Raw genomic sequence first — 288358 nt, 5'->3', positions numbered from 1 at the left:
TTTTATGCTTGCACGCTTTATTCTGAGTGCTTGTATATTTACAAATATGCGTGCAAATATGGACGTGCACGAGTAAATTAATATATAAGCATGTACCTACATACATGTATTTACATTTGCACATACATTTTTATTGATGTTTGATGTCGTGGGAATGAAATAAAGCCATTAAAACACTAGTGAAATACAGTTTTGACGTTGGCGTCGTTTTAAGTCGGATTCACTTGGTCAATAGATAGATATTCTAGCATAAAACTGCTGTTCTTGTCAGTTTTTTGGGGACGTTTTAACAAGAGAAAAAACATGTGTTAACAGAGAGATTCTCGCGCTCAGGGGATATTATAACACCTTTGCATGTCCTATATGCGTTCCGTTGCAAATTGTTAACGTATTACGGCCCCAAAACGGTATCGTCAACGTGAAAAAACAACGCAGATATTCCTGCCAGAAATTATACAGACATAACCATGTTCGCGTGCACTCACATATTAACGCACGGGTGGACAGATTGACATATTATTTTTAAGCGTGCACCCACATTCTAGCTGCACTAGATATACGCGTTTACTTATACATTAATAAGTGTACGCGTAAATATCTACACACGCGTATAATTTCACGCGCGCATGCGAAATTCTATGTGCTTGTATATATATACGCGAGCGCATACATATTTTCCATTATACGCGTTTAATTTTATGCATGTACGCTTTATTCGGAGTGCTTGTATACTTACAAATATGCATGCATATATGAACGTGCACTAGTAAATTAATATACTCAGCGTCACTGAAAAGTTACCACCCTAATGGCCCTTATATTTTAAAAACCGCATTGAACTGTGTTAAATGCATAACACGACGACCTCTCTGACGCAGCTGAGACGTCACTAGTGTAAAGATTTGTCAAATTCGAGTAACTCCGTTTGAGGCACGGGCTGCACGTGCAAAATGACTTTTTCCAGCAATGTCGACATGTACGAATTTTCTATCGCAAATAATTCATCGCACTTGAAAGTTAGTCGACAGACTAAAAGGAATACGTTAAAAAACCTAGAATATCCTTGCTAAGAATGCCACGTTTAAGGCACGATCAACGCCATCAGGCCATTGGCATGGTTGGCGCCGAACTTTCATGTCGTGAAATTGGACGTCGTATGTGTTGTTCTCACCTGGCAGTCATGAAATGGGTTAGGAAACATGATCAGGCAGGGCAAATGAGTAATAGAGCGCGCACAGGCCATGAAAAAGTGACGTCGATATTGTATAAAATAGTAAAGAGGTATATATTAGGTGGTAACTTTTCAGTGCCGCTGAGTATATATAAGTATGTACCTACATATTTGCAATTACACATAATTTTTATTGATGTTTTGACGTCGTGTGAATGAAATAAAGCCATACATAAACCAGTGTAATACAGTTCTGACGTTAGCGTCGTCTTAATTCGGATTTACTTGGTCTCTCGTAGATATTTAGCATAAAACTGCTGTTCTTGTCACTTTTCGGGGATGTTTTAAGAAGAGAGAAAACATGTGTTAACAGGGAGATTAACGTGCTGTTATAAAACATTTTAATATATAATGGCCGCCAATTTTAATTTGACACGCCAATATGTGGCAAAAACAGCAAGTACTTCTGTACATGCTATCTTAAAAATTCTTTCGCAAAATTAAAATACTTCAAATTCTCATGCACGCCATACTTTTCAATTTGATTTTATGCCACCAACAAAGCAGCAGTCAACATTAAAAACTTAACTTTCCCATGGGAAATGCTATTTTCCCATAGGAATGCGGTCTTTTCCCATGGGAAGAATATGTGATAAATTTCCCATGGGAAAATGGATTTCTCAGGGGAAATTCTAGGGGAAAAATTTTTGTTTTTTAAAAATGATAAATCATTATCTTTAAAATTTATTCTACACTAGGCCATCTTTCATGACTTTGGAAAAATTTTATTTGCCCATTTTATCATTTTAAAAATTTTTTCCCCATGGGGAAAACCGTTCCCATTTTTGGCCATGGGGGGGCCTTCCTTTTGGGAAAACTTTTTCCCTTGGGAAATATTTACGAGGGAAGATTTTTTAAATTTTTCCCCGGGGAAAATTTCCTACGGATAAAATTTCCCATGGGGAATTTTTCCCGAGGGGAAATAAAATTACGGGGGGAATTTTTGATTTTAAAATAAGCCCATGTGTAAATTTTTTCCAAGAAAATCCCTTTAAAAGGGAAACTGAATATTCAAAAATGTTTTAATGCCTTTTTAGATATGGAAGTGTCATACTATCTTTTAAAATTTGGGTTTCAATTGGAATTTTAACACGATCCATTTTTTTTCCTATTAAAAAAGAAGGCAGAAAACGTTATAAAAAAAAATCACTGTTCGGGACGCCCAAAATTTATTAGTCAGGGCCCGTCAACGGATGGGGCCCGCGCTGGAAAAAAAAACCCGATTGAGGGTGCATTTTTTTTTAAATTTGAATGTCGTCAAGGATGTATTTAAAAAAATCCTTGGTAAGTGTTAAAAATCAAAATTAATATATCCTTTCAGTGATTTGCTTTTAAATTTAAATTTTGGGTTTGCCCCTTTTTCGTTTGCGTATTATCACTCGGGCTGCCCCCTCTGATTTTTTTTCCCTTCGATCTAAATTTTTGAAAAAGGTTTTTCAGCGACAAATCCCTAAATTGAGAATATTATTTTTAAAAAAGAGTATGTCAAAGGGGAAAATAGAGAAGGGTCTTGAGATTTTCAAACAGGCGATATTTCTTTTTAACTTTTAAAAAAATTTTCGGGAACTGCAAAATTACACCCAAAACCCACCTGCTGAAATTGGATTTAAATGTTTTTTTATAACCCTAAAAATTTGCTGGACACGTTTGGAGTCTACCTTTGGGGCCCTTTTGAAAAATCATATAAACTTGCAAAACCCGTGCAGTTGTTCATGATCTCCCAGGGTTCGCCTTTCAGTGGGTTTACCCTTTTTTGTAACACCCCTTTTAAAACGTTTTTTGTTACTGCCCCAAACAAAAAGTTGGACGGTTCATTTTTGAAAAATTTCAGCGGCAAAGGGGTTAAAAAGAGTTTAATATTCTCTTCTTCTTTTTTCGTTCAAAATGTCAAAAGATTAAAAAAAGTGAAAAAAAGAACACGCTTTTTTTAAATCCAAAAAAGTAAAAAAAGTGTTATAAATCTTTTCTTTTCTCATGACCCCACTTATAAAATAGCTCCGGAAATAGTTTTCTGTGCTGGTATTTAGAGGGGTTTTTTCAAATTCATATTCATTATGCTTTTTTCCCTTCCCCCCCTTTTTTTGTGTTAAGCATACAATTAAAACATTTGGGGAAACACAAAAAAAACTGAAAAGGCTCTATTGAGTTTCACCCTTCATCAAATCCTGTTAAATTTTTTTTTTTTTTATCTTTAGAAAAGGCCCCGAGTCGGGCCTGTGAAAAGGGTTTCGTGCAACAGACAGTCACGTTTTTAAAAAAAAAACCCTTTTTAAATTGCGGGGTTTGCTGTCGTATCACTTTATAAAAAATATAGTTTTTTTATTTTTTATAGCAGAGGGGGTATAAATTAAATCTAAAAAGAAATTGCAAATTAAAATTTTTATTAATTATGTGAAAAATTGTTGTTATTAAAATTCTAAAAACATACTTATTTCGTTTCAAAAAGAAACTAGTTTGTGGGTTTTGCGGTCAGTTTGTTTTGTTTTTTTTTTTTTATTTTAAAAATTAAACACGGAATACTTTTTTTTTTTCGGAGTTTTTTTTTAATTTTTAAACCCCAAAAAAGGAATAAGGGTTTTCCCATATGTCGAAGCTTCACAATCAATCTTGGGTTTTAAAATTTATTTTAAAAAATTTAAAGTCGGGAATTGGGCCGATTTTTGGGTTTTAGCGAAAAAATGCGATGAAAAGGGTACATTTGTTTTATTTAAAGGATCACGGGGTTTAAAAACGTTTTTTTTTTTTTTTTTTTAAGTCGGGGGCCCTGTGCCTTTTTTTACAAAAGCCCCAAAAAAAAGGGAGAGTTTAAAAGGGAGGGAATGTTTCTATAAAAAATGGTGGCGGGGGGGTTTGGAACTCCCTGCCGGGGATTAGTTTTTGTATAAAAAAAACCCAAATGTAGATTCCTGGGCTTTTGGGGAAAGGGCCTATAGGGGACGCTTCCTATCCCGATTTTATTGTTTTCGGGGGGAAAAACCCACCGAGAGTTTTAAGCACAAAAATATTGAATTCTTTTAAAACAAAAAGTATAACTAAAGGAGAAGGGCACGTGGGTCCTCCCCCTTTGGTTTTTTTTTTTTTTTAAAACATCCCCCCATAAAAATAAATGGTAAAATTCTGTGCGTTTTTTTAGGGGTCTTAGATATTTTTTTTCTTGCACACGGACTGGCCTTTCCGGTGATTTTCCCCCATGGGGCCCAAAACCCTTCTGGCCCCCGCATGCCAGATGACTTCGTGTGTTAATGAAAACCCAGGGGTTTCTTTGAATGTAATAATTGTTTATTTTAAAAATTACAAAAAAAAAAAAGGTACTTCTCTCCTTTCCCGGGATAGTATATATCTCGTTTAAAAAATTTCGTTAGATTACCATTGAAAAAAAAAATTTTTACGCACAAACGCAAAAAATTTAAAGGGGGAATTTTTTTTTATTGTGCTTTAACCGCAAAACTTTCCTGCTTCCCTATCATGTGTTTACAAATTTCGGAAAAGAAATATCCGTCCCCGGCTATCTGCGCAGGGGCCCTTTTAATTCGGCAAGCCCCATTACCCCCCCAAAGCGCAGGTCCCCTCGGGACGGTTATTTCTATCCGTTTTCGTAAAACAGGGACAGATATTTTTTTCCTACACACTGGACTGGCGTTTCGGTGTTTTTCCCTCATGCCGGAAAAACCTATCTGGCCCCCCCATCCCCCCCCCATGCCAGAGGGACTCTCGTGCTTTTAAAATAACAACCAGTGGTTAAAGAATTGAAAAAAATTTGTTTATGTAAAGGTACGAAAAGAGCGGTCCCGGGATAGTTTCTCCCCCAATTCCCTTATATTTATATTTCTCGATTAAAAAATACGTTTTTTTTACCGTAAAAGAAATAAAGTTAGAAACCAAAACGTAAAATAAAGTGAAATTTGTTTTTGTACGTAACGCAAAACTTCCCATGAGGGTTACTTCTGCCAAAACGGACGTTAATTTCCCGCGCTTTGTGTTCTTTCTTTTACTATAAGAAAGAGTGCAAAAATATGCAAAGGACCTAAGTATTTCTACATGTTTTTGGGAAAAATTTAGGGGATGAAAGGGAAAAAATAATCTCCCAGAAAAAAATGCTGGGTTTTTAAAAAGATATGCCCCTTTCCTTACCGCCCAATGCGCAGGTTGCCTTTGGGCGGATTTTTCTATCTGATTCGCAAACAAATGGTAGATTATTATTTTTTGACAAAAAAAAGTTTTTTTTTTTTTAAAAAAAGGTGAGGGTTTCGAGAGTCCCCCCAAATTTTTTTGAAACACACCCTTTAAAAGAATTGTAGAATGGGCCGGGGGCTTATCGAAAAAATTTTCCCTAAAAACTGAATCCCCCAAAACTTTTAGATTTAGTTTTTTATTTTTGGTGGGGTTCATGCGAGTGGTGTTTTGGGGGTCCCCCCCGGGAAAACGCAGGGAAAAAGGGTTTTGGTTTTCTGTGTGTTAAGATGTATTTATAAGAAAAAATATTTTATTTACTCTGAACTAAACGCTTCCCCCGCAAAAAGGTATAAAATTTCATGTATCTTTTTATCTACATATATAAATGCGAATGTTTTTCTCAAAAAATTTAATTAATCGCGGTTTTTGGGTTTTGTTTTTTCCTTCATTTGTTTTAGGGACGTTTTTATGGAACAAAGGGCGGCGGGCGTGCTGCTCAAAAGGGTTTTGTTCACAAATCAAACTTGGCGTTCTTACCAGTGTTCACCCCCCCAAATTTGGGGCCCGGAATTTTTTACATCTCGGGAAAGTTCGATAATCAGCCGAATTGTCTCAGTAGTTTGGAGGTACCCCCTTTAAATTTCCCTTAAAAATTGAAAGTTTTGGGAGTCAGTTTTATCCAATATCCCCCCAAATTTGGGTCAGGTGCTGTTTTGCAATTATCTGGGCCCAAGGTTGATAACCATTTCATATCTTTTCCCCCCCCCCCCCCCAGTAGCTCTGGAGCTATGCCCCGCGAATAACTCAAAATTGCGAATGTTGATGGGTATTCTCTGGCGAAGGATCTGCGCTCTCTAGCGCTAAATATCCAGTATTCTCTGCCGAAGGATCTGCGCTCTTGCGCAAAGTTTTCCCGTATTTTTGGGCGAAAAAAATCTGCACTCTTTAGCCCCTAAATATTTAAAAGTATTCTCGGGGCGAAGGACTGCGCTCTTTTAGCGCAAAATATTCATTATTCCTGGCGAAGGATCTGATTACTGTTAAATTTTTAAGCGGACCCAACTTAGACTTTTGGTTTAAACCACGCCCCCCTCTGTGGAGGTCCTAATGTTATAAAAAAAAAATTTTTGGTTCTCTTTTCCAAAAGTAATAAAGTTTTTCGGGATTATGAAAAGGCCGGGGTTTATTTAGCCCGGGTAATGGACAAAACGCTTGCTAAAAATGCAATGAACCTAAAACTTTAAAACAGTTTGTAAAAATTCAGGAGTTTACATTTGTGAAATTCTTTCCAACGGCAGTCCTATTTCCCCCGGGGTTTTGTAGTAAAAAAAAATTCCAGCACCAGGTGAAATACGAGAATTATGCCCAGTAAAAAAATTTAGAAAGTGTTTGAAAATTTTATTTTGGAAAACCTGATAATGGGGGAAATTTAAATTTTAATCCGAACCACGGGAAATTTTTAAATTTCCCTTTACGGGATTGGATTTTTTAATTCCCATTTCACTTCACTATTTTAAAAAAACTTTAAAAAACCTTTAAAAGTTATTTTGGTGGAAAAATTTTTGAAATGTCTCCCTTGCTTATACTTCTAAAGGTATTACAAAAACCCCATCTTGTGGGGACCATTTCTCTGAATCCCCTAAAAATTTTAACCTCGACATTTTTTTAAAACTTACTTATGAGCTTTTGGGGAAAACCCTGCCCAAGGGTGGGTTTTTCATGCGCACGACGCATAAATTACTTGTGGAAAACGTTGTCCCAATTTCCCTTTCAATATCTCTCGTTATACGTCAAAGTTAAAACCAGTTTTTTCCCACTGGCCCTGTTTGACTAAAATTTATTTTAAAGATTGAAAGGTAAAAGGCGGTTGGCGATTAAAAGGGTTCAATCATGACACTCTTTAAAAATACTATTGTCGTTTTTGTCCCCAAAATATCTTTTTTTTTTTTTTGCAAATCATGAGTTTTTTTAAATTTAACTTTCTTCGTTGGTTGTGTACTTTATCCGACGCTTTTTGGGTTTACTACAATTCTGTAAACTCCCAAAATTTTTCCTTGATTGTAACGGGGTTTTGGTAGCGACTCCCAAAAACGCTTTGCTCCCAATTTAAGGTGCAGCAAAAGCTAAAAAAATTAACAAATTTTTCCCCTACACTTTTTTGTTCGCCCTTCTGTTTCTTTTTTTTTCCTATTTTTTATTTTTCGAATACCCTTTAAAACTGCCCGGGTTTTCGTTTTTTTTTTTTTTTTTTTTTTTTTTTTTTTTTTCCCTTTCGGGTTATCTAATTTAGCCTGTTTAGAAACTTTACAAACACCCGGTTGCTCATGAGGGTTTTTTATAGTTATATATAACATATGAATTCCCAATTTTAATTTTTAAATCTTCAAAAAAATGCTTACGATTTTTTTGTACTTTTCCTTTAGATTTAAGTTTTAAAACAAAAATAGTTAATTTTGTTTCGTTTTTTTTTTCCTTTATTTAAACTTTTTTTCGATTTACCAAAATTTTCCTTATTTCTGGATTATTTATTTTTTTAAACTTACTTGTAAACAGTCTTTGTCTAAATTGCTTTTTTTATGTAAAATTTCTTTTTCAGGGAAGGACAAACTGAAAAGTTTAATTAGCTTTCTTTTAAAATTTCCCTTATCTCAGTTGTTGTATATTATCCAGGTAATGACTTAAAAATTTTAAAATTTTTTAAAAACCAAAAAGGAAAAGACCGTTTTTTTAAAAAACCCTTTATAAAAAAAATTTTTATTTACCTTCGTTATTTTTCCCAAATAAAAGGGTTTTTATTTTTAGATTACACGCCCCCTATTATAGGTCAAATGAAAAAATGAACCGTCCCTGAAAAAACCAAACTTTGGGGTTTGTAAGATATCCATGAAGACCTTTTTCTAGCTTATATATTTTTTAAAGCATGGGCTTTTACAGCATCGAAATTTAAAACTAAAAACTCTTAACATAGCAAACATAAGTATAAAAATCTAATTCTTTAGAAACCCCATTAGGTGATACATACAGTTTACGCCCAGTATGGATCCAGCCACCCCTGGCATCCACGCAGTCGGGTTTCGGGAAATCCAGGGCTGTTTGTTTTTTAAACCCTATTTGGATTGGAAAAAAACTTTTTAGCAAACAGAATGGATCCTGCCCGGGCTGTGCAGATGCATAGGCTGGTTGGATCCATGTGGCGAAAAGCCACTTTGTTTTTTTCTCATCCGGGGCCTTAAATTTTTATGTTGCAAAAATATTTTAACAATTTCGCTTTACTGTATTTTTTTAAATTGATGGCTTTTTTTTCGTTTTTAAAAAGTTTTTTCAAATCCTGTTGTTTCCCTTTTTTCCAGCCAAAAAGTCAAAAATTAAAATGATCGCAGTGGTTTCAAGTTTTTTTCTTTCAAAACATAATAGTTTTTTTAAGGGTCGCGCTGTATAAAATTTCCCCGGTAATTTACTGTTTAATCGGTTTGTTTTTTGAAATTTTTTTTAAATTTAAGTTTTATCTTAATAAAAATCCCCCTGAAAATTTAGTAATTTGCCCTTTTATCGATGCTAAAAGTTTGAAGAAAATTTTTGTAAAATAAAAAGCTTTTACCGGGCTTTTCCCTGTTTTGGGGTTGGGTGAGTTAGATTTTACGGCAAAATGACCCAAAAGGCCATTATCGCCAAAAAAACAAGGGGTTTGAAAACTTTGATTGTAAAGCATCTTAAAAACCCAATTAAAAAAAAAAAGGGTTAAACATATAAAATGTATAGTAATTTTTTAAAGACTTTCTAAAAACTTTTTATGCAAAAACGTATAAAAAGGGGTTTTAAAATTTTAGTGACAAAAAAAAAAAATATTGCAAAATGTTAAAGAAATAAAATGATTTCAGTTTTGTGATAAAATTGCCTATTGTTTTAAAAAAGGGCCCAAGATATTGCTGGGTCCCCGAGGCACCAAAATTTTCCCGGCGTTTTTAATTTTTTAACAAAAAAATTACCTTTTTACCTTTTTGCTTGTTTTTACGGGTTCCCTTTTTGTCTCCCTTTTTTTTAAAAACACGTCATCCCTACTGGATTTTTATAGTTTATCCTTTTTGTTTTTTTTTGGTTTTTTTTCATTATCGGGGCCCTTATTGAATAGGACAAGTTTTTGCACGCGGGGGGAAAATATTTCTTGATTTGGACCTGTCAAATTTTTCCCATTTGTGGGTTGAAAAGGTCTCTTTAAGCGAAAATGATTGCTTTTATGATTATAAAACTTCCCGGGACGATTTGTTGGAATTTAAATTGTTGTTGTCCCTTTTGAAATTTTTAAAACCCGCCCCCCTTTTTTAAAAGGCAACTTTTTAAAAACAGGTTTTTTCATCCTCAAGTAAAAAAGTAAGTAGATTTCCCCCGTTTAATAAAAAGGGCGCAAAAATCTAATGTTATATTTTGAGCGTTTTATTTTCCCCAAATTTCCCATTGGGAAAACTTTTTTCCTGGGTTTCGGGCTTTATTTTATTTTTAAAACAGGGGGGTTTTTTTTTGGAACCCCGTCCAAAGTGTGGAAATGTTTTTTCTCATTGTTTATTTTTTTAAAAAAAAAATTTTTACTGTTTTTCTTGGGTCTACCATTTTTTTTCCCCCCTTCCCTTTATAAAACACTAATGGGTTTGTACACTGTTGGGCCAATTTTAAACCAAACACAATTTTACCTGCATAAACAGAAAGTGATATGTCACCTTTGCGCGGGGGGTCCGGGGGGGGGGGGGGCCCGGGGGTAAAAATTTTGGCCGCGATAAAACCATTTGACTTGTTTTTTATTTGTTTACGTGCGCTGCGTAGTTATGCTGTTTCCAGTCAAAAAACCCCCAGTCGTGGGCCCCAGCGAGATTTAAATTTTTTGGGGACACTTTGCCGGGTTTCAGGTCGGTGCCTGGATTGATTCCATAGGGATTAGTAAAATGGGGCCTTTAAATTAAAGGCCCCGGGTTTGTTATTTTTTGGAACTTTGTCTGGTTTTTGGCGGGAAAGTATTTTATTTTTTTTGTAATTTTTTTTTAATTTTTTGTTTTTCCCTTAATTGTGTTTTAATTGCCCAAAATTTAATAAATAGATTTTGAGATTTTTTAATTAAATTTTTTAAAAATTGTCATCTGGGGTAAAAACCGCGTTTTCCCTTTTCGTAATCTTGAAACCTAGGGAAAAACTGCCACTAACCTGAACCTTACCCTATACCCTTAAGTTTTTTTTTTATTAATTTTTAAAAAATTTTAAAACCACTTTTAAAAACTTTAACAACCCCTTTTAAAAAAGGGCCCAATTTTAAATATACTTTCCGATTTTTGTCAGTCCCAGGGTTTATTTTAGATTACACCCCACCCCTTTACTGCACGATAAAATATGTTACTCTTATGCGCTAAATTTTCAATGAAATTTTAACGATTGTTTTACTCTTTGTTTTTAAAAATGTTTGCCATTTTTTTCATTTTTTAATTTTTTTCCGATCTGATTTTTGCCCTTGCTAGTCAAAAAGTCTATTTTAATGGTTATTTGGGTTTATTATTTTTTTTAACTCCTTATAAAAAAAGAGTTATTTCGATCGGCTGTTTTGAAATTTTACTTTTTTGGTTTTTTTAAAAAAATTCGTCCCGTTTTTATGTGTTTTTTGCTTTTTTTTATTTTAGTATCTTACTAAACATGTCTAGCATTATAGATATATGTTTTTTTGGGGTTTTCTAAAAATTTTGGGGAAAAAAATATAAAATTAATAAAGTTTTACAGGGGAACCTGGGGGTATCTGATTTTAAAATTTACGCGTTAAAAATTTTTTATTAAATTTCCCTGTTTCCCCTGTTGTTTGTTTCCATTGTTTTTTTCCGGGGGTTTTCTTTTAGGGGTCATATTATACTTTTTTTTTCCTATGGTGGCGTCTTTCTAATACCTTTTTTCTCGGACTGGGTTTTGGGTTATGCCCCTTTAGGCCCCTTAAAAATTTATTAACTTGCTGGCCTAACTTTTTTTTTAATTTTAGTCGATTTTTTTTTTTTCCCGTTTTTTCATGTTTTTTTATTTCGTTGTTATTAAAGTCTATATAAAAAAATTTTAAAATTGAAAAAAATTTTGGGTTTTTTTTAAAAAATGTTTAAAGCTAGCAAAAATTTAAATTAAATTTGATAAAACCCAAGAATCGGCCTTTGCCAAAAAAACCGAAAAACAAAAAGACTCTTATTTTGATTTTTATTTTGCCAAAAATTTTTAAATAAAATTTAGTTAAAAAAATATTTTTTAAAAAAATTTAGAAAAAAAACAGGTGACCACCTTGCCAAAAATGAAAAGTGGTTGCAAGGTTATGTCTACTATTTTTAAAATTTCATTGTCTAAAATTACCCTAGTTATGGTTAAAAAATAGTTTATTTTTAAAAATTCAAAAAAAATTTAAAAGATCCTGGTTGGAAAAAAAGTTTTGGGCCCTTTTTTTGATTATAATATATGGGTTTTTTTTAAAAATACATTTGTATTACACTTTTTAATAACAAAAATTTTTTTTAAAATATAATAAAATTTTATGTTATAGAGGAAAAGAGCGCTATAAATTTTGGGTTTAAATAAAAATTTAATAATAAATCTTTAATATTAAAAACTCTTTCGGGTTTATTTTTTTTTTGTTTATGCTTAAACAGTCGGCCCCTGTTACTATGTTGTTTTTTTAAAAATTTAATTCTTGCTATTCTTTTTGTGCCCCAAACCCTAGCAATTTTAATTTGATAGCCCCCTTTCCCCTGAGGATAAATCGCTTGTTTTGGGACCCACCGTCCCTTTTTCCCTTTAACAGGGGATCCCCGGCGGGGTGCATATATAGCTAACCCCCTGATTATTAAAGCCATCCTCTTTTGAAAGAATTTTAGGTTTTTTGTTAGGGTTTATACACGTTTCCCCCCGAGTTTAATATTATCTCTATTGACCGCCCCATTTCCCTTTTAACCCTTTTCAGGGGTCCCCCCAGCCCGGGGTTGCAATAGAGATTAAAACCCCCCTGGTACTTTGTGATTTTAAAATTTGGGCCAAAGTTAAAAAAAATTTATTTGTTGGAAAAAATTATCACCTATTTCGTTTTTCTTTTTTTTTCAAATTTTTAAAGGGGGTTATCAGTAGTGAAATTGTGGGGTTTTAAAAAGGCCTGGCCCCAGCCCCTTCCAAAAAAAAGAAATATTAGGTATCAGGATGTTAATGTTATTTTTTTTTGGGCACCATCAAAACTTAATTCTGGCACACTTTTGTTAGGGAAAAACACGTGAATTGGTTGTTATTTCTAATTTTTTCTTTAAAAAACTAAAAGGGGGTTTTTTTTCTGGGGAGGAAACCCCCTTATTTATGATTTTAAAAACGGCCGTTCCGGTTTTTGGGAAAAGATTTTATTTGCGTGATTTTCCGGGTTCGTTTTCCCAAATTTAATCCTTCCTGGACACCATTTTTAGATAAAAGAATTTGTTAGGGTGTATTTTTTTTATGCTTTATAAAGATAAAAAAGATATTTTGTCTCCCTTAGTCGATTATGGAGAGGAGATGATAGTCCGGGGAAAATTTATACACCCCACCTTCCGCAAAAGAAATATTATTTGTAATATCGTTTTTTTTAAATCTTTTTAAAAATTTTTTTACTTTTCCCACAATTTCGTTTCAAAGGGTTAATGTCGAATACTAAAAAAAAAAATTTTAAGTTACTATTTAATGATTTACACAAAAAAATTTAAAAGGGGAATTTCATTTAAAATTTTAAAAATTTATATAGGTATAAGTTTTATTTTTAAAAACACCGAGCCGGTATGGAAGATAAGATCAAGCCTGCGCTAATTAGAGGCCCTCAATTTTCAATAACAACTTTAAACACAAAAAACCGTTTCGGTTTTAGCCTTTTAACTTCTTTTGGACCCGGTAATGGCCGCGTTTTCAGCCACAGGGGGATGTTCGAAAATTTTTAAAAAGTTTTTTCAAAATTTCGAAAAAAAGGATTCGTTCGTTGTGTTTTGTGGGGTCTTCCCTATACCTTTTCATTCGTTTTTATTATTTTCACGTGCTTATCTGTTCCCTTTGTTTTTAAAGGATTTAAATACAATTTTTTTTAAATTTCAGACGATACGCACTCAGACGGTTTGTAAAAGACTTGAATATTTGGGTTTTTATCTAAGGGGAAAAAAATCATGTGCTCCCCCCGTATTTTTTGTTTTGACATGGTATCCAAGACGAACCCCAAGATACTATGGTAGACTTTTGGTTTGCGGGGAATTTTCGGAATCAAGTTTGACAATTTTTCCCCCCCCCTTTTTTTTTCTTTTAAATTGTTGAAACCCCAGAAAATCAAATGTCAGTAAAATTCCCAAATTTGCGCGAATTTGTGGGAATGAAGATTTTCGGTTAATAAATTTTTTAAAGTTTTGACTAATTCTGATTATAAATTTTTTTTAAAAATAAATCTTTCCCAAAACAATGCGGCATTCTTCGAACGTAAATAACTTTACACGCACATGACTTTCAGTGAAAAATAGAGAATGCACAAAAATTTTTAGAAGGAATATTGGGAAAACTTTGTTCGTAAAGAAAGAAATGACATGGATGCGGGCAGAAAAAAAAAAAAAACCCCTTTTCTGATTAGATTTCTTTTTGTTTTATTTGTTATAAAAATGGCCCTGGGTTTATAAAAATTATTGAAAAAACATTCCCTTTTCTTAAAATTTAAAAAATTTTGAGCATGGGTTTTAAAAAAACCCTTTTCAGGGTATATACGCTTTTCCCCAGGGCGACTTCATACATTTATCACAGAATTACCCACATTTTTTTTTGCATCTGATGCCCCGGGGCAAAACCCTACCCTTTTTTTAAAAAAAATTTTTGATCTCGGAGATGCGACAGAGATAAACAAGAATATTTGGGCCCAAAAACCCATCGCCCCTTTTACACTGTTTACTTTCTTTTTTTTTTTTTTCCATGCTCTAAATTTTCTGTCGGTTATTTTTTGTTAAGGGTGCAATTTTTTAAATCTTCGGCAAAATGTTGAGTAAATTGCCCCCTTATCAAAGTTTGTCGTTTTATTTTTTTATGTATTCCCTTTTTAAAAGGATAGCTAAAAAAACGGAAAGTATACATTACCCAAAACAATTAAAAAGAGCATATTTTTTTAGGATTTCAGGAGTTTTTATCATATTAATTTCTAGTCGGTTTATTGAATTAAAAATTTAATTTTTCCCAATTTGAAACTTTTTTTGATTATTTAAACCCGAAATTATCTTATATGAAAAAGAAATAGATGTCCCTCCTTAAAATCTTTATATCTAATATAACCACTATTGAGGATGTTTATTGTTTTTTTATTAAATTTTTGGGAAATAGTAGAGTTATTTCTCTCCGGTATTTTAAAATTTCATAGAACCCAAGGGGGTTGTTCAGGGTTTTTAATAAAATGATAGTTTTCCCCTTTTGATTAACAAATGTTTTTTACAAAATCTTTGTAATACCATTCGTTTTGATCTCGCGAGAAAAAATGGGTTTGGGGGTGTTGTGCGAAATTTTCTGAAATTTTTTTAAAGCATATATAAATTTTTTATTTTTATTTTACGCTTTAGTTAAAAATTTAAAATGCTTTGGGGGAAAACCATTTGTAATTTTGAAATTCCGTATCAGTATTTTATTTTATTAAAAAAAAGTGTTTATAAAAATTGTCACATATTTTTTCTGTATATAAAAAAATACGCCCTTTTAAAATATTTGAAAAAATGTACTATTTTATCAGGGTGTACGTATAAAAAAAAAAAAAATTTAATTTAACTATTTACTTTAAACTTTTAATTTATTAAGGACGCAGCGCAGCAAGTTTAAAACATTTTTTTCCAGCTAAGCAATTTTATTTACCAATTTAAAGAGTTGGAAAGCATTTTTTTTTCCCGTAACAAAATTTTTAAATCCATTTATCCTCTTTTTGAAAGAGTTTTTTAGAAAAAGGTTTTTTAAAAAGCGCATTTTAATGATTTAAAAAGTTCGAGCCTTGTTCCCGGGGTAAAGAAAAAATTTCTTTTTTATTTTTGTTTTTCGAATAATTTTAAATTTTGAAAACTTGGTTTGGGAATGTATGACTGCAATCAAAGGCTTTAATTTTTATAAAGTTTTCTTGTCTTTGCGTTTTTTTTTATCCCACAAAAATAATAAAAAGGTATCGTTCTGAAAAAAACCAAAACAATTCCCTTTATTAACTTTTTAACTTTTGTAAAGAATTTTTTGTTTTGATTTAATCTAGTATATGTTGAAAAAATGTTGGAAAATGGCGTTCCAAAATCCAAAATGATGTGATAAAAAAATTTTGCAGAAATTTTGGGATGTATTTTCACATAGAAAAAAATTCCAAAAAAACTTTTTTTCCTTTTGGGTTTTGTAAAATAACGTTTTAAAAAAAAATTTTTCAATATATATTGCATAGTTTGCGTACAATTTTGAAGTCAGGACCTGCCTTTATCGTGATTCCCAAAAAAAAATTTTTTAAATTTTTCATTGGTCTAAAAGGGTTTTAAGGGCGGGTACTAACCTCCCGTATTGATAAAAAATATTGTTTTTTTTTTAGTGGGGGCTTTAAAGCTACTTTTTAAACGATTCGTGCATAATTTAAACAGATTTTTAGAGGTTCCGAATTACATTGTTTGTTTCAATTTTCATTTGTTCTATTCGCATCTTTTTTAATTTGATCAATTTTTTAAGGTCATAAAATTTTTTAAATTTTTTTAAAACAAAATGTTTTTGAGGGATTTTTACGGCTTTTATTTTAGTTTGACGGCTTTTTTTATTTTGTTTTATACGTTATTAAAAAATATAGTAACGAAAAAATTTATAATTTTTTGTTTTAAGGGAAAATTTATGTTTCTTTTAACATTTTTTAATTTTTATAGTTTAAATAGTATTACTATACTAATTTCTAATAAAATAATTTAAAAATTTTTATTATTTTTATTTTTATTATTTTTATCATCATCATCTCAAACCCTCCCCCCTTTATCATCATATCATTAAAACATCTTTATTTTTAAATGGTAAACCAATTTAAAAATTAAATCAGTACAAAGTATCCCATACATTTATTTTTTAAAAATGGTCTTTGAATAACGGCCCAACCCAACCCCCAAAACAATTTCACTATCACATAACCTAATTAAAATCACATTCATTCTTTGATATTTTTAAAAATAATAAGTCAGGTTTTTTATATTTTAATGGCATAGAGATAATTAAGTGATAAATTTAAAATTGAGATTCTTTAGACGGTAATTGGGAAGACATACTTTTTATATTTTTTTTTCTAATGTTGGAAAAAGGAAAATTTCATTTGATACTAAATTTAGAATGGAAAATTTTTGTTTTTAAATTTGGTTTTTTGCCCGCGATCTTAAAAAGAGTTGCACATTTGAAATGTCGCACGGTACGGGTCTGTTAACCCGACCCCTTTAAGATTCCAGCGACAAAAAATTTATTTTTGATTTTAAAAAAGTGATTCAAAAGCAAGTTTCAAAGGGGCGTAAACCCCCTTTGGGTTTCTACGGAATAAACATATCAGTAAAAATATTACATTTAAAAAATGTCTTTTTGAGTCAATGGGTTTTAAAAAAAATAACCCAAAACTGAACATTTTTTATAAAATTTCCATTTAGGTTTTTAGCCTAAGAGAGTCATATAGGGAAAAAAAACATTGGGCCCGTGTCTATTCGCAGAAACTATTAAGAAAAAAAAACATGTAAAATGACAAAATTAAATACAAATGTTTTGACGATAGTTTGCATTAGACTGCCCATGGTATTGATTTTAAAGGGTAGTGTAAACATTTTTTTTTTTAGCTTGAAAAATTTTGAATATTTTTATCGATTATCGTTTGCTTTTTTCAGACGTTTTCACTCAAAACGAAAACGATGCCCTACCCACGTATGGGGAAAAAAATTTTGACACTAAAAAGGTTAAAAGGGAAAAGGGGTCATTTTATAAAGGTGCTTTCCAGGTCCGGTTCCGAAAAAAAAAGAGGGCCCCCAGCATGGGCATCGGCGGGAAAAATTTAAGGGTAGGCCCCCAAATCTCTTCCCGAAATTTTTTTGAAATTAAAAGGGATGAATATGGTTTGGGTTCGGTGCCTTTGGATTCAATTTTAAGAGCAACCCCTATAAGTATACTTAAACCCCCCAAAAGGAAATGGGGTAGGAGGAGGACACGGGGCCCCTTTTGGGACCCGGCCCCCGGATCCCAATCGGGTTTTTACTGATTGCCATTTTTACCAAAAATTTTTAAAATAACATCTCGAAAAACCCTTTTAAAAAAAGGGAAAAGATTTTTACCCTTTTTAAAAAACAATAAAAACCCAAAAATCCAATATCACCGCTACCCGGGCCCAATTCTTGATTTCCGTAATAAATGTTGTTGGGTTTTAGTAAAACGGGGTGGGGGGTGGTGGGGGGCGATAAATTTAAAAGGGTTTGGCTTTTTCTGAAAGCATTTCATATTTTTACATCGAAAACATAGATTTTTTCTTTCTTTTTAATACATGAAACATCATGCTAACGTATATTTTATGTCAGAAAAAAATATTTACGCAATTTAAATGTCTGTAAATAAAATTAAAAATTCCCAAGGGAAAATGAATGTTTTTTTTCTAAAATGTTAGAAAAACGTATATACTTTTTCCCCTATACGCGCTACTTTCACAATTTTTTGAACATTAGGGAAAATGAAACTTTTTTTTTTTTCTAAAATATTTTCAAAATTTTTGAATCACTAACGTTTTTCGATTTTTTATCGTTAAAGGTAGTAAAAACAACAAATTTCATGTATTTCCATAACATAAAGTCTGGCAGGGTTTTAATTTTGTTTTGAAGCCTTCATTAAAAAATATAGCCCCCCTTTTTTTTTTAAGATTTTCTAAAAAGTATTTTTGTTGTCGAAAAGATCCCGGAAAGGGTCCCCTTTAAAGAAAAGAGTATAGAAAAAAGACTTATACTTTTAAAAGGAAATTACTTAACCCTTTCTGGACACAATTTTTTCTTCCTTTGCAATCAGTGTAGATCATTTGAGCCTGAAAACCTTTCGATGAACATGATCTGCTGTCTGCCATTCCGCCGTAACTTTTTTGGTATGGCAACCCCTTTCGTAATTAAAAAAGTCCCGTCCAAAATTTAAGATGACCAGTTTATTATTGTTTAAATTTTGCATTTGGGAAGGTTTTAAATTTTTTATATGGGCCTAAAAAGAAAAATCATAAATTTTCGTGGGGCTTGAATAAAGGGACTGCCACAAATTTTTTTTCCATAGTTTACTTTAAATATAAATTTTTTTTTTACAGGGGAAAAAAAAACATTAAAAAACCTTTAAATTCTAATTTCCCCAATTTTGAAAAGCAGAAATTTAAATAAGTTTTTAACGTAAGATTTTCGTGATTTTGGGCCCGGATCTTTTTCTCAGTAAATTTCCCGGGAAAAACTCTTTTAAAGATGTGAATTTTTAAATTTTTTATTTATTCTTCCTACGTAAAACGATTCAAAAAATTTAAAGGGGAAAAAAACGAAAAAAAAAACCTGAAAAGAAAAAAAGGGGAAAAAATAATAAAGGGAAAAAGGAAGTGAAAAAACATATTTTCAACGCAAAAAAACCTTTAAAAAAACCTATCACTTATAGTATGTGGGGGGAACCTTTTTTTATGGGCCCCGCCCGCCCGGATAATCGCTAGGGGCGATTTTTTCGGCAGTAGATAGTTGAAGGTTTAAGTTACCCCCTTGAAACAACACTGACCGGAAAATTTTTACCCCCAGGCAATATTGTAATACATTTTTAAAAGTCAAAAAGGGTAATTTTAAGATTTTGGTTAAATTAAAATTATTTTTGCTTTAAAGTGATTGTGTGAATTTTTAAGGGCTAAAAAAAAAAAATTGATATCGCATTTTTTTTTAAAAGAATATTTTAAAAAATGGGACCAAAAAAAAACGCATTTAAAATTTTAAGGGAAAAACAGAATAATTTTATACAAAGGGAGGTTCGGGGAAAAAAAGCAGAAATTTTTTGTTCATCAAGGCTATCTTTCAAATTAAAGTTTGGTCATATTAAAATTAACAGAAAAAGATTTTTTTTTTTTTTTCAAAAATTTTTTAAAAAAAAACCCCAAAGAAGAAAAAAAAGATGGGCCGCGTCGGAGATCGAACCCCGGTCCGCCCCGGCAATTTAAAAAATCTCCAGATCGTTCGCAAAAAGTAAAATAGGGATCTGGAAATTAAATCGCTTTATATCTTTAAAATGCTTTAAACCTCAATTAAAGACAGGGCAAAATTTTTTCGGAAACAAAATGAGAATTAATTGCTTTAGGGTTTTTTTTTCGTGGGAAAAATTTAAAAACATTTGTATATTAAATGCGAAATTTGGGAAATAAATCCCCCATAGCGTTATTTTAAAAGCGGATTAAAATTTCGGCGTTTCTGAGTTCAACAATTAATTTTTTTAATTTGTTTAAATTTCAATTTCAGTTGATTTTTTTTTCAATTGAAATTGCCCAAATTATAGGCTTTGAGATATAACAATTTTGTACGACAAAGGGCAGACTAGCAGACGACAATTTTTTCCGTAACGGGTTCCCGAGTACTTACGGGGTAAAGGCGGAAAAAAACCCCACAGTTTTTTCACGTGCGCAAAGACATCGACATCTTTTTTTTGCCCCACGGGCACTTTATTTCCGGGCATTTGCCCTAAACTTTATGGCAGGGTCGTTTGGGCAGATGCTTTAAAAACCCTTGAAACTTTAAAAAAAATGCCTTTGTTTGCGTTCCCCGCGAGTTTTTTTTAAATTTGGGGGAAGGATTTTTACCCAAAAGGTAATTTAATGATGGTATAATTTAAAAACATGCTTGTAAATGTCATTAGTACACTTTTTTAAAGTTTCTTTTGCGCTGGTTCGGTTTTTTTGGAAACTTGCAGTTAATATTTCAATTTTAATTTTGGGGTGTTAACAATTAAAAATATAATTTAAAAAAAAATCGTTTAAAATATAATTATTTTTATATGCCACCATAATAAAGTTCCTGACTTTTCTTTATGGGTTTTTAAAGGGCACCATTGGGAAAATTTTATCCCCTCTAGTGTGATTGCTGATTCTTTGTCCAAAACAACTGCAAGTTTGAAAAAATTTCATTTTTGCCGGAAATTAAATTGGGCAGCCCATGTAGGCGTTCACCCAAAATTTTTTACGCACATGCGTTTTAAAAAAATATACAAGGGATTTTATTTTTAAAGCCTGTATGCACGTCTAGCTGCCAAATTAAAATTTTTAATCCGCTGGCTTACGGAAGGTCGATGGTTCTTCCCAAAGGGGCCCGCTCGTGATGAAATAAGCCCCTTTAAGGGGCCCCTGGGGGGGCTTCCTCCCAAATTTAAAACTGGGAAAAAAAGCCATATGCCCATTTATGTGTCGGTGCACGTTAAATAAAAAGAAAATTTAAAATGAAAAACCAAAGTCTAAAATTCAAATTAAATATACGCGTGTATTTATACATTAACAAGAATACCCCGTTTAAAAATTAAGCAAAAGTTTGATTTGACGCACCCCAGGCGTATTTTAGGTGCTTTTATTTATTCGGTACACCCTTTTATTTACCATGGTACGGTATTTTTTTATGCTTGCAGCTTTTTTTTCCCGAAATGCTTTTATATTTACAAATATTTCGTGCAAAAAATGGGCGTGCCGAGTTAAAAATTTAAAAATTTTTAAGCTTTTACCCACTTTTAAAAGTATTTACATTTGACATACCTTTTTTAAATTTATGTTTTATGTCGTGGGAAAAGAAATAAACCATTAAAACCTAGTGAAAAACCCGTTTTGACGTTGGCGTGTTTTTTAAATCGGATTCAAATTGGTCAAATAGATTAATATTCTAGCTAAAAACTGCTGTTCTTCTTTTAGTTTTTTTGGGGGGGTTTTAAAAGAGAAAAAAAAATTTTGGGGTTTAAAAGAGAGATTCTCGCGCTCGGGGGTTTTAACACCTTTGAAAGTCCCATATGCGTTTTCCCTTGCAAAATTGGGTTAAAAGTATTAAAGGCCCCAAAACGGTTTTCGTCAACGTGAAAAAACAACGCAGTTTTTCCTGCCAGAAAAATTTTCAGACATAACCCTTTCGCGTGCCTCACATATTAACGCACGGGGGGGAAAGATTGACATATTATTTTTTTAAGGGGGTGACCCCCCATTCTAGATGCACTAGATATTCGGTTTTTCTTATACAATTTTTTAAATGTACGCGTAAATATCTACACCGCGTTTAAAATTTCCCCGCGGGGCATGGGGAAAATTTTTTTTGTGCTTGTAAATATATACGCGAGCGCCTAATATTTTCCATTATTTCGGGGTTTTAAATTTTTTGCTGTCGCTTTTTTCGGAGTGGGTTGTATACTTACAAATATGCTTTCCATAAAGAACGTGCATAGGAAATTTTAAAATACTCAGCGTCACTGAAAAGTTACCACCTAAAGGCCCCCTTTTATTTTAAAAACCCCATTGAAATGGGTTTAAATTTCTTTTCACGGGAAACCCCCTTGACGAGCTGAGACGTCACTAGTGTAAAAAATTTGTTTAAAAATTTGAGTTTCTCCGTTTGAGGCAAGGGGCTGCAGTGCCCAAATTGGGGCCTTTTTCCCGGGAATGTCGACTTGGGGAGAATTTTCTATCGCAAAAAATTCCCTTGACTTGAAAGTTAGTCGGGCAAAACTAAAAAAGGAAAAACGTTAAAAAAATAAGGGAAAATCCTTGCTTAAAAAATGCCAAAGTTTAAGGCCCGGGTTTTAAGCCATCAGGCCTTTTGGCAAGGTTGGCGCCGGAAATTTCATGTCGTGAAATTGGACGTTTGTATGTGTTGTTTCACCGGCGTCATGAAAAGGGTTAGGAAAACATGATCAGGGGGGGGCAAAAATTTAGTAATAGAGCGCGACGGGCCCTTTAAAAAGGGGCGTCGATATTTTTATAAAAAAGTTTAAAAAAAGGGATTATTTGGGGGGGTTTAAAAATTTTTGTGGCCCTGATTTTATATAATATGTACCCACAATTTGCAAAATTTCACATAATTTTTTTTTGATGTTTTTTTTAGTGTGTGAATTTAAATAAAACCATAAATAAACCAGTTTTAATACAGTTTTTGGGCGTTTTGGTCGTCTTAATTCGGAAATTTTCTTGGTCCCCTCGTAGAAATTTTAGCATTAAAAAATTTCTGTTCTTGTCACTTTTGGGGATGTTTTAAGAAAAAAAGAAAAAAATGTGTTAACAGAGAAAATTTTAAAGGGGGCTGTTATTTAAAAAATTTTAATATATTCACGTTCCGTGGTAAAAAAGCCCAAAGGGTTTGTACGGACCATAAGGAAATTCAAAAGGAAAAGACGTAAAAGTGAAAAAAAACAAAAATAATCCCCGCCCCTTTCATTGAAATTTAAAGGGCGTTGAGGTTGAGAAAATTTATTCATTTTTGCATTGTTTTATGCGCTTTATGCTTTAAAAAGCTTTAATTATGTCCCTTTTGTTTTTAAAAAAAATATTTAGAAAACCTCGAGATTCTACATACGTTTTTAAAACGAAAAAACATGCGTTATCCCCCAAAGAAAAAAAGAAATGTTTATGGGTTTTGATAACAAAACTTGCTTTTGAAAAAATTCTTCCCCTTTGAGCCTTTTAGGTTATTATTTTAAATTTAAATCGTGTAAAATTTAAAGGGGGCTATGTTTACTGAATTAAAATGTTTCATAATTTGAAAGACTTTTTCCAAAATTTTAAAGTACTAAAATTGTCGCGTGTGTTAGACGAACCCGAAAAACCTGTCTTTGTTGTAGGTTTTTGGGGTTTGAAAATGGGGTTTCAAAAAAATAGAAAATTACGTACTAAATTTAAAAATTTTTTAGTTTTTTAATCCCCTAAAATTTTCTTGGGTTCGAACCTAACGTTTTGCGATTTGTGTATGTGTGTCAAACACTCCCTTTCTAAAAAAACTGTGCAGTCTTTGTTAGATTTTCTAAAGTGAATCATCGCCCAGATGATTCCCACTACCAAAATCAATTTGTATATGAAATCGCCCAAAAATTTTATTTTTTTAAAGGGGAAAGTGTATTTTTTCCCCAAAAGAATTTTTTTTTATTTTATTTCTACCTAATGAAAAAACTTTATTCTATCAGTTAAAAATTCATATCTCATCGCTCACAATGTTTAAAAAATGAAATCTAATGTTTTACACTGTGAGGGGATATGAAACTTGACCCTTCCTACATTGTGTATTGGGAAATTTTAAAAATTTTTTGCTTAAAAAAAGGATGAAAATTTTTTGTCTCACTTTGTTCTTTATAATATATTTTCGATTTTTTTTAAAAGGGGCCCCAAAAAAGGGATTAAATTTTTTCTTTTAGACACAAAGTCTTTAATCAAAAGTAAATTGGAAAGTTTGTGCGGTTGAAGCCTTTGACCCAAAGGGCCCATCCCCCGAGCAGCGATTTGTAGATTTGCGTGTCCCCTTTTTAAAATAAAACAGGGGGGGCCCACATTTTTTTTCATAAATCCCTTCCCCAGGGAAAAAAAATTTTCAGGAAATATTTTTCCCAAAAGGAACGCATTCCCATGAAAATGTTTCCCCAGGGAACAGTTTCCTTTCGGAAGTATTCCCAAGGGAAACCCTTTTTCCCATTTGGGAAATTCCCCAAAAGGAAATTTTTTTCCCCTTTGGGAAAAATAAAAATTTTCCCTTTTTTTTTTTTTTTACAAATAAAATAGCCAGTGCCTTTAAAAATTTTTTTTTAAAACAGGGTTGAAGTTTTTCTTTAATTTGTTTATTTGCAAATAAAAAAAATTAAAGGGTTTTTCCCCTGGGAAATTCCCATGGGAAAGATTTTTCCCAAAAAGTTTTTCCCCTGGGAAAAACGCCCGTCCCATGGGGGAAAACCATTTTTTCCCCTGGGAAAAAGAACCCTTTCCAAGGAAAACGGCCATTTCCCCTGGGAAACAGAATATTTTAATTTGCAATATTTATTAAAATTTAAAAAGACTAGAATTTATGAAAAATTTTTGGTGGTTTATGGTAGATATGGGCTATCATTTGTACTATTTTAAAGTTCAAAGTCTTTGTGAAGTACTTGCATTTTTGCCCAAATTTTTGTCCGTGGCAAATTAAAATTGGGGGGGTATTTATTTAAATTTAAAAGTGAATTTTTGTAAAAAAATAGGATTTGGGAATTTTTCGTATTTGGGTTAATTTCGGGGGATAGCTTGATCCCAGCATCACACTTATGTTATCTGATATAGTAAATTGGAACCAAAAGTATTGTTGTAAAAATTTTATGTTCGACTTCAATTTCCCCTCTTTAACAGGGCTTAATAAACCGGTTGCTTTTATTATCCTTCTTGGTGGCATTCTTTGCTTCCAAAGGATCTTTTTATAGATTTTATTAACTATCACAAAAGCAATCTTTAAGTGCCGTGTGGCGGCTGTAAAAAGTCTCCCCGTACTTGGATTCAGTGTTATTATATTTTCTGGTCCTTTGGGATCATGAAGTCCATTCAACATATGTGTAATAGAGTTCCGCTTAAGCCAGTGCTAGTGGGCGTGAGAGATGTTGCACATTTCATTACCTCTCATGAACAGACTCAATCAAACCGGGTCTGCTATTATTCTTCTTTGTGGCATTCTTTGCTTCCAAAGGATCTTTTTACAGATTTTATTTTGGATCAATCAGAAACAAGTTCTATAAAAAGCACCAATCAAAGCGCACTTCTTCTAGGGTATAGCAGCGAATTCATTCTGTATTAAGCGACTGATGTAGACACATCGAGGACTCAACTTTTTCATCCGAGTACCTTGATAAGTATTCATCAAATACCTTGATAAGTGAGCTATTACAGCTACACTGTCAGGGCGGATAATTTATAGAAAAGAAGATGTTTGAGATTAAAGAGGAGTTGCAGTATTGTAACTAGGTTTCGCGCTATAGATCAAGCGCATATAAGTTAAACCTTTATTGGATAGTCGAATGCTATAGACGATAGCAAATATAGGCAGAGCATCGAGAAACTGAGACAGAGACATATGGTTTGGTTATATACTGAGACAGTGGTAGTTTTCCAGCTTACAGACGAGGTTCAACGTTTTTGGCCAAGTACAGCCAATGCATTGGAGTCATACCTAATAAGTAGTTTAATGCTATATATTATAGCATATAAGCGTTGCGATAGGACTCGTATGTTATTGATTCAAAGACATCGTCTCACGGGAACTTAAACAAACGAATCAGTCAAGTATAGTATATCCAGCCTATAGGAGTTTGAGCTGATTATCATTAGTTGAAGGTTGTTAGTTTGAAACATTGAGTGATTTACCTGATCCCTGAAATTATCTAGCTCAATTGAAATCATTTACGAATCATTGGTGCACGAAAACATTAAGTAATATGTACAGTTGAACTTCAATGGCTCGAACTCGGATCTTTCGAACACCCGGTATCGCTCGAACTCTTCGCCCGGTCCGAATGTATTCCTTCTTTATTCTTTATAGTTCTACCTCGGATCGCTCCAACTTCGAAAATTCGAACTCTCGAACTCATTTTGTGTTCCCGTCAGCTCAATTACAGTGATAATAACACATATTCAGAGGAACAGACGATTTGTCGCCGGAATGGCATGTGTTTACAAAGTTTTTCACACCTCTGCCTGACATTCGCCAAGCTGCCCCTTTAACCGACGCGTGCGTAATTTTCACACGCTTATGTAATTAGCGTCGGTATACGACAAACATATTAAACAAAGTGACTTTCGTTCACTGCAATTCTTTAATGGGCTTTGATTAATACGAATAAAATTCTTTAAAATAATTGAGCAGTGTCTGTCTTTATTTTTTCTGCATAAAAACGCGAGCTCCGATGTCAACTTTCATACTGCTTTAGCATGGCTGAAGAACTTAGTAAAGGACCCGGAAACGGGGGGATAGCTAGGTCGGCTACTGGAAAGCAAGGAACAAAACGAAAATTAGATCCAAAAACTTTAGAAGCAAAATATAACGCCATCATCGGATGTGAAAAAAGGTCTGAAATCAAAAACACAAATCGCTAAAATGTTTAATGTTAAAAAAACCCTCTCTGGCTGGATAAAAAGGTCGCTAAATTTGGTCCAAAGCGACGAAATATGAGAACGGTAAGTTATTTAAAATATTTTTCTTGTTTATTATAAGTGTTGGATTTCTTAGAAAATATATCGAATGCATTCATGATTAATTTGAAATGTGTAATTTATTTAATGTAAGTTTCTTTTATGAAAATTTTAAAAGACTATTAATGTGCATATATGTTTCTATTGAAAATTATTTTACGTTCATTGATAATCATGTGATATTTTTTATATTTTCATGGCAACTACGAAGAATTAGAGTCAGCATTGTTACGTTGGTTCACTCAGGTTCATGACAGCGATATCAGCGTTACGGGGTCGATCCTACTCCAGAAAGTCAGCTTCTTCGCCGAACAACTGGGTATCGACGACTTCAAACAATCTACAAGGTGGCTGGATAGGTTTTAAGGAACGAAATAACAATACATTTAAGACTGTTAGTGGTGAGGCGAAATCCTTTGATCAGAATGAGGTTGACAAGTGGTCAGTGACATTAAAGTCTGTTCTCACTCAGTACGAGCCTCGTGACATCTATAACGCCGACGAAACAGGCTTGTTCTTCAAACTCACACCAGATAAGACTCTAGAATTTAAGAATGTGAAATGTGTAGGTAGTAAACGTAGTAAAGAGCGAATTACAGTTTTAGTTTGTGCCAACATGACCGTTGAAGACAAAGTTTCATTGTTTGTGATAGGTAAACCAACAAACCCTCGGTGTTTCACAAACGTTAAAACTATCCCATGTAAATACGATGTCAATACCAAGGCATGCATGGCGGTAGATATCTTCAGTGACTGGCTCCTTGAGCTTGATAAACAATTTCAAATCCAAAAACGTAAAATCGCGATGGTTTTTGACAATTGTCCGGCACACCCAAAGGTGGTCAAGGGTCTACGTAACATTGAGCTAGTGTTTCTTGCTCCCAATACAACAAGTATGACACAACCGATAGACCAGGGTTTAATCAAGAGTCTGAAAGTAAAGTACTGAAAAATAATCATCAAAAAACAAATCCGATGCATGGACAACGACAACGAATTCACAATTCGCAGTGCTAGATGCGTTACGGTATCTCCGGCAAGCGCGGTCCCAGGTGAAACTTGAAACAATCGCCAACTGCTACTTCCACGCCGGGTTCCGACTGAGTGAAATCATTCCACCACCCGTGTCCGTGGTCGACGACGACGACGATGATGACGACGTTCCGCTAGCAACTCTAGTGGAACTCTACAAGATCCAGCTGGGTGAGATGGACTCATACATTGGCATAGATCTAGATATTCCAGAGTGCGCCGAGGTAACTGATAGTGACATTGTGAATGACTTGATTATGGCTAGAAACAGTGATGTTAGTGAACCAGAAATCGACGACGACGAGCCAGCACCAATACCGCCACCGTCTCTGTCTGACGCTATAAAAGGATGTGAACGCTCACTCAGTCCTTCGAGTGCCACCACGAACTCAATCTCGTGTGTTCTATGTACAAATCTCTCTCCAAATTAGAGTTCAACAAGTGTTCAGTGGTTCAGTCCCCCATCAAGGATTTCTTCGAAAAATAAACTGTATACTGTTCATGACTCACTGATATTGTCAATAAACTGACGTATGCTCATTAATGTTGTATATTGATTTCATGTGTCTATTTATATATCTACATGTGACGTCATTTAGTACTGTTCTTATATAATCATATTAGTGTTTTATCTGTGTTTTTTCGTATCTATGTCATGTTTGAAAATAAATAATAAAGAATATTTCAGCGTTCGTTTTTTATTTATCATCGTATCATACACATATTTAGGTACAATATGACAATATATTACGATGTAAGGTTTGTAACACATCATGCCCTCGAATTCCCGAATTAAAAATGGCCGCCATTTGGATGGCTCGAACAACGGAAAGCTCACTAATTTCCGCGGGACCCTCGATTTTGAGCTATCGAAGTTCGACTAATTTATAATAACATTAGTATGCTGAAGTATATTTCGTCATATGAGCGCAAAAACTTGATAACTGACTTTTTTTCAAAAAGTATTTTTTTGCATTGCATATTTTAGTCCAAAATGATGTCATACATATACCCCCCTTTTATTTTTTTTTTTATTTTTTATTTAAAAAAAAATAACTTTTTTCAGAAGTTTGCAAAAACCTGCTATCTGCAAACCAATTTTAATAAGAGCAAAAACAGGACAAGAGCACTTGGCTTGATTTTGCACTTATAACATATCATTAAATGCATAAATTCTAAAAGCAAATAAAATCTGTAAAAAATCCTTTGGAAGTAAAAAATGCAACCAAGAATAATAATAACATACTCCGTTTGATTCAGTCTGTTCATGAGAGGTAATGAAATGTGCAACACCACTCAAGCCCCCTAGCACTGGCTTAAGCGGAACTCTACTATACATATTATGTTGAATGGACACCATTATTCCAAAGGACCAGAAAATATAACAACACTGAACTTGTTTTTGCAGCTATGATTTGTTAAAAGACAATTTAACAGATAAGCAAACAAAAAAGTAAATTTGCATTTTTAGCAGGACTACACGACTATTCAAAGAATAGTCTAGCTATTCTACTCATCCTGGCATCGGCGTCGGCGTCACACCTTGGTTAAAAGTTTGCATCCAAGTACATATGGCTATCATTAAACAGCATACAGCTTTGAAACATTTTTTTTTCTTCTTCTAGGTCAATTACCAACCTCACTGAGTCAAGTCCCATAACTCTGAGATGCATTTTGGCCAAATTATGCTCCCTTTTGGACTTAGAAAATGCTGGTTTAAGTTTTGCATGCAAGTTACTATCTCCAATACTAATGCAGATATTGAATTGAAACTTCACATGTGTCTTAGGGGTTATAAAAATAGTTGATAGCATCAATTCCCATAACTCTGACATGCATTTTGGCCAAATTATGCCCCCTTTTGGATTTAGAAAATCATGGTTAAAGTTTTGCGTGCAGATACATATAGTTAAAGGCATATAGATTTGAAACTTATTTTTTTTTTCTTTTTCTAGATCAATTAACAACCTCACTGGGTCAAGTCCCACAACTCTGACATGTATTTTGGACAAATTATGCCCCCTTTTTGGAAATAAAAATTCTGGTTAAAGTTTTGCGTGCAAGTTACTATCTCCGAAAACAAATGCAGATATTAAATTGAAACTTTACATGTGTCTTAAGGGTTATAAAACTAGTTGATTGCATCAAGTCTTATAACTCTGACATGCATTTTGGCCAAATTGTGTCCCCTTTTGAACTTAAAACTTCTGGTTTAAGTTTTGCATGCAAGTTACTATCTCCAAAACTAATGCAGATACTTGATTGAAAATCTATAAATATTTTAACATTTAGGGTAATATTCCTGCTTCCGGGTCAACGATTTGGATAGTCGAGCATTGGCTGTCTTACGGGCAGCTCTTGTTATTATACAGTGTGTATTATATAAAGAGTTGAAATTATAAATAAAGTTATTCACACTTTTTGGTCTGTATGTTTGAGAGCTATTCGTAACAAGAGCTGTTCGTAAGACAGCCAAAGTTCGACTATTCGAATTGTTGTCCCAGAAGCAGGAATATTACTCTAAATGTTAAAATATCTATTGAGTTTCAATCCAGTATCTGCATTAGTTAACTTGCATGCAAAACTTTAACCAGAATTTAAGGATCTAAGTCCAAAAGGGGGCATAATTTGGCCAAAATGCATGTCAGAATTATAGGACTTGATTCTATCACCTAGTTTTATAACCCTGAAATCACAAGTGAGGTTTCATTTCAATATCTACATTAGTTTTGGAGATAGGAACTTGCATTCAAAATTTTACCCAGGATTTTCTAAGTCTAAAAGGGGGCATAATTTGGCCAAAATACATGTCAGAGTTATGGGAGTTGATCCTGTGAGGTTGGTTTTTGACCTAGAAATAGAAACAAATAGTTTCAAAGCTATATGCCTTTAGATAATAGCTGTATGTACTTGTATGAAAAACTTTAACCAGGATTTTCTAAGTTCAAAAGGGGGCATGCTTAATGGCAAAAATACATGTCAGAGTTATGGGACTTGATCCTGTGAGGTTGGTTTTTGGCCTAGAAATAGAAACAATTAGTTTCAAAGCTATATGCTTTTAGATAATATCTTTATGTACTTGCATGAAAAACTTTAACCAGGATTTTCTAAGTCCAAAAGGGGGCATGCTTAATGGAAAAAATACATGTCAGAGTTATAGGACTTTATCCTGGGAGTTTGGGTTTTGACCTAGATAAAAGGAAAAATTAAGTTTTAAAGCTATATGTAATTGCATGTAAAACTTTAACCAAGGTGTGACGCGCAGACGCCAACGCCAGGGTGAGTAGAATAGCTAGACTATAAAATGGTTATCTTGTTTTTTTTAGAAAGTGTAGTATTTTTTTCTGTATGAGGGGGTACGGGTACGTAAAATTTGCGATTTATGCTTAATCCTGAATTCTAACGGGATTTCAATACTGATTATGGTTGTCGATTACTTTAGGTTTAAGTTATATGTTGTCAACAAAACTTGGCTAAAAAGGTATTTTAAGTAGAAATCTTTATTCGGGTGCAAGATCCTTGTAGTAAGTATTACTGCAGATGGTTTTGAATTTTAAACTGTGACAGCCAAATGCTGAATTCTAGTGAGCTTTTAGAATATAATTATCAGTAGGGTCTTATAAATAAGAAGGAAATATATATATAATATTCAAAAGATGGTACTCCACTCCCCATCCTCCCTGCTTATACGCTTATGTATACAGTATAGATTTTATTGAATAGGCGATTGTAATAGTTTTAAATGCCAGTTTTTTGTTGTTGAGATATTGAATATCAGTATATACAGATTTTCATTTTTTTTTAAATTCTTGATACTAACAGTATAAAGATCTGTTTGTTTTAAAATAAAACTGAAAATACAATAGAAAGCAACACATTATGTTTTAGCTCATCAGTTTTTTAAAGTATGAGCTTATTTCATCACCCGAGCGTCATCGGTGTTACTGTCGGCATAAGCATTAGGTGATAGGGCTAGTGGCATACTTTAAGTAATTAAAACCTGTATTTGGTTGGGAATTGTATGTTGAAGTCATAAAAAATTAAACAACTGGGGCGGACCAATTGTAAATCAGCTCCCAAGCTTAGATATGTAACTCAAAATCATAAGCTGACTGCGGAGTGCAAAAACAAATAAGATTTGGTTACGTCATAATAGTGTTTTAAATACAGTAAAGCCAACTTCGTCTGCTATGGGAAATCCCTCAAGCTTAATTAAAATAGCATTTTCCAACCTAAAACATTTGGATGTTGATTCTGAATTATTGAGGAAACGACAATTACCATTTATTTAACAACTTTTCTGTTGGAGAGTGTATTTGTGCTATACTAAAAATAAAAGTATCTATCTATCTATCTATATATGTTGCATTAAACTGATTGGTATTATTAGTAAGTTATCAATTTTTGTCACTGGGTTTCTACATTTTCAAGTCTTGAACATAAATAATTATAATATTAATTAACACCAATTGTAACTGAATGTACTGAAGTGAAACATATACAGCTATACAACATAGTATCTTTAATCATGCAGATGCTCTCCAACCATACTGGTTATGAGTCAACTTTGAAATCTATTCATCTTATTATCTATGGATATGGAAAGCTTTACTTTAAGTTTGGTTGTGCAAAAATGCATTAAGTGCACATAGCTACTTTTTGCACACATACAAATGATGCAAAAGCCAATTATTAGCATTTAACCTGTTTTTGCACATAACAATTTCGGAACAAAATCAAGCTATGTGCATATTTAACAATAAACTCTTTTACAGTAATGATTTTATAAAAATATCATCTTAGGTCTAAATTCATGTATTTTCAACTGTTAGAAAATTATACACATATAAAATGAACTCAAATTAAAATAGGAGAGATTAGTAATTTGACTCTCCTGAAAAAGTATTAAAAATGTCAGTTATCTAGTTTTTGCGCTCATATGACGATTTGTGGTATATATTGATTCCTCAACATGGCTACATGCTTTGCAAACGAAATTATATACATATATATAATATACATATATATATGATTTCGTTTATCAAAGCGTGTATTATATCCATAAAGTGTTGCCTGGCATAAATCCCCATCCAAACGGTGGAAATTTAAAATGATCCCTCTTGTGATAAATTGTTGTATTTATAATATTGACATAAAGAGACAGATGTTAATCTAAAATGAAGCAGCAGTATCCGAATTGTAAGTTATATTTAACTGTTGCCTCCGGTAATAAATAATATGAAATAATTGAGCGAAACGGATTTTCCATTTTAAGAATATTGTCAAGATAGTGTAATGTATTATTAAATGCAGTAATAATATCTGCCTACGTATCTGGAGAAAGGTTCAACATAAACTCTCTTTCATAACAGTATAAAAACAAATCTGCGACAAGGGTTGTACAATTTGTTCTCATAGGGTTACTTGTCAGAATAAATGTCCTTAAATGAAAAGAGAGGGACTTACAGTTTTTGTTTACAAATTTAGTCACAGGTCCATATAGCGCAATTTTCAACAAAGCAACTAGTAAAAGAGCTTTGTTGAAATTGCATGCAAGCCATGCAGCATTCTTCCTGGCAAAAGTCTTTTGATTTAGGGCAGTTTTAATTTTAACCAACCAAAATATTAAGTGTTTACCTTTGGGAGGAAGAGAGTAATTCTAAAACTTTTTATACAAGGAGAGAAAGATTGGAGCTGTCTCTCTGTTTTGCAGGAATGTATCGGTCGAACTATGTACAAATATGTAAACATGTTGACATGTATTTATTTTGTTGGGTTTTATATCACACCGGCACAATGTGAGGTCATATGGCGACTTTCCAGCTTTTGGTGGTGGGGAAAGAAAGGAGGTGCCCCTCCGTGTATAATCATGCAAAGGCATTGATCGGCACATGTGTAGAACTACTGACCTTCATTAAGTCAATATAAGCCAACTGGATGACTTACTCACATGACTGCTACAACCCAAGCGAGGTTTCGAACCCGCAGCGTTGAGGGGCACTTGGGCATCGAGGAACCCGAATATATAGAGGTAATTGTGTTAGCTTATTTGTTGATATATTTTATGTTGTAATGTTGCTGATTTTGTGTTCGTTTTCCGTTGTTTTCACATGTATTTTATCAATTCAGTATGATAATATTTACTCTAAAGTCCCCTAAATTTCTATGTAATAATACATGTTGTTGTTATATAAAAAGTTATATAAAGATTGTTATTGAAAAGTTCTTCTTGTTTCTCAGTAAAATTTGGGCAGTTGAAGAAATAGAACAGTGAACAATGTCTTCAAATTCACCGCATTTGCAGAGAGAACTTATATATACTTATATATTTAGGAAATAAATTTCCCTTAAGTGAACCGTTAAGTCTCAAGTTTGTTTTATACCAGTACAAATTCTTGCTATATTGTTATGTTGTGCATACGGCACCCATGTATAAAAGAAATTGCATTATAAAACTTTTTTGAAAAAAATCCAGAGGCCTACCAGAGTTTATGACTTGTAACTGCTAGTTACTGCAAACCGTTTATTGGAGGGGGGATGTCTAGACGTTATTTTCGAGAAATTGATAAAGATTCCATTTTATTAGGATTGAAAGTAACCGGCCATTTATTCAAATCTTGACAAAAGGCATTGAAGTCAGAAAAAAGCCGGTTCGTACTTGAGTCAATAGCAAGAAAGCGAGATTTCAACAAGGTTATAGTGTCGTTTGAAAAGAATTCTGGGTGGTAAGACGAGATATGGAATTTTAATCAGGCGCATCTTGCTAATTGTTCTTTCAACATGTGCTAATTCCAACTGAGAATGTATTTGCCTGTAGTTAGAGTCCGAATAAATAGGTTGCAAATAGGGTTTGATAGTTCCTTAGAATACAGTTATTTATCACATCTTCACCTGACAACCTTGCCTAATGATTTTAATATTGCCGTTACTTTGGTACTTCGTCTTCTGTAATTTTAGTGAGTTAGTTAGGATCATAGGGATTAAAATCTATGTATAGTGGTCATTATATTTCGTTTATGATTGAAAGAAATTTTTCAAAATTTTACTTTGTCAGTATCTGAAAAACTTGAGTCACATTATCAATGTGTATACCTACGCAATTATAAGACAGTAACATTGTAACACCTTTTCCCTTAACAAATTTAGATTTGATTGATTAGTGAAAATTCAGTCTTCTTATAAATGCTATTTGCTCATAAAGTATTCATCTATATATTAATGGCATTTTAAAATGGTAAGAGGTCATAACAAAGATTGCAATATTTGATGTCGCTGAAACATTGGTATGTTCTAAGGTTGCTGTCATCATAATAGTTGATCTTGTTCTATGAGGTTAAGTAGATTTTTAAAAAGAGTTTGTTTACTAACTATTTCACCTACTAAAGGATTTATCTAATGCTTTCAAATTTGATCTTAGCAAAGTCTACAATTTTCTGTTTACCTTGTTTCCCTTTTTCGCGATAATTTGAAGAGCTGACTTGGAACTTTCGTTGAATTGGCTATCGCTAGGTGTCCTCCCATTGTTGTCACATTCTAACAGATCATAATAAACTGTCAGACTATTGCTGGAACCACTTGTCTCTATCAAGCAGTCAAGAATTGATAGAATCGTTTTCTGTGAAGAAATACACAAAACATGCATAAAGTATTACTTGAATGGGAACACCTCGATAAAACCATAGAAAACATATCATTTGAGAATTCTTTATGGACAATATTTAATCGGTAGAGCAGTCAGTAACAAGTTTCAGATGGTCGCATAAACATCATTTTGCCAAGAAGTGGCGGAATTTAAATGACACTGACTTCGATCCGTCGACCTCTAAAACCTTAAGTAAACCTTATCAAATCATTTTCTTTCATATCCTTTCTAAGCGTGTTGGCTCCAGGGTCCTTATTAAATAGTTGATCCCTTGTGAGCTACAAAATCTAGAAAGTTGCCATTATGACATCAGCTTTTATGTACAACCAAAGTTACGTAAAAACTAGTCTAGCTGTGTGGCGGCCGTAAAAAGTCGCCCCGACTTCATCTCAGTGTTGTTATATTTTCTGGTCCTTCGGGATCATTGATTTCAACTCATTTAGATTTGAAGATTGAATACTGCTTAAGCCGGTGCTAGGGGGCGTGGGAAGTGCTGCATTTTAAATTACTGCTCATGAACAGACTCAGTCAAACCGAGTCTGCAATTTTCACTGTTTGCCTTGTTATCGGTGTTTCCGAGGGATCTACTTTTCAGGTTTTATTTAATAATAATTGTTTAGATTAAACTAAAATTTTGTAAGTTTTGTTTTAGGAATTAAAAATGATTTCATCCGCTTAAAGAGAATTAAAACATAAAACTATATATATTTAACTACTCAGCTTTTAGTGGCAATTACCTGCATATTGGCGTCCAGACGTACCAAATCATGTATGGAAAATTCGGCTTTCTTTGTATTCGACACAAATAATTCACGTACGCTTAAAATAAAAGGATAATTATACAGGTTTTAATAAAGCATAATGCATCATTTCATAATGAAATCAAAGATGAAAGCAATATGATTCAAACAGCAACACAGGAATGATATAAGTTTATTGAAATTGATCATGATTTCATTCTGCAAATCAAATCTTCAGATTCACCATTAAGCAGTTATGGGTATCATATTGAGCTGTTGATATACTAGTAACTGTATGTCATAATGAAACTCAAAGTTGAGGACGTATAACTAGTTTCATAATAAACATTATCCATACAATTACTAGTGTAGGGGTTTCAGAATACCTTGAAAAGTGCTGTAATAGCATACTGAATGAGAATAATGAAATTTATTTACCGTTACAACGCAGTACAAATAAATCTGCCCAACGCCATTCTGACGCTGTCATATCAAACAAAATTAATAAATACAACTCATCACTACTGGTTGTTCTATGTTGCTCGTCATTAAATGCATTTTCTATACCTTCATTCATTCGAACAATTATGATATTTGAAGAAATGACTGTATTTTCCGCGTATTTATTAAACCCATCACGCACGAGCAACTAAATCCCCAGCTCCTTAATGATCAACCTAAAAATTAAAATTATATATATATATATATATATATATATATATATATATATATATAAATCAAATAAATAAAATGACTTCACATGCCTTTCCAACAGTATTTAATTATAAAAATACAAACTAGTTTCGCCTATCGGCTCATCAGTGTACATACAATGTAACGTGACGTTACTATGGTAATGACGCGACGTCAATATAAAGGGACGTAATTCTGACGATATTTTCCCAAAGGGAAATGCACTTACAACGCATTTGGCATATAGGCAAGCAGCAGTGCACAAATGTCATCGTTTTCCTCGTCCATGGCAGTTTTCAATGGAAGAGTTCCATTTTTGTCACGTAAGATAGGAATAGCATCATTTTCTAGTAACTTTGCAGCAATAACTGAATAAATAGAGGTTATCTTCTATTTAAGTTATCTCTCAAACAATTAAAAGACAAAGATTCAACTGTTATTGGACTTTTCAAAATTGATAAATAATTCGAAGAATAATATACAATCATCAAATTAAGCATAAACAAATACATAATATATCTTTCAGATTATATTTGACGTATTTGACGCAGCCACATCTGGTATTCAGGAAAGCACAAGATTGTTAAAACTCAATAAATATTTTGTGTTTACATTTACTGGTATGTGTTTTTTAATAGTTTAAACCATATTTCCACACTTTACCCCTCAACTCTTTAAGCAACTCTATAATGCCGTAAATTAGTTAAATTATATTTCATTTCCTGAACCTTATTGCTATGAAACGTTTATTGTAATGTTCCTGCCAGGAAGAAAAAACACATGGGTAAAAGTCAAACTGAAAACCTACATTTAAGAACGCATCCGTCCATAGAGCACTCCATATGAAAATAAGGTAATGTGCAAATCTATACACAAAAAACGGCGTTTGAGTATATGTACATAACAACACAAACGAAAGTAATAATAGTACTTAAAACGTAGCAAATAGTCAAAACATACATGAATAAGGAACACAGCAGTGTACCCCCATGGAAAAGTCAGTGACAAGTTTAAACCAGTTTACTGGCACCAAAACTCATTCTTTAACCACTAAAATGCTCATAAATTATAAGACAATGGGAATAAAATTACTACCCGACAGTTGAATCCTTTACACATAACAGTAACCAAAGGAAAACATAGTTAAACACAAATATGCACAAACGAGGGGGATTCAGAAAAAGTTTGAGACTGTCCATATAAGATATAGAAAATCCCATATGTAAGCACATTGCTTATACCAGTCTCTCAAAATATTCATCCTAACAGAAACACATTTTTTCATCCGGTCTATCATGACTTGACAGCCTCAGAATAGTCTGCCCTTGGTATATTCTGCTGACAATGATACACTACGCTACCAAAGACGCTTCTGGAATTGTAGCGACGCGAAACCAGCATATTTGTCAGCAAAAGAAAGAAGAACAAGAGCTGTCCGTAAGACAGCCAAGCTCGACTATTCGAAATATTGGCCCAGAAGCAGGAAAATATTACCCAACAAGAGTGCAAGAATGTCACAATATACGCCCGTCGCAGCAAATAGCAGCTGTGTTTGCAAATGGAATCTTAACTTTGTGGTTGTTTAGTAATTATTGTAATTCTTTTGTTTTTCTATGTCCACAAAACAACTCCTTACCAAGTAGAGATACCTTAAAATATACCTAAAATTTGAAAGTAACATGTATGTTGTACCACAGAAAAGTGGAAGTTAATCTTTAAAAAAAAAAAAAAAAAAAAAAAAAAAAAAAAAAAAAAAAAAAAAAAAAAAAAATTGTAAGTCCACATAAAAATCCTTACCCTGTAGAGATAGGTCAAAATACACCTCAACATTGGATGTAATATGCATGTTGAACTACAGAAAAGTGGTCTCGATTTTTCCCGATTAGTAATGAAAAAGTTGCAATATAAGCTATTTATAGTAACAACAAAGGGAAGTCATTCTAAAGAAGGGACCTGCGCATGACACTTCATCTCATGATGGTGTACAATTGTGCCGAGTTACATCCAAATCCCTCCATGCATGAAGAAGAAATGCTTCGGACAAAGTCATTCTTGTATCTGACCTTTGGCCTCTAAGTGTGACCTTGACCTTAGACCTAGGGACCTGGTTCTTGCGCAAGACACTCTATCTTGTGGTGGTTAACATTTGTGCCAAGTTATATCAAAATCCCTCCATGCATGAAGAAGAAATGCTCCGGACAAAGTCTTCATTCTTGTATCCTTTGACCTCTAAGTGTGACCTTGACCTTAGACCTAGGGACCTGGTTCTTGCGCATGACACTCCGTCTCATGATGTTGAACTTTGTGCCAAGTTACATCAAAATCCCTCCATGCATGAAGAAGATATGCTCCGGACAAAGTCATTCTTGAATTTGACCTTTGATCTCTAAGTGTGACCTTGACCTTAGACCTAGGGACCTAGTTCTTGTGCATGACACTCCGTCTCATGATGGTGAACAACTGTGCCAAGTTTCATCAACATCCCTCCATGCATGAAGAAGATATGCTCCGGACAGTCATTCTTGAATTTGACCTTTGATCTCTAAGTGTGACCTTGACCTTAGACCTAAGTTTTAAATCTATATGCCTTTTAGTAATAGCTGTATGTACTTGCACGCAAAACTTTAACCAGAATTTTCTAAGTCCAAAAGGGGGCATAATTTGGCCAAAATGAAGGTCAGAGTTATGGGACTTGCTGCTATCAACTAGTTTTATAAACTCGAAGACACATGTGAAGTTTCAATTCAATATCTGCATTAGTTTTGGAGATAGTAACTTGCATGTAAAACTTTAACCAAAATTTTCAAAGTCCAAAAGGGGGCATAATTTGCTTAAAATACATGTCAGAGTTATGGGACTTGACCTAGAGAGGTTAGTAATTGACCTAGAAAAAGAAAAAATAAGTTTCAAAGCTATATGCCTTTTAGAAATAGCTGTATGTACTTGCACGCAAAACTTTAACCAGAATTTTCTAAGTCCAAAAGGGGGCATAATTTGGCCAAAATGCATGTCAGAATTATGGGACTTGATTCTATCACCTAGTTTTATAACCCTGAAATCACAAGTGAGGTTTCATTTCAATATCTACATTAGTTTTGGAGATAGGAACTTGCATTCAAAATTTTACCCAGGATTTTCTAAGTCCAAAAGGGGGCATAATTTGCTCAAAATACATGTCAGAGTTATGGGACTTGACCCAGAGAGGTTGGTAATTGACCTAGAAAAAGAAAAATTAAGTTTCAAAGCTATATGCCTTTAATTGATGGCTGTATGTACTTGCATGCAAAAACTTAACCAAGGTGTGACGCCGACGCCGACGCCAGGGTGAGTAGAATAGCTAGATTATTCTTCGAATAGTCGAGCTAAAAATACAGAGACGTGAGTCGGACGAAATATGGAGGGTGAGGCAACTGCTTGACATGCTGGTCCTGTAAATTCTGTTTACAATACTGCTTTTGTGTCAAGATGCATGGTCATGAATAAGGCAGATGCCCCGTAAACGAGTTTGTCAGCGACGTTTATCTTGATATTTTCTAACTGATTTTAGAACCCTGTCCCCGTAAAAATTTCCATTTATAGATTTACCGGAACACTGGGTATATGCACCACAGGATCTTTAGAACTGAAGAAAACTGTGTAAGGAACAAAACGAACCCGTTTACAACTTTGAGTTCTTTTTGCAACGACTTGTCGTCCTTGCGCTTTCCTAAGCCAATGTTTATTGTTTATCCGCCTTTGAGGTTCGAAATAACATACCAATGTCTCATCCCCTGTGAAATATTTCATCTTTCATCTTCATTTTAATAATTTTTTAGAAGTTGTTTTGCTATACAGTTCCCTTTGGGCTTTTTGCTCTTTGGTTGCACACACCTTCGATAACTTCAAGTGTTCAGTCAGAATTTCATGAACACAAATGCCAACTGATTCAGCTATCTCGAAAACTTATATTTCGAGTCTTCTGCTATGTTATTAGAGGATACTGACAAAATAGATCTTGGACTTTAGCAAACCGTATACTATATTTTATCGTGACAGTTTCTTTTTATTGCGGGTCTGCTTTGCGATGCATGGCTCTATGGCTGTGTTTGGGGGTGTTTTGTGCTTCCAGGAAATCTACCCTCACCGTTTATCTGTTTTAGAAACTCCCTTATCAAATACCTGTACCCGCCTTTAAACAGTGGCTTTGGATTGAAGGAATCACCGTAAACAGTTTTAAATTCTTGCAGAATCTGCTTGGCTGGTATATTCATAGAACAACGCATCTTTTTATAGGACCTAATTTCTCCTCCTTGCTTACGATAAAATAACACCAGTGAAGATGAGTGTAGTGTGTTAAAGCGCTCGCAACTAAACTGTATCAAAACAAATTGTGCTGAAATTTGTAATGCATGACTATTGACCCCAGCCCCTAGAAGTCCATGAAGAAATCGTGCTAGGCTTGTATCTGTGATATTTTCTACGGAAGCGCGCTAGTCTCAAAGTTTTCTGAATTCCTTTCGTATCAAGCTTTTTTAAACCAAAACGCATGGAACTGTAAATGTCTTTACTTGATAATTTTGCAGATAAAATACCAAAGGAAATACCCTTAAGGATATAGGATACAACGAAGCAGGACACGGAACAAATATCAGACCAGTCCGTCTCAATAAATAGATTAAAGAGCTAGATATTATGGAGTACCCGATCTGTTCCTTCATCGCATAATCAAAGAGGAAAGTGTAGTAACCAATTAAAAAAAGGGCTGAACACTAAACACGCAGTGTGTCTGAGAATAATACGGGTATGGCCTCTTGCAAAAAATTTTGATAATGTCGATAAATTATATTATCTGTTTTGTAGAAAATATCAAACTTCTTTTTCAAAAATATTTCGAAATTATATCTATACTAACTGTGTGCCTAACATATTTCTCCAGATACTCCCAGTGTAGAAAATGTTACAAATCTTTAAAAAATGCAAAATGAATGTGAAGTGGAAGTAAAGCTGTCAAAATGATACAAATTTCCTATGTTTGAGAAAATATATAAGGTTACCATATTTCATTACTGGATGTACGTAGATACGTATGTTACATACAACCAAAACAAAGTTTAAAAAAACTACTTTTGAAGAAGGGGTTTGATATTTTCTAAAAAATAGGACATTGACAGTCGAAGTAACAATAGACAAAATACATACTCCCAAAGAAGCTTACCTTTGTATCAAGTACTTCCTATTTCCTCTGAACAGTTTAGTATATATATATATATATTATAAATAGTAATCGTCGATGAGGTATAAATTTCCAAAATTAAAATTCACCTGAGGGGTGGTCTCCAAACATTTTTGATGAACCTTAAAAATTATATTTTACGCTTAACAGTAGAATTCTCTGTCATAAGTACAAGCCAAAAATAAGCATTTCTCTCGAGCAAATGTTTTCTCGAAAAGGGCAATCAGGAATATTTTAATAAGTGTATATTACAATGTAATACACAGAAAGATAATAAAATCATATGTACTAATAGATGCAGTTTGACTTAATTTTAAAGCGAGATTTAAAAAAAAATATTAGGTTATTTTTGCAAGTTTTGATTGACTGGCATTTATGAAACACAAGAGAATGCAATAAATTGAAAACTCAACAAATAAGCAAATTTTCAGAAATATCTGTCTATTAGAAGGAAACTGTCAGATGTGCCTTTAAGTATATACCCCTGTGATTGTTCTTAACAGCATGATGTAGAGGCGTCCTGAATTCAGAGTCAGTAGTAGATATGTTGGCACCACGGTGTATCAGATTATTTACAAATACCAATCTCTGAAAAGAAAACATAGGAAAACATGCTGATTGTTTATAAACTTACAAACTATATATGAGTTAGAAACATAGGATAGATGGAATGCAAAACAAATGTGACGAATGTAGTTTGATCTAATGAACATTACTTGCAAATAAAACTAGCTGATTCAGTATCAGCTATTGCAAATTATTATACCTTGAGCTGTCAGTTAACCCCGCCCCTCCCTCCCCACAAGGGATTTTTCTACACCATTATTTTCTGAAAGTAAATAGCTAGAGGTATCGGTCCAGAAATTCTGCTATCTGGCGGTCCGGTTCTTTGTCCGTTACAGTATAGTTATACATTACCATTAAAATGTCTATGGAAAATACTAGTTGACACTATTGTTCGTCATAAATGGTTTACAAACTACACAATATGTCATGTGTATAGGAAAAATATACAGATGTATTTCTAACCACAAAATGTACCACTTGTACGTTTGTAATTTACACTCCCATGTGTACGTTACCAAAATATTGTAATTAAATTATTATAAATTTGAATGTATATTTCATTTAGAATTTTTTCTACATTACAATTTTCAGAAGGTATAATTATATTTATCATTCAGGGAAGCTGCTATTTTGCGGTCATATTCTTTGTTCATTACAGACTGTTTTATACCTTACCATTAACATGTTTGTATAGACTGCTCACCGGCACTATAATTCGTCATAATTTGTATATAAACAACACAATATGTCATGTATATATAAGAATGTACAGATGTATATCTGTTCAAAAACAAGACCTCTGATGGGTTTATAATTTATCCTACAAAGTGTGCGTTACCAAATATTTTGAATGTCTATTGAATTATAATTTAATTCTTACTGTATTTAAAAGAAGTCAATAAATAGAAATATCATGAAATGCTTTGTTCAAACAGGTAGGGATACTTAAGTATAAAATACATTAATAAGAAAGTACATAGCTATAGACGTAGCAGACACAACAATTAATCTACCATCAAAGGCGGCTCATATTTACTTCCTTACCGACAATTACAGTTGATCATGTTATATGAACATCAAATACTTGAATCTGGCCCGGCCTTCTGACTATTACAGTTGATCAATCTCATTTGTGTACAGTGGGAATCAGATTCATTATACCCGGATGTACATATCCCAGGGTTACTGTTAAACACTTTTTGACATATGCAAAACAGCATAGAAAGTAGGTATTTTTTGAAAGTTACATATCATAGAAAATGTCGAATGTATTTGCACACACCAATAAGAACAGCCCAAGAAGTCAAAATGAACACCTTTAGAAATGTTCGTGAACTGTTCATGGACCATACCGTCGCATTTAATAAAATATCTCATTGTTCAACTTTAGAAAATACAGAAATGAACTTTTTCGTTCTAAACACTGGAATAGATGAAATAAGTGTGATTCAGATTAACTGATCTTACAGGGAGCAATTTCTAATGTATACTTGAAACTCTGAGGTGATGAAGTCATGTAGAATATGGAAATTTTTTACATCTTATATGTGACTCAATGTTATTCAAATTAATATTGTGGATACTTCAAATTGTTGGTGTGTTTGGAATATTAAACATACGATTTGTAAATATGCTGATTAAACACGGGCATCCATCTTTCTGTGTTGTAACATAAAATAATTGATACTAAAAATCACAATTGTTAAAAACAGTCTGTATCTATCAAATAAGTGAGACAAGGTATTTTACTTTGATGATTTAATCTGAGTGTGTACACTTAAAACGTGTCTATTACCCACATTTAGCTCGCAAATGTTATATCTGAGTAAACATTTTCCATGTGTATACATGTATAGATTTGTTTTTCGATTGAAACTACAAAATGATCACTTGTAAGCTAATATCATATTATTTGTAAGACTGATTGCTGAAAACATCCCACCAGTCTTATTTATTGTTGATTTTATAATATTGTAAGCGGACCTTCCTGGACATTTGCCACAAGTATTGTACATGGAAGTCCAATGACAATGTCCCCTAAATCTTCCGAAAATTGTCCAAAGAAATGTTTGAATTTCAGTTGCAAAAGAATTTCATGTTAGGGAGAAAATGTGTGCAACAGTGTTCCACACCTAACTTCCGAAAATCTGGCAGAATACTTTAGACTCCAAAGGTCCCTGGATTTTCATAGACATTCCAAGACAAACTCTAGATTTTGTTCAACCGTTGAATAAATACAAGACGCGCCCTCTGAATAATGCACAGAACATATTTCAAAGCAAAAATGGGAGCATTGACTGACTTTTTGCTTCACCACGATCATTGCTTTTGTTTGAACACAAAACGTAGCACTGCTGAAACAAAAATTTAACTAATTCAGAATCTGTCAAAATACATTTGCAACATTTAGAATTTTAGACTTATCCGCTGACTTTATGTCAATTAGTCGTCTTGAAATACCTTGACTTTATATTTATAAAATGATAGATTTAGAATTCAAAAAACAACAGCGTCAGCGTTGTCAGTTGTACCTGATCAAAACTACTTATGGGTTTGGTTTGTTTCTGCCATGAAGACAGGCCTTTTGATTTTTTTTATTAGTATGAAACTATCTTTTAGGTAACGTATAAAACATGCTGTAAGTTATCTAGAATAGAATAGATAGAAGAATTTAAAAATAAACTCTTCAGACATTTTACTGTCTTCAAAATTCCCCAGAGAGAGGGAGGGTTTACCTTTCCAGCTTGTGACCTATATGTAAGGTGAAATGTGGCATGCAACAAAAATGAAAACACAACTTGAAATACATCAAATAAAATGCCAAATATCAGCAGTCAACACACACTATAATACTAGCATACTCTCAATTTAAATATTGTATAAAATTATATAATAAAACTAAACAACCTCATAACTAGGTAAACACAAGTTATACGAAAATATGAAGTGATATCTAAAATGAATTGGTACGGCTAACAGGGATCTAATGTAACCTGAATTTCAAACATAAAAATATTTTTTTATAAAATAGTACTCGCATTTTCCGGTAATTTTAATTCCAATCCAAGTAAAAAGTCAAGTAAATAAAGTTTACTTTCGTTTCTTCTGGCTTTATTTCAGAAATTACAAACAGTAATGCTTTGTCAACATCTCCCTTTTTTTCCACCAGAATATCAGTGAACACGTCAATTTCCGCTTCCTGTTTACCAATCAGAAACTTTTTTGTTTTATTTGCTACCTAGAATGGAAGAAAAATAGATGGGCTGAATATAATTACATTCGTTTACTTATATGCATTTCTATCTATCCCGTTAAAACTTATACACGACTGTTGCTTCAGAAATGTTAGTGATTGCAATTTACCAATGAAAGTCCTGTTTGCCTTTGAATGCATTTCTGTGCGTATTAAGCTGCAGTGGACGAGGTATAGGACATGTAATTTCTGCCTGTCCTCTCTTTAGCGGTCTCGATTTCGTGTGTCATACAATTGGACTGTATAGTATTAATTTAAGTACGTCGGGTGTATATTTCCGCATTGTATTTCAAATGGATCAATATACAAAATTCCTTTTTTCTTCAACATTTATTCGTATAATAGAAAACATGGCCCATAAAATAATTCATAAATACTTAACTTTCGGAAATTTTTACTTCATATCTGGTAATATACTCTACACAGTTTAGGTATACCTTACCTTTTTTTGAAAACTATCAGATGCTATACTTTCTCCAAGTTCTACTGCAAATAACGCCACAGATGATCTTGGAGAATACGATATGCTGTCACAACCTGCAAATTGTCCATATGTAATGTTTACTGGATATTTATAAATAAATGTTTTAAATTTTCGCAATCATCCATAAGAACAGTGTAAACACTCGTTTTATTATGCAATTTTACGGCTACTAGTTTAATATAGCATGATATATTCCAAGGTATACAAGGCTAAGAGATTTACGCAGTATGTTTTCAATATTTTCGTTACAAGGTATAAAATCAAACATCTCGGACATTTCGAACACCACACTTCGCTCAAACAAATCAGCCGGTACAAGCAAAATCCCTGTGAAATATGTATTGTTCGACATTGTATAATTCGAACACCGATTACGTGAGCTCCCGAAAGTCGTTTAATGGTGTATTTGATACCTTTTCTCTCAGACAGACAATTCACGTGCCAAACATTTGTATCAATAAACTTGTGTCAGTAAGTACACTCTCGTTAGTTATATAGACTGAATGGTGTTCATCGTTGGGTATTTTTATTGAGTACATGTTGTACGCAAATAAACTTTGTAAAACATTAGGTAATTGTTCTCCTTAAATAAAGCTTTTACTTGAAACACATGTACTTCTTTCAGTGACATTTTAAGCTTGCCTGATCAACCAACGATGGCACAGCATAATAATGTTTAGTTGTAGAGACCTGTCGATCGTAGTAAATATATCAAAAATAATTCATTGACGTCGATTTCTAATGATTTATATACTAAAAAACTAGAATTCTTTTCCAAATGTCCAAAACTAAACGCGTTTTTCCAGACTAGTTAATCATTGAAGGTTACATGTCTCCGCAGAATGACCACCTCTTCAGATGTCTCTCAATTGTATTATTGTCCCTGTAACAATGTCATGTGCAACTGCTGAGTTCGGCTCAACGCGGGGCTTGATGTGGACGGTTGCATTGCATTATCACTACTGTCCATAAAACAGGCTCAGTTAGTCCAAGCCTGCAGTATATTTAATTTTATCCTGTTGTTCGACCTGTCGGTCTACATTTTTTCTATTAAATGTAACTAGGAAGTGCAGTTGTGATATAAGCATTTATTGTACAAAATCAAGGTAACCGAAAATCTCCTTATATACAAATGTAGCACATTTTCCTGAACATAAAAGCTCTCACAACAACCACTGCGCTTTTTCTCTATTTCTTGAATAACACAAATAAAACATATATGTAGCAATAAATGACGCATTAACTAGAAAGAAATGTCATATAAAACAAATAGTCACATATGTACGAGTACTCCGACATGTCGATCATAGAAGAATTTCACACCTGCAATGTGCGTACATAAATCTTTCGTGTTGCTTTACGTCAAATGGCAGCTAATTTTCACATTTGAGTTCAGTCTTAAATATTCATTTTGATGCATCCTCGTTATCTTGGACCCCAATGGGAGAAAAGAAAATAGTTATCCATACTTACCACATACTTGTAATTATAGTCGGACGTTATATTGAGACTTGTTATATAGTTATTATTTCTAACACCAGTTATACGCGCTCTCTAATATTTCGCAATAATTACACGCTTGGTTAATCATGAGCTGTCAATTCTAGTATCATATTATACGTAGCCACCAAGAGTTATGACCAGTGTTAGCTGTTTGTTATCGCTTAAATCCCCAAACTGAAGCACAACAGTCTGAAACTGTGGTGATTCTGAAAAGTTTAAAATCCATATTGCTTCAGATCATGGATTTTTTCATCATGTCACCAAGTGATCGCCCGACACTTTTTGATAACAGCTCACAGATAAATCTGAGATATTGCTTTCCGTGCAATAGTATTTACATTTATTTCAGTATTCATAATTTCTGGAATTCCGAATAAATCATACAGTACCTTTGCCATGGCGTTGTCGGATTAAATAACTGCTTTTGAAAGCTCTAGTGATTCCATAAGTCCTAGCGACCACATCGAGTTTTAGCTCAACATGGATTCATCCAAAAAAAGAAGATATTATCGACCAGACATTGTGAACATTCTTTCAATGAGCATAAAAGACACAAAAAACCCCCTTCTTTTTCAAGATAAGTTGGAAATCTAACAACGGCCAGATAAATAAAATTTCAATTATTTCGGAGAGAGCAAAAATCAATTGAAGCACAATACAAGTACAATTTGAAACGAAATGTAGCATAAGATGCAGATCATTTGTTGTAATCGAACAAAATAGAGTAAAACCGACAGAAAGAAGAAAATATATTTAAGAAATAATAAGGTCCCAAATGTGGTTTATCGTAGAATAACCCGAATTTTGAGTTCTTATGCGTAAGAATATATCACGAAGGCCGTAGGCCTGAGTGATATATTATTTCGCATAAGAACGAAACACTCGGGTTATTCTACGATAAATCACACTTGGGAACTTGTTATTTCGATTCTAACACGACATACTAGTAAAACAGTGTTAGAAAAAAAATGGTAACTACTTTGTACGACCGTGCTACGCACCTGGATCGGATGACGTCATTGCACGCGTGTGGTTTATTGCAGAATAACCCGAGATAGATTTTGCTCTACATGTATGTAGGTTATTTTCTGGTCGTTTTAGAAGTATATACTTTTCATAATTTTTGAAATAGTTTAATAGACTTTAATATGATAAGTATAATGATTCATACAAATAAGATCAGGTTAGCGAATTATTTACCGTTAGGTAACATACAAAGCACAAAATATTGTAATTGCAGAGCAAAAGGAAAGTGATGCATAAACATTTAGATATCGAAATATGTATATTCATCTTTAGTGGTTTAACTGAAAAGACATTCAATTAATAGAGGAATAAAGAAGGAATAAGTGAATAATGATGTAAATTGGAACATATAAGTGAATAATGATGAAATACGGAACATATTCTGCGTCATAGAAAGTATTTTTATTTCAGTTAAACACCTGATTACACATAAGCAAACGTTTATACGTTAGCCTATTCTTCAAATTTGGGTTGGCGAGTCGTTACTCAATATGAACCGAATACGTTGGCTAGCGGTGCAGACGGGGATTAAGTACGGGTTTCTTTCCCGTTGACGAAAACATAAACTACGCGGAGTATCTCTGCGATGATAAACATTGAGAAAATGTGATTGGTGCACAAATGCAAATAACTTTGGCTGGTAATAAAATCCGTTTTCACTGTAGCAATGCTTAACCAAGCTAGAAGACTTTTGTACGAGTTGAGTGAACTTTAGTAATGGAGAGGCATTGTGTGTTCCTTGAATGAAAAATAAAGAGTAAGCTTCTTAGGCATGAAAATATTTGTTTAAGATAAGTGTAGATGCTAGTGCGGCTACGTAGAGAACAACAATAGTGACGAAAGCTCGTTGAAAACGATTCAAACGAAACGGGATGTGAATGCTTCGAGATGATGTTTTGATTGTGATTATTGGAAAATTTATCAGATCATCTTTGACTATCTGGACAAAATATAGGGACCACGAACGTACATTTGCTCAAGATTTCAACAAAAGTGTGAAGCATTTAGTTCACTGTGGCGGATTCCAAGGATGGAAGAAATTAATATTATGATGCAGCCTTAGAACGAAAAGTTTACGGGTTAGTTCCGCCACCTAGAGTGGTGACAGAATGTATTAAAATGTATTTCAGAACAAGCTTTTTGTACTTTGATTATTCCGTCGCGAAAAGGGCCATCTTTTTAGTCGATGGAAGTGGTAAACAATATTAAATTTAGGAAAAGAAATCTATCTTATCACGAAATGCAGGCATTAAAAGTTATTTCTTAATGAATAGCAAGGGTGTGGGGGGGGGGGGGGGGGGGGACAAGCTTTTTGTTTTAAACTCTGACATAGAAAAACTGTATGCTTAGTATGAAAATACAACTGATTTTAGAGATTTAGAAATGATTGTTTTAACATTTGCTGGTTTTGTGAGAGTATGCGAAGTAATAAATTAACACATTCATATCAAAACAAAAAAAGATTTTAGTAATAAAATACAAAATCTTTTATGTATTTAACCGGATGTTTATTTGGGTATTTAAGTATGTCACCGATCTATGCTTTGTTTCATTAATACATGCGTCTCATAAACGGTATAACAGTGTTTGTTATACTTTTTGCATGAGATAGAGGCGTTGTCGGGTTACAAAGGCGGTTTAGAACTCTCGAGTGATTTTGAGCTATTATTAGATGTAAATGTAAAGACTAGATGCCCACAGGCAACATGTCGAGCCCGCCAGCTGTCAAAAGGACTGGGAGTTGCACACGACACTCTGCCTCATCGAGTGACCTTTGACCCCTAAGTGTGACCTTGACCTTAGAGCTAGGGGCCTGGTTCTTGCGCAGGACACTCCGTCTTATGATGGAGAATATTTCTGTCAAGTTACATCAAAATCCCTCCATGCATGAAGAAGACATGCTCCGTACAATGTTGTCATTCTTGTATCCTTTGACCTCTAAGTGTGACATTGACCTTAGACCTAGGGACCTGGTTCTTGCGCATGACACTCCGTCTCATAATGGTGAACAATTGTGTCAAGTTAAAGCCAAATCCCTCCATGCATGAAGAAGAAATGCTCCGGACAAAGTCATTATTGAATTTGACCTTTGACCTCTAAGTGTGACTTTAACCTTTGAGATAGGAACCTTGGGTTTGCGTATGGCACTCCGTCTCACTGAGGTTAACATTCATGCCACATATATACAAGATTGCTCGATGCATGTCAAAGTTATGGTCTGGACAAACAAATCCGGACGGACGCAAGGCGGGATGGACGCACGAACGCACGCACGCACATACACCGAACAGCCATTTGGACGACTATATCTTCGCTTCCGCAAGCGGGCTCGACAAAAATTCAACTATAGCGATTTTACTCTTGGCGACGACATCGTCCAAGTTCCGTTCCACTGCCAGTGTTGGAGATAAAAGCAATAAGTAAAAACATGCTTCTCATGAAATGATATCTGATAGTTACTTTGTAAGCAAAAGATTAACTTTTGAATTAGTCTTTTAAATGGTTTAATTATAATTTCTATACATGTAGATGCAATTTCTTGATAAATTACAAGGATGAGTCCATACACTGGGTAGAAGAAGACAATGTCGTCAAATGCGACCACAAAATGGGTACAGGTTTCCCGAGTTTTCTCCAAAGTAAAACATATAATAATTCTTTTAGGCGTTTTAGTGCTTGTTTTTTTTTCGGGCGAATCGACTACATTTTGCAAACTTTTGAAGAACGCGTATGTTCTGTATACATAGTATTGTGGCAAAAGAAAAATGTATTACATGTATTTATACATGAATTTTTGTTTTGTCTAGTTAAAGCATTCGTCACTACGTACATGCGTCTCGTAAAGTAAACTGTATATCATTGCTTTTTTGAAGCGTTGAAAGAGATAGAGATCGGAACTGTCGACTATTTCAAAGCTGTTACTCTCATCTACATCTACATCTACATGATACTCCCAACAGTCAATAACTGACTATGACTGGGAGGAGACTGTCTGGGGGACACTTTGTTGATTAAGCCGCTATTGAAAACACAAATTAGTGTGCAATATTAAAATCAGTACTACTATATTACAAGTGAAAGATTTAAACATTCATTTCAGGTTAGAACATCAATAATTCCAGGCCTCTCCTGAACTCGTTAAGAGTAGCACTGGGTTTTACATGATGTGGTAGGATGTTCCAAAGTCTAGTTCTTGGAAAGAATGAATTCATGTGATACTGTGTGCGGGAAAAGGGAATATGAAAGTTAAGGTTCCTAGATTCTATTAGGTAATTGTGATCTACAAAGACAATGGAATGATGGATGTTATACAACATAATTAGGGATGTGAAATTTCTCCTTGTTTCTAAAGTTTGCCATTTAAGTACAGTTAACATTCCTGTGACACTTGATCTAAAGTCATAGTTGTTTAGAACACATCTGGCTGCAGCCCTCTATACTCTTTCAATTTCATATGTTAGATTTTTTTGCCATGGATGCCAAACAGTTGAGCAATATTCCAATTGGGGGCGAATGTATGTTTTATACGCAGTTTCTTTAATTTTTTCTAATATTTGTTTGAACATTTTTATCATGTAGTTTAGGGTATTGTTTGCCTTGTTTGTAAGTGTGATTTCCAGCTTAAGTCCTCACTGATGGTTACACCTAAGGACTTAGCATTTTTAATAGTTTTTAATTCATGGTTATTTAACTTATAGGGAAAGGCGATGGTTTTTTTCTTTTTTAATATCCTAATCACTTCGCACTTATCACTTATCTCTAACCTAAAATCGAAATCACATCTAGCGGAGCAGCCTGTTTTTTTTTTTAATAAACAACATTTGACAGTTCTCCATAGCCACTGCTGTACGGCATTGGAGTTCTGTCGTGTGTAAAGTCTTATCAAATAAGTTTTTTTGCAGTTACATACTGCTCACGCACTGCAAGTTTCGTGCGTTTACTGCATGTGCACCGTAGAAAAAAATCGCTTCTACTCTCATATCGTTCCACATGTTAACAAGATTTCAAGACAGTATTGTTTCCTGTTTTTATATTCTTTCTCCTTTGATTAATTGTTTTTTAATATAATTATTCATTTCTGTGGTTATCCAAATGCACGTTGTTTACTACTTATTTCTGTACTTGAGATAATGTTTGTAAAAGCAAGTTTCATTGAATCACTGCTCATAAAGATTGGCATCGTCGCTACAATGGTAACCGTGTGCGTAGTTTGACAAATTAAATTCCATCATGATTGTAAAATATTGCGATTGATCTTACCCTAGTTATTCGCGATAGTCGTTATTAGATAATATGTATTGTATTGGTTGTACCTTGAAAGTTGTATAATCTTGAATCATTTGAAGCACATCATATAATTAACCACTGAACTACCTTTATGAGAAACGCAAGAGAAATTATATTTTGCGATGAACATTAACGTTTCCAGTAAGCACGTTGAACTTGTAATCATTACAACTTTCTATAAATATGTGGCCATGTTAGTTTAATGTCCATTAAATGTGATTCAAAGAATGCAGCACTTCACATGGCACGTTAAATGATGAATGCAGTCCCTTAGGGATTATAAAACAATATTTATTGGGTGTTTGGGAAGATTTCCTACAGTCGCAACAAGGCACAAATAATACGTTTGTAAGGAAGGACATACTGAATCGAACAGGATAATCCATATTTATAACACTATGACCGTTGATTAAAAAAATCCTGCTCATGTATATAATTAGTTTGCTCGGAAGTTGGTCGGCGAACTTCTAATCAAAACATAGCAATAGAGACAGTCTTGAATCTTTTTGCAGATAACAACCACATAAATGTTGTGGCAAAGGACTACCTTGCCAAGGCTGCTATTCATTAACAATGGAATCAAACCTGTGGAATGGAGTTTCCGTAACAGTATTCAACATTCTACATGGGTATTTACCTACAATGTATCAGTTTTCACTTGTTTGCAAAAGGATACATTAATTTATCAAAGTTAATAAGTAGATTTAGATATGATTATATTAAAAAATTTGCAATTACTATTTATTGCGCAAACGAACGTTTTATTAAAATAACTGTCTTATGTTTCTGTCGTATTGTTCATTTTTGAATTTGACATATGCAAACATTACATGGTTATGGACACTATATATTTGGGGTTTTATCGGAAACTATAAATAATAAAAGGTACTCGTATTCGAGCGTTTTGAAATGTAAATAAACAAATGGATTTCATAAAATTACGAAAATACACAAGTTTTCCGTCAAGAAGCAGTTATTATTTTGCGGTCTCGTTCCGTTTCAGGCTTGGTGTACCTTTTCGTAGTGAGGCTGAAATTTATATATATTTTGTTTTAAAGTAGAATGCTACTGGTTGTTTGTTAATACATATGTTACTAGCAGATTATTGCTTTCACGCACTGATTATCACTTATCGGCCTGGGGCCGTATTCATAAAGCATCTTAAGTATAAGTTTTGACTTAAGTTGAAGATTTTACTTAAGTTTGAGGTGATTTCAGCTTAAGTCTTAGTCATAAACTTAAGTCCTATTCATAAAACATCTTAAACTTAAGATATGTAAGAAATGACTTTTTTTTTTAAAAGTAGGGTCAATTTTGTGCTTAAAGTTAAGTCACCTCACCTAACACCCTGTCCTATCTTTTAAGTAATTTCTTAAATCAGAAAACAAGATGGCGTCGTCGGTACGATTCAATTGTAGTTTTTCAGATAAATGCAGTTTAAACATAATTGTGCATGTTGTATCTGTCTGAAATTAATGTTGTTTTTTTTATGTTTTCGTCCACAATAAAAGCTATTTACATCTACATCTACATCTTTCACCCAACCGTCGATTTCCGACTATCACTGGGCGGCGCTGTCAGAGAAACAGTTGTTAAAGAAATGTTATGTTACAATATTAAAAGAAAAAAAGCTAAAAAAGACAGTATGCTACAGTTAAAATGGGACAGAGGCAATAAAATTACATACTGACCACCGCCAGCCTCTCTCTAAAGATACTGAGACTGGGGCTAGATTTAACAAAAGTTGGTGTAGGGAGTTCCAGAGTCGGATGGTCCTTGGGAAGTAGGAGTTAGAAAAGTACTGAGTGTGAGACATGAGGATTAAGTAATTTAGGTTTCTAGTTGGAATAAGATGTGACTGGTCGACTGCAACTGTCTCGGTCCTTATTTTATAAAACATTACTAATGAATTGTGTAACCTTCTATATTGGAGTGTATTCCATTCTAAAGTATTCATCATTTGTGTAACACTACTGGTGTAACTGTAGTCGTACATGACGTACCTAGCAGCTGACCTTTGGACATTTTCGACTTTGCTAGTGAGGGTTTTTTGCCAAGGATGCCAGACGCTTGAACAGTACTCAAGTTGAGGGCGGACATAGGTGTTATAGGCAGCAATTATGACATTTTTATTGTCAGTTTTGACATTTCGTTGTATGAAGCGAAGAGTGGAAGTTGCTTTGGAAGTGATATTGTCAATGTGTTTGGACCAGTTTAGATCTTTGGAAATGGTTATGCCTAGGTATTTAGCTGCCTCACAAGTTTTTAACTGTATATTGTGAAGTTTGTAGGGGTAGACCACAGGATTTTTCTTTCTAAAGATTCTAAGGACTTCACACTTGTCCGGGTTGAACTCCATGGACCATGTCTTCTCCCAGGTATCTAAGCTAATGAGGTCTTGTTGCAGAGATATACTATCTGAAATGGAGTTGATGGTAAGGTATATTATGGTGTCATCTTCAAACATTCTTGCGTTACATTTGACCGAGTCTGGTAAGTCATTGATATATACCAAGAAGAGACAAGGCCCAAGAACAGACCCCTGGGGAACTCCAGACAGTACAGGAAGTTCACTGGAAAAATGACCATCAACAGCAACTTTCTGGGATCGGTTGGACATGAAAGATTTGACCCATTTGGTAATTTGTGGGTTGACACCAAGGCTTTGTAGTTTATAAATTAGTCTTATGTGATCGACCTTGTCAAACGCCTTTGAAAAGTCCATAACAATAACATCTGTTTGTTGACCCTGTTCAGTGTTATTGTAAAATTCCTGAGTGAAATTAATGAGCTGAGTCTCACAACTGTGACCTGATCTAAAGCCGTGCTGGAACTGGCTAAGTAGCTTATGCTTGTCAAAATAGGTCATAAGATTGGAAACGTGTTCAAGGAGTTTAGAAGCAATGGAAGTTAGGGAAATTGGACGATAGTTACTAGGTTTAGACTTGAGACCTTTTTTAAATACGGGGGCTACGGTGGCTTTTTTCCAATCACTGGGTACTAGGCCAGATTCGAGAGATAACCTGTATATATGGGCAAGTACAGGAGCAATTTCATGGTGGAGTTCTTTTAGGATGCGTGGGGATAATTCACCAGGTCCTGAGGCTTTATGTGGGGATAGGCCATTTATAAACTGGACCAAGGGAAATAACGTATTCTGAAATGTCAAAGTTGACATAGTTTCTGCATTGAAACATTTCTTTGTTTTATTTGGGAAAACTATCATTTCTTTGTAGCATAGAAAGTAAGGATAGAAATTTAAAGTATATTGTGTTCGTGTACAATTTATTTCGCTTTATGTCTATCGGTATTCGAAGTGAATGTTATTTGTTTTCGCGATATGAGGGGTGAAAAATTTAGCCTTCTCAGCTTCAGGCACATAAATTTATCAATTCTAAATTGTAATAAATGTTTATCTAAACCGATATTGGTGACGTACCGGGCATAATCCCGTCAACGTCCCCCGGGGATTGAAAAAAAAATCAATGTTATACAGACGCAATATTAACAAAATATAACTTACTCGTTAATGTCCGTAATTGTCCGGTATTCTCCGTATTTATGAATCGGAATATGTCTGATATGTTTATAAACGTCTTCACACATAATGTTATTCATCTTAATTTACTTGCCACATTGCCTTTCTATAACTTTAACCACATATAACAATTTATTTATATATGTACTTGTGTCATTGAAATGATTTATAGTACAGTTATATACTTCAATCATTACTTTCACTTACTTTATAGTCCGTACATGTGTATAACTTTTTAACAACTGCATATTAAGCACTATAAATACAGTAATAACAGATCCACGTTATGTACATATTTAGTGAGATGTTCTCACTACTATAAAAGTAAAGAAAAAAGGGGCACCAAAAATTTCAATACTACCTGATATAAAGGGAAAATATACTATTGTTAAAGAAAATAATAGGGATTTAAGAGAAATACAACACTTATTATACTACCGTCATTGTCCGCGGGGACTTTGCCTTTTTATAATAATACATACAGTTCAATATGTAATTATTATTCATTCCGTTAAACAACTTTCTAAAGACATTCACCCCAAAAGTATGCCAAGCCCCGGTTTCTGGTAGCATGTTTAGCCCACAAGAAACCCCTCTTCCCGGGGATACTTCCCCTTATGAGGCAAATAATACAGTTGAAAAATTTGTATCACTATACTATACTATACTATATACAAATAAATACACTTCAACATTTCATATGTATTCATTCCGTAAATACAACGTTCTTAAGACACTCACCCCAAAAGTATGCCAAGCCCCGTTTTCTGGTAGCATGTTTATCCCCCCAAGAAAACCCTCTTCCCAGTGCGTAACAAGCGTTCACATAACGTGTGCGAACCGAAACGTCTTGCACATTAGTACAAATATGGGCAGTTTTTTGTTTTTTTTTTATTATTCCAAAACCTTTAAATTGATACAATCGCATATTTCTGGGCAAGCTGATGGACTGTAAACGACTGAAAAGAAAACGGACGACTACAGCGGTAACCACGAATTATTACCCGTCAAGACTGGCAATAGCATAAGTAGAGGGCGCTACAGTGTAGTATCGTGTGTTGTGACGTGTATGTTAGTCCAATATTTAGACTATGTGTGTGTATACTGGAAATGGCATATCTAGAGGTACATAACTTTGGAATTAATTGGATGGAGAGTAGCACTTATTCGCATATGCTTATTCTGCATTCAACCGGACTATGGACGGCTCTCCAGTACAGGATTTGGTTGGACCTGCTGACATTTTGAGAAACGTGAGTAACTGTTAATTTCCAATTGTAAACAAATACCCCACCCCTTCAGCTCTTTAGAAGACACATTACATGTATAGCTTTGTTATTAATTTGAAGCTGAACAACTTTATAATTATCTCTTGGTTCATTGCATTGCCTGTACTGAGTTCAGTTAAGGGTTCTGCCCTTGAGATTAGTCCAACAAATTTGACGCGATTCTAGGAAATATTGAGATAATTTAATTTTTTCATATGGGCAATATCCCCACTCGCGTCAAACACTCGAAAGACCAAAATAGTGGAAGCAATTTCCGATGAAATTTTCATCGCTGCCGACGCTTTACATGCTATTGTCAAATAAAACTTACATGTATCGAAAGGGGATTCAATTCCGGTATGTATACTGTACACGGTTAATTTTTAACGTGTCTACACGCCAATATGCGCAAGCGATAAAACCAATAACTTTACATGACTGTGTACTGTGATTTATCCTCCATTATTTTGGTCCTACAAAGTTTTGAGGTATAGATTGCCCCGTCACAAATATAAAACAATCTAAACGTCAAATTATTTTGACTACCTTTGAGATATGCAGTGCAAACAATTCTAGATCGAGATAAAATGCATATTTTCTGCTGGAATTGTAACTATAATTGTTGCATGTTTCAGTTGGCAAAATTGTATTATTTTGGATAAATGATAATGATTCTGTTCCAATTAACAAAAGAAAACTGTATGACCATGGGGCAGCAGCCCTACCATAGGTTCAAATTTAGGCTCATGTCACAGGGTGAGAAAAATGTGCAGCCAGACCGGGACTCGAACAAGGGGCCTCGGAATACTGTTCCGATGTTCTACCGTCTGAGCTAGCCGGCCATCTACACATTTTCTCCCCGTTTTAATATTCAAGTCCAATACCGTGACACTCACATACTGGCAAAATGAAAGTGAAATTTTCGAATTGCAAGATATAATATAGAAATTAACTTGCATTTTTTTTTGCATATGAAAAATTTGGACTTAAGGATCATCGTTAGCCATCTCTGTCGCTGCTCTTTCTATAACAAATCATTGTTACTTCATGTTATTTGTACTTTTTCGAAATGCTACATAAATGCTGTCCAGATTTGTTGACTTATCTGAAATTTTGATAAATTATCATGTCCAGGATTTTCATTCTCATATAAATTTGTTTTGAAAAATGCATAGAAAAGAAACCAATAATTTTGTTTTTGCAGCTCACAAAAAGTGGCCAAAACTTTGCATAATATAGTGGTTAGATGCAACATGTTTAGCTGCATAATTTGCACAATTTTCACTATTTTCAGGCATCTCACTGTCAGTCACAGATTGCTATTCCCCTGAAATTAACCCTGTAGATATGGTCTCAATATACAGAGTATTGTTCTACTGTTCCAATGTGTTTGTAGACAGACTGAAACCACTTGTTGATTTTACAGTACTTATGGTTAGATATTGTTATTGCATGGTGTCCATCATCATCATGTTTTGTTGTCAACTATTTTACTGATAAGTTGTTAACACTTCAGAGGTCAGAATTTTATCTAACTTTAATTGAACTTTATCAGTATAGCTGCCTTATAAAATCATTAACAAGACCATTACTTGGTCATTTTGAGTAAAAAACTAGGTAATTTTGGTCAAATCTTAGATATACATTGTTAATTGTTCAGAGGCTACATTTTCTGCATAATCATCATGAAACTTTATTAGAGTGTTTGTATGTGTATGAGTCCAGTTTAAAACTGAATTAATTGAATTTAAAAAAAAACTAGGCTAATAGGTTGAATCATTAAAAACTCTAGTCTGAAGCTGTTGAACAATTTCTTGGCAAATGCTAAATGTCAGAATATGATGTGATTTCACAGATCTGACCGTCTGGTGACTCTCTAAAAAGTTACTCGGTTGGTAACTTAAACCGTGCCACCCTATACCAAGCTACTTGGTTGGTCACATATACATGGCCACATGTGGATGGGACTGGCTATTCATATATTACTGCATTAAACATTTTGCAGATCTCTTTCTCAAAAGTACTTGGTCTCATTTTCATATAAATACAACTCAATTTGTCATAAGATAGCCACTAGGGGGCAGGCCAACTCTGTTTAGAAACAACTGAAAATATTTATGTCTCCCCACCCGCACCCCCCACTGGGGGAGACATATTGTTTTTGCCCTGTCCGTCATTCCGTCCGTCCGTCACATTTCGTTTCCGATCAATAACTGGAGAACCATTTAACCTAGAACCCTCAAACTTTATAGGATGGCGGGGCTTATGAAGTAGATGACCCCTATTGTTTTTGGGTCACTCCATCAAAGGTCAAGGTCACAGGGGCCTGAACATGGAAAACCATTTCCGATCAATAACTTGGGAACCACTTAACCCAGAATGTTGAAACTTCATAAGATGATTTGTCATGCAGAGTAGATGACCCCTATTGATATTGGGGTCACTCTGTCAAAGGTCAAAGTCACAGGAGCCTGAACATGGAAAACCATTCCCGATCAATGACTTGAGAACAACTTGACCCAGAATGTTGAAACTTCACAGGATGATTGTACATGCAGAGTACATGACCGCTTTCGATTTTGAAGTCACTCTATTAAAGGTCAAGGTCACAGGGGCCTGAACATGGAAAACCATTTCCGATCAGTAACTTGAGAACCACTTGACCCAGAATGTTGAACATTCATTGGATGATTGGTCATGTAGAGTATATCACTCTTATTGATTTTGGGGTCACTCTGTTATAGGTCAAGGTCACAGGAGCCTGAACATGGAAAACCATTTCTGATTAATAACTTGAGAACCATTTGACTCAGAATATTGAAACTTCATAGGATGATTAGACATGCAGAGTAGATGTTCCTTATTGATTTTGGGGCCACTCTTTCAAAAGTCAAGGTCACAGGGGCCTGAACATGGAAAACCATTTCCGGTAAGTAACTTGAGACCTACTTGACCCAGAATGTTGAATCTTCATAGGATGATAGGACACGAAGAGTAGATGACCCCTATTGATTTTGGAGTCACTCCATTAAAGGTCAAGGTCGCAGCAGCGGACAGAACATGGGAATCCATTTCCGGTCAATAACTTGAGAACCATTTGACCTAGAACCTTCAAGCCTCATAGGATGATAGGACATACAGAGTAGATGACCCTATTGTTTTTAGGGTCACACCATCAAAGGTCAAGGTCACAGGGGCTGAACATAGGAACCTCTTTCCAATCAATAACTTGAGAACCACTTGACCCAGAATGTTGAAACTTAATAGGATGATTTGACATGCAGAGTAGATAACCCCTACTGATTTTAGGGTAACTCAATCAAAGGTCAATGTCACATGGGCCTGAACATTGAAAACCGTTTCAAACTTGAGACCCACTAGGCCCAGAATGTTGAAACTTAGTGGAATGATTGGACATACCAAGTAGATGATCCCTATTGCAGCCAACAATCAGTGTCCTTTTGACTTTCGCTCCTGTCCCCTATTGATTTCTTGCCCATACGACTATGCATTGGGAGAGACATGCGCTTTTCTACAAAAGCATCTTCTAGTTCAAAGCCTTTGTTCAAAAGTATGTCCATTTTGTAGGATAAATATTGATTTTGTTATTAAAGTTTGCCTCCTTTCTGATATGAAAGCATTTCTTTCTTTTTTTTTGCTCAGTTTTATGTTAGGATCTCTTTTATCAATTGACAATGTTCGATTTGTGTTTTACAGGCTAAATCTTATTTTCAACAATTTCTTTCTCATATATCTCTCAAAGGTTGTCAGTTGAATAACATAGTAGGAAGTATTACTGAATCCATTGTTTTAGATTATGTCCCTTTGTGACTCTTAACCTTGAAAGTTCATATGCAATATTGAAAGTGGATAATCATGTTATTACGCATATTCTCTATTTGGATGACTATTTTATTTATTTTGGACATAAAATTAAAAGTATTGTGGAACTTTAAGCGAATTTATAAGGAATAAAATGTTGTTTTGTTTGTTGCCTATTTGCATATCACATTAGTGCTCGTCTTTTTTAAAATGAGCCTTTATATGACATTATCAGTTAACTGACTGGAAATACAAAAATGTGTCTATTTTATGTTATTTTATTATACTTATATTAGTATTATTTTCCATGAAATATGTTTTTGTTGAAAAATGATACATTGTAAAATACAGATTAAAGCAAGTCACTTTTTCTTTATTTAAGTTTTGATACATACTTATTTCAAGCTTGAAATTTCTGTCCAAAAGCATCCAGTACTGTACTAAAAGTTTTATTCACAGATAAGCTCAGTATTTCACGAATGGACAAAGGAAATTCCGTGATCTGTCATCATAATAAATCATGTTTATATAGATAAAACTTAATCAAGTGGATAGCTTATTCAGTGAATAAAGTTTTAGTGCAAGACCTTCCCTATGTCTCTATAAATGCAAAATATGGTTTACAAAGCATAGTAACAAGAGTGAGTAGTTACAAAATTACAATCAAGACAGGTATAAAAAATTAAGCCTGCACAACAAGGCTGATATGTCTCTTGTCTATGCTCTTAACCTGCTGGGATGCAAATAAATTTTACCTTTGTGTCTGTCTATTCCGGTCTGCAATCTATTGTGAGCTATTGTGACTGGTCATTGTCTGTCTGTGTATGCCGTCCGTCAACATTTGCCTTTGTTAACACTCTCGAGGCCACAGTTGTGACCCAATCTTTGTGAAATTGGTCAGAATGTTTGTCTTGATGAGCTCTATGTCAAGTTCGAAACTGGGTCATGTGGGGTCAAAAACTAGGTCAGTAGGCCATATCAAAGGAAAATCTTGTTAACACTCTAGAGTCCACTGTTAAAGTTTGAAACTCATGGGAATTGGTCAGAATGTTTGTCTTGATGACCTCTAGGTCAAGTTTGAATGTGGGTCATCGGGATCAAAAATTAGGTCACCCAAAGAAAAACTATGTGTGTGCAATAGGGGCTGCATTTTTGACTGGATATTCATGAAATTTGATCATAATGATCTTCTTGATGAAATCTAAGTCAAGATCGAATATGGGTCATTTTTCATTTGATGTGCATTAAACTTAATCAGAATGTTTGTCTCGATGAAATCTCAGAAGAGTTTTTTTTGGGTCACGTAGGGTCAAAAAACTAGGTCAACAGGTCAAATCAAAGAAAAGGCTTTTTTACACTCATAAAGCTTGGTCAGAATGTTATCATGAAGTCTTTGATTATTTCGAATCTGGGTCACTTGGGATTAAAAACTAGGTCACAAGATCAAATCAAAAGAAAAGTTGTTTACACTATAGAGGCCACTTTTTTGCTCCAATATTCGGGAAACTTTGTCAGAATGTTTGTTTTCATAAAATCTTGGACGAGTTTTAATCTGGGTCATGTAGGATCAAAGACTAGGTCAAATCAAAGAAAACGCATGTTTACGCTAAGAGGCCACATTTTTGGTCCAATGAAAATTGGTCAGAATATTTGTCTCTGGGTTAAGAATTGGGTCAGATTGGGTCAAAAACTAGGTCACTAGGCAAAACTGAAGAAAAATCTTGTTAACACTCTAGAGGCCACATCTCTGCTCCAATTTTCACGAAACATAATTAGAATATTGTCTCATTGAAAACTCGGTTGAGTTTGAAACTGGGTCATTTGAAGTCAAAATCTAGGTCACTAAGTCAAATATGTTTACACTGTTATGGTGTATTACTCAGGTCAGGAAACCTAGGGTCATCTTGGCCCTCTTGTTTAGTTTGTCTGAGTTTTAACTCTCCTGAGCAGAAGGTGCTCAAGGTGAGCTATTGTCATCACCATGTGTCTGTCTTTGTACTTCATCAACAATTTGACTGTTAACACTCCAAGTCAAGTTTGAAATTGGGTTACCTGCGGTCAAGAACTAGTTCACTAGGTCAAATCAAAGAAAAACCGTGTCAACACTCTAAAGGTTACATTTTCTGTTTGGTCTTTGTAAAATTTTGTTAGAATGTTTGTCTTTTTGTAATTTAGGTCAAGTTTAAAACTGGATTACCAGAGGTCAAAAACTAAATCACTAGATTAAATCATATAAAAAATCTTGTAAACACTCTAGAGGCCACATTTTCAATTTGATCTTCTTAGAAAATTTCTGAATTGTTGTCTCTATTAAATCTAGGCTAAGGTCAAAACTGGACAACCTGGGGTCAAAAACTAGGTCATAAGGTCAGATCGTTAACACTGTAGAGGCCGCTTTTTCAACTTTATCATTATAAATCTTTGTCAGAATGTTTATCTGTAGGGAATCTAGGAAAAGTTCAAAAGTGGGATACCTGAGGTCAAAAACTTTGAAAAGCTTGATGTATGGGGCTGTTATATTTCGATCTTCTCAGATCGTTCAACACGACTTTTATGTCGTGTTAATGGTACTTTTTAGTTTCTCAGCATGACCATTTCGGCCAGGGTGGTTCCAATACTCCCGCTTTCAAAGCCTTAGGTATTGTATGATCACCCCTTGGATATTGTGCCTGCTTTTTAATTTTGTCTTTTGACAGTTCCTGTGATATGCAGGCTCCTTAACCTTAGATTCCCTTTCTAAATTCCAGTTTGTTTAGTTCTGCCCATTGTTTTCTCGTTTGGGGCAAACCCATTACTTTATATGGGGACCAAACGCCGCTTTTCATGGAATTACACGCCACAACTCGTGTATTATTGAAGGTTCCATGTTCACCGCCATTTGAATACATCTCCGAATGTCTGTAAATTGCTTTTTGTACTTTTAGCATGTGTAAATGTTGAGTTCTGCTCAACCCGGGGCTAGAGGGCGTAGACGGTAGCATGCATTTCCACTACCGTCCATGAACAGGCTCAATCAAACCGAGCCTGCAACATTTCCGTTTTTGTCGTGTTGAGCGACCTGTGAAGTTTACACTTTTTCTATTTTATTATCACAGCAGCGTTGTTTGTGCCGTAAGGCGGCCGTAAAAAGTCTCCCCGTACATTCAATCAGGGATGTTATATTTCGATCTTCTCAGATCGTTCAACACGACTTTTATGTCGTGTTAATGGTACATTTTAGTTTCTCAGCATGACCATTTCGGCCAGGGTGGTTCCAATACTCCCGCTTTCAAAGCCTTGGGTATTGTATGATCACCCCTTGGATATTGTGCCTGCTTTTTAATTTTGTCTTTTGACAGTTCCTGTGATATGCAGGCTCCTTAACCTTAGATCCCCTTTCTAAATTCCAGTTTGTTTAGTTCTACCCATTGTGTTCTCGTTTGAGGCAAACCCATTACTTTATATGGGGACCAAACGCCGCTTTTCGTGGAATTACACGCCACAACTCGTGTATCATTGAAGGTTCCATGTTCACCGCCATTTTGAATACATCTCCGGATGTCTGTAAATTGCTTTTTGTACTTTTAGCATGTGTTAATGTTGAGTTCTGCTCAACCCGGGGCTAGAGGGCGTAGACGGTAGCATGCATTTCCACTACCGTCCATGAACAGGCTCAATCAAACCGAGCCTGCAACATTTCGTTTTTGTCGTGTTGAGCGACCTGTGAAGTTTACACTTTTTCTATTTTATGATCTACCTGATCTACATAAAATATGGTAAGAATGTTTGTCTCTATGAAATCTAGGCCTAATTGGATACTGTGCTATCTAGGGTAAGAGCTAGGCCAGGTGAGTGGTAAAAAAGTTACTGATGTCACTTGATTTTCAGCAGTGGCATTTGTTAAAATTTTTGTCAGGGTGAACTATTAGTATAGTTGGGTGGATGAAATGGCTCTCTCTGAGCTGGTTTCCGTAACTTCGAGTTAAACTTTTAAAAGTATGCTCCTTTTCAATCAAAGCTTTTGTTTTTAAGCCAGTAATTAATGAGTGTTTCAAATTGTCTAGTGTGCTGTCATTAGACAGCTCTTTTCAAATATGGGATGAGTTGAAGTCGGATCGATTCCCGATTGAGGCAGTGCCTTATTTCATATTATCATGTATCATACAATATTTATATAGCTCCGTTTTCATGATAAATACGTTCAAATGTGTTTTAGCCTTTATCAAAGAAGGCATTCACTCAGAGTAGAAATTTTAGATACATACATAACGAATGGAACATGAACATTATTTTGTCGTGCATGTAATAGTGGTCAGACTGAGAATAAAAGACATTCTACTTCAGAACATGTTTCATGCAATGACCTTTGATAGAAGTAATTTGGTGTTTTGCCAAAATATATGACTGTAGCTAAGTGAGCAAACAGATAGAAAATCATATTACTTAAGAAAACAAGAACAAAAAAGAAACTAGCTGAGTAAAATCGTTCTATTTTTATACAATTTTCAAAATGAACGGGCGCTCTTCAAAATATATCGCTGTATTGTACAGAACAATGTTAAATAACAAATTAATAATAAATCATAATTGAGACATATTGATAGCTGAAAGTATCCCTGTGACATCACTTTCTGGCGGTATAAGCAAACAAACGGAAGTATTTATAGCACAAACCTTATAAATTAACAAAAGCATGTAAAACTGTAAACAACAAAGTGTCCCACGTATATTGTTTGAATATCTTCCTGGAAACACATTTTCATCCTTAACAAAACAAAACAAATATGGCGGCACTTACCTTAGTGTAATATGTTTATGACGTCATCACTTTTCGTCGATATGATATAAGGTACACTTCTTACCCAAAAATACGGCAATACATGTTCTTTCATCAAAGTTTAAATTTGACACATGTCCAACAGTAAACACTAAATTTGTAACGGTTTAACACTTCTTTCAGTTTTTAGCCTTTTTTTATCAATGTTAACACCATTTAACAGAACAATATGTAAAATTTAATTGCAAATGTTCATGTTACAGTTTACTCCTCTGTACCTGTGCACTTTAGAAACAGGAAGGAGTCGCCTCTTCTTACAACCCCGACTGGGGAACAGAATTCCAGATGTACCCGGCCATTGCATTTATCACAGCCTGCCCAAGAGACAATAGTGAGGCTGATGCAATTTTTAAGCTCCTCGAGATGGAATTTTTGACAAATGCAGCAAACTTCAGTGTCACCCTCAGATTCAGAAGATGAAGAGTATTCTGTATGCGCTGCCTGAAGACCAGATGTACTCGGAATGGTTTTAGTGGAGGTAGGTGTTTTCTTTAAGTTAGTCTTCTTCTTATCTGTTGCTACAACTCTTTTTCCAAAAGCACTTTGCTTTTTTTCAGACTTGGTTTGGCATTTCATTTGACATGTTATTTATTTCATAGACACTATGTTCAGTAATTGGTTTCCCACTCACAACTTTACTAAAGGTATTTCTTGCCTTTTAACTGGAACATGCTTCAAAATTTCCCAACTTCTCTTTTTCAGGAAGAGCCTTGCATCAGTATTGCAATCATCAACATTCTTGTCCAGGGCCTGTTCTTGTTCACGGTTCCCTGTTATATGAGATGCTGGAACAAAAACTGAAGCAGGTGCAAGAGCAGAATCTGGTACTACATATGGGCTAATGGATATACCTCACAATGTTTGAAGGCGGACTGGATGTTACTTGCAGACAGAGAAGAAGTGTATTCCTTACAGCCAATCTTGGACACGTCAAATCTAGTAATTAAACCACCTCCTTACTGTCGAAGGTGTTGAAAGACAGGCATGATTCAAGGTAATTTTAAAAGGCCCCCAAAAAACTCACATCCAGAGGCTGCAGTGAATGGCTACAGTGAGGTGGGGGAGGGACAAACAAAACAATACCATTTTCTGTGCCCACTCAATCAGCCCCAACGAAACATGACTTCTGCGACCATCATACAGTACAAGCACCTAACAGTCGTCAGGTCGAGAGGGTAGCTGTGGCTCTAGATGCTCTGTCATATACTTTGTGAACACTGATACTGTTCCTGATGTGCCAGGAGCACAGCCTTCAAGTAGACCTTGAAACATCCTTTCACCAGGAAATATGAAAAAGGGCGGCACCTGTATAAAAAAGGAAAGCGTTGTGATCTATAAAACAACAAGTACATTGTTTTATCACGATATATGATATTTGCCCTAATACAGACAGATTACCTAACTATAATCAATCAGTTATATTATAATTATTCAGAATAGAGTATTGCAACAAACATAATGTTTCAAATTGATTAAATTGCTATGAAAAATTACACATTATGTTAATTAAAAGAATTTTATGTATCTATGTATTTTTATTTATTTGAACTATAAATAACAGTATGTATTAAAAATTGGCAGATTTTGAAAACGAAAATATTTTAATTAATAATGCAACAATAAAATTTGTTACGTGAAAATTTACCTGGTTTCCAACAGCCTTTCCACCACCAATCCCGTGACTATCTTCGACTTTCCACATGTAACAGTCTGTGCTTGTAATACGTACCTGTAACATTTTTTGGTGGCTTCTGTTCAAGAGATATACCTTTCTCATCAATCTTAAATATGTAATGTGGTTTATCTTTCAAAGTGTATTTGGTGAGAATTCAATTCATTGAAGTACTGGTCAATAGCCGGGCGCGTTGCACTTCTTGCTCTTACCATCTCCAAAGCTCTAGGTTTCACAACTTTAATGCTAGGCTATCTGTTAAGAAAGTTATAAAACCACTGTTTAGTGAGAGGTTTGGCTTCTTCTCTAAGTCTAAGGTGCATAATCTGAGGCCAGGTTAATTGTTTCCTGGCGGGTATACCCGTATCCAGGCTCAGCCATTGTAATAAGATGTTTGCCCAGAAATGATTCCTGTTCATCTAAGAATAGAGGATATTTACCAGACTTTAGGACATCTACTGGCGTTTTCCCACTAAGTCTGTCCTTCAGTGTTGCAATTGGGATGTCAGGCTGTTTGGCAACACGTTCCACAGGTAGGTTGTGTTCTTTTACCATGTTGTAAGTATATGTTATGTCCTGAGGGGTGAAGTAGTCCTATACTTCCTCTTAACAGTACTTTGAAACTGCAAGGAAAATAACAACCAAACATAAACAGGTAGGTAAAATGTATCAGAATTTTTGGAAACACCCTGTACATGAAACACAAAAACTAATTACGTCATCAATACACAAGATAACATTATTCAGACAATGAATGTTTGGGTTATTGGAAAATTCTTTCTAATGATGTATTTTATGATTTTTAATAGGAATTCTTGGAATTAACGAAAAGAAAATGCAAAAAGGTAAGTTAAAAATTTGTTAGAGATTTATTACCTGTCTCATTTCCATCTTTTTCCGGCTGTCAAAATGAACGAAACTTCTCAATCTGTTTACAGTGTGGTCAAATCAAGCGGGAAATATCGTCTCGCGAGATTACAGGAAGATCTAAATGCCAACCGTCAATAAAGCTGTAATTTTATTCATATGCATTGTAAGCTTCTTCATGCTGCTCACTAATGCGGTACTGGTTATACCCCCTGGGGCTGAAAGTCGTTTATCGGTGTATTACACCGGAATTGTGACAGGCTCTCTATTAAAATAGAGCTAAGTTATGTTACAGAAACATAAAAATATGAGCATGTTTAACATAAAACAATCAGCCAGCATGCATTTGAAGATGTAGAACTTTGATTCTGGACCTGGATTCTTTTGATTGAGAGGGTGAATAGTATGAATTCAAGAAAGGCCGTCATCGTAATACGAATTGTATCTTGTGAACTTTTATAGTTAAATCCGAATGAAACAGAAGTTAGGGGGGAAAATTGGACAGGGATAATGTACTTGATTATCACTTACCTAAATTGTCCAGCTCCAAGTCTTCTGGTTTCTTAATATTTCTTCCCCTTTTCTTGTCCCACAGTCCTCCTCCAGCGATGAGGCTTTTATCTGGTCGCAACATTGTTCCCTTACCACTGCCTCTTAATGCACGCTTTGAAAGATAGACATTGTTTAATATTAGTATTTCAGAATAAAATCTTAGAACGTGTGTATTCATATACATTTATGCAATTATTGTAAGAGAGATCGACTAAGTATGACCATATTTTCCCCAGATCACATTTTCACACACACACACTTGTATAGAACAAGATTCTATCCAATTTTCAAATGCTACATATGTGTTTATCAAAAACGGAGTTAACAAGAATTTTACATTTTTCAAACTCTGTCTGTGCCCTTTATCGTTGCAGTGTATTTACGGCGTCATCATCATCATCATCATTATTATCATCATCATCACCATATTGAGGGACAGATATAAAATTGTTTCCGTTTTGCCTTCAACGCCTTGTCCCTGTAACCTATATCGAGAATCACATGTGTGACTGGTTCCTAAATATATTATTAGGGGAGACATTAGAGAGTTTGAGATTTCAACCTTCGCCTTCCCCTTCAACGTCTCTCATATATATTTTGGGTAAAACGTCACCGATGCGTGTATTTTATTTAAATCAGACGTTGCTACTAAAGTTTTCCTTGTAATATCAAGTAAATCTAAGTGAAATAAAAAGCTTTGTTTCAGGATTTCTGCTTACGAAGTTATTCGATTATCCATATGTATAATTTGATTAAATTTGATGCGAAACACTTTCAATAAGTATAAGAATATTGAAGTTTTGTATGGCTAATAATTTAACTAAATACATTGAATTGAACCTGGAAGTATGAAGTTTTCAACTGATTTTGAGAAGCATTGAGATTTTGTTCAAACTTTACCTACTACGGCATATTTGTGTCCCCAGGCGGTATTGATTATACTACATGGGCCTTTTTGTCGTATGAAGTGAAGTTTTGAACGTCCGAAGATGTTATATCACGAAAGTCAAAACTTCAGTCTTTTTTCATCTACTCTGTCCCCATACTCGGCATCAAAGACTGAAATCTTAATGGCAGGACAGTAATTGTACTTGAAAAATAGATAATTAAGCGCGATTATCATTTTGTGGAAAATTTTATTTTCAGTTCAGATTAAAAAAAAATCCGTTTCTGTTTGACACTTTATACGATAGTTGCGTTTTAATTATAAACATAAAATGGTACTAGTAAGACGGAAAATTCTTCTGAAGTATCAGACAATTTCAGATCTATGATGGCATGATGCGAGAAGTTTCCTGTTAGCCGTATTTGATAACTCCATTCTTTACATGCACGAACCCAGAGCCTGGCAGAGAGGCATTGTGGGTCAATCACCCCTTTGATTCTTACATTTACATATATATGCCAACATGTTATTTTATTAGGTTAATTAACATTGTTCAGTATAATACGGAGATATATTTGGACGAGTACCCAGGTGAGATAACAATATTGGACGAGCCCTAGGCGAGTTCAATATGGTTTTCTCAGTTGGGTACGAGTTCAAATATATCTTGTATTGTACAGAACAATGTTAAGTAACCTTTTTATTCTATATCTATCTTACTATAATAATAGTTTAAATTAAACATGTTTCACTGAATATTGTATTCCTGCCTTTTCTAGTTTTTCCCAGCTTGGTATTAGTGCAAATATATATTTTACAGAACAATGTTAGACCTTAAATAACCTTTTTATTCTATATTTATTTCACTTCATACGTAATATACGTAATTTATTGAATGTTGTTTTTTCTGCGTATCATCAATAAAAAGGTATTGGTGCAACCTCCCTACAACAGCCATTTGGCGATTTGTGTAGTAATAATACTTGGCTGAGACATTATATGCCAACAAACATTGTGAGCAAGTTTGGTGAAGATCGGATGAAAACTATTCGCCTTAAAAGAGCGGACAAGGCTAAATTCCCCGTTTTTCGAGTAATTCAAGGACTATAATCAAAGAGTGCCTGGTACAATTTGGCTGGTTATCGAAACTGGCCGAGATGTAATGCCCACAAACATTGTCAGCAAGTTTGGTGAAGATCCGACCAAAACTGAATTATAGAGCAGACATGTTTTGGATGCTGACCGCCCGTCCGTTGCCATTCATAATCTTCTCCACTTTGTTTCTTAACCGTTAAATAAAAACTGCTGAGGTATTTCTAGGTTTCGTCCGGAACGGCTTCTTTAAGCGACTTTTCAAATATTCCAACATCTGATGATCTTTTTTACTGTATTTTTAAGTTTTTGATTATTAACGAACGTTTTAATATCTAAATCAGATATCATTGTTATCCCTTGAATCGTTTTTGTGTGTTGTAAACAAAAAAAACCCTAAAATTAAATCCAGATTTCAAGACGCATAATCAAACCCTGTACATAGAGCGCCTACTTCATCCGATTTACATTCGGAACATTTTCACGCGTTTCGGGCTTTATCGTATGTTTAACATGGGACTGTTGAACCGTCCAAATACAGAAAATACAGGATTTTTGTACGCACGTGCATCAAAATACCGTATTATTTTGTACGGTCACGTGTTGCAAATGAACGTTCGAGATTGGATAGATAAAATAGGTATAGAATAATGTGCGATAATTTCCGTCTCCACCTAATATTTCTTGACTGTTTCGTTAGACACATGGTGACTTTGCACGATTAAATGTATGAGAGTTTGTCAATATACAGTGTCGTGCAGAGTGTCAAGATGCCAGCACGTATGACATGACGAGAGTATCTTACATTTTGTTTCAATGCGCTTGTTACATGTATTCATAACTTGTGTATATTGACTCATGTTATCAACGTATCTTTTAAAAGGTTAAACTTTCATCAGGTATTAATAAACTTTGATAATGTGGCAGTTGAATCCAATAAGTCCAGGGGTGTTCGAAGATAATCCATCATTGTAAAGCAAATATTTGATTTACCTGTATTGGAAAATAAACAGTGTCGATTGTATTGAGGTCAACTGCCACATTATCATAGTTTATTAGTACATTGTTTATGAGTGTCTACAAGTAAAACGCGTCTTTTAAGGAATTCGATGTACAAAGTACCAATTCAAAGTGAAAAAAGCCTTTAAGAAAAACTATGAAATACTAGTCAACAGCATGACGGATGAATCTGTCCTTATTTTATGGTCATGCCTTTTGTGTTTGCTTTATCGCATATATTTAGCTTAATTTCAAAGTATTTCGACAAATGCATTTGAAATAGTTGGTGTTTCATGTTTTTGTTTGAAAAATATTAACTGCATCATCTTTCAAGAACACCATCAATAATAAAAATACGTTGATATGATTATCATTTTTATGTCCTCTAATGTATGATTTACAATCGTGCATTGTATACTGACATTATTTTATATAAAACGTAAATGTTTTGAGCAACAACAACGATTTTTTACATTGTTCACATTGTTTCGCTTTTTATCGTAATCGCGCTAATATCCATGCGATAATTATATTAATTGAAATGTTTTTATTAAATTTTTATTTTTAAAACATCTTGTAAAAGCCGTGCCCTTTTGGACAATTGATATCAAAATGCACGAAAAAAAAAACATAATTACGGATAAATTGAATAGGCGGATTAAATGAAGTAAGGTTCATTCTAAAATTTGAAATCTCAAGGAATTTTGATCGAACTTCAACTTCATACGTTAACTTCGCAAGAGACATTGAAGGGGAAGGCGAAGGTTGAAATTTCAAACTCTCCATTATCTTAAACCCATTCTCCGATTTGGATAAAAAAAAGAAGCTACAATGTAGTAAGAAACCTAGTTTATCATTATTCTAACACTATTCGTGTTTTTATTCCAAATGGTGCTTTAAGCGAAATAAGTAAACAATTCTTCGCTTGAAGCTTTTATTACGTTATGGCATTGACAATAGAGAGTTTGAGATTTCAACCTTCGCCTTCCCCTTCAACGTCTCTTGCGAAGTTAACGTATAAAGTTGAAGTTCGATTAAAATTCCTTGAGATTTCAAACATTAGAATGAACCTTACTTCTTTTAATCCGCCCATTCAATTTGTCCGTAATTATGATCGTTTTTTTCGTGCATTTTGATACCAATTGTCCGAAAGGGCAGGAATTTTACAAGCGGCTTTAGAAATGAAAAAATGAAAATTAAATAAAAAACATTTCAATTAATATAATCATGGATATTAGAGCGATTACCAAAAAAAAACAAAAAAACAATGTGAACAATGTAAAAAATCGTTAGTGTTGCTCCAAACATTTAGGTTTTATATAAAATTATGTCAGTATAGTCAGTATACAATGCACGATTGTAAATCATACATGAGAGGAAATAAAAATGATTATTACATACCTAAAATTATTTTCCATTGGGTTTCAATGTACCGCGATCGTGCAATATTTTTCCATATCATGACGTTGAACGCTTTCATATCGGACTAGTCCCAAACCGTGACTCTAGTTACCTCCCATGACGGTGCGTCTATTGCGGATCTCGTTTCTTTAGATTTTTTGTTGCTATTATGTGTTTGTTTAATTTGTAATTTATGCAACATTTTGTTTACTTTTACACTTTGATTAATCTGACCTGTTAGATACTAGCATGTAGTAACTTATCAGACTGAAATGAAATGAAAGTTATAATTACGTCATGAGTTGGACTAATATAGGACGTGGAATGGTTTCTTAACGTTGTAATGGAAAGAATTGCGTGATGTCCTTGGCGTCCACGCGCACGTTGCGACAACAAGTTGACGTCATTTTCGCGGAAAATATTAATGCACGTCAGTTTGATTTGTTAATTGCGTTTTCGGAGAATTTTTTTCCGTATCTTTTCCTGTCTTTCGTGACAGAACGATAATTTAAATATAAATTAATCATTTGATAGTGGATATGTAATAAAAAGGTTATCAACTTTGTATGTGGATATATGCACTCGTTCTTTCGCAGACAATATTGCGCTCCTAAATTCGCGCAATATTACCGCTGCAGAACTCGTGCATATATCCACATACAATGTTAATAACCTATAATGATCGTATCTAAGTGAAAATGACACTCTGTATGACTCTGTATAATGCCAAACTCTCAGACAGCACAATATGATTTTAATATACTGTTTTATAAGTAAAGCATCTGCGGATCCAGGAATTTTGGTTAGAGGGACACCAACATTAAAGAGGGGGTCACCCAATTTAAGTGTGGGGGTGGGGGGGGGGGTAGGGTAGGGTAGGGTCACACCGAGTTTCAAGACCGACTTTCTTTGTAAAATGTAAGAAACAAAGGGGGAATTAACCCACAATGTCCCTCTGCCAGGCTCTGGTTCCGTGCATTTAAAGAATGGAGTTATCCAATACGGCTAACAGGAAACTTCTTGCATCATGATATCATAGATCTGAAATTGTCCGATACTTCAGAAGAATTTCCGTCTTACTAGTACCATTTTATGTTTATGATTAAAACGCAATTGTCGTATTAAGTGTCCGACAGAAACAGATTGATTTTATTTGGATGTGAAATTAAAATGTTCCACCAAATGATAATCTCGCGTAATTATTTATTTTTCAAGTAAAATAACTGTCATGCCATGTGCCTCCATCCAGATTTCAGTCTTTGATGCCGAGTATGTGGACAGAGTAGATGTAAAAAGAATGAAGTTTCGACTTTCGTGATATCACACCTTCGGACGTTCAAAACTTCACTTTATACGACAAAAAGGCCTATCTGGTATGATTGATACCGCCTGGGGACACAAATATGCCGTAGAAATTAAAGTTCGAACAAAATCTCAAAGTTTCTCAAAATCAGTTGATAACTTCATACTTCCAGGTTCAATTCAATGTATTTAGTTAAAATCATTAGCCATACAAAACTTCATTATTCTTATACCTATTGATAGTGTTTCGCATCAAATTTAGTCTAATTATGTATATGGATAATCAAATAACTTAATAAGCAGAAATCCTGAAACTAAGCTTTTTATTTCGCATAGTAATAAAGAGAAGTCTTAGGCTTACGTGATATTACATGGAAAACTTTAGTAGCAACGTGTGATATTAATAAAATACACGCATATCGGTGACGTTTTACCCAAAATATATATGAGAGACGTTGAAGGGGATGGCGAAGTTTGAAATCTCAAACTCTCTAATGTCAGTCGGCATCTTACATACAATTAATCAAAGGCCTGAAGGGCCTGAGAGTCGGCTGATGATTGATGTACTGGTAGTATAGTCTACTAGTTTTAGTTTGTTTTTAGTTTTTTTTTTCCCCAACTGAACAGAGATTTTGTTACAATAAATATCGATGAAATGGACATTCAGTCGATGCCTAGTAAAACTTTGATCGACATTATACAATTATTTAAACCCAGTATATTATATTTCTCTAAAATTGAAGGGTGGTTCGCAAAAATAAAAATGTTGAAAGTACAAACTACAATTTGACAACTGACACTAAGATACTGCCCATGACTATATATATTTTTCCAGTAAACATTTGCCTCCGGCATTACCAAAACTGGCAATTATCGGCTGGTATATATTCGCACATGATAAAGATTGAATATGACAATATATATATTGAATTTCTATAGCGCGGATTGCCACATACAATTTGTAACGGATGGACGAAAGAACTGTTCAGATATTTTACAGATAAAGGGCCTGGCGATAATCGTGTCATACATTAGGTATTTTTCAATCATATTATAAGTGATGTGAATTTAAAGTATACTTACTTTTGCGTTTAAAGATATGTAAATGTTGCCGAGTGTCAATATATAGTGTCATGAATGTTTACACTGACAGGAAAATTGCGCATTCGAAACTAAGGGAGGTTACTCGGACTAGCTACCAATTTCGGAAAACCGATATTAAAAAATGCAGTTCTTCTTTAGTTAAAACCATCATTTATTCTATTTCAGACCTGTTAACGCCTTCAAAACCATGTCAGTAGTCCCCAAGTCCATGTACTTTCAATCATCCATTTTGATTCATGTAGACAGACAGGCCCAGACTGGGCTGAAAATGTTTGAGCCATTTTTACGTGGTCGGTAGCAGGCGGGTTGTGGGGAGGGGTGTTCCTTCCCTCTTTGAATTGCAGTCAGATTTTGAAATGGGCATTGTGGCAGCTGGTAAAAGGGATATAGATTCTATGTACGTGTTATAAAAATAAATTCTAGAATCATTTCTGTTTCAATAATATCTATCATGTCTGTTACTTATATGTTAAAATTTCATAACACAGCTTGATATTTATCCAAAATATTATATCCGGATACAATTACACTTTTTTAAATACTGCCAAAAATTTCCAGTTTCAACAATATGTTTTACAAATTGTGATGATATGAAGACAGTTTAGCAGCAATTGGCAGTACCTGACATTGAAGTTTACGGTGATATTACCTCTTACTTAAATCATTTCATAAAAAAATTGAGCTGAGTTGAAAATTGTTTCGTTTCGTCAAAGCAGTCTAACATAGACGATCTACTTTCGATTTCAAAAACTACAATTAAATGTTTCGCCGATTTGTTTATTTCTCGAAAAATAAGAAATAAAATCATTTTTAAAATCAGTAATAATTAAACAAACCAGTAAGAGCTTCTTCTCCCGATAATTTATCCGCTTACTTACTACAAAATTCAACCCATGTGTCATCATGAAACGCAGAATGGGTGACGGTTTCATTTTTTTTCCGACCTGAATCGTAAGCAAATTATCCGAACCAGTCAAAATTCCAGAAAGGTTACGATTTAGAACTAAGTTCACTTTGCATTTTCGCCACTCGCGATTTTGCATCATTTTGATCTGGCCGATCTTCGTAGTATTTTTTCCCGAAGTCCGTATTTTCAAACGCAAAGTCGTAGAAGCGTTGTTATAAACAGGTCACGTGTGTTCGCCGACAAGTGCCCAGAATGTAATTAGGATTCATCCGCGAAGTCTCGCGGAAGAATTAATGTACTGCACATATCTTATTCGAGTCATTTAAAATGAAGCTGTCATAATTTTAATTTCATCGATGTGGTAAACTCTTTGATAAGACACATTCCAATGCTTTCAGGGGTACCCTACTCAATAAAATACTAGTAGTATGTTATGGAACTATATTTTGTATTTCGCTGGATGTTACATAAGCTTGGTAAGCGTGCGCAATTCATGAAATGCACAGCGCAATAATTTTGTTATTTGCGACATGATTTTAAAGATTTTTTTTGAAACGGACAGGGTAACAAATGGATAATATGGCTAATAAGTTAATATGCAGTTTTCATTTGAATTTGTGAACATCATATTTGCTATTCTGTGACAAAAAGGGGCATAAAATTAGCCACTATAATCATATGCGCAAATGTATTAACAAATCCTGCAGAATCGTTATTCGTGTTTATGCTTAATGAGTTACCGCGGAAGAAAATACGTGGCTTTATTCGAGTATTTCACAATTACACTTCATAAATTTGACAGATTACATCGTATATTGGTCATAGCAAATAGGATTGACATAACTGAACTTCATTCGATCAATGAACTCTTTGAAATTAGAGACAATCTAATGGAACTACATCAATATGCTGTGTTGTGAGGCCATTTAATGAGATTTACCCTTTAAAATCTGCTTCATATGATTTTGTCAGCTTACTTATGGTAAAAATTTAACTTTTAACAAGCCGATAATAAAATGAAATACCAGTAAGTATTTTATAGTGCAGATAATACAGTTTTGCTTGTATCAGAATGTCACAATAGAATCACTTTTGTAATACAGAACAGGTAGGATAAGTAAAGGTGCAATTATTTTAATTTCTATTTCCTATGCCTACTTTAGAATGTTAACAAGGTTTACTATGAATTGAACTATTTACCTAAGCTTTGAGTTAGGATGATCGAGTTTCAGCCTCGTTTAAGATGTTGTTTCGGCATATACTCTGACCAAGTTTTATGACGACCGAAACAAAGTTGTGACCTCTAGAGGACGTGTTAACATCGCTCGACGATGCACGACGACGGACTCATGGTGATTACAATAGCACTCAATTATTCTCAACAGAGCTAAAATATGGTAATGGTTTTCATCACCCATGTTTGCAAACCAGGAAAAAAACTTTCACCATATCAAGGACAATACGTTTCTAATTAATTTATTTATATAATTAAAAACGCTTAAATGCAGTAGCCGGAGCTTTCGACCTTTCGGCCTTCTTCAGCGGCGTTTATTTAACAATGTATACAAGTAAACAGAAGTGACGTTACGTCTGTGACGTGCGTTTTGGCACAACGTCCAATGTCTGTAACTCAGTGGAGCGCTATCCTTTGGTGTTAATGCCATAGGGTCGGTATGTCATTAGTTTGTTTTTCCACAAGTTCTCAATGTTTTTGCGGTACAGGTCCGTGCCGTGCAGCTTTTCCAGTCCCATCACCGCAAAATCGTCCTTATTGTGGCCGTTAGTGTTGAAATGGACGACCACTGGATCGTCATATTTCGTTCTTATCCTGGATAGGTTTAATAAATGTATCTGGTACAAAGTACCGCCGGTTTCCCCTACATATATGTATGACTGGCAACGTTTGCTGTACACCGCGTATGCCACGTTGGAACTTTTACAGTTGATCGCATTGCGCACGTTATATGTTGTTCCGTTGGCGTCCATGAATGAATCAGCTTTCATGATGTATGGGCACACAGCACACCGTTTTGCACCTCACCACACTATATATATATCTATGAAGTGAATATCTATATAGGGAACTCGTTGAGTATCCCTCGACTACATTATAAATCAAAATGAATCTTATCAAACAAAATTGAAATGAGATGAACTGAAGTTGATATATTGTAAACCTTGCAGTATGATTTAAAGGACAACCCCGGTCATATTTCTCAGGTAATAAATGTTACAAACGATATTCGCCTACATTGACAGTCTTAATGCCAGGTAAAAATTGTTTTGGGAGATTCCTATGATTTTCTGAAAATGATACGGCTTGATCCCGTCCAAGGATCATGATTGGTGTTGCAATTATTTTAATTACGTTTCTTGAACTGAACTTCCTATGTTTCCAAGCAATCTTTTAACTGATTCTTTTTTGCAACCACAACTGCAGTTTAAATTGTAGAGGTCCTACAAAAGTTCCGTTACTTGGAAACCGTATTTTCCTTTGGTTTCTATCTCAGACTTTATTAAAGGTATAAATGTTTGTATAATGGAGTTCCACTTAAGCTGGTGCTGGGGTGGTGCTCTCATGAACAGAATCAATCAAGCTGACTATTATTTGTTTGGTTGCGTTCTATGCTTCCACAGGAACTTTTAATAGATTTTTAACTTTTTATAGAATGTTATATTTTGTTCAAAATACCGTTATTTAGAGGCCTTTATCATCGCAATAAAACGTGGATACGAGATACTTGACGCAAATCGTTTTCGCAGGTTTTTGTCCTCTTTGTAATATAGAAAACTTATGATGATGATTCACCTTTGATAATTGTTGTAGAAATGAATATCACTTTGCTCTAATTTTAGAACAAAGTTAGAAAGGACCGTATTATAAATCTTCAGATCAAGTTTGATGAAGATTCATCACGCGGTTCATGAGAAGAACTCATTTAAACGTGTTTTCTATGTATAGCTGTAGCGACCACTTAAAAGGGCAAAGCTGATATATTTGATGTTTGAACAACCTTGACAAAGGACCATGCAGGATGCTAGTGACCAAGTTTAGTGCTATTCTGACAAGTAGCTTCAGCGGAGATGCCTTTTAAAGAAACGTTTGGACGGACGGTGAGCGATCATAATACCTGACCCCAACCAAAGCACATTGTGCTGAGGTGAGCTAAAAATACAAAATAAAAGTATGCACTATTTATTTCAAATAATACGTGCAGTTAGCTGCATCAAATTTCATTATCTGAAAACAAATTGTATAAGATCATTATTTTCAAAACGAAATATTTAAACTGTAAAATTATCCTTCTAAAATATCTTGAGGAAATATGAGACCACTCTGCTAAATTTTTATTGTGTGTGTGTATTTCCACCACCGTCCATAAACAGTTTCAATCAAACCGAGCAAGCAAGAGTGCGTCCTATGAGTTTTAACTTTTTCCATTTGAACTAAATGTATGAGGCAGTTTAAATCTCCAACATTTTTTAATTGAGAGATGAATCAAAGTTTTAAGAAAAGAGAGGTATTATTTACAACCACATTCACACATTTACATACAAGTTACTTCCTCGTCCGTTTTTCATAGAACTGTAGCGCCCTCTACCTCAGAAATATAGAAAAAAGCTGACGTTTTAAGCATTTATTATTTGCATACTTTTTTATTTCTGTGAGGGACATACATCAAATACCGTCAAATAATTTCATTGTTTACATTTTAGCAGGTGTGCGTCACAACACCAGAAAAAGAAGTAATTTTAGTATTACTGCATTATTTTTAGTTGTTTTTTTTTTTTTTTTTTGCTCGTGTACAAGCAAAATATAGAATATTTAACTACTGAGATAAAATCTTTGTACAACAAAATTAAAATAATGGAAAATATAACTCGGCTGAAATTCAGCCCAATTTATACGTGGTGGCAGTGTCTACTGTACCGATAAGGGGAAGTAACACAGTGTTGGAGTTTGGTATTTATAGCACTGACACATTGCGTTTTCAATGCCACTGAATGTCAATAATAGTTTTAGGCTTGCTTTTTCAGATTAGACAAAATATACAACAAAATCTGCAATGTGCACATTACAAACTCTCTGCCATATTAGGCTGCAATAAAAGCAAACATTAAATTATGTTTTCAAGACCGGTAGTTATCGTTGAAAAGACAAGCAAGCTTTTCACTTGACTGCCGTTCACATCATCCAATCCACTGATCTAACTGCATTCATCTGTACCAATATTTCAATACTAACCGCCGTTGTCTTTACCTAAATCATCAAGGCGTACCAACTTCAAAAGTAAATATCTTTGCAGATAAAGCATCTGGAAGCTGTGGTTCCGAATAACTACAGAGAAATAATTGAACTTTATCATGAAATATTTCAAATATTTCCGGGTTGCGAATAAAAAAAATTATTTGCGGCCGATTCATCAAATGACGCATTTTGTCGAACATTTGCACACTTTGTCTGCAATTTCTTGCTAAATAATATCCTCTTTACGCCATGATTTCGTTGGTAGAGTCCTTTTCAAACAGGAAATCAATCTGTATAATTCTTTCTGCTAAGATATTGCGGGAAAATGTAAAACTCAGGCCAATACTCACTTTTACCAAAATAGATACATGTATATACTGTACTGTCGTCGGCAGATCAACTGTATTCACTAAACTCGGTTGAACGGTTAGCCTATGAGTTTTAACTTTTTTCCATTTGATAAATAAATACATGAGGCAGGTTAAATCTCCTGCATTTTCTAATTGATAGATGAATCAAATTTTTAAGAAAAGAGAGGTATTATTTACAACCACATTCACACATTCACATACAAGTTACTTCCTCGTCCGTATTTATAGAATTGTATCGCCCTCTATCTCAGAAAAATAGAAAAAAGCTGACGTCTTAAGCATTTATTATTTGCATACTTTTCGATTTCTATGAGGGACATACATTACGTAAATTAATGTACGATGCTGAGTTAGAGAAATAAAGACATATAATTCTGAAAAGTCAATATCTACATGAAAGCGTAAAATATGAAATCAAGACTTACCTATTATGAGTGCAACTCTTCCAAATTTTTAAATAATCTGCTACAGTTACTCTTACTTTTTGAACACCTTTAAACGTGAACCAGCGAAGCAACTGATACAGTCACAAACTGAAGACAAATCACGGTAAGAAGTTAAACGTATTTTACTAAAGTCACGTTTATATGTCCGCCGTACACAAATTAAAACTCAAATACGCGAAATGAGCCTTTTGTCACCCGGGTAGGTTAAACTTCCTTGTACACTTTCCTAGGATTGAAACGCCATCTATGGTGAAAAATTTAGGTTCATTCATCGCTATTTTTGGCTCACGTAAATGAAATATACAATACATTTCAGGTTAAAGGGCAAGGCATTCTTTTAAACGGCTTTTTGGAAACATTGAATGCATCCCAGCAAAACAATTTTTTTTCAAAGAATGCAGACCTGACACATTCAGTGTTGACATCTCGGGCTGGTAGAGGGAGGTGTAGTCTTCTATTAAAACTCGATCAATACCAACATTCCCTAACAGAAACAGAAGTTATAAACATTTGCATTTTTGCAACAGCTAGAACTAAAAAAAAGATTCAATTTCTTAAAGCGACTAATCTACACATTTTTATTTGTGATTTTTTAAAAATAAATATCACCGACATGCAAATTGCCGCCACGGTTTTATATATATATATAAAGATTATATAGCACTAAATGATACATTTGTAGCCTAAAAATGAGGCATAGATATATTCAAAACTATTTCTGACTGCCCTCTTTATATATTAGGCCCGTTATTACCCTATCTAGGTCAATTTCTTTCTTTTATGCATAAATTAATTTGCATCAATTCGATAGAGGGAATGTCAATGTTTTTCTGATATTTAGACATTTGTTTTTCTTATATTTATTTATATTCTTCCCCTTTATTTGTTTAGTAATAATTATATTATGAAAGAATACAAAGACATTCGAGATTAATTAAAAATCAATTATTGTAAGTATTGAGTCAAATGCCATTTACTAACTTTATATTTTCAAAAGATACCGCGGTTCAAACATTTATTAACAAAATTGATCAAATCAAAATGATATCGCAATCCATGATTGTTTATAAATCAAGAGAGGGGGCAGTAACATGATACTACTGTGTATATCACACGTGTCTTCTTTAGTCAACTACCGTGTAATGTCACATGTGTCGTCTTTAAATAATCGTAAAATTTGCGTCTGCTTAAAACAACACTGAAATTATCAAAGGACCGATTTCAATTTCAATTTCAATTAGGATCGCATGGCGCTGATCAACAATGTCAGTGGTCAAAGAAAATACTCAGATTTTAAAACATGTTTAATTGGTTGCTTCTGAGTTAATATTATCAATATTAATGCCTTTGTACTATTTATTTAGTTATATATTCTTTATTCTAAATAAATATACGTAGCTTTGCATTTGCTAAACATCGTGCATCGTGCATTGTGATTATTTGTTTTTATTGAAATATATAAACTATTCATATTTAAACAATGTAGAATATTGTGATCTGTGATTATGGGTTGAGGAAAAACAAGTGCAATTTCCATTCGGATCGTGCAGAAAAGAATGTCACGCCGAATGCGTAGCGTGTTAGCTCATCAATGTTAATCAATGTTAAAAGAATTAAATATTTGGATCCTTACACAACTTACAAAATAAGTTTCAAATCATAAACTATGTAAGGCAGTTATCACTTTATATAGATAATATACACTTGGTGACTTTCCCAAACAAACAAAACGATATATACATGGAATCATGAAAATACATGAAAAGATATCGATTTCTGACTCCCATTGCGTAAAAATACATTAAAATGTATTACTATAGAAATGCAAGTGTATACAAATTTATCGAATTGTTAAATTTTTCAAACAAGTCAGTGCTTAATAAGCTAGCCTTATTCATTACTAAGGCTTTTAAACGAAGACAATCTAATATCAGAAATGAGATGGTTTAACTTAAATATAAAACTTTAATGCAATGTAATGTGAGAAGAATTTTGCACTATGTGTTTCTCGATATATAATATATTTCATGTTTTTGCTCTATATATGTTTTTTTACGCATGCTTGTGAATATTCAGTTGTGCTTATGTCGATGAGCTATTTATGCTTAAGACTAATAAAATTTATGTTATGTTATGTTATGTTATTATTTTCCGATGCTATATATGATTAATTGGTACAGACCATGCTTTTTCTATGTTATGTAATATGACCATAATGTAAAGATCATGTTGTCCGATGTTGTGATATAGGCTATGATTAATTACTCGTTAAAGATCATGTTTTGTTGATGCTATGTAATATAACTACTCTATAGACTTTCTTCCTACGACGTTATATCTGATTATTCGTTCAAAAAAAGTAAGGGTAGATTTCTCGAAAGCACAGAGTACTCCAAACACAACCAAAGAGCTATGCACCGCAAAATAGGCCCGCAACAAAAAGAAACTATAACAGGAAAATATAGCAGACGGGTTGCTTCAAAATCCATGTACATTTTAATTATAGGCAAAATACAAAAATGGGTATGGGGTAGATAAAATGATGGAAGTGTTGGGCGAAGTGGACAAAAGTAAGGATGAATATTCAACAGGGAAAGCCACGCTCCAAAACCGCTGTCTCCTTACACTGAAAACCACAACAGAGCAAACGTGCACGTACACAAGACAAACACACACACGCACGCAGCAAACAAACACAAGCAGGAAAAAACACAGGACCGCCCAGGGACGGCCAGTGGCAAAAATATGATCGCACCTGACATCACTTATAGTAGAAGAAGAGGGGCATGAATGCAAGGAAGCGATGGGGAAAGAAACACCAACAACAAACAAGACATAGAATACGAAACGGACAAAAAACAAGCATCACCTCGGATCAGTCAGTAACCTGTATAAAGGAAACTGGCGATTTAAACTCGTTTAGGGCATGCCAACCTCGAACTAACCTTATTTTCAACAAGTTAGACAAGACATTGTAAATGAAATAACTTCCCGCAGAGAAAGGCTTTAACATTAGTGAAACAATACCAGATTATATAAAGTAAAAAATATAGAGATGCTTTTGAGAAAAGCGCATGTCTCCCACAACTGCCTAATCATCTTAATAGTAAGTCAGCCTTTATATACTGTTTACTTAGAGCACATGCGCGTGCACTTTTTTGACACCAAAAGGACCTATATACTACTTTTAAAAGAAATCTGAGCATTTCTGGTAATTCAAGGGCCATAATTCCGAAGTGCCTAGGCCGATTTGGCTAGTATCGAACTTGGCCGAGCACTTATTGGCAAACAAATTTTATTCCAGTTTGGTGAAGATCCGATGAGAAATGTTCAACTTAGAGTGCGGACAAGCTTTGTGACAGACAGAGAGACAGACAGACACACAGACAGTGGTGTGGGAGACATAATTTCACCAAGACTATTTTTCTCCGATGTTGTACTACTATGTGTTTACTCGTTATTCATAGCCTTTTAAAATAATAACTTTAAAGCTTGATGTTGTATAATGATAAATATAAGTTAATGTTGCCGCCAAAATAATTCAAACAAGAGATATATTAGTTATGTTGTGTATCATCATCGGCACTTTTAATCATTTCCAGTACCTTCTGGGGAATATTGTTCGTTGGCGTTCGGTCGTTGACAGAAGCACAACCCGTGGTTGATTATACCGGAGAGCACGGATACGGAAAGGTTTATTCTAAATAGAGTCTGTTTCTTATTAATGGACCTTCAGTGTATGTTTTTTTTTTCAAATAACTATACATTTCGCAAAACATTGTTTCAATTTGCTCTGCATTCAATATATACTATTCTATATATATATATATACAGAAATTGTCAGGTTTGCGGGCTGTTAATATACGACCAATTTATGTGGTGCCAATGTGTTCCCTAGATATGTTGCGTATATATGATATATAATATACCACCCCACTTTAATTGTGTACACACATACAACACCTCACAATTGTGCAAACTGCGTGTATATGTCAGACCATTTCATTAAAACTGTGCCAATTTATATTTATAACTGCGACCTTTGTTCATTGCTTTTACAAAACAACAAAGCTATACAAAACTGATATCTATATTTACAGTCGTCACTCGAACGCCACTCGACTCAAAATCCGGAAAGGCTTCCTTAAGGAAGGCTTGATGACGCCTTTGGTTTGGTAAACTCGTACACTAATTGGTATTCTTAATCAAAATTAATACTCGAAGGTTGGAGGCGTAAATCGCCCGTAACAATTGATTTCGTGTGTCCAACTCCTACACCGCTGGACAAATTTTCTTCAAACTTTCACAGATTTCAACCTTGATGTGTAGATGATCGTAAAGGAAGAAATTTGGTTGATTTTTTTCACTATATAGCATACAGTGGAAAGTTTTGTGGGTCCAACACCTACACTACAGGGCAGATTTTCTTCAAACTTTCACAAATGATCAACCTTGAGGTGTAGATGATCATAAAGGAGGGAATTTCGGCTGTGGTGATTTTTACTACAGTTATGGGACTTTGTGTGGGGGCATCCGTGTCCTTTGGACACATTTCTAGTTAATTTCTGTGTGACGTTGGTATTTTGAAATACTTACTAGGAGAGAAATATAGTTCAATATGGCATGTTTTCAATTTTTAAAATGCATGTGCTTAATCTGTGCACCTTATCTTCGTATTTTTTTCAGTCCTACACTGTTTAGTCGTTCAGTCTGACCATGGTCTACGCTGTTCGCTATTCATTCAACAAGTTTCAGTGATCACACTTTTACTTGCAAAAATTGAGTGATAGACCATTCTGTCACAGGGTAAGAAAAATGTGCAGCCTGACCGGGACTCAAACCCGGGGCCTTTTGCTTACAGGGCGAACGCTGTACTGACTGAGCTACCCGGTTACTACACATTTCCTCACCTATCTATAATGAAGTCCTATACCGTGACATACACCTCCACTATGTTGAAATTCGTCCTCGAATTTCAGTGAGTACTACTATATTAAGCAATTACAGGCGTCGGAGACTAACCATGCAATGCCGTCACGGTCCCACTTCGAGCGCCAAATGTCACAGGGTGAGAAAAATGTGCAGCCTGACCAGGACTCGAATCCGGGGCATTTCGCTTCCAGGGCGAACGCACTACCGACTGGGCTACCCGGACGCTTCACATTTCCTTACCTATCTATAATTAAGTCCTATACCGTGACATACATCCCCACTATGTTGAAATTCGTCCTCGAATTTCAGTGAGTACGACTATATTAAGCAAATACATGCGTCGGAGACTAACCATGCAATGCCGTCACGGTGCCACGTTCGAGCGGCAAATGTCACAGGGTGAGAAAAATGTGCAGCCTGACCAGGATTCGAACCCGGGGCCTTTCGTTTACAGGGCGAACGCTCTTTCTATAATTAAGTCCTATACAGTGACAGTTCCATTTAGGAACTCTACACTTTAAGGGTAAATAAACAGCAAACGTTTTTCAGTTGACGATGAACCTTCTTTTTCTACCGTTTTGAAAAATAGTACCACTGCATATGTAAATGTTGCAGCTTCAAGCTTTCAGTTTCTTTTTATCATTTTTACTTATTGACACAAACGGGTTATATCTATATACAAGCCAATTGTAACCGATGCGAACAATTACCGGTTATTGAAAGTGTTTAAAGTACTGATATTTTCCTGGTTCATATCGCTTTGATCATAATTCGGAATCGATCAAGATATTAATTCAGTTAAGATATTGTCTCATATTCTTCCTATTTTCGTATGCCTTTTACAAGTTATTACAGATGTAAATGCTTGCGGGGCCAAGAAAAAGGATAACATTGCATGAACGCCTTACAACATATTTAAAATAACCCTTCTGAACACAGATTAGATCTGGTTCGTGTTGCTCTCAGAATTTCAAAATTACGGATTACTGACGGTCTTCCAATACAAAGTGAACAAGAGCTCGTCGAACACGAAATGCCTCCTTTGATGCATTTAGTAATTGCACAAGGAATAGAAATTATATGCTCACTGTTAGCAAAAGTTCTACCATTCTGGTTTAATCTGACTTTGACCTAACAAGAGATTACAAAGTGATCTTGGTGCCATCCACTGAATGTTCCAAATTTCAAGACTAGCTCAAGGTCAAAATCAAGGTCAAATTTCATTTCGATACAATATAATGTGTATGTGGTCCAAATTTGAAAGCTGTGTTAAAGTAGGTCACTAGATCAATATCAAAGTCAAAGTTCATTTCCTTAGACAGAAATATGCAAGGCTGTAGCTTGAGAAATGTGAAAGTCGGTAGTAGGTAAAAATCAAAGTCAAATTTCAATTTTGAACACAAAAATATGTATGCGGTCCAAATCGGAAGTCTGTACAATCAGAAATGTGAAAGTAGGTCACTAGGTCAATCTCAAGATCAAAGATTATTTCGGTACACAAAACTATGCATGTGAGCCTGTACCTTCAAAAATGTGAAAGTAGGTCACTAGGTCAATTTCAAGGTCAATTTTTTTTTTGGTTCACAAAAATATGCATGTGGTCCAAATTTGAAGGCTGTAGCTTGAGAAATGTGAAAGTAGGTCACTAGGTCAAAATCCAGGTCAAATTACATTTCGGAACACAAAACTTTGCATGTGGTATAAATTTGAAGCCTGTACCTTCAAAAATGTGAAATAGGTCACTAGGTCAATGTCAAATGTTTTTTTTTCGGTGCACAAAACAATGCATGTGGTCCAAATTTGAAGGCTGTAGCTACAGAAATGTGAAAGTAGGTCACTAGGTCAAGGTCAAGATCAACTCATGTCAAGGTTCATCTTGCCACCCAAAACCATACATGTGGTCAAAATTTAAATGTTGTAGGTTATTGACAAGAAGATTTTAAAAGCTCTTCCCTATATAAGTCTATATGAACCATGTGACCCCCCAGGGCGGGTCCATATTTGACCCTAGAGGGATAATTTGAACAAACTTGGTAGAGAATCACTAGATGATGCTACATTACAAAATATCAAAGCCCTAGTCTTTGTGGTTTGAACAAGATTTTCAAAGTTTTTCCCTATATTAGTCTATGTAAACCACGTGACCCCCGGGGCGGGGCCATATTTTACCCTAGGGGGATAATTTGAACAATCTTAGTAGAAGCCCACTAGATGATGTCACATATAAAATATCAAAGCCCTAGGCCCTGTGGTTTTGGACATGAGGTTTTTCAAAGTTTTTCCCTATGTAAGTCTATATAAACCATGTGACCCCTGGGACGGGGCTATATTAGATCCCAGGGCAATAACTTGAATCATCTTGGTAGAGGACCACTAGATAATAATTCATACTAAATTTCAAAGCCCTAGCTAGGCTCTGTGATTTGAGACAAGAAGATCAGAAACTGCTTTAACTGTTCCTGGCCAATGTGACCTTGACCTTTGACCTAATGACCTCAAAATCAATAGGGGTCATTTGCTGATCATGACCAACCAAACTATCAATTTTCCTGACACTAGGCCCAAGCGTTCTCGAGTTACTGCCTGGAAATCATTTTACTGTTCCTGGTCAATGTGACCTTGACCTTTTACATACTGACTTCAAAATCGATAGGAGTCATCAGCTGGTCATGACCAACCTCCCTAACAAATTTTATGATCATAGGCCCAAGCGTTCTTGAGTTATCATCCGGAAACCGTTTTACTATTCAGGGTCACTGTGACCTTGACCTTTGACATACAGACCTCAAAATCAATAAGGGTCATCTACTGGTGATGATCAACCTCCCTATCAACTTTCATGATCCTAGGCCCAAGCGTTCTTGAGTTATCATCCGGAAACCGTTTTACTATTCAAGGTCACTGTGACCTTGACCTTTGACATACAGACCTCAAAAGCAATAGGGGTCATCTGCTGGTGATGACCAACCTTCCTATCAACTTTCATGATCCTAGGCCCGAGCGTTCTTGAGTTATCATCCGGAAACCGTTTTACTATTCAGGGTCACTGTGACCTTGACCTTTGACATACTGACCTCAAAATCAATAGGGGTCATCTGCTGGTGATGACCAACCTCCCTATCAACTTTCATGATCCAAGGCCCAAGCGTTCTTGAGTTATCATCCGGAAACGGATTGGTTTACGTACCGACCGACCGACCGACATCTGCAAAACAATATACCCCACCTTCTTCGAAGGGGGGCATAAAAATGATGTTACAGTGCTATCACCTTTATGATGTTTTTTTCCATCCATAATGAATAAAGCAAGTCGTATGTTATTTTCTATATAAAGTCACAAATTTTTCTCAAAATACGAGGTAAAGCCTCCAAAAAGAAGTCGTGAGGTAAGTTTTACAATTTTATTTTCTGTCTATAACATCCCACATTGACGTTTCAACCAAACCGTATACCGGTATGTGCAAATACATACCACTGCGTATGTAAATGTATAACGCCCCGCATTGGTATTGTCTGTATATAACACATCCTTTAAAATTAGACGACATTGACGCATTAAGTTGTAACATAAAGTCAACTAACCTATTACAAACAACAGAAAAAATAACGAAACGATCCATGTAGTAAATGTTCAAATGTGTATCATTATTGGTAATACATGCTCATAGTCTTTGACAAATCTGTATGTTACTATATTGCATGTATTTGCACAAACTTGTATGGTTGAAACTGTGGCAAGAGTTCCCATCGAGTTACAAAATCTTGAAAACACAGTTAATAATGAGATAATAAAAATTGATTTGCATTATTTCAGGAGCACGTGAAATAACGAATAATTAGACTAATAATACTAGTATATGTTCGTTTTGCGGGCAATTGTCCGATGTTTCCATATCAACTGTGAAAAAGTAAACAAAATCGAAAACATGACAGTTCAATGAACGAGAAGCGTTCTACTTGAACATAAATACATAAATTCAGTTCAAAGCAGGAAAAATGTCAGATAGAAATACTTCACAATTATTATCTGGGAACACAACATTTTGTCAATATGATATGTTATGAATATTGAAGGTATGTAAAACCTTAAATAAGTTGCCTTGGTGTATTCTGAATATAAGCATGTTCATACACAGCATTTTGAACTATACGAGAGCCATTAAATTAATGTTGCAACTCCGTGTGATCGTTGGTAACCAACGATCTTTTTGAATGCGGTTTTCTGCATTATGTAGAAAAATTATTGGGCTTCGTAATGATCTACAGGTAATAGAAATCAGACATGCCAAAATAGCAAAATATTCATCTAAAGGAGGCATATTTCAGTGCACTGCAGAAAATAGCATATAATGTAATCAGTAAATAACTTTTATGCTTAAGCAGAAGCTGAATTTCCATGGTGGAGAATCAAAACGGTTTCGGAAATAAGGTGAATTTTTAAATTTTCATAAAAAAGAGAAAAAATATTCAAAAATGTTCAATCTTGTATTGATCTAGATCATCATGAAAACTAGCAATTCTAACGTTACTCCAATTTTTTAAAATCCAGATTTACCGGTATCTTAGGGACAGAATAGGCTTATAAAATTTGTTCTTTTGCAGTATGCCAGTGTGTTCCCTATTCAATGAATATTTTTGATACTTTGGCATCACTCTCATATGAGGCGTGCCATGACATTCCAACAATGTGGTCAAATCGGACAATTTTACTTTCCTACATAAACATAGTCCGTCATGTTACTGGTATACGAGTACAATAAGACCAAAAGTAGATAGATATTCTAAGTCAAGCTGTTTAAGGTTGACAATACAAAAAGGTCTTCTGATTAAAACCTCTTTAGTTTTCCTGTTATTATATAATGTACTCTTGTTCGAATCTGTGGAATTGTTCTTCCTGGCAATTTCTTAGACAAATCATGGATTGCCTTGCTTGGTGGCATTGTCCTGCGGCCTATAAATGTTCCAAAGGCATCCTTGAATAAAGAGGATTCCGTGTCCGTCCACCGAATGCTTTTAATTTTTGGCATATCCCTAGTACCTGAAATGTAATGAACAAGTTTTAATAGTTGTATGTACTGAAACCTTCATAAGCCTATAATTTTATTTTAACTGGTGTGTTCACTCGACAGTCTTTCAAATGAATACAGAGTGGCATGGAGTACAATGGCCCAATTCTATAACCCTTGGGCGCACACTGGACAGTGCTTTTACTGGTCAAAATGGAAAATATTAAACTTTATAGGATACCTTCCTCAGTCTCTATGTCAGTGTTCCGTCTTTTGTGGGAATCACCATGATTGCCTGAAAATAAACACTCAGATTTGAACCGAAAGTCCCTGCGTGTTTGAATAACAAGCATGTCTCATACAAAATAAATGTAAAAGTGATATCCTTTGAAGCGAGGAAAACATTAAAGATATAATTTTATTGTATCTGTTTGTGGAATTGAATTTCGCCCTTTGCGTCAAAGTAGCATCACAGTTTTAGCTGAATATTTCTTAAAAAGGCAATAATCCTATCATAGAATCGCCATTGCATTTAGTTTTCAAATTCAGGGTATTATGATTATTTTAAAACGTGGAAACTATTAAATACCTTCTTCAGTCTCTAAGTCAGTATTCCGTCTTTTGCAGGAATAACCACGAATTCCTAAAAATAAGAGCTCAGGTTTGTTAAAATTTGCTATAACTATTATATATTTATACATAAAACGTAACCATCGACTGTTTGAAAAATATCACTGTCATATTAAGATGGCGGACATGTCAACATTGCAAAAGTATGCACTTCTTTCATTAGCAGTCATTTTTGCTCTAATTCAATCATTTATATGCAATTTCATGTACATACAAACTAGGAAATAAACCCAAGAACAGTTAGTTGCAAACTTTTCTTCTGAAATTCATTTAAAAGTTTAGAATTTGACGGAAAGTGAAAACGGTAATGGCACTTGTCTAGCAACTTGCATGCAATTGTCTAAGCTTTCACTTGTTCAAATGCATCGTAATTCATTTGTTTGTTTGTTTTGGGTTACGCCCTTTTTCAACAGTATTTCAGTGATGCAACGGTGTGCAATTAACCTAACTAACTAGTGTCCCTGGATTCTATACTAGCACCGCAAGTAATAGCCAATTTCCCCACATGAATTATCAAAACTGGCGATAGAATTATTTGAGACACAATCGTCGCGGAAAATATACGCCCCGCCCGGGGATCGAACCTGCGACCCGAGATCCCTAGATCGACGCAATTCCTACTGAGCTAAGGGGGTGGGTTAGACTAAGTAAAATGTAGATTAAATGACATGTAAACATTTTACAGTAGGCACCAATGTATGGTGTATTCAAAGTGCACTGTTTTGAACGGTGTAGTCACCGAAAGGTGTACTTGCATATAAATAATACAATGAAATAAAGAAAAACAGCAGCCAAAGAAAACGTGCACACATGTACCTTTGCAGTCTTTAAATGTCTGTCATCTCCAAAATACCACACACTACCACTGGCGCCAGATCAGAAAGAAAATGCCTCAGTACGTGTTATACCCTACCCCTAGGTATTCTATAACAACCATGGTCGTGAACGGGAAAATATACTAACCCGTTTCAATCGCGCATTACATACCTAAAACACGCAGTGCGGTAAATGTGTACTATGAATATCAAACAAGTAGTAATTTATCTTCCATTGTGTACCAGTTACATTTTTTTCAATACATCTTATCTTAGAAAAACAACGCATAGTTTATAGTAATTTCAACATTACACAAAAAACTTGCTTGAACTTCCCTGGTGAAGTTCCGTTCTAGATTACAAAACCATTCTGATTGGCTGATAAGAAAATGTATGTCAATCGTCATTTTAATACACGTGTTCGCTAAAATGTGAAAATACAGCAGTAATGTTCAAAATGAATAAAATAAACAGAACAGATAGAGACCAATGCACGATTTCAAATAAAAGATCATATACAAGAAGAATTTCATTCATCATTTCGAGTTTTAGTGTAAAATTGTGATTTTTTTTTTAATTCTGTTTTTGTTTGTTTACGTTTCGCCAAACATTTGCACACTGCCGTGACCTCTAGACCAGATGTTCATTAGGGAAGGTCAAGCAAGTTTTTCTGTAACTTTGAGGAAAGCATAAAATATGTTGATAATCTCTGCAATATGGAATATTGAGACAATGTGACTGGTGCACGATGGAAGATAAATTATCCCTTGTTCAATATACTAGGTACCCATTCACCGGCCTGCACGTTTAAGTTGAGAAATGTACGATTGAAACGGGTTAGTGCACTTCCCCGTTCATGACCATGGTTCTTATAGAATACCTAGGGGTAGGGTATTACACGTACGGAGGCATTTTCTTTCTGATCTGGTGCCAGTGCACACTACACGCTAAATTACAGTGACTATGTCATTTTTATTTTACATTTTAAAATAATAAATATTCTCTCTATTCTAGAGTCTTTAATTTCTACGAGTAAAAAAATATTATTAGACATTATTTATTAGTTGTGTCATTATATTTGTAGCACATGGAGTATCAAAATCGGAAAGCTTTTTCATGAATGAAACAAGAGTATGAAATTGTTTTGTATTATGAATAAGGGAATAGAACATCTTTAAGTTTCTAGTATCACTGATAACGTTTAAGTATAGGATGTATTGTTTTGCAACTTTAACAAAATCTAAGAAATGCTTTGTCAAGGTCGTGCACATTTTAGATAAACTTTAATAAACCAAAAGTTGGATAGGTCGGGATACCGGAAACAAACTACTGATTTACGCCTAAACGTTATATGATACCTTCTTCAGTGTCCAAGTCAGTATTCCGTCTTTTGCGGGAATCACATTGATTTTCTGAAAATAAGCACTCAAGCGTGTTAAAACCTGCTTTTATAATACTTTAAACAACTCTTTGCATAAATTCAACTTTAGCATCTGTTACCACTTATAGCCGTATATATGCACATGTATAATATATGCAATTCAAATTCATGAAAATTCAAAAATAAATCACTACTTGATATTTTTTCCATAAATATATACTGCCAGTACCAAGAATTTACGTGAGGTGCACGTGGTTATAACACTTTTAGTACCTTCAAGAGCTACAGGTAACTCTATCTCTAAATCATCGTCCGTCTCAGGGTTTGGTACTTCATTTGTAGTGCCTGAATATATTAATGATTTACACTATCTAACATGTTCAGTATATGCTTGATTTCTAATATACATTATGAATACTTGTGTATATGCATGTGTTATAATATGAATTGCATGAAAGATGGACTTAATATAGGGCAGCTATAAACGAATTCCATTATGTATTACAGGTTTTGGTTCTCATTCACCTAGTTTTTTTACTGCACGCATTAGGCAAAAGTCTTACAAGACTGCTGTCATTAGATCGGGTAGTAGTGCGTCAGTATTCTGTTGTTCTCTATCATTCTCTCAGTCGAATCATTAATTTCCAAAAGCAGTGGGACAAGCTTTTCCACAGATGTAGTTGTAGAGAAAGAAAATGACTAAAATAATAACGAATTGTGACACATGAATACAGATAGACATACAGCCGTAAGTCTCAAAATTTACCTGTAGTCCAGAAGTCTTCATATGCGACAGGCTGTGGTAGGTCTGTAAATTATAAATAGATTAGGACACTTATTAAATAAAAGTAATGTATATGTATACAGCAAAACTGAATGCATGCTCGGAACATGACATGATCATTATCTCAAGGGAATGCAGGTAATTATATTTTGCTTTATGTAATAGATAAATGATAAAGCAATGTTATATGAATGTCAGCAAGACAATAAAAATTTAACATTTTTGAATTATGAAATACTGAATTACACACCACTTAGACTTATTCTACAGTGAGCGTATATAATGATGTAGACATAAACTGAACCTTGCTTCTCGCGTAGCAAATAATAAACGATGTGCAGTAGGAAGAGTAGTTTCATTCGTATGAGCTCTTCACATTTTTATGCTGTAGTCTTATATGACAGCATCAAATTAGTACTTGTGTCTCAAGGTTTTGCCTTAACGTATTTCATCACTTACCATCCACAGAAATGGATTCTAGGCTTCGTCATTGGAAACGATTCATGTTGCCATTTTCCAGAGCAATTAGGACCCTGGCAACTTTGGTCTTTTCAAGTATAAAGCTTTGAAGTCTATATACGTCGGTATGAATGTTAACATTGTGTCCCATGTGGTCTGCAACAAGCTTCAACTCCGCGTTGGTCATGTCCAATATCTTAAGTATAAAAAAACACAAGTTGCAGTATTATATGATTTTGATTATGGATCTTATCTGAAATAATCATTGGCAAAAACAGACACATATAATAAGGGATGCATGATAAAGCACAGACAAAATGGTATTACATGTATGCACATCACGAATGTATTCCACATTGTAAGATTACCTCTGGTCATTTGCTAATCAGATAGACGGATTAGCGTTTTCAAACAAATGGAGTTATAATATATCGAAACTAAATGGATGCGGGGTCAGTTTGCACATGTACATGTTATTAAACAGATGTGTTAGAAAATATTTGTATCAAGCGTCAAATATTCACGGTTTCAATGACAGTTTTATTAGGTATACGAATTTACCAACTCAGTACACATCCGTTCAATTTACACATGTTAACAGTCTGATAGTTGAAAATTAGCTTTGACATCTGAAGCGATATAAAGCTGGTATCTATATAAACAATCCGATGAAATAACGTTCATTTATTGCTTCAGTAAATGTTTTGTGCCAGTAATCCCGGAATACAGTGCACAGAAGCCATATTTATTACCTGGGATGTTGTTGCAAACTATTTCCTCAACAGTCTGGTGCGTATTAGGGTTGGTGATTTCAAACCAGGACATTTATTGGTAACTGCACGCATCGCCTGACAACCATCTAGAGGTGACAAATCACTTTTCCTGACAAAAACAATACTCTCATTAACTGTTTAATTATTATATGATAAAGAGACATTATTTATTCATTGTATTCATATTTTGAAACTTACTAAGGCCACTGTAGAATTGCTGTTTAGCGAAATGTTTTGGGTGGATTTTCTCCATCGGTTATGCTAATTATTAGATAATTATTTCATTACAAAATGCATTACATTTCTCAAATGTCTGTATAATTATTCTGATAACAAGCATGTATATGTACGCATATACACAAGCGTTTCATATTCTGTCTATGTTTACTTTTCTAATTTCTTTCTGCTTCAAACAAAAATGTGGCTGCCGCATTAAAAAACAGGTTGCTACAAGAATACAATGTATTATAAAACTATTTTTGTTTCGATTTCTAGAATAAGAGATACACTTTCTTTTATTACTCACCTTCCAAATAAAAATGGGCCGACTTGTTTCCTCTTCTGAATCAAGTATTCTAAAGCATTGTACCTGTCTGGTGTTAGAATGACATACACCTTTCGTATTTCCCGTGTAGATTTACCTCTTATTTCCATTACCGTCATTCTGTAGCAAATGTATTATTGAAGTATATCTAATATATTCGAAACTGATCCGGTTAATCCGGACAAATATCAAACTTGGTATTTAATACTCTGGCTCATTTTCAGAACGAGTACATTTTACGTGACGTCAGTGTGGATTCGTTCGCTTACTTTAATATGTTTTGGTTCCAATAAATTGGTTTCATTAACAGTACGAAAGGTATATTTTGTTTGCTAGATCATCTTGTCGTTTAACGATTCCATTTTAATCAATATACCTCTCAGATGCAGAAAGACGTACATGGACGTTAAGAATTAAATTGTAAAAATATAATTTGTCTTATAATTATCCTTTTTAGTAAATACTTAGTAAGTCAATATATTAATGTACCTTTTTGAAAGCGCCTGTTCTGAAATGTCGAGTGACCTGTAAATGTCGTCATCTGTATCTTCTTCTGCTTGTTCTTGTGTTCGAAGGAAGTCTGTGACCTTTATCTCCATCACTTCTCCGACTCTTCGTTTGTTGAAAAGAAGGACTCTAACCATGATTAATTGCGCGGCCCATTTCCATTCTGTCCAACTGGGTGATTCGATATTCGTGATTGTCTGTATCTCTCTCTTGACCCATGATGTCAGAGTGATTAGGTCAGACGTTGATGGAATTTTGGTGGGTTTGTTTATTTGACACAGCCTTTGGCGCCTTTTCGCCACGCACGAAACTTGATTATTAATTTGTTTGACATAATGCCCTAATGTCAGCGCCAGTTGAGGACCATCACATGTAAGTGCGAGGGACTTCGTTGCTCTTACCACTTTCTTGAACTCTTCCCCGTCGACATTTTTCAGCTCTCTCAACAATCGGCCGACTGTTCTAATTTTCGTTCTGACATTGTCAACATCCTTTAATCTCTGCTCGTCATCCTCTCCGAGTCTCCCAAGCAATATGACTTTCCAAACTCTCTGATAAGCTGATCGGATTCGCACAACTTCGGTATGCCAGGGTTTGCCGCGGTTTCTTTCATTCCCTGAAAGAGCTTTTCGAGTTCATTTTCCTCCTCTGGTATAGTAGGTAAAAATGGTGACACTATCGTAAATCCATTATTGACATAGTTCGCGGATGGCTGTTGGTTTGACGGTTTGAAGCGGCACGTACGTATGTGCTGCCATAGTGAGGTTTTTAGATAGAATGCAAGGCAAAATTCGCAAGGTAAGAAATCTTCTGCCCTATATTTGTCCTTGAAATGCCCATTTGGCCTTCTAACCACTATTAATTCGCCGCTGCCCTTTTCAATGACCTAAATTTATAATGAAAAGTGGCTATATTACAAATGACGTGACTGAAGCTGTTGACTTGTAAAAAATATCTCCATCTTTTAAGTACACACGTTTGTTAAGAAAGTTATTATAAGCCAGATTTTATCATTAATGATAAATGATTTTGGTCTAAAACGTCTTTAATAAGTTTGGAAACAGAAAAGCAATATATTGAATGAAAATCTACTAGTGGGCCCAAGGGTCGAATAGACCCAAATAGTTCTGACGAGCATTAGTTTGTATATACAGTTTTGATCTTGAAACAATGATTTGCATGAAAACTGAGTATACGTTTAAGGTTGTTAATTACAATTGAGCAACATTTTATGACATATTTTAGTTTTAACATATTCAGTTAGTTATTTATTTTAGGAAGAAAAAGACCCATTCAAAGAGTTAGATCCCTACTGGAAATGTATATTTCTTTACTTTTACGAAATTTTGTAATTATTTCCCTTTAATACATTTTTTAAAAAGTGTACTACTCCTTTTCATTTCAATACAATATATAGTTTTTATATTTTCATCTTATAAGAATTGTGATATTTCAACTACTTAAAGCAAAATACATGTTTTAGAACAGCTAATAGCTTTTTCAAATTATCTTGGGTGCGCACCCAAGATAAACAAAGCGAGGTAATGATGATTTTATAAACCTTGATTTCAAATGATTTTTTCCAAAATATGTACTTGTGAATACAAATAGTTGTCATTTTTCATACAATACTTCTTAGATTCATATAATACCCTAGCTCAGATATGTAAATTAAATTTAAACACATGTTAGAATAATGCTATCTTGGTTGGGCAACCAGGATGGACTAATCAAATTTTAAAGATGCTCCCGCTGAAAATCTGATGTGTATTAAGACCTCAGTGAGCACAAGTAAGTGTAAATGATTAGTTTTTAAACTTTCAAATGAATCCATCGGTTTACCAAATTCCAATTAGATACCTTTAAATGTCTTAACAATCGCAGTTTAACATTGTTTTCGGCTTTCCTGAGGCACGGACTAAATAAACAACTGTTTACACATAAACCACAGACATATCAACATACCTTGGCATTATGGTGAAAGTTGCCTCTATTTTCAAGCTCTAGTAAAGCTTTCTTCCTCTCTTCTGTTCCTGGTGCCATTAATCTTATTTTTTTAACTGCATCCTTGTCCATGTGAATATTTTCATAATGAGGCGCAATCTTTGATATAAATGCTCGCTCGCAATATAGACACACATTGATTTTTCTATAATCTCGTGACCCATCTGTTTTTTTTTGAATAGGTTGGAATCGTCACTGCAAATATATATTTATGCATGACGTTAAAGAAAAAGACAGTATTTGAAGTTGCTTTTTTTTCAAGTGAAAAAGAAGACATTATATAAATACCATATGGCAGCCTGTATGACATTGATATTGTCAACCCGAGGGCAGAATGTCACCCGAGGCGAAAGCCGAGTGGTGACATTCTGTTCCGAGAGTTGACAATTTCAATGTCACACACGCTGCCATATGATATTTATTTTATTATACCGAACAAAACTAAACACATAAAAAATGTTTTTAAAATGTTTTTGATTCATTTAATTCAATACTTTCATCTTTAGCGCGGTAATCAGTTGTGTACACATTGAATAGCGACGTCATTACAATATGATATTGTGTACAAGGGAGGCAATCATGTGGCTAAAAACTGAAGCAGTTATTTGCCCTTATATGACATTAAAAATATCAGCGCGGTCACATGACCTGACAATCACTTTCGCTTGGTCACGTGTCAAAAAGGTTGAAAAGGTTTCTGATAGTCAAAATATCGCCTTTTCGGGTAATGGGAGTTTACCATTGTAGACAAAAGTAAGGTATAATAATTGGTCTGAAACTACTTACTCATACAATGCTTTATCCAAAGAGCTATCATTATGAAAAAAAGAAAATGTTTTATTGGACTTAGCGGAAACGGACATTTTGGAGGATGGCCTAATTTTGTGTGAAATAAGTAAATCTGTTAGTGGCTAGTAATTTTGTCCAGGAAAGTTAATGTCAATGAAGTATTAGAACAATCTAAAATATGCAAGTTAACTGACCGTTCGCCATATGCTTTCTGTATGCTGTTCCGCCATGTCTGTTTGTACCAATATCATCAGCATGTTCAGATTCTGCAAGTGGCAGACTTTCTAGAAGATAAGACAAACCTCGAACATTAAATTTGAAATGAAAATGGTCAAAATAAGATGAGATAAAAATAATATATATCTGTACGCTTGAAAAATGTCGTTTATCAACACGATCATTCTGAACGTTTATTAAATCCATCTATTTTTCGTTGATAAGGTTTGATATAAAATAAATGGCATGAAAAACCATTGGCCGCGAATATCGCTTATTGATTTCGTATACAAAAACTTATTATTTTATTTAGAGGAATCAGGAAAATATTGTTCACCTGTATAAGTGTTTTCAGAAGTAACAATATGGTCATGTTCCTCCGCGTCTGTCTCTTGTTCTGAATCTACAATATCATTTTACACAATAGAAGAAAGTTAAACATATATGACTCAATTACATTTTATTATGTTTAAGCGAATAAGGCAATACCACACAAACTCTATGTCAGAGTTAGAGTTTCCTCAATATTAGGCCAAAAGCGTCATTATTTGAACAGACTTAGAAGTGCGCTGTGCGATACTACATGCCGAGTGTCTTTGCTTTGGGCCTTATTTTTTTTCAGGGATGATTTTTAAGGAAATGGTTGATGTATGGACGACAGACGGGTGACGGATTGACTTATGACGGTATTAAAGTGATTTTAAAATGTCACATGTCTTGTAGCTAAACAGAAGGCCGTGATAAATAGATATATCTTATTAAATTGTATTCTAACAATGAATATTGTTGTGGCAATTAGCTTGTCAGTTTTAATTTTTAAGAATTTCTGGAAGTTACTAAACATTTTACAAGAGCTGTCACAGGAGACAGCGCGCTCGACTATTTCGATGCTCGATAGTGAAACTGGTCACAGCTTAGAAAACTTGAGCTATCACTGGAGTGTTTAATGACTGCAATGGTGGATGAAGATATTGCACAATAGCTTAGGTGTGTGTAAAAAATATGAAGTAATAAGAGTGGTAAAGATAAAGTGTATCAAAATACTATATAAGCATTATTCTAAGCAAAGAGGAGGCATAATTCGTAAAATATTGGTGCAAGAGTTATGCATCGTGTGTCATATGATTTGGGTGATGATGTGGAACAAGTACTGCAAGTTTGAATCAAATGCATTATGTAAATAACTGAGATATAGTGAAAATGCGTCAAAATTGACCTTAAATTCTAAGTAAAAGGGGGATGATTACTCATGAAAAATTGGTATCAGAATGAGTTATGCCCCTTATGTCAGATTATGTGGCTGACGGGAAATATCAATTCCATCAAGAAATTACAGAGGTAAGAAGAAACAAAAGAAAATGTAAACAAGAGGGCGAAGATGAACCTATATCGCTCACCTGACACTTCTGTTCTAAATGGCCAAAGATAAAATCTACATGCAAAAATCCAGTTAAGGATAAGGTTAAGGTCAGCAAAGGTCAAAGATGAAATCTGCATGCAGAATTAAGTAAAAATGTCAAATTTCATAGCTGTAGCTTCAAAAACAAAATGTAGGTCAGTAGGTCAGCTGAGGTCAATGATGAAATCTGCATGCAGAATTATCTGAATATGTCAAGTGTCTTAGCTGTAGCTTTACTTATATAACTCTATGTAAAAACAAGTGGCCCCATGGGCGTGGCCATTTTTTGACCCCAGGGTCATGATTTGAATAGTCTTGGTAGAGGACCACAAGGGGATGCTACATGTCAAATATCAAAGCTCTAGACATAACAGTTCTGGAGGAGAAGATTTTCAAAGTCTATCTAAAAACAAGTGACCCCCGGGGCGGGGCCATTTTAGACCCCAGGGGCATGATTTGAACAATCTTGGGAGAGCACAACTAGAAGATGCTACATACAAAATATCAAAGCCCTAAACTTAACAGTTCTGGAGAAGAAGATTTTTCAAAGTTTCCCTTATATAACTATAGATAAAACAATTGACCCCATGGTCGTGGCCATTTTTGACCCCAGAGTCATTGGTTGAACAAACTTCTTAGAGGACCACAAGGAGATGGTACATACCAAATATCAATGCTGTAGGCATAACAGTTCTGGAAAAGAAGATTTTTAAAGTCTTTATAAAAATAAGTGACACACGGGGCGGGGCCATTTTAGACCCCAGGGGCAGGATTGGAAAAATTTTGATAGAGGACTACTGGGGAAAGCTACATACAAAATATCAAAGCTCTTCGCATTATGGTTCTGGAGAAGAATTTATTTTTATATTTTTCCTTATATAACTCTATGTAAAAACTAGTGACCCCGGCGCGTGGCCATTTCTGGCCCCATGGCCATGATTTGAACAATATTGATAGAACACCACAAGGGGATGCTACATGTCAAATATCAATGCTCTAGGCATCATGGTTCTGGAGAAGATTTTCAAAGTCTATATAAAAACAAGTGACCCCCGGGGCGGGGCCAATTTAGACCACAGGGGCATAATTTGAACAATCTTTGTAAGACGACCACTAGAGAATGCTACATACAAAATATCAAAGCTCTAGACATTATATTTCTGCCGAAGAAGATTTTTCAAAGTTTTCCAAATATAACTCTATGTAAAAACAAATGACCCCCGGGCGTGGCAATTTTTGACCCCAGGGTCATCATTTGAACAATCTTGATAGAACACACAAGGGGGTGCTACATATCAAATATCAATGCTCTAGGCATTACGGTTCTGGAGAAGAAAATTTTCAAAATCTATATAAAAACAAGTGGCCCCCGGGGCGGGGCCATTTTTAAACCCCAGGGGCATAATTCGAACAATCTTGGTAGATGACCATTAGGGGATGCTACATACAAAATATCAAAGCTCTTCGCATTATAGATCTGGAGAAGAAGGGTTTTTTTAAAAGTTTTTCTTATATAACTCGATGTAAAAACAAGTGACACCCGGGACTGGCCATTTTTTACCCCAGGGGATTGATTTGAATAGTCTTTGTAGAGGACCACTAGGCAATGCCATACACCAAATATCTTAGCTCTAAGTCTTGCGGTATTGGAGAAGAAGAATTTTAAAGATTTTCCTATTAATTGCCATGGCAACCAGAGTTCTGCATGGCATTTTATTCTTTGAACAATTTTGAAAGGGGACCACTAAAGAAACATGCCTGTGAAGTTCCAAGTAAATCTGCCCAGAGGTTTCGAAGAAGATGATTTTTTTAGAAATTGTTGACGGACGACGCACGACGGACAAAGAGCTATCACAATAGCTCACATTGTCATTTCGTGACAGGTGAGCTAAAAACTTAACCAAGGTTGGGACACGGAATGACGCCGACACCGGGTCGAGTAGGATAATTCTCCTTATTCTTTGTTTAGTTGAGCTAATAATGCTCAATGCGATGAAAGAAAATGCTTTCTTGAAAAAGATGAAAACTCTAATATATGTTACTATATATTTTCACTACTTACCTGTACTTGAATCGAAAGGGATATAGTCCGAATCGTTTATGTCATCGACCGAATCATCTATATCGTCTGAAAAAAAGCGAATTATATAATCATATAGATGTACCTCTAAGTTATGTCCATGTAGCCACAATACAAATATGCCTTCTATAAACAAAATCTTCGACAAAATAAACTTCCGACAGTCAATCTTTGAAAAACTGTCTTTTCTAGACAACTAGAAAAAAAGGTTTCTTAGTTCTTTTTAAAAACTTTATGGAAAGTGTGTGTGTATGTGTGTGTGTGTGTGTTTAATTAAAGTATCGACCATGTAGCCATGGAAATATTACCAGCAGAAATAAACCAAAGCTAACCTTTAACAAAAACAAAGATTTACTTACAATAAAGCATACGCTTTTTGGTCGAACTTCTGTTTCTTTTACAATCGACTCCAACTTTTTCAGAAACTGTTAAAAAAATAATCTTCTGTTGTATTTTGTAATTTTTGTAAAACAGCTAGATGATTCCTTCGAACACTAGTTAAAGTGAAAATGCGGCAATGATTTCCTGATATATAGAAAATACATCGAAAATGCATTTTTCAGGGCTTGGTAGATTTATCCATAATGCATGAAAGGTCGCATCTAAGAGACCTTCAGTTTTGTGTTTACACATAAATTGAACTTTTGACAGATTTGCCGCATTTGGAAGGGTTTTTGATAATCACCGTCACACATGAAACCTATTATTATGATGTATTACATTCAGTTAACACAATTGCCATACATTATCTTTAAAAAAAATAGTGCGGGGCGTAGAATTCTCAATGTGAGGAAACATCTAGCTTGCTAACGGAAGGTCGGTGGTTCTACCCAATTGCTCGCCCGATGAAATAATGTCACGAGGGGCACCTGGGGCCTTCCTCCGTCATAAAAAGCTGGAAAAGTCGTCATATGACCTACATTGTATCGGTGTGACTCTACGCCCAACCAAAACAAAAACAAAAATATCCTCCAAAAGATGGGTATGTATCATACGGCTCCTTATAAAAATAGCTGGTCAATAGTTACGTGCTTTTGACCTGTCTTAGAGTAAATTTTGCTCGGCTTAAGTGAAAACCTAACGAAAAGAAATTAAAAATTATTTCTGATACGATGTAATAAAGCACTTACTGAATGACTTGCTGATCAGTTATTTGACGTCGGCCCTTCGGACCTTGTGCAATAGTTTTGACTATTGACCGACAAACATTTCAATAAGTGTATAGTTACTTCCTTTCCAAAATATTTTGAAGTTTCATCAAAATCATTTATCTATTTTGTGATCGTGATAAAGTTGAATGTATTAAATTAAGATGAGAAATGTCTTCTATTTTTCGAAAGCTGAAACAATATTAAAAAAAGATGTAATTATATTACACCAAATGGTATTTTATAGACATGTTGCTTAATCTTTCTGACTTTGCAAGTAATTGTTATTACCACGTGGTTGGTGTAAGGTTTCATATTGTTTATATTATTTAACCATTTTTCAATTACAGAGATCAGTTGCATTGCCCAGTTGCCTAGTTGCTATGAACACAACAGGATCCTACGATATACCAGGCGCAGGTCCACAGTTTTCTCAGAGACCGAAGTTCTATCGCCGTAATACGGAACAAAATGATTTCATTCAATATGACGACAAGATTGACAACAGTGCAAGGACAAAACATTTACAGAAAGGAAAGAGCTTTACACTTGCTGATGTTCAAGCTTTTCTTAACAGTATAGAGAAAGAAAACAGTGAATTAAATAAAGCGGATTCTACAGAATATGACGATAATATTTGGTAATGTTTAGTAGCAAGTGTTTTATGGTTACTGCGCCAAAGCAATAAAAATTGAGAAGTAGTGGTCCAATTGTTTCTGACATTCACAACTTTCACAGTAATTTCCGGTAAATCTTTTCGATAGTATCTTTCCGTGAAATGAATGTGACACATAGCAGCAACTGTTTCGAAAGATCTTCCCCAAATACTTTCTTAATTACAGCTTTTCAAAATTAGTGAAAATTTGTGTTAAACTTTTAGTGTCGTTCTGTGGCCCATGTGTTTCTTGGGCAACTTGTGTATGAAAAAAATTGTACCACTGTCTTGCTTTGGTATGATGGTAAGAGGCGACAAGTAGGGTCTAAGATTTTGTTTTTCTGTATGACTGTGATTCCAGTAAGTATAAAAGATTTGATTCCACACCTCATATTTTCTTTTGATGTAAATGAGATCTGAACCAATGTTTAGACATGTTTGTCGTGATATAAACTGTACTGAGTTGTTTCGCCGTAAAACCAACTTCAATTCATTTTAACTCAGTGACGTTCTGTAGTTGAAAGTCTCATTCAGTGAAAACTAAAAATTCATGAATAAGAAAAGTGTTTTTATATCTTACTTTAGCAAGTCTTGATATCTATTATTTACGGTAGTGAATCCGTTATGGCTATCACCAATTTTCATGCGTTTTCAAAATTTTTTTGCTCCATGTGTATTTCGACATTCCACGTATTGTCACATTGGAATAAAGTTTGTTACCTGTCATTAACATACTAAATCAACCAGAGTCTGCAAATATTTTTGTTTTGTTGCATTCTACGCTTCCAAAGGATCACCTTACAGATTTTATTCTCTTCATTGAGAACGAAATGTGTTTCTTCGTTTAATAAAAATGCTTTAGCGATATTTTGCTGCGTGATGCCTCATAAAATCCTTCGTTTTTTTCCTTATGTGGATTCGAGACGCAGTCCGCCCGCTTAGCTCAGTAGGGAGAGCGTTGGTCTACGGATCGCGCGGTCGCGAGTTCGATTCCCGGGCGGAGCGTATGTTCTCCGTGACGATTTGATCAAAGACATTGTGTCTGTCTGAAATCATTCGTCCTCCACCTCTGATAACTCATGTGGGGAAGTTGGCAGTTACTTACGGAGAACAGGTTTGTACTGGTGCAGAATCCAGGAACACTGGTTAGGTTGACTGCCCGCCGTTACATGACGGAAATACTGTTAAAAACCGCGTTAAACCCAAAACAAACAAAGATTCGAGAAGCTTTAAAGTTCGTTATATTCTATCAAGAATAGCTCAGGCCTTTTTTATTACTTTGGAACATTAGCAACACCAGTGGAACTGGGAATATGTCATCGGAATTTGTTTAAATGGAGAACAAAATGAAACGTTACATGTTACATATACAGGTAAATATCTGCAAGTGTCGGATAGTATTTTCATAATTGATCAATATTATACATGTTCTTTACTTAACCTAATTACACATACAAAGTACCAAAACTATTATAACACAGCAAATCCTAAATGTTAACAGTCTTTCTCAGAATTTTCAGCTTTGAATTTGAGAGAAACATTTTTTGGTCTTGCTTTGGAACTGCTTCCTTTTACCAGAGGTTACTTTATAAGGGATAAATTTGGAAAGGGAGCGAAATTTGTAACATTGTTCTAATTCAATAATCAAAATTGCGATAACCATGCACAATGTACTGCAAAGAAAAAAATGTAAACTTTAAACTTTAAAAATTTGAACGAATCAGAATTTTCCAACGACCTAAGTGCAATAAACGTCGATTCACAGAAAATAGACAAGTTTGTGAAAGAGTTTGAATCGGAAATAGAGGATGTCCTGAATAAGCACGCTCCCCTAAAAGAAAAAATCTACAATTCAGAGAGCACCCAAACCTTGGTTCAATAAAAAATTTGCAACATCTAAAGCAACAAGTTAGAAAGTCCGAGTGTACATGGAGGCGTTATGGTAAAACAGATCAGTTTGAGTCGTATAAACAAGTAAAAAATGAATATAACTTTGAAATCAAACGTCAAAAGAGAAACACACTCAGTGAAAAGATAGAGAAAGCTAAAGGTGTTTCCAAGACTCTGTATGAATTGGTATCTGAGCTAACTGTACCAATTCTGAAAACCCACTGTCTCAAGGAGAGTCTAATAATTCATTGGCCGAAAAATTTGCTGACTTTTTCATGGCAAAAATCTCAAAATTACGTCAATCTCTAAGTGAATACCAAAACTTTGAACCTCAAGTAAAGGATATACAAAATTTAGACAAATTTACTGAATTGACTCAAGCTGAAGTGAAAAATCTCATCAATGAATTGAATACTACGTCTTCAGAATTAGATATTTTGCCAACACGTATTCTGAAATCACATGTAGATGAAGTTCTCTCTAGTATCACTAAATTCGTGAATCTCTCATTACAAGAAGGTGTTTTCTCTGTAAAATACAAACAAGCAGTTGTTAGACCTCTGCTAAGAAAAGCAGGTCTTGAACTAGAACTTTCCAATTATCGTCCTGTGAGTAATTTATCATTTCTATCAAAACTTAGAAAGCTGTTCTTTACAGATTAAACAAACATGTAAATCAAAACAATCTTTTGCCTAAGAACCAGTCTGCATACAGGAAATACCATTCCTGTGAATCTGCGCTACTTCGGTTAGTCAATGATCTTCTAAGTGGTATGGAGAAAAAGGAAGTCACGGCCCTTATTGCGATTGACTTAAGTGCGGCATTTGACACTGTCGACCACGGCATTCTTCTAGATGTCCTAAAAGCACAATATGGCGTCTATGATACAGCTCTTCAATGGGTAGACTCCTATTTAAGGCCTCGTACTTGTAAGATTAATATCAACAGTGTATATTCATCAGACTGCCATCTTGAATGCAGTGTGCCCCAGAGCAGTTGCCTTGGTCCTTGGCTGTATCTCACCTATGCTGGAACTCTTTTTGATGTCATTCCAAACTCCATATCAGTCTACGGTTTTGCTGATGATCATAATTATAGCAAGTAAAAGCTTTCGTCCTACATCTGTTATAATCAGTGACTGGATGAATAGAAACAAACTGAAAATGAACACTTTCAAACTGAATTTATTATGTTTGGTAGCAGACTTCAATAGAACAAATGTTTTACAAATTCCATTAACATTGCTGGTGATGATGTCAAACGTGAAAGCACGATTAAATATCTCGGTGCATTTCTTGACGAAACCTTGAACTTTAAAGATCTTGTAAATTGCAAATGTTGTACAGCCATGTTGAATTACCTACGAATTAAGAACATCCGAAAATACTTAACAAAAACAGCTACTGAAATTATAGTTTTTGTCTCTAGATTTTCACATCTGGATTATTGCAATGTCATACTGTATGGTGTAGCTAACTGTGAGGTGCGTAAGATGCAACGTATTCAAAACATGTGCGCAAAACTTGTCCTTAACAGGAGGAAATTTGACAGTTCTAAGCAAGCATTGTACCACTTACATTGGTTGCCGGTGAAAGCAAGGATTGAGTTCAAGATACTTTTTTTCATGTATAGCCGGCACACTGGCAGAGCACCTCTGTATTTAACAGAATTGCTTACAGAGTATATTCTTAGTAGACAAGGTTTACGATCGTTTGAAAATTCTGAATGTCCTTATGTTGTTCCATACAACAAGTGCAAAACATTGTCAATGATAGAAGTTTCTGTACTATTAGTCCAAAACTTTGGAATGAACTGCCGTTAGAACTACGCAAAAGTAAATCACTTGATACATTCAAAATAAAAATCTTAAGACACTGTATTTCAGAGATTTCGCGGCATTGTTTTAAATGTTTATCATGCGAAAAACAGCAGGTGATAGTTCTTAAATTTTTGTAAAAGGTTTTACATTTCAGCATTTATATCTCCAATGTTTGTTTAATAAACGCACTTGTTGGTAAGGCTCTATGGGTAGGGTAGTGTGTAGTATTTCTTTCTTAAATAGTATATAATGACACCATTAACGGGGGTGGTGGGGGTGCGGGTTGTTGAACCTCTATATGCAGCTCGTCTGGACGTACCAGATGCTTTAAGCACTGGTATTGGCAATAGGGGTAAATGACCTCAAGGGGAGGGATGCGGTCATGACTGTTTGTTACAGTAAGGCTGTTATTATTATTATTGTCATTATAAATATTGTTATAATAACTATCATTATTATGATTATTATGTACAACGCCATTGAATATATCATTGTATAAAAATAGGCATTTAATCAAATTATTCAGTTTCAGTAAAGAAACTACACGTAAACAGACGGTTGCAAAATCTATTTACTAACTATACTCGATCGCATTTTGGCAAAACGGAAAACAAATTAAACGGAAGCACATCAAAACTTTATTCTGATGTAAGCATATTTTTACGAACAAGTGACTACATGTATGCAGTGATCAGCAAATTATTTATTCATAATGCACATGTCCAACTTTGTTGGTAGCACATTTACTTTAATAAATAGTCAAAAGACTTGACTTTTCTTCATTTTGAAACTCCACTCAAATTTCATAAGCGTTCTCAAACTTTGACAGATCTCAAACTTTCTAAAGTAAAATTATTTCTTGACTAAAAGTATTAAATTGTAGATTTCTAGGCTACCTTGCTAAGTAAGTAAGGTATAAAAACCTCCTATTTATTACATTTCTTGGCAGCTTACAAATAATTGACTCACTGAAAGGGATTTCGATGATATGATTAAAAAGCTGTATTTCAAACAATAAAAAGGTCTTTATAGATCTGACTTTTTGAAACACGTTTTGGCAAGTGTCCGAAATTGTTCAGCATAGATGACTAACACAACGAGGTCAGAAACAGACCTGTTGCTACTTAAAAATACAAACTAAACTGTTCTCGTGTAAACCTGTAGAGTCTTGTTTTCATAAACTAGTGTCTTTATTTATACCGTTAACAGCCTGAACGTCGTCAAGTGCAATGCTTTTTTCTTTATGTAAATGTTTTCTTCTTGCACTAGCATTGGTTGTGTCATTAGTTCGGATGTATCCATTTTGTTCTGTATCACTTCGGCAGAATTTCGGTGTCTGAGATGATGGTAGATCTGTGTCTGATGGATCAGTGGAACTCGCTTTGAGCATAGCAACCACGCAACTTAACTGATCTCTGTAATGGAAATGTTTACAAGTATTTTCTTATGAAGAATACGAAAACTCCGGTGTACAGACTGTATAACTAAATCTAAGTATGATGTAAAATACAATGCAATATTGATAACCATAATACACTCGTAATACTTTTTTTAACTGCTTTTTTGTGAAAAGGCATATATTTTTTTATCATAACAGAAAATACTATTTTGAGAAAAATCATACATTTTAGGCTAGTTACCATACAAATAAAAATTATTGCTTTTCAAGAATTTTTGAAACACTCCAGAAGCTTTTATTAAGGATACAAAACTACTGTATAGATTGTATTTCATATCACAATTTTTGATGAAAGAATAACTATATATACAAGGCGACATATTGCAAACCAATTTAGTTTTTACAAAAAACAGTTTAAACGTTAAACTTACTGCATATTTCGCAAAGTATTTTCCTGACGAACCAACCTATGTTGAATGGTAAGGAGGTTCATTTTGTGGTTATCTAAGGTGTCCCAGATGTCTTTGACATACTTGTTCATTTCATTAAGCGGTGGAGATTCCCATTTTGTAAGCACATCTTTCAAATTTTCGATATCTTTATACGCCTTGTAGTGAAATCTTCTAAAGTTCTTAAATTATATAAAACAATGAACTAAAACCAATGGTAAGTTGGGAACACTGACTTTGGATTTCGAAAAAAAAACAACCAAACGATATCACCTAAACATTTCACAGTACCTGTTAAGGCTACTTTAATGAGAAAAGATGAATAATTAAAGTACTGCCCCCATGACAGACTAATAGGAATGTGATATTGACCTTAGGGTTATCTGGGATGCGGTAAAAGCTGACATTGCACCACCTATGGCATTGTGCTTATTCCTTACCATCCCCTTAAAGAGTTGTATAACGCTTCGCTAAAATTTTAATCATAGACCTTATGAAAATATGTTAAAAGTCACTAAAGGAGAAAACAATCCCTCTCAACTATTATCGATTTTTAAGTGTTTTTTTCTAGCGGTAAATCCGATCGCCAAACAGTTAACGGCACTTTATACAATATTCCCTGTCTGTGACGTGACAGCGGTTCCTTCAAGCTGAGAATCATGTATAAAATGTAGTTAAGCTTTAGAGTATAAAAAATTACATCTAGCTGTAATATAAATCATTGTTAAAGAAATAATGATGGGTAAAACTGTTTGTATCGTTATTCTATAGTCATTACCTCTATGATCAGTTTTGCTTTATGTATTTAGACATATCCAAAAATGAAAAGGATTATGTACTTTCTATATAATAATGGTACAGTAGACATAAATACTTGAATATTACAATTGCATGCAGCGTTGTACACAACCTTAAAAAGTGATTAAAGAAACGTCTACGGTCTTGTACGTATTAATTTTGGGAAGCTGGTAAGTTTTAAAGTGGAACAAAAGGTACACATAATATAAACTCAATTTGATATGACATACTTTAAACTTTAAAGAGAAAAGAGAGAAAATAAACATAACTCGCGTAAGCGCCAGCCAACAATCTTTCGTTACCTCAGTCACAGACAAACGCCCAACACTCACCCTTCCAAAGAAGAAAGTGTTTAACTCAACCCTGGCAACAATCCATGCTCTGTTGACCTCCAATCCTCTTTGAGCATCCTGCTGGACCTTTTGATATGTATCAGTCAACTGTGCAATGAGGATGTTGAGGAGGATGACGATACACGTGAACAGGAAACATAACATAAATATAACGCTGATTTTCCTGTAAAATAACATAATAATGTGAAAGGGTCTTCGTTACACACAGAGCAAATAACTGCTCAGTTATGACGCCCACAATTAAAACAAATCATAATAGTACGATATTGATTATTTTTTAAATGTGCCGTACTTATAAAAAGTATTTTAATTTGATCACTCATTTAAAGTGTAGTAATGTTAGTACTTATCTGAAGTGCAGCAATTTGAGTACATATTCAAAGTGCAGTAATTTGAGCACTTATTGAGTATTTATTCAGTCTTGCAATTTGAGTACTTATCTAAAGCGCAATAATTTGAGTACTTACCTAAAGTGCATAAATAAGTAAAAACCTTCTTTAAAGTGTTATATGTAATATGTGTAATGAGTTATGATTTAAAGTTCAGTTAATTGAAAAGATGATGTTGTAATTTAAATACTTCTTTAAAATGCAGTAATATGAGCGCTTACTTAAAGTGCAGAAATTTGACAACTTTTAAAATTATTGAAATTTCATTACTGATTTAAGAGTTGTTTTTTTTTCAAGTGAAGTTCACCATGAAAGTAGAACATCTGAAATAATTTTATATAAAATCGCAGATATTTGACACAAAGCATATAATGACAAAACAATACTTGCAAACGAAACAAACTATATCCAGAATAAACCTACCCATATCCGTCGTCTCCAGTGTAATCAACCACGGGTTGAGCTTCTGTCAACGACCGAATGCCAACAAACAATATTCCCCAGAAAGTGCTGAAATTAATTTAAGACATAAACTCCTAAACTACTGATTTTGTAACGTTTATGTCACATTAGCGATATCACCATATCCTACAAACGTTTTGTATGGGTGACATGAGAGTAGCTTGATAAGAGCCGTGTCATGACAAAACCAACATAGTGCGTTTGCGACCAGCATGGATCCAGACCAGCCTGCGCTTTCGCGCAGTCTGGTCAGGATTCATGCTGTTCGCTTCCAAAGCCATTTGCAATTGGAGAAACCATTAGCGAACAGCATGGATCCTGACCAGACTGCGCGGATGCGCAGGCTAGTCTGGATCCATGCCTGTCGCAAACGCACTATTTTGGTTTTCTCATGGTGCGGTTCATATATTTCATAAACATTATTCTACTGTACTGTGTTCTTACATTCCACCGCCGTAAACCAATTCATCTTTTATCATTTAGTGTATTGGAAAGCAGCTAATTTACATTTCATATTTAAGTCTAGTTTGACAGAGCAAATCATATTAGGGTCGTTATCTATTATTGTGGCAATTATGCATGTTGGCAACAAAAGTTTATAAAGGCCAAGCCCTTTTAAATAAAATGTTTAATCCTTATTTATACTTTTGAATGTATAAACATTCAACAGTTGTTGGGAATACTACCTTGTCTCATTATGTGTATCCAGATCTTTATCACCCCTAAGAGACAGAAAGAATGACACACTAAAGGCAAGCAGGATGACGAAGAACACAACACCAAACTGGATGAAATCATGAGCAATAATTCTTGCCAATATTTGAGTATACGCTCCAGTTTGTCTGAAATATGACATAGATAATACAGTCTAGACATATATTTTTGTAATTATTTAGCACAAATTTCAGGATACAATTGACTGTACAATTTACATACTTGCCAAGTTCAATTGAAATCCTTCCTTTTATCAAATCAAAATCTTTAAGGCTTCCGGTGCTGAGTTATTAATCAAATCTTTCAAAATATACCTTGAAACACATAAGGCAACCAGGCAAAACAATACCAGACGGATTTACTGTTAAAAAGCTAAAATGTTTTTCGGTGTGACATAAAACCCAACGAAAATAAATATAAGTCTCAGCTTTGATGTACACGGACTTTTATTTTGATCCTAAGAATGACCTTGCTAAAAAATACACGGACATTGACACATCGCTTTCTTTATCACTTTATTAGAAAATACAGACACACAATTAATATAGTTACCTAAATACTGCAGCAAATTTGAAAATCCTTATTGTCCAAAATATATATCCAAATGCAAACACATGCCACTGTACATTGTTGTGTGTAAATCTCAAAGGGACGACAAATACCAGCAAAATTGCCGAGGACAGTTCAAACCAGTTAAATGTATCATGAAAATATTCTAGCTTGTGTCTGAAAGAGAAAACAAATCAAGAGGGTAAGTGAGTAAGTTGTATACAATGACAAAATTGGTTCCGTGTATATTGAAAATATTTCGGTCTATGTCTTAAAAGGAAGATATAAAACGTGTCGGTTGACAATTAAATCAGTTTTTGGTATATTTCATTCGGTGCCTATAACACGACAAAATAAAAGCGAGAAAAGTCTATGTTTTGTGTAATCATCCCCTGCATACAACACAAGTGATATTTAAAACATGTTTAAAAGAAAACAAACTGCAATAACAGTAACTTGCAAATAAGAATTCTTCTGACGTTTTTTTCTTGTAATCAGCAGATAAAGAAGATTGTCGCAAAAGAAGAAAAGTTCAACAAGAATACATTACTAAAGGTTGGCTACTTTCTAAGGTGAAATGTCAAATGAGTGTAAGAAACAATACTGATAAATATTAAAGCGAATCAAAGTGAAAGAAGTCAAAGTAAGAAGTCATTCATGTAGAGAACTGTGGGATGATTCATTTAGTTGTGATGTGTAGTCACTTAGATACTACTTGCAAACAGACGTTTTCGTAGAGAAGATGTCTAAATACAAAAAGGGGTAAAATTTCATGACAATAATAGTTACAATTATGGAACCTCTGTCATTTGCCATTGGCAAATACGTTTGTGTCGTTTCATTTAGGTTCATTAAGGAGTAGTTAAATTATGATTTTAGGTACTGTGATGCATGATACTAAATCGCTGACAACAGTGAAAGTATAAAAAGTGGTATAATTTCATCAAAACAATATTAGGAATGACATGTTTGAAATCTCATTCAGTTGTGGTAAGTAACAGCTGGGAATAAATCAAGAACACTTGTGACATTAGTCACAAGAGCTAAGAATAAAACATCTAACTATTATTAGTGTTATGGAAATATTGGGATCATGACAAACTATTTAAACATATAAAGGATGTCGAGGAAATCCATATCAGGCGAGCGCGTGACTCGGTACAATTCGACTACGCTACCGATGTATCAATGATAATCCATATCGGGTATTTACAAACCTGATATGGAATATATATGGTCAGTTGGTGATGCTTCTTGACCAATACAAATGTCGGTAATTTGTAAGAGGCAAGATTAATACAATTCTGATATTTATGATCTGATTAATGGAACTTCGAGGAACAGTGTCTTTTAAAAAATAAGGTATCACAGTTATTGAACTGACTTAGGCAGCTATGGGATTTAGAAATCACAGCACCAATTCTATGTGACTTACCGTCTCAACTGACTAATTTCTGTAGACAATGTTTGCGCAACCATTACAAGGGATAACACTTCGAACACAGCCCTGGATGTTTGTAGAGGACCATTATAAACATCAGGCTTGGGTGTCGTCACAGCCACGATAGCGGAGTATGTGATACAAAATAGTCCAATAATATACAGAAAAGAATTAAGTCTGAAATGGAAACATGTATTGATGTTCAAATAGATGGCTTTCAGATAAATTACTAATACACGCATGTGTTGGAAATTTAAGCTCGAGGTTTTGACTCCGATATTTTTGACAGTGCCCTTATAAGTGCAATCATACATTCTCCAATCCTCTTTTAAAAATCTAATCAAATCAGAATCCTCTTTACCGTTTATGGTAACAAGGACCTTTGGGAAGTTTTAATTATGCGAAAATTGACATGCCTTTGGATATACTTTGATATATAAGACTCGCTTCATACACTTACTCAAACCTCCTTTTGGCATACAGCTTCCATTTTCTTCTTGTAAGCAACCTCACTGCGTCATGGTAAACAATGTTCTGCAGTGAAAGATGTAAAATTTGCGCACTTTTTTCAAACTGTTTTTCAAAACTGAACTATTTGTTTCAAAAGGTAAGCATAAAACAACGAAGCATATTCTGTTCCTATTTAAACTATTTTGCGATTTCACATGAAAGGATTAAAGATTCAATCTGTGTCATAATACCAACAGAGCATGACAAATGTTATCCCAAGTATCGTTACTTAAGAAAAAATATATCTCATCAGTGATTTGTCGCTGAATAAATCACTGTTTGGAGTTCAGATGCGAAGGAATTATATCACGAGGGCGCAGCCCTCGTGATATAATGCTACGCATCTGAACGACAAACAGTGATTTATTCAAGAGCAAATCACTAAATGAGATATATTATTTCGATTTTAACAGGTTACTAAGGACTTTAAGGTACATCCTTGTCGGCATGCATTAAATATTTGCCCGTTTTCAATCGGGTTCTTTTCCAGCGCGCCGCTACGCCGCTTGACGCTATGACGTAATAATTGTGACGTCAGAACAGTGAATTGTTGTTTAATAATTCACTTTTTCCAGCCTTCTTTGTTTAATAGGAAAATTAATCGGATCGTGTTAGAATGTTTGTTTTTCTTTAATAACTGGTACCATAACGTGAACAATTTAATGCCACTGTGCCTATCACATATATATTAAATCAAGTAAACAAGCAAGGTATTTTAGAAGAAGCTAGTAGTTAATCTGACATCTCTAAATTCATTTTAAGCATAGCAAATATATGTTCATGTATACCTTATTACCCTGTTTAGCAATAACTTGAAGCTGTGATCTTGACTTTTCAATGAAATTGCTGTCTGTAGGTGTCCGTCCGTCTTCGTCACATTCCAGCAGATCGTAAAATACTCTCAATCTATCGGTGGAACCTCTTGTCTCTATCAAGCAGTCAAGTATTGATAGAATCGTTTTCTATGAAGGCATAGATATAAGATATATTGTTTAACGTTTTAGCTACTTACGATTTTTGAAGCAAACCAAGACATTACTTGGTATATGGAATAATCAGTTCGAGTTGTTAGGTAGATATGTGGTCAGAGATTATTTTACTAGGTATACAAGAAATATTATGCCCACAGTAACAATATGGGGACTGTTATTTGCCGATAAGAAGGAGACTATAAGGTAGCGTTTATTACAAAATCGGCTTACAATACAGTAACACATTACTTCATTACATCAACACGACGCAATAATGACACGACAGAATATTGACCATGCAATTGAACAGAATGTCATGTCGATCTCATGGTAAAAGAATTTCGTTAATAACAGATAAAGTTAATTTTGTTCAAGATTTCAATACACTGCCGCTACTTTCTTTTCGATATTCTGTCAATGTTTGGTCGGGTCAATTATGAGTCTTGCCATCTTTGTTTTGTCGTGCTCTCTAAAGGAAATGGCCTGGGTCTAGCTGCTTTATGAGCCCAGCAACAATAAGTTTAGTAAAATAAATCCTACTTTTCTGAAGGAGAGGTTAAGTACCTGCATACTGGTTTCTGTAAGAAGCAAATCATGAATTGAAAATTCGGCAACACAATTTCCATGCGAGAGAAATAAGCCACGTACGCTTAAATATAAAGAGAGGTACACATTGATATTTTTAATGAACATCTATCTTTTTTTTTGAAACAGTGTTATAAACAAAGTCTTGATGAAATCAAAGACACAGCTGACACTCATCATGGAAACTCCGAGACAAATACTAGTAAGCTGTAAGTTTTTCAATTTCGTTACATATGAAACATGTTTGCGTTAGCTGCTTTTGAACTTAAGAGTTGTCGTAAGCTGTAAAACCAGCTGGAACAGACAATGTCCATGTTCTTGTTACATTTTTGCTTTAGGAAGAGTTTATTTCGTGAAATTCCTACTATTGCGATATAATTAAAACATGATGAAAGGACAGTACACTGACAATGATATGATGGCGATGGTAGGCTTACATTCTGCCATCTAATTATTCTACTTTTTCACTTACTATTATACCATAGATTACTATCATAACGTCGCCAACCTATCATAAAACTTTCTATATTTTCCTACTATATATATCCTACAATATTATCATCACTATATTATCATCCTATTATCACAGTCATTCTGTCTTATAATCGACCGCCATTAAACTATTTTACAAACGACTGTGTTGATGCCAAGAATGTCAACTGTATGAAGAAAACAGTATAATTATTTTATATAGATTTTCTAGCGTTAAAGTTTTTAATGCTGACTTTACTTACAATGCATTTGGCATATATGCAAGCAGCAATGCACACATGTCGTCATTTTTGTTGTCCATGGCAATTTTCAAAGGTAGAGTGCCATTTTTGTCACGCGCTTGTGGAAGAGCATCATTATCTAGTAATTTTGTAACAACACCTGTGTAAATAAAAATTACATGTTAGTTTTCTCTGATATATTTAGCAAAAACAAAACAAGGCTTTATTGTGACGTTATCCAAATGTTGTCCCTGAATTAACTGGTATATTATCAACAGGATACTGTAGTTTGACATTTTACTTGATTTGTTGCAGAATCATATCAAAATGAGCCGCACCATGAGAAAACCAACATAGTGCATCCGCGCAGTCTGGTCAGGATCCATGCTGTTCGCTAACGCTTTCTCTAATTGCAATAGGCTTTGAAAGCAAACAGCTTGGATCCTGACCCGCAGGCTGGTCTCGATCCATGCTGGTCGCTAATACACTATGTCTGTTTTCTCATGGTGCGGCTCGGGTGGGCTAAGGAAAAGTTGAATTTGATTTGACTATATCGCTGCAGGATAGGTCACATTAGCTTCTCTTGTACCGCTTAAAACCTCAAAATGTGCATACAGAACTTCGCGTTTTAATTTCGCTGGCAACTGGAGTTACGCTATGCTCATAAGAATTCATAATAAACCATACCTTTAAGATTCCTGGTGACAGCATGGTGCAAAGGCGTCTTCAAGTCAGAGTCTGTAGTAGATGTGCTGGCACCCCGGTTTATCAGATTGTTTACCAGCACTGAGATCTGTATTCAAAAACGAGAACAAGCTGTACTACCGGTATGACGAAAACGTACAGCAGGTAAGATGGAACGTTTGTTTACAAAAATGCAGTGCTCTCAAGTCAAAACGGATCTCGTGGAACACATAAAAGGAAGAAATCACGCAAGGTAAATTTGCAATGCGCAAAAAATACGCCAATATTGAATACATGGTGGCGAATGCAAAGTCGGGAAAATTGGAATGGACATACAGAACAGTTATTAATATAATTGTCTGAGAAGCAATTACAGCATATAATCTCATAACTACTTCCAGTTTGAATAAAAGGATGTATAAATAATGAAATAAAATTTGCTGACGTTTAGGACAGTGTGTTAGCATAAGTACCGACAATGATTCCACTCACCTGTAATCATTCAGATTTTCTTAGGGCTCTAAAATATAGAACTTACCTTTGATTCTATCTTTATATCAGAAATTACATACAGCAGAGCTTTGTCCACACCGCCCTTTTGTCTCACAAGAACATCAGTGAACACTTCCGTTTCCGCTTCTTGTCGACCAATCAGAAACGTGTTTGTTTTATGTGTTACCTTAAGTGGAAGGGGGAAAGCAAATTACTAACGTATAAATATTGATGGATGTTTTAAAATCATGCACGATTGCTACTTCGTAAAGTTCAGTTAATGACAAGCAACAATTGAAAGTCGATTTCTTGTGCATAATTATATTGTTGTAACAAACAGTTGTGGACGGATAACGTAGTGGGCAATTTGTGCTAATGGACTAGACGAGCGACTAAAATCCATACAAAATGCACTTAGTCTTTTAATTTAAGCACTCAAGGATACATTGAATACAGACAGCAGTATGTAAAGGTTAAACCAGTTTAAAAATACCACCATACATAGCATTAAAACTACTAGATTAAAACCACACCATTCGCATTTTCTTTCGAACTGGGAATATCCACGATTTCCGATTTTGTAGCATACTTAACCATAATAATTAATGGTTGGAACATTATTTCATATTTTCATTTGATTGTAGCAGTCATATATTTGCAAATTTTAACTTTGTGCTCAGAGAAAATTCGATAGCTTGTAGTATTTAACACTATGGCGATATAAGCTGACGGGTCTAGAAAGTCTAGAAACTGGCAGCTGCTGATTTTGGTTTTCAAGCATAGCCGATAGGAATTGCCTTGTCGGAACCTCAGGTTTCTGTGGGTTAAGCGTAAGTATTTTCTTAGGTGTATTCGGTTTATTTTGACGTCATTTGCCCCTGTGTAAACAATATCAAGTCAGCTTCCTACATAAGGCCAATAGTCTTGATCACAACAGACGCTCATGTTATTCTATTCCACTGTATTTCAAAACAACAGACTTGGCAGAAGTGAGTATCTTCAGTGGCGCTGCGAACGGGGTGGCAATAACATGGCAACTTGTCAAAACTGTTTTAGTACTTACTTCTTTTTGAAAACTATCAGATGATGTAGCTTCACCAAGTTCTACTGCTAATGATGCCACAGATTCTGCAGTAATAAGGGGATTCCTGTCATCATCTGCCAGTTATTACGTTCAAGTATTAAATATGTCATGTTGATGGCACAAGATCTGTACAGCAAATATAGAGCTGTATTTGCTTTTCTTTCCAAGATGATGGTTTCATGGTTAGGAACAACACGGTAAGGATATGTTTATTTTCATAGATCTACTTCAAATATGCACATTTTTAAATGTCTTTCTAACATCTTGTATGTATTAAAGTTTGCATATTTTTCATTTCAGGATAGTCTTCAAAGAATGTATTAGACCTACGTAAGTAGTTCATCACTCTGTCTACTATAATCCCTTACATTTAAAGTTCTCAAACTTGCGGGTTCGTATCCCGTTTTTCATGTATTTAAAAACTGAGCTGTTAATGGTTTTCTTGTAAGACGTTATAATTCTTATATTGCTTAAACATTTCGGTAAACAAAAACAATTAAATGGTTAACTTACAGCTGAAGAAATAATTTTGACTTTTTTGATTGGATCATATTATAAGATATCTAGAAACATTTCAGTTTATAGTTATAATAAATATTAAAAGGAAACAGTCATTAAACATGTATTATATTGTATATATTTGCTGATTTCAAACTGAAGGGTTCTGGATCATGAATAGAGGGGCAATAGTTTTAATATGACTGGATGAAACTAAGTTGTAACTTTTGAAATTTATGTGCATATGACATCTATGCTTTTTAAACATATATTCTAAATATTGCCAGGGAGGATGTAAACCGTATTTGTATCAGATATCTAAAAGTGTACTAAAAAGAGAAAGTGTTACCTTTTTGATCGAGGATCAAGACTTCTGATTCGTCAATTCTTTGCTGTTTCTTTCTCCACATGCCCCCTCCGGTTTTAAGGATTTTATATGGTCGCGACATTGCTCCTGAAAGATAGAGTAAGGATTTGTTAGAACCTTCTTTAAACATGGTTTAATGTTGATATTTATCTTCAAAATGTGCAAAGTAAGATCTTTACCCAATAAACTGACAGTGTTTATTATACATGTTACACGGTATCATTTTCACCCGAGATAAATGCACAGGGCAAATTCCTTCAGATTCGCTTATTTTGTGTTTATCACCAGTATTCAGTTAAATACCACCAAGTGATCAGGATGGGTTTCAGTTACTAACTCTGTGTGGTTACGCTGTCAATGTTGTAGTCTAGCGTAATATAAACCGTACATTTAAAAAACCACATCCATAGTTTTTCTCTTTTTATCAGATCGCAATAAGGAACATTAACCAAATTTTTGCACATTTACATTTTATATCTTATCCTTTCTGCTCGGTTATATTCAAATTTCATAATTATCGTCAGGATATTTCATATCAAAATTTACGCCCAACTTTTCGCATAAGAAACATAAAAACCATGAAAAATCTAGTATTATACTTAGCCTTTATAAAGAATACATTTATAATGACAACAATACTTAAACAGACCAAGACGTTTAAAAAGACATATCATAACTTCACATTAGCTAGTTGGACTTGTTCCTATCAACTGTGGAATTGCTGAATTTCACTCTTTAAGAAAACATTGGATTTTCTTTAATGTGTATAATTTAAGTTATTCTATCTAATTCGATAAAAATTAACATTAATAATTTTGCTGGTTTTAAAACAATTAATTTGCAGGAAATGTCAAAAATAAGACAAATGATTTGTTTTGATATTTTTCCAGTGGTATCTTTATGGTAACAAACATTACAAAACTATGCAATTGAAACTTTCGAATCTTCAACAAAGTTATTAAACTGGACTTTGCTTTTTTTTTACTACAATTTAGAGCTAAATTTTCCATTTGAAATGTTTCACTATTAGATTATACGCAAGTGTATTTCGCTCATGTGTAAAATGAAATTTCAAACATGCGTTCAATATGATATTTTTCAAACGAAAACGTTCTAAACAATTTAAATATTTTGAAAGAAAGGTTATTAATGATCAAATGTTGAAAATTTGAAATAAACACCGATCTAGATTTTGAGATATCCGACAACAAAAAGTGTGCGATTTTAAATGTATTGAGTATATCGTTAGTAAAATTTAAGAAACAGTTTATAACATTAACACCAAAGTTGGAGCGCAGAGGATTTACTAGCTACAATGAATTTCACTTGGATTGCAATTGTATTTCAGATTCACAAAGATTACAAAGAATTTAACATACATTAAAATGCATTTCACAAACACAGACTCGTTCCGAAATATTCACCAGTTGATAGATTCGACATGTTTAGTATTGTGTGCTTAATACTGAATGTAGTATTGTTGAATCTAAGCAGAACTTACAGCCACACAAGGAATACGAGTATGAATACAAAACTATTATATCAAGGGAATCGTCAGTGTTAAAAGTTTGGTATGGTTTGATTGATAAATACTGGTATTACATTGATAAGCTTCCTGCCCAACGTTCAATTTCATAACGTGTATTTAAGCAGAGAATAAACCGGTGGTAGATTAAACCAGTTTCCCTTGGTTCAAACTTAAACTGATATTTTATGATAATGATAAAATTACAGCTGAACCTGTCCTAATGACCACCTGCATTAAACGGTCCGTCAGCTAACATCGCACAATTGACATTTTGTTATAATTTCGACTTGTCTTAAGCAACCATATGTCTTCAGCAGACAGATTGTACTGCGCCCGTGACTGACTGAATTATACAGGTTTGACTGTAGAGCTAAATTTCTTTCTTTTTTCATACAATAGTTACTGCGTGACTAACACGATAGATAGCGCTTATAATAAATACATATTCAAAAACTACTGGCCAATAACTGCTACACTTTGTTTTTCTAAATCTCAAACAGAAATAACATCAACAAAGGTCCAGCCCTTTTACAGATGTTGTTTTTTTGTTGTCTAATACAACTTTGCAACATAGCCACATTCAAAGCTTTGTATGAAATGTAAGTAGATATACGACCGTTCCCCTATTCGGATACATTTGGAATATTATTTTAGGCTGATTTATATTACTGGTTAAAATGTTCTTTCTGAATTAATTCTGAAACAATCTTAAAGTTTAAAAAAATAAAAAAAGTTTACGATTTCTTCAAAATTTCGTTTTCCAGATATAATTCAAAGCTGACTTTCATTTCTTTAGTTAAAGCTTGTTTTTGTTTAAAAAAAATAGCGGATAAACGAAGACAGTTTGAAAATTTTGCCACGTGCAGTTTGAAATATATGACTTGATATGGTGTTATTTTATTAAAACAGCTTGGTCTGTGTTTGTTAAACATTAATATTCGATAGAAAAATAGGTCAAAACTTACGTTACAGCTTCAAGATATTTTACTTAATCCAATAAATACAAGAAATACATCTACATATTTAATATATGTTAACATATACACACATATATATGTGGTTTATAGTTATCTTTATATGATTTAAAATGAAATAATTGAATTATTTTGAGGATGAGAAAATAACTGACACGACTGAATGATTTTATATCTGGTTTGTTCCGCCTCAGTATAAACTGGTATGTTATTTTTTCAGCAGTATTACTTTCGTTTCATAAATCATCTCCTAGATATTCAGAAAGGTATGTTAAGGGAATGTCAGGGAAGTACAGTTTTTAACGCGTTTTCTTTTTCTTTTGTGTGTATGTGTGGAGGGGGTGGGGGTAGTGATGTTATTGTAAAAAAAGCAACCCACTCCTTATACCTGTTACAGGGACTAACCCACTCATTTCACGGCGGGTAATAAACACGACGGCTATATATCTAGCCGCGAGGTACCTTTGGATATTACCATATATATGCAGAAAAGAAAATTATGGTTGCGCGCATGAAATATTAAATCACTGGGGAATATGATATATTATTCAATTTGAATTAATGGGAAACTTGCATTGGGGAATTTATGTGGTATACTATAATATTTAGGCGTAAAATAATTTCTCTTAAAGTACATAAAAATTGTATACTCTGAAAGCTTATTGACATAAGATTTTTTTTGCAATATATTCTTATAAATAACAAAAACTATTGGACAGAAGGTAGTAAACGCTTTTGAAATAACATTGTATTAACTCCAGTAATATGTCCCAGTACGTCATGTTTAATGTCCTACATTTTTGTATTACTTATTCCTTGCAATTTAATGCATTTGTTAAAAAGCCTACTCATTTAGTATATCACAAATTGAAATATTTGATTTTTGTGGTTGTACTTCGTTTTGTTGGTATCGTTTGAGCTGTTTTATACGCTTGAAATTTTAATGATTTATATTTGCTATTCAGATTGCGAAGTGCATTACTATCATTATTTCTTTCCAGACTTTTATGTGTTCTGCCTTAGATTAGTCATTCTGTGAGAAAACTGCTTGGACAACTTACGCTAGACTGGCATCAGTTAATAGAGTCCTTTAAAATAAACATCTCGGCCATAACATCCTCTCAAATAGCACTTTCTGAAAACACTTTGCAATATCTCTTGTCTCTGACTCTAATTGTTGAGATGAGCCTAGAAAGAAAAGGGTTTCCTTAGAAATTATCAATGTCATAATGTAGCAAAAAAAACAACTTTATTACAGACTACTTGATCTCAACAGACTGTAAGTCTAAACTTACACATGCGAATGTCAGAAAAAGCCTAGCGATCTGGTTAATTTAGAAAACGTACTTTAGTTTTTGGTTGCTTTTTATTCTTATTGGTGCTACATTTTCATTAGAATGGTATTAAAAAGATACCAAACATAAAGTTAATCTACAACTTTGACAGCTTGCTTGCTGAACTGACTGACAACAAAGGAACACCAAGCAACACAACATGATAGAAGTCTGTAGGAACATCAAGATTTTGAGGGCATTTTCTTGCTTAAATGATTTTTTTTTGTTCGGGCTTTAACGCCGTTTTTCAACAGTATTTCAGTCATGTAACGGCGGGCAGTTAACCTAACCAGTGTTCCTGGAATCTGTACCAGTACATACCTTTTCTCCACAAGTAAGTGCCAACTTCCCCACATGAATCAGAGGTAGAGGACTAATGATTTCAGACACAATGTCTTTTATCAAATAGTCAAGGAGAACATACGCCCCGCCCGAGGACTGAACTCACGTTTTCGTGATCCGTAGACCAACGCTCTACCGACTGAGCTAAGTGGGCGGACCTGCTTAATTGATAGACTGAATTACCTCTGTAGGCTTTACAATTTAAAGTAAAAATATTTACTTTTTTATAGCATCTAGTAAAATCTTGATGTAGTACAGAAGTTATCAATCTATCATACCAGTTAAATGTCATTGGAAGCAATTATAAGCAGAGTAGTAATTTTGTTTTGGACAAAGCTATGTTTTTAATAATCTGGCCTTTAATTCATGCTCCTTTTAAGGATTTGAAGCGAATGTGATTAACCCAATTTTAAGATTATCATTTCAATTTGACATTGAAGGAGTGACAATACACCATTTTGAGAATTTATTTTTGTAGCGAGGTCCAAGTAATTTTCTGTACATGTATTATATTGTTATGTTTGGAGTTTCGTTTTGATGTTGCATTTAAAATACTGTAAAATCATTAAATTTCTTGGGCATGAAATTAAATCTTGTGGTTTTGGTCAAAACGGCAATTTCACGGGGATATGAATTCGTAGATTTCAACTTTCAAATATAAAATGAATGGGAATTTTACTTGTTCCTTGGGATTAAATTTCGTGATTGTCTCAACTACGAAATCCACGAAAATTAGTCCCCCATGAATAGTAATGATTTCACAGTATATATTTACACAATATTTTGTTTTTGTTACCACAATGGTTTAGTTCTGTTTGTTTGATTTATTCTCAAAGGTTCTTCAAATTTCTAATAGAAGATATATTACATGTGCTAAAAGAAGACATTGTTTGCTTCTTGAAACTAGCTTACATCATTCTTCTAGAATTGTTTAAAGTTACTTTTTTATGATGAGTATTATTTCATTGTTAGATATGCTCATATTTTTGGCTTTTGGAAACATGTATGTTCTATTTTGGAACACTTTCAGGGTGGATATATGTCATATAAATCCCGCACGGTAACTCAAACGATAACATGTTTGATAATTATGATTTTCTTCATTAAAACGGTTCAATACAGAAAATGGTTTTGTATAACATTAGAGTATGCACTTAACTTCTACCATTGACAACCTTTTTTAATTCAGCGATGCATGAGAGCCATAACAATCAAACGATAATATAAACATGCTGTCGTTTAAATTGTCGTACGGGAGTAATATCACTCCGGGAGAAGTTCCAACGTAAGTAAAGTCTCAGCGATATGACACGACATCTTCACAACAAATGTTACGATGTCGCTCCGTTCACCTTGTTGATTCATTTATTACGTGTAATAAAGCATTGATTCTATGTTTTTATAACTGAAAAGTTGAGTTTTATGTGCGAAAGCTATATTAGCTATTTGCAAATAAAACGAACTAGTTACAAATAAATTTATGTAAGCTATATAAATGTTGCAAGGTGGCAACGATAACAAAACTTACATGACAACGTCTCACATACAGAGTTGCAAAGTCTCAACATCATAATTACCATTTGCTAGCAAAGTACAACAATTTAATATCAGTATGACAAATGTATTTTGTTGTTCACAAGCTGAACTATCATTTTACAATATTTACATTCCCCATATTCTTTTCCATTGAAACTTTTGACGTTTATTTCGTACGAACAGCAAAAGGAAAGGCGCGAAAGTTACGTCATCCCTGCTTAGTGATAACCGACCGCTGTTTTGACGACGTCCGCGTACAGTCAGGGAGAACGTTCCTTAGATGACGTCGCAGTTGTTCCGTCTAGTAAACAGAATGGCCGGGAAGCTGACTTTAATGGTAAATTCTACAAATTATATGCAATCCATGATATTATATAGTTTACAAATGGAAAGGAAATATAATGTAAATATAAGAAATGAAACTATTTTTTCAGTGTTCATGTAGATTAAGAATTTAGATTTTAATACTTGGAAGAATACAACAATTTTATAATTGCATACTTTACTGCATTTCTATCTGCCTCGTTCTTTTTTTAAAAGAAAAAACGTGCATTTAGGCCTACTGAAATATTCATTATTTCGCGTTTTTTCATCTCCCAATTTCCTTTAAGACGGAAATTCATAATCTTGTGCATTTATTAAGATCCGCTATACTTCTACAGCTTATTGTATCACCCTTCAAATTCAATTCATGAATTTCATCCAGTAATTCAAACTTGAAATTCATGGACAGATAAGTATTTATTTTATTCTCAGACAATTTTGCAATTTACTGCGTGACCCTTTCTCTAAAAAAAAACTTGATCTTTAACTATCGCATTAAACTATTATTCATTCCTTCCCTCCAATCTATTTTCGCGGTGGCTCAAGAATTTATTTTTGATATTTACGCTACTTGCTCCCCTCGCTTTTTAAAGTTAAAATTACATCAATTAAATCATATGAATATACTGAAATCCCGTATAGTTTTACATTTTTCATTTATTTCTTGTCAAAAGATATGTTACGTTGCAATAGATATGCTTTCAAAAGATCTTCTTATAAGGTTTATGTATGATCCGCAAGATATGTAACAAGATTTAGTATAGATTTTACAAAAATCATTTAAAAGGGCGATGTATATTCCATGCGTATGATAAAGTTATTACCTGACAGACCTTCGAGACCGAGTGGTCGCCGATTTCGAATACACTTGCCCTCTCGACCATGTGCTTGAAATTTTTCTTTGGGTGTGAGATTCTCTCATGTTAGAAAGTCATCCTGTCGGCTTACAGTGGGTCGTTTGCTCTACCCAGGTGCCCGTCCGTATATAAACTAATATTTAGAGGGGCACCTACAAGCCTTTCGTCAACGTAAAGCTTAAACGTAGCCTTTTCATCTCTAATTGTCTTGGAGTGACGTAAAAGCCCTCATTAATGTAACTAAGTGGGCTCAAAAATGCTTATACATTCACACGTAATAAATAATACGTGTGCACATAATAGCTAATACGTGAACACGTAATAACTGATGCATGCGTACGCCTGTAATAAATATTGCATAGATAGTCCTGACCGTTAAGCATTACTGCTAGAACTTTACACAGAAATTAAGTATTGCCTACACATGTTTTTGTGCGTATCATTCATTTCGTCCGCACGTAATACTTATTACATGGGAATAAATTAGTAAGAAAGTGTGAACATACATATTAGCTATTATTACATACTTAATTACACATTAAATTTAATTACAGTGGAACATGAGACGTCAGTATTTTTCCATATTGACGTTTCAGTTTCATATCAGGTGCGTGACGTCATTTGTGAAGTCAGTTTCATACATGTCGTCACGTTTATAAGTTCTTTAACTACGATAATTCCAGTTTTACTTAGGCTAAAGAACAAATCTCATTTGTCATTTGTAGCATGTGAATGTTATAAAAAGATCATTAGATTTGCACCGAGAAATATCGAGGACCAGGAAGTGATGTGGTTCGAACTTAGAAAAGGGTACTTCAAGAGAGCGAAATGGTTTCAAACATTAAAAAATGGCGGGTATTTGCTTCAATGATCGCATATACGATTATTTTATCATCAGATAAGTGGCTTTTATGGTATTTTGAACTCTACGGATATGTGCGTGCATCAGTTCGGTGTCTACACCACGCATGGTTTTGCATTTCAGCGTCGTAGATTTCAAATTTTTGACGTTATTGAAGATATATAATGGTCATTTGCATGTTTTGATATTTGAACGTGCTTATTTTTTGCCAATTTATTTTTAATTATCATGATCAAACTAAAACTTAAACTCTAAATAAGACAAAACAACAATAATTATGCAGGATTTCATAAAAGTTTGGTTCTGCATGTTTTACAAATGATTTTGTAAATATTCAAATAGGACTAAATCGTGCCCGTTTTTGCTGCAAACTTGTGTTTCAAGCAATTTCGGACGCATACTTTGGAAATGGTGAACAACTCTCGACACATGTCGATTGTGTTACGTGTACATTTTTGCAGCATTACGCGGTCCTTTGATGTTTTGAAATAAAACAAAAATGTTTAGGTAGAAAGCTTGAAAGTTTGAGTGCAATGTGCGACTTACAATTGAATGCACCGACTTTAACTTAAACGCTTTAAGACAATATCAATAATTTATATTATTTCATAAATCTCATAATCTCATAAATCGCAATAATTTGAAAATGATTTAAATTTCATTTTCATATGATAGGTTGAAGACAAGTTTCCATCACGCCAAGATATAAAAAATGTCCTAAAATTTAGAATACGAAAAGCAAAAAAGTCCAATAAACGACCCAATGAAAAAGTGCCGGATATCCTTTCGACTACCACTACCGTACACCGACGCGCTACCTGAGCCGCCAAATGCAGACAAAATTTTTGGGGTTCTCCATTACCACTACTGTTTTGCAGGCGGGCTACCAGAGACGACTAATACGTACCAGAAAAATGCCATAGTACATAATGCAGTTTGGGGTAAAAATCGTATTTTTTCGCAATTGCAAATAGAAGGAATTACCAAAAATATACTACATACTTACGCTGCGGTATTTTTATGTAAAACAGATGCTACGCTATGGTAGTTATGTCTATTGTATGTTATTAGTATAATTACACTGTGGCACAACTTATAATTTCTTGTTTCCTGCAATAGTCTACTATGGTATGTATATACATATAAAACATACAATTAATGTTATTTATTAACAGTCACATATTTAAACGGTCACTGCATCACTGCTATTTTGTGTGAATATTTATTAATACGTTGCGGCACTGTCTTGAGTTTCGCATGTCCTGCATTAAACTACTGTGGTATTCGGCGGAATAAATAATGCCTACAGGATAAATTTTGATTACTAGTATAACCCTTTCGCAGGGTAACTTTCTCAGCACTGTGGAAGTGCCCCTAATTTCATATAATGTGTATAACTACACTATGGCACTGCCTTAAAATTAAAGTTTCGTACAAAAGTCAACTATATTCGAGTAAAACTACACTGCAGTACTGCAATGAAATTCATTCTTCCTGCAAACATCTACTATGGTACTTATTTGCATAGTAAACATACATTTAAAGGTATTTATGAAAGAGAGGCTTTAAAATATTCGTGTCAGCATATGCTGTTTCAGGGTATATTTGGAATGTTCAAGCTAATATTAGAGGAAAAAAATATGGGATACTAGAGACTACTTGAAAGAAATAAAAAAAAAAGCATTTACAATTACACAGTTATTTCATAACATAATTATCAAATTAATAGAATGAACAAAATACACAGGGTTTCACTTTAGGTAAAGATCTCAGTTGGTCAAAGAACACAAATATCATAACTGCAAAAGTAAAGAACTCATACAGAATCAGCAAGAGAAATGTGAGAACAACAAACAGAAAAGTCAAAGAAACAGCATATAACACCTTTATTTCCGGCCAAAACATGAATGCAGCACTACCATCTGACATTCATCACATAAAATTCAACGCGTATAACTATCAGCAGACCGATACGTATACAACAGCTATAATCAAACAAGCAGTATCACCTTAAAGAACTTAACTGGCAATCCCTTGAAAATCGCAGTTTCCAAACCTCTCCCTCATAATATTCTATAAAATAAAATATTATCTTGTTGAAACTTATCATTATAATATCATACCCATAAGGAATCTAATATATTCACCGTAAGGAATCTAATATATTTGATTCCACAATGTGACACCCAGTATGCAATCTCTTTATTCCAATAACCGTACGTCCTTTGAATAACACCGTTTCACAAACAAGAGGAAAACATTTGCCCTAATTCGCTCTCCTGGGTATCAAAATACGATATGACAATATGAAGCCACTTTCTATGGTACTCCTATTTATTTTCTTGTTAAATTCAATCCGTGCTTAGTAAGGTATCATACTGTAGCTGGGCACATACACTTTGCACCTACAGATCAGCTGACGCGGAAAACCCATTCTACTCGATCCTCCGAGGATGGCCAGAACGAATACTAAGGCTCCGACTCGAAGTTTCTTCGAGTCAGCCATTTTCCGTCAAGGAATTTCGCTATCTGACTCCGAGGATTTATGCGAAGTCACTCGAAGGAAATCCTCGAAGTGACCCGAGATGAAATCCAATTAGCGAAATACACACCTACATTTGTATATTAGTTTCTTTTGTTTCCGAGTCACTTGACGGAATTCCTTCGAATGACTCCGAGACGAATAATTAATTACCTGTACAAATTTAAAAGAGCCTTCGAGTAACTTCGAGGACAGATTTCAGATTACTCGGAGCAGGGTGATTATATTTTACATAGCGATACGCGAAATAACACAGTATTTGTAAATAAAAATAATACCGAATTGTAAATAAAAATAACACTGAAGTATTTTTGTCTTACTTTAAAATAAACCAATTTTTTCTGTTTACTTATGATATTTTATTACTTTTTAAGTGGATACGGCAGTAGTATTTTTATCCTATTTATAATTCCTTCCAAATGAATAAAAGAAAGACCATTTTCATGATGAAAATTAATGATTTCTCCTATAATTTTCATTAATTAATAAAAGTCACTTTTCAATCACTGTCATTATCTTAGCGTTTATCTAGTATCATATAGTTTCTAATTTAGTCCATTTTACACCAATTTATTTCTAAATTTAATTTGCACTGTCAGAAACTATTTCAATATTACATTTAACAAATCACTATTCTTTAACGGCAGTTATTTAAAATTCTGTTTAGTTTTATATATTTCTTAATACTTAACAAATTACTTTTCTAGTGGGCGTAATTTTAAAGTTTATCTAGTTAAAAAGTATTCATAATTTAGTGCATTTTTTATGACTTTATTTCTAAATTAAATTCGCAGTCAGAAATTATTTCTGTATCATCATTCAACAAAGCAGTTTCCTGTAACGGGGCTCATTTGGAAGTTTGTTTAATTATATTTGACTAATATTTTATTCCGTTCTATACTTCTAAATCTTATTCGCTTGCATTTCAATATCATACTAAAACAATTTACTTTTAGCGGGTGTTATTTTAAAGTTTATCTAGTTATAAATCAATTTTAATTTAGTGCATAAATGATAAATAATTACACGACTTTTTTTCTTAAATTTAATTCGCAAAGTCAGAAATTATTTAAATATAAAAATTTAACAAATCACTTTCCTTTAACGGTGGTGATTTCAAAGTTTGTTTAATTTCGTATGATTAATAATTTAGTTTATTATACATAAATATACTTCTTAATCTAATTCGCATGGTCAGAAACTATTTCAATATCAATTTTCACAACAGTTTCATACATTCAAATAAAAAAAGAACAAAAGAAAAACAAGCTAATTATGTAAAAACAATCCGTCCAAGTAAGGAAATACTGCCTCGAAGTTTCGTCAAATCATCTCGCGGCACTCGAAATGACCGAATTATTGTTTATTACAGACTCGGAGTCGCGCGGAGCGGCCATAAAATACCGGAAATCATTAGTTACCTGTCAAGTAATTTCTCTGAGTGACTCGACGAAATTCCGCTAAAGTAATAAAATTATAACAGTCGGTACTCCGAGTCAGAATTAGGCAGTACTCGGAGAAATTCCTCGCTGTGCAAGATTTTTCTTTCAAGGAAAAACGGAAAGTGGGTTTTCCGCGTGAGCTGATCTGTATACTAACACTTTTGAAATGACACATTGAATTTGGGAGCAACAGTACGCTAAATATAGTGCCAAAACGGACATTTCTTATATATAATTATATACATGTGTGTCTAGAATAAAAGAGACCAAAAATAGAAGACCAACGGCTTACTTACATTACGATATAACAATATTAACCCCCATCCCCGGATCTTCTCCTTTCAGATTTCATTAGTCTTTAGTTAAATTTCATCCTGTGTTCAACGAAGTGGATAATACCATTTTAAGGAAAAATAGTAGGGAAAAGCATGGTTAAGTTCTGAAGGGGTGAAATCCTAATAAAGACTCCGCAAGACTACTCAAGGAGATTCAATTCACCAAAGGACAGCTCTAGTCACAAAAAGATATATTCAAACTATCGCTGAAAACTGGTCAAGTCCGAGTAGATGGAAGAATGCAGTCACTTCGATCCAGTAAACAGAGAAGGCCAAACAATCCGAGGTTGGCAGCTATAGGCTTATATCCTGAAAATGCAGGGCCTGTAAAATGATGGAACATATTTTAGTTTCTAACATGTCGTCCTACTTTGACAAAAATGACCAATCAGTCATAACCAATCTTGTTTCAGTTCAGAGCTTATCGGAAAAACAGAACTTATCACTTTTACGCAAGAGGCTTTCGAGAATCTAGAGAATGGCCAGCAAACTGACAATCATGTTAACACACTTTGCTAACGCATACCATAAAATAATATATAAACTTCACTGGAAATCCATCCATTAGCATCACAGAGCACAAAGTCATTACTCAAAGACAGATCCCAAAGTGTCGTTGTTGACGGCTGTCCCTCATGCGCTCTACCAGTTCTCTCTGCAGTTCCTCATGGTCCAGCAATAGGCCTCTGTCTCTTCCTGATTTACCTTATCCATTTACCAGTAGTATAAGAAAGGATGGTGCGGAAACAGTTTAACCTAATTTAACCTTTAGTCTTTGGTCCGAACCAACTAATGCCGGACAATTTAAAACCCACAAATTTTAAAAAAACATAGATTTTTAACTTTACTTTCGTTTTCTCGTATTTTCGGAAAACCTGGTTATAAATAGCTGACATATTTTCTGAAAATGCTATATTGGGATTTACGTTGTATTTTCTGAAAATGACTATGTAGGAAACCACAAATTCAACCAATCAAAAGCCTGCCATTTTTCTGCCAAGTGGCAGCAATGTGACAGTGTCTGCCAACTTGGCAAACTTTTGGCAAACTTTTGGCAGATTATTTTTATTGATAAAATGTAAGGCAATGATCTTATTTTCAATTAGTAAGTATATTATTAGGGTACACACAGTGATTAAAACTTTAATTAAGATTTTAATCCAAAAGTCTGTTTCCGTCATAAGATACATATTCATCCGATATGTAGAATCTGATGTAACTATCCGTCAAAAGTGTAAAATTTATTTCTGTAGATGTTGAATCGTCATAAGGATGAATGTCAAACATTGCCCCTTGTTTTAGATAAACTTTAATTCTTTTCTTATACATAGATATTGTTTTGTCCGATCCAATGTCAAAGTCCTCGGCTGCTATATTTACACTATTACCGGCAAATATACTAAGAAATAGATCATCACCATCATTCCACCACCTAAATATAAACTGCGATATTGGGCTTTTATGACTTTTACTCGGTTCAACTTTAAACCCTGTCCCCGCTAATAAAATCTTAATATCTATTATATAAATTCCGGTTTTTTCAACCACAAACACACCCCTCAAAAGCACATCTGGTACAACCACTTTATGTTGTTGGTTTATGTGTATAAAATCTTTAAAATCTACGATAATTCCAGGTCTTAATTGAAATGCATTTAAATAGTTCAGACCGGCCATATCTTCATATGTTGAATTTATCCAGATACCATGACGGTTAAAATACTTTCATTTTTACGTATTCATAAAAACCGTATTTAAACCTTGGATCTGTTTCATAAAAACTGTTATATTCAAAAAGAAACACTTCATGTTTTACTTTTTCTATTTCTTTTTCCAATTCTTCTTTACTTTTTTTGTCTTTCTTTTTAAGTTTAAGAATTATTTCAGCTAAATCATCAAGTCGTTTTGTTGTAGCAACTTTAAAAGCAGATAAACTATCAACAACACCCTTTGTTCTAGCTAATTATGTTTCTTGTTTTAAGATAACATTTTTTACTTCTGTAATTTTTTCAGCATTAGTAGAAATTTCTTCGACATTAGTGGTTATTGCTTTAGTATTAGCAGTAATTACTTGGGTATTAGCAGTGATTGATTCTCCTTGTTTAGCTGATATTTCAACTACAGAGTCCAAATCATTTATTATTTTTTTAATTTTATCATTAAATTCATTAATATCTTCTTGTAATAAACGTGTAAGTTTACTTAAGTCTGCGTACTTTATATTGTAACGTGCATCAACATTATTAATCATATCTACAAGTTGTTTCTTCAAATTTTCTAGCTGATCATTAATTATGTTAATTGCTTCAGTATTAGCAGTAATTAACTCTCCTTGTTTGACTGATTTTTCAACTACAAAGTCCAGTTCATTTTTATGTTCTTCAACTTTAGCATTAAATTCATTAATATCTTCTTGTAATTTTTTTGTAATATTATTTAATTCTGCATACTTTAAATTGTGACGTGTATCAACAGTACTAATCCAAATTCGAATTTGTTTTTTAAAGTCATCTATTTTAGAATTGAGCTCTTTTAATGCTGTGTCATGATCATCACCTCTTTGTGAAGCTGCCTTTTCCAGTTCAGATTTATATTCTGCAAATTTATTTGAAAATGTATCGAGTAAATCTTGATTCCCTTTTATCATTTCAGTATTTAGTTTATTTATTTCTGTTTTGATTTCTAACTGATACATATTTTGTAACTTTTTCTCAGCTTCAATAATCTTGTCTTTAAGTTCTTCATGTTTAATCATAGTATCATTTATATCCTGAACTTGATTGTATAATTTTTCAAAATTGGTTCTAAATACCTCTTTTATGTTGTCATCTGTCAAATCAGATTTCTCTTCAAGTTCTTTAATAGAATCAACCATAGCTTTCATTTCTTTTTCAATTTTATCTTGTAATTGATTAATTAATAATGAATTCTTTTTAAAATCTTTTGTTAATTCTTCAATATTCTTTACTTGTGCTTCTAGTGTCTGTTTTATACTTTTAATATCTTCAAGATTATAGTTATCTATTACACTTTGAACTTTTTTAAACACAAATCATCTTGAAACTGCATCGTTGGGTTTATCTGGATCTCCTAGGTTGATTATTTCATTACCTCCCATATCTAATGCTCTGTTCATTGTGTTATCAAGTTCCTTATTTTTGTGAAGATACGAATCCGTTTCCTTTTTAAGCTTTTTGAATTGTTTTTTAGTAGCATAATCACTTAAATCAATATCAAATTTAACTTTACTTATACTGTCAGGTTCACTTATTTGTTCTATATTATTAAAAACTCCCATTATATATTACCAGTAAAGTTTTTTCTAAAAAACTTCCTTGGTTTGTCAATATATAAGAAATCATATTTTTGATTTGTTGCATTAGCAAAAGAGTTAGGGTTAATATTTTGTTCATTACAAATCATATCATTTTCTCGTTTACCTGGACTTTCAAATAAAATATAATGTGAACAGTTAATACGGATATCTTTTGGTGTTATATAAAGACTGACTTAAATAAATAACACAACAGTTTTTGTGACGTCCTTGAATAAAGTATTTTGTTATTTCATTTTGAACTTTTTTATCTTCACATACAAAATCATCAAATATTACTACTTTTTGTTTTTCTGATTCAAGATTCTCACAAGGTTCAATTTGGTTGGAATCAGCCGAATATTCAAGTATTTCATTTGGATCTACTTTAATTCTTTTTGCAATTTGACTTAAGTGGTTGATTAAATCTTGATATTTAGATTGTTCTAGGTTTTTAGCATATAGGTATAATTTATCATAATGTATAAGAGGTTTTCGAAGTATATGCATTAATGTATTTGTTTTTCCAGATCCAGAAGATCCACATATAAACATTCTAAAACATGAATCTGGCATAAAAGGATAATGTTGTTTAAACTTATTAGATTGATCACTTTTCGTATCATAATTTGGAATTTCCATTTATATATAATAATACATTATTTACATTATCTTACATTATCTTACATTATTTTACATTATTTTACATTATCTTACATTATTATATAAATGCAATCAAAACTTAATGAAATAAGAATAAGAAAAAACTTAGTCGGGCAAAAGATGAGAGCTCTTAGAGAAGAAATAATGAGAGAAAAAATTAAGAAAGCTACAAATCGGGATATGTACACTGAAATTTATAAGCCAATTACTGAAGGAATAGAAAGTCAAAAAGAAAAATTATCAAGTCAGTTAAAAACATTACCTGGAATAAAACAACAATTAGCGTTACTAGGTGATGAAATGAAAGACATACAAACATATCAAGGTTTACCACAGCTATTCCAAGAACTGCCAATTACATGGTCTCCTGAAGAACTGGCAAGGGAATATAAAAATACAGGGAAATAAACAAAGAACCTACCGAAGAAGAAATTAAAGAAGTACTGAAAGATTATGAAAAAGAACAAGCTTTAAAATCGGCTTCACCGATAGATTGGGGAGATGAATCTTTTGGACAGGTTTCTCAAGATGAACTTAAAAGATTAGAAGATTATGGAAGAAAAAAGATGGGAATAACTGAAACAACTGATGATACAACTAAAGATACAACTGAAGAATCAGAAGAATTGGGGGCAAGACCAAAAGAAAAAAAAATATCTACAGTTGATTTAGATGCTTTTCTGGATGATAATGTTTTAGAAGAATATAAATATTACAAGCCGTCTGAAATGTTTGACTTTTTTACTGCAGATGAATCTAATCCAAATAGATAGATAAAGACGTACTTAAAAATACAATAGATGAGGTTACTGAAGATATTAAAAAATTAAATGGTCCAATAACTGCCAAATCAAGATCAAAAGATTCAAATAAGCAAAAAGAAGCAAAATAATTAAAACATGCCCAAGGTGAATTATTAAAGTACAAAAACCGGTTAAAACATATTCTTGGTATGTCTTCTACATCTGGACAAGGAATAAAATATCATAACCCATATAAAGTTTCACCAAATGGACAATATGGTAATTTAATTATTAACTTAAATAAACTTTATGGTCAAAACAAATTAATTGCTAAAGATAGAATAACTGGAAAAGAAGTAATAAACATTAAAGTAGATGATGATTTAATTGATTTGATTAATAAAAGATATAACAATAATAAAAAACATTCAATTCATTCTAGAAAAATATTTAAAATATTAACAGAAAAGTCAGGATTACCCATCAATAAAAGATCTATGAAATTTAAAAAAGTAATTAGGGGACAAGGTTATGACGTTTGTCCATGTAATCCGGAAGAATTGGTTAATGAGTTGGAGTTAATTTGTGGTTCAATTAATGCTGGAAATAATAATGAAGAACTAAAAAAATGAAGGTATTAGAATAATTGATGAATTATTAAAAATGAATTCACTCTTGCCAGAACAACATGAAATGTTATACAAAAATTATTTTTCTTGAATTTAAATTTTAATTATATATAAATGGAACAAAAAATAGTATTAAGTTCTGAAACAGTTAAAGATAATAACAAAAATACTCCGAGTGATTTTACAATCAGATTTAGTCGTTCTTTAATTTTAGATAAAAATAAAACTTATGTTGTTGGTTGGGATAGTATTAACACTATGACCTACTCTTGGCATAATATAAGTGATGAATATGACAATAAAAAATTCGTTATCATAATGGTAAAGAATGGAAAGATATTATATTTACAAATGGTTCTTACAGTTACACAGATATTAATAATTATATTAGGGAAACATTAATAAGTAATGATGATTTTGAATTTAATAAATCAGAAATTGCTCCAATAAGTTTGGAATTTGATTTAAGTAGTTTTAAGATTTTGATTTCAATTACAGATAATTTTACGTTGGATTTGGAAATATCAAATTTTCATACATTGCTTGGGTTTGAGAAAAAAAAATTAAATAATACTGAATGGGGAACTACAACACCAAATATAACTTACTCTGTGGATACAATTTACATTCATTGTGATCTTATTGATAATTCACTTGTTGATGGTAATTTCAGTGATATTATTTATGCTTTAAGTACTGCAGATTTAACAAGAGCTTATCCATTTACAAAAGAACCACAAAGAGTTGGATATTCTGAAATTAATAAATATATTATAAATTCAATTAGAATATATATTACAGATGTATTTGGTAGAATAATTAATTTTAATGAGGTTGAAACAAGTTTTACACTAATTTTAAAAGAAATATAAATTTTAGTTTTATATAATGTACAAGAAAGTTTATGACAAAAATAAAGGAATATTTATTTATGTTGATGCTCACACAGGAAAAGAAATCATACACGGAACAGGTATCTTTGACACTTTAACGAAATTGCTTTCAAGTTCAGCCGCATCTTCAATTAGCACAGCTGGAAAAAAAGCCTTGGAAACAGCAGGAAAAGCAGCACTAGAAAGTGGAACAAAAAAGGTTGGAACAGAAGTTGGAAATTTAGCTGCTAATAAAATTGTTGAAAAATTTAAAAAGAAACCTGCTCCGGCAGTTGGTAATTTAATTGCTAAGGAATTACAAGAAAATAATAACAGTAAAAATAATAAGGAGGAGCAGGATATTCATATGAGAATAAATAGAATATTGTCAGGATCTGGGACACGTAAACGTATTAACAGATTAATTTATAAAAAATAAAATAATATATAATATATTCATGTTTAGAACAAAACAAAATTGTGAAAGATATGAATTAACTCCTATTCAATTAGATACAGCTTTAATATCTGTCTTGGGAAATAATGTTAAACAACAAAAAAACGGATATCATTTTACAATTAATGATAGAAGCTCATATTTTGATTGGTTTAATGCTTATTTTGAAGTAAGTTTTAAAGTAAATAAGCTTGCTAACGGTAATAATTATGATGTTGGAGATCAAATTGCTTTAATTAATAATGCAGCTTCATTAATTGATCAATTAGTGGTTAAACAAAATGGAAAAATTGTATATGATTGTAATAATTTATATAAGGTAGTAAATGTAAAGAGTTTGGTTGAATTGTCTGAAGATTATGCAAAAACAACTGGAACAAATGAATTTATTTATTTAGACGTTAATAAAAATGCTGAAAGTAGAAAAGACCAAGCTAAATATAATTCGGGGTTTGCTAATAGAAAGGCATTAATCCAAGGTGGTAATGAGGTAAATGCTAAAATTCCATTAAATAATTATTCATTTTTTCAAGGTTTAGAAACTAATATTTTACCTCCAAGTCAAATTCAAATAACACTGCAGCTATCGGATGATGATGAATTAATTTTTAGAGTTGGCGGAGACCCAGGTAGGGTAATTGTAACAAAATTAATTCTATGGGTTCCACGTTTGGTTTTTAATGAATTTGGACTTAATCTAATTCATGAAAGATTTACAAAAGCAAGATGGTCATATCTTCGGGAAATGGTGACACAATCAACTGATACACAACAAACGAACATAACTTTTAGAATAACGGTTGGTGTAACAAAACCACAACATGTATTTTTTTATTTACAACGAACTACCAAAAGTAATTCACAAGAACATAACCCACATTTATTAGATACATTTAAAGTTAATGCAGCAAATAAAATTTGCACTTTGAGCTCCTGTCGTCTTGAAGTTGGTAATGGTGTTTTTTATCCAGAAACAGAATACACAAGTATATCAAGAATATACGATGATGTAATTAATTATTATTATAAACAAAATAATAAGACTACTGGAAGTCTGCTAAATATATTAAACTTTTATAGTTTATTTGGATTTGTTCATTTTAACTTGGAATATAAAAAGGAAGTAACTACAGAAGATCCTAAGCATATTACATTAACAGCTAAATTAAATATTCCACCGGCAGCCAATATTCGTGTTTACGCAATTGTATTATATGAGGAAACAGTTGAAATAAATACTATTGGAAATGAACTTGTTATTGTTGAAAAATAAATTAAATATAAATTATATATAATGGTATCAAATTATATTGAATATAAAGTTAACCTTACAGATGGACAAAAGAAAAATTTAGCACAAGCTTATAATAATAAAATTCCACATACTTTTAGATTAAAACATGAACAATTACGTGGAAACTTCCCTTTACTTTTAACAAAAACACAAATTAATCAAATTGAAAAGTCAATTAGAAATAAGAAGGGATTAGAAATTACAATTTCAAAAAAACAAATGTCCAGTCAAGGTCAAAATGGTGGATTTTTAGGAGCTTTGGCTGGTTTGTTAGGAAAAACAATTCTTCCAATGGCAGCAAAAATAGCTCCAAAAATATTAGCCCCTCTAGGCATTGGAGCCCTTTCTGGACTGGCCAGTACTGGTGTTAGTAAAATACTTGGAAATGGTATGATTTCAGTAGCTAATGATAAGAGAAATATAATATCACCATATCTTACACCTAAGCAAAGAAAGCAACTAGTTGGATCTGGAGTGATTAAATTAACAGAAAAACAGAAACAAAATGGTGGTTTTTTAGGCATGTTGGCTGCTAGTCTAGGAATACCTTTGATTACATCTTTGTTAAGTGGGAAAGGACTACAGACTGATTCTCAGAGAAGACCTTACAGACGAATTCCTATAGTAAAAAAAAAATAAAATTTATAAACAAACCAATTTCTAACTTTGAAATTGAACAATGGGTAAAACAACTCGGTGTAACAAACTTTAGGGGTGTATTTAGTAGAAATAATTTATTAAATTTATTAAAATTAAAAGTAAAGGACGAGTGTGGAATAATCAATTTAGATGACTTTGCTGGACCTGGAACACATTGGGTATGTTATATTGGTAAAATATACTTCGATCCGTTTGGACTTCCTCCACCAAAAGAAGTAATTAAATATATACCCGGAGTCAAATATAACAACATACAATATCAAGACAAAACAAGTAAACTTTGCGGATATTATTGTTTATTTTTCATTAAAATGTTACAAGATAAAGTACCGTTGTATGATTTATTGTATAAAATACTAAAAGTTAACAATCAAAGAGTAAATGAGGAAACTATTATAAATTATTTTAATAAAAAAGGTTAAAACTATTGTTTTAATTAAAACTTACTAAAACTTACTAAAACTTATTAAAACTTATTAAAACTGTGTTTTTATTTAACTGGAATAATTAATATAATGGGAATATTTAATAATATAAATGAAAAAGTAAGTAAAATAGAAAAACAATTAATAAGTAAACCTCCATTGTTTTTAACATGTTATACTCAAGATACCGATAGTGGATTATTTCAATGGAAAACTGTAAATGCTAGTCCTGGTTTAGTTCAAAATGGTAATAATGTAAGAATTAATTTTAATTGCATTTTAATTATTCTTGTTGATGCACTTAAATTAGATAAAGGAGAAGCTAAATTACAACTAAAAAATAAAGAAAATGTAATTCTTCAAAGTTACAATGCAAAAAATAATAGAAAAAATGAATCTATTTCTATTAATTATGCAAATGAATTTAAAATAAATGATGTTATTTATATTAATTCTTTAAACGTTATGAATATTCAGTTAACAATTTATGGTTCTATAATTTAAGTTTTAATTAATTTAAGAATAAGCTAATGTATCAATACCATTATCAAGAATATATCTTTTATCGTCATAACATGATAAAGATGTTTTATTTATAACATAACTGGAAAGATTGTGTTTATCAGACCGAATAACTTTAAAGGTGTGATTACTTTGGGTTGAATTAAACAAAGTATCTTTGTAATTTTTATGAACTATTGTTTTCTTAACAACAAGTTTTTAATTCCTTTATATTTTTTAACATTTACTTCGTTTTCTAATAAATATGAATACATTTTACTTCTTAATCCAACAAATTCAACAATGGGAATGCCGGCAGCTTCATCTTTGAATTTTCCAATTACTTTTTTATTATTGTCGAAATAAAATTTTGAATTACTATCGTAATCACTATTATCAAATAAATCTTTGTCCTTATAAAAATCCTCATATGCATCTTTGGTTTTAATTTCATAACATAATGAATCAGTGTCAGTGAATAGTAATTTACAATTACCCTCGTACTTTTCCTTAATATAATTATAATGAAAATCATACATTAAATATTTTGATAAATCTAGAATACACATTCCAACATAACAAGGTCTGTTTAATAACAAACTTTCTTTTATTCTATGAATACCAAACAAATTCTTGTTAAACATCGTTGAACTAACAAATGAAGGTTTGGCTATGTATTTTAATAAAATATTTTCATCATGTGTTAATTTAATATTAACCCTCTTGCGTAAATTCTCCATCGTCTTACCGAATACAGAGTTGTTCATTAACTTAAAAAAGTCTTTTTCAAATGAATTTTTTGCTTTAGATCTTTTTTGAGTATTAAAATCAATATACTTTTTTAACCAAGGACTTTCGTCAAAAGTTAATATTTTTTGTATTTTTGTTACTTTTAACCCTAATTGTGTATATAGTTCAAGATTTTTATAATGAACTACATAATTTTGTTTTTTCATTAAAGTTGGAACTAATTTTTTTACATTACTTTTTCCTATTTCAAATTCTTCTTTAATAGTTTTACTATATTCAGAAAGCCATTCGTCTGGTATTTTAATTTTTTCAGGAGCCAAAGGATAATCGTTGTGGGTTTTATGTAATTCTTTTGGATATTCAAGATCGCATTCAACTATAAAGTTAGTTTTACCTTTTGCAATTAATTTCTTGAATTGTTTTTCGGATATAAATTTAAAGTTTCCAGAGGGCAAAGGTTGACACATGGCCCAACCGTAAAGGTTATTGGCATCGAGGTACATAATGTATTTGCTGTCAAGTTTAGGATCATAATCTTTCATATATTTATTGTTTGCTTTACTGTATCTGTTTGAAATATAACTTATTCCTCCTCTCAGTCCCTTTTCAATAAAAAGATACATATCAATATCAGTTATTAAATCTAACTTAATTCCAGTCATTTTTAACACTGCATCCCAAGCTAAACCAGGACTACTAAAATAATGACAAGGGTCTAATTTGTAGTACTCTAAACATAATTTTCTAAAATTTTCGAATACATCGCTAAAAGTAATACGTCAGTTTTTAAATATAGATCGTGATATTCTCCCATTGTTTTAATTTTAAATTTATTCCAAACATTTTTAGCATGTTCATATTCGTTGTTAGATATATGTGTTTCATTTAAAATTGAATAAAACTCTTCTTTAGAAGGTAATTCTGTTTCTTTGAATTTTTTAAATGAATCCATGTAATCATATGGATAAACACCTTTTCTTTTTAATAATTCAACACTTTCACAATTAAATTCAGTTGAAGTGTATTTAAATTCTGGAATATTTTTTACTAAGTTATCCAATGATTGAGACATAAATTGGAATGAATCAATAAAGACCAAGTCGGAAATCATAAATGCCATATATCTTTCCATATTGTTAAGAATAACATTAATTTCTTTTTTGAATTTTCCTATTTGCTGCATGATAAAATGACCGTCATAACCTCTTAAATTATGAAAAATAACAGGAATTTTGTGTGTTAGTCTAAAATTAATATTACATTTTGAGTGAGCACTTCCTCTGAATTTTCCTGTTATATGACAATGGTCTCTTACTTTGATTGAATCTTCTATATATTCTTTTTCACAAATATGACAAAACTTTTGTTTTTTAAATTCACTTTCATCTTTTTTAGACATTCTTAGTTCTTTGTTAAAGTTAACACTAAATATTTCTTTACAATATTCCTCTTCCTCAAGCATTTTTTCAATAAACTTATAAACTGCATTAGGACCTCTATAAATCTGGGTTGGTTTAGTATAACTGTTATCATAACAACAAACAACTTTATAGCCGTAACCACAATCTATATGATTTTGATATGGTTCAGTAAATGAAGATTCAGTTGATGGTAAAGCAGTTAAAACTTTTTAAGTTATTGATTCAAAATCAGCATAAATTACAAAAGGTACTGCTAAACCTTTATGATAATTTTTAAATTGTACTTTACTTCCCTCTTTTTTGCATTTTTACACCTTGAGTACCATTAATAGTTAAACAATTTGGAATATGTTCATTTAATTTTCTTTCTTGAGAAAAATGTTGCAGACAGCTTTTACAGAAGTGTTTTTTATTTGCATGTTTTGTTTTGTTAAACATTAATCTATTAAAGTCTTTTATCCAAACATAATGTTGGACTACAGTGGCTTTAGCCCACTTACAGTCATCATCAGTTATTTTATCATTAGTAATTAGCAACATGTCACAGTGTTCTTCGTATTGATATTTTGATATGTACAATGGATAAATTCCCGTAGGTTCTTAATAACCAAATATATTAAATGATATTTCATTTAAAACTTCAATTTTAGGTATTGGATTTAATGTAACAGGAAATTTAATTCCAGTATAATCAAGATCGTTTATATGTTTTTTATATTTTGAAACTCTATGGGGGTTTTCTTTAACAGGAAATTTGTAAGCTAAATGACACCATCTAAAACATTCGTTATCATCATTCTTTATATTTATTAATCCTTTCATTGAATTTTGTAATGGTTTTGGTAATTCTAAATAACTTGAAGCAGCCAGTGGACTATACTTAGATCTATTTATATAATGAGCATCAACTGACTCTATTCTCCAGCCACTTCCTTCAGAAATCCAATTACCAATTCTATTTATTATTTTATCAAAAGCTTGACGTAAAGTGTTTTTTATTTCATTTGTATTAATTATTTCTAAAGCCTTTGATTGAAAATAAGCTGATTTATATATTGTATCTGTTGCACTCATTTTTACAAAAGTTAATTTTAAAACAACGTTTATTTTTATAACTTTTAAAGTTTTAAGTTCAAATTTAAGTATTTCATAAGAGTCGTTTATAGTTAAATATAATTGATTCTTTGGATCTTGTCTATATTCAACTTTAATTTCAAATTTCTTATAATATTGTTTTTTAGATCTCTCAATTTCCATCTATATATTATATTTAGAAAAAAAATCACTAAGGAAAAAAGGATTAAAAAAATAATAAAATAAATAAAGTTTAAGAAGAATTAAAATATTTAAATTTATATCTTTTTCCACTGGTTTTTGAATTAATATTAAGGTCTTTGGACGCTGCATAAGTGCTTTTATATGTTTTTTCTTCATTAGTAACATAATTGGTTGCAATAACTTTTTTAGGATTGTTTCGAATATTATTTGGTCTGGGACAATCACATAATCTTTCGACATTTTCTTCTTCAGTTAATAGACAACCACAGTCCCATTCAAATAAATTATTTTTTAAAAGATAAGGATCTATAACATTTTGTAATTTATCAATGACATGATTTTTATATTCATCGCTAACTATTTGATTAAGTTTTGATTTAATAACATTTCTTCTTTTAAGAACTTTTTTTATATGAATTTTTGTCTGGATTCATTTTTTCTCCTAAAGTGCGAGATAATTTTGGCATAATCATTCTATCTATCTTTCTATTAACCATCTATATATAATATGCTTATAGAAAAACAATCTTTAAAAACGCACCTAAAGAAATTATATTGATTTGAGAAATTTGTTTATATTATCTATATCTTTTGAATAAGATTTTAAAGTCATTTTTTCTAAATTGTTATCAACTGTTAAAATTTTAATACCTTCTTGAGACATTCTGTTTAACCATTCGTCGTGTAATTTGTGTAGTTTTTCTAAATAATCTAAACCAACTCTATTTTCTTCCGTTCTGTTTCTTTTTTGAAGTCTTTTAAAACATATCTCTGGGTCGGTTTTAACATAAACAAATCCATCAATTGGGTTTTTTCCGTATGGTTTTATAATATGATCAGTTAAGAAAAGATTGTATACTGCCCACTCGGGGTCATTTATAACATCGTTGTCGTGATGTTGTTTTGTAAAAACGTTACTGTTAGTTAAATAACAACGTTCAAGGACAGAAACACCATCAAACTGTTTAGCAGAAGATAACATTTTTAAAAGTTGTTAGCTGAAAAGGAAATAAATATTTGGAAGGTTCTTGAGCAGCAAGTTCAAAAAGGTTATATGAATTATAATCAGAGTCCATAACATTTTGCCATTCGTGAATTGGTTCTGGAATTATATTAAAATTAGGATTATATTCTTTAATAATATCTAAAAACGTACTTTTTCCTGATGCAATATTACCTTCAACTGATATAATTTTTCTCATTTATATAAAATACTTATAGAAAAAATCTTTAATAATCTTTAATAATGTTTAATAATCTTTAATAACCTTTAATACAACTCTTCTTCTTTTTTATTTTTATATCCGTTAAGTTTAAATTCCTTCATATACGTTTCAAAAGGCATTGAATATTTTTTTCTTTCTGCAGTTCTAATAGTATTGTAAAAATATCCTGAATAACTTGTTTCTCTTCTTCTTTATTTACTTTTCCAATCTGTGCTTTTGTAATAAGTTGTTTTATTTTGTGATGATATGTTTTTAAAATAAATTTCTTGTCGTCAAGTTTTAGTCTGTTAGTAAATATGGTAATTACTGATGGAACAGCACCAGCAACTGCTATAAATAGAGGAATAGCTGGAACAAGTGCTAATGCAGCTGAGCAACCAAAAATACCTGCTGTAATATATAACCCAGTACTTACTCTCCCACAAAATTTATAACTTTTTCTGTAAGCAGCAGCTAGTTTAGTTAAGTGAATAATTAATTGATCTATTGTTTCTATTCCATTATTATTAGAAATTAGATTTTTATTACTCATTTATATAATTAATATTAATATTTTTCAATTTAAATTTCTTCCAATTCACTAAACGGAACCCAACTATTAAATTTTTCATTGTAACCTTTCCATTTTACTAAAGCTTGTTTTTTCTTATAGTCTCGTCTGATAACTTTTTCTATTCTAAAATCCTCTTGTGTAGTAGGTAAAAGTTCTTGTTCATAAAATGAACCTTGAATTATTTCATCATTTAAATCTTTAATAGTATATGTTCTGGGATTTGTATTATTAATTCCATAAATTATAAATATTTCCTCTGTCCAGTTTGGTGTATATCCTTTTTCAAAATGCCTTTTAAGTTTACTTAAGCGAACTCGATCACCAATTTTAAATTTTGTTTTACTCTTTGGTATCTTTAAATCACCATATAAATTAAAGTAAACAGTACCTTTATTTAAGTTTTTACTAGCTTCGGTTGGTGTCATTTTTATACTAGAATGTTTTGTTTTGTTATATTTATCAACCATATCCTGCAAATTATCTAAATAAGTATAAGTATTATTTGCTGTAAAATATTTCCACATTATTCTTTTTAAACTTCTATTAAATCCTTCAATAACTACAGCCTTTCCTTCATTAAATGTATGGTACATATTAATCTTATATTTATTTAAAAATGATTCAAACTTTTTATTATAAAATTCTTTTCCTTCATCTACCCATAAATTTTGTGGAATCCTTGCAGTCTTCGGGAACTTTCGTCCCTGAATTCTACCTTCTGAAATTATTTTTTCAAATGCTTCAGTAACAGATTCTCCAGTTTTATTCTTTAATGGAATAACCCAAGCATATTTACTGAATATATCAATAACGGTTAACAAGTACTTTACTCCTTTATTATATTTTGTAAAAGCTTGCATATCAACTAAATCAGCTGACCAAGTATCATCAATGTCATTAACTATCACTCTTCGTTTCCTAAATTTTCTTTTAATTGGTTTGTGTAATTCTTCTGCTAATTCATCGGTAGCTTGGTACAGTTATTTCGGGGGTGTACTCTACCCCCTTTTCCCGCTTTTTGACTTTTGTCTGGGTGTTAAGCCCATAGGGAACTGTTGTTCCTGTCCCATCCCAAGTTTGTATTTCGTTTTAATTATAGGTTTCACAACTAAATGTTTTGCAATCTTTTCTCCAAATGTTTTTGATTTAGTTTTATTTAAGTTGGAAAGCATTTTTTTGTCGCATGTACCCTTTTTTACACCACTGTCATAGCAAAAGTCATGGTCCATACATGCTGCATCCAGTTCGTTGACAGGAGGTCCATTATCTAAAGGATTTCCTGGTCCACAATAATTATATCCTGGAAGTGTTAAACCTTTTTTAGGTAATAAAGGTAACATTGCTTTGTGAATATCTAAATTACCTGCTGTGATAGTACTTTTAACAAACTTTGATTTCATTTTTCCACCAGATGCGCAGGTAGCCATTAACATTCTTTTCCCGTTTTTTGCTGTAACATAGTGAGGATTTATATTATCAGTAAATTTTCTTTCTTTCAAACAATATATTTTATTCTGTAAACTCATCTATATCAAATGTATTTAAAATTATTTAAAGACTAATAATGTAGTTACTAATTGAAAATAAGATCAAATGCCTTACATTTTATCAATAAAAATAATCTGCCAAAAGTTTGCCAAAAGGTTGCCAAGTTGGCAGACACTGTCACATTGCTGCCACTTGGCAGAAAAATGGCAGGCTTTTGATTGGTTGAATTTGTGGTTTCCTACATAGCCATTTTCAGAAAATACAACGTAAATCCCAATATAGCATTTTCAGAAAATATGTCAGCTATTTATAACCAGGTTTTCCGAAAATACGAGAAAACGAAAGTAAAGTTAAAAATCTATGTTTTTTTAAAATTTGTGGGTTTTAAATTGTCCGGCATTAGTTGGTTCGGACCAAAGACTAAAGGTTAAATTAGGTTAAACTGTTTCCGCACCATCCTTTCTTATACTACTTTTACCGACTCTATTAAAAGAAGCAGTAGATCATATGCATATTAAACCATTGTGTGTCTTATGCGGAAATCCTAACTTGTTACACAAATTCTGCAAAATGATCTCCATTCCCTAGAAGCATAGGAAAAGAACTGGTCAATGAAGTTTAACCCTGAAAAATATGGGGTACTAGGGATTACTTGAAAGAAATTTAAAAAAAAAGGTATTTACAATTACACAGTTATTTCATAACATATTTATCAAATTAATAGAATGAACAAAATACACAGGGTTTCACTTTAAGTAAAGATCTCATTTGTTCAAAACACACAATTACCATAACTGCAAAAATACAGAACTCACCCAGAATCAGCAAGAGGAATGTGAGAACAACAAACAGAAAAGCCAAAGAAACAGCATATAACACCTTTATGTCCGACCAAAACTTGAATGCAACACTACCATCTGACATTCATCACATAAAATTCAACGAGTATAAATATCAGCAGACCAGTACGTATGCAACAACTATAATCAAACAAGCAGTATCACCTTAAGAATTTAACTGGCAATCCCTTGAAAATCACAGTTTCCAAACCTCTCTCTTAACATATTCTATAAAATAGAATATTATCTTTTAGAAGTTTATCATACCCATAAGGAATCTAATATATTTTCCGTAAGGATTCTAATATATTTGATTCCGCAATGTCACACCCAGTATGCAAACTCTTTTTACTCCAATAACCATACGTCCTTGGAACAACACCGTTTCACAAACAAGACGACCACATTTGTCCTAATTTAATCTCATGGGTATTAAAATATGACATGACAATATGAAGCCACTGTCTCGGGTGCTCCTATGTTTTTCTTGTTTCTCCTGGGCCTTGTGATCGGCAGAAATATGATAGAAAGGTATCATACTGTAGCTGAGCACATACACTTTGCACCGATACTAAAACTTTTGAAATGACACATTGAATTTGAGAGCAGCAGTACGCTAAATATAGTGCCAAAACGGACAGTTCTTATACATAATTATATATATGTGTGCATAGAAAAAAAAAACGGTTTTACCCGAATTCGGTGCACGGAATTTTCCTTTGCAATCAACACTTGGATGGTCCTGAAAGACCAACGACTTACTTAGATTACGATATAATAATATTAAGTCATATCCCCGGGTCTTCTCTCTTTCAGATTTCATTTGTCCTTTGTTAAATTTCATCTTATGTACAACGAAGTGTGTAATACCATTTTAAGGAAAAATAGTATGAAATAGCATGGTTAAGTTTTGAAGGGGTGAAATCCTAATAAAGACTCTGCAAGAATATTCAATGGGTCGAAATTTCGGACCACGATATTTGGCATGTAATTGCTGCTAGGATGGTCCTAAATGCCCAAGCATCAATTAACTTTTCGATATAGGCAATGAAACCGATGGGAATAGGACATTCCCGAATTGGCGAATTTTCCTATCAGGGTCGTCAGGAAAAGTAGCAGTTTTAGGTCGAAATTACGGACCCCGATTTTTGGCATGCAATTGATGCTAGGATGGTCCTAAATGCCTAGGCACCAATTAACTTTTTGATATAGACAGTGAAACTGACGGGAATAGAACCCTCCCAAATCGGCGAATTTTCCTACCAAGGGGGTCAGGAAAAATAGTAGTTTTGGGTTGAAATTTCGGACCCCGATATCCTTTCGGCTACCATAGCAGACTAATGCGTACCATAAAAACGGGGGTCGCTATTACCGCTACCATACACCGACTGATTACCGCAGACGCTTAAAACGTACCATCAAAACGAGGGTCCACATTACCAACATCGTACAGCATAGGACTACCGAAAAGTTTTAGTTTTTCTTTGTGTCTGGGGGGAATTTGAATGCTTTTCATTTATTGCAGAATTTCATCTGAAGTGTAAACTTTCATTTATGTTATTAACAAAACGGTATGAAATCAGTTAAACTAGTAAGCTAAGTCATTCATATGACATACTAAATAATATTACGCAACAAATTACAGGTGTCCACTAAATTTAAAAACAAAATCAAACTTCTCGTGCGCAATAATGTTCTAAAATCCTAGTTATCGCAATATGTTGATAAGAAAATCCTTTTCAGGCAATTAAGAGATCATTACTCTCCAAAAATAACAATTAGTTCTGAAGATTGCTCGTCGCGGTAATTACCAAACTCAGTTTTTAAATTTAATTAATTACTCATTTCTGCGCTACAGTATTTAAAGCTATTTTACGATCAGGGTTGTTAATAATTACTTGCAAAAGTAATGCATTAAATTAGCATTACTTAGAACAAATCGGCATTAAATTAGCATTAGCATTACTCATTTTTGTCAAAATAATGCATTAAATTAGCATTACATAGGGTGCATTAGCATTAGCGTTACTTTTTGTGATTCGTTGCATGTTATAATCACATACACTATTTGTTTGTTTTTCATTTAATCATTTTAGCTGTTTATTTCATAGAAGCAACAAACGACTTTGTTACATTTATCATTTGTAATGAATAAAATCTACCAACCAGGGATTACATATACTTTTTTTTTGAAATACTTGAAATGATCTAGCTGCACCGTAAGAAACACAACATTTAAATTCGTCAGTGTTTTGTATCTGTCTATGACTCCAGTGATTGATATCGTTTATGTATTATCGTTTATCACTGTTGCATTTTATGAACATAATGTGCTAAAAAAATTTAGCGTTTGGTCTGCTTTACAGTATTTACCTAAGTAATCTTCTGATTTTGTCTTTTACCATTACCATTTCTTTATAAAAAACACTATGTTGAAAGTCAAGTACCTGTTTAATGGATCCCCAACAGCCTAATTTGACATGACATGTAACAGCTAGCTGCCATAAGGTCTTTAACATCATTATCAGTGGCATACTGTTAATTGATAAAAAGGTGTCAATAAATAACAATGATTCTGTTTTATATTTTGGTTGACAAAACTAATTATGTCACACTTTAATGGTAATTATAAATTTGCACTTTGGAGCTGTCCCAGGTTTTAAATGTATAGTTCAATGCATTAATTTGCATTAGATACACTGTGTATATTTAACTGGTTACAGACAAAATTAATAGTGCTAGTGTTTTAGGTAAAATTGTATGTTAAAAAATGTTTCATATCTAAAAGGACCATGTATTTTTTATTTTTTTGGGGGGGTATGTAGGATTTGGGCCGATTTTGGCCCCCACCAAAATGATGATAAAATATATACCATTTTTTACCCAAATGCATGTATTTTCCAAAAATAAACATTAAAATCTGCAAGGACAATTGTTTATGGAAAATTTAATGTTTGCATTATATGCTGTTGTGAAAGAAAGCATTAGCGTATCTTGGGGGTATACTTAAATAAATTGGAAAAACAAAATAATAAATGATTACTGTTACAAATGTTTAATCAAAATATTAATGAAAACACATTAGGCTATTCAAACATGTACAACACGATAACAGAATTGTCATAGAAACGGTTCTAACTAAGGGAAATAACTCTTTGGAATCCTGAAACTAAAATTTTCTTAAAAAACAATATTTTATTGTTTTATTTTTGTTTACGTTTCAAAGTATGATTTAAAATCATGTACAGAGGAAGAATTCTTGGTCTGGTATATTTGTGAATATTAAAGGTGTACTTTTGCTGTTAGTTGCCATGGCAACATGGCTAAAATTTAGCATTTTTTAACTTTTTTGCATGTTATGGCTTCATTTTTTTTTATTTTTGGACATTTATGGGCTTATAACTGTTACAATTGACAATTCACAATGCTTGCAAAGAAAGCAGAAAATAGCCTTTCAGTTGCCATGGTAACAGGTCATTTGGTAATCTGTTTAATAATGTTTCTGTAGGAAGTAAGTTTTCTTCATTTGTTGTCACAACTTAATTATAAAGATAAAACTGTTAGCAGTGATAACATGGATTTAATCCACTCACTTTGTTTTGCATGCGAAAACAAAGGTATAAAAAATATTTCATTGCCATGGCAACAGAAGAGAAAATGTAGGATTCAAAGGTTAAGGTACTATTACTGGAGAAAAACAAGTAGAAACTGCACAATTTCGAAGAGAGCCAATTTAAGAGCTGGTCGCTTGTCTCATAACAATGGCAACAGAAAAAAAGACAAAATTATATATCTCCCATGATGGCCCATCAGTGGTGACTGGGCATGTAACTTACATTTGAGCCACGCCATGAGAAAACCAACATAGTGGGTTTGCGACCAGCATGGATCCAGACCAGCCTGAGCAACCGCGCAGTCTTGTCAGGATCCATGCTGTTTGCTAACAGTTTCTCTAATTGTAATAGGCTTTGAAAGCGAACAGCATGGATCCTGACCAGACTGCGCAGTAGCGCAGGCTGGTCTGGATCCATGCTGGTCGCAAACCCACTATGTTGGTTTTCTCATGGCACGGCTCATTTATTTTCAGTATGGTTTGAATTTGAACTTTGACCTATGTGCCAAATTATTATAGTGGTCATCTACTGAACATAGTATGTCAAAGTGTTCTCAAGCTTAAATAACCTGAATCACTGTGTATCTAACTGTGACCTTTATCTTTGACCTACTGACCCCATATTATTCATCTGTTATGATTTAAAGCCTGGTGACCATGGGCAAAAGTATCATTCAGCTTTCGATAATAAAATATTTCAGTCTTAGGGTCACTGTGATATTGACATTTAACCTACTGGCACCTTAAAGAATGAGATCATCTACTAATCTACAATGAATTTTGACAATCATAAGCTAAAGTATTCTGCTATTATTGGAATGATCATTTACTGCTTTCAGACTTCTCCATATTTTGTGTACAATCATAAATTCCTTTTATTACCTTTCCAGTTACTGAAAGCCAAATATGTGTAATAACCAAATGCTAAAGTTTAGAAACTGAATGCAGTGTTTTTTCAGTTGTGTATTCATACAATTGTGATACTTGGCTATTTTATATGAAGTAAAGTTTATGACTTCAAATGAAAGGAAATATGGAGCTAGTTCCAAGCATAATTATGCAGCTTACTAGAAGACTCTAGACTGTATATATCAGCTTTTTTCTCATATAATAACTTCTTGACAGAAGATGGTCACTGAATGTTTCATTTTCATTTTTCAAAAACCAAGATATTTAAACAGAAACAAAATTTATTACCATATAAACATATATTATATAACCACAAACATTTTATGTAAAATAATGATGTAGGAAGTGATAAATTAAACAGTTTGATATATAATTAGTATCTATAAGTTATTAAAAACACTTGACTATCAAGAATTTAGAATTAGCATCCACACTGTAACTTAGATTGAAATGTATCACTGGTAGTCTTTTTCAACACTGTAATTATTACCCCCATGTAAATGTTACAAAAATGGATATTGCACTTTATTAACATAAACATTTGTCACTTTTCAGTAAATGTTACTTGTATATTATGTAAAATATGTATTCCAAGTCTGTTATTTCTGATGCTCCTGCATGCACCTCCAAATTCATTGTCCATGGCTAATTTCAATCTAAATGGTATACCTAGAATACAAGAAATAAAAATAGTTTTCAAAGTATTTAAAATATTTTTCTTTTTGTGTAGAAAATGTTAAATGTTAAAATTGTAAGAAAAGATACTTCTCTATTTTGCTGTCTCTTGTAAACATGTTGAAATATAGATGCAAATTACTGGGAAAAGTGCCATCACTAATTGAAATGAAATATTCAATCATAGAGTTAAAAAGAGAAATCAAACATTCAAAATACTTAGAAAACAGATTAGTCTTTCAACATTTTGGGAAGCTGTATACTCCGGCATGTAATGTAATATAAAGCAACTTGATAAATTTTTAATATATCCTTTTGAAATGCAGTTACTGAAATATTGAATTTTGTTAAGACATATATTGAAATCTGTCTGCTTTTGTCATAGTATATAGAAAATTGATTCTGAATCCTGTGCAGAAACAAATATATACATGTACTATCTTCTGATGTTTACAAAAAAAAAACAAAAATGCAAGGTACAATCTGTGTGTACATCAGACCATACTAGTATATAATTAGTATTTTGAAGATTTATTAATCAGATCTTCCTTAGGTAATTCAATTCCACAGTTACAGGTTCTGTGAAAGGCAAGGAAAAGAGTTCTAAATTACCTTCTTATCATACTGGTTGTTTTGGGGCATTCAATGCTTCAAGACACACAATAATACTCTCTGAAATAAAAAAAAAATCAAAGAAAAATTTATGACATAACCAATATGCATAATTGTGTGATTCATTGATTAATTTAATTACAGAGGTCATATCCATAATGTTTCAGAAAATATTTCAACTTCAAGTCTCTAACACTTTCAATAAGAATAAAAACAATGCCTTCATATAAGCAACATTCATCACACTACAAAGGCAAATTCATAGAAATAAATTATTAACAGTTTTGCAAAATATGACTGAACATTTTTTAATAGTCATCAAATAAAATTTTACATTTAATCTTAGATGAAAATATAGATTTAAGATGAAAATACAAGAAAATGTTGAACATCTTAGATGAAAATCATGTTAGAAGCTTTATGAATATGTCCATCCTTTAGATATAAAGCCACAAAATGAATTTCAAACAACTTTCTTGAATTAAAAGGTAATATCCTGACAGGTACATGTATAAGACTGGCATTCAACAGCAGCTGCTCTTTCACTGTTTAGAATGTGTCATGAGAACACAAGTCATAACACCACTACCATATTTTGGGTCTTATAGTTGATATAGTGTTACTCTTCCATAAATATGGCAAACATTTCCTTTTATTCTAGAAAATATGGGTCAAGGAAATTTCAAAAGGACCTTGTAATACACTGAAACCCTGGATATACAGAATATAGAATAATTATTTTCAAGTGTTTATGCCTTCAGTTTAATCAAAGTAGATAGACGGTTAAAGAACTGTGGGGATTAACTTGGAAAGCCTTAATCATAAGAAAAAGTGTGTAAGGAAATTATTTACAATTTTCAAAAAGACATACCTTGTTGACCACTGAACAGTTGAAGGTAACTAAATAAATCATCTCAATTCATACCATTACCTGAAATATGATACAAAACAAACACTGATTAGTGCAAAACATCACAATAATAATGATGAAAAGACCTTTACAATTTCAGTCATATTCTTTTGACATGAATAAAGCAGACAGTGAAGCATTCTTTTATACCTGAGTGGTTTGTCTCATTTGTGAAGGACATCAGAAAAAATATTCCATATTTTAATAATCAATAAACAATATCTGCTTGCTTGTATTTGTCAAATTATTGCTTCATTACTTTCAATAAATATGAAATATTCATATAGAGATCATGTATTCAATGAGTACCGCGAAAATAGGTGCAAACAGGCTAATTTATGAAATGTCATTATTGTTGTCGACTTCATAAACATCGTCCGGTTACTAGGTATGTCCGAAGCTCTAACGATGTCAAATTTACTAATCAAGTGCGGAAAAAATCATTCGAAAATACAGAAGTGTTGAATATCATTATTCACAACAGCAAATCATTGTCACGTTGATTGTGTGTCACTGTCACAGATAACTGTACCGTTGTGACACTTGTGTGTCAATAATTCTGCTCGGTTTCCATTGAAAGAGAATCGAATGGATACTCTTCTAGTTTATTTAACACAACAAAATGGCATTTAATCTACTTACCATATAAATTCCACGTAGAAGGGTAAACAATAATTGTAATTATTCCACGATAAATAATTTACTTTCGTTTTCACATCCACATGTTGACAGTGGCGCCACCTATAATATTGCCTGGCAACGAGCAACTAGCTTCAAGGGAGGCTACTCGCATACGTGAAAAAGGCCAGACAAATATTATCATTTTTTCCAAAATTCGTTTATTAGCAACCCTTGCTTTGATTTCTGGTTAGGAAAATATTAAATGGAATTAACAAATGTAATAGCTGTTATAAATTGTTAATCAAAGCAAGGGTTGCTAATAAGCGAATTTTGAGTCTGAAATGGCCGAATTCAGCAGTTTTAACACAAAATGCCAGTACCGTTCGTACTTTGAACTCATTTTACATCAATATTGAGAATGTGTTAATATTAAAAACGACACAGTTCGGTAGTTTAAAGTTTAGTTTAATGAAAACTGTCGATTTTTAACACTGTCATCCATCTTTTTATTTTTGAAAAATCGGGGGCCATCTGCCTATATAAATCCTACGTACGCCTTTTATCAGTATTTAGGCAGAATATTGTGCATACCTGAACATTTGGACTGTGTTTTATGTCCTTGTTTGAGGTTTGTGGTATATCTCTTGATCTGATCTAGTTCACACCAAGTTAACTTGAACCTGGGATTTCCAGTGATACAGAAAATAATGCCGAAGTAATGCTAAGCATTAGCATTAGCATTACTAACTTTGGCATTAAATTAGCATTATTTTTAATGCTAAAATTGTGGCATTAATAATTACTTGGCATTATTTGAAAAAATAAGCATTACGAATGCATTAGCATTAGCATTAGCATTACTACAACCCTGTTTACTATGTCTACATTATTAGGCTTCGGCATTCTAGGAGTCTGAAAACCACAGGTTTTGTAGACTTTTCACCAATCACTGTGGCACTATGGTAATTCTGAACTGTTTGCAGTAAAATACAAAATTCCACTGTGGTAATAAGAAATAGTGTACATTTATACACTATGGCAGTAATATTTTAAATTGTTATTGTACATGGAACATACATATCATACACTGTGGTAACTCTCTACAGAACGCTTCATCGTTTTTACGCCGCAACGGTAATATATATGCACACATCGCTTCTTCAAATTGCGTACTAGGCGTGTGTAAATTTATCCACTATGGAAGTATTTTACTTTTCAAATTTAAAACTCAAACTTTATGTAAGAATGCATTTAAATTATCCCAAAGTACACAATGGTAATTTTGACTTTGAACTCCATTGTGCACAGAGACTCTGGAATGCTTTATAAATGGTACAGTATTCAGTATTTCACATGTGCCTTTGTATACTCAGTATATTCATTTATAGTCCGGGTCCGTAGTGTAGGAGATACAGTCGTGCACTTGTAATCTCTCAAACCTCTCACTGACTGAGGGTCTCAGGTTCGAGCTCTGCTGCCGACTAGGATTTTTTTATGTGAGAAAGTAGGCAGTTGCTTAAGGATATTGGCGTCTAGTACGTACTGGTCTTTCCCAGGAACGATGGTTAGGTGAACTGGCTGCCTGATATAACTGGAATAATGTTGAAAATGGCCGTAAATCCAAACAAAAACAAAGTCTTTATGTACTCTGATACTGTGGCAAATTGGCAATTGTCTTCAAGAAGTAAAATCGTCATTGCGCTGTTTTAGCAATTACCCCATCGACACTATGTGTAGACGGAATAACTTTAAATATTAAAGCATAGTAATTATATACATTTGCAATATGACCTGGCGACATGTGTGATTCCACTGGGGTCTAACACTCAATCTCCCAAATATGAGTAAGACGTTCTAACCACCGAGCTACGAACACAAGGCAGAATAAAGCATTTAACTCCAGAAGGGAGCCCGATTACCGGAAAGTCCCATAAATTATTCAGTTTAAACAGAACAAAAGATAAAAATTCAAATTTATTTTACGTTTCTTTTGTAAAAAGTCGGTAATATCTCATTTTAATTTCAATGAAGCCAGAGTATAATATAATCAGATAATGTATAGTTGAAGCGTTTACATGATAAACTGTCAAACTTATGGTCCAATCCGGTGACATAACTGGTAGGTGACTAAAAGTAAAATGCAACAAAAACATTTTATTTGTATTTACAAACAACCTTATAACAGAAAATAATAAAAGAAAATACATGTAATAAAATTAACAACTGAATGAAAATACTACAGTACAGGCAATTCCCTGTAAACGGATATGAGTAAGGAAAATCATATATCAAATGCTACACAGCCTGAACAACGTATTTTGGACTAAATTTCATGATAGACAGTCATACCTGTAGTCCGATTCGGGGAAACTGGTAGGAGACAAAAAGTAAAACATTAAAAGCAAACAAAAACATATGACAGAAAATAACAAAAATAACAATTAAACGAAGCAAGTTGTAAAAGCTATAACACATGAGGATCATTCATTACTTGCAAACCATCGCAAAAGGTAACATAGAGCATATGTAATGTTACACAATCAGTCCACTAAAAGTCATAAAATAATTCCTGTTTTTTTGTTGTTATTGTTGTTGAATTTGTACTGTAGTCTGTTTAAACTGAGTTAGAATGAAACAATTTTGTCAACAATTTACGACAATAACCGTCAATCTATATATACATGTATTTTCTGAATATAATCCTAAACAACATTTTAGATATGAGCTGTCTAAAGGCAATGTTGGCTTAGGGTAATTATCATTGTTAATGACGAATAGAAAGATAAAATGTCCAAAATTCAGTCTAAGAAACATGTCATCGGTAGAACTGTTTATTCAGTTAGTTATGTGTCTATATTAAATATGCCCGATTATATGATTTATATTTCTATACCATATTATTAAGATTCACAAGAAGCCAAACTTTATGAAACATTATCTTTCTTGAATTTCAAAAAATTAGCTCTACACCCCTTTTCCCTTGAGACAGCTCATATTAGTAGAGATGGTACCCAAGGCCACGTATTCAACGACAACAACAACAAATTTAGTGCAAAACTGAAGCGCATATCGCTTATCCCACGCTAGAAATATTTTAACTCCCTGGGGCCGAAATGCGACTATAGGCGTTATATTTTCTACCCCAGTAGCGTCGATATCCGACTATACGCGCGTTATCAGGACTCCCCAGGACGGCGATTGACGAGTATAGTCGCGGCACCGAGATCATGCTGATTGTGACATGTACCTGTTAATTTTTGATAATCTTGGCAAAAGCAAAATTATTTTGCATACTGGGTATTATTTCTTAGATGTTATAATTAGTGCTAATTAGTTCCCTTGTTAAAATAAGTGTTTGCCATTATGCGGCCATGTAAAGACGAAATCCACTGTGTTTCGTTCATACTGTACGTATTTCAAAGGAGTAAAATAATGTCGTCTGCCAAAAATCTTTCTTAAAATAAAGAAAATATTCATTATCATGCAGCTTCTGACATATCAGTTCCGTTCGATGATGATTCAGACGATGAAATTCCATTATCAGTTAAATAAATGGTCGGAAAATGTTAAGTTTTAGAAGGCTGAAATATTCGTACACTTACATCGATTACGATACAAACTTAAAAACATGAACACAACAAAACATATTTTATAAAATACAAAAACAACGTGACTACATAAACATATGATTGTAAATTTAATAATCTTTCAAAGGTAAATGTATTATATTTCAACTTAACTGTCTCATCGCGTGTCACAAAACGTGTACATGTATACATCAATATTAATCAAAGGCATGATCGATATTCACACAAAAACGGGTGTCACCTTTAAGTATGCTTTTGTAAATATTGTATTTCTATTCAATGGAGTTCAATGTCTTTACATGTGAAAAAGTAAGCGAACCAGAAACGTTCAAATATTGTCAACGCAGTAGGTTCGTTAAAATTGTGAATACTTCGAAGTGAAAATATTTTTTTCTATTTGAATATAAGTTACGGATGAAATAGGATATAAAATATTTGTTGAAACTTCGAAGATTTTGTAAGTTTATTTTAATTTATTTTAATCACCAATGATTCCCTGCATGATTTCAATTGACTGCATGCGCGTGAGATTGTGATAAGATCAGAAAATGTTCTTCGAAGTTAGGTGGTAATTCTTATCTCGCCGCAGCAGATATATTACGATATCGGCCTCAGGGAGTTAACATAGCACCGTTCAATAATTACGGGAACTTTTGACTGCGAAACCGGATTAGCTAAAGAAAAGTGATTGTCATTTCTTTTTAACTAACACAGCCATTTTATTTATACTAATGACCGTATACATTATATTAACAGAAGTTTCTGTAAAGGCAAATTCAGCGAGGTAAATGCGATTCCGCACGCCTCGGTCAATATGCAAATTAGGTACATTTGTAAACACAAGGTGCGTGTCATAAAAAGTGAAATAACTTCTTTCGGCACAGTTTTTGGTATGGTTTTGGTGTGAACATCAGATAGATCTTCAGACTTGAAAATATCTTGTCTGCAAACTGGCTATTTTTACAAAATTTACTGCACCTAGTAAGATTAACCTTCAGTGTTTTATAAGCCCGTAACAAGGTGCTTACTTTGCAAACATGGTTGTATGAAATAAAGCTATGATAATAAAGCACAAATGAAGTTATAAAACAGCGACCGCAATATTTCTGTTGCTTAGCAACAATGGAATATGTCACAATTTCCATGTTTTTTAGGTTTTTAGACTTGAAATTTGACTGAAACATTTCCATTCATTTAAAGATCAAATTAAAAAGTTAACAAAATATATAAACAAACAGTCTGAAAATTTCAGGTCAATCTGCTGACATTAATTCAAAATACTTCTACATGTTTCAACGAAGGCATACTGTTAAATGTGTGGTTGTAAAATACACATGTATGGTTTGAACAAAGAATTATCAATGAACATTTTTCATAACTTTAATGTTTCTTCCTGTTGCCTAGCAACCAGAGAATATTTTATATCTTATTCTTGAAATACAACATGTCTACAGACTTGAAATTTCCAGTGCAAACTATTAAGTGGTTTTGAAGAAATAAACATTTTTATGTATAGATGATGTGCAAAATATCTTGTCTGCAAACAGGCACTTTTTACAAAAATGATTGCACCTAATAATATTAACCTTTAGTGTTTTATAAGCCCGTAACAAGGTGCTTACTTTGCAAACATGGTTGTGTGAAATAAAGCTATGATAATAAAGCACAAATGAAGTTATAAAACAGCGACCTCAATATTTCTGTTGCTTAGCAACAATGAAATATGTCACAATTTCCATGTTTTTTAGGTTTTTAGACTTGAAATTTGACTGAAACATTTCCATTCATTTAAAGATCAAATTAAAAAGTTGACAAAATATATAAACAAACAGTCTTGAAAATTTCAGGTCAATCTGTTGAAAACTTTTAAAGATAAACAGACATCTTACAGGATGGTTCATGTTATTTTTTATACCAATTTGAATTCCTGACAGAACATTGCTAGCATATATTGACATTAATTCAAAATACTTCTACATGTTTCAATGAAGGCACACTGTTAAAATGTGGTTGTAAAATATACAAGTATGTTTGGAGCAAAGAATTATCAATGAACATTTTTCATAACTTCACTGTTTCTTCCTGCTGCCTAGCAACCAGAGTATATTTCATCTCTTCTTCTTGAAATACAACAATTCTACCCTTGAATGCTGATAAAAATGCCTTGTAAAACCAAAATCTAAACAATGTCTTAATAAACCGACTTGAAGATTTCAATTTGAAATAAAATGGTATTTTGACGACACAATAACTTCTTCAACAGAGTACATTACATAAAATTGCAACTTCAGACGGAATTTAATACAGATTTCAAATCACAGTTATAAAGGGTTCATTATCATTATAAAGTACCTCAACAACACAGTCATACTATTGGTATCTTCATATAACTGCAGGTTCAAAATCTACCAAAGGTTAAAGCAAAACAATAGATACAAGAAAAGTACACCCAAGTTCTGTTGCCTAGCACAGTTAAACTGTTGAATTTTCACCACTTCTGTAGCATTATTAGTATATCGTTCTTTGCTTGACATTTCAAGGATTTGCAAAATAAACGAACTTGAAAAAACTGAATAAATAGCCAAAGGAGTGTCTCATGAAGCGATTTCAAAATTTTTAAGACAATATGAAAAGCAGCCTTTTGAGTGACATCCGGGTTTTAGATACCCATGATATTAGAAATCATACTAATGACAGAATTTTTCGTAAATTTTTTTGCTCTCGAAAAGACATTAATTTGGCACATTTCTTCAGCCTTCAATAAATAGATAATAATATTCACTTGAAATTGTCGTTTTGAGATATGCAAAAATAATTCAAGCAAATAAATGTTAACATACACATTTAGATTACTTATAAAATATTTCTTGTTGCCTAGAAAGCAGAGAGTATTTCTGTATTTCTTTTTGATTTTCAAGACTAACACTGTGACCGAGAAATTAACACATGCATTGAAATTTGAAACAATGTCTACAAAACATAATCTTTAAAATTTCTGTTCAAAGTAGAGTACAGTTTCTACGACTTCAAGTACAACACACCTAAGAACTTGTGATAAATATTGCCCATTCTCAAAAGTAACTAAAATACTATTGTCTAACAACAAATATGTATTCCAAGATTTTTTTCATAATTATATGTGTACTGATCATTCATATAGATACTATGCTTTTGAAGCATTAAGTGAATATGGCATCTAGCTCATGGCAAAGGAATTTTCCTATCTTGGAAAATGAAGTCTCATGTCAATAAATTATTCCTTCTCTTACCACCGACTTTTACATCACAATCTGTATCAAGTTTAATTTCTATTTTTGGAACACACGGTTTTGGGCAAACAACATCTTTTGCAAGATCAGATTTAAAGAACTGACCAATTTGTTCATACAAATACCACTGACGGGCTGCATTCAAACCTGGAAAAGCTTTTACTATAGGCATTGCATTTTTCTCAGGCACTTGCTTCAGTATATTTACCCTAACTTCTTCAGAATCGAAATATTCCTTGCAATATACAACACCCGGTTCAACTGAACTACAAAAGAAATGATGGTATTTGGACAACTGTTTAACAGGTTTAAAATACTGTTCAAGAAATGGCTTCCAGCTGTAAAAAGCAACAGGTTTGTCAGGATCGTCAACTAATTGTGGAACATTGTGACCACCTCTTGATGACTCTCTCACAGTGTCAGCCACTTGGGTCATTGTTTCTGCATTGGAATCTCTCCACTTTACTTTCCACACACCGAAATGCCAATCTGGAGCGAATTTCGTGTGACCTGCCACCAACATACTCAATGCAATAGTCTCATGTAGTCCTGAAAATTAAAATGTCTTGGTAATATTCAACTAACAAAACTGTTATCAGTATTTTAAAGTAAAATGAGCAGGGTCATGAGAAAAACATCATTAACATTTTGTGACAAGTATGGATTGAGATAACATGTGCATCAATACTGGTTGTAAATCCAAGTGTTTGTTTTCTAATGATGCAGCTTATGTTATACTTGTCTTTAGATGACAGTCAGATATAATCATGTACTTTCCTACCAGTTGCAAAGGTACAGTTAAGAAATAATTTATTGAAAAAGACTGCTTTAGCACTATTTATGCACAATGGAAGGTTATACACCAGACTTAATAATTTCATAAAGACAAAGCTGAGTGAAATTATTTGTGCCACATATTGTTCAATTGTTCTATGAATTTGATGAATCTTTACTAAAATACAACATGAGAAATTGTTTTGCCTAATATAACCATTATGTAGTACAATGTATCTGTATCATAGATCCGTCTACAGAACCTATAAATTAATGATTATCAACTGGTACCATGCCATCTTTCAACTGAAACTTATATTCAGTAAGTCTGGAAAAATATGCTGAAAAAAACTTTTTTTTACATCACATTAGAATAATGGCAACACCTTTCTGAAGCCATTTAGTACTGTTTATATGAACAATTAATTATAATCACTCTGAATATCTGAGCAGGTATCATAAGCTACTCAATTCACTTTCACACAGAATCTATGAATGTCGAAAACAGATACATGGCCTCAGTACCTTTTCCATCCTTCAAACTTTAACATTTATTCTAAGTCGAAAAGGGGCCATAATTCAGTCAAAATGCTCGATAGAGATGCCTCCTCCTTTGAACAGACTGGGGTCATGATGGTTAACAAGTATGCAAAATATCAAAGCAATATCTCAATGAACTTTGAAAATATTTGGGGTGGTACGCAAACTTTAACATTTATTCTAAGTCGAAAAGGGGCCATAATTCAGTCAAAAAGCTTGACAGAGTTGCCTCCTCCTTTGAACAGACTGGGGTCATGATGGTTAACAAGTATGCAAAATATGAAAGCAATATCTCAATGGACTTTGAAAATATTTGGGTGGTACGCAAACTTTAACATTTGTGTGACGCTCACGCCGACACGGGGCGAGAAGGATAGCTCTGCTATTCTTCGAATAGTCGAGCTAAAACAAGTAAAGAAAGTTGTTTCTTTTAGCCTAAAAATCTTACCAATTAAAGTGCGCCATACTGCATACCAAAGGACACAGTTGTTTTTGTTCTGTCCAGCTGCATTATCAAAATGTATTTAATAAAAACAAAAAGTAAAAATTAACAAATTAAATCAAACGCAAAACAAAAGGAAAGATATACATTTTCTCAAATGTGGTGTATGTTTTGCTTACTATCAAACTTTTGTAAGTAGATACATTTTTACAAAAGAGTAAAAGTATGATTATTTTTCTTTTGTACTTCTGATAGAATATAACTAAATCTGAGTTTTATCATTCAAAAACAGATGAAGCACATAAATATCAAAATGACTGCATTTTTATTGAAACAATGTATTAATAAAATCTTTAAAAAAGATCCTTTGGAATGCAACAAAGAAGAATAATAGCAGACTCGGTTTGTTTGAGTCTGTTCATGAGAGATAATGTAATGTGCAACACCTCTCGAGCCCCTAGCACTGGCTTAAGTGGAACTCTATTACACACATGTTGAATAGACTCCATGATCCCAAAGGACCAGAAAATATAACAACACTGAAACCATATTTAACCAGCAGATGTTTACATCTGTTGTTCTCTCTATATTGTCCCATTTGCCAACAGGTGTCGCTTCTTCATAATAGTAAAATTACAGCCCAAAATAAAACATAAAGAGTTATTACATATATAGTTATAGCATAATACAACCTGTGCATGTTTCTCTCCTATGCCATAGAACTGCAAATAGTGGTGAGCCATGGACGTCACACTTTCTGCTCCTTTCCCAGTGCACTGACTTTCATCAATTAAATAAAAAGTCTGTTTGCCTGCAAGAAATATAAAAGGCAAAAATAATAATGATATTTACATAATACATGTTCATACTGTATTTAAGTATTAAGAGGGGGCCTCCGTGGCCAAGTGGTTAAGGTCGCTGACTTCAAATCACTTGCCCCTCATCGATGTGGGTTCGAGCCTCACTCGGGGCGTTGCATTCTTCATGTGAGGAAGCCATCCAGCTGGCTTACGGAAGGTCGGTGGTTCTACCCAGGTGCCAGCTCGTGATGAAATAATGCACGGATGGGCACCTGGGGTCTTCCTCCACCATTAAAGCTGGAAAGTCGCCATATGACCTATCATGTGTCGGTGCGACGTTAAATCCAAAAAAAAAAAAAAAAAAATATTAAGATGCAAATTTTCTACAATATCTTTTAATTTAGACAATGCTGTTTACAGTTTATAGGCAAGTTCATAAAACTATTAAAGAATGAACAGTAAACACTTGGGATCAGACTGCATGGATGTGCAGGCTCATATTGATATACACTGACTGCAATTCAGACATCTAATGTACATTCACTTCACAACATTGGAAGTGCATTACTGACTTGATGTAAGAAATCCCACAGAACTTTCTAGAGTTTCTTTCAAATCTCATAGCACAATACTTCCAGATAAAACAGAGTACAAAACGTGATAATAATAATTCTAAACCTTTACCCTCCTAAATTTCTAATTTTAACAACTCTATCTTTTAATTTGTATATTACCTTTATAGTTCATGGAGGTATTCATTGATAATTTCCTAACCTATGACGAACAGACTTCAGTGCAGATCATGATCAAACTGCACAGATGTGCAAGCAGACAAAAGCACTCTACTTTGCTAGAGTTTAATACAGTATTGAAGCATGAATGCTCTTAGATTTTAGTTAAAGGAATTGTTTATTCTAATACCTGATCCTTCTGCACATACACCAAACACATGGCACTTCCTTGGGGTACGGAAATAAATCGGCCCAACCTGTTGAGAATGATGCGGAAAATGCACCTGCTGTGCAAAATCCCATGAATAATGATACTCAACATCCAGAGTGCATGGTGGACTGCCTGAAACATGACAAAATAATTTCTTTAAATTTATAAGCAGGTTTCATAATACTGTATTATTTAGTGATTAATATAAGTTGTATGAACTTTACAATCTGTATAAAATGAGTAAGTTTAATCCCACATGTTTAGCAAGAATAGTACTACAATTCATTTTATGCTAATAAAATTTTATGGAATACAGTCAGTGAGATATATTCCATTTCACTCACTGTATATCATAGCTTTGGTGATCTACTTGTACACTGAGCATGAATTTGAATTCATTTCCTTAAAAAAGGATGAAAATTGTAAATGCACTTTGTTTTTTATAGTATATTTCCTCATTCAAATTATTTTACTTAATGTGAATTTCATAATATTATACAGCGAGAAGTAAAATAAAATGAAACTTTATTTCTTATGCGTGTTTACTTTAATGTCGCAACATGTCTGACATCATGTCCGTTTAGCAATGTTAGGCGGTTAAAACCGCCCCTGCTTTTAACCGCCGGTTTTAACAGGTTAAAACCGCCCCGGTCAATACTCTCTGAAGTGGTCAATACTGGTCGATTGATCAATACTGGTAAATTAGTCAATACTGACTGTTAAGATATTTTGCAGTTTATGAACAATTAAATAATGACTGTTTAAGAGCATTTGGGGCTTGATTAAGGTGAATGCAGGCATTATTATTTAGGTAGTTAAATCAACCTAATCAATACTCCCAACTTGGCCAGAATTGGTATATTGGTCAATACTGGTTGATACTGGTCACTGAACATTTTCTGTTAGATTTTAAAAAAGTATTCAATTGACCAGTATTGACCACTACAGGGATATTGCATATAACCAAAATTTGAATTGACCAGTACTGTCCATTTCAATGAGTGTAATTTACAGTAATAAAATCTTTAATTATTTTAAAATAAAGGCTACTGTAAGAAGAAAAAAGCATTCAATTTGAATAAACTAGTATTGACCAGTCTAGGTATATTTTCCAAAAACCAAAATGGAGCCAAAAAATTGAATTGACCAGTATTGACCAACATACTTTTTAATGAACAAAGTTTTATATTATTCAAATTGCTTTTTTATTTTTATATTACTATTACAGCCTGTGCTAATCTGTGAATGTACATTATGTAATAGTGTTAAATAAACCCAAGAGTGACCATAGTATTGAATCGACCAGTATTGATCGGTATTGACCGGTTTTAACCAGTATTGACCGCCGGCCCGGTCAATATTCTTATTGACCGGCTTTTTGCCAACATTGCCGTTTAGGCACGTGTTTCCCACGTTATGATTATAATTTGTTGCAAAATGCATTTTCTCAACACAGTTAAGCATTGAAAAAAAAAAGTAAATGTGTTTCTTTTTCATTAATATCTCACGCGCTCATGAAATGTGAAAATTTTCTCACTTCTCAGCAAGATATATTCCATATTCACTCAAAAAATATCCACTATATATACTTAATGACTTTGTACATGTACTTAAAAAATTGAAAAATAAAAACTTTAGTCTATATTATATCACACCTTCCATTGGATTAGTATTTATATATAACTGCTTGCTTTCTTCTGTCTGTTGTCTGTAGTGAGTTCTCTGACCTAGCGCCCTTTGTATATGCTCACCATAATTTTTCAAAGTATCCTGTTTTTCTGCCTCTGTCAGTTTTCCAGATTGACTGAGAGTGAAACTGTATTTTTGACACTGGTGGCATAAATCAGTAGCGGGCTTTGAAATAGTAATGTGTGGGCAAAGATCACTCCATGTATTTCTAAATGTCTTCAAACAGACTGAACGGCACCCACTTTCACTTGCACTTTCATTATAAAGGTTGTGTATATCAATAACCTTACGGTCTGATGGCAAAAGAAGAACTGTCTTCTGGGGCACATTTGGTAAGCGACCAGGTAACGGTAACGCATTTTCTGTAGCATATTCCGTTATGAACTATTTTATTTGATTTCTATCTTCAAATGTCAAACTATGTGGAGATGGTTTGTTTTTATTCCCATGTACACGAGGAACAATACCTATTTCATCTAGAGATTTTGATATATTTCCTAGAGTGTTTTTTGAAATATAGTGAGCAAAACAAAATAATGACCTACACACTCGCAAACCCATAAAATAATACTCTTGGGAGGCTCTTTCCCGCACTTTTGATTTTTTTCCGGTAGCCTGAATATTTGCACCTGTATGCCGGTGAGAAAACAGAAGGGACTTCACTACAAGATCTCTTTCCTCTGTAGTCATTTCCATACATCTCTGACGGTACCCAATTAATTCATCAAAACTGACAACTTTGGAGCAAGCAGTACCGTTATGAAATTCCCTACAACCACATGTATCATTCCGAAATTTAAAAACTTTTTCATCCTCAAGTTGGTCAATGGGTCTCTTTTCCTGTTGTACAAGATCATTTTCAATTTCATTATCTACATCTAAGTCAGAGCTATCATCATAATACGCATCATATAAATAACCATCATCTCCAACATCTGAAACATTATCACTATCTTGGCCATTAAAAAAGGACACAGGTTGTTCATGTTCAACACTTTCATTTGGACATTCTGGATATAAAATATCAACTAAGTGAAGTTCATCATTAAATTCAGGGTCATGGTCAGAAAACTCATATGGAATAGTACTAGCTTGTGACAGTTCGATCTGGCTCATTTTAGAAGGTTAATCACATTTTATTGATTTTTATTGCGGCCACAACCTGGTTGCTATAAGGCATACAGACACTAAATAGAAAAATGGCGCGAAAAAAAATGGTAGTCGCATAATGGCGGACACAAATAGTCCTCAGTTTTTTCGCTCTGTAGAGCTATTTTCCTTATTTTCTTTACTGAAAATGCCATAAAACCTTAGAAACTGTTGATATCAAGCTAAAACCTTGTATTTTTTCATGCATTTAGGTTTCTTATACATTTCAAATGAAACTGGCACAGTGTCAGAGAAAAAAGTTTTTCTTATAGATGACATTGGTAAAAATTTAAATCTGGCCAGATGATGGTGGAAATGGGCTACTTTGATTAGAATTTGATAGAAAATGACCAATTTATTGCAATTTTGTTGAAAATGAGGACAAAACCCCAAAATATCACACTTTCACTGTTTTGAGTGTATTTTTTTAAAAAAAACTGCATGTTCATAGCCTACTGATTGCTAATTTCTAGCCATCAGAGGTAAAAGTGAACATATTTAACAGTTTAAATGTGTAATTTGTATGCATATCAGAGTAGAAAAAGTCAAAACAGGACAAAACAAGGCTGCATTTAGGGTAACTGCTTCAAAATTATGTCACGACAGCTATTTTTGACAAAATCTGACGCTTTGTCTTGTGGTACTGAAAATGCCATAAAACCTTAGAAACTGTTGATATCAAGCTAAAACCTTGTATTTTTTCATGCATTTAGGTTTCTTATACATTTCAAATGAAACTGGCACAGTGTCAGAGAAAAAAGTTTTTCTTATAGATGACATTGGTAAAAATTTAAATCTGGCCAGATGATGGTGGAAATGGGCTACTTTGATTAGAATTTGATAGAAAATGACCAATTTATTGCAATTTTGTTGAAAATGAGGACAAAACCCCAAAATATCACACTTTCACTGTTTTGAGTGTATTTTTTTTTAAAAAACTGCATGTTCATAGCCTACTGATTGCTAATTTCTAGCCATCAGAGGTAAAAGTGAACATATTTAACAGTTTAAATGTGTAATTTGTATGCATATCAGAGTAGAAAAAGTCAAAACAGGACAAAACAAGGCTGCATTTAGGGTAACTGCTTCAAAATTATGTCGCGACAGCTATTTTTGACAAAATCTGACGCTTTGTCTTGTGGTACTGAAAATGCCATAAAACCTTAGAAACTGTTGATATCAAGCTAAAACCTTGTATTTTTTCATGCATTTAGGTTTCTTATACATTTCAAATGAAACTGGCACAGTGTCAGAGAAAAAAGTTTTTCTTATAGGCATACAGACACTAAATAGAAAAATGGCGCGAAAAAAAAATGGTAGTCGCATAATGGCGGACACAAATAGTCCTCAGTTTTTTCACTCTGTAGAGCTATTTTCCTTATTTTCTTTGCAATTTTTTTGCTAAAATCACATGACAGATCTATGACTGACATGTAGGTAGCATTTTCATAATGAAATAACAACATGACAAAATTTTTCATGGAAACTTAGATCATACACCACTAGTATAATTTGAGGTCTCATTTTTTAGCTGATTTTGCAGTTTGTGTGTTTGACTGAAATTATTTTTCTTGCATCAAACATGACCCCTACTTTTCTTTTGATTTTTCTTTAGCACTATCAATATTCTTCAAGAAAATGTAGGTTACAGACATTTAAAATGGGTCCTGGTGTGTGCTGCGGCCATTGGAAATAGGTCAGTTTTATATAGAATAAAGAACAAAAACTATTTAGTGTGTTATAACCTATAAACAAATCATTGTTACATCCTCAGTTTCAAAGTCTCATAACTTCCGGGTTCAATGACCTCGACAAAAATGATAATTTTCTCATAATATTAGAAAGAAATTCATACTTACACAACTCTGATGCGTTGTTTACATATCCAGCTTCAACATTAATTACATGAAACCGTCAGGGAATCGTCCAAACAAATAATATGAAAAAGGCAAAGCCTCTGAGCGAGCGTAGCTTAAACGGCAAAGAAACTATTCACTGCTTAAAACAATTCCGAGAACCTATTCACTTGGAAAGAAACAAAAATTTAGTGTCATTGTACCTGTAACAGTGAATATCATACGTTGCAAAATTTATGGAAAGCCTGTGTCACGGTGACGTCATTACCTGTTTGTGGCGTTCTTATGGCTTTATGCTTATTTATGACATTTTATCCCATTTTCTGGCCAATGCTTGATCTTTTAAAAGAAAATCATATTTTTTTCTACCAACTGGAAATCTTTCTTGCATTATTTTTGAGTGATGGATAATATTCAGCAATCAAATGAAGTTCTGTATTCACTGCCAACAAAGCATTTCGTGTGAGCACCTGTCCTCAAGGGACACGCACTTTGTAAAATAAAAGCAAAATTGAAATTATTTCCATAACATAACTTTTTTAAAAATTAAGGCACCTAATAAACATAGAGATTGTAACTCAAATATAAAATTAAAAAAAAAACAACAATTTTCCCGACTTTGACGGAAGTAGAACAAAATGGCGGCACCCAAAATGGCGGCGCCCAGACGAGAGGAAAATTTTTCAGCTACATCACTTTGCCCAATTCGGCACACCTTTGTTATATTCGCCTACACATTGCCGTAAGGCGAGCTACGCGCTCGCTATAAATAGAAGCATTTTACCGCATTAATTTATGTCAAATTTACACCGTTTTTGAAATGACGTAATAGGTCACTCAGAATAATCAATATCTTGTGAAAATTCAGTTGTCACCGGTTGTATACCACGAAAAGAGAGCTGTTGAAGAGTTTAATAGGTCTCACATGATTTAAAAGTATCGACAAATTATTCTTTGAAAGTTTACAAATGATTTTTTCTAAGCTTACACGTCGAAATCGCTTACCAAAAAAAGACGTAAACAAATCTCGCATTTTCTCGATAACGACGTCAACGTCCATAAGACCCAAAATAATATTCCACGACACTGAGTCTGCATAATCTTTAGACAATTCAACCAAACTCTTTACATTTATTGCTTTGTATAAATTATTACAGTCATATACAATTTTTCCATTTTGTTTAACCACTAACTGATCATTTAATGAAGCTGCATTATTAATTAAAGCAATTTGATCTCCATCAGCATAATTAGCACCATCAGCAAGTTTATTAACCATAAAACTTACTTCAAAATAACCATTAAACCAATAAAAATATGAGCTTCTATCATTAATTGTAAAGTGATATCCGTTTTTTTTTGTTGCTTAACATTATTTCCCAAGACAGATATTAAAGCTGTATCTAATTGAATAGGAGTTAGTTCGTATCTTTCACAATATTGTTTTGTTCTAAACATGTATATTATATATTATTTTATTTTTTATAAATTAATCTGTTAATACGTTTACGCCGAGCTGAAGCTCCAGAACCTGACAATATTCTATTTATTCTCGTATGAATATCCACCTCCTTATTATTTTTACTGTTATTCTTTTTTTTTGTAATTCCTTAACAATTAATTCACCAACTGCCGGAGCAGGTTTCTTTTTAAATTATTTAACAATTTTATTAGCAGCTAAATTTCCAACTTCCGTTCCAACCTTTTTTGTTCCACTTTCAAGTGCTGCTTTTCCTGCTGTTTCCAGAGCCTTTTTTCCAGCTGTGCTAATTGAAGATGCAATTCCACTTGAAAACAATTTCGTTAAAGTGTCAAAGATACCTGTGCCAAGGACTGCGTCCTCGGAGACCTCAGGTCTACCGTGTATATTTTCTTCTCCTGTGTGAGCATCAACATAAATAAATATTCCTTTATTTTTGTCATAAACTTTTTTGTACATTATATAAAACTAAAATTTATAATTTCATATTTCTTTAAATATTAGTGTAAAACTTGTTTCGACCCCATTAAAATTAATTATTCTACCAAATATGTCTTTAATATATATTCTTATTGAATTTACAATATTTTTATTAATTCCAGAATATCCAACTCTTTGTGGTTCTTTTGTAAATGGATAAGCTCTTGTTAAATCTGCAGTACTTAAAGCATAGATAATATCACTGAAATTACCACCAACAAGTGAATTATCAATAAGATCACAATGAATATAAATTGTATCCACAGAGTTAGTTATATTTGGTGTTGTAGTTCCCCATTCAGTATTTCTCAATGCTTTTTTCTCAAGTCCAAGCAATGTATGAAAATTTGACATTCTTAAATCCAACATAAAATTATCATGAATTGAAATCAAAATCTTAAAACTACTTAAATCAAATTCTAAACTTATTGGAGCAATGTCTGATTTATCAAATTTAAAATCATCATTGCTTATTAATGTTTCCCTTATATAATTATTAATGTCTGTATAACTGTAAGAACCATTTGTAAATATGATATCTTTCCATTCTTTACCATTATTATAACGAATTCTTTTATTATCATATTCATCACTAATATTATGCCAAGAATAGGTCATAGTGTTAATACTATCCAAATCAACAGCATAAGTTTTATTTTTATCTAAAATTAATGAACGACTAAATCTAATTGTAAAATCACTTGGAGTATTTTTGTTATCATCTTTTACTGTTTCAGAACTTAATACTATTTTTTGTTCCATTTATATATTCAAGAAAAATAATTTTTATATAACATTTCATGTTCTTTTGGTAACATTTCATTCATTTTTAATATTTCATCAATTATACTAATACCTTCATTTTTTAGTTCTTCATTATTATTTCCAGCATCAATTGAACCACAAATTAACTCCAAGTCATTAATCAGTTCTTCTGGATTACATGGACAAACGTCATAACCCTGTCCCCTAATTACTTTTTTAAATTTCATAGATCTTTTATTGATAGGCAATCCTGATTTTTCTGTTAATTCTTTAAATATTTTTCTAGAATGAATTGATTGCTTTTTATTATTGTTATATCTTTTATTAATTAGATCAATCAAATCATTATCTACTTTAGCGTTTATTACTTCTTTTCCAGTTATTCTATCTTTAGCAATTAATTTGTTTTGACCATAAAGTTTATTAAGATCAATAATTAAATTACCATATTGTCCATTTGATGAAACTTTATATGGGTTATGATATCTTATTCCTTTTCCCATATATTTTCCTTGTGTTAGAATATCACCGATTACTTTTCTATATTTTTTATAATTATCCGACTCAGTTGTAATTGCTTCCCTTTGCTTCAGATCAAGATCTGTGGGGTTTTTTCATTCTAGTTATTGCACCAGATTTACTACCCAATTTTTTTATTTTCTTTGATACCTTTTCTATGATATCCTCTACTTCTTCCCTAGTCAATTTTTCATCAGGATTTTCAGATTCAGTGTGAAAAAATTCAAACACTTCTTGCGGCGTCCAATATCGTTTTGCATCTAAAAGATCTAAATCAATTTCTTTATTTAATACCTCCGGATCAAATTCTTTTGGTCTTGCTCCCAATTCTTCTTCTTCTGATTCTTTGGATGTATCGTCAGTTGTTTCAGTTATTCCCATCTTTTCTCTTCCATAATCTTCTAATTTCCCAAATTTATTTCCCCAATCTATTGGCGTATAGTCTTTTTCCCAATCTATTGATGTATAGTCTGGTTCTTTCCGATCTACCGAATGAAAATAAGGAGTCGATTTTAAAGCTTGTTGTTTTTTAGATTCTTCTTGCATTCCTTTAGTTAATTCAGCAATACCTTGTGTCAGATCTTCTGATATACTTTTTGGAAGTAACGCTAATTGCTCCTTAATTCCAGGTAATGCTTTTAACTGACTTGATAATTGTTCTGTTTGACTTTCTATTCCTTCAGTAATTGGTTTATAAATTTCATTATACATATCCCGATTTGTAGCTTTTTTAATTTTTTCTCTCATTATTTCTTTTCTAAGAGCCCTCATCTTTTGCCCGACTAAGTTTTTTATTATTCTCATTTCATTACGTTTTGATTGCATTTATATAATAATGCAAGATAATGTAAGATAATGTAAAATAATGTAAGATAATGTAATATTATTATATAATGGAAATTCCAAATTATGATACAAAAAGTAATGCCAAGCACAATAACTTTAAACAAATTAAACAATATCCTTTTATGCCAGATTCATGTTTTAGAATGTTAATATGTGGATCTTCTGGATCTGGAAAAACAAATACATTAATGCATATGATACGAGAACCTCTTATATATTATGATAAATTATACCTATATGCTAAAAACCTAGAACAATCTAAATATCAGGATTTAATAAATTACTTAAATGGAACTGCAAGAAAAATTAAAGTAGATCCAAATGAAATACTCGAATATTCGGCTGATCCCAACCAAATTGAACCTTGTGAGAATCTTGAATCAGAAAAACAAAAAGTAGTAATATTTGATGATTTTGTATGTGAAGATAAAAAGGTTCAAAATGAAATAACAAAGTACTTTATTCAAGGACGTCACAAAAACTGTTGTGTTATTTATTTAAGTCAGTCTTACTATAAAGTACCAAAAGATATTCGGATTAACTGTTCACATTATATTTTATTTGAAAGTCCAAGTAAACGAGAAAATGATATGATTTGTAAAGAACAAAATATTAACCCTAACTCTTTTGCTAATGCAACAAAACAAAAATATGATTTCTTATATATTGACAAACCAAGGAAGTTTTTAAGAAAAAACTTTACAGGAATTATATAATAATTATATAGATGGGAGTTTTTAATGATGTAAAACAAATAAGTGAACCTGGCAGTATAAGTAAAGTTAAATTTGATATTGATTTAAGTGATTATGCTACTAAAACAATTTAAAAAAACTTAAAAAGGAAACGGAATCATATCTTCACAGAAATAAGATACTTGATAACACAATGAACAGAGCATTAGATATGGGAGGTAATAACCTTATAAACCTAGGAGATCCAGATAAACCAAACGATGCAGTTTCAAGACGGTTTGTGTTTAAAAAAGTTCAAAGTGTAATAGATGACTATAATCTTGAAGACATCAAATCTATAAAACAAACACTAGAAGAAGAAGTAAAGAATATTGAAGATTTAACAAAAGATTTTAAAAAGAATTCATTATTAATAATTCAATTACAAGGTAAACTTGGAGAAGAAATGAAAGCCATGAATGATTCTATTAAAGAACTTGAAGAAAAATCTGATTCGACAGATGACGACATAAAGAAAGTATTTAGAACCAACGTTGAAAAGTTATACAATCAAGTTCAAGAATTAAAAGATAGTATGATTAAACATGAAGAACTAAAAGACAAGATTATTGAAGCTGAGAAAAAGTTACAGAATATGTATAAGTTAGAAATCAGAACAGAAATAAATAAACTAAATACTGAAATGGCAAAAGGGAATCAAGATTTACTCGATACATTTTCAAATAAATTTGCAGAATATAAATCTGAACTGGAAAAGGCAGCTTCACAAAGAGGTGATGACCATGACACAGCATTAGATAACCTTAAAAAGGAGCTTAATTCTAAAATAGATGACTTTAAAAAACAAATTCGAATTTGGATTAGTACTGTTGACACACGTCACAATTTAAAGTATGCAGACTTTAGTAAACTTACAAAAATATTACAAGAAGACATGACGCAGCTTAATGCTAAAGTTGAAGAACATAAAAATGAACTGGACTTTGTAGTTGAAAAATCAGTTAAACAAGGAGAATCAATTTCTGCTAATACTGAAGCAATTAACACAATTAATGATCAGCTAAAAAATTTAAAGAAACAACTTGTAGACATGATTAGTAATGTTGATGTACGTCACAATATAAAGTACGCAGACTTAAGTAAACTTACAAATCTGTTACAAAAAGATATTAATGAATTTAATGATAAAATTAAAAAAAATAATAAATGATCTGGACTCTGTAGTTGAAATATCAGCTAAACAAGGAGAATCAATTTCTGCTAATACCCAAGTAATTACTGCTAATACCCAAGTAATTACCACCAATACTGAAGCAATTAACACAATTAATAATCAGCTGGATGCATAAGATAAACAAGACGTTGTTTTTGAAAGAAGAATAGCGAATTTATATCATGAAACTAAAAGTTCTGGTGAAGTTACAACAAAACGAGTTGATGATTTAGCTGAAGTAATTCTTGAACATGAAAATAAATACAAGGAAATAGAAGAAGAACTAGAAAAAGCAAAACGTTAAGTGTTTCTTTTTGAATACAAAAGTAAAGATGATCATGTAATACCACGCGGCGGCGATAAATTATACCTTTACATTGAAGTATCAATGAGAAAGTATTATGATAGCCACGACGTCTGAATATTATCATTATATGACTTGTTGGAATCGAGTTATGGAGAGAAATACCTGTTTGATGTGGGCTATTTTGATTTATTTAATTTGGAATCTGGAAATATCGTAGATTATAAAGATCTTATAAACATAAACCAGGACTATAAACTGGCTGTACCGGATGTGCCTTTAAAGAATGTGTTTTCAGTCAAAAAAAGCCGGGATTTATATAATAGATATCAGGTTTTATTTAAAATCAATTAGAAGGGGGGAAGCACGCCCAATATCACATTTAGTTTTTAGGTGGTGGCGGGAGGGTTTTATCGGTGAATTTCCTTCTGGGAGTGTAAATATAACACGCGTGGATAGTGACATCAGTAACATCATTTATTTATTTATTTTGTTGGGTTTATTGTCGCACCGACACAATTTTAGGTCATATGGCGACTTTCCAGCTTTAATGGTGGAGGAAGACCCCAGATGCCCCTCCGTGCATATTTCATCACGAGCGGGCACCCGGGTAGAACCACCGACCTTCCGTAAGCCAGCTGGATGGCTTCCTCACGTGAAGAATTCTACGCCCCAAATGAGGTTTCGAACCCACATCGATGAGGGGCAAATGGTTTGAAGTCAACGACTCTAACCACTCGGCCACGGAGGCCCCTCAGTAACATCAGTAACGATTATGAGTTAGATATGTTCAGTGCTAATCCGTCAGTATCTGTGTATGAGAAAAAAATCAAAATTTATCTAACAGAAAAGACAATGTTTGACATTAATCCTTATAGCGATTCATCATCTACAAAAGTATCATTTCTTCTTTTGCCAGGTAGTTATGCTAAATTCTACATATTGGAGGAATATATAAATTATAAAGAAAGTAAACTTTTGAATTAAAACATTATTTAAAGTTTTAATTAATTACTGTATTTTTATTTAACTGGAATAATTAATATAATGGGAATATTCAATAATATAAACGAAAAAGTAAGTAAAATCGAAAAACAAATAATAAGGAAACCTCCATTGTTTTTAACATCTGCAACAGAAGACGTTGCTGGATTATTTCAATGGAAAGTTGATAATGCTAGTCCTGGTTTAGTTCAAAATGGTAATAATGTAAGAATTAAACAAAATTGCATCTTAATTATTCTTGTTGATGCAATTAAATTAGATAAAGGAGAAGCGAAATTAGAATTAAAAAATAAAGAAAATGTAATTCTTCAAAGATACCATGTAAAAAATAACAGAAAAAATGAATCTATTTCTATTAATTATGCTAATGAATTTAAAATGAATGATGTTATTTATATTAATTCTTTAAACGTTATGAATATTCAGTTAACAATTTATGGTTCTATAATTTAAGAGTAAGCTAATGTATCAATACCATTAATTCATCAAGAATATATCTTTTATCGTCATAACATGATAAAGATGTTTTTTTATAACATAACTGGAAAGACTGTGTTTATCAGACCGAATAACTTTAAAGGTGTGATTACTTTGGGTTGAATTAAACAAAGTATCTTTGTAATTTTTATGAACTTAATCCCTTTTCAATAAAAAGATACATATCAATATCAGTTATTAAATCTAACTGAATTCCAGTCATTTTTAACATTGCATCCCAAGCTAAACCAGGACTACTAAAATAATGGCAAGGGTCTAATTTGTAGTACTCTAAACATAGTTTTCTAAGATTTTCGAATACATCAGCTAAAAGTAATACGTCAGTTTTTAAATATAGATCATGATATTCTCCCATTGTTTTAATTTTAAATTTATTCCAAACATTTTTAGCATGTTCATATTCTTCATTAGATATGTGTGTTTCATTTAAAATTGAATAAAACTCTTTTTCAGAAGGTAATTTTGTTTCTTTGAATTTTTTTAATGAATCCATGTAATCATATGGATAAACACCTTTTGTTTTTAATAATTCAATGTAATCAAATTCTTGAGATAAATATTCAAATTCTGGAATATTTTTTACTAAGTTATCCAATGATTGAGACATAAATTGGAATGAATCAATAAAGACCAAGTCGGAAATCATAAATGCCATATATCTTTCCATATTGTTAGGAATATCATTAATTTCTTTTTTAAATTTTCCTATTTGTTGCATAATAAAATGACCGTCATAACCTCTTAAATTACGAAAAATAACAGGAATTTTGTGTGTTAGTCTAAAATTAATATTACATTCTGAGTGAGCACTTCCTCTGAATTTTCCTGTTATATGACAATGATCACGTGCTTTGATTGAATCTTCTATATATTCTTTTTCACAGATATGACAAAACTTTTGTTATTTAAATTCACTTTCATCTTTTTTAGACATTCTTAATTCTTTGTTAAAGTGCTCTTTAAATATTTCTTTACAATATTCCTCTTCCTCAAGCATTTTTACAATAAATTTATAAACTGCATTAGGGCCTCTATAAATCTGGGTTGGTTTAGTATATTTATCGTTATAACAACAAACAACTTTATAGCCGTAACCACAATCTATATGATTTTGATATGGTTCAGTAAATGAAGATTCAGGTGATGGTAAAGCAGTTAAAACTTTCTTAGTTATTGATTCAAAATCAGCATAAATTACAAAAGGTACTGCTAAACCTTTATGATAATTTTTAAATTGTACTTTACTTCCCTCTTTTGGTATTTTTACGCCTTGGGTACCATTAATAGCTAAACAATTTGGTATGTGTTCATTTAATATTCTTTCTTGAGTAAAATGCTGCAGGCAGCTTTTACAAAAATGTTTTTTATGCTGATATTTTGTTTTTTTAAACATTAAGCTATTAAAGTCTTTTATCCAAACATAATGTGTTATTTCGTTATTATTAATTAGCAACATGTCACAGAGTTCTTCGTATTGATATTTTGATATGTACAACGGATAAATACCTGCAGGTTCTTCATAACCAAATATATTAAATGATATTTCATTTAAAACTTCTATTTTAGGTATTTGATTTAATGTAACAGGAAACTTTATTCCAGTATAATCAAGATCGTTTATATGCTTTTTATAATTTGAAACTCTCTCAGAATGTTTTGTTACAGGAAATTTGTAAGCTAAATGACACCATCTAAAACATTCGTTATCATCATTCTTTATATTTATCAATCCTTTTCTTGGATGTTGTAATGGTTTTGGTAATTCTAAATAACTTGAAGCAGCCAATGGACTATACTTATATCTATGTATATAATGAGCATCAACTGATTCTATTCTCCAGCCACTTCCTTCTGAAATCCAATTACCAATTCTATTTATTATTTCATCAAAGGCTTGACGTAAAGTGTTTTTTATTTCGTTTTTGTTAATAATTTCTAAAGCCTTTGATTGAAAATAAGCTGATTTATATATTGTATCTGTTGCACTCATTTTTACAAAAGTTATTTTTAAAACAACGTTTATTTTTATACCTTTTAAAGCTTTAAGTTCAGATTTTAGTATATCAAATGAGTCGTTTATAGTTAAATATAATTGATTTTTTGGATCTTGTCTATATTCAACTTTAATTTCAAATTTCTTATAATATTGATTTTTTGATCTCTCAATTTCCATCTATATATTATATTTAGAAAAAAAAAATTCGTTAAGCAAAAAAGGATTAAAAAAAATAATAAAATAAATAAAGTTTAAGAAGAAATAAAATATATAAATTTATATCTTTTTCCGTTAGTTTTTGATATTCCATTTTTTACTCTGTTTTTCCCTTCGCAGCACATTTTTATTAATCCAGAATTCATATCAAGGTCTTTAAATGCTGCGTAAGTGCTTCTATATATTTTTTCTTCATTAGTGTCACAATCGGTTGCAATAACTCTTTTAGGGTTGTTTCGATGATTATTTGGTCTGGGACAATCACATAATCTTACATTACTTTCCTCTTCTGCTAAAGGCACTACCGGAGGTACTGACATTAAACAACCACAGTCCCATTCAAATAAATTCCTTTCTTATAGATAAGGATCTATAACATTTTGTAATTTATCAATGACATGATTTTTATATTCATCGCTAACTATTTGATTAAGTTTTGATTTAATAACGTTTCTTCTTTTAAGAACATTTTTATATGAATTATTGTCTGGATTCCTTATTTCTCCTAAAATACTAGATAATTTTGGCATAATCATTCTATCTACTTTTCTATTAACCATCTATATATAATATACTTATAGAAAAAAATCTCTAAAAAACGCACGTAAAATTTAATACAGCTCCTCGTCTTTTTTACTTTTATATCCGTTAAGTTTAAATTCCTTCATATGCATTTCAAGAGGCATTGAATAGTTTTTTTTCTTTCTGCATTTCTAACAGCATTGTAAAAATATCTTGAATAACTTTTTTTGGATCTTCTTTGCTTATTTTTCCGATCCGTGCTTTTGTTATTAGTTGTTTTATTTTGTGGTGGTGCAATTTTAAAATAGCTTTTTTGTTTTCAACTTTTAGTCTATTAATAAATATTGTTATTATTGATGGAACAGCGCCAGCAACTGCTACAAATATAGGAATAACTGGAACAAGTGTTAATGCAGCCGAGCAACCAAAAATACCTGCTGTAATCTGTAATCCTGTATTTACTCTTCCACAAAATTTATATCTTTTTCTGTAAGCAGCAGCTAGTTTAGTTAAGTGGATAATTAATTGATCTATTGTTTCTATTCCATTATTAGAGATTAGATTTTTATCACTCATTTATATAATATATTTTCAATTTAAATTTCTTCCAATTCACTAAATGTACCAAACCATAGGTTCGTTAACGAATCGAAGATTCGGGAATCCAACTATTAAATTTTTCATTGTAACCTTTCCATTTTACTAAAGCTTGTTTTTTCTTATAGTCTCGTCTAATAACTTTTTCTATTCTAAAAATCTCTTGTGTAGTAGTTAAAAGTTCTTGTTCATAAAATGAACCCTGAATTATTTCATCATTTAAATCTTTAATAGTGTATGTTCTGGGATTTGTATTATTAATTCCATGAATTATAAATATCTCCTCTGTCCAGTTTGGTGTATATCCTTTTTCAAAATGTCTTTTCAGTTTGCTTAAGCGAACTCGATCACCAATTTTAAATTTTGGTTTACTCTTTGGTATCTTTAAATTACCGTATAAATTAAAGTAAACAGTACCTTTATTTAAGTTTTTACTGGCTTCGGTTTGTGTCATTTTTATACTAGAATGTTTTGTTTTGTTATATTTATCAACCATTTCCTGTAAATTATCTAAATAAGTATAAGTATTATTTGCTGTAAAATATTTCCACATTATTCTTTTTAAACTTCTATTAAATCTTTCTATTACTACAGTCTTTCCTTCATTAAATGTATGGTATATGTTAATCTTATATTTATTCAAAAATGATTCAAACTTTTTATTATAAAATTCTTTTCCTTCATCTACCCATAAATTTGTTGGTGTTCTGTCTTCAGGCCGAGCGCGAAGAGGAGCTAAAGCTCCTTCTGAAGCTCCAGAAATTATTTTTTCAAATGCTTCAGTAACAGATTCTCCAGTTTTATTCTTTAATGGAATAACCCAAGCATATTTACTGAAAATATCAATAACGGTTAACAAGTACTTTACACCTTTATTATATTTTGAAAAAGCTTGCATGTCAACTAAATCAGCAGACCAAGTATCATCAATATCATTAACAATCACCCGTCATTTCCTAAATTTTCTTTTAACTGGTTTGTGTAATTCTTCTGCTAATTCATCACTCCAGCGGTAGCTTGGTGCAGTTATTTCGGGGGTATACTCTACCCCCTTTTCCCGTTTTTTGGCTTTCGTTTTTGTCTGGGCGTTAAGCCCATAGGGAACTGTTGTTCCTGTCCAAGACCAAGTTTATATTTCGTTTTAATTGCTAGTTTTACAACTAAATGTTTTGCAATCTTTTCTCCAAATGTTTTTGATTTAGTGTTATTTAAGTTGGAAAGCATTTGTTTGTCACATGTACTTTTTTTTACACCGTTGCTGTAGCAAAAGTCATGGTCCATACATACTGCGTCTAGTTCGTTAACAGGGGGTCCGTTATCTAAAGGATTTCCTGGTCCACAATAATTATATCCTGGGAGTGTTAAACCTTTCTTAGGTAAAAAAAGGTAACATTGCTTTATGAATATCTAAATTACCTGCTGTGATAGTACTTTTAACAAACTTTGATTTCATTTTTCCACAAGATGAACAGGTAGCCATTATCATTTTACTCCCGTTTTTTGCTGTAGCGTAATGAGGGTTTATATTATCAGTAAATCTTCTTTCTTTCAAACAATATATTTTATTCTCTAAACTCATTATATTATATGTTTAAAACTTTTTACTGAGTTTAAAACCTGTGGTTTTTGAATTGTCCGGCATTGACCAGTCCTGACCAAGGGTCATAGGTTAAATGGGGTCAAATTGGCTTAATCGCGCTATATTTAATACTACTTATAATTGAGGTACTCCGATGTTAAATGTTCAACAGAAAATAATATCAGATGCAATTTGAATTTTTAGGTACCATCTCTAATATTAGAGAAGTATATTGCATGTGAAAATTAATTATCAAAAGATGAATCAATCAAACTTTCTCATTCGTACTAAAAACCTAACGTGCATTTACACACGACACATAGTAAAAATATGTACACCATGTAATGTTCTCACTTATCTTAGACACTGTCTGTTTCTTTCTCCAGTTTGTGCTTAGTCTCCGCTAGTCAGACAGTCATTTCTTCTTTGTCGATTTCCCAGATTATTTTGAAGGCATTTTACGGGGTGTTTCTGTTTTAATATGTACCTTCCTTAGTGATTTTTGCAACGGTTATGTAGCTAAATGGAAGGAAGTGTGTGTGTGTGTGTGCGTGTGCGTGTGCGTGTGTGTGTGTGTGCGTGCGTGCGAGCGTGCGTGCGTGCGTGTGTGTGTGTTCGGGTTTAACGTCTTTTTCAACAATTTTTCAGTCATATAAACGACGGTGTAGCAGTGAGCACAATGCCCAACTTTATAGTGCTGCCTCACTGGAATATCACGCCGTAGACACGTGGCATGCTACCCCACCCAGTCACATTATACTGACACCGGGCTGACCAGTCCTGGCACTATCCCCTTTATGCTGAGCGTCAAGCGAGGAAGCTGCTAGTACCATTTTTTACGTCTTTGGTATGACGCGGCCGGGAATCGAACCCACGACCTCCCGCACTCGAAGCCGACACTCTACCACTAGGCTACCGAGGCGGTTAAATGGAAGGAAGGGATTTCTTATTAAAATGTAGTAATAATGAGCAATAATAAAACGTATCAAATTATAACATTTAGTGATTTACAATGGTGATATGTACTAAAATAATTGATTTTCGGGAGTTTCCAATTTCGCTCTTGTTGCCATACGTTTTACGGGCGTTTCCGGACTGGAGGTCTGTATGACTTGTCTTCAGCCATTCCAGTTCTGGGTACATCATCATGATACAGAAGAAAGCATTCCCTGGACGTATTATCTAAAAGATCACGGGGATTAACTCTGAAAATAGATGACAAATATTTTTATGTAAGGAAGATATTTTGATTTTCAACTGCAATTATTGCACAACTTATCTGGAACTGGCTTTTGTACTTAAGGGCTGTATTTCCCGAAACATTTAATCCTGTACTAAGACGATAAACCTGTTATGAGCAGTCGAATATATTATGCAATAACAGAATTTTCCTCTTCTGAAATGCTTAAATGTTCCGATAAATTTGACCCAGAGAAATAATTTGAGTACATTTTTGGATTTGAGCGACTTGTTATGTTATCAGTAATGACTCAGACCCAGTTTATATATATTGAGTATAAGAAATTACGTTCTTTGTACATAGCAATGACTCAATAACGCCATAAAATCTTTAAAACTACTCATAAGATCAATATAACTTTCTAATAAGAGGAGTATCGTTATACCTGTGTAAATTGTCTTCACACTGCTTACAACCAAATGATGACGTTGGTGTTCGGAGACCACCGGCGGACTTTAGCTTCTTCATACTGCAAAACCGACAAGCCCTTGTTCGCCCTGACATTGAGATAACTTCGTGTGAGTCTGCAAACTCTCGGTCAATGGTACCAACGACTTCCGTTTGTTCGGGTTTCCTAATTTTTGAACGGTAACCTCCAATCAGCTGTTCCGCAACCTGATGTAAATGAATCAATTTTTATTCAAAATTATATTACAACAATATGCATTTTCATGGATATTTCTTTCATTTGATTTAAATATTACAGGCAATCTATTTTTAGTTTTATGCTTTACCTCAGTTGAATGAATATGTTAAGAAATAACATGAGAACATGAGACTTCCGAGAAAAAAAATTAACTTACCGTCATTATTATTATTATTATTGTTTTCCAGATATTTATAGCCCTCTTTTCATCTATAAAATAAACGTTCAAAAGCGCTGTACAAACTACATATCACAGAATGATATGGACATACAATACAACACAAAAAATATATCAACAATAAAAGGTATTTAGCCTGAATCAGGTTTTACTCTACATTTTAATTGTCCTAGATATTTTAAACAATTAACAATAGGAAATAATTTCCATTGCAAAGCTTGTTTTCCAGTGCAAAGTGAGTTTCAATAGATCTTGAAGAAAAAGTGTGTTTTCAATGATCGTTTGAAAGCATCCAAGCTTTTAGCGTCTCTAATGGTAGCCGGAAGAGCATTTCATATCTTTGGTGCAGCTGATGAAAAACTACGATCACCGTACCTCACAGTTTTGCTTTTTGGAACAATTAGTTGTTTTGAGTTGTTCTTGGATCACAAATTTCTTGCTGGCTGATAGAGTTCTAGCAAGTCTTTAACATAGATCGGTGACAGGTCATGCACTGCTTTGTATGTGTGAACTAGAATCTTAAAGTCCACTCTGTGAGTAACTGGTATCCAATGCAGTTCTTTTAATACCCGCGTAATGTTATCATAACGCGATATTCTCGTTATAATTCGAGCTGCTGTGTTCTGAAGACTTTGAAGTCTATTCAGCAAGACCTTCGGAACACCATACAAGAGCGCATTGCAATAATCAAGGCGTAATGTGACGAGTGAATTTACTAGCGATTTTGTAGCATCTGTATTTAGATATTTCCTGATGTAGCCTATTTGACGTAGCTGTCCGGACCCTGATCTACAAACTGAGTTTATATGTTTTTCTATGCTCATTTTGGAGTCTAGAAAAGCACCAAGATTCCTTACACATTAAGATGGTTTAATGTTCTCTTCTCCAATTTTCACAGTAACCGATTCAATCTGTTTTTCGTTTCTTTGAGCGGTAAATAAAATGACTTCAGTTTTATCGGCATTGATTTTCAATACGTTGCTGTTCATTAGAAAATACGATTTCTACGAGACAGTTTTCAACACAGCGTAAAGCATCCTTTTGAGTGACCGGATTTGTTGGTTTGAAAGATAAATAAAGCTGCCCATCGTCGGCGTAAAAATGATGATTTAGTCCATGTTTCTTGCATATTGTACCAACTGGTTTAGTGTACATTGTGAAAAACTTTGGTCCGAGAACGGACCCCTGTGGGACACTGTATGTTATTTGCGCCGGTTTTGACAATTCACTATCTATGGTCACTGTTTGGTAGCGGCCGCTCAGATATGAAGTTATCCATTCAAGTGGTTTCCCTGCGATACCAAAGTGGTCGTGGAGGCGGTGCAATAGTGTCTTGTGGTCGATGGTACCGAAAGCAGCCGAAAGGTCAAGCATCACTAACATTGTTACATCATTTTGGTTAAGGGAGTTGAGAATGTCATTTTGAACCTTCAGTAATGCAGTCTCAGTGGAGTGAAATTTTCTGTATGCAGGCTGGTGTTCTTCGTGGAGACTGTTCAATGACAAATGGCTTTCCAAACGAGCATCGACTACCTTTTCAAGTATTTTAGACACGTACGGTAAATTAGATATAGGTATGTAGTCTTCAGAACATTTGCATCTAGATCTGACTTTTTGATGAGTGGTTTGATCAACGAACCTTTGAAGTATTTCGGTACATATGCTTTCTTTAAAGAATAATTAATTATTTTTATGAGAAATGGTAGCAGTTCTTCTAAGCATTCTTTCAAAAGCCATGTTGGAAGTGAATCTAGCTCACACGATTTACTTGCAGATTTTGAAATAACTTTTTTCACTTCATCCTGTGAGACTGGAGTGAATTCAACAAGTTTATGTACTTGCGTGTTCGAAATTTCCTCGGTGGTAACATCGGTTTGTAATTCTGTTTCTGAACTAATTTTATTTCTAATTCCGTCAACTTTATCGATGAAGAAATCGCTGAAAGTTTGCGCTGGTTCTTTGGAAGAGGAAGACGTTGGCAGCACGGCCTCCTCGACTCTACCAAGAAGATTCTTTGTCACTTTGAATAAAGTTTTCTGATCTCGTCGGACTCTATCTTTTCAGAATAGAAATTTACACGTGTTTGTTTCAGCAGTTTATTCACAGAAACACAGTGATTTCTGTATATCCCATGATCCACTGTCAGATTTGTTTTTCTCCATTTGCGTTCAAGTTTTCGTTTCAAATGTTTGGCTTCGTGTAGTTCTTCATTATACCATGGACAAGTCGGTCTAAGCACTATTGTTTTAGTAAGCCAAGAGGCGTGCTGGTCAATGAGTGATATCAAACTGTTGTTTAATGATTCCACGTGCTTGTCAACATCAGAAGTTAACGTGTTCGTGTCAAGAATCTCCAAAGATTTTATTTCGTTTTTAAATTATTCAGTGTCAATGGATCTTTCGGAAGGTCACAGTTTTCTTTATTGGAGCAGGTTTTTCTGCTTGAATGTGAAATACCACAGCGAAATGGTCACGTGATATCTTCCCATCAGAAACAGAGAGTCCTGGGTCAGTAATTTCTATATTAGATACAATATTTTCAGTGTCTCTTGTGATAAGAACATCCAAAGAGTATGTCCTGCAACATGTGTTGGTTCTTGAACATGTTGCTCCATACCGAATGTTTCTAGGCAGCTGTTGAACTCGGAAGCGTCACGATCCGTAGGTATGTCTAGATGAAAGTTTAAGTCGCCATCAATTACTATTGGCTTGTCAATTGTAGCGTATTTTGAAAGAAACAGAGGCCATTCGTGTTGAAGGAATTCATTAGTACTGAAACCGTTCTTTTGTGATGGTGGTGGTCTATATACGACCGAAAGTCGCAAGGAGTTCTTATTTGTAGCAATGTTACAATCAATGTGCTCAAATGTTGAGAAGTGTCCATCACCGGAAGATGTCAGCATTTTAAATTCTATATTGGACTTATAAATAATGGCGACTCCACCTCTGCGCATTTTCCCGGGACGAGGGACTTGCTTCATGCGATACCCGTGAGGGACAAGCTCACTACTGCATGTTTTTTTCCACGGTATTGTTAAGCCATGTCTCTGTGATGGCAACAACGTCAAAATCGTTTGAAAGGATGAAATCACAAAGTGGTATTGTTTTGTTTTTTACAGATCTTGGGTTTATAGAACATACTTTTAGTGTTTTCTGACCTTTTGTTATGTTTAGAGGTATGAAGGTATTAAACGCCTCCGCTACTATATTTCTATATAAAATTAACAACTTATAACATATTTTTATCAAGATTTCTAGCCTTTCACTTCCTGCGAGACTACCCTTGTCTTGAAGGTCTGTCTTTAGGCAATCAAAATATACCCCATAAATATGGGGTTGACCATAATGCAGTGAAACCATGGTCACGTGACTGAGACACGTAATGAAAACGCTAATATTGCATAGGTAGACATCAGGAAATACCTACTTTCACTTTCATTTTACAAGGCAGCTTCCAATCAACTTTTGAAGCATATAACGTAGCTTAAAATCATCTGCGGACATTCCTTTTTACAATCAAGCATCAATAAAGCTTATATCTGGCATGAAATGGCCTTTACTAGGCGGGAACCGCCTCGGTAGCCTAGTGGTAGAGCGTCCGCTTCGAGAGCGGGAGGTCGTGGGTTCGATCCCTGGTCGCATCATACCAAAGACGTAAAAAATGGTACTAGTAGCTTCCTCGCTTGGCGCTCAGCATTAAGAGGATAGTGCTAGGACTGGTCAGCCCGGTGTCAGTATAATGTGACTGGGTGGGGTATCACGTCACGTGTCTACGGCGTGATATTCCAGTGAAGCAGCACTATAAAGTTGGGCATTGTGCTCACTGCTACATGTAGACACCGTCGTTTATATGACTGAAAAATTGTTGAAAAAGACGTTAAACCCGAACACACACATTACTAGGCGGGAAAATTGCACTATATATTGATATGGACTACATATCCGGCTAACTGCCCCCTTCATGCCTATAAGAAATACCAAAGTTTTCAAAATCATTCTGTTGCAGTCAATTATTGTACGTAAGTCAATTGTCAACAATTTTGCCAACTTTCAGTTTGAAAGAATGGGTACTGTCGGAATTATTCCCCATTCAGACAGACAATCCACACCTGCAAAAAACGTGTCAGGGGCATAGATAATGCCAATTTTTCATTAAATATAGTATCATACGGCCTTACTTTTCTTATTTCTATTATTCGTTTGCAAGAAACAGCTAAAAGTACACGAAAAATAATCGATTTCTGTCATTCTTACCTAAAATGGTGTCGTTAGAGCAAAACTGAGATGTGGGGAATCACCTTAAAAATCAGAACTGTGCCTACTTTCCGAAAAAAATATCAAATTTGCCCAAAATATGCAAATGATATGCCATGTTTGTCTTAAAATGGTGCTTATTGCTCAATTCTGATCAGAAAGTACCTGTTTTATATCGGTTGAAGCAATTTTCACGAAGTGCGAATTTTTCATTTTATAAGAAATGCCAAAATTTTCAAAATCATTCTGTTGCGGTCAATTATTGTACGTAAGTCAATTGTCAACAATTCTGAAGACAGTAAAGTTGGTAGGCAGTTGGAAGTTGGTAGCTTAACATTCGAATAAGCGACTACTTACTAGTTGCCAGTTGGTTATTCAAAATGTATAAGCAAGTCTGATTACCTTTTAAAACATAATGATGAAAAAATCATTTTAATCCATGTTTTGGGGCCTCCGTGGCCGAGTGGTTAAGGTCGCTGACTTCAAATCACTTGCCCCTCATCGATGTGGGTTCGAGCCTCACTCGGGGCGTTGAATTCTTCATGTGAGGAAACCATCCAGCTGGCTTACGGAAGGTCGGTGGTTCTACCCAGGTGTCCGCTCGTAATGAAATAATGCACGGAGGGGCACCTGGGGTCTTCCTCCACCATTAAAAAGCTGGAAAGTCGCCATATGACCTATCATGTGTCGGTGCGACGTTAAATCCAAAAAAAAAAAAAAAATCCATGTTTTGTTCTTTAATATTAATCTTCATTTCTTAAAATGCATTCAGCAGTCTCAAAAAGTACCTTGAGAGCCAGTTGCCAATTCGCGATATGTTTCAGAAAAGCTTTTTTTTCAGTCACAAATGGATAGAATTATTCCATTTGACATTTTATATCGTTTTTCATATCAATATCTAACACTTTCAACATAAAGATCAGTCTTGGAAACACTCAGGAGAGCCAGTTGCCAATTCGCGTGCAAATAACCAACTGCCTACTGGTAGGCAGTTGGTTATTCGACATTTTACATAGAGTCAGTGTTTTGGTAGAACATGATAAAAAATTTATTCTAACCCTTGTTTTGTTGTTGTTTTATGTTAGTATTTATTCTTTTAAATGCATTCAACAGTCTCAAAATGCACATGGAGAGCCAGTTGCCAATATGAATAAAATAATTCAATTTTACATATATTTTGTCCTTTCGTATCAATATCCGACACTTTCAACGTATAGATCCGTCTCGGAAACAATCAGGAGAGCCAGTTGCCAATTCGCGATATGTTTCAGAAAAGTCGATTTTTCAGACACATATGCATAAAATAATTCAATTTTACATATATTTTGTTCTTTCGTATTGATTTCCGACTTTCAACGTATAGGTCCATCTTGGAAACACTCAAGAGAGACAGTTGCCAATTCGCGTGTGAATAACCAACTGCCTACTGGTAGGCAGTTGGTTATTCGGCATTTTACAGACAGTCATAGTTTTGGTCGAAAATGATAAAAAGTCAATCTAGTCCTTGTTTCGTTCTTTAATGTTAATATTTATTCCTTTCAATGCATTCAACAGTCTCAAAATGCACCAGGAGAGCCAGTTGCCAATTCGCGATATGTTTCAGAAAAGCCGATTTTCAGACACATGTGAATAAAATATATCAAATTTACATATATTTTGTTCTTTCGTATCAATATCCAACACTTTCAGCGTATAGGTCAGTCTTGGAAACACTCAGGAGAGCAAGTTGTCAATTCGCGTGCGAATAACCAACTGCCTACTGGTAGGCAGTTGGTTATTCGACATTTTACTTACAGTCATTGTTTTGGTAGAACATGATAAAAAATTCATTCTAACCCTTGTTTTGTTGTTGTTTTATGTTAGTATTTATTCTTTTAAATGCATTCAACAGTCTCAAAATGCACCTGGAGAGCCAGTTGCCAATATGAATAAAATAATTCAATTTTACATATATTTTGTCCTTTCGTATCAATATCCGACACTTTCAACGTATAGATCCGTCTCGGAAACAATCAGGAGAGCCAGTTGCCAATTCGCGATATGTTTCAGAAAAGTCGATTTTTCAGACACATATGCATAAAATAATTCAATTTTACATATATTTTGTTCTTTCGTATTGATTTCCGACACTTTCAACGTATAGGTCCATCTTGGAAACACTCAAGAGAGACAGTTGCCAATTCGCGTGTGAATAACCAACTGCCTACTGGTAGGCAGTTGGTTATTCGGCATTTTACAGACAGTCATAGTTTTGGTCGAAAATGATAAAAAGTCAATCTAGTCCTTGTTTCGTTCTTTAATGTTAATATTTATTCCTTTCAATGCATTTAACAGTCTCAAAATGCACCAGGAGAGCCAGTTGCCAATTCGCGATATGTTTCAGAAAAGCCGATTTTCAGACACATATGAATAAAATATATCAAATTTACATATATTTTGTTCTTTCGTATCAATATCCAACACTTTCAGCGTATAGGTCAGTCTTGGAAACACTCAGGAGAGCAAGTTGTCAATTCGCGTGCGAATAACCAACTGCCTACTGTAGGCAGTTGGTTATTCGACATTTTACTTACAGTCATTGTTTTGGTAGAACATGATAAAAAATTCATTCTAACCCTTGTTTTGTTGTTGTTTTATGTTAGTATTTATTCTTTTAAATGCATTCAACAGTCTCAAAATGCACCTGGAGAGCCAGTTGCCAATATGAATAAAATAATTCAATTTTACATATATTTTGTCCTTTCGTATCAATATCCGACACTTTCAACGTATAGATCCGTCTCGGAAACAATCAGGAGAGCCAGTTGCCAATTCGCGATATGTTTCAGAAAAGTCGATTTTTCAGACACATATGCATAAAATAATTCAATTTTACATATATTTTGTTCTTTCGTATTGATTTCCGACACTTTCAACGTATAGGTCCATCTTGGAAACACTCAAGAGAGACAGTTGCCAATTCGCGTGTGAATAACCAACTGCCTACTGGTAGGCAGTTGGTTATTCGGCATTTTACAGACAGTCATAGTTTTGGTCGAAAATGATAAAAAGTCAATCTAGTCCTTGTTTCGTTCTTTAATGTTAATATTTATTCCTTTCAATGCATTTAACAGTCTCAAAATGCACCAGGAGAGCCAGTTGCCAATTCGCGATATGTTTCAGAAAAGCCGATTTTCAGACACATATGAATAAAATATATCAAATTTACATATATTTTGTTCTTTCGTATCAATATCCAACACTTTCAGCGTATAGGTCAGTCTTGGAAACACTCAGGAGAGCAAGTTGCCAATTCGCGTGCGAATAACCAACTGCCTACTGGTAGTTTTACTGACAGTCATTGTTTTGGTAGAACATGATAAAAAATTCATTCCAACCCTTGTTTTGTTGTTGTTTTATGTTAGTATTTATTCTTTTAAATGCATTCAACAGTCTCAAAATGCACCAGGAGAGGCAGTTGCCAATTCCCGATATGTTTCAGAAAAGCCGAATTTTCAGACACATATGCATAAAATAATTCAATTTTACATATATTTTGTTCTTTCGTATCGAATTCCGACACTTTCAACGTATAGGACCGTCTTGGAAACATTCAAGAGAGCCAGTTGCCAATTCGCGTGCGAATAATCAACTGCCTACTGGTAGGCAGTTGGTTATTCGGCATTTTACAGACAGTCATAGTTTTGGTCGAAAATGATAAAAAAGTCAATCTTGTCCTTGTTTCGTTCTTTAATGTTTTTATCTATTCCTTTCAATGCATTTAACAGTCTCAAAATGCACCAGGAGAGCCAGTTGCCAATTCGCGATATATTTCAGAAAAGTCGATTTTTCAGACACATATGCATAAAATTATTCAATTTTACATATATTTTGTTCTTTCATATCAATATCCGACACTTTCAACGTATAGGTCAGTCTTGGAAATACTCAGTAAAGCCAGTTGCCAATTCGCGTGCGAATAACCAATTGGTAGGCAGTTGGTTTTCGAACATTTTACAGACAGTCAGTGTTTAGGTCGAAAATGATAAATAATTCATTCTTATTCTTGTTTTCTTGTTTTGTTCTTTAATGTTACTTTTTATTCCTTTAAATGCATTCAAAAAAAATAAATAAATAAAAAACCAAAAAAAAAAAAAAAAAAAAAACAAAAAAAAAAAAAAAAAAAAAAAAAAAAATAACAACAATTCATTTTACGCCTTAAAAATGGCATCAGCAATCTTACTGCTACATGTACGCGTCAACATTAAATCGCCCCTATTTAATATACGCACTATTGTGTCTTCTATATACTGACTAAAGGTTAGGGTTAGGTTTAACATAGGTTTTACTAGTGTACATTCAATGTATGCGTAAACTCAATGCGTGAGATTTAATGCCGACTACAAGTAGGTAGTTGTTTTTTTTTTGCACCCCACAGGCTCTCTTGAATGTTTCCAAATGGAAGTGTCAGATATTGATGTGTAAGTATAAACTAAATGTTTAAATGGATATATCTAATAATATTGAATACTTCTATGACTTTCGACCGAAATAGTGAATTTTTGACAAAAACAAAATAACCAACTGCATACTATCAAATATATTCACATGGCAGCAAGTCACCAATGAAAATCCTCGGGGAAAACAAAGCTGCAGGTCAAGTTCAATAACACCGTTCATGAGATCGAGTTTCAAGAAGTTTCAAGTCATAAATCAAGCAGGACGAGGAATCTTAGGTCATAAATCGGTTGTGCTAATGGGGATATTACGCATCGGAATTTAAACAATGTGCAGAGTTCATCAGAGCTGAACATCTGACTGGGGTTAAAATGCCTAAGTTCATTTCAGGACAGGTTCAAAGGCATTGTAAAATTGAAAGATTTTCAGTTAAAGGCCGACCAAACCAGTTGCTCAACCCACGAGAAAATTAACCTTCCAAATTGGAAAAAACTGTTGAAAACGGAAAAAGACAAAAAAAAGGATAAATAAACAAACAAAACTGGTTTTCCTGATAAATACCGAAAAACAATCTGTTAGTAGAATTTGTAGTCTCATATTGCTAATATCCAGCAATATGTAGACTACAAAAGAGAAAAGGGTTGTATATTTTTCATTGATTATTAAAAGAATCAGTGCTTTTGTTGTATGTATAATATATTGTAAACAAATCTGATATGCAGATACTCATTTGTACGTCTGTTTCATTTTTAACCATAATTTAAATGTAATTTAATTCACAAGTTTTTGGTTATTGCTTTGATATTTTCAGTAACTAAATAGTCGAGCTGAGGTGTTTCAAATTCATGATTTATATATAGTCTACTATATCATAATGAGCCGCGCCATGAGAAAACCAACATTGTGGGTATGCGACCAGCATGGATCCAGACCAGCCTTGCGCATCCGCGCAGTCTGGTCAGGATCCATGCTGTTCGCTAACGGTTTCTCTAATTGCAATAGACTTTGAAAGTGAACAGCTAGCTTGAATCCTAACCAGACTGTGCAGTGTAATTACCAAAGTTGACCACTGCCGTAATCTATAGTCCCGCTGCTGAGTGTTAATGTCCATTTTATTGACTTGGGAGTAATATTAATGACATGCATCGTCTTAGCAATCTAGGACCTGATATATGATGTGGTAAATGCACTTTCGCATTTGACCTATTTACACAAAGACATAACTACTCTATATAATGAACAATCCACTACGCATAATGACATAATGATTATATTATCAAATATCCTCTTCATATAATTTAATAACGACTCTATTATACGGCATCGCAAGCTTCGTATGAGGATTTAGGGACCGTTTTCTACTTTTTAAAAAGTATCCGCTTTATATAAAGAAGTACTTACTTTATGTAATGGTATTTGAACGAACTCCATGTAAAGAAATATGTATTATATATAAGGATGAAACCACTTAATATAAAAAAGTTTGCACTTTAAATAATGCCAAATATGCAAGCATTTCTTTGTTGCATAATAAAATTTCAGTTGCTATTTACATTTTTCTTGTTTTGTTGCTTCTATATAATAAAGTGAATAACGTGTTATTGATATTGTCAACACAAAAACTGAATTTTCATCCGAGCCGATGCAGTGAGGGTGTCATTGATATTGTCAACCCGAAAACTGTATTTTCACCCTCAGCCGATGCAGTGAGGGTGTAATTGATATTGTCAACCCGAAAACTGTATTTTCACCCTGAGCCGATGCAGTGAAGGTGTTATTGATATTGTCAACCCGAAAACTGTATTTTCACCCTCAGCCGATGCAGTGAAGGTGTTATTGATATTGTCAACCCGAAAACTGTATTTTCACCCTGAGCCGATGCAGTGAGGGTGTTACTGATATTGTCAACCCGAAAACTGTATTTTCACCCTGAGCCGATGCAATGAAGTTGTTATTGATATTGTCAACCCGAAAACTGTATTTAAAACCGAGCCGTAAATATCAATAAAACACTCACTGCCATGTATTATTTAAATAATATGGGGCGTTTAAATTGAATCACAGTTTTCTAGCACATTGTATGTTTATTTAGCTATATTAAAGCTCCTCATTCCGCTTAGGTAAAATGACAAATCTTTAATGTGGCTAGGTAATACATATTTCAACTATATTTATATATATGTTTCAATTTGAATGCTCTATAATATATGTAGCTTTCTCTTAAAATCTGCCAATTAACGTTTTTCAAATTCTTTCCTATTCATTTAAAAAGGAAAGATATTAAATATTTTCCAGTTCCTTACCTCGCGCATAATCAATCATGTAATATTCCTGTGCATTTATATTTTGTTTTCCGCTGGCCAGGCTTGCACTTCTTTATTAAGGTGAACTTTCATAGCATAATACATACTTTCTTCCATACATCGTTCGTTATTACTATATAGTACTACAAGGGCAATATCCATATGAAAATGAAAGCTGATAAAAAGCCAACAAGTTTGGATTTTTTGTTCGTTCCGCGCGCAAATCCATTAAAAATTAACCGTCTTAGGCCATACTCTTAGCGAAAAACAAAGATTTCAGCACACGTAACATAATCGTTATTGGTGGTTTGGGAGATTTAAGCTTAAAGTGTGAAATTTCCAGCTCCCTTCGTTAGGCATGTCTACATTTAGTATTGCATAGTTATAACATAAGGAAGGTACCGAGCAAAACAGTCACGAGAAACATTTCCTTGTATATTACACATAAATAAACAAGATTCAGACCCCTCCCTGTCCCTCCAACAAAAATGAAATCCACATGCAATATATTTATCTATCAACATAAAGTATTGCCACATTATAACAATGTTAATGCTCTTGAATCTTACCTCAATATTATCAAAATATATTAATTCTATTGTCTGTGCATTAGTATCATATTTTCATGAGCCAATAAGAAAATAAAATTAAAAGAAAGCAAGTTTTTCAAAAGTCTGCAAACAGGAAATGTATTTAATCTTGGTTTTGCAGTTTATTATGACAAAATAGAATCTGAAAGTACATTCAAATAGTACTATATATATTTCAGATAATAAATAGTATCAAATATCAGTGCTTAATTAGAAAATACAAAACGCATAAAATGTATATATATATGAACACTTACCTTTCATTTGCGACATTATCCCCGAAACACATTCTAGTTGTAACAATACGTGTTCAGATCAAAATCATCCAGATACAAAAACATCACAATATCATAATTGTGACGTCCTGTGACCCCGTAACTCTACAGGGGTCTGGAATTTTACTGCTCTGGTGATAAGTTAATTGTTTTAAAAGTAGGCATGACCCCTAATTAGTTTCTTGTAGTTTGTCAGTTCAAAATTCAAATTTCAAATCGTTGAATTTGAAGCTAATGTTAATTTCATTAACGAGATGTCGAATAACCAACTGGCTCTCCTTAATGTTCCCAAGACTGGTCTACTTGGTGAAAATGTTTGATATTGATAAAAAAAGATAATAACAATAATTAAAACATTATTGTATGTTTTATGTGTGTAAAAAAAAAGATTTTCTGAAAAATGTTGCGAATTGGCAACTGGCTCCCTCCATGCCTTCGAAGACTACTGAATGCATAGATTTTAATAAATAAAAAAATACTTCAAAGACGACATTTTTATCATTTTAGACTAAAAATGGACTTTCTTGAAAATGTCGATTTACTAACTTTCTACCAGTAGGCATTTGGTAATTCACAAGCGAATTGGCAACTGACATACCATGGTGTTTCCTAGATCTATCTACTTGTTGAAAATATTTGATACTGAAAGAACAAAAAATATGTAATTATATGAATTATTTTATGCACATGTGTCTGAAAAATCGGCTTTTCTAAAACATATCGCGAATTGGCAACTGGCTCTCCTGGTGTATGTTCAGACTGTTGAATGCATTTAAAAGAATAAATACTAACATAAAAGAACAAAACAAGGGTTAGAATGATTTTTTATCATGTTCTACCAAAACAATGACTGTCAGTAAAATGTCAGATAACCAACTGCCTACCAGTAGGCAACTGCCTACCAGTAGGCAGTTGGTTATTCGCACGCGAATTGGCAACTGGCTCTCCTGAGTGTTTCCAAGACTGACCTATACGTTGAAAGTGTCGGATATTGATACAAAAGAACAAAATATAAGTAAAATTGAATTATTTTATTCATATGTGTCTGAAAAAAGGGCTTTTCTGAAACATATCGCGAATTGGCAACTGGCTCTCCTGGTGCATTTTGAGACTTTTGAATGCATTTAAAGGGGAAAAAAAACATTGAAGAACAAAACAAGGATAAGAATCAATTATTTATCATTTTTGACCTAAACACAGACTGTCTGTAAAATGTCGAATAACCAACTGCCTACCAGTAGGCAGTTGGTTATTCGAACTCGAATTGGCAACTTGCTCTCCTGAGTGTTTCCAAGACTGACCTATACGCTGAAAGTGTCAGATATTGATATGAAAGAACAAAATGTATGTAAAACTGAATTATTTTATGCATATGTGTCTGAAAAATCGGCTTTTCTGAAACATATCGCGAATTGGCAACTGGCTCTGCTGGTGAATTTTGAGACTGTTGAATGCATTTAAAGACAAAATACTAACATAAAAGAACAAAACCAGGGTTAGAATGATTTTTTATCATGTTCTACCAAAACAATGACTGTCTGTATGATGTCGAATAACCAACTGCCTACCAGTAGACAGTTGGTTATTCCCATGCGAATTGGCAACAGGCTCTCCTGAGTGTTTCCAAGACTGACCTATACGTTGAAAGTGTCGGATATTGATACGAAATAACAAAATATATGTAAAATTGAATTATTTTTTTATTTGTGTCTGAAAAATCGGCTTTTCTGAAACATATCGCGAATTGGCAACAGGCTGTCCTGGTGCGTTTTGCGACTGTTGAATGCATTTGAAAGAATAAATACTAACATAAAACAACAAAACAAGGATTGGAATGACATTTTTATCATTTTCGACCAAAACTATGGCTGTCAGTAAAATGTTGAATAACCAACTGCCTACAAGAAGGCAGTTGGTTATTTCTACCAAAACAATGACTGTCTGTATGATGTCGAATAACCAACTGCCTACCAGTAGGCAGTTGGTTATTCCCATGCGAATTGGCAACTGGCTCTCCTGATTGTTTCCAAGACTGACCTATACGTTGAAAGTGTCGGGTATTGATACAAAAGAACGAAATATATTTAAAATTGAATTATTTTTTTTATATGTGTCTGAAAAATCGGCTTTTCTGAAACATATCGCGAATTGGCAACTGGCTCTCCTGGTGCTTTTGAGACTGCTGAATGCATTTAAAGGAATAAATATTATCATTAAAGAACAAAACAAGGGTTAGAATAATTTTTTTATCATGTTCTACCAAAAGGCTGACTGTATATAAAATGTCGAATAACCAACTGCCTACCAGTAGGCAGTTGGTTATTCACACACGAATTTGCAACTGGCTCTCCTGAGTGTTTCCAAGACTGATCTTTACGTTGAAAGTGTCGGATATTGATAAAAAAAAACATATAAATTGTCATATTGAATGATTTTATCCATTTGTGACTGAAAAAAAAGCTTTTCTGAAACATATCGCGAATTGGCAACTGGCTCTCAAGGTACTTTTTGAGAATGCTGAATGCATTTTAAGAAATGAAGATGAATATTAAAGAACAAAACATGGATAAGAATGATTTTTCATCATTATGTTTTAAAAGGTAATCAGACTTGCTTATACATTTTGAATAACCAACTGGCAACTAGTACGTAGTTGGTTATTCGAATGTTAAACTACCAAATACCAGCTGCCTACCAACTTTACTGTCATACGATTTTGCCAACTTTTAGTTTGAAAGAATGGCTACTGTCGGAATTATGCCCCATTCAGACAGACAATCCACACCTGCAAAAAACGTGTCAGGGGCATAGATAATGCCAATTTTTCATTAAATATAGTATCATACGGCCTTACTTTTCTTATTTCTATTATTCGTTTGCAAGAAACAGCTAGAAGTACACGAAAAATAATCGATTTCTGTCATTCTTACCTAAAATGGTGTCGCTGGTGCAAAACTGAGATGTGGGGAATCACCTTAAAAACCAGAATTGTGCCTGCTTTCCAAAAAAATCTCAAATTTGCCCAAAATATGCAAATGATATGCCATGTTTGTCTTAAAATGGTGCTTTTTGCTCAATTCTGATCAGAAAGTACCAGTTTTACATCGGTTGAAGCAATTTTCACGAAGTGCGAATTTTTCATTTTAGGTATGAAGGTATTAAATGCCTCCGCTACTATTTTCTGTATAAAATTAACAACTTATAACATATTTTTATCAAGATTTCTAGCCTTTCACTTCCTGCGAGACTACCCTTGTCTTGAAGGTTTGTCCTTAGGCAATCAAAATATACCCAAAAAATATGGGGTTGACCATAATGCAGTGAAACCATGGTCACGTGACCGAGACACGTGATGAAAACGCTAATATTGCGTAGATTTCTGTTAGTGTGGCAGGTTACGTGACCTCGTGAACGTAAATAGAAATGTGATTTTAAATAAAGCAATATGATGTCGTTGCGGTTTTAAATGCATCTTTGTACATGTATATTTTATAAATACTTTTGAGATATTTATCTTAAACAATAATGTAAATTCCTTGAGGGCAAATCGGTCATAGAGGTAGGATATCCGCTATTATCGTTTGACACATTTACCTGTCAGTTTATGCACATTCGCTTTTAATAACAAATTAAAGAAGCTGATAAACATGCATTTCATAATGGAATAGCATAAAAAGACTATTTTGAAATAATTTGAACGAAAAAATCGAAACTTGAAAGAAATTTACCTACCTAAGTTAAAATCTAACAAAATTATGGCGATTGTGGTTCATCCAAGAGTGCGCAAATTTCCCGTGTGCTCAACAAATTTTCAACAACGTATAAAACGTTTTGCGCATTTTAATTTCCTTTCAAAAATTAATTATTTATTTTACATATGATTGAATTCTGTCATAAACCCTAAAAATACGATTTATTTAAGAAATACGGGTGTACATTAGAGAATTTTAGGGCATGGAAATTCATTTACGCATACGCACATTTCCAGTGCTTTCGCCGATTTTCAATCTTGTACAAAACGTAATGTGCAAAAGAATTTTAATTTCATTTTGAAAATTAATTATTTATGACATATTTTTTTGAATTCAGTAATAAACCACTTCAAAAATAGCATTTGTTGAAGAAATACGGGTGTATTTCGGTTCTGATAATTTCCCGCGCGATCGCCGAATTTCAATCTCTTATAAAATAGTTTTGCGTGAACGTATTGTATTTTCCTTTGGTATGTTGATTATTTGTGATATATATGATTGAATTATATCAAAAAACCTTCAAAAATGCCTTTAATTAAAAAAATACAGGTGTATTCCGGTTATAGAAAGTGTATTCCGGTGCATTCCGGTTTTTAGGTGGATTCCGGTTTAATGTGTGACCCTAGGTAGATATCAGGAAATACCTACTTTCACTTTCATTATACAAAGCAGCTTCCAATCAATTTTTGAAGCATATAATGTAGCTTAAAATCATCTGCGGACATTCCTTTTTAAAATCAAGCATCAGTAAAGCTTATATCTGGCATGAAAATGGCCTTGACTAGGCGGGAAAATTGCACTATAAATTGATATGGACTACATTCGAGTGGACCACGGAGGCATATCCGGCTAATTGCCCCCTTCATTCCTAGAGATTCACATTTTATCTTTGTAATATTATTCATATTAATTTTATTATTATTCCTATTTGAGCAGCATCTTGTTTGAATCACAGCGGGAATTCCTTGTGGTAAAGTTTGCAAATTATTTTCCTTCACTCCTTGATTATTATCCCATGTCCTTCTCACACGATTCTGACCACCTCTCTTTTCTCATTTGTATTTCTGAATCCGTAATTGCTTTGTTTGTTCTATGACAATAGGATTAGGTCGACTACCCTGGGCAGTCACTGATTTTCCAATAGTGTATAATGTTGATCTTTCATATTTAATTCGCATTAATACGTGTTCACTCATCATTGCTGTAGGTAAAATGCACATGTATAAAATGTCACAATATATACAACTTTTGCTTTTAAAATCTAAATTTCTCAAAAAGCACAAAATGAATCCGAGAAATAAACACAAAAGCACAATCCTAGCTATTTTCTGCACACAACTGCAAAATTCAATATTCTACATAAAGCAGAACACTTGAAAACAGTCAAAACTTAGGAGCTCAGAAATATGCAGCCTACACCTGGCGCAATACCATAATGGTCATCTGGAATGTTTGGTGCTTAACCCTTGGCCTAATGTTTTTGTCCATAACGTAACTGTTCATCAGAAATCAGAAATCCATAAGAAATAGGTCCACCACCTAACGCTTGGTCTTTGTACGGTGTAGCTACTTTGGACGTTATCATACCTACCCACGCCCAATTCAGCAATAGCGAGTGTACAAGGATATACACTCTCTTTCCAGTTTCCTTCAGGATTTACTTGTATTCTGGTCTTTAGGAACGGGATTGCAACATGTATTCAAGTTGTAGACTTGCCTTGAATCCATCTTTCCATCTTTGATTTGACGTGTCATATGCTATCCATAGTTTAATGTCCTAACCGAATCATCCTTCTGTCGGACTAATTTCTGTGGTGTCAAATCATATGGCCAGAATTTCCGCCCTATATTAAAGACCCACAAAGATGGGTTGAGCTGGCAAGGAACGCATGTGCCAAAGAAACACTATACGGTTCAACCAAATGTTCAACAACCTTCCTCGTTAGTCCTACTTTTTTTCTCTGATATAAACTTGAAACTTCTAATGATATGCAGAATCGGCATCTGCTGACACGAATATTTTAAAGCCTGTCTTTAATAAATACACTTAACTAAATGTTTACTCTGCAAATAAGTACCAAAGTAGACGCTTCCAGGAAAAACGAATTTCATTGCAGTACCACAGTGTAGTTTTACTCGTCCCTTTACTTAGAACTATAGTAGACTTTTGAGAGAAACTTGAATTTTAAGGCAGTGCCATGGTGTAGTTATACATATTAAATGAAATTAGGTGAAATTAGGTGCACTTCCACAGTGTTGAGAAAGTTATCCTGCGATAAGACTATACTAAACTTATCCTGTAGGCATAACTTAAACCCCCGGTTCTGTTCTGATCTGTTCTGCAATTTACAATGTAAAAGTATGTTAAAGATATAATATGAATTTATACCCTTTTCTTGTATGATGTCAGATGTGAGACACGGCACAATTAAGATCCATTTGAATATATCTTTATTTCTTTATTTTGCTGCCAGACCATACAGTGCTCAGATGTGGAATGGCACTCACATCTATTAACAAAAAAAAAAAAAAAAAAAAAAAAAAAAAAAACCGACAAAACTGCATCACATATACATTTAACCTAGTAAGCCAAAATGTTAATATTCAATCAAAACAAATGTACAGTATGGCAACAAATGGTAGTTACACTGAGTTATAGATTTTATCTATCAGCCTGTAATCAAGTAAGGCTTTAAAAAAAGAATTTTACATTCCTTTTCATTGAGGGACTTGCATCTTTATTCAATTAAGACTATTCTACAGATAAAAGTATATATTTTAGTATACCTCAAACCTGAGCGAGAGCTAATTATAAATAAAATATTTACAAAAACAACTTGTAATGACAATTCTATGACATAACCTTTTCTAGCATTTACTTTACACACTGGTAATACATGTCACAGGGTGAGAAAAATGTGCAGCCAGACCGGGACTCAAACCAGGGGCCTCAGGATACCGTTCTGATGCTCTACCGACTGAGCTACCCGGCTGCTTACACACTTTCTCCCTGTTTTAATATGCAATTCCTATACCATGACATACAGTACATAATAAAACAGTTTGATTACAGTACCGGAATTCTAGACTTTGAGTCTAGAGTAGAGATCCGAGCTTGTCCAACTAATTTGACGCAATCCTAGGAAATACTGAGATATTTTTTTTTCATATGGGCAATATCCCAACATGCATCAAACACTCGAAAGACCAAAATAGTTGAAGCAATTTCCGATAAAGTTTCACGAATTGGCCATAAATTCAAATTTGTTTATAAAACTTACATTTATCGAAAAGGGATTCAATTCCTGATTTATTTATGTAAAAAATATTAAATACTATACAAAATTACGAATTTTCTGGTGATTTAAACCTATATATGTACTATATACGATTAACGTTTACCGTGTCTATAGTCCGTTTTATTCGACCTGGCGGGGCGGAGTTAAACTCTGACTTATGCAAATAATGGAAATCTCAAAAAACGAGCAAAACAGGTTGAGCAATATAACTGTTTAATTCCGTAATCTTCGGTAACCAACGACTAAAATTCAACGCTACATTGATTACATGTACTACATACCCTGCACAAAAATGTAGTGGACCGTCGCGAAACAACGCCCCGCCAGGTCAAATAAAATGCACTATACACAAGTGAAATAACATTATATGGCTGTGTGCTGTGTATTGTAATAAATACATGATATATCTGACATTATTTTAGTACTTCAAAGTTTTGACGTTTAGATTGCCCGTCACAAATATAAAAGAATCTGAACGTCGAGTTATTAAATGACTCAGACCCGAGCCACATCCAATGAAATTATTTGTAGACCTTTCATTAAGTTATTATCATTTTTGTCGAATAATATTATGATCATACACCTCACACTCTTACCCTTCAAATTTGATTAAGTTGTCACTTCTGAAGTTCTGAAAAACAGTTTCCCTTACACAGTTACATCTACGCCCCTATTAGCATTGTTATAACTATTAGGAGGCTTATATATAAAAATGGAATATATATTGAAAAAGTAAAATGAGGTACAGTACCTACCGTAGAACTGGTAAAACCAACATGAAAATTTCATATTTTCAAGAACTGATGACAACACCTCCGTTGACAGCAAATGGTGTAAACTGTTAAGACTAAAAACAAGAGCAGCTAACACTTCTGAGATTTAATAATAATAAGATCAAAACATACAAAACGGATATGACGTTGACATGTATATACAAAGACGCGACGTTAAAAGACGTCGCGTAATACTGACGTACATATAAGCGCATCAAGATATAACATCTCTCCATTTCTTTAAAAAGACACAGAATTAGAAATAACAAGAATTAACAAATAATGAAATGATTAACAAATATAAGAGTTACCTAATTTAACTAAAATTGAAATTCAGTTTACGTGAATTAAAAATTTAAAACTTTTGCACTAAATGTTAAAAACTAAACTCACTAGGTGTCACCTGCAAAGCGTCTATTCACATTTCATTTAACTGCTTTTCACAATCGTTTGAGTGTTACCATAATCATCACTTGCCTTTCTTAATTTAAACTTCTTTTTTTTAAGTTTCACACGTATGTCTTACTGTCATAAGCGTTTAGTTCCGATATCTTGCTGGTAATTGTCTGTTCCTCTGTGGAATCTGTCGTCTGCTTATTATCAGCTCACGCCTAGGTACATCCGTCTGGTTATTATTTCCCCGTACATCACGTGCCCTCCTCTCTCGTATACGATCCGTCTGATCAGCATTTCCCCGTGCGTCACGTGACCTCGTTCTCTCCAATATACGTTCCCACAAACCATCGGAACCTGGGTTGGCCGGAAAATTGTTTGCCACTTTATAATGTGTTAGCGTTACAATGCAGCAGAACATTCATACGCGTGAATATAGCGAGGACCGGAATACTAGGCGTGATAGACGTGGCAAACGACAGCCAGGACAGGTACGAGATGTAAGAAGGACAGAAGGAGATTCAGAGAATGAATGTAGGGAATACGGAAGTGAATCGAGTTCCGATGAAGAATTCTTCCAAAATGCAGTGAATCATTTACAGAACATCAGGAATGTTCAAATACGGACTATAAGTGACCATTCGAAAACGGTTCCAGTTATGTTAAACGATGTACACGTGGAAGTTGAACCAGACAGTAGGGCTGATGTGAACGTCATGGACGAATATCAATACAGAGCATACCGACACAGAACACACGAAAATATATACATATCTCACTGAAAGTAAATTGAAACTAAATACCTTACAAAACTCTTTACCTGTCAAAGGAGAATTCACAACCACCGTGCGTAACCGGACACGAGGAGTACAGACGAAGTTTATTGCTATCCAAGGTAGAATCAACTCACCACCGTTGCTGGGAAAGAAGACATTGATTGAATTAGGCATGCTGCAGTTAAAGCTCGACGAAAACTTGAAATAGCCAAACGACATGAGAATAAGAGAAGACAGCATTAAAAGTGTATTAGACAATAAAACGAAGCAAATAGCGAAAGGGGTTAGTCCTTTCAGAGCACAGATGAGACGCAAAGTCAGAGAAAAACTAGACACCACACCAACAACCATTGATGCCCAAGAAATGGAACAACATATCACAACGGCTGATCAACGCTAGAACGTCGTCAGAAAACAGACGACGTTCCAGAGACAGCCATCATAAGATCCAACATGGTGATACCGTGTTTCTACGACAGCAGGAGACGAATAAATGGTCCACGGCATATGAGAGTGAACCATCGTGATCAGGGCCGACGTTTCGAGTATTGCAGCACGGCGTTCCAGCGATGGCAGAGAGGTTTGCCGAGACGCTACACATTATAAAGTGGCAAACAATTTTCCGGCCAACCCAGGTTCCTATGGTTGATGGGAACGTATACTGGAGAGAACGAGGTCACGGGATCCGAATGTTAAACAAATGAAAAATGCAATCCTTGTGAATGTTTGGTAATAGCTATTTGGTACGTTTTAACACGCCTATTATATGACATATATACCGGGTCAAAGCGTAGCGCAACCAATTCTGAAGCTATTTGGCGGGAGGATGTGAAAAAGGGAATCCACTTCTCTTTGTGCAGGTCAGTTGAATCTCCCCAAGGGAAAAGAAATATAACTTGTAGCTTCTTCGGAAAGCGACTGGCCAGTATGACCGGAGTAGATCTATAATGCACATGGATGGCACGTGACTCAACATACTAACATACGCACAGACATATCGTCATTTTTCGAATATATATATATATATATATATATATATATATATATATATATATATATATATATATATATATATATATATATAAACAGAAATTTAATAAATGAAATTTATGAAGGGATGAGGTGTAAGATGAAATAAAGATTCAAAGAGACTTTTTGTCACACATTTAATGTTAAACTGCGATACAGGTATAGATCCGGCCGTAGCGGTCACCATAGGTATTAATTAAGCAGCTATTCTAGTATCATAGCTTTTTATTAGCATAAAATATCCGTACAATTTTTAAGTAATGGTAACTATAAACGTGCAACAAGAAGTTTCTGTCTCTTAATATCATTATAAGGCAGCAGTCAACAGCTTTTGCTCATTTTGTTTTACAAATGCAATGACGCTGCAGCTTATATGCATATAACATAGTAATGTGATCCAAGCAACTGAAACACAAAATACTTAAATTGCACTATTCATTTCGCTATTTACATATAAAAGCAATTTTTCCATTGTATTGTAAATACTTTTTTTGCATTTAGCCACAATGTTTTGATTATGATACAAATGTATCGGATATTTTTACACAGTAAACATATTTTGAGCGCCATTATATCTGATAAATCTTTTGAAGATTACTTATATTTCTTCATTGACGTGTCTGAATGATAAAAGGATCACGAAAGGATATCAAATTATGTTTATCTGTCATCCACTTTTTGCAATAGTGGGAAAACTTATTTTGGCATAAACCAGTATGGTATCATCTAAATTTGAGCACGGTGAACATTTACAGTGAAATTAAAGTGCGCGACTGCAACAAAAAATATTATATGAGTGACAATTGTGTAATATTTACTAAGCTGCAGGATTAGGGGTACCAAAATCTGCATAAGGTAAATATAAAACATTCACCTTGACCGTATTCCATAGTTTCAGATATGCATATGAAACCGAATGTTTTATCACTCACTGAACTAGCTTAAGGTAACTTGACATGAACAACCAAGATGGCGTCACGAAATCTGAGTCGGTCACATTATTTACTCCTATAGACGATATGCTGCTACAGAGGTCTAAAGATGCATTTTAATCATTTAAAATACACATAGAAAATATAAGGATAAGTTCTTTTCTATATAGGTGGAGCACCTGAAGGACATATTCAAAGATATGAGGATATAAATTATTTTCAGTTTGGATACATAACTTTTCCGCAGAATGCGCACAAAAATTGACTAGTTTTCATGGTGAGTTTCAGAACATTTGACTTTATAATTTTATAAATTAGATGCATTTTTACAATTGTATATATGTGTATTAAATGATTAAAATGCATCTTTAGACCTCTGTAGCAGCATATCGTCTATACGAGTAAATAATGTGACCAACCTCAATTTTGTGACGCCATCTTGGTTGTTCATGTCAAGTTACCTTAAAAATAACATTAAAAAGTAGAAAATTCTAACTGAATGACTGGACGACTGAAAAATCGAGATCTTATATTTATGAAACATGTCCTCGTAAGTAGGAGTCCGAAATAGATGCAATAATTTGCGCAATGATTTATAACAGTTTTTATTGAGGGGAGGAAATTGAAGTATGTGATATTTAAGATCAAACAAATTAGTCAAGCTACAGCCCTGTATTTACTTCTGAAATTTACAAATCTACAAAAATACAGTTTACTAATATATGCGTAAACACTGGCAGTAGCTTTAAACTCTCGCCTGATCTAATCATTGCTTCTTTCGATTTTTTATCCACTATATTTAGACTTTGATTGTAAATGTTACTTAGCGCAATCAGCAGAGTGAGTGTGCCACGCTGGGCACCCGGGAGTGACCTCTACAGGCTGGTATTTTCAGATGATGCTGAGCCTAGAGAATATTGAAAACACTAATCTGAAATGCGCACTTTGAACAACTGTAGTACGATACTGACATATCTCACATACGTCACAAAGTTGTGACGTCGTAGATATATGCTATTTTTTTTATAACACATCTACTCGAATAATACTTTCCAAACCGAGATCAGATTCTTGAAGAAAGGCTGGAAATTCACACAGCTAAGGCAAAACAAAACGTGGATACCAAAAATAGTTGCCTTGCAATCTATCGAGGCAACTGAGGCAGAAAATCGACCGAGGCAGAGGAGGCAGAAAAATTGAACAAGGCAACTGCCTCGGTTGCCTCAATAGTCGTTACGGTCATGTTAAAGTGTAGTCATCACTGTTAGTCAACCTGATTGTAATTACATCTGCTGCGCGCTTGTATTAAAAATCTTTCAACATCTTAATTAGATCTATAAAATGCCCGAATAATTTTGAAATTATGAGAGATATATATTTTACATTTATCAGGTCTGTTTATGTTTATCATACTGTAATAGTGCTCAATAAAGTCAAGCTTAACTATAATTTTACATTTCAACACCTTACTGATGGAGGGTGAATCCAATCCTTGGCAATGTAATTTCAGTGTCGCCGCTTTGACATGCAGCGGCGCCATGAACTGCCGCCATTTTATGACGTAGGCAGCATTGGCGTAGATCCTGTTTACAGTACTTTTCGGGTATACCGTTTACCAAAAATGCTTTACGGAAATGATCAAAAAGTAAACTTTCAAATCAAAAATACAATTTGCAAGACATAGACTTTCAAACCAGAACGTAAGACGATGAATCCATGCACCTTTTAAAGAAATCCGTAGCACGCTGAGCATGCGCATTTAACCTGCTCGGTTTTGCACGCTGGGCATGCGCATTTAACCTTCTCGGTTTGGCACGCTGGGCATGCGCATGAGAACATTTATTTGCGCGGCAGCGCACGCTGCACGCTGAACATGCGCACTAACTGTTTCGCGTTTATGCACGCGTTTCTAACCGTGCAACATGTTTGACGTTTTGCCTTCAACACGCGTGTTGCTCGCGTTTTCACGCAAACTCGGGGAACAAACACGCAGGCGCCACTGTATACACTAATTTGTTACCATTAGGAATATTGACAAATTCTAAAATATATGTTTCCTTTAACTAGGTTATATGATAGCAAATGTAAATGTTGATTGTTAGTTACCGTCTTTCTTCACATGAATAAGAATGTTTTCAAGACTGTACTTGGATGTAAATATGTTCACTTTTATGATTTGTGTGAAACTTTTTTGTACGTTATTTGTGTTATTTCATAATTTGTCCATAGAATTCTTCTCAATCTGAACGTAGTGCCGAAACAGCATTCACTTTAGCAATAACATTGCGACCAGATAATAAGTCTGAACAAAATTGTCCTTACCATTTTACTAAATTGACAAATGACGTTTTCAAGGAGGCCTGCTTTCAATACTAGAGTTTTCCCTCACTGATAACATCTCATCTACTACAGTAACTTCTTCCTAAATATACTTCTATTTTTCTGTACACTTTTTCTTACTTGCCTCAGGTACATAACTCCTGTCCCATGCTTCCTTATCCTTTATGTCTCATTCGGGGTTGTAAGCTATAAAAGTTATCCTAATTTTATCCACATTCCTATGACGGCTTTCCTTGAATTCATGCTATCCACCCTTTCAATCACGTGACCACGAAATCATTGCCAAAACATGCCGTCATGTACACGTATCGATACCACGGTTTCCTACCAGTTTTATCCCACTTCCTTCACAAACATCTCGGATATAATAATCACTGGAGATTTCAACTACAATGCTCTATGTCCAACTCCACACAGAAACATTCTTTCCATCACGCAACAGTTTAATCTAGAACAGCTTATTGAAGAACCAACCCATTTCAGAAAGAAAAAAAGAAATGCAATAAAGTCAACGCCTTAAATTATTTATACTCTATTCTTGAAACATGTAATAAGAATTTTTTACGTATCTTGTCAAAACATTCAGATTCTCTCTGATAATAGACATAGCAACACATTTGAAATTGCAAAGTTTTTAAACTTTCTTATAATTATATAATATGGAACATTGTTGGTCTAAATATTTAATAATAACAGAACAGAACAGAAAATAATGTTATTAAAGACCCCTACATGGTACATCAACATGCATAGTTAACAACATCTGGTCCAATCTGAATTGGTTCTTTTTAGCTCTTGCTAGTTGTCACAGGATACTTTTCGATTTCAAGAACACGCTATTGCATATTCCATCTTTAGTGACAGACAAACAGACAGGCAAACATGATTCAAGTATAATGATTCATATAAAACGGTTTTAATATGTAAAAACAGATTTAAAAACTCGCAGTATGATCTACGTTATTTGACTGATGGACAGACAGATAGTCATACACAGCAAGATAATTGGATAACATAAATATTTTCAATATTGTCTTCAAATTAGAAAATTTCGTGATAAAATATAGTCTGTGCTTGCTTTGAATTATATTCTAATGATAAGACCCATTTTATTGTAATAGTTTTTAACTATTTGTGCACAAATTTATTAACGTGGGTGTTGATTAATTCTTATATCCATATACAGTATCAAGTTTCCTGAAAAAAGAATGGGCAACTTTAAAAGACATGCAGTTAAATGTACATGCCTTCACTGTAAACAGCACACTATTATTTTATACATATTATTCATTAATTCCTGCTTCAAGGAAAATCTGGCCTTAGCTTATCAACACTGTTACATGTGATTTATTGCTTTTATTGACTGCATGCTGGTAAACTGGCCATCACTTCAATTACCATGTAATTGGAGCCACCTAGGGTGCGAGTAGTTTCTACTCTCTCTCCTGGTCTGTTCCAGTAACTGGTTAGGTAAACAGTGTCTCGAGTTTCTTATTTATTAGCATAATACACACTTTTATATAAATGTAAGAAAAATAAGATAAGAAATTTCTTTTAACTTTTAACCGTGTAATTGGAGCAACCTAGGGTGAAAGTAGTTTCTACTCTCTCTGCGGGTCTGTTCCAGTAACTGTAACAGAATCAAAGCAAACATTACATTAAATAAAGTCGTAAATCTTTATGTCAGTATTCGTCCTTGATTAAAGTAAACGCACATTCTATTTTAATGCACAAGAATGTCTTTTCTATTTTGAAAGCATGCATTTAAAAGAATACTAGTTTTTGTTTTCAGTTAATTCAGTAACCGGTGCGTATTGGCTCTTATACATGATACACTCTTGCGGTGTCATAGCATAAATAGAGAAATACAACACGGAAAAATCCATTAGAGTATTTAAATCCATTTCTTTTTAAACGTGTGGATTTGACATCGAGATATTTTCATGGCATTTTTCTTTAATTTAAGTAATAATTGTTGCAATACATTTTTGTATATAAAGAACATGATTATTATACATAAAATAGAAAAAGTGGAAACTCCACAGGTCGCTCAACACAACAAAAACGAAAATGTTGCAGGCTCGGTTTGATTGAGCCTGTTCATGGACGGTAGTGGAAATGCATGCTACCGTCCACGCCCTCTAGCCCCGGGTTGAGCAGAACAACATTTACACATGCTAAAAGTACAAAAAACAATTTAGAGATATCCGCAGATGTGTTCATACGGCGGTGCACATCGAACCTTCAATGCTACACTAGTGTAATTCCATGAAAAGCGGCGTATGGTCCCCAGTTAATAAAATGTTGTAAAACAAATTTCTAAATTGTAATCTAATTAAATAAAGGTTACTACGAAGAGTTAAATGTTCTATATATCGTACGTAAACTTTTATTGGACGTGTAATTAAATTTGTGAATGGCCATGTCTAACTCTGAAACTTCAATGTATACTTTCTACAACGTTTTTATATCTTGATGAATTTTATAGGTAGATAAAATTATCTGTGTCATTATTGTACATTTGGGCGAATCGGTCCCATTCAGAATTATGTTAATTTATGTACTACGGTAAATTCCTTTTATCACGTGATCGGGAAACGGCATCTTTCTTCTTCGTCAACATTCAAGAGTGAATAGCACGCTCCTTTCTTTAATTGTATTTTGGTTAATTTTTGGTTTTATCTTACCACCACCTCCCATTCCATCTCCTCTTTCAAGTGACAGTTTTCTAATTCTGAAAGATTTCTCTTATTATATAAATTCATCTACTTTCCTTGATATGCTTTCAGCGGTTTTATCCGCCCTAATATGTGAATATATATATTTGTTATGGTATTGGGCTGTATGGTATGAGAACATATCTATTTGTTAAGGGCGGTATTTTTCGCCCAGAAATGTGAAAATATGAATTTGTTAAGGTATTTTTCGGCGGTATTTTTCGCCCAGATATGTGAAAATATATATTTGTTAAGGTATTTTTCGGCGGTATTTTTCTCCCAGATATGTTAAAATATATATTTGTTAAGGTATTGTTCGGCAAAATAAATATCGCCCTTTTTCAGTCAACACTTAGTTCACTATTATATTTTCCCATACATAGTCCTCAGGGTCAGTGCTTCGTTGTGAACAGATGCATATAAAGTGTTTAGATCGGATTTTGTGTATTGATGTTAGTTTTGGTTTTATTTTCTTATCGTTAAATGTAAAGTATCTTTAAAATACCGGCGAACTTTTGAGTACATATATCCGGTAACGGTATAAAATCCGGTGTATTTTCGGGTACCAAAATACTGCAGATACGGATGTCATGTTTTTTGCATTTTTGTAAATACATCGACGTCGGTAAACACATACTTCTGACATACCTGTTTTGTTACAATTTCTTAATGAAAATAATCGGATGCTAGCTGATAATTACCCATTAAAGAGTTCTGTCTGGCCTAACAAACAATATACCTATGATTTAATCGCCCAACGGGTATGAATAACTAACATTGTGTCATCAATTTAACCAGCTGCACTGAGCATTGTAGACATAGGCATGTTGTGTTTAACAAGGTGACTGTCTGCTGATTAAAAACAATGGAAACGCCAAAACAAAACCGTAGGAGATTTACGAGAAAATTTAAACGGAAAGTTGTGTCACATTACAAAACAAGGCCATTGATACTATTTCTAATACCAAAAAATATGGATAGCTTATTTTTGAGTGTGGCTTATTTATGAACCCTTATTGCCTGTAGTAAAATGGTTGCTTTTTTTTCGAGACCGGCATATTTTCAAAACCGGCTTATGTTCGGGATTTCAGGGTATTCAATAGCCCTGAAAGTAACTGAATCAAGATTATAATGTAGGATTGCGTCACGATTGTAACAACATTTTCTGATTGTTTTCTCAGATTATGATGCAAAAAGGACTGTGGGTCTTAGTGTGCAGTGTGTTTCTGATGTGTATTTGTTATCAAATTAATCTTTTCGAATTCAAAGGTAAGTGTGTAAACATAGCTTTAATTTTGTTTTCATTGTTTGCGAACAAGATGTGCAAAGTACCAGTAGTTTAAAACAGTTAGTGCAAAACCGAATAACTTTCAATTCTAAAATGATCAGAATACTTTAAAAATCTTTCGTATTCTCTGCCATCCTCAATTTACCTTTCAAACTTTTTGACCATGTTAGAGCACTGAAGTTAAATAAGAACTCGCTTTTCAAATGGCTGGTAGAAATTTAGCGATGTGTTTTCCCATGGCAACGGCTAATTAAACAAATTATGTCAGAATTTTCAGATTTTTAAAAGATCGTTTTGAACGAAACCGGCTGAATACGTGGCAATGAATTCTTTTATACGTGATAATCAAATCAATACCTATCGTATGAATTTCACATAACAGTTACATCCCAGTCTATCGTATGAATTTAACATGACAGTTACATCCCAATCTATCGTATGAATTTAACATAATGAGTATACCGTACCTGTCGTATGAATTTAACATAACAATACCCATCGTATGTAATTATCAATACATATAGTATGACTGTAATATATCAAGTGTACCAATACATATTGAAAGAATATATCATAATAAGTATATCAATTCCTATATCTAAAATTAAGAAAATCGGTGTAAGTTTAGCCATTCATGCTTCTTTTAAATATATGCTTTCAATATTTCACTCATAATTATTTGAGAAGTAAAGAATTTCTGCATCCTAACGTCATCATCGGAAGTTGTTTTTGTGGCAAGTTACGTTGCTACTGCGTTTTTGAAAAGGAAAATCAAATGTGTATAAAATCATGTTCAAAAAGTTACGAAGCCAAACAAAAATCGAGCTGATTTGTAAGGAAATATAACAAGAATAATGTATTAAAAGCTTCGACGATTGTTCTTTAACTGTGATGCATAATCACATCTGCATAAAATGTGTGTAGACTTATGCCTCTACAAGAATTATAGTTAAAAGTTTATACAATGAAGAACATAATTGTTTGCATCATAATGGAATCAAACAGGTGTAAACTGCAGAAACTGAACAAGTTAGTTAGTTTTCTATACATGTAGGCACTATTTATTTATAAATTTATAATTTTAAATGTTTTGATTCATGGAACCATGTTTAATATAACACCAAGGACAAATAAAGGAAAATTACAGAGAAAAATTTCCTAAACATTTCACACTAGTTAAAATCGTATAATCATCTTCAATTTTAAGCAGTATATATGTACAGCTTACATGTGTTACCTGATATTCTATTCTAAAACAAAAGATATTTTTCATTTCTTTGAACAAAGCTTTGTTTCATTGATTTATAACACAAAAACAGTTCGTTGGATTCGCTGAGATGTTTTAATGCAAAATTGTGCCTCTTTAAAGGTATATTAGATCCAAATTTCATATTAGTTTATGTTCCCATAAAATCATTTAAATAAGTACACACTGTTTACATGTGTAAATAAACACTTTGTTTATTGCATTAAGTGTAGAAAAGCAATCTTACTAGTGAACAGAAACATGTGCATTACCTATATTTATACTTTATGTTTCTGTAGCAATTGTTATTATTATTATTATTATTATTATTATTATTATTATTATGTAAATAATCCTCACAGTGGAAGATATGTCTCCGAGCAAAGAGTTTATCTATATCATTATACAAATGGAGTGCTTCCCATGAAATAACAAAATATTTGACTTTTCAGCTCGAACGATATCTAGAAGCATAATGACAAATATTACATCTGACAAATGCCATTTTATCATCAGGAAAATGCATACACAGCATATGATTTTGTTGGTACTTTTAGTTACACTGCTTGTTGGTGACAGGATACGGGATATACGCTGTCGAGGAAATCCATATCAGGCGAGAGCGAAGCTCGAGGCTGATATGGACTTTCGAGACAGCGTATATCCCGTATCCTGTCACCAACAAGCAGTGTAACGATTTTATCTTGCCGACTACCTTTTACATCCTCGCTGTACTGATTGACATAATTTTTATGTTAATAAAGCTACTTACAGTTACAGTGCAGACTGGAATCCTAAAATCTCATGCTTTGATTCTAGTCATAAAATGCAAAATGAACTGTATTTTGACAGAATCACAAAACACAGGAGCTCATTTGTACAGGTTATGAACAGGTTTTGAAAAACTTTTACGTTCCATCCTTTCCAAAAATCATCAGATTACACGATGTCAGAAATGTCTTAAAACTTTGGCTTTAGTCCCGTTTCCTGTTAACTCCTTTATCTTGCAGGTAGATTAAATGATCCTACAACAAACTGCTGTCTTACAAATGTGTTAATTCCTTTGCTTTTCGATGATTTAACTGTTTAGCTAAAACAACATTTCAACCTGTCAATCGCGACTGTGCCATACAGAGTTACTGTTCTTCTATATAATCTCCACTAACTTCACGAACCTAAATTAGATAGGAAAAATGAGAGCGGCAAGAAAACACTATTTTTTTTTATCTCGGAAATGATATCTATAGCTTGGGCTTATAATCTGACTTGTTTTAATTACCCTAGCGATGCGGCAGCCATTTTGTTTTTAATCAAAATTCATATCTGTAACGTACTAGGTATGAAGGTATTAAATGCCTCCGCTACTATTTTCTATATAAAATTAACATCTTATAACATATTTTTATCAAGATTTCTAGCCTTTCACTTCCTGCGAGACTACCCTTGTCTTGAAGGTCTGTCTTTAGGCAATCAAAATATACCAAAAAATATGGGGTTGACCATAATGCAGTGAAACCATGGTCACGTGACTGAGACACGCGATGAAAACGCTAATATTGCGTAGGTAGACATCAGGAAATACCTACTTCCACTTTCCTTTTACAAGGCAGCTTCAGATCAACTTTTGAAGCATATAACGTAGCTTAAAATCATATGCGGACATTCCTTTTTACAATCAAGCATCAATAAAGCTTATATCTGGCATGAAAACGGCCTTTACTAGGCGGGAAAGTTGCACTATGTATTGATATGGACTACATTCGAGTGGACCACGGAGGCATATCCGGCTAACTGCCACCTTCATGCCTACTAGCAGGATATGGAATATTTCCTGTCTCCACGTGACGTCTATTGACCAATAAAAATGCAAGAAACTTGTAGGAGGCGAGATAAACAAACACAGCTGAAGAAAGTTATAATTGTCTTCTCACAATTTTAAAACTTGAAAGTATATTGACTGCACAGTTTTGGTTTCTTTCAATGTTAAAACTGTATAAAATAAAGTATATTTCGGCTTGTTAAACTGTTTTGCGCGTTTCAATACAAAGATGTCATACTATTTTTAAAAATATATCACTTTTAGCTCAGTTTGTTGATATTTATATAATGCATTCATAAATATTTCTACAATGCGTTGAAGGTATCCAAGAAACATATGATATGGACATGGTAGATGAAACTTACTCCAAGGAAATGTTTCAAAGAATATCAAATGATACAGATATGTTCGTATATTCCGCATACTTCGACTACCGGTAATATATCATATTGTTTGAAATGATTTACGAAAAACATGTAAGGCTTTACATGCCTAGTTTGGTCACCTACTACTGTATACTATAGTTAGAAACATTAAGTGCTTCTGCGCATGCGTGTGATCGAACGTATTTTAGTTGCAACTATAGGCAGTTAGATGCAACAATAGTTAAAATGTAGGTGCTATTAGTAAACATATTCCCCCTACAGGCGTTTAACTATTTAAGGTAGCAGGGTACACTTAGGATCGAAAATTTTGGGCACGGACAGTCTTACATGTAGCGAGTCGCAATATTGCACTTCCCTTATGAGCAGAATCAGGGTGGCCATTTTATAAATTGAGTGCATGTTTCGTGCTTTTAATTGATAGCAAGATCAGGATTCTCATACAAGAATAAAGAAAGTTATCAAAACGAAAATTTTACACCATCCATGAAAAATAGCATGCCAAAATCAACAATTTTGCACGTTTTGAACAGCCTGCAATGATCCCGCTGCAAGAACAATGTCTAGTTTTATTGCATTTCTCAGTTTAATAGTCCTTACTGAACTTCAGAATATAAACTGAATGGGGGCCCATCCAGCTCGTTTTTTTTTTTTTACAAAACAGCGAAAATGTTCCGGAGTATCAATCAACAAGCACGGAACCCTTCCGTGATTTGAATTTTTCCGCGAAAAGGTGTCTCATTGATTCATACAAAGCTACCAGCAGTTAGTTTTACAACTGACATCAGAATTTTACATGTACCGGCTGTATAAATTTTCTAAAGAATTAACAATCATTATCTCTAACCTTAATTTACAGACATCCAAAATCACGAAGTTATTATAATAAATATTGACGGGGGCCAAAATTCGAAGTGTACCCTGCTACCTTAAACGTTTTTTTTTAGGTGTCAACAATGTCGAACACAACTTTTCACCAGATTGTGAGTAGAAACCGTGACAGTCGGAGAGAAAATGTTGCAACTCAGGAAATGAAGACTACGTAATATATTTCGTTAAAAGCTATGGAAATTCTCTATCTTTTATCTCAATTTTTGGGTTGTTTTACACGCTGAATGTAAGAATAAACTGAAAACATGGTACTCATCTGTATATCAAGGTCTTGGCATGACCAATTTGTTAATATGTTTTAAATAAAGAATGGCAGCTTTTCAGTCCAGTCACAGATTATCTAAAATATCTAAAGATTCTTTTAAAGTCATCTTTAGATACTACCTTGCATGGTAATTTTGCGTTTAAACACATAAGCGCAACGATAAACAGTAATAGAATCTAAATGATTGTGTTATGACGATATTATAATTATGTTTTTGGCTACAGTATTTAAACAATAATAATTTTGTTATTTTGTTTAAATTTCAGAGCAGGCCATATACGAGTGATTGGTGTATCTGCGCTTAAAAATGCTACTGCAGTATATTGCATTTTAAGATACAACAACAAATCGCCCTCATATAGATATTTAAGGGGACACATTATGGTTATCCCGGATCACCTTGGTCGAAAGTAAGTAAGAACTTTTAGGTCACCTTACCCAGAGCATCATTTTTTTCGCCGCTCGAATGTGTTAGCAATTTTACTATCAACTTACAGTTGGTCAAAGTTATAGTCCATGTAACGAATATTGGTTCGATACTGTTTCATCAAGGGTCAAAAATAGCTCACTAGTTAAAAACCTTCTTTACACACTGGAAGACACATTTAGATATGTGTCAAGGACATTCTCGGCTTAACCTGTGTAGCTCTACTATAATGCTTTTTAATTTCTTAATATAAAAAAGAAGAAAGTGTACTATAAATGATACATAACACTGAATTTGTCTGGTCAATGATACAGAGAATGCGCAAAATGCTGATAAAATCTTACTCAAAACGATCTACTCTCTTCTTTAAATAAACAATAACATGCTCACCAATAACATGCTCACCCCCCCCTCCACCCCCCCCCCCCCCCCCCCCCCCCCCCCCCCCCACGCAAGACAATATTTTATCAGTTATCAAAATATAGGCAGTACATGTAGTTCAGATGCGGAATAATTACATGCCTAGTTGTTTGAAAATAAACATTTCATTCTCGGGAGGTATCAAAGCATATAAGAACCCATTGAATTTAGTCATGAATTCCTTTACATTATCGGGTCAAAGACATTTGACAATATAGGGTGATTAACGACAACTGTTGTGTTTGTTTCATAGATCCATTTTTTCCGAAATGCTAACTTCTGATTAAGTTGTTGAAGTTTTTGATCTGCAGTATTCACCATTTTTTGTTGTTTAAAAGGGCCCTCCGTGGCCGAGTGGTTAGAGTCGTTGACTTCAAACCATTTGCCCCTCATCGACGTGGGTTAGAAACCTCATTTGGGGCGTAGAATTCTTCACGTGAGGAAGCCATCCAGCTGGCTTACGGAAGGTCGGTGGTTCTACCCAGGTGCCCGCTCGTGATGAAATTATGCACGGAGGGGCACCTGGGGTCTTCCTCCACCATTAAAGCTGGAAAGTCGCTATATGACCTAAAATTGTGTCGGTGCGACGTTAAACCCAACAAAATAAATAAATAAATTGTTGTTTAAAAGTTAGTTGTAACGATGATTTAAAAAGCGTTAGAAATCATTGTCATTTCTTATTTTTTATTTAAGTTTTCTAAGCTTTTGTTGCAACACCGGACTTACTGATTTCTAGTTACCTTGACTTAACAGAACACAACAAAAACGGCGAATGATTGATGATGATTGAAGACGTAAATAGTAAAGATTAAAATCCTATAGGTGGCTCGAATGCTTACGACTTATGGCTTTACATGACAACATTATCAAAAACTAACAGGAAGATAGAATTTCTATAAAAAGCTCAATTTTATGTTGATTTGTTATATATATTCAGATATATTTTGTTGTTAGGCTGTCATGTTTTGTTAACAAAATATTTCAGGTATAAAGCAGTCTATGTAATATGTCAACTGAATGGACACAAGCCTCCCAGTACATTAACAATTTCAAAGAACAAAGATTTTAGAAGTGATGACAACATTTTACCTGTACACCTGATTCCAACGACATTTCCAACAATGCGAAATTTCACTGTGTGTTTGTCACCTTTGCATAACAACTTTTCAAAAAACATGCAACTTTTAGAATGGCTTGAAATGACAATGCTCTTGGGTGTTGATAAAGTTGATATATATGTTCACAGTTGTTCTAGTGACGTCATGACACGTCTGCAAATGTATCAATCTAGCGAATTCATTACAATCATCAACTGGCCGTTACCGAAATACCTTTGTAATACTTATTTATTGCATTATTGTGGACAGCTTGCAGCCCTGAATGATTGTCTTTATAGAACGAAAGGATACAGTAAATACATTGCTGTTATGGACATTGATGAGTTGATTATTCCACAGAAACATGAGGACATGACATGGAACGATATTTTACACAGACTTCCTTCTAAAAATGCATACGTTTTTCGAAACGTAATTTTTATAAGAAACAAAAGCCGAGAGAAAACTGAAGGAAATTTGATAACGCAGGCCAATACTTTGAGACACACACTCGTATTTCAAACCTTCGATAGGTCAAAATATATTGCAAAAGCTGACAACGTTGAAACGCTGGGTATTCACTTTGTTCGGACTATGAACGGATCTCACTATTCCGTTGATCCTTCTATTGGATTGTTACATCACTATAGATGGAAAGGTGTGCCGGGTATTAAGATTAACACAGTGCAACATCAAGTTGCAAATAAATATTCTCATGAACTGAGGAAGAGAATATATTTACAACTTAATAACACTAATTGTTCTCGTGTGTTGTAACTTAAAACAAACAATACCTATTCTACATGTTGTCATGATTATTTTGTTTAACCTGTTTGACTCATAACAGTCTCGGATTTAGTTTGCAAATCTGGAATTTTTGCAAACTCAGCTACCTTTTATCTTTGATTTTTATGTGATCTTTTGACACCTAACAATAGTTCGGGTCTCATAGAGAAATAATTGGCCATTTCCTTTCAAATATCTCAAACAACGAACTCTTGGGACGGCTTCAAAGTTAGTCCTCCCATGGGAGTATTTTTTTCTCCCGCGGGGTTTTCGCTATCCCATGGGAGGTCCAATCGGAGGTTTTCTCCCACTTTAAGAATTGCGGGAGAAATACCCCATTGGGTTTTAACAAAATTTCTGAAATTCATTATTTATCGCTGGTAAGTATATCTTAGTCTTTACTGTCGTGTTGTTTCTATATTAAACCTGAAAATAACCGTTGTGAAAATCTCCCACTGGAGGTTTCCTCCCACATGTGATACTGGCGAACTCCAGCGGGAGAGTTCACCTGCGGGAGAATTTCTCCTGTTTTGAAAATGGGGTTATTCTCCTGTTTTGAAAATGGGGTTATTCTCCTGTTTTGAAAATGGGGTTATTCCCCCATTTATTCTTACTTTCATATACAGAATCTGTTCTTGGTAGTTTACGCAACAATTTGTAATTACAACAGATTTTTTAAAAATAATAATAACAACAACAACAAGTTAACAGTAATAATAATAATAATAAATAAATAAATAATAATAACAACAACAATGATAATAATAATAACAAGAACTCTAAATGCTTATTTTCGTGTAAAGTTATTTATGCTTATAAGAGATCTCACCTCAAATAAATTATGCTAGCTATCTTCTATTAGAGGTAATAAATATGTTAACGCGCACCGTAATAGCCCGCGGGCGGGTTTTACAGCTTCCGCAGGAATTCACCCGTGACGTTTTTCTCTTGTTACCTGTATGGTCAAAATTAAGATTTGCATTAGTGGTTCTTTATGTCAGATTGTTTCTACGCTTTTGCTGAATACTTTGTGCAGCCGCATCGTTTTATCTAACTGAATTTAGCGGGTTTTTTTTTGGCAGTCAGCTCTTAATTTTCAGTCTGCTTTTCAAGTTTGAATCTTGTTTCATTCAGGCCTGCTGTTTTTTTTTTTCTCTTTGCTTATCCCTTTTTAAAATGGATTAGCTTTGATTTCTATTTTTATATTTTAATATTTCATTTTTACATCAGTATATTATACTGTAAATGAAAAATACTTTTGTAGTTTGTTTAGTTAGCTTTACATGTTCATTTCCAAAGGAACCTTAATTAAACAGAACTAACATTAACAATTGTGTAAAACTAATACTGTACCATAAACATTAATCATTACGTGATTTTCAATGAGCAAATAAGTTACGTTTACGGTATTATTATTCTTTGCTGACTTGATTTTGATTTCATACAAATGCGCAGCTGATAAATTAGCTTATTGCACTTTTTTTACCATGTTATAAATATTCGCAATTACATGATATTGCACTTTAAACGATAACAAAAATTTAAAACAGGCAATGTCCTTGACACATCCTTGAATTTTAATCATGTTAATCAATATAAAAGTCAGCAAGTGTCCAAAATACTGTAACTGAATATATGAAAGATCAATGTTTTCGAAAAATAGTTTTTCTTTGATATTCTTTTACTTCGGTGACCTTACAAGCTATAAGATAAAAACAGTGAAATAAATATAAATGTCTATTTTTTAAAATTTATTTGTCCGTTTCCGTTTCAAGGTCTACGGGAGGTATATGTCGCAATTAAACTGATTGCTAGTATTCTTTGTATTATTTTCGGTTTAATCCCGTTTTTCAACATTATTTCATATAAGTAACGACAGGCATAATATTGTCAATAGGGCAGTGCTCATCAGAGATGGTGCACTGTGACACATTTACGGCATCCTTTAAATCACAACAGGAAGCAAACGGCTAACCCATTGGTCGAATTACTGACTCAAAATCAACACCTGCCTTATCGGAGCGGCTAAATATTAGAGGGGTGAGCAGCTACATCTACAAAGATACAAATCACACATTAATCAGTAGATCGCATTTATACGGAATTCCGTTAGGGTCATCGCCTTTGAATGTGTTCATCTGAAACGCGATACTCGATAGTACGACGATGAAAACGCGAAATAACAAAACAACGATAACGAAAACGCGACAACACGATGTTAAATACGCGATACTACGATAACGAGAACACGATTATACGATAGTACGATGATGATAATGTGATAAACTGTCGTGTCGCGTTTTTACCATTGCACTGTCGCGTTTTCGTTATCATAGTATCGTTATTTCGCGTTATCATCATCGTACTATCGCGTTATCATCATCGTACTGTTGCGTTATTATCTTCGTACTGTTGCGTTAACATCATCGTACTGTCGCATAATCATTATGGCATCATTGCCTTCCGGTGCGCATGTGCATGCTCAAAATTAAAAGATTAGAAGTTATGCTTTTAGAACTACAGCTCCCGCCCTCAAGATAGGGCGATATGCAGATTCGAACCCGGGTCCTCATGTATGAAAATCATGATTTTTATTGATGATCTCCACTAGCTACAGGTGCCAGTTAGCCAAAAGCAACATAATTAACTATTCATTTTGTATTGGCAACTAAATAGACATTTACAGAGAATGAATTTAAGGAGGCGAACAAGTTCAACAGGCTTTGAAAATTTGACTGCATTTCTCATTCCTGTAAAATCATGAATAACATTTCTGATTAAAGGATATTAACTCTATCACTTTTGGTTGTTAACCGCTTTACTTTTTATTTTGACATGTGAAAACTGAAAATGAAATGCTATGTATTTCTGAAGAAAATCCCCAGACGTTACTGCATTAAAATGAAAATATGTGCCATGCAAACTGAAAAAAAAAAAAATAATAATAAAAAAAAAAAAAAAATTCTTCGAATATTTGCGATGTTCCGATTTCAGCGTGGTTATGCGTCTTATGGAATTCAACATCGATAACTTGAGTTTTACAAGACATGCATTCGCTTGAATTTAATTTTCAGTGTAGAAATAAAAGCCATCATATTTGTGCCGAAAACATTCATCGACATATTTGTGAAAATATTCATGTTAGACACAAAACACTCTCTGATCATGTTACAATATGACATTCTCTTTTGTTGTTATTAATCTTGTACAACATAGAAAACTCATAGCGATTGACCTGCGGAGTGTTTGCAAAATAACATACTTGGTTTTACCTGGAAAACGTTATACAACCCATGAACAAGCAACATAAATCATTTTGAATTTTAACAGTACTAAATTAACATGACAAATATTAACCAGAACTCTGCTTGGGGAATTCTCCTATGCACATAGGCCACGGAAGGCGATATGATGATGATGACGTGACAGTACGATGGTAATAACGCGACAGTACGATGATGATGATGCGACAGTACGATGATGATAACGCGACAGTGCGATGGTGATAGCGCGACAGTATGATTGTGATAACGCGATAGTACGATAGTGACGATTGTGATAACGCGACAGTACGATGATCATGACGCGACAATACGATGATGATAACGCAACATTGCGATGGTAATAGCGTGACAGTACGATGGTGATAATACGATAGTACGATGATGATAACGCGACAATATGATACTGGTAACGCGACAGTACGATGGTGATAACGTGATAGTACGGTAATGAATTTGCGAAATCACGATACTACGGTAACGAAAACACGATGATACGATATTACGATGGTGAAAACGCGACTGTACGATCATACTATCGCATGATCGCGTTTTCGTCATCGTGTTGTCGTGTTTTCGTTATCGTAGTTTGGTGATTTCGCGTTTTCATCTTCGTACCATCGAGTATCGCGTTTCAGATGAACACATTCAAAGGCGATGGCCATAACGGAATTCCGTACATTTAACGTTTTAATGTCGCTTTTTACGGCTAAGTAATTAGTAATTGTGTATTCGAAAGTTGTTGTTGTTTTTTTTTTTTTTTTTTTTTTTTTTTTTCACAAAACACATCAATGACATGTGTGCGACCCATTGTTGTGTCCTTATTTTTTAAAATTATGTAAAAAAAAAAAAAAAAAAAAGAAAAGATTTATGATAATATTGATATGATTCAGATAAATCCTTATTGTACTAGTATTTGGATTAATTGCTCCAAAATGCTATCGAATATTATGTCTTATATTTTTATATATTTTTGATATATACTTTGAATTTGAATAATGTTTGTTAAGCGAGAGAAAGAAGAAATCCATAGTTTTGTTGGAGAGAAGATTGAAAAATATCATAGCTCCATGTTTTATGTTACTGCTTCGCATTCATCAAAACAGAATATTTGTGCAGCACAAAAAAAGAGACAAGTCAACGCCGCGAACAACAGTTTTATTTATCAAGTTAAAATGGGACCGGGTATCAGAAGAGCAGATAATTATTTACTATTGATTTAATATAATTTATAATTTGTTTCCTTTTCAATCACAGTCGTAACTTAGTTTCTTGAAAGGAATATGAGCCGGAAACTTTAAATACGTCAAAATCTTTTATTTCTCTTTAGATAATTATCTTTCACTTGCGCAATGACTGTGGGGTATTACGTAATGCGCGTTTCTTACCTAGTGATCATACGACACCAGGCCGACTGTGTAGCACCGACCAATATACGACGTAATAAAATATAACATCACGGCAAATAGAATATTTCGCTTTCTAAATCCTGTCTTATTTACACAACCTTACGTTTATGTTTTCAACGTATTCAGAATTTTTTTAAACATACCAATAAACTAAAGTTTAATTCCATTACTCCGATAACAAGGAAAACTATATATCATATATCTTAACCTATATAATGCTGGACACAGCTGATTCTGCCTTTGCGACCAGTGTAGATCATGATCAGCCTGCATCAGTGCAGTTTGATCAAGATCTGCAATGTTCGCAATTCAGTCAGCGTTCTCTTGTAACAGTGAATAGTACCGTCCAAACTGAAATTTGGACAAGTTTATTAAAGCAATTTAGCATAGTAAGGGTAAAACTGTATATTTCAACATTTTGAGAGACTTAAAATTGAGTTGACCTCCTTTTGAATATTGTTACCCTTTTTATGAAAAAATAAGTTCACGGAGTACATAGGGACGGGAGAGTAGAGGTCGGGGTAGGCAGAGAAGACACAATCAGTAACATGGAATTGCCTGAAACAATGCCTACAGAATGTTTGGTTTGCATTTCATGCATTCACATTTACAAACAGAAACTGACTTTTTTTCGGTCAGCTATGTTTTTATGTATTTTGTGAATATGTGTTTCATTTTGCAAACTGTTGTCCTTGAATGCGGAAATTATTTTTCAATAATTCATGATACACAGTGAGTAAATAAATCATAAAAACGGCAACATTACTTTTTTACTATTTACTAAAGATATATTTTCTCCAAGCGTTTGACGCCGTAAATAATTCCAGTGTGTTAAAAGCAGTGTGTATTTTGCGAATCCCTTAAAATGTAATATTTACAGCTGTCTCATCAACATTTAGATTGTAGAAAACATAATTAAACGATATTGGTTCAACGCCAATAAAACACAGCTTGACCCGTTATATTATACCACTCCCATTCATTTGCACAAAGTTAAAAGGGTCCTCTATTTCAGCCAGTCAGATACAACGGAAAAAGATAAGTCACACTGCAGGCATGACGTATACTTGTGCATTGTTTCAACAATAAAACAATATTCTTTTTGACAGAAATTTTCCGAAATGAGCTTGTTTATTGGCTAGGTTATGTTGTCAGTAAGTAAATTTATATAGAATAATGCGGCAATTATAAATATAAGAATAAACATTAAATATTATGTAATATTTATCCAGAGAATTATTGAAATATTTGAGCGGATGTGTTTTGGTAGTACCAAGACGAAATTGTCATATCAGAATGGATCAGATATGCAAAATTTGGAAAAAAATCAATGAAAAACTTCAAAGTAAATAGAAAATTAATTTATTATATCAAAATACCCGGAGTAATATTTTGTTGCTCATGTTGGTATTATCATATCCAGTTTTCCTTAAGGCAAAAAAAAAAGGAAAGAAAAGAAACAGTTATACGTTTTAACACAAATGCTGCGGTCAGATCTTTTAAAGATATATACAAGTGTGTCAGAAGTTTATTGCTTTTAAATTGTTTGGATCCTTGCTTATTTTTCTAAAGTCCGTCTGTTATAGAAGTGCTTATTGCGAACATACTTAAGAAGGGAGGGTCGTTATCTAATTTCCGCGGAAATGTTAATTTAACTGGTATTTCGGTGTCGTTCTTCATTTCGTTTCTTGAATTATAAAAAAGTAACATAAATTAAATGGTAGTTATAACGAACTTTCAAGATGTAAAATCTGATTCGTTGTAAAATATATAAAATTTTCCCGTTATTTTTACACAGACCACCAGAATATATATAGACTAAAATTGTTTCGTGAATTATTTTTCATAAGAGGGACGTTAATATATGCTCTAACGTGCGTTGGGTGTGCTTTTATTATTATTATAATTATTAGTCTCAATTCCTACAAGACCAACGGACAAACTCACGATTTACTATGCAAGTTATATTCACTCTCTAGAAGCTTGTCCCAGGTATTTCTTTCGTATGAGTACTCGAATATTTATCATTCTTCAAAATATATGCTATAATATGAGCAAAGAAAATATACAGACATAAATGATAATAAAAGAACAAGAGCGGTAAGAGAGTGTCTGATCGGTAGCAATATTAGTGAAATACAAATTAAATTTAATACATAACATTATTGTATTATTTTTATTCAGTAATTTACTGATATACAACGGGTGACTTTAATATCAGGCATACAACGTTCAATGTTCCAAACAGAATGATTTTCGTTTTTACTGCCACAGGACCAAACTTGAATTCTTAAGAGTATGAATTTTAAAAAAAAGTGGAATTTCCCGAAAAGTATTAATCAGTTAATAAGTATGCAAAAGCAAACAGAATTTGAATTTCGCTCCATGGTATTCAAATATAAAGAAAATATAAAAAATAATATGAACCAAGGCACTGCCTCAATCGGGATTTAAAGGTAAAATTTGTAATAATTAAAAAATACTGCCCATGCTTGTACTGATGGACAAGTTATGTGGACGCTTATAACGCACAAGGAAAAAGTGTATTCTTCCAAAAATCCGAAGTCAGACGCTCCGTGCAGGTGTCGGAAAGACACATTTTTTTTAATTCCTTCGATAGTATATCGCATTCGGTATATACCGTATGTTACTGTAGAGGGATCGATCCGGATTTTCGTTTCTTCGGTTGGACCGATTCCCTATCTAAAAAAGAACTACTTTTTTTCCCCAGTTTCAGCACCCTACTGTCATGAATTTGTGTATGACGTTTTCGAATGCGCATCGACCACTTCGAGTACGGGAGGCCGTGGGTTCGATCCCCGGCCACGTCATATCAAAGACGTGAAATGGCACTAGTAGTTCCCTTGCTTGGCGCTCAGCATTAAAGGGAAACTTGCCACATCTCCCATACCATCTTGGCGATGGATTCAATCAGGAATGAGGTGTCGAGAGTGATTAATGTAAGTTGTAGAACTTGCTTTACAATTGACCAAAAATAAATGTATAAACTAAATGCGTATCACGCTGTGTAATCAAATAAAAAAAAAATAATAAAACACATGAAAAGAAAATAAGTACGATCGAATTTCAAACATGCTTTTACTTCTTTTTACATTTTACCTGCGTGTTAGCGAAAATATTGCATCTGATGTCAACACTGTAAGAAATATTTCGATTTAAGACTGATTAAGAAACAAACAAACATTCCTTATACCGTAACACTTAATTAGATAATGGTCTAAAGAGACTTTAAAACCTTATCTATCATGTGACATAACAATGTAATAAAAATGTCATATTATAGCTCATCTAACACCAGTCCGAATTGCAATGGATCCGTCCAATTAAGCGCACCAGGTCATAAATCCCCCCGCTGTCACGCCGTAGTGACTTTAAATTGGATTAGTGCGAGAGAATATACAGGCACTGATTAAGGACTTTATTCAGGTTTGTAGATTTTAACCGTTTGTTGCATATTTATTGTATCTTGAGAAACTTTAAAAACGAAGCAGAACGGAGAAAAAGTGTTAAAAAAGTACAGAACAGACATTTTATTATATTTAACTTTAACATTTACAGTTTATCGTCTGTTGTGCTAATTTTTAACCCGTCAAATGTGATTGCGTTCGATATCTTAATATTTGGCCCAACTTCGGTGCTGTCCGTATGGTTTACGGAAATAAATTTTAGATAAATGTCTAAATATCATAATAAGTATTGCAAGTGAAACCCATACTCGTCGTTCGTATTTGTGGCTCGGTGGCTAATATGCGGGAAATTGCTGGTTCGAGCCCATTAGCGAGAACTTTTTTAATTTTCATTTTTAGTTTTTTATTGATTTATGTTTTAAATTACAAATGGACAGAGGAAAATAGAAATCCGCGGTAAAATGTGTTTCGTACTAACATTTTAACGATCGAAACTGAATCATCAATATAGCTTGTTGTAATTCATATCTATGAAATTTTGTAATATACTGAAATGAACTGCGAATAAAAAACAATATGAAAAAAAAACTTGTTAAAATACAATGGAGGAAATATTGGATAAAAAAATGTACATGTACCAAGTGTTTGTTGAAATTTGTGAAAAAAAATCACAGACATTACACGGTTTCGATCTTAAGACCTCAAGGTTTCAAGCAGTGACCACTGAACTATCGTGACTTTCGTACCTCCGTATACACGCAAACCATTTTAATTGCAGGTTACTTTCCCTACACGATATGGAATGTACCGAAACTCAAACGAAGATTAAAATAACCGACCGTGCAATCAATATGCATTTTGACAGGTCAGTGAAATAGAACAATAAAACCATACGCAGTAATGTAATAAATAATAACAAATGAATGAGTTTATGCAAGCAAAAACTATATATATTTTATTACAACGAATTCCAATTCATTTGTTCTTAGTTTTAAGGCCTTTTTTTAAGACAAAAAACAAAGTAAAAATAATCAACGCTTTAACATTTGTAGACTTTAGTGAATTTTAACAAACTTGGGATGCCAATGGTAATATACAACATATTTAGAATATATTTGTACCTGTACGATTTCTATTGTGCAAAACATTTTATCCATTAATAACCAGATATCAAACTTTAATTTCTTACACTTAACAATTCCTTGAAATTAGTTTTTAGTTGCTAGAGGACGGGGGATATATCGAGTGACATTATTACAGTCTTCACTAGAACTTAGGTCAATTTATTGTAGGTACTTGTGCAAAGAACAGAAAACGAAACAAAAACTCATTTTTACTTCATCGTATTTCAATGAAAATCTATCACTTTTAAATCAGCAGTATAAATGAATGATTCATTTAAGAGAGTTGCCAGTTTTGCTTTCACAAAAGTTTGTTTTAGCCGACAGTGTGTCGAATATTGTCGTATGTGAACGTGAGGTTTCCTTTGTAATGAATGGATACTTTTTACAGGCTTATAACAACACGACTCCCTAAGATATATATATAAATCACAGGTCGATAGTTTGTGCTATTGACTATTTACTTGCGTATAGTTGGAAAATATATTTAGTTGAGCTAAAGTTAAAACCTGAAGCAAAGGTATGAAAATTTAATTCTGATGTAATGTAATAAACACTGCATGTTAGAAGTCAAAACTATTTACTCTTGATATCTATTATACCGATATTGATAAAATTATAATTAATTAACAAAAAGTGAAACATTAAATGCAGTTTCAAAATTTCATCGAGTCGCCAGTGGGGGGTTTCCTCCCATAATGAAATGGGAGTTTTTTTGCAAAAGTCGTTTTTCAACGCGAAATCATGTAAGAACAGTTTTTTATTGTGTAATTTATAAATCTGAGTTAAAATATTTTGATTTGAAAATTTTAGAAAAAAACCCACGATTTTTTCTCCCGTAATTGGTGAAGTGGGAGAAATTCACCCGTTGGACCTCCGTTGGGTTAGCAAAAACCCCATGGGAGGAAAAAATACTCCCATGGGAGGACCAACTTTGAAAACCTCCCATGAATTCATTCTTTAACATATAAAGAAGGAAATGACCAATTATTACTCTTTGGAGCTAGAACTGTCGTTTAATGTCAAAAAATCAGAGAAAAGTCAAAGGCAAAAGGTAGCCGAGTTTGCGAAAATTCCGGATTTGCAAACTAAATCCGGAGACTGTTTCATTTGTAACTTCGGTACTCTCGTACTCCAGTGAGGTATGGGGGTTTTCAAGTGCTGAGTCTATCGAACGTGTTCATAGGAAATTTTGAAGTGGGTTTTTAATGTAAAAAATGTCTGCTTTTAATACAAGACTATATGGTGAATCGGGAAGATTACCATTGATATATGAATGAAAAGTGAGACTGGTAAAATTTTTTCTAAAATTGCATAATAGATGTGAAAATTGTATATGTATATAAAATGCGTATTTGGAAATTATGTTAAGGTTGACGGAAAACAATATTGATAATTGATCACTGAACATGAAAAATATGCTGCATCAACTGGGATCTGGGGCCGTATTCATAAAACATCTTAAGTATAAGAAACTGATTATTCACTTAAGTATTACTTGGGTAAGAAATTTATTTTACTTAAGTATATTTGTTATTCATAAAAAAAATTAAAACGTAATTCTTGGCTTTTATTGTGGACGAAAACATTAAAAAGAACAGGATTAATTTCAGACAGATACAACATGCACAATTATGTTTAAAGTGATTTTATCTGAAAAACAACACTTTTTTCGTACTCACGACACCATTTTGTTTTCTGACTTAAGTCATTTCTTACGTATCTTAAGTTTAAGCTGTTTTATGAGTAGGACTGAAGTTTTTACTTTGACTTAAGCTGAAATCACCACAAACTTAAGTAAAATCTTCAGCTTAAGTCAAAACTTATACTTAAGATGCTTTATGAATACGGCCCCTGGTGAGATCTGGGTTTATCCAAGATCAGTTAATTTTAACTTGTTTCTGTCTGTTTTAAAACAAAGGCTAAAAGATACATTTTTATCTAGCTGGCTTGAAAACTTGAACAGTCATCCATCCTTATACTTGTATAAAGAAATGAAACAGACGTTTGGAATGGCTGATGTCTTGAAGTATTAAACAGTTTGAAACATAGACGTGCAATTGCTAATAAAAGACTAGGGTCACATGATTTGTTGGTAGAGAAAGCTAAACATAGTAACAATCCTATTCCTCGAAATGAAAGACTGTGTTGGTTCTGTATTTTAAATGATATAGAGGATGAATTCCATTTCATTTTAAAATGTACATTGTATAATGACTTAAGGAAAAAATACATTAAAATGTATTACTATAGAAATGCAAGTGTATACAAGTTTATCGAATTGTTAAATTTTTCAAACAAGTCAGTGCTTAATAAGCTAGCCTTATTCATTACTAAGGCTTTTAAACGAAGACGATCTAATATCAGAAATGAGATGGTTTAACTTAAATATAAAACTTTAATGCAATGTAATGTGAGAAGAATTTTGCACTATGTGTTTCTCGATATATAATATATTTCATGTTTTTGCTCTATATATGTTTTTTACGCATGCTTGTGAATATTCAGTTGTGCTTATGTCGATGAGCTATTTATGCTTAAGACTAATAAAACTTATGTTATGTTATGTTATTATTTTCCGATGCTATATATGATTAATTGGTACAGACCATGCTTTTTCTATGTTATGTAATATGATCATAATGTAAAGATCATATTGTCCGATGTTATGATATAGGCTATGATTAATTACTCGTTAAAGACCATGTTTTGTTGATGCTATGTAATATAACTACTCTATAGACTTTCTTCCTACGACGTTATATCTGATTATTCGTTCAAAAAAGGTAAGGGTAGATTTATCGAAAGCACAACCAAAGAGCTATGCACACCAAAATAGGCCCGCAACAAAAAGAAACTATAACAGGAAAATATAGCAGACGGGTTGCTTCAAAAATCCATGTACATTTTAATTATAGGCAAAATACAAACATGGGTATGGGGTAGATAAAATGATGGAAGTGTTGGGCGAAGTGGACAAAAGTAAGGATGAATATTCAACAGGGAAAGCCACGCTCCAAAACCGCTCTCTCCCTACACTGAAAACCACAACAGCGCAAACTTGCACGTAAACAAGACAAACACACACACGCACGCAGAAAACAAACACAAGCAGGAGGACAGCCCAGGGACGGCCAGTGGCAAAAATATGATCGCACCTGACATCACTTATAGTAGAAGAAGAGGGGCATGAATGCGAGGAAGCGATGGGGAAAGAAACACCACCAACAAACAAGACAATATATATACACACAAACATAGAATAAGAAACGGACAAAAAACAAGTATCACCTCGGATCAGTCAGTAACCTGTATAAAGGAAACTGGCGATTTAAACGCGTTTAGGGCATGCCAACCTCGAACTAACCTTATTTTCAACAAGTTAGACAAGACAGTGTAAATGAAATAACTTCCCGCAGAGAAACGCTTTAACATTAGTGAAACAATACCAGATTATATAAAGTAAAAAATATAGAGATGCTTTTGAGAAAAGCGCCTGTCTCCCACAAATTCCTAATCATCTAAATAGTAAGTCAATCTTTATATACTGTTTACTAAGAGCACATGCGCGTGCACATTTTTGACACCAAAAGGACCCATGTACTACTTTTAAAAGAAATCTGAGCATTTTTTGGTAATTCAAGGGTCATAATTCCGAAGTGCCTGGGCCGATTTGGCTAGTTATCGAACTTGGCCGAGAACTTATTGGCAAACAAATTTTATTCCAGTTTGGTGAAGATCCGATGAGAAATGTTCAACTTAGAGTGCGGACAAGCTTTGTGACAGACAGAGAGACAAACACACACACAGACAGTGGTGTGGGAGACATAATTTCACCAAGACTATTTTTCTCCGATGTTGTACTACTATGTGTTTACTCGTTATTCATAGCCTTTTAACATAATAATTTTAAAGCTTGATGTTGAATAATGATTGCCGCCAAAATAATTCAAACAAGAGATATGTTAGTTATGTTGTGTATCATCATCGGCACTTTTAATCATTTCCAGTACCTTCTGGGGAATATTGTTCGCTGGCGTTCGGTCGTTGACAGAAGCACAACCCGTGGTTGATTATACCGGAGAGGACGGATACGGTAGGTTTATTCTAGATATAGTCTGTTTCTTGTTAATGTACCTTCAGTGTATGTTTTGTTTCAAATAACTGTACATTTAGCAAAATATTGTTTCAACTTGCTCTGCATTCAATATATACTATTCAGTATTATAATTATATTACTGTGTCTGCAGTTTTGCTCTTTTTTGTCTTTGTTTCCTTGTACTGTACTTGCAGTGCATATTGGGTTTCTAGTTACTACAGTTTATATGCAAATAACTTGATGAAAATTTTCATCTTAATATAATGTGAATATACCGTGCCTTCTGAATTTTTACTAATTTACAAAAAGTAGAGGCATTTGAAGATGTTGGATAACTTTTCTACACAACAATTCTTCCTGTGAAATGTCTGATTTGGATTTGGTTTGCTCATGTTTATATTTTGTTGATATTTGCAGGACAGTTAGTGTTATACTCATGGTATGCTTCTTGTTCACGTGTATTGTCATCCTCCTCAAAATCCTCATTGCACAAGTGACTGATAATATCAGAAGGTCAACAAGATGCGCAGAGAGGGTTAGAGGTCAACAGAGCATGGATTGTGGCCAAAGTGGAGATAAACAGTTTCTTCTGTAGAAGAGTGAGTGGTGATTTTTTTCGGCGGCTGACGTCACAATATTTTTTGACTGATACATGAGTATTTGAGTCATCTAGTGTATTTCAGACATCAGGCATTAGATTTGATTATTGACCTGCAAGCCTTTCAAAATGTGATGAATATGAGTTTGTGAAAAAGAACTTAACAGAATTGATAATAGATTTAATTATATTACGACCCGGCTTAATTTGCATAACATATGAAACTATCAAGTTAAGGCTTTTTTTAAGGCTTTCAAAATCGATAGTCAATGTATATTATCGGCTTTAGTTCATACTTTTATACATTTAAGGACTTTAGAAAATCACACTATGCGGTGTATGAAGATATAGAGGATCTTAAAGACGTTCTAACAAAATGGGAATCTCCACCACTGAATGAAATGAACAAGTATGTCAAAGACATATGGGATACCTTAGATAATTATAAGATGAACCTTCTTACAATACAACATAGGTTTGTTCGTCAAGAAAATACTTTGCGGAATATATAGTAAGTTTAATGCTTTTAACGGTTCTATACGGAATAAGTCAGATTATAGTGAACCGTGTAATATTGTCAATACTTATAAACTTTAGTGCCTCCGTGACCGAGGGATCAAGTTGGCTTACTTCAGATCACTTGCCCCTCAACGATAAAGGTTGTAAAACCTTGCTTTGGGTGTAGAATTCTCAATGTGAGGAATCATCCAGCTTGCTAACGGAAGGTTGGTGGTTCTACCCAATGCTCGCCAGATGAAGTAATGTCACGAGGGGCACCTGGGGCCTTCATCCACCATAAAAAGCTTGGAAAGTCGCCATATGACCTACACTGTATCGGTGTGACTCTATGCCCAACCAAAACAAAAACAAGAATATCCTCCAAAATATGGGTATGTATCATACGGCTCCTTATATAAACAGCTGGTCAATAGTTACGTGCTTTTGAACTGTCTAAGAGTAAATTTTGCTCGGCCTAAGTGAAAATTTAATGAAGAGAAATAAAAACGTATTTCTGATACGATGTGATAAAGCACTTACTGAATGACTTGCTGATCCGTTATCTAGTGTTTGACGCCGGCCCTTTGGACCTTGTGCAATAGTTTTGACTATTGACCGACACACATTTCAATAAGTGTATAGTTACTTCCTTTCCCGAATATTTTGAAGTTTCATCAAAATCATTTATCTATTTTGTAAACGTGATAAAATTGAATGTATTAAATTAAGATGAGAAATGTCTTCTATTTTTCGAAAGCTGAAACAAATTAAAAAAAAGATATGATTATATTACACCAAATGGCATTTTATAGACATGTTGCTTAATCTTTCTGACTTTGCAAGTAATTGTTATTACCACGTGGTTGGTATAAGGTTTCATATTGTTTATATTATTTAATCTTTATACGATAATAACCATTTTCAATTACAGAGATCAGTTGCATTGCCATGTTACTATGAACACAACAGGATCCTACGATATACCAGGCGCAGGGCCACAGTTTTCTCAGAGACCGAAGTGCTATAGCCGTAATACGGAACAAAATGATTTCATTCAATCTGACGATAAGATTGACAACAGTGCAAGGAAAAAACGCTTACAGAAAGGAAAGAGCTTTACACTTGACAATGTTCAAGCTGTTTTAACAGTATAGAGAAAGAGAACAGTGAATTATGTAAAGCGGATTCTACAGAATATGATGATAATATTTGGTAATCATTTAGTAGCAAATGTTTTATGGTTACTGTGCCAAAGAAATAAAAATGAAGTAGTAGTGGTCAAATTGTTTCCGACATTCACAACTTGAGAGTACTTTCCGGTAATTCTCTTCGGCAGTATCTTTCCGGGAAATGAATGTGACACATAGCAGCAAATGTTTCAAAAGATCTTCCCAAAATACTTTCTTAATTACAGCTTTTCAAAATTAGTGAAAATTTATGTTTAACTTTTAGGTAGTGTCGTTCTTTGGTCCATGATTTTCTTATACAACTTGGGTATGAAAAGATTGGTACCACTGTCTTACTTTGGTATGATGGTAAGAGGCGACATGTAGGGTCTAAGATTTTGTTCTGTTTTCTGTATTACTGTGATTCCAGTAGGCATAAAATATTTGATTCCATACCTCATATTTTTTGATGTAACTGAGATCTGAAACCAATATTTAGACATATTTGGCGTGATATAAACTGTACTGAGTTGTTTCGCCGTAAAACCACTTTCAATTCGTTTTAGCTCAGTGACGTTCTGTAGCTAAAAGTATCATTCTTGAATAAGAAAGGTTTTATATCTTACATTAGCAAGTTAGTGTCGATATCTGTTATTTACGGCCGTGAATCCGTTATGGCTATCGCAAATTTTCATGCGTTTTCAAACTTTTAATGCTACATGTGTATTTCGACATTCCACCGACGGAGCTCATACTGCTATTTCCTTGTTTGCACTGTGTGGACATATGGTAAAGTTATTTGTATTATGATATTTAACTGAGCAGTCCCTTCTCGCACACCATACCCATAGTTCGGATTTATTAAATGTGTAAAGGCATGTGCATAAAAATGACAAATTTTGCCGACACCGGTTAGTTGTAAAGTGTTTTTTTTATAAAAGTAATAAGTGGAAATAAAAAATAGCGCTCATCTCATTTACACGGATAGTTCAGCTTTATTATGTATGCTATAGTTTTTCGCATTTATGCTTGATGACATAGAGTACTTGTATCGAAAATTGTGACACGAACACACTGATAACTTTTCCCACTTTAGCCTTTTAATTAAAATTAGAGTTCAGCACTTCATGGTTTTAATGTATAATCACATTGGAATAAAGTTTGTTACCTGTCATTAACAAACTCAATCAACCAGAGTCTGCAAATATTTTTGTTTTGTTGCATTCTGCGCTTCCAAAGGATCACCTTACAGATTTTATTCTCTTAAATGAGAACGAAATGTGTTTTTTTTTCGTTAAATAAAAATGCCTTGGCGATATTTTGCTGCGTGATGCCTCATAAAATCCTTAGGTTTTTCCTTATGTGGATTCGAGACGCAGCCAGCCCGCTTAGCTCAGTAGGGAGAGCGTTGGTCTACTGGTCGCGAGTTCGATTCCCGGGCGGAGCGTATGTTCTCCGTGACGATTTGATAAAAGACATTGTGTCTGAAATCATTCGTCCTCCACCTCTGATAATTCATGTGGGGAAGTTGGTAGTTACTTGCGGAGAGCAGGTTTGTACTGGTACAAAATCCAGGAACTCTGGTTAGGTTAACTGCCTGCCGTTGCATGACTGAAATGCTGTTAAAAACTGCGTTAAACCCCAAACAAACAAAGTATTCGAGACGCTTTAAACTTTGTTATATTATATCAAGAATAGCTCAGACCTTTTTTATTACTTTGTAACATTAGCAACACCAGTGGAACTGGGAAGATGTCATCGGAATTTGTTTAAATGGATAACAAAATGAAACGTTACATGGTACATATACAGGTAAATATCTGCAAGTGTCGGATAGTATTTTCATAATTGATCAATATTATACCTGTTCTTTACTTAATAACCTAATTGCACATACAAAGTACCAAAACTATTATAACACAGCAAATCCTAAATGTTAACAGTCTGTCTCAGAATTTTCAGCTTTGAATTTGAGAGAAACATTTTTTGGTCTTGCTTTGGAACTGCTTCCTTTTACCGGAGGTTACTTTTTACCGTAGGTTACTTTATAGGGGATAAATTTGGAAAGGGAGCGAAATTTGTAACATTGTTCTAAGTCAATAATCAGAATTGCGATAACCATGCACAATGTACTGCAAAGAAAAAATGTAAACTTTAAACTTTAAAAATTTGAACGAATCAGAATTTTCCAACGACCTAAGTGCAATAAACGTCGATTCACAGAATATAGACAAGTTTGTGAAAGAGTTTGAATCGGAAATAGAGGATGTCCTGAATAAGCACGCTCTCTAAAAAGAAAATAAACTACAATTCAGAGAGCACCCAAACCTTGGTTCTATAAAAAATTGCAACATCTAAAGCAACAAGTTAGAAAGTCCGAGCGTACATGGAGGCGTTATGGTAAAACAGATCAGTTTGAGACGTATGAACAAGTAAGAAATGAATATAACTTTGAAATCAAACGTCAAAAGAGAAACACACTCAGTGAAAAGATAGAGAATGCTAAAGATGATTCCAAGACTCTGTATGGATTGGTATCTGAGCTAACTGTACCAAATCTTAAAACTCACTGTCTCAAGGAGTGTCTAATAATTCATTGGCCAGTGAATACCAAAACTTTGAACCTCAAGTAAAGGATATACAGAATTTAAACAAATTTACTGAATTGACTCAAGCTGAAGTGAAAAATCTCATCAATGAATTGGATACTACGCCTTCAAAGTTAGATATTTTGCCAACACGTATTCTGAAATCACATGTAGATGAACTTCTCTCTAGTATCACTAAATTCGTGAATCTCTCATTACAAGAAGGTGTTTTCTCTGTGAAATACAAACAAGCAGTTGTTAGACCTCTTGTAAGAAAAGCAGGTCTTGAACTAGGACTTTCCAATTATCGTCCTGTGAGTAATTTATCATTTCTATCAAAACTTATTGAGAAAGCTGCTCTTTACAGATTAAACAAACATGTAAATCAAAACAGTCTTTTGCCTAAGAACCAGTCTGCATACAGGAAATACCATTCCTGTGAATATGCGCTACTTCGGTTAGTCAATGATCTTCTAAGTGGTATGGAGAAAAAGGAAGTCACGGCCCTTATTGCGATTGACTTAAGTGCGACATTTGACACTGTCGACCACGGCATTCTTCTGGATGTCCTAAAAGCACAATATGGCGTCTAAGATACAGCTCTTCAATGGGTAGACTCCTATTTAAGGCCTCGTACTTGTAAGATTAATATCAACAGCGTATATTCATCAGACCGCCATCTTGAATGCAGTGTGCCCCAGGGCAGTTGCCTTGGTCCTTGGCTGTATGTCACCTATGCTGGAACTCTTTTTGATGTCATTCCAAAATCCATATCAGTCAACGGTTTTGGTGGTGATCATATAGCAAATAAAAGCTTTCGTCCTACATTTGTTTCCGTAGAATCAAAAACAATCGGAGACCTTGAAAGGTGCGCAGTTATAATCAGTGACTGGATGAATAGAAACAAACTGAAAATGAACACTTCCAAACTGAATTTATTATGTTTGGTAGCAGACTTCAATTGAACAAATGTTTTACACATTCCATTAACATTGCTGGTGATGATGTCAAACGTGAAAGCACAATTAAATATCTCGGTGCATTTCTTGACGAAACCTTGAACTTTAAAGATCATGCAAATTGCAAATGTCGTACAGCCATGTTGAATTACCTACGAATTAAGAACATCCGAAAATACTTAACGAAAACAGCCACTGATTTTATAGTTTTTGTCTCTAGTTTTTCACATCTTGATTATTGCAATGGCATACTGTATGGTGTAGCTAACTGTGAGGTGCGTAAGATGCAACGTATTCAAAACATTTGCGCAAAACTTGTCCTTAATAGGAGGAAATTTGACAGTTCTAAACAAGCATTGTACCACTTACATTGGTTGCCGGTGAAAGCAAGAATTGAGTTCAAGATACTTTCTTTCATGTATAGCTGTCACACTGGCAGAGCACCTCTGTATTTAACAGAATTGCTTACAGAATATATTCCTAGTAGACAAGGTTTACGATCGTCTGAAAATTCTGAATGTCGTTATGTTGTTCCATACAACAAGTGCAAAACATTGTCAATGATAGAAGTTTCTGTACTATTGGTCCAAAACTTTGGAATGAACTGCCGTTAGAACTACACAAAAGTAAATCACTTGACACTTTTAAAAAAAATCTTAAGACACTGTACTTCAGAGATTTCGCGGCATTGTTTTAAATGCTTATCATGCGAAAAACAGCAGGTGATAGTTCTTAAATTTTTGTAAAAGGTTTTACATTTAAACATTGGCAATAGAGGTAAATGACCTCAAGGGGAGGGGTGCGGTCATGACTGTTTGTTACAATACGGCTGTTATTATTATTTCATTATTAATATTGTTATAATAACTATTATTATTATTATTATTATTATTATTATTATGTACAACGCCATTGAATATATCATTGTATAAAAATAGGCGTTTAATCAAATTATTCAGTTTCAGTAAAGAAACTACACGTAATACAGACTGTTGCAAAATCTACTTACTAACTACACTCGATCGCATTTTGGCAAAACAAAAAAAAAACAAATTAAACGCAAGCACATCAAAAATTTATTCTGATGTAAGCATATTCTTACGAACAAGTGAGTACATGTATGCAGTGATCAACAAATTATTTATTCATTATGCACATGTCCAACTTTGTTGGTAGCACATTTACTTTAATAAATAGTCAAAAGACTTGACTTTTCTTCATTTTAAAACTCCGCTCAAATTTCATAAGCTTTCTCGAACTTTGACAGATCTCAAACTTTTGAAAGTAAGTTTATTTCTTGACTAAAAGTATTAAATTGTAGATTTCTAGGCTACCTTGCTAAGTAAGAAAGGTATAAAAACCTCCTATTTATTACATTTCTTGGAAGCTTTACAAATAATTGACTCACTGAAAGGGATTTCGATGATATGATTAAAAAGCTGTATTTCAAACAATAAAAAGGTCTTTATAGATCTAACTTTTTGAAACTATTCAGCATAGATGACTTACACAACGAGGTCAGAAACAGACCTGTTGCTACTTAAAAATACAAACTAAACTGTTCTCGTCTAAACCTGTAGAGTCTTGTTTTCATACACTAGTGTCTTTGTTTATACCGTTTACAGCCTGAACGTCGTCAAGTGCAATGCTTTTTTCTTTATGTAAATGTTTTCTTCTTGTACTAGCATTAGTTGTGTCATTAGTTCGAATGTATCCATTTTGTTCTGTATCACTTCGGCAGAATTTCGGTGTCTGAGATGATGGTAGATCTGTGTCTGATGGATCAGAGGAACTCGCTTTGAGCATAGCAACCACGCAACTTAACTGATCTCTGTAATGGAAATGTTTAAAAGTATTTTCTTATGAAGAATACGAAAACTCCGGTGTACATGACTGTATAACTAAATCTAAGTATGATGTAAAATACAATGTAATATTAATAACCATAATACACTCGTAATATAGCAACCTGCTTTTTTGTAAAAAGGCATATGTCTTTTTATCATAACAGAAAATACTATTTTGAGAAAAATCATACATTTTAGGCTAGTTACCATACAAATAAAAATTATTGCTTTTCAAGAAATTTTGAAACACTCCAGAAGCTTTTATTAAGGATACAAAACTACTGTATAGATTGTATTTCATATCACAATTTTGGATGAAAGTATAACTATATATACAAGGCGACATATTGCAAACCAATTTAGTTTTTACAAAAAACAGTTTAAACGTTAAACTTACTGCATATTTCGCAAAGTATTTTCCTGACGAACCAACCTATGTTGAATGGTAAGGAGGTTCATTTTGTGGTTATCTAAGGTGTCCCAGATGTCTTTGACATACTTGTTCATTTCATTAAGCGGTGGAGATTCCCATTTTGTAAGCACATCTTTTAAATTTTCGATATCTTCATACGCCTTGTAGTGAAATCTTCTAAAGTTCTTAAATTATATAAAACAATGAACTAAAACCAGTGGTAAGTAGGGAACACTGACTTTGGATTTCGAAAAAAAATAAAACCAAACGATATCACGTAAACATTTCACAGTACCTGTTAAGGCTACTTTAATGAGAAAAAATGAATAATTAAAGTACTGCCCCCATGACAGACTAATATGAATGTGATATTGACCTTAGGGTTATCTGGAATGCGGTAAAAGCTGACACTGCACCACCTATGACATTGTGCTCATTCCTTACCATCCCCTTAAAGTGGTGTATAACGCTTCGCTAAAAGTTTAATCATAGACCTTATGAAAATATGTTAAAAGTCACTAAAGGAGAAAACAATCCCTCTCAACTATTATCGATTTTTAAGTGTTTTTTTCTAGCGGTAAATCCGATCGCCAAACAGTTAACGGCACTTTATATTCCCTGTCTGTGACGTGACAGCGGTTCCTTCAAGCTGAGAATCATGTTTAAAATGTAGTAAAGCTTTTGAGTATAAAGAGTTACCTCTAACTGTAATATAAATCATTGTTAAAGAAATAATGATTGGTAAAACTTTTTGTATCGTTATTTTATAGTCATTACCTCTATGATCAGTTTTGCTTTATGTATTTAGACATTTCTATTGAAAAGGATTATGTACTTACTATATATGATGGTACAGTAGACATAAATATCTGAATATTACAATTGCATGCAGCGTTGTACACAACCTTTAGAAGTGATTAAAGAAACGTCTACGGTCTTGTAAATATTAATTCTGGGAAGCTGATAGGTTTTTGAGTGGAACAAAAGGTACACATAATATAAACTCAATTTGATATGACATACTTTAAACTTTGAAGAGAAAAGAGAGAAAATAAACATAACTCGCGTAAGCGCCAGCCAACAAGCTTTCGTTACCTCAGTCACAGACAAACGCCTAACACTCACCTTTCCAAAGAAGAAAGTGTTTAACTCAACCCTGGCAACAATCCATGCTCTGTTGACTTCTAATCCTCTTTGAGCATCCTGCTGGACCTTCTGATATGTATCAGTCAACTGTGCAATGAGGATGTTGAGGAGGATGACGATACACGTGAACAGGAAACATAACATAAATATAACGCTGATTTTCCTGTAAAATAAAATAATAATGTGAAAGGGTCTTCGAGACACACAGAGCAAATAACTGCTCTATTATGACGCCCACAATTAAAACAAATCATAATAGTACGGTATTGATTACTTTTTAAATGTTCCGTACTTTGAGTACTTATATAAAGTATTTTAGTTTGATCATTCATTTAAAGTGTAGTAATTTTAGTACTTATCTGAAGTGCAGCAGTTTGAGTACATATTCAAAGTGCAGTAATTTGAGCACTTATTGAGTATTTATTCAGTCCTGCAATTTGAGTACTTATCTAAAGCGCAATAATTTGAGTACTTACCTAAAGTGCATAAATAAGTAAAAATCTTCTTTAAAGTGTTGTAATATGTGTATTGAGTTATTATTTAAAGTTCAGTTAATTGAAAAGATGATGTTGTAATTTAAATACTTCTTTAAAGTGCAGAAATTTGACAATTTTTAAAATTGTTGAAATTTCATTATTGATTTAAGAGTTGTACATGTAATGTGTCCATTTAAATGCCGATTTTTTCAAGTGAAATTCACCATGAAAGTAGAACAGCTGAAATAATTTTATATAAAATCGCAGGTATTTGACACAAAGCATATAATGACAAAACAATACATGCAAACGGAACAAACTATATCCAGAATAAACCTACCCATATCCGTCGTCTCCAGTGTAATCAACCACGGGTTGAGCTTCTGTCAACGACCGAATGCCAACAAACAATATTCCCCAGAAAGTGCTGAAATTAATTTAAGACATAAACTCCTAAACTACTGATTTTGTAACGTTTATGTCACATTAGCGATATCACCATATCTTACAATCGTTTTGTATGGGTGACATGTGAGTAGCTGGATAAGAGCCGTGTCATGACAAAACCAACATAGTGCGTTTGCGACCAGCATGGATCCAGACCAGCCTGCGTATTCGCGCTGTCTGGTCAGGATTCATGCTGTTCGCTTTCAAAGCCGATTGCAACTGGAGAAACCGTTAGCGAACAGCATGGATTCTGACCAGACTGCCCGGATGCGCAGGCTGGTCTGGATCCATGCTTGTCGCAAACGCACTATTTTGGTTTTCTCATGGTGCGGCTCATATATTTCATAAACATATTCTTCTACTGTACTGTGTTCTTACATTCCACCGCCGTAAACCAATTCATCTTTTATCATTTAAGTGTATTGGAAAGCAGCTAATTTACATTTTATACTAGTTTGACAGAGCAAATCATATTTGGGTCGTTATCTATTATGGCAATTATGCATGTTGGCAACCAAAGGTTATAGAGGCTAAGCCCTTTTTAATAAAATGTTTAATCCTTATTTATACTTTTGAATGTATAAACATTCAACAGTTGTTGGGAATACTACCTTGTCTCATTATGTGTATCCAGATCTTTATCACCCCTCAGAAACAGAAAGAATGACACACTAAAGGCAAGCAGGATGACGAAAAACACAACACCAAACTGGATGAAGTCATGAGCAATAATTCTGGCCAATATTTGAGTATACGCTCCAATTTGTCTGAAATATGACATAGATAATACAGTCTAGACTTATATTTTTGTAATTATCTAGAACAAATTTCAGAATACAATTGCTGTACAATTTACATACTTGCCAAGTTCAAGTGAAATTCTTTCTATTTTCAAATCAAAGTCTTTAAGGCTTCCGTAGCCGAGTTATTAATTAAATCTTTCAAAATATCCCTTGAAACACATAAGGCAACCAGGCAAAACAATACCAGACTCGGATTTACTGCGTTTTTTAAAATGAGAGGTCTGTATCTACCATAAAAAGCTAAAATGTTTTTCGGTGTGACATAAAACCCAACGAAAATAAATATAAGTCTCAGCTTTGATGTACACGGACTTTTATTTTGATCCTAAGAATGACCTTGCTAAAAAAATACACGGACATTGACACATCGCTTTCTTTATCACTTTATTAGAAAATACAGACACACAATTAATATAGTTACCTAAATACTGCGGCAAATTTAAAAATCCTTATTGTCCAAAATATATATCCAAATGCAAACACATGCCACTGTACATTGTTGTGGGTAAATCTCAAAGGGACGACAAATACCAGCAAAATTGCCGAGGACAGTTCAAACCAGTTAAATGTATCATGAAAATATTCTAGCTTGTGTCTGAAAGAGAAAACAAATCAAGAGGGTAAGTGAGTAAGTTGTATACAATGACAAAATTGGTTCCGTGTATATTGAAAATATTTCGGTCTATGTCTTAAAAGGAAGATATCAAACGTGTCGGTTGACAATTAAATCAGTTTTTGGTATATTTCATTCGGTGCCTATAACACGACAAAATAAAAGCGGGAAAAGTCTATGTTTTGTGTAATCATCCCCTGCATACAACACAAGTGATATTTAAAATATGTTTAAAAGAAAACAAACTGCAATAACAGTAACTTGCAAATAAGAATTCTTCTGACGTTTTTTTTCTTGTAATCAGCAGATAAAGAAGATTGTCGTAAAAGAAGAAAAGTTCAACAAGAGGACATCACTAAAGGTTGGCTACTTTCTAAGGTGAAATGTCAAGTGAGTGTAAGAAAAAATACTGATAAATATCAAAGCGAATCAAAGTGAAAGAAGTCAAAGTAAGAAGTCATTCATGTAGAGAAGTGTGGGATGATTCATTTAGTTGTGATGTGTAGTCACTTAGATACTACTTGCAAACAGACGTTTTCGTAGAGAAGATGTCTAAATACAAAAAGGGGTAAAATTTCATGACAATAATAGTTACAGTTATGGAACCTCTGTCATTTGCCATTGGCAAATACGTTTGTGTCGTTTCATTTAGGTTCATTTAGGAGTAGTTAAATTATGATTTTAGGTACTGTGATGCATGATACTAAATCGCTGACAACAGTGAGAGTATAAAAAGTGGCATAATTTCATGGAATGGCATGTTTGAAATCTCATTCAGTTGTGGTAAGTAATAGCCGGGAATAAATCAAGAACACTTGTGACATTAGTCACAAGAGCTAAGAATAAAACATCTAAACTATTATTAGTGTTATGGAAATATTGGAATCATGACAAACTATCTAAACATATAAAGGATGTCGAGGAAATCCATATCAGGCGAGCGCGTGTCTCGGTACAATTCGACTACGCTACCGATGTATCAATGATAATCCATATCGGGTATTTACAAACCTGATATGGAATTTATCTGGTCAGTTGGTGATGCTTCTTGACCAATACAAATGTCGGTAATTTGTAAGAGGCAAGATTAATACAATGCTGATATTTATGATCTGATTAATGGAACTTCGAGGAACAGTGTCTTTTAAATAAGGTAACACAGTTATTAAACTGACTTAGGCAGCTATGGGAATTAGAAATCACAGCACCAATTCAATATGACTTACCGTCTCAACTGACTAATTTCTGTAGACAATGTTTGCGCCACCATAACAAGGGATAACACTTCAAATACAGCCCTAGATATTTGAAGAGGACCTTTATAAACATTAGGCTTGGGTGTCGTCACAGCCACGATAGCGGAATATGTGATACAAAACAGTCCAATGATATACAGAAAAGAATTAAGTCTGAAATGGAAACATGCACTGATGTTCAAACAGATGGCTTTTAGATAAATTACTAATGCACGCATGTGTTGGAAATTTAAGCTCGAGGGTTTGACTCCGATATTTTTGACAGTACCCTTATAAGTGCAATCATATATTCTCCAATCCTCTTTTAAAAATCTAATCAAATCAGAATCCTCTTTACCGTTTATGGTAACAAGGACCTTTGATAAGTTTTAATTATGCAAAAATTGACATGCCTTTGGATATACTTTGATACATAAGACTCGCTTCATACACTTACTCAAACCTCCTTTTGGCATACAGCTTCCATTTTCTTCTTGTAAGCAACCTCACTGCGTCATGGTAAACAATGTTCTGCAGTGAAAGATGTAGAATTTTGCGCACTTTTTTTCAAACTGTTTTTCAAAACTGACCTATTTGTTTCAAAAGGTAAGCATAAAACAACGAAGCATATTCTGTTCCTATTTAAACTATTTTGCTATTTCACATGAAAGGATTAAAGATTCAATCTGTGTCATAATACCAACAGAGCATGACAAATGTTATCCCAAGTATCGTTACTTAAGAAATAATATATCTCATCGGTGATTTGTCGCTGAATAAATCACTTTTGGAGTTCAGATGCGAAGGAATTAACGACAAACAGTGATTAATTCAAGAGCAAAGCACTAAATGAGATATATTATTTCGATTCTAACAGGTTATTAAGGACTTTAAAGTGCATCATTGTCGGCATGCATTAAATATTTGCCCGTTTTCAATCGGGTTCTTTTCCAGCGCGCCGCTACGCCACTTGACGCTATGACGTAATAATTGTGACGTCAGAACAGTTAATTGTTGTTTAATAATTCACTGTTTCCAGCCTTCTTTGTTTAATAGGAAAATGAATCGGATCGTGTTAGAATGTTTGTTTTTCTTTAATAACTGGTACCATAACGTGAACAAATTAATGCCGCTGTGCCTATCACATAAATCAAGTAAATGAGCAAGGTATTTTAGAACAAGCTAGTGATTATCCTATAAGAAATGAAGTAGTTAATCTGACATGTCTAAATGCATTTTAAGCATAGCAAATATATGTTCATGTATACCTTATTACCCTGTTTAGCAATAACTTGAAGCGGTGATCTTGACTTTTCAATGAAATTGCTGTCTGTAGGTGTCCGTCCGTCTTCGTCACATTCCAGCAGATCGTAAAATACTCTCAATCTATCGGTGGAACCTCTTGTCTCTATCAAGCAGTCAAGTATTGATAGAATCGTTTTCTATGAAGGCATAGATATAAGATATATGGTTTAACGTTTTAGCTACTTACGATTTTTGAAGCAAACCAAGACATTACTTGGTATATGGAATAATCAGTTCGAGTTGTTAGGTAGATATGTGGTCAGAGATTATTTTACTAGGTACACAAGAAATATTATGCCCACAGTTACAATATGGGGACTGTTATTTGCCGATAAGGAGGAGACTATAAGGTAGCGTTTATTACAAAATTGACATACAATACAGTAACACATTACTTCATTACATCAACATGACGCAATAATGACACGACAGAATATTGACCATGCAATTGAACAGAATGTCATGTCGACCAACCGTTGCGATCTCCTGGTAAAAGAATTTCGTTAATAACAGACAAAGTAAATTTTGTTCAAGATTTCAATACACTGTCGTTACTTTCTTTTCGATATTCTGTCAATGTTTGGTCGGGTCAATTATGATGAGTCTTGTCCATCTTTGTTTTGTCGTGCTCTCTAAAGGAAATGGCCTTGGCCTAGCTGCTTTATGAGCCAAGCAACAATAAGTTTAGTAAAATAAATCCTACTTTTCTGAAGGAGAGGTTAATTACCTGCATATTGATTTCTGTACGAAGCAAATCATGAATTGAAAATTCGGAAACACAATTTCCATGCGAAAGGAATAAACCACGTACGCTTAAATACAAAGAGAGGTACACATTGATATTTTTAATGAACATCTATCTTTTTTTTTAAATAGTGTTATAAACAAAGTCTTGATGACATCAAAGACACAGTTGACACTCATCATGGAAACTCCGAGCCAAATACTAGTAATGTGTAAGTTTTCAATTTCGATTCATATGAAACATGTTTGCGTTAGTTGTTTTTGAACTTGAGAGTTGTCGTAAGCTGTAAAACCAGCTGGTACAGACAATGTCCATGTTCTTGTTACAATTTTGCTTTATGATAAGTTTATTTCGTGAAATTCCTACTATTGCAATATAATTAAAACATGATGAAAGACAGTACAATGACAATGATATGATGGCGATGGTAGGCTGACATTCTGCCAGCTAACTATTCTACTTTTTCGCTTACTATTATACAATTGATTACTATCACACCGTCGCCATTCTATCGCCATACTTTCTATATTCCTACTATTGATATCCTATAATATTATCATCAACGTATTTTCATTTTATTATCGCAGTCATTCTATCTAATAATCGATCGCCATTAAACTGTTTTACAAACGACTGTATTGATGCCGATAATGTCAATGGCATGGATATTCATATGAACAAAACAGTATAGTTATTTAATAATTCTATATACTTTTTCTAGCGTTAAAGTTTTGAATGCTGACTTTACTTACAATGCATTTGGCATATATGCAAGCAGCAATGCACACATGTCGTAATTTTTGTTGTCCATGGCAATTTTCAAAGGTAAAGTGCCATTTTTGTCACGCGCTTGTGGAAGAGCATCATTATCTAGTAATTTTGTAACAACACCTGTGTAAATAAAAGTTAAATGTCAGTTTTCCCTGCTGTATTTAACAAATAAAACAAATAAATCTGGAAAGTAGATCCCTCGGAAGCATCGAGAACAAGGCAAACAGTGAAAATTGCAGACTCGGTTTGACTGAGTCTGTTCATGAGCAGTAATGGAAAATGCAACACTACCCACGTCCCCTAGCACCGGCTTAAGCAGTATCCAATCTTCAAATTTAAATGAGTTGAAATCAATGATCCCGAAGGACCAGAAAATATAACAAAACTGAGATGAAGTAGGGGTGACACAGCACTTAACACCAGCTGTTGTGAAGTAAATAAAATCTGACAAGTAGATCCCTCGGAAGTCTTCATTGTGACGTTATCCAGATGTTGTCCCTGAATTAACTGGTATATTGTCAACAGGATACTGTAATTTGACATTTTACTTGATTTGTTGCAGAATCATATCAAAATTGGACTAAGGAAAAGTTGAATTTGATTTGACTATATCGCTGTAGGATAGGTCACATTAGCTGCTCTTGTACAGCTTAAAACCTACAAAAATTTACGATGCTCATAAGAATTCATAATAAACCATACCTTTAAAATTTCTAGTGACAGCATGGTGCAAAGGCGTCTTCAAGTCAGAGTCTGTAGTAGATGTGCTGGCACCACGGTTTATCAGATTGTTTCCAAGCACTGAGATCTGTATAAAAAACGAGAACTTACTGGTATGACGAAAACGCACAACAGGTTAGATAGAAAGTTTGTTAACAAAAGTGCATTGCTCACAAGTCAAACCGGATCTTTGGGAACAATCTCGCAAGGTAGATTTGCAATGCATAAAACAATATGCAAATATAGAATACATGGTGGCGATTGGACAAACAAAAGAGTTATAAATATAATTGTTTGGGAAGCAATGATAGCATACAATCTCATAACTACTTCAAGTTTGATTAAAGGATGTAGAAATAATGAAATAAAATGAAATAAAACTTGCTGACGTTTAGGATCGTGTTTCAGCATAAGCACCGACAATGAATTCGCTCACCTGTAACCATTCAGACTTTTGTAGGCTCTAAAATATAGAACTTACCTTTGATTCTATCTTTATATCAGAAATTACATACAGCAGAGCTTTGTCCACACCACCCTTTTGTCTCACAAGGACATCAGTGAACACTTCCGTTTCCGCTTCTTGTCGACCAATCAGAAACGTGTTTGTTTTATGTGTTACCTTAAGTGGAAGCGGGAAAATAAATTAGTAACGTAACATATCAATTTTGATGGATGTTTTTAAATCATGCACGATTGTTTATATAGCTCAGGTGAGCACCAACTGGAAGTAAGAATTTTTGAGCAAATGGGGTTGTGACAAACAGTTGTGAACGGGTAACGCAGCGGGCATTCTATGCTAATAAACCGAACGAGCGACTCAAACCCATGGACAAATACATTTATTTTTTTTCTTCCAATTAAAACACCAAATGAATGATAATCAGCGAAGAGCTATGTTTAAAAATACCACCATGTATATCATAAAAACTAATAGATTAAAACCTTACAATTTGGTTTTTCTTTCAAATTTGGAATATCCACGATTTCCGATTTCGTAGCATATTTACCAATCAAGCAGAATAATTAAATGCAGGAACATTTTTTTTTATATTTTAATTTGAATGTAGCAGTGACCTATTTGCAAACTGAAAGTTTGTGCTCAGGGAGAAACTAAAGTTTATGTAGGCTTAGCACAAGTACAAAAAAAAGGTATTTCCTTGGACTCGTTTTATTTTGACGGCCTTTTTTCCCTGTATAATATATATCAAGTCTGCTTCGTAAAGAAAGCCAGTAGTCTTGATTACAACAGACGCCTCTTAGTACTATATCTATATTCAACAGACTTGGAAGAAGCGGTTGGCTCTAGTGGCTCTGCGATCTGAGTGACAATAACGTGGCAACTTGTCAAAACTGTTTTAGTACTTACTTCGTTTTGAAAACTGTCGGATGACGTAGTTTCACCAAGTTCTACTGCTAATGACGCCACAGATTCTGCAGTTACAAGGGGATTCCTGTCATCATCTGCCAATGATTATATTCAAGTATTGAATATGTAATGTTGTTGGCAAAAGATCTGTATAGCAAATATAGAGCTGTATTCTTTCCAAGATGATGGTTTCATGGTTAGGAACAACACGTTTCATAGATCTACTTCAAATGTGCACAGTTTTTAAATGTCTTTGTAACATCTTGTGTGTATTTAAGTTTGCATATATTTCATTTGTAGATAGATTAGACCTACGTTTTGTCTAGTACTATAATCCCTTAAAATTCTCAAATTGTTTGGCGGGTTCGTATCCCGTTTTACATGTATTTAAAAAATTAGTTTTTAAATGGTTTTCTTGTGAGACGTTATAATTCTTATTTTGCTTAAATATTTCGGTAAAAAGAACGGGTCAAATATAAACAATTAAATGGTTACAGCAGAAGAAATAATTTTGACTTGATTGGTTCATTGGATATTTCTGGAAACAGTTGAACTTATAGTTATGACAAATGTCATTAAACATGAATTATATTGTCTAGATTTGCTGATTTCAAACTGAAGGGTTCTGGATCACGAATAGAGGGCCAATATTTTTAATATGACCGGATGAAACTTAGTTGTAATTTTGAAATTTATGTGTATATGTCATATATGCTTTTTAAACATATATTCTAAATATTGCCAGGGAGGATGTAAATAGTATTTGTATCAGATATCTAAAAGTGTACTAAAAAGAGAAAGTGTTACCCTTTTGATCGAGGATGAAGACCTCTGATTCGTCAATTCTTTGCTGTTTCTTTCTCCACATGCCTTCTCCGGTTTTAAGGATTTTATATGGTCGCGACATTGCTCCGGTATTTGCCACCTTGGAATATAGAGTAGGTCCTTGTTTAAACATCGTTTAATATTGATATTGGTCTTCCAAATATGCTAAGTAAGATCTTCACTAAACAAAATGTTACAGTTTATTATGCATGTTATACTGTAGCGATTTTTATCCCGAGATAAATGCGCAGGGCAAATTCCTTCAGATTCGCTTATATTATACTTATCATAAATTGTCAGTAAAATATTTCTGTCTGATCAGGATGGTTTCGAGTTACTAGCTCTGTGTGGTTACGCTATCAATATTGCAGACTAGCATAATATACACTAGCTAAATACTTAAAAACGCACATCCATAGTTTTTCTCCCTTTTTTCTCAGATTGAAATAAATAACATTTACCAAATTTTTGCACATTAACATTCTATATCTTATCCTTTCTGCTCGCTTTTATTCAGATTTCATGATTATCGTCAGGATATTTCATATCAAACGTTACGCCCAACTTCAGGCTTAAGAAACATATTATAATAAAAAAACATGAAAAATCTAGTGTTATACTTAGCCTTTATAAAAGAATGCATTTATAATGACAACAATTCTTAATCAGACTTGACAGTAAAAAATATCGTAACTTCACATTTTAAAACCTGTATTAGCTAATTGGACTTCATATTGTGGCACCGTTAAATGTCGCAACACCGCTTAACGTCGCAAACATCGTTAAATGTCGCGGCTGTGACTAAATACAGAGTTGGTGCGCCTGTGATATATTACATACTCCGGTATATACCGGATTAACTAAATTTGAACGAAAATATCTTAAATGTATATATTTTGTAACCATGATGATACTTACCCTAACCTTTAGTCAGTGTATTATGCATACTATACTCTAAATGCGTGCGGACATGCAAGAAAATGAGTAATTTTTGCTTGCAATGCAATTGATAATAATTCCGGGCATGCGCAGAAACGGCTGCACCAACTCTGCAATGAGAAACATTCAAATGTCGCAAGGTTTACGTTAAATGCAACCACCGCTAAATGTCGCAAAATCTTCTGCCGCTTAATGTCGCACCTTTAACGTTAATTGTCGCAAAAATTTGCCTACCGGTATATGTCGCAACAGCAACGCTAAATGTCGCACTTCCTATTTGACACTATGAAGTATATAAACAATTCCTTGTGTATATTTTACAATTTTATTTTACGTAATTAACGTGAATCTTCAATAATAAAATAACGTGGTGTTAGCTTTAAGCCCGACGGAAGTCATACTCATACATTCTTGTATACTTTTTCTAGGGAAGAAGAATTAACAGGATTATGTTATGCAAATAATTATCTTATGAACAGAGTCTGCTATTATTCTTCTTGGTTGCATTCTTTGCTCCCGGAGGATCTTTTTACAGATTTTAATATGAACTAAGGCAAAGCCTCAAAGCGAACTCAAAGAAATCGGATTTATCTAAAAATAGATACCATCATACCATAGATATCATTACCGCGTTCCCGTTTCTTTCTGCTTATTAATGACATTTTTTCCATTTTCTGGCCGATGTTTGATTTTTAAATGCAAATAATATTTTTTTCCAAACAACTGGAAATCATTCTTTCATTATTGTCGAGTGATGAATAATTTTTAGCAATTGAATGAAGTTCTGTATTCACTCCGGAAAGAAGTACTTCCTGTGAGCACCAGTCCGCTAGGGTGCGCTTTTTTAAAACTTCCGACGAAACTTTTCAAATCCATTATCAAGTGTGAAAGTATACTTGCGTTACCGTAAAGCTCGATTCTCGAGCAGGCCCTTTGGGCCTGCTCTTCGAGCTCGCTATTAACTATCACAACAGCAATCTTTAAGTGCCGTGTGTCGGCTGTAAAAAGTCTCCCCGTACTTGGATTCAGTGTTGTTATATTTTCTGGTCCTTTGGGATAATGGAGTTCATTCAACAGATGTGTAATAGAGTTTCTCTTAAGCCGGTGCTAGGGGGCGTGAGAGGAGTTGCACATTTCATTACAGAAATCAAAGACACAAATACCATGACAATTAATAGAAAATATATTTATATTTTATGAAGAGGGAGAGGGAGGGGGTTTATGTGTGGGGATAGGCTGGCGGAGAAGGGAGGATAATGTGGGCAGAGAGAATGAGACTAAGCCAGACAATTTTAAGAAATTAAAAGTCAAAAAAAAAAAGATTGCCCGCTAGTACCTGAAATAATTTACAGAGGGACACATATGATCTTCCTTCGCCAGACCAGAAAGAAAATGCCTCTGTACTTTTATATCCTACCCCTAGGTATTCTATAAGAACCATGGTCATGAACGGGAAAATATACTATCCCATTTCAATCGTATATTGCTCACTTAAAACGCGCAGATCGGTGAATGCGTACCTAGTATATTGAACAAGCGATAATTTATCTTCCATCGTGCACTAGTCACATTGTCTCAATATTCCGATTTGCAGAGATGCTCCACATATTTTATGCTTTTGTCAACGTTACATAAAAAACTTGCGTGAACTCCCCTAATGAACATCCGGTCTAGAGGTCACAGCAGTGTGCACATGTTAGGCGAAATGTAAACAAACAAAAACAGAATGCAAAATATTCACAGTTATACAATAAAACTTGAAATGATGAATGAAATTCATATTGTATGTGACTTTGAATTTGAAATCATACATTGGTAAAATCTGTTCTGTTTATTTAAATTCATTTTACTCATTTATCCTACATATACACATTGTAGCATACACGTGTAGTAAAATGACGATTGACATACATTTTCACATCAGCCAGTCAGAATGGATTTGTAATCTAGACCGGAACTTCACCAGGGAAGTTCAAGCAAGTTTTTTTGTGTAACGTTGAAAAACTGTAAACTACGCGTTGTTTTTCTAAGACAAGAAGTGTTGAATAAATGTGACCGGTACACAATGGAAGATAAATTATCGCGTGTTTAATATCCATAGTACACATTTACCGAACTGCGTGTTTTAGTTATGAAATGCGCGATTGAAATGGGTTAGTATATTTTCCCGTTCACGACCATGGTTCTTATAGAATACCTAGGGGTAGGGTATAACATATACAGAGGCATTTTCTTTCTGGTCTGGTGCCAGTGTAGAAGCCACTCGCTTTTTATACGCCCGAAGGAATGTATTATGTTACGACCCCGGTGTCCGTCTGTTCGTCCGTCCATTAGCGATTTCGTGTTCGCTCTGTAAATCTTGAACCCCTTGAAGGATTTCGAAGAAACTTGATACAAATGTTCAATACATCGAGACGACGTGCAGAGCGCATGTTTTTGATGGCTCGTTTCAAGGTCAATGTCACACTTAGGGGTTGAAGGTCATATGACTTTGTTTCGTGTCCGCTCTGAAACTCTTGAAATTTTAAAGAAACTTGGCACAAATGTTCACCACATCGAGACGACTTGCAAAGCGCGTGTTTTGGATGGCTCGCTTCAAGGTCAAGGTCACACTTAGGGGTAAAAGCTCATAACGTCTAGCGTGTATTGCTCCGCATTGCGGTGCTCTTGTTATCTCTTGTAATATTTGGTATCGTGAAGGAAGGTTGTCGGCAATTACTAAAACAAATGTTAAAATTTAGTAAAGTAGGATGGTATGTATAGGACGCTCACTTATAATGTTGTTGTTTTTTTCACTCAGTATCACGAGCAGTCAAAATAAGATGTTGTGCGATCGAAATAAGGAGTCGCGAGCTCGAGATAAGATGTCGAGCTCTCGAGATAAGATTACGTGTGATCGAGATAAGAAGTCGTGAACTCGAGATAAAAAGTCGTGCTCTCGAAAAGAGTTGTCGTGCAATCGAGATTTGATGTCGTGAACTCGTGATTAGATGTCATGCGCTCGAAACACGCCAATGCGACACGAAGTATGACAGTATGACACGACATATGACAATGCGACACGACGCGCGACATTAATGTCACGATGTCGCGTCGTATTGTCGCCCGTCGTATCGTGTGTCGAGCGTCGCTCCATTGAGCAGGCCCGGATCGTGGCCCCCATCCGCAATTGGCTGAAAAGTGACCTATACTCATCAAAGTTGCACCCAACTACTTTGTAATAAAATTTGCTCAAAATTTAGACCCAAACGCACCAGAGGCCAACATTTCATAACTATATTTCAAAATTTCCCAGGAAAAACCTGACACCCCGCCCCCCATCCTAAAATAAGGTGAGTACCCTTCCATTACCTTAAGATTAAGAAAGAAAATGCACCAGAGGCCATCATTTCATACATGTATTACAAAATTCCCCAGGGGTACCCCCTCACATACATAAAAATTTGTAACAAAAATGCTCTAGAGCCAAGCATTCCATACCTGTTTTTCAAAATGTTCCAGGAGGAGAGCCCCCTTACGCTCCTAATATGAATGTGAGTACACCTCCAGTACCTAAAACTTAGACCACAAATGCACCACAGACCAACATTTCATACCTGTACACAGAACCCCCTCCTCACCCAATACGGACAGAGGCCCCATCCCATACATGCAATACAACGTGCGACAATACGACGCGCCGCACGACGCGCGAGATTAATGTCTCATGAGCGTAACATAGAATTACGTAGACCTGAAATAATTTTAGTACTGTGGCGAGTACCGCGTTAGTGCTCAAACCTTTAAATATTGCATATATAACGTATGTATGGCACGAGATCATTGAAAAGCAAACGTGCAGTTCAGAGCGGTATGTCATTTCAGCCCTCATTCCATACTCATACAAGCAAACATGCACTTACCCAATCTTATGTATAAGTTGTAAAGACTGTTGAACTTACCTTATTTTGCAGTGCGACATTTAGAGTTGGTGTTGCGATATATAACGGTGGGCAATTTTTTGCGACATTTAACGTTAAAGGTGCTACATTTAGCGGCAGATGATTTTGCGACATTAAGCGGTCGTTGCGACATTTAAGGTCAACCTTGCGACATTTAACGGTGTTTACGACATTTAGCGGTGTTGCGACATTTAACGGTGCCGCACATATATGTATCATCTGTACAATCGCTGAATTCCAATGTGTATTTATAATTTAAGTTATTTTATCTAATTCGATAAAAATTAACATTTGCTGGTTTTAAAACAATTCATTTGCAGAGAATGTCAAAAAGTCAGACAAATGATTTGTTTTGATATTTTCCAGTGGTAATTTTATGGTAACAAACATTACAAAAGCTATGAAATTGAAACTTTTGAATCTTCAATAAATTTATTTAACTGGATTTTGCTTTGTGTTTTTACTATTATGAGTTCAATTGCTTCACTATTAAATCATACGTAAATGTAGTTCGCGCATGTGTAAAATTAAATTTCAGACCTGCGTTTAATATGATCTTCTTTTTTTTTTTTGGATAGAAAGGTTATTATGTTTCCCTTCGAAGAAGGTGGGGTATATTGTTTTGTAGATGTCGGACGGTCGGTCGGTCTGTCCTTAGACCAATCGGTTTCCGGATGATATCTCATGAACACTTGTGCCTAGGATCATGAAAGTTGATATGGAGGTTGGTTTTGACCAGCAGATTACCCTTATTCATTCTGAGGTCAGATGGTCAAAGGTCAAGGTCACAGTGACCCGGAACAGTTAAACGGTTTCTGGACGGTAACGCATGAACGCTTTGGCCTAGGAACATGAATGTTGAGAGGGATATTGGTCATGACCAGCCGACAATCCCTATTGATTTTTAGGCTAATAGATCAAAGGCAGATGTCACAGTAACCCTGAACACTTAAACAGTTTCCGGATGATAACTCAAGAATGCTTGGGCTTAGGATCATGAAAGTTGATAAGGATGTTGGTCATGATAAGTAAATAACCCCTACTGAAATGAGGTCAGTAAGTCAAGTGTCAAGGTCAAAGTGACCTGGAACAGTTAAGTGGTGTCCGGATAATAATTCAGTCATGCTTAGACCTAGGATCATGAAAGTTGATAGGAAGGTTGATCATGACCAGCAGATGACCATTTTTAATTTTGAGATTAGTAGGTCAAAGATTACAGTGAACCAGAACATTTAAACGGTTTCCAGATGATAATTCAATAATGATTGGGCCTAGGGTCATGAAAGTTGATAGGGAAAATGATCATAACCAGCAGATGACCCCAATTTATTTTGAGGTCAGTAGGTCAAACGTCAACGTCACAGTGACCTGGAACAGTTAAACGGTTTCTGGACGGTAACGCATGAACGCTTGGGCCTAGGATCATGAAAGTTTAGAGGGATATTGGTCATGACCAGCAGAAAATAACTATTGATTTTTAGGCTAATAGATCAAAGGTCAAAGTCACAGTGACCCTGAACACATAAACGGTTTCCGGATGATAACTTGAGAACGCTTGGGCCTAGGACCACGAAACTTAATTGTGATGCTGATCACGACCTTAGATGACCGCTATTGATTTTGAGGTCAGTACGTCGAAAGGCTAAGGTCATATTGACCCAGTACAGTAGAACCCTTTTTTTTTGCCAAATAACTAGAGAATGCATTAGTCTAAGATCACATTTGATACCGAGTTTACTTATGACTGGTAAATGACCCATAATTATTGACGTGCCCGGAACATCCAGAACACTGTGACCAAATAATTTCTGTTCCTTGTACAATAACCGAATGCATCAAGGAGGCAATTCCTGCTCTACGAGCTCGTCTTTATGATTAAATGATAAAAACGATCTAGATTTTGAGAAATCCGACAACAAAAAGTGTACGATTTTAAATGTATTTGGTATATCTTTAGTAAATTTAAGGAACAATTATAGTACGTATAACAACACTGACACCAAAGTAGAAGCGCTAAAGATTTACTATCTACAATGAGTTTCAAACATCCACAGTGATTACAATATTTTTGCATAACATTACAATTCATTTCACATGGATTACAAAATCCTAGATACCTTCCGAAATATTCAACAATTGGATCAGATATATTCAACATGCTTATCATTATTTTGCATTTATTGCGTGTAGTATTGTTGAATCTAATCTATTATTTAGTCTGCAAAATTCGATAGAATTAGGATTAATTATATTTTTGCACGTGCAACGGTGTCATATAAGACAGGCATTGAATAAGGTCCGACTGTGTGCGTTATTTTCTGCTTTTCAGAAAATTGTTAACCCTGCCTTATATCCTCATAAGTGCAAGTAAAACTATTTTATTAATGGGTACCCAAAACTGAAAAAAAAAAAAAAAAAAAAAAACAAACTTTTTTTATCACAGTTTAAACCTTAAACGTAGTCAATGAGCAGGAAATCAAAATTGTTTTTTGAATTTTAAATGATGTCACCATCAAATTAGATGCAACGCTTGAATTCAATGAGATTTTTCACATGCATGAACACCATAATCCCAATTGAAACGAGTATTATATCAAGGGACTCATCAGTGTTGAAAAAGTTTGGGATGGTTAGATTAATAAATACTGGTATTATATTGATAACCTTCCTGTACAAATGTGTATAAAAACAGAGAATATTAAACCAGTTGTCCTGAGTTCAAACTTATACCTATATTGTATGAGAATGGTAATGATAAAAGTACAGTCAGACCTGTCCTAATGGCCCAGATCTGTCCTAATGGTCACCTGCTTTAAACAGTCACTTGCATTAAGCAGCCAGTCAGCTAACTTCCCAAGTTGGCTTTTTATGCCCCCGAAGGGAGGCATATAGTTTTTGAACCGTCTGTCCGTCTGTCAGTCTGTCAGTCTGTCCGCAATTTTCGTGTCCGGTCCATATCTTTGTCATCGATGGATGGATTTTCAAATAACTTGGCATGAATGTGTACCACAGTAAGACGACGTGTCGCGCGCAAGACCCAGGTCCATAGCTCAAAGGTCGAGGTCACACTTAGACGTTAAAGGTCATTTTTCATGATAGTGCATTCGTGTCCGGTCCATAGCTTTGTCATCCATGGATGGATTTTCAAATAACTAGGCATGAATGTGTACCACAGTAAGACGACGTGTCATGTGCAAGACCCAGGTCCGTAGCTTAAAGGTCAAGGTCACACTTAGACGTTAAAGGTCATATTTCATGATAGTGCATTGATGGGCGTGTCCGGTCCATATCTTTGTCATTCATGCATGGATTTTAAAATTATTGGGCATGAATGTGTACCACAGTAAGACGACGTGTCGCGCGCAAGACCCAGGTCCGTAGGTCAAAGGTCCTAAACTCTAACACCGGCCATAACTATTCATTCAAAGTGTCATCGGGGGCATGTGTCATCCTATGGAGACAGCTCTTGTTTGTTCTAATTCTAACTTATCTTAAGCACCCACCTGTCTCAGATAGCCAAATTGTACTGCTCCCATGACAGACTGAATTATACAGATTTGACTGTAGAGTTAAATTTCGTTTTTGTTCACACATATTCAAGGACTGCTAAACTTTGTTTATTCTAAATCCAAACTGATATCACATCAACGAAGGCCCGCTGCTTTTTGTTTGTCAGTAGAACAATATTGCAACGTAGCCACATTAAAAGCTTTTTTTTGCCTAAACTCTGCATAATACATGTATGAAATGTAAGTAGATATACGACCTTTATTGTAAAATATATTCAGATACATTTGGAATATTATTTTAGGCTCATTTATTTTGAGTTTAAAAATGTTCTTTCTGAATTAGTACTGAAACAAGCTTAAGGTTTATAAAATAAAAATTGTTTACGATTCCTTCAAAGTTTCGTTTCCGCAAAATATAATTCGAAGCTGACTTTCATTTCTTTAGTTAAAGCTTGTTTTTGTTTAAAATAACTAGCGGATAAACGAATACAGTTTGAAAATTTTGCTACGTGCAGTTTGAATGACTTTATATGGTGTTATTTATTAAATCAACTTGATATGTGTTTGTTTACATTTAATATTTGATAGAAAAAAGGTCAAAACTTACGTTGCAGCTTCAAGATACCTAACTTAATCCAATAAAAACAAGAAATACATAGATCTACAGTTATCTTTATATGTTTTAAAAAGAAATAATTAAATTATTTTGAGGATGGGAAAATAAAATGACACGACTGAATGACTTTACAGCTGTTTTGTTCCGCCTCAGGATTAACCGGTATGTTATTCTCTTTCGTTAATCATAACTTAAGATATTTAGAAAGGTATGTTTACTGTAGGGAATGTCAGGGAAGTATAAAGCGTTGTGTGTGTGTGTCTGCGTGTGTCTATGGGGTGGGGGTGTAGTTATGTTAGGCGTAAAATAATTTCTCTAAAAATACATAAAAATCTGTGTACTCGGAGTGACTTGTAGTACAAACTTATTGTTTTTTTTTATTAAATATATTCTTTAAAATACCCAAAACTATTGGGCAGAAGAAGGTAGTAAACGCTATTGCAATAACATTGTATTAACTTCAGTAATATCCTCAAAATAATTTAATTATTTCTTTTTAAAACATATAAAGATAACTATAAACAACATATACGTGTGTATATGTTAACATACATTAAAATATGTAAGTTGTGTTTGTTTGATACATTAAAATATGTAAGTTGTGTGTTTGTTTTATTTATTCTTAAAGGTTCTTCAAGTGGCTAATAGAAGATACTCTGCACGTGCTAAAAGAAGACCTTGTTTGCTTCCTGAAACTAGTTGACATCTTCTAGAATTGTTAAAGTTATTTTTTCATCATAAGTATTATTCTATTGTTAGATATGCTCATTTTTTTGACTTTTTGAAAGATGTCTGTTCTATTTTGGAGCATTTTCCGGGAGGATATATTTCGTGCAAATCCCGCAATAACTCAAACGGTAAACATGTTTGATAATTATGATTTTTCTTAATTAAAACGGTTCAATACAGAAAATGTGTTTGTGTAACATTACAGTATGCACTTAACTTCTACCATTGACAACCTTTCTTAATTCAACAATGCATGAGAACCATAACAATTAAACGATAATATAAACATGTTGCCGTTTAAATTATAGTGCGGGAGTAGTATAATGATGGCATCCTTTTTGTTCAAAAGTCTTAAAGGGTGTTTCTCTGACAGGAGGCTTGTGAAAAAAATCTCACTATTTGTTTTAGTCTATTTTATGCAGTATTGTTGCTTTTAGATAACTATAAACATTTTTCAGATATAATTTATTTAAACAGTATGAGATTTGTGATAACAGTTTACTTTGTTCTGTTGATGTATCGTAATAACCTAATATAAATTGTATACTTTTTGTGTTTCTGTTTATAAATGAGCCGCGCCATGATGAAACCAAAATAGTGCATTTGCGACCAGTCTGCGCTCGCTCAGTCTGTTCAGGATCCATGCAGTTCGCTTTTAAAGCCTATTGCAATTAGAGAAACCGTTAGCGAAAAGCATGGATCCTGCCCAGACTGCGCGGATGCGCAGGCTGGTCTGGATCAATGATGGTCGCAAAGGTCGGTTTTCTAATGGCGCGACTCGAATAAAAAAATGTATACTACAGTATCTTTACTTAATTGTTAAGTAGAGGTTGTACGCTACAGTAACATGGTACTTTATTATTATGTTAGAGAGGTTGTACACTTCAGTGTTGTTCGTACTTTACTGTCACATAGAAGTTGTAAACTACATTGTCTTTGATACTTTATCGTTACGTAGAGGTTGCACACTACAATATTTTAAGTACTTTATTGTTATAAAGAGGCTGTAGCTCTGACCCATTTTGGGAAGTAACCTTCTAAACGGGCAGCAGCTGGACCCTTAAAAATCGGCATTTCGCTCCCTGTGAAAAATTCGAATTCTAGGGTTAAATTTGGGACTTGGATTTTTTGCTCGCAATTCATGACAGGATGGTCCTAAATGATCGAACACTGACCTACTTTCGAAAATAATCACCGAAACAGACAGCAGCTGGACCCTTAAAAATCGGCATTCTCCAGGTCGGGACCTGTGAAAACTTTGAGTTCTGATCTGAATTTTGGGACTCGGAATTTTAGCTCGCATTTCATGCAAGGCTGGTCCTAGATGACCAAACACTGACCTACGTTGGAAAATAACCACCTGAAAAGGGCAGTAGCTGGACTCTTAAAATCGGCATTTCGCTCCAAGTCGGGACCTGTGAAAAATTTGTTTGGGTGATTTTTTGGACCCGGAGTTTTTGATGACCAAGCATTGACCTACTTCGGAAAATAACCACTGAAACGGGCAACAGCTAGACCATGAAAAAATGGTATTTCGCTCCACGTCGGAACCTGTGAAAAATTCGAGTTTTGAGGCGATTTTCTGGACCCGGAATGTTAGTCCGCAATTCATGCTAGGATGGTACAAGGTAGTGACCTACATCGAAAAATAACCACCGAAACGGGCAGCAACTTATCCGTTTAAAATAGTCACTTCTCAGGTCGGGACCTGTGAAAACTTCGAGTTTTTTTGGGTGAGTTTTGGAACCTGGATTTAACAGACCAGTTCTTCGTAAAGTTGTCAGTTTTTTTCAGTGAAATTTACTTCGTTGTTTTATATTTCTTTATGCATATGCGAATTCGTTAAGCTTGGTCTTGTCATTTCCAAAGATATCGTATTTTAGCTAATCGTTTTGTAGCTAGTAACAAATACATTCCAACTGAACTGAAGACCAGCATTACACTAAATATACATATAGTTTCAATAAACGCCGTTTCTTTGATATGTACTTGTCAAGAAATGCATTAGCAATAGCACAAGCAATATCTTGTTTTATCAGTTATATTATGACGAAATGGACGCGTCCTCGCGTTTGCGCGAGAATTAGGTTATGTAATTGTATTCTTGAATGTGAAAAACCTGTCCACGTGAAAAACGTGAAATCCGAAAGCGCGTAGCGCTCGAGGTGTTTACCGTTTTTCAGGTGCGCAGGTTTTTAATATTCAGGAATACAGAACAACGAGGTCAGTAACCGACTAACACAACTGCGGACAACAACGCACATGTCATCATGTCTGACAAAGAATACGATTTGGATCACAGGCTCTGGACATTTTTGATGAGCATGAAGCCAACAAAATCTTCCTGACACAGAATACGTACAGGTAAATTGGTATAGCTAATTAATGCATACTTTTAGGACTATGCTATTTTGAAATGTATGAATCAGGTAGGTGGGGAACATGATACTATTTCTGAGGAATTTCAAAGTTACTGTAAAAACAAATTTTATTCCAATGTAACAATACGTTAAAAACTATTACTTCAATAAATTTTAAGACTAAAGTTGGAAAAGTTGTCAGTATGTTCGCATCACAACTTTCGGTACAAGATGTTCTCTGTGACTATTTGATAAACGACATTGTGTCTGAAATCATTAGTCCTCCACCTCTGATTCATGTGGGGAAGTTGGCAGTTACTTGCAGAGAACAGGTTTGTACTGGTACAGAATCCAGGAACACTGGTTAAGTTAACTGCCTGCCGTTACATGACTGAAATACTGTTGAAAAACGGCGTTAAACCTAAACAAACAAACAATCAATCAAGAATTCTATGTCATCAAGCATAAATGCAAAAAGCTATAACATACATAATAAAGCTGAAAACCTCTGTAATTGAGCTAAGCGCTAATTCTTTATTCTCATATATTACTTTTCTAAAATCACATCTACAATTAACCACATGTCGGCAAAATGTGTCATTTTTGTGCACATGTCTTTACAGATTAAATAAGTCCGGACTATATGTCGTGCGAGAAGGGCCTTGAGCGCTTACGTGGAGCGCATTTACACGGATTTTGCTGCTCACATAAATATACATATAACTTTACCATAAATATAAGTGTAAATTTTTTATAAACTCCTTAAGAGCTACAACGGCCACTAGACCGTTTCAAGATAATGTCCCAGAACAATAATAATGGCCCAAACAGGACACCGTAGTACTGCCGTTTATGGTTACAAAATGCCAAATGATGAACAGAAACAGGAGGTTTCAAAATGTTTACAATCTGAGCGCATCGATTCCTCAGTCTCTGTTTCGGGTACATCTACATCTCTGGCAATGTCAAAGGTATTTAACATTACAAATTCAGAAATCCATTTTCACAGGAGTTCTGATTAAAACAGACTGCAAGCATTGTGAAATATGTCACGTAAGTCACGTAAAGTAGAACTTTTGTTTTTCCTCTCACAGCATAGTAACAACATTTGCAGATTATATTCGGCTGTTTTATGTCCGTTAAAAGGAGGGTCAAAGATTTACAATAATTAAAAGGTGTGATTATAAATAATTTAAGCGGATTGGCTTTTTATGAAACTATAAAATATAAATTCACGATCACTGCTTGAATTTATCTATATAGATTCACAGTGACCTGTGACATTTGACATTTCAGGGCCGTAGGAATAGGGGGTCCAGGGGGAGACGCCCTCCCCCGCCAATAATTTGACCGATTATGGTAATTATCTTAGCAATGTTTTGACAGCGAGTCAATTTTAGCTGATTTTCATAATGTGTGTCCCCCATCCAAATCTGAAATGCTTCCTACGGTCTAGGCATTTACCTAGAGCATTTTATTTTCAAGGGAAATAATTGTGGTCTGACTATTATTTTGAAAATCACAGTTGAGATTTTTTTATGTGTGCACCGGTACAGTTCTGCGGGGAAGCGAAAGTTGCTGGAATTTTGTCTTCTTCTAAAAACAAGGTAAATTGACAGTTTTTGTTGAAATATATATCTGATAGCTGACACAGAGGAGAATGTTTTTGTTTATATCCATCTTACAGATTTTTTTGAAAATGAAGAGAAACAGGGGGAATTCTGTAAATTTCTTCTTATATGCAAATGAGCTGAAAATGTATTGAAATGACTAGATCAGAAGTTTATGCCTTTCCAGTAAGTTTTTCCCTACCTTTGACGATAGTTATTAAAAAGTATAGATATCAACCTCTTTGCTGATATTAGTACCCAAAATTTTCAGCCTGTGAATATCTGTGGAAATTTGGGACTTCCTTTTTTTGCAGATATAAATAGATCTAAGCTATATTTAGACTAAAGTTTTTTTCAGTATAACAGCATGTAGAGAACCCTTACATACAGTCAAATATTCTTGATATTGCAAGGAAATATAATGCATTTTTCAAGTGCTTGCTGTTTCTTATGTTGTGCATACTTGATATAGGTCATTGTCAATGTCAGCTATCGATCATTATACTGACATTTGAAGTTGTTTTTTTTTTCTAAATTACCTCCCTTATATATGCATTTTTCTTCATTCATTTTATTGATAATTACTTCCCTTTATGTTTAGCAAATATTCTCAGATTGCATTTAATTAACTCCCTTTATTTAACATGAAAAATTCTCATGTGTGATGATTATTTGTATATTTTACTTACAGTGTCTGATACATGTAGTTGCAGTCTGTCTTTGGAAGCTGTAGAAATAACAAGAAAGAGGCTGACATAGTGGTATAGTTTGTTATATATGAAGTTTATTGATGGCATTCATGATGATTATATCATTAAAGTACAACATACATTGATTTTCTGACAGCCATGTGTTATTACATTTGAACTGAGGCTGTTTAATAATCAGGTTCATGATACTTTTTTTAATATACATTGTATACAATAGTTGCATTATTTTTCAATATTAATTGCAGCTTTATAAATTAGAACACTTCAGGTTCATGTTTGATATAGTTTATCAATGATTATAATTTTAATCATACAATGAGTTATGAGATATTTTATTAATTTTAATATATTTAGATTAATAAATGTAAAAAGTCTGTATTAAATGCATAGGTCATCTTTTGTACAAAAATAAAGGAAAAAAAAATGTTGTATAATTTTCATTTTCAGTTTTGGTAGGGAAAAGTTTGAGTATGTACATGTACAATTGTTTGACCTGTCTTAACCTGTGGCAGTCCGATAAGATGTTACCATTATGAAAAATGCAGGAGGTATTATGCTTTTGTATGTTAAACAAAGGTCTCAAAGCATTTATATGCTGTATGGCTACATTCTTGCTTCTGAAATAACTGTACAAGACAGCTATTAGACTGACATTCCTGACAAGATGTGAACCTTCTGGACTTTATGTCAGCCTGGCATAAACATTTCTTTCCTGTATTTTTGTGTATCCCTCAATTTACTAAGTACATATCTCCATTCAAAATAATGATAATAGATATGGTTTAGTAATAAATGTGTGATAGCTTTGTAATGTCAATATTTCAAAAAAATAGAATGAACATGTACTTTGATAATAAATATTGAAATACAAATTTCAGTATATTGTATCAGTCAGCAAAAACATGAAGTACATTTGTATCTTTGTATTAAGATAATTAAAACAATTGTATTCAAATGATTTGACACTGATTTTATGTTGATTTCCTAGAATGTGTGTGAATTAATGTTTTACAATATTTCAGAACTTGAAGACAATGGTTAGTGCAGAAGGGACATAAAAGTTATGATAAAAGTAACATATATAAATAAGGTAAACTATTGTGATAAAAAGACATGGCCAGTGCTGCACATCACAAAGGCAATATTTGAATTTAATTTTTTGTCATGAGTTCTGTAAAGCTGATTTTGCAATATATATAAAATGATTAGGATTAATTTTTTTACTGTGATCTTTTTTTTCACATGATTTTGTCAAGACGGACAATTTGTTCATTGGAATAAGATAGTTAAAGGCGGCATTGTGTCACATAAAATATGTCTGCATAGTTGCCTAACATTAAATGTCAAATTGTAAACAAGGAAATTCTAAATTTGGAAAATCTTTTGTTGTTTTTCTTCATTTAGCTCAGTTGAAGGAGATGAAGTTTGAAGCAATTTTCACAGTACAACCTCTCCAGAGTAGCTCACTCTGAAGCAAAAACCTTTCTATAACAACATCATGAGAATTTCCCTAAGCTGAAATATAACTATCAAATTTACTTCTCCAGAACAACAACCTCAAAATAACTAAAATATTTGTATATCCCACAGGGTATTGCTCTACAGAGGTTGCACTGTACTTATAATATCTATTATTTCAAATGCTTTAAGAAAAACAACACTTTCAACAAGGGGAAAAGTGAACATATATTACTTATAAGGTGAAGTTTTGGAAGTTCTTAAGTTCATTGTTTTTGCATTCTATATAAAAACACTTTAGGTAGTTTATCATTATTACATCATATACTAATCAGAGGTTGTAGGTTGTTGTTGGAGCTTTTAGGTGAGATCATAGGTGAACATCATCAGATTTATCTGTTTATTGTTTTCACCATTTTATTGAATATGTACATTGAATGTTATAAAATATGCAATCTTTTCAAACAGTCCTACTATATAGACAGTCCTACTATATAACTTGTCATTCAGTGAATCTAAGTATATGTAAAATTTAAATAAAGCAGCAAGCCAAGTAGCAACATAATCTTGCTGCTTAAAACAGCTAATTCCTTAGACAAGTTGAAATTAGACAAAATGTCAATTTGTAGAGTTACCTGACTTGCTGCTTGATAATATATTTCTAAGATTAGAATATCTTCAAATGTCTAAAAAAATGTTATAATTGTTTTAAAAACTATCATGTTTTATTCTCTTTATGTAATAAAGTTTTACATTTGTATTTCCAGAAGTGCTACAAGGGTGTTGTCATGTGAAATGGAATTTACCCCAACTGTGCTGCATGATGTATATTCAAGTGCGAGACAGTCATGTACCAGCTGTAAACTGAGATGGACCCATATAATAAATATGTTGATTTTTCTATGTATTACCATCTGTACAGAATGTGTTCATGACAAGACTGTATACATATATTGTTAAATCATTTTTTATTTCCATTATTGCATGCATGTAAGAAGCAAGCATTTAACAATTACATTCATAGAAATGTTAAAATGTGATCAATCTAATTTAAAGAAACACATTTAATTGGACTTTAAGGTTTCATAGTATTTGTGGTGGAGATTGACCCAGTCATTCAGCAACTTGTACTGTCTGTGTGTCATTTCTTGTATGTTATAGTTTTCTTAATAATACATTAAATGTCAAAGTTATGGTAAGATTAACTCATTCATCACTTGTAGATTAATGTTAAAGCAGTTCAACATTTTACCATAAGTTAACTAATATTCTATTTAACCAGAGTTGTCACATATTTTCATATAAACATTTGTATAATACAGTCTAATCTAATCTACAAATGATGTTCCACAATTTTTTAGTTATATTTTATGTTGATATTTTATGTTGTTTTCATGTCTCAACATATAATTACTAACATCAAAGAAACGTATGTATTTTACAATTTGGTTGGTATAAATGGTTGTTTTGTTTATATATATTTTTTTCCATCCAGGAGAATAAAGAAATATACATTTCAAAATATCTCATCATTCCAGATAAGTACACTACATAATCAAGATAAAAGAAATAAATTTGATATACATTCTTTGTAGTATTTACTTCTTTAGGTATGTTGGACTGAAATGGAAATAACAACATACTTTAAATTTTTGTAGTAATAAGTTAATATGGGAATTATTAACTTAACTTAACTTAAACAGATTTTATCTCACTGTTATGCCATCTGAGCTTTAACAGTTTTCAACATTGTCATTGGCAACAAGGCTCAAAATTATTTGTTGTGTATACCTTACATTCTTTGACTTTGACTTTGACGAAAATCCTCAACTTCATCCGCAGGCGGACATCGTGTTGAGTGGGAGGGGTTAAAAACTGCAACGTGCTGTACAATTTGTGGGTGTCGGTTGTTCCCAAAATAAACTCATTTATCATGTGTGATAAATGCTTTTATGGTATTCTTTAATATAATTTATGCTTTTCATCTTACCATGGATTAAAAAAATATAAAAATATTTGTCTGATAATATAATATAAGAAAGCTTATTTGAGATAAAGGGAGGTAATTCCATAAAAGATATGTAGAATGTAGATAATAAATATAATGAAGGGAGGTAATAAAATATTGTGAAGTTATTAGTCTTCATTTCTTTGATGAGCTAATTAATTGTTTTACATTTTGGTTTATTAACTACAAGTATGACCTAACATGTGTACCTGTCCTGAAGGTAAATAAGAAAGGTTGTTTGATGTCCTTGTACTGTTAAGTTGTTCCTGTATTTGTTTACATTCCATGTCTGAATGAAATGAAGAAACAGACTTTAATGAGGGTATCCCGGGAAAATACCTAAGTTTATTTTTATATCAGCAAATTTGATGAGATAGTCATTCAGGAGTTGTCTATCCTATTTCCAAAAATGCTATGGGGACTAAATTTTTTGGAGTAAATATCTCTTTTAAAAAATAACACACAGCATTTTAATATTGTATATATATTATCTGATGCACTTAGCAATATATATTTGGAGTCAAAATGTTAAAAATTCCGGTTTTAATTTTTTAGTTACAATGTCTATACGGTCCTGCATTTTCGGATGAGTGTTTATAAGTAATATATTATAAGGTTTTCAAACAAAGTAGAAGCGTCAAGTTATTGCCTTTTTAATTGACCGGCATCAAAATAATTCATCTTATAAATAAACGATTATTATTAATTATTTTTCTGAAGAGGTCAAATCTCACAGGTCAGAGTTGTCCTATAGTTTGAAAAATGTTAACAGTTTAATTTTGGTTGACTGAACATGAATAAAACTTTATTTCGCATTCAATGTTGTTTTTCTGTATCATAACTCTAGCTAAGGTACGAATGCACGTGCACAGGTTAGTAACCAAATATGAAATACCTGTGCACGTACACAGGTTAGTAATCAAATATGAAATACCTGTGCACGTGCGCAGGCTAGTTACCAAATATGAAATACCTCTGCACGTGCAAACTCGGGCCAAACAAAGAAGCAGTTGTGTAACATTGGGGATTAGTTTTAGATGAATAAAGAAGTCGAACCATGAAAGATAGAAAACATACTTGACCTTTTCCAAAAATCTTTCTCGTGAAAAGCAAAAATAATATAAGTGCATTTCTACTTTGATCGAATGTTTTACAATATAACGGTTAATTCATGCCAAATTATAAGAGCAGTTTGGTGGCAATATTACTACACGAGAAATTGAAATTATGTCTGAAGTCCTAAGCATGCGGCTAGGCCGTTTGTATGTCACGGAGCAATACTAGGGTGAAGGTAAGCGTCTCAGGTTCTTACGAAGAGCAGAGAAAAGATGAGTATTAATTAATTACTCTCCTTATCACATAGTTAACACTTACTGAATAATTGAACGGTCAAAATTATCGCCCGATATTTGGGCGATAGTTTTATTCAATTCGGGTGGATTCCGTCCAACCGGCCTGAAAAAATCCACGAGAAATAATCGGTGAGAAATAATTTATCCATTTAACAGAATAAGAGAATAAACTGATAAAAAGGTTTGCTTCTATCGTATTTGCATGCGCTAATTAAAGAACTGGGTTAGTCATGCATATTAATTATTCTAATATGCTTGTTTCTACATTTAAATGGCGTCACATTAACATGCGATGACGTCAATGTCATTGTTGCGACCAAGAAAGAGCGCTACTATATTTTTACTACTGTTTCAGATAAAGAGCGTATTAGAATCGAAATAATAAAAAGAAAAATACTGTTTTACTTGAATTAATTCGCTCAAATTCGGTTATACGTCGGCAGACCAATTTATTAATATACACCATCGAGAAATTATTCCGCGGACGTATAACTTCTTTTTCGAGTATTAATAACGTTAAAACACGTTTTATCTATACAATCTTTCTTAAATGGAAGTAGCCCGGAAACATGCAATACAAAAGGTAAAATACGAATTTTTTCTGCCTTTTCGTACTTTTGAAAAGCAAGCGGTTTGATTAGCAGACTTTATACAGGTTTATAATAAAAAAACAAATATCAAAATTGGCGCAATTTAGAAGCATTATGACAAGTAGACCGGCGCACAGCTGTATCAAAGGGGCGGTGATCGAAGAATTTTTCAGCGTTTTTTAAAATGAGGCTGTCGACCGATTCAATTTTGCGTATATTTGACTTAAAAATAGTAAACGAAATCGTTGCTGTTTCTTAAATAAATGTATAGACAAAGATGTTAATCTACTTGATATACGTGTCTTTAAAATATACATGTAGCAGATTTCATATAGGTCTTAGTGCAGTTTCATAATGGATAATTTAACTTTCATAACTTAAAATAATTGATAGAAATTTTAAATCTAACAAAAGACACATTCTAAAGATTTTTTTTCAACAACTTATGTGATTATTCGTTATCATATAAAAAATGATGTCTATTCTATTTCAAACGTAATAATCAAAATGAGAAAAATCTCATTCGTTGTACTAAAATCTAGTCTAGGTTTCAATTCGACTATATCAGGTATTGTTGGGAGTCAGTGGTACAGTGGTTAGCAGGTTGGACTACAACGCCAGCGGTCCAGGTCCGATTCCCGGTCGCGGCTGATATCCAGACTAGTGCTCAGTGTTGGGTGATTAACTTAAACTGGTACTGTTTCCAGCAGTATCGGCCTAGACTGAATGCTGGGGAGGTAAATATGACGCCTGCCGTTGGCTCGGCTGGAAATAAGTTGTTCCATTCGTTCCTGGTGGGGACTTTCGTCGACTACCCACGATAAACAAGAAACTTTACTTTAACTTTCAAATGTACAGCGGGATTGCAAATTGTCTGCGAAAGTTCAATTTATGTCAAAAATAACGAGAAAGATGTTAAAAATTGCATATAAATATTAATCATAAATATGTAACAACTTAAAATTAAAATCTTCGCACAATTTACCTATTGAGCAAACTCCATTTCCCCACAGATTATTCAATTCCTTGATGTAATCATTCACAAAATAATCTGCCTTTGCACAGTATAGACTTAGGTAGTCCATATCCGTGACTCCAGTTACCTCCCCTATCGGTACGTCTGGTGAAAAGTACGTCATCAGTTGGAGTGAGATTAAGGGTACACTGTAGTAAAACAATTACATTTTGTTAATTTAGTTTAAAGATAGTTAATTTTTAAACAGTAATTGCAATATTTACAATTCATGATACATGGTACAGAAGATATTAATGCCTGACAAAGGATCAGAGCCGAAAGTAACAGTTTATAAAGGTCTTCTCCTTCAGTAACATATTGTTACAGGGACAGTACGACAGAGTTTATGATCTGGTCTGAAATATTATTTTTAAGCAGTATACTGTAATTTATTTTAGCGCTTAATCAAAGAACTGAAAATTGGAACATTGTCAATAAAGGGATACTAAATATACGAGGAATCTTTCAAAATATATGCCACACTTAATTTACCCATCATACAAAACTTTTTTACTATGATAAAACAATTAAGTATTGTAAAAACTGACTTTTAAAATCGGTCGTAGAAATCTAGCGGTGTGCCGTAACCATGGAAACGGCTACTGAAGCTGGTAATCGCGGAAAGTCAAAAAACTTTCTTGTGTCATATTTCAAAAGGTTGTAGTATTAGAAACTTGATTTTTTCAAATTTTCATTAAGTTATAAATACCTATCGTTCGCAGTGATTATATTCTAATATCTGATTTAATTTCTTAATTGTCGTCAGCACGTGCAATTTTAGTAATAAGCACGTGCATTCAGTTGTGAACCAACAAGTGCCTTTCTGTAATCAGAAAATGCTTTCTGGACTTAACTGCAACTATTGCTGATTTTTGGCTTGAAAATGTTGTATAATACGTATGCAATTAAAATTCTAAAACTTTTGATACGTCAGTTTAACTTCATTATATATATTAATGCATCGGGTTACATGCCATATAGGCTATTAATTCACATTCTTTTTCAATACATATGGACAATAAAGTTTATTAATAATGCGTTAAATATCATCTTGGAATATTTAATAGATATTATATGACAAACAACAAAGTTTATTTAATTAATTGTTGGAAAACATGTAAATAAATTTGTTTTTGTGACATTGCCTTTTGTTAGCTGTCATTAATGTATAGATACGCTTAACATATTATAATGCATGCATACAATTGTTCCCCTTTTCGTTGATATTTTTACTATTACTGTTACGAAATAAAATATTTTAGATTTGATACTTCTATAGTTTTAATAATTAATCAAATCACCGGACTTTTGGAACCATTATGGGAGTAAACGAGGCCTAGAGTTAAGGCTTCCAGTGTGTGTAGAGCGGTTATAGTTGAAACATACATGTATATATACAGAGACAAGACATTTACGAGCGGTTCTACCAAAGTGATGCTTACGTACATGTAAATAACAATAATATTTTGCGTATTTCTTATCTTCGGGTTGGGTTTTATTGTTACATTGTTGAAATCTCGTATTATGCAATACACTTTCCGGAGATGTCATGACCATTGGTATGTTTTCAAGTACTTTATATATACATGTATATTGTATATAGACCAGATGGAAACATAAAAGGAAAATACGATGTTTTTGAAAGAGTATGTCTGTATTTCTTTCATGCACACTTGTAGACGTTGTAGTAGCAATATACATGCTCTGCATGCGGTTACGAAGAAAAAAGGAAAACATACACATGTTAAAGTGACAGTTTGCAAAAGGATGGTCAGCAAATGTTATCTTTATACATTTTCACTCCGGCTCCATTGCTTCAATAAGTCGCATATTTCTAGTTATTTTATATACAAAACACTTTACAGTTTATTGACAAATTGAAAAACAAAATGGCATCTAAATGATCGTTTTACTATGATAACTCACATTCTAAACATTGAAAAAAAAACATACCATAATCTCGTTTTAAAAAGCAAACAAAACGTAAGTATAGGACAATGTGTAAGGTCAAATTTCAAGTGTTAATGAATAACTGCGGATTGCCAAACCCAGAATCCCCCACCCCCACGCTCTACCACTTACTCAAATTAGGCAACTTGAATAAATCCTAGACGTCTCCGTGCTAGGATTTATTCTTTATTGCAACATTGTGAACAATGTGAAGTAAGTGTAAACACATCCTTACTATATCCTATGGGACTAAATTTTTCCCAATTTGGAACATTTACACGTCAAAATTCCCAATATTGGGGGTATAGGCTATGTTCCCAAAACAGAAAGAAAAAACCCTGGAAATGGTACAAGGTTACATTCTTCATTTGTTTCATATAAACAATTAAATCTTGAGACCTCATTTTTAATGCTTTACAGCATTTCAATGACATAAAATCACACACACATATATATATAGCCATTAAATATAACATGTCTTCTCACCAAAAATGAAAAAAATATACATATTTAGATGTTAGGTTACATATATTAAAGAAATATTATCTGTCTGAAAAACATCACCATCTGAAAATACTCCCATAAAATTTGTCATTTAGCGATAACCCGTCTACATGTAGACATAGAAGTTCACAGTGAAAGTTATCTATATCTTTTCTCAATACAATAAGCAATACAGCTAAACCAAAGCTATAATTGTTACATCCTTATCTGACTCATATACATGATCTCATCACCAACAAGGAACTACATTTTGAATTGCAAAAACAGATTATCTAACATCATCTTACATGCTTGGCGAACTTCTGTTTTCGTAACACTGGGGCTCATTGTCCCTGCGCAGTTAATGGGGACCGATGCGTTATGCTAACTGCCAAATGCTAAATAAGAAGGTGTTAATGCTAAATGGCAATAGCTTATTGTTAATGTCACACACTTAATGCTAAATGCTACATACAAAAAACTATAGTCCGTATACAAAATGCTAAATTTCATAAAATATCTACATGCAGCAATTATAAGGCAGAGACTGAAGCACTCATGAAGGCAGTCTGAATGGTTGAAGACTCGGCAGAAGAAAGCTCCTCAGTCGACTTTCTCACATATGCACTGTCTGTTATGGAGTTCTGATCGACAATAAAGCTCCGCACTAGCCAGGAGAATTAGAGCCCGAGTATAAACTGCAAAGTAGCACTTCAGTGGACTACATCCGTTGTGGACTTGCAGGCAATGAAGAGGCAGACAAACAGACTAAGCTAGAAGCTCAGAACAACCAACAAAACCTGTGTGTTACAAGAGCAAGCCACCATCATCAAGACACTAACGAGATCAAGGATAGACAAAGATGCTTTTCATCTCCTTGAACAAGCTCGGGGCACAACAAACTCAATGCTCACATGCACAAGAAATACAGACTGGCACCATCGCCATCTTGTTCACGTGGTGAGGAAGATCAGACTGCGGAGCATATACTCCGAAGATGTTAAAGGCATGATCATGAGCAAGCTGCGACTTGGCCGATAGATACCTCAATGCACCAGAACCTGTATGGAGGCATTGAGGATCTGCGGCAAATCACAGGTTTCACCAAGGCTACTGGTCCGACAATGTATTTGCAAAAAAGGAGAAGAAGATAAAAACAAATTCTTTTTGTCGAATGATAAATGGTAATTTTCAAATTATCAATCTTTGTAATCTTTATCTCTTCAACTAATGAATGTAACTTTTACTCATTTGGAAAAAATAAATGTGCTGCCTGTCTAATTTAAAGCAACAACGTTGCAGATGTTACAGGGACATGGAACCGAAACATTTTGCTGTAAAATGTTTATTATATGATAGACTAAGATATGTAACAGAGGAAAAGTTATGTAACGAAGAGCAATGATTATATAACTGATATATTCAGCCCTTTATTTCAATGGAAACTTAGCAATGAGCATTTTGACATTTATTGTTTTAACAAAAAAGCATTTGTCATTGACAATTACCGTTCGAAAGCCAACATTTGAAGTTAAGCAGTTCGTAAATACTAGTAGCATTTTTCATTTTGCATTAACATTTTAGCAGTGGCCACTGCGCATTGACCTTCCATAGGCATATCGCATTTGGTATGTTGCATTTGATATAAAGTATTAGACATTTTGCATTAAGTGATTGACATTTAACATTAAGTATTTGGTGTTTAGCATTAAGTTATTTGCATTTTGCATTAAATAATTGTCATTTAACATTTGGCTATATTCATGGCGCACCGGCCTTCAATACATATCAAATGCCATATGCCATATCCTTTGTGCTAAATGCCTATAATTATTGCCAAATGACAAATACTACTCGTCAAATGCTTTAACTTTGTGAGTTAATAATCTGTATCCCTTAAACTAATGACTGTTACTTTTAATCACGTAAAAACATATGAAGTTCTATCAGCCTGATTTGAAGCAATAACATGTTCTGAGGGTTATAAGATAACATGATCGAAACTTTTCACTCTAAAATGTTAAGAAATATTTTTAAGAGAGACAAAGTAATGTTACAAAGGCCAATGACTATTTACAAGATGCATTTATACACTGATATATTCAGCTCTTTCTATAAATAAGTACTTTGCAATACGCATTTGGCATTTATTGTTTCGTATTTGCAATTAGCAATTATAATTGATTTTTTGACAGTTACAAATGTACCATTTCACAGGCAATATTTAAAATTAAGCATATAGCAAATAACATTTTGCAACAACTTTTTGACATTTAGCATTTGGCAATTAGCATGGCACACCGGATTTCCATAGCCTTCCCATTGTACTTAATAAATGTCATTTCGTTTTCAAAACATTTTGCATAAGGTGTTTGGCATTTAGCATTGTTATCTGATATTTAGCAATTGACAAATAACATGGCGCACCAGGTTTCCATATAAACATACATGTACATTTATTTTATTAGCATCACTTTGGTAGAACCGTTCTACACACACTGGAAGTCTTTACTCTAGGCCTAGTTTACTCCAGTTATTGTATCGCTTAATTATGGAGAGAAGTCCGGTAATATGATTAATTATTAAAGTGATAGAAGTATGAAATCTAAAATACTTGAATTCGTAACAGAAACAGTAAAAATATCAACGAAAATGATAACAATTTTATGCATGTGTTATATGTTAAGCTTATCTATACAATGCTGACGGGCAACAATGTCACACACACACACACACACACACACACACACACACACAAAATATATTATATATGTTAAATATTCCAAGCCGAGATTCAACGAGTTATTCCCTAACTTCATTGTCCATGTGTATTGAAAAAGGAAGCAAATGAATAACGTACATGACATGCAATCCGCTGCATTAATATATAAAACAGTGTTAAACTGACGTATCAAAATTTTTAGAATTTTAATAGCATGTGTATTGTACAAACTTTTCAAACCTAAAATTAGCCATAGTTGTAATTATGTCCAAGAAACATTTTCTAATTAAGAGAGGTTCCTTGTTGATTCACAACTGAATGCACATGCTAATAAATAAAATTGCACGTGCTGACGACAATTAAAAAATTTAATTAGATATTTGAAATATAATCACTGCAAACGATAGGTATTTATAACTTAATAAAAATATGAAAAAATCAAGTTTCTAATACCATTACTTTTTGAAACGTAACAAAAGAAAGATTTTTAGCTTCCGCGATTACCAGATTCAGTAGCTATTTCCATGGTTACGGCACACCGCTAGATTTCTACGACCGGTCTTAAAACCTCCATTTATTGCCGAACTGTATTCTTATTAGGCGAAAAAGTTTTGTATGGTGGGTAAATTAAAATCCTTACGGAGGGCCCGTACACACGAAAGCTTCTTCAGATAAAAGTGAAACAAGCACACATGTGGCTAATGAATGTGTAAGTTGAAAGTGAGATAAGCAGAGGAAGAAAGAAAATGCATTAAAGGGTAGAGATTCATTCTTGTTAAAGTTTGGCCAGTGTTCTTTGAAAGGATGAATAAGTACGGCTGTAATTTGTGAGCGTGACGTGACATTTCTTACTCTGATCTTAATATCTTAATGTTCTTACTTAAGAAGTGTAAATCGAACAAAGCCAACACGTAGAGGTAGGCTAAATACGAATATTGACCCCGGGTCAGTGGACTCATGAAATCAACAGAATTGTATAAAAGTCATACACTCTTGTTAAACAATTGGTTTCCTTCATTTTAAGCCAATACCCGAATTAAAATTTTCCTTGATAAGAGCTAAATATTAAAGTTCAGGTTGTATCTGTTCGTTTTGTTATTTCTTCAGAGGAAATAAATATTGCGGAAAAATGAATTAGACTAAGACCTATAGCAGATTTGAGTCAAAATTAGGACCCCGAGTTTTGGCATACAATTGATGCTAGGATGGTTCTAGAAGACCAAGCACTCAACCACTTTCAAACATAAGTACAGAAACGGCCAGAAACGCTAGCCGTGAAAATCGGCATTTCTCTCCAGGTCGGGACCTGTAAGAAATTCGAGTTTTGGGCTGATTTTGGCAACCCGGATTTTTTGCTTGCATTTCATGCTAGGATGGTCCTAGAAGACCAAGCACTCAACCACTTTCAAATATAAGTACAGAAACGGCCAGAAACGCTACCGGTAAAAATCGGCATTTCTCTCCAGGTCGGGACCTGTAAGAAATTCGAGTTTTGGGCTGATTTTGGCAACCCGGATTTTTTGCTTGCATTTCATGCTAGGATGGTCCTAGAAGACCAAGCACTCAACCACTTTCAAATATAAGTACAGAAACGGCCAGAAACGCTAGGTCGGGACCTGTAAGAAATTCGAGTTTTGGGCTGATTTTGGCAACCCGGATTTTTATGTTCTCTCGTCTCGACCAAAGTGCTTTTTCAAAAACCAAAATAAGTTATAGAAGATAGAAATAAAGTTTTTAATGTTCACCCTAAAAAGCTATGTGCTTTTTCAAAAACCAAAATAAGTTATAGAAGATAGAAATAAAGTTTTTAATGTTCACCCTAAAAAGCTATGTGCTCTTAATCTATTTGAATGAAGACTTGCATTTTCCATTACTGCTCATGAACAGACTCAATCAAACCGAGTCTGCAGTTTTCACTGTTTGTCTTGTTCTCGGTGCTTCCGAAGGATCTACTTTTCAGATTTTATTAGTAATACTATCTTTATTTAATTGATCCAAGTCTCTCGGAGATTCGCCATTTTGAAACGTTTCCACCAAGTCTTACACACTTGTCTTTCTGTATTTTTATTCATCGAGGCCAGCCCTCACTTTGATTATTACAAAATTCTCCTGATAACAATTTCATTTGCAATTATCCCTGAAAAAAAAGAAAGATTTTTTTTGGTTTCCTTATACGTAACAAAGTAGCAGACGCACGTTACCATTAAAGTTGCATTATGCGCATCTTACTGTACATAGTGTGTTTTTGGTGAATGTTTTATAAAAAAAAAACAAATTTGGGTTACTGTGCATTTAAATCTGTTAAACTAACGATAATGCCGTATAAGTATTTGAAGTTGATGCTTTAGAAATAAAGAAATCGGACTAATAAAATAATAGTTATTTTCTTCAATCTTCTACACAGTGAGCTCCCTTACCTGTACTTAGAGATTTCTGTAGCTGAAGGGAATCAACTCAAGTGTGCAGTTTTTTGTAAATAAATGATATGATTATTATACATAAAATAATTTCTAGATTGTAAGCTAACAAAATAAAGGTTACTATGAAGAGTTAAATTTTCTATGTATCGTTCGTAAACTTTTATTGGACGTGTAATAAAATTTGTCAATGGTCCCTTAGGCTAAATCACGAGCGTTAAAACGACAGCACTGATGAGTGTGTGTGTGTTCGGGTTTAACGTCTTTTTCAACAATTTTTCAGTCATATAAACGACGGTGTCTACTTGTAGCAGTGAGCACAATGCCCAACTTTATAGTGCTGCCTCACTGGAATATCACGCCGTAGACACGTGACATGATACCCCACCCAGTCACATTATACTGACACCGGGCTGACCAGTCCTAGCATTACCCTCTTAATGCTGAGCGCCAAGCGAGAAAGCTGCTAGTACCACTTTTTACGTCTTTGGTATGACGCGACCGGGGATCGAACCCACGACCTCCCGCACTCGAAGCGGACGCTCTACCACTAGGCTACCGAGGCGGTGACAGCACTGATGAGGCTATTAATTCGGATCACTTGACGAGAGCGAAGAATGTGGTCCAGCGGTAACACTGTTTGACTACAAAACCAAGGATCTAAAAATACTACCATTGAGATAATAAGTGTATGGATGCCTTACAGCTGGCACACTAAAGCAGAGAGTTCTGTATCTTGATCGATCCTCCCACTAAAATAATACATTTTTTTTCTTTATAACAGTTATGCTTCTGACACCTCTCACCTGGGTCATTATTTATTATTATTTTTTTTTTTTTTATTTATTTATTTTTTTTTTTTTTTTTTTTTTTTTTTTTTGAAAGAAAGGTCTAAGAATAACAAAAGGATGGCTTGAATTAAAATGATATAGAAATGCATATTTGTTAGTCTTTTTTTTTCTTTATAAAAACTTATGCTTCTGACACCTCTCACCTGGGTCATTATTATTATTATTTTTTTTTTTTTTTTTTGAAAGAAAGAAAGGTCTAAAAGGATTGCTTGAATTAAAATTATATAGAAATGCATATTTGTTAGTCTTTTTTTTTTTCATTATAAAAACTTATGCTTCTGACACCTCTTACCTTGGTCATTATTTTTTTCTTTGAAAGAAATGTCTACTTTATTGTGAAAAAGGTACTCTTTTCTCCTACTACACGTATCTGCTATAAAAAATTCTAATTGTCCCCTACTCAACATAAAATGACAAAGGTCAATAAGAAACTTGATGTTTGAGTAAAGGGATTTTTATCGTATTGGGGGGATTTTGACTACTCCATCATTTTTACCAAGGGGATTTTGATCATCCCATCATTTTTGCCAAGGGGGTTTTGACTATCCATTGAGGGGATTCTGAACACCTTATTTCTGCTGAGGGGTTTTTGACCATCATGTCATTTTTCAGGCAAGGGGGTTTTGACTGAGGGGATTTTGAGCGTCTCCCAAATAAATACTAAAAAAAAAAGTCTTGCAGTCTTCAGGAGGTGTCGCCAGTATTTTCTATCGGTGGCAACTATAAACTAGCTCACACACATATACACGAGCACACACGTATGTGCATCTATTGATTATTGCAAGACTTCATTTTAACAATAAGTTAATCACATTTTATTTTTTTCGTAACACTTATTTTCTCATCTAAAAGTATATGTTTTAATTTGGTTTACTGGCGCCAAACCTAATTTTTGATAGACTTGTAAAAGATGAATGCCAAAATTAGAAGATTAACAACAGTCATGTTGGACATGGCCATCCCCGCATGTTACGTTATCATAAAATAAAGTTTAACGTTGATTATCTTAGAATCCTACTGATATTCTTCGTAACGTTAGAGTAAACAATAACAACATAAAAATATTATTTTAATATAGAAATATACAAGAAACATTGATACAAGTACAGCGTAACTTGAAAGAATCTTGAAATCGAATTGGTAACATAGATAATGCATTTAATCTCTCTACTTCGTTGATCCACCAATTCATATCTCAGTAGCAACTAATACATGTTGGAAAAAGTCGAAGTACTAGTGTTATTCAAAACATTTTAATACTTACAAGCTCACAAACAAATATGTCATTTATTCAAAATATCGCAGTTGAATAAGCGGGTTAAATAAAATAATAAGGAATAGTTTAAATGTTAACGTCGAGCCATATATCGATAAACCTTTGTACAAGTAAAATGGATGCAAATAATATCATTTCTTGTCTGAAAAAAATGAAATTTAATGAAAACTGTGGAGGAGTCACACATAGAATCTGATAGATTTTGAAAATAACTTTAACAAGTACATGCTAGCACGCCTGTTAACCCGATATGAATATGATACTCTAAACTGCTAGCTTATCAAAGGCCGTGGTATTGTAGATAAGAAGCTGCACCAACGGCTATATGACATAAAATTTTATGATTATAAATCTATCAGTAAATGAAACATTAAAACGACTTTATTGTCGAAAATTAAAAATCACAAATTGGTTCAGTGTTCAGTCAATAAATAAAGTAAAAACAGGACACATGAATTGTCAAATACATGGACCAGATATTTAGTATTTAATGGAAAA

The 288358-nt window shown here is 33.7% G+C and overlaps 5 protein-coding genes and 3 long non-coding RNA genes across 16 annotated transcripts in view; 2 read left to right on the top strand and 6 right to left on the bottom strand.

The window, feature by feature from the left end:
* Nucleotides 1-82512, bottom strand: part of LOC123530043 (uncharacterized) — a 112672-nt gene extending 30160 nt beyond the window's left edge. Inside the window, exons 1-8 of the mRNA XM_045310733.2 lie at nt 82308-82512; nt 69551-69683; nt 46179-46273; nt 45578-45721; nt 42399-42504; nt 36934-37072; nt 36009-36090; nt 35071-35244 (exon numbers count right to left, since the gene is read on the bottom strand). Of these exons, the coding sequence (XP_045166668.1) occupies nt 35071-35244; nt 36009-36090; nt 36934-37072; nt 42399-42504; nt 45578-45721; nt 46179-46273; nt 69551-69653 (843 nt within the window). The 5' untranslated portion in view covers nt 69654-69683; nt 82308-82512. The remainder of the gene's footprint in view (nt 1-35070; nt 35245-36008; nt 36091-36933; nt 37073-42398; nt 42505-45577; nt 45722-46178; nt 46274-69550; nt 69684-82307) is intronic.
* Nucleotides 82513-110798: 28286 nt separating this feature from the next.
* LOC123530041 (uncharacterized) lies at nt 110799-122699 on the bottom strand. Its single transcript, XM_053521749.1, has 15 exons — nt 122600-122699; nt 121732-121826; nt 120715-120855; nt 120180-120285; nt 119514-119652; nt 118759-118843; nt 118012-118185; nt 117174-117247; nt 116708-116890; nt 115276-115449; nt 114696-114851; nt 113971-114057; nt 113138-113321; nt 111990-112189; nt 110799-111574 (listed from the first exon to the last, which is right to left on the bottom strand). Exons 1-15 carry the CDS (start codon nt 122697-122699, stop codon nt 111334-111336), a joined length of 2139 nt encoding a protein of 712 aa, XP_053377724.1. The 3' UTR covers nt 110799-111333.
* Nucleotides 122700-156247: 33548 nt separating this feature from the next.
* Nucleotides 156248-159260, bottom strand: LOC123530045 (uncharacterized). The gene is made up of 4 exons (XR_006682250.2): nt 159167-159260; nt 158486-158545; nt 157615-157674; nt 156248-156996 (listed from the first exon to the last, which is right to left on the bottom strand). It is a non-coding gene; the product is annotated as an uncharacterized LOC123530045 (long non-coding RNA).
* A 3886-nt stretch (nt 159261-163146) lies between these two features.
* On the top strand, nt 163147-238706 carry LOC123528776 (uncharacterized). 7 transcript variants are annotated; one of them, XM_053521752.1, is made up of 5 exons: nt 163147-163189; nt 218023-218110; nt 221516-221630; nt 223000-223143; nt 224566-237273. In XM_053521752.1, exons 2-5 carry the CDS (start codon nt 218026-218028, stop codon nt 225452-225454), a joined length of 1233 nt encoding a protein of 410 aa, XP_053377727.1. In that variant the 5' UTR covers nt 163147-163189; nt 218023-218025; the 3' UTR covers nt 225455-237273. The 7 variants fall into 7 exon arrangements, with proteins under 7 accessions (XP_053377727.1, XP_053377726.1, XP_053377731.1 ...); XM_053521751.1 differs by lacking the exon at nt 163147-163189 and adding an exon at nt 211554-211707; XM_053521756.1 differs by lacking the exons at nt 163147-163189; nt 224566-237273 and adding exons at nt 211856-212334; nt 237621-238706.
* LOC128547913 (uncharacterized) lies at nt 165360-167825 on the bottom strand. Its single transcript, XM_053521757.1, has 2 exons — nt 167764-167825; nt 165360-166550 (listed from the first exon to the last, which is right to left on the bottom strand). Exon 2 carries the CDS (start codon nt 166522-166524, stop codon nt 165973-165975), a length of 552 nt encoding a protein of 183 aa, XP_053377732.1. The 5' UTR covers nt 166525-166550; nt 167764-167825; the 3' UTR covers nt 165360-165972.
* LOC128547914 (uncharacterized) lies at nt 168339-174274 on the bottom strand. The gene is made up of 3 exons (XR_008366768.1): nt 174197-174274; nt 169479-169631; nt 168339-168568 (listed from the first exon to the last, which is right to left on the bottom strand). It is a non-coding gene; the product is annotated as an uncharacterized LOC128547914 (long non-coding RNA).
* A 6957-nt stretch (nt 238707-245663) lies between the features above and the next one.
* On the bottom strand, nt 245664-266471 carry LOC123529525 (uncharacterized). Of its 3 annotated transcripts, none has more exons than XM_053521747.1 (16): nt 266321-266471; nt 257307-257424; nt 256500-256564; nt 255612-255752; nt 255113-255218; nt 254392-254530; nt 253622-253706; nt 252858-253031; nt 252047-252120; nt 251581-251763; nt 250163-250336; nt 249550-249705; nt 248832-248918; nt 247995-248178; nt 246855-247054; nt 245664-246441 (listed from the first exon to the last, which is right to left on the bottom strand). In XM_053521747.1, the coding sequence occupies exons 2-16, from the start codon at nt 257404-257406 to the stop codon at nt 246201-246203; spliced, it is 2109 nt and encodes a 702-aa protein (XP_053377722.1). In that variant the 5' UTR covers nt 257407-257424; nt 266321-266471; the 3' UTR covers nt 245664-246200. The 3 variants fall into 3 exon arrangements, with proteins under 3 accessions (XP_053377722.1, XP_053377720.1, XP_053377723.1); XM_053521745.1 differs by having other exon boundaries at nt 256500-256594; nt 266321-266470; XM_053521748.1 differs by lacking the exon at nt 251581-251763 and having other exon boundaries at nt 256500-256594.
* A 4074-nt stretch (nt 266472-270545) lies between these two features.
* Nucleotides 270546-275932, top strand: LOC123528605 (uncharacterized). The gene is made up of 5 exons (XR_006682007.2): nt 270546-271025; nt 271720-271789; nt 272186-272286; nt 272761-272828; nt 273964-275932. It is a non-coding gene; the product is annotated as an uncharacterized LOC123528605 (long non-coding RNA).
* Nucleotides 275933-288358: the final 12426 nt, after the last annotated feature.

The sequence above is a fragment of the Mercenaria mercenaria genome, chromosome 13, assembly GCF_021730395.1.
Source record: "Mercenaria mercenaria strain notata chromosome 13, MADL_Memer_1, whole genome shotgun sequence".
NCBI classification, from domain to species: Eukaryota; Metazoa; Mollusca; class Bivalvia; order Venerida; family Veneridae; genus Mercenaria; species Mercenaria mercenaria.
This window is presented reverse-complemented; position numbering and strand designations above follow the sequence as displayed.

Coding starts and splice junctions, on each gene's coding strand:
- LOC123528776 (XM_053521750.1), top strand. CDS start 212,284: ATGACTGGACGACTGAAAAATCGAGATCTTATATTTATGAAACATGTC. Junction 221,631..222,999: donor TCCGCATACTTCGACTACCG/GTAATATATCAT, acceptor TTTAAATTTCAG/AGCAGGCCATATACGAGTGA. Junction 223,144..224,565: donor CCGGATCACCTTGGTCGAAA/GTAAGTAAGAAC, acceptor AAAATATTTCAG/GTATAAAGCAGTCTATGTAA.
- LOC128547913 (XM_053521757.1), bottom strand. CDS start 166,524: ATGTTGGTGGCAGGTCACACGAAATTCGCTCCAGATTGGCATTTCGGT.
- LOC123529525 (XM_053521745.1), bottom strand. CDS start 257,406: ATGTCGCGACCATATAAAATCCTTAAAACCGGAGAAGGCATGTGGAGA. Junction 253,707..254,391: donor GCATATATGCCAAATGCATT/GTAAGTAAAGTC, acceptor TTTGTATTTAAG/CGTACGTGGTTTATTCCTTT. Junction 249,706..250,162: donor AAATTTGCCGCAGTATTTAG/GTAACTATATTA, acceptor GTCATATTTCAG/ACAAATTGGAGCGTATACTC.
- LOC123530041 (XM_053521749.1), bottom strand. CDS start 122,699: ATGTCGCGACCATATAAAATCCTTAAAACCGGAGGGGGCATGTGGAGA. Junction 118,186..118,758: donor TTACAGAAACCAGTATGCAG/GTACTTAACCTC, acceptor ATGCCTTCATAG/AAAACGATTCTATCAATACT. Junction 114,058..114,695: donor GATACACATAATGAGACAAG/GTAGTATTCCCA, acceptor AATTAATTTCAG/CACTTTCTGGGGAATATTGT.